Below are 288,358 nucleotides of genomic sequence, written 5' to 3'. Positions count from 1 at the left end.
AAGTGCAGACTTTAAGCGTACTAGTTCTGAGGATCACTGTTCTAGTATTTTCTCAAATCGGAGATTTTAGGCACGAGGTATGTCAGGAACATGTCATGTATAAAAATGAGCCCTAAATATTGCTTTGCTTCAATCTCTAGTAGCTGCTAAGTCATAATAAATGTTTCAATCATAAAATACAACTCGTCATTTAGTGACGTTCCAAAACATTTTTCTGATGGTTGCTGAGCTCCAATCTTTCATCTACAAGCAATGCAGAATTTTGATTTTTGTAATTTGCATGTGGCTAAGAAAAAAGAGGAAAAGAAGAAGAATATATCAGTGAGCTGATTTAAAAGCAGCAGGAGAAAGCTTATAGCTCAGCAGCAGACTTTTCATTCAACAGGCAAGAGAACTTGAAGAATAATGCAACAGGAGTAAAGTAAAAGAAGAGTTTAGATGCTAGAAAAGCACTTGACTTATAAACCTTAGTGGTATATATTTCTTAACAGCTAATAAGGATTACTAATATACAGTCCATGCCAACCCAAACCTTTATGCAACTCTAAGCAGAAATAGATTTAGGGCACCTGTCCAGCATGTTTATATGTTAGATGAGTTAAAAAGTAAATACATGCGATCACACAAGGCAGCATGTTTTCAAGTAGTGATGAACTTTGCTTTTCCTGCAACACAAGCGCCCTTGCCCCTCCCCAAACAAATCCACACGTTATCTATGAGCAGCAGCTTAAAAAGCTGTAATTGCAGTGAAAGGATATGCTTATAGCGTAGGCGTAGGTCATGCATCTCTCAGCTAAGTGAACTATTGTGAAACAGCCTTTCATTTTACAGTCTAGATATCATTCTTTGCTAAGCATTTATGCTGACTTAGTTAAAATTGTACTCATTTTTCACGATCCTGAAGCTTGGCCCCTCTTCAACTGGCAGAGAATATATGGGCTCGAGCAGAGCACGTCCGCCTCACAGTTAGGAGCGTGCAGGTTCGATTCCACCTCCGGCCCTCTCTGTATGGAGTTTGCATGTTCTCCCCGTGCCTGCATGGGTTTTCTCCGGGCACTCCGGTTTCCTCCCACATCCAAAAAACATGCTTGGTAGGCCGATTGAGCACTCCAAATTGCCCCTAGGTGTGAGTGCGGATGGTTGTTCGTCTCTGTGTGCCCTGCGATTGGCTGGCTACTGGTTCAGGGTTAGCCCACGACCCCAGTGGGGACAGGCGGTATAGAAAATGGACAGATTGAGAGAGAGAGAGAGAGAGAGAGAGAGAGAGAGAGAGAGAGAGAGACAGACAGACAGACAGACAGACAGAGACAGATAGATAGACAGACAGACAGACAGACAGACAGACAGACAGACAGACAGACAGACAGACAGACAGACAGACAGATAGATAGATAGATAGATAGATAGATAGATAGATAGATAGATAGATAGATAGATAGATAGATAGATAGATAGATAGATAGATAGATAGATAGATAGATAGATAGATAGATAGATAGATAGATAGATACGTAGATAGATAGATAGAGACGGACAGACGGACGGACAGCCCGATATATACACACACACTATAAAACTGGAACATTTTTAACAGACAGACAGACAGATATAGATATATACACAAACACACACACTCGATAAAACTGAAAAACGTTTCACATCTCAGTTTCTTTCTCAGTACTCGGTATGGTAACCTTATCAATGTTTGGCAACAGTGATTATTGAAAGCTCATTAAACTTTGACTACACTCCACTGACTGGCACAATCCACAGCACTATCATGTTGTTGTACGAGTGTGCCCGATGCGCATGGACTATTACATTTGAAGGTGTCCTTTCCGTGATATCAGCCTCTGTGTGACCATGAGAGCCTTTGCCTGTATTGATGACTGGACCCCTGCGGAGAGGAGGTGACGATGGTTTTATGGGCTACAATGCAGCAGCCTAATCCATTCCTCACTGTGCTGGTGGATCCTAATGGCTCAACACAAGACGGTTAGTGTGGAGTCAATGTTGTGCCCTAGTGCAGATATTGACTCCATCGACTCACTGTGGCCCGCAAGCCTGGCCTACTTCTCTTGGGTGCCTGTTGATACATGGCACACAGCTCAGAAAGCAAGATTACAAAACAAAACATGTACCTGGCTCTTGACCACAACATGATCAGTATTCACATGATGACTGATTTATCGAGTTTTTTGTACACATCTAGTCTTTATGTTTGGAGTTCATTACGAAGATTTGCTAATGCTAATGTTGTCTGAGCAGTTTTTGTGGCTTTTCTGTTATCTGAGCAGTTTTTGTGGCTTTTCTGCTGTTTCTGTTTGGAGTCGATAGCTTAAGTAGTGCAGGACTACAAATAGTACTTGGACAGCATGACAAATTTGTAGGTCATGTCTGTCTGTAGGCTTAGACATAACACAATATTGCCAGAAAATAATGTACTAAGCGTCACTTGTTGCAATGCAGTCATTATGCAGACATTGGAAGCCATATTTCAGGGGTGTCAAACTCATTTTTTTCACGGGCCGCATTGTAGTCATAGCTTCTTTCGAAGGGCCATTATGACTGTCAACCCAGATAAATGTATGAGCACCTCATATTATACACAGTAAAAGCTACAAAACAAACTGACAAATAACTCGTTTTCAAATCAGACGGGTAAAAACTGGTCAAATATAAATAAAAAAAAGATATTATTAAAAGTAAAGACAATTTGCAATTCGAGTAATGACACATGAATTTGATGCACAATTTGTCTTCACGGGCCACGTAAATTGATGTGGCGGGCCGTATCTGGCCCCCGGGCCTTGAGTTTGACACCTGTGCCATATTTGATTAATGTCTGGGTATTGTTATGATATAAACTGTTGTTCATATATGACATAATAGTCATTTATCAACATTTTGTGCACATACGCTCAAGGATAGCATACTTCAGATAAACTGGGGAAATTGAAGTTTGTAGCTGTCCAATGTGACTTCTGGTGTTTAGTGACGTGTGTGTGTGTGTGTGTGTGTGTGTGTGTGTGTGTGTGTGTGTGTGTGTGTGTGTGTGTGTGTGTGTGTGTGTGTGTGTGTGTGTGTGTGTGCGTGCGTGCGTGCGTGCGTGTGTGCGTGTGTGTGTGTCTACACATGGTTCTTTGGTGACTAAAAAATGATAAGACATGAATGTTTGTTGACAAGATGAGACTGGACAAAAATGTTACTTGATGGTCAGACTTTCAAAATACATGCCATTTTTCTTTTATTTATCCAACGGTCATGTATCAGATTCCAATGTTTTCAAAACTTACTCAAACCATCTCACATTGGGGCTAGAAATCAGATAAGATGCAAAAAGTCCAAATTGGACAACACCATGCCCTGTAGTGTAGAAGCAGCCAAAATGTGGTTATATGTTGAGTGACATAAACATACATGATGTGGAGTGCAGCTAGCTACACTCAAGGGTAGTAAGTTCTACGACACTCAAGGGGAGTTAGTTGACTTTAAACCACAGGTGTCAAACCCAAGGCCCAGGGACCAGATACAGCCCGCCACATCATTTTATGTGTCCCGCAAAGACAAATTGTGCATGAAATTTGTGTCATTACTAGAATTGCAAATTGTCTACACTTTTAATATCTTTTTTTGTAAATATTTGACTAGTTTTTACTCGTCTGATTTGAAAACGAGTTATTTGTCAATTTGTTTTGTAGCTTTTACTGTATGTAATATGAGGTGGTCATACATTTATTTGGGTTGACAGTCATAATGGCCCTCCGAAAGAAGCTATGACTACAATGCGGCCCGCGATAAAAACGAGTTTGACACCCCTGCTTTAAACTGTTTAGCCACATTATACTGTTTAGCCACATAGGCTAAGAATCTTCATGACCCAATGCCAACCCTGTGCACTGTATGTTTTTGGAGTGTATGTGTGCAGAAAGGACCAGTCAAGTAGAGGCACAGAACAAGATTTGGGAGATGTAAAACTCTCTGTGGTGCATCTGTCAGAACGAGTTAAGTGCTCTTATTTTTTATTACCTTCATACGCCGTGGCCAATGCCTTCAGCTCCTCTAGAATTATTGCACTGCGTCCAGACTGCATGTTCTCAAAGGTGCCAAATTCACAATACACAGTGCTGCAAAAGAGGAGATAGCCCGACAACTGTCATTTTTGTCCATTCTGGTTGAACCTCTGTGGGTATGAGGCGCAGCGTTTTTAAAGTGATATTACACTGATCCATGGTTTCAATACACCATCTTCCATTGGAGCCTGTGACAGGACAGAGCCTTTAGTCATCTGCTGTTTTCTGCTTGAGAGAGACCAAAGACTACATGGGAGAAAATTCTCTCAAAGAGGGAGGCTGTTTTCATATTTATCTCTAAAATATGATGACATCGATGAAGGCTCAGAATCTGTTCAGCTATGCCCCAATCAAATTCACCAAAATGCCCTTATAGCAGCTGCAGCACCAAACTGTCAGTCTGACGGGCAAGACTTTAAGGAACACCGAGCAGAATTTGTGAATGTTAATAAATATACAGTGTTATGGAGAGATGTACTTCAAAATATTTTTTGTAGACAAACTATGATATATATAGCCATGGCAGAAACTTGGGTGCCACGGAATATTTTCTGCTCCCGAGAAAGGCAAACCAGCACGGTCATAGAAAATGCATAGCAAGATGTAACTTTGAGCTGATAATTTTGTAATTTGAGTGTCTTATGTGTGTGTTTCATGTCTTAAATTACATTTGTGGTTGAGACATTTGATACTTGTGTGACAGTTAACCAAAAACAATGAAATGTATAAATGTCATCATTTATTACCCACCCGTCCTCATTCACCACTGCTTAAATGTGCTGCGGTTTATCCATCTATCCATTTTCTGTCCCGCTTTATCCCCACGGGGGTCGTGGGCGCACTGGAGCCTATCAGAGCTGTCATTGGGCAGTAGGCGGGGGACACCCTGAACTGGTTGCCAGCCAATCGCAGGGACACGGAGACGAACAACCATCCGCACTCACACCTAGGGGCAATTTGGAGTGCCCAATCGACCTACCATGCATGTTTTTTTGGGGATGTGGGAGGAAACTGGAGTGCCCGGAGAATACCCACGCGGACACGGGGAGAACATGCAAACTCCACACAGGGAGGGCCGGAGGTGGAATCGAACCCGCACCCTCCTAACTGTGAGGCGGACGTGCTAGCCAGTGCACCACCGAGCCGCCTGCTGCGATTTATTCATATATTTTTATTGACGAGTTTCATAACGGCAATAGCTTTACCAATAGTCAGGTCAAACCTGACCAACAAAATTACCATACGGGTCACAGTGGACCAGTCAAACGGTTTGAGTATGCACTCTGAATATTAATATCAGTCATTTGCATAGTTCAGTGCTTAGCTTGAATGATGAAAGCTTTTACCAAACCTGGCAGCATGTAGAGCAGGGGTGTCTAACTCATTTTTTTCACGGGCCGTATTGTAGTCATAGCTTCTTTCGGAGGGCCATTATGACTGTCAACCCAAATAAATGTATGAGCACCTCATATTATATACAGTAAAAGCTACAAAACAAACTGACAAATAACTCGTTTTCAAATCAGACGAGTAAAAACTGGTCAAATATGTAAAAAAAAAACAGATATTATTAAAAGTGAAGACAATTTGCAATTCTAGTAATGACACACGAATTTTTATGCACAATTTGTCTTCGCGGGCCACATAAAATGATGTGGCGGGCCGTATCTGGCCCCCGGGCCTTGACTTTGACACCTGTGATGTAGAGAGTGAAACGTAACCCTTACAAGAGCAACTATTGCTGAGGTTTTCCAGTGGCTCCTGACACACACCACATGACTACTACTTGCTGATTGCTTCGGCTTGGTGTCTGTTGATGTGGGCACGGGGAATAGAAGGGACAGCTGGATAATACGCGGCAGGAGTATGAAAGGCCAGACTCAACAACCCCCCCCCCCACACACACACACACACAAATATCTGAAACACCTGTCTGGAGACCTATGACAACACTAGGAGGAAAAGAAAGGTTAGATGAGGGGGACATTTAGTTAGTTTCAGCTCGACAGCTCTTGTTGGCTCTCCTTGACTTTATGCGTGTTGTGTGATACGGATTGCAAGTGTCTCTCCAGCATGTGCACATACACAGACCTTGTTATATAATGTAGGGAGGAGGTGTTTTGCATGCAAGATAAGGTTGAGAAAAAAAAAAGGAAAATAAAATGGAGTATATCGTGGGGGGAAAAAAACAGATAGGCGATATGCTGGTGGTTATCAAGGCCCTTTTTACAAAATGTCAACAGATAATTAGCTGGACAAGCTACCGTGCCATGTTGAGGTACTCAAAATGGACTATAAGACAGAGTTTTTGGTCTATGCGCAAACTAAGTACTTTTATAAAAGAAATTCACTCACATTTATAATTTCTATACAGACAACCACACTCTTAAGCCTCTATGGTCATACAGTGATACATTAATACTTGTATAAATATTTACACTTGCACAGATGTATTTGTAAGATATATGTCAGACTCGGTCATTACCTTCTACCCATTGCGATTTGAATCTTCTTTATGAGACCGAAACTTGAGGGAGTAGTAAATATCTCTTGCTTTGAAAAAAAACAGTAATGGACATTTAGACAAATGTATTTACAGTACATCATTAGGTGTAACAAAGGATCCTAAGAATGCAGTAATAGTAAAATACGTATTTACAGATGAAGGTTCCCATTATCACTGGAAAAAATTCTACCTTGATTGTTTTAAAACACGTTCTTTGAATATCTGGTGAGAATGCACAATGTGAAAATGTTAAAGGTAAAAATATATATTAGGGATGGGTGAGTACCCATACCACGTATTGGTATCAGTCTGATTCCAATGTATCGGGTACTCATTCATGAAAGCTGCCAATACCAGCAACTAATACTTAAGACAAACAAATTTGACATTAAGTCCTTCTTACCAGTATTTTGTGGCGCAGTGGCCCGGTTTGATACATCGGAGGATCATACTACGTGTCAGAAACTGTTCTGTGTGTCTTGTTTGCAGGTTTATAATTCACCATTACATTGATGCTTATTTAGATTTGTGGCCGTTTTACTGTATGGTAGCATTTAGTTAGTTGTTTAATCACTTGTTTTACATGCTAACCTAGTTTTACAGTAAATGACAGCTGTATAATTGCACCCCCCCCCCCCCACACACACACTCCCCCCCAAAAAATAAATCCTTAAAGAATGTTTTGCCTCTTATTTGCTGTGTTGGAAGTATCAACTCAAGCTTTTTACTTTGGTAAAAGTGTAAACGTAATGGTTTCAAAGGTACTAAAACTATAAAAATAAAATTTTGATTAACAATCCAGTTGACTCCAACAGTCTGCTGCAATCATTTAGAACAACCGATGGATGCACATACAAATTTTGACTTGATTTTTCAACCAAGTGATCAAGTTCTTGAAATATTGTATAAATGGTTGTTCTATGCAGGTGCGGGGGTGTTGTAAGCCATCAAAAAAGCGACGCAGATATGATTGAAACGCTGACACTGTGGCCAAGGCCAGCGCCTTAACCACAGTCCAATGGAGCAAGATATGAGTGTGATCTTTTTTGTGTGTCTCTATTTAGAGCTTGTGGTTTAAGAGCCACTCCAAGTAAGTTTCGCTGCATTAAGGACCAAGACCTCGAGTCCATGCCTCTTCTTCCCTCCCACTCCCTGATGGGAGACATTAAACACTCTCGTCTGGCTTCTCATCGCCTCGTCAGTGTTATTATGCTACACTTTAGTGCATATTACATTGTGGCGTAGCATCCTGAGCAGTTGATGCTGATTTACACTGGGTATATAAATCAATGGTAGGAGTATGAGGTCCATCCCCATCCTATGTATGAACTGTATTTCAATGCCTGGTCAGAAATGTCCCCTAAATCCCTTTTACTTAATTCTCACCTTTGCAGATTACATCTGCAGAATTCTAACACATGGAAAGATATGACTGATGTCTACTGGATTTGGACAGATCTTACATGTGGACGGATGGAAAAAGTCTAACTCAACTCCCCCTTGAACACACACACACATCTTTCTCATTTCTCATCACTACAATCAGGCGTTAATACAATCCCTTCTCAAGTTGAAACAAGCCACAGATGAAATTGTTATTTCCTTTCAACCTGGAGTCAACTATCTTTCCACATCTACTATTAATTCTTTACGGAAGCCATTTTGTCCTAAATTCTAATCTCGGCAAAATCAGCAGCTTATCTCTAGCCTGGCGATATCAGATGTGAAATAATGATTCTAAAATTCCTGGTGCTAACATCAACCAATCGACAAAGAGCTTTGACGAGCGATTGTCTGAAGCTGGACATGTTAGCGATATTAGCTGCAGGTTCCCCCCCGTATACTGAAGGCCGCATGAGGGCAAATGATGTGATGCCTTCCATACTGTCCTTCACTCTTCAATCCTCCTAAGACCCTGGACTCATCCTGTTCTCACAGGATAATTACCTCTTTGTGGCAGGGCCGGCAGGATCAACCACAAATGCCATCATTTAAAACCCGCTGCACCGTACTGCACCATCCTCATTTGTCATTCCTCACTTAAGTTAAAAATGTTTCAATTCTAATTATGACAGAGGATAACTTAATTTTGTCTTTATAATGGTCGATAATGTTCTAATGGTTCACCCGAGTTTATGTAAGCAGCATGACTTCAGTTCCAACTAATTGACCGTATGAATGATGATCTGTTCTTAAATTTACCCTGTGATTGATTGCTATCCTGTCCAGGGCGCAGTCTGCCCTTTGCCCTGAATTCAGTACTGGGATAGACTCTACCTCAACATAACCCTGAAGATGAGACGTGGTGCATAAAAATCGAAAGATGGATGTGTGTCAACATTTTAACCGCGGGAAAACAAGGCTAGTCTTGAATAAAAACTAAAGTAGCAGTTAGCCATGAAAGTAATTAGATAAACCAAAGAGACAGTCAACATATTACATAACAAGGATAGCCGAGAGGTTAAGGTGTTGTATATATAGGTGGATATAATTCCTTCTGGGTTTGTATATCACTGCTGGTAACAATCTGTGTGGCAGCCATGAGCTTTCTTATTCTTTCTCTTATAAAGGTCCAGCAAGGAAAGTTTGGCCTTCCGTGATAGTGTAGGAAACAAACAAAAAACGAAATCCAATCTACACAGATCCTGATAAGAAGATTAAAATGTCTCTTGTTTGTTTGAATACTCCTGAAGACGCCTATAGTCAAATGAACATTTTAAGGAAAATATGCCATGAAAGTGACACACACCGCAGTAAAACTCGTCACAAGCCTTTTTCTAAGAATCACAAACTACTCAGTTAGGGCTGGGCAATAATTCAATATCAATATACATTGCAATAGACACCTGGTCAATATAAACGGAAATTTCGCTCAATGTAATATCGATTTAAAAGCACCCGAGAGGAAATTTGGAGGCATAACAGGCTTTACGACCGGAAATTTTGAATGGTATAATTTCTTTTGATAGCTTTTCTGTCTTTAATTTTCATCTTTAAACAATAATTATTTTTTCCTGATTTGAGAAAGGCACAAAAACAGATGGACCAATATGAAATATCTACATTGCCCAGTATATTTTACATCTGGGTTTTCATGACCGCTTGATGGCGCCATAGAGCACGATGACACTTCGAACCATGTGGGGGGAGGGGCACTGGCATTATCATGGCTCTCCGATCTAAACTTTTGTTACCAGCAGCAAAGCGGTATAAATATGTTGGAGAATGAGTTCCTCTGCTGCTACGGAATGTCATAGAAAGGATGTTAACGATTACACATGATGGAGTGAGATTCGCTCCGAACGAGAGATATTACCCTAACCTCAGAGTTATCGTCAGATGATTGACAGCGATGCCATAGGCTTAATTTGTAGTCATTATAATGCCCCCAAAATTAAAAAGTTTTTAATTTATCATTTATGGTGTCTCCTAACTCACCTTGCGATTGTCACCAGCTCATAATTAAACCTGTGAAACAGGGAGAGCAACAGACCAGACTATTGGAACAATGAATGTTTAAAATCCTCATTAATATTCAAAGCACACTATCTACAGTCTCATAATTGGGTGATGTTTAGGATGAGAAATATCCATCAAACGCAATTTATCCAGTAATCCTCTGAGGTCAGGGCGTTTCCTCCATCAATCTTCATTTAGTGACATATAGTCACTGAAAAGAAACCATTATTTAACAACATTTTCACAATGTCATGTTAATTTCCACCTGGGTATTCGATACAGACTTTTTAGAATTATGAATCAAAAAGTCAATAATTGATGCCAGACAAAGGCGTTACATACGACAAAACCAAGGTTGAGTATAGCAATGGCTGTCATAGAAAAACTAATAACATACCAGTTAATGACAAATGGCTGGATGATGGTGATGTACAGAATTATTGGACAAATAATTGAGAGATTATTCATTTAAAAAATAACCTCTCCTCCCTTGAAGTATAAATACACTGAAGTAGATTGATTCTCATTGATTTTCTTTCCATTGTATTCCACTTACCCTTTACCACTCAACAGCACCTCCACCTTTAATTTGGCAATTAGAAATGTTGTCAACTGTCACTGGTAATTGCAGATGTTATATTACTTCCCAGAGTAAAAACATTCAGCCCTTCTGAACAGCAGTACCTAACGGAAAAAAAATGAACGCATTCAGCCTTGCAATGAAATGAGTGCCTATAAAAGGTGTTTCCATAGACGTAGCGAGGATATACTCTAGATCAGGGGTGCCCAATACGTCGATCGCGATCGACCGGTCGCTCGCCAAGCCACTATTGGTCGATCACGTGATATTAAAATGTTTTTATTATTTTTTTTTTATTTATTTATTTATTTTATTTTATGTTATTTTATATATACATATATATATATATATATATATATATATAAAATTATTTATTTTTTTAGCGGGTAGATCTTTGTGACTTGGTCATTTCAAAAGTAGCTCGCGAGCTGAAAAAGTTCGGGCACCCCTGCTCTAGATTCTCTGTGACCCCGAATGGATGATGTATGAACGGGTCCATTGGTTCAAATAATTTATACGAGGCACATTTTGCTCCCATTTTTCATCAAGTATGTAATGCCCTCCACAGGCAAACGAGTGGCTCGTATCTCTCGGACTCGGGTCACCGATTTGATTCTGTCTGTAGTGACTATGTCACCTTTAATGAAATGATCCATGCATTTGGCATGTGAGGCATTCTGGACTTGTTTAAAGGACTTGATAATTGAACAGGTGGGCCGTGGACCGGTCACAATTACAGAGCAATGAAAATGTGCAGCTGGTTCATGCAGATAACTGCCACAGATGATTTGAGGGAATTATTTGAATGGGAGGAAATTAGTCAAGTTTGAAGATCTGCTTATTTTCCTCGCAAAAGTCCGAATACATTTGAGCATTTTTGGTAAAGCGCTTTCTAAATGTTTGTTTCACCATCTTGTGCCACGTCCTAATTTTTCTCTCTGAGATGATTGCAGTCCAACAGGATTGAAGACTACTCTTGTGTCTACTCTTCACACATTTGATTTGCAGGAGCAAAGAAGCCACAAAATAGTGTGATTAGAAACAACCTTCAGATTGAAAGTATGAATTTTTCAATATTTACCGCATGAGCATAAAGGAAGTACAGAGGCTACACCATAAACTGCAATCCACTCACGAGCAAAACGATTGAAAGCGAGTGCTGGAATTAGCTCAAAAATTCCATGCGTTAATAATTCTGGGGGCAGAGAAGAGTTTTATCTTCGTCTAAGACAAAGATAACCTTTGCCAAAGTGACGGAAAAGGCTACATTTTCATGGGCAAAAGGTCTGCTCATAATCCAAAACATCAGCTCATCTGTGAAACGCAGCGGAGGTAATGTCACAGTTTGGTCTTCCCTGGCTTGCTCTGGGACAGGTTCATTAATCTTCATTGATGAACAAAATGATGGTTGCAATGAAAGGAAAACTCAAAATAAAGTACGAATTGAAAGAAAGATGCAAGCAAACAGACTGAAAAACCTTCATTGAGGCGGCAAGGTAATGGCCCACAGCAAAATGGTTAAACAACAAATGACTTCATCAGCAGAAATAAGTGGAATGTATAAGACTGTCCAATTCCATTTTGACACTTAAAGCCTTTAAAGCTTGCATTTCATCCAAGAGGAGACTGAAGAGAGTAAGCCCAAAACAAAAAACTGAAAGATTGTGTTGAAAGCCTGGGAAAGTGACACAAAAGAAGCATACATTTGTTTTGCAATTAATTTTGCCCGGGTGTACTGTATGTCTCTGTCGTACTAAATCCAGTAAATGTAAATGAGTAAATGTTAAAATAGCACAACGAAATGCTAAACAAGGATTCCCAATAACTATAATTTGGCAGGACTGACTAAATGATTGTTCATTTTCCTGATTCATCCATCAGTTACATTTATTTAAATACATCTGTCTCATCTGTTTTTCGACTGATGTTCCTCCAATACCGCTCACTATAATGAACTGTCTCACAAAAGATATCTGGTGTGCCAAATGGGATCATACCAATGGAATGACAAAAACAATAGCATCGCTTTACAGTTGTTAATTTTAACAGCGTAACAGCATCAAAAATAAACATTGTTAATAGACTTGTTAAATCAGCAACACAAGCGTCTCAGCCCATTTAGTCATTTAAGTATTTTATCTCCTACTTGTTTAATTTGAGAAGGGTGTCATAGTTATGCTCTTTGGGTTTAATAATAATAAACTCCTGCATAAAGTGATGTTTCAATTCAGTCTACAGTGGGGCAAAAAAGTATTTAGTCAGCCACCAATTGTGCAAGTTCTCCCACTTAAAAGATTAGAGATGCCTGGATTCTTTTTTTCCATTTCGTCTCTCATAGTTGAAGTGTACACATATATATACATATATATATATATATATATATATATGTATATATATATATAAACGGGAGTTTAGTTCAAGATGAAGAGATGGAATCAGGCAATCCTGGTGTCCCAATGGCATACATCCACTGTGCATCTTATTCAAATGTGGCATTATCTCTGGCAAATAAGCCAGTAGCTAAAATCCATATTCAGACTTGTTGATTAGTTACTGTAGTCGGTGGAAAAAACATGAACATGGATGATTTTCAACTAGAAGCAGGTTGCTTTGCCCTTGGTGTTGTTTTCTGCATTAGCAGGGTCCAAAGACAAATTCTTTCACTCTAACTTTTAATCACAGGGAAACTGCAGAAAGAACAAAAACAGCCCATCCGTATAATTCGTAATTTATTTATTAATGATTTAGCGTTTTTACGGTGTATGTTATTTTATTTTCAACTAGAAGCACTGGTTCAATAATTATAATTTAAAAACAATTACACATACACACTCTAACACCACCTCAGCCATTTTTTTGTCTTCAAAGCAATGCAAGGATTTTTTTCTTTTGATTTTTCCATATTGTCCGTGGACTTCTACACTACAAATTATATTTTGTTTCAGCTATTACTTATTAAGACAGGTGCAAAGAAAGTAAAGTATGGGGCAATAGCTGAGCTTTGTCATAAATTTTACCAAATCTTGAAAGAAAAAAAAAAAAACTTCAAGAACAACACGAATATCATTTGGCATTCTATTGCTCACGACTGAGTCCCAATGTACACAGTTCTTAGACAAACATGTTGCACTAGAAACCAAACATTTCTTGGTTTTCTGTTGACTGTTAAAGTAGAAAGAGAGTAGCTATAATCTCTTGAAGCCACATAATCTTGTTTCTCACACAAACAAGCGTTAGTATGATGTTATAAAGTAGTCTAACTGATTATAAACCTGCAGGGTATTATCATGATGTCATCTGCAACAAGATGGACAGAGTTGAGCGTAATGGACCTGCTTGGAGTCAGAGTTGAAGAGGTTAAAATGCCTACTGTCGCAAATGTCGGTAATGTAACTTTTTGTCTAAACTGAGAAAGAATTTTTTAAAAAAAGTTGAGAAATAATCTCCTGCAGACCGATTTTATCTCTGGCAGTGTCTCTCTTTTAGCTGGCTGCCACACTGGCCACACAAATAAAAGCAATAAGAACATAAAAAAGCAATAAGAACATAACAATGGTAGCATACTGTACTTTTAGAGCAATTGACTAACCACAGTTGAGACTGTGTTGTAAAATATGCAGCAGGAAAAGCAAATCCTGGCATAAATAGAAGGCCTCTGAAGTACCAGGTAAGGTTAGCAATATGTGGGAGTTGAATGTTTCATGTCGACACATTTTACATAATCGGTGATGAGGATTGGCAGAAAAATGGAACTTGAGAAATTGCATGACAGGATTATTTATAGATATACAGTACGTATAATGCGCTACGCATCTCCTCGTATCTTTTTCTGTCTCGGACACATCTGAGAAATAAAATGCTTTTTGGAGACCTCATTTACTCCAAAAGTAAGCATTTATAGCTGCTGTAATCAATTGTCTCGGCACCAAAGATGAGAAACCATTTTTGAAAATGTGATGAAAATGCATGGATGGAACAGAACGAGTCCAGTCAATTTTCTTATATTAGTCTGCTGACTTGTGCAGTAGGAAATCAACTTTATCACAGGTGCACAGGCACTGAAAGCATTAGTCTCGTACATTGAAATGTAAAAAAAACACTCTCATTATTATTCCATGCAGTTCTTACCAATGAAAACCAGAGTACAACATGAAACATTTGAAGGTAAAAAATTATCCATACATAAAAAAGGTATACTGAAATTTGGTCACATATGACTCATTGATTGTGAAATGATTAGAAAACTAAAATCTGCTAGCATTAGAGCAAATGCTGCAAGGACAGGAATGCTCCACTTTGCATCTTTTAACAAACTATCGCTCATTGTACAACTTTAGTCCAAGATGAATGCTTCAACAATTTTAGGAACAACGATGTGTCTTTTACTGCCTGACCTTTCAAAGTGTGCAACTTCTGCTTGCCAAGTTCAGGCCCCTTTGGAAATTCACAGTTGACATTTGCATGGGGTGAAGTGCCGCTGAAAAATTGAAGCCTTAAAATCCTCGATTAATGCCTAACACATAGCGCCCCTAGCCAATGTGGCGCCCTAGGCGAGAGTTTAAATGGTGTACCCCTTCAATGACAATTTGCATATGCTTACTAAAGAAGTCCTAACATTCTCTTTAATTCCTTAAATAACATCACACCATCGAAAATATAGAATGGAATATTTTTTGGAATTCCATGACTGTTTCATTACTATCAAACAAATCATGCTGTTGCGGACACTTTCTCACTTTCAATTGAAACTGATATGCAGTTGCGCAAGGCTCAGGTAATGACCACTCACTGCTAACCTGTTTTCAGAGTTTGGTCATGTGACCATCTCTTGCCCAAAATCTGGTGGAATAGGCTACAGTTCAACCATAACCTTAATGAGAAGAAGCATTATAGAAAAGGGATGGAAGGAAAATCCAAGTTAACAAGTGGCCGGAGTCTTTAAGAATTCATATTATGAGACTATTTATCACATCTTGAAATAAATGTAAAACAATACTGTAAAGGTGATAACAGCCAATTGTGTTAAAGGAAGAAAGCAGGCACAGGAACAGATACCGGGTTCAGTACTTAGTACACCTAAAGCCAAGTTATTGACATTGGCTCCTTCTAAATCAATCAACAGTGCACACAAATCATCATCTCATTTGCTAATGGGTTGTCTTTATGCTCACGGATAAATAGGCAAATGCTTTGGACCTAAATTGTCACAGACTATATTGCGAACACTATATGCGATGGATGAACGGCCACAAACCGGCTTTCCTCCATACAAACATCCAAGCAAGCACATGTTTATATCACTCCCATTTGCATTCAACTTGTGAGGTTGTATGACATCACTCACCAGACAACAATCGCCACCCAAACCTAATTTATTAGCTTCAACAAATTAATCGGCCTTATTTTGTCATCTTTATGAACTCATTCAAGCCATGTTAGAGAAAATGTGCATTTAAAAGTGCTGCCACTGAGATTCGTTAAAGAAAGAAGGCAATTACCTTGACTGCTTCAGCATGGGAAACGTTGTCAAAGACTTTATCGTTGACTTTCATGATCTGGTCCCCAATGCGGAGACCCTCTTTCTCCGCAAGGCTGCCCGGTTCCACTAGGGACACGTAAATACCCACTCCGTGCTCCGAACCACCCCGGATACTGAAACCCAGGCCCTCGTTACTCTTGTGCCGCTTCATTGTGACCTGCCGCAGCTCGCCCGGTGGCTCGTGGATAAAGTTCCTGCCCAGGAGCGGCACTAGGGGAGCTGTCCCATCACTGCTAGTGCTGAAGCTATCCGGCGATCCGCGTAACGCCACCTGGAACTCGGCTGGATTGTCCTGGGAAAAGTGAGCCGGGGGAATCGGGCTGGCGTTGGGGAAGTGGCCCGGCGGGGGCTCGGTGGTACCGTTGCTTGCAACTAAATCCGATTTCAGGTAGAGGCCCTCCGAGGTGTATTGCTCGAAAAGCAGCTGGTCAGAGCGGGGGATGACAAGCCGCAGCATGGGGAGAAGTTGTCGCTTGCTGGGCGCGTTGAGGATGACGTTCAGTGTCTGCACCAAGTCGTACACGTTGCGCTTGGAGTGGTAGACATTGAGGCAGTGGATGAACTGCTCTCTCTCGAAGTCGTTCAGCAGCAGGTTGAGCGCGTTGTGAAGCTTCTTCACGTTGGCGGAGAGCGTTCGCGCACTCGAGGCCACCGAGTTGGCCGAGGAGCTGAGCGACACGCGCTCCAGGTCGGTGGTGCTCATCCCGGCCGCGGTGCCACACCAGGTGCACGTTAGAGCGCAGGCGTTGCTGGATCCTGCCTCGGGATTACGCCGGCGCTTGGCATCGTGGGCGCAGGGAGGACGAGGCGCAGTCCGGCTCGAGCCACGTCTTCAAATTAAACTGCAATTCCCGAGGGGAAGGACGAACTTAACGAGCTCGCCAAGCGACAACCTTGCACAAAGTTCGCCCCCTCGGTGTCATTAGCCGCCGTCTTGTTTTCCAGAGGGTCAGGTGGCCAGCGAGTCGCCGCTTCTCTGGTGTCCGCCTCTTCGTCGACAACACCTGCTTCCAAGCGGAACGAACACCCAGAGCCACTAAACCGCCGACCAACTTGACTGGTGGCTTCTTTTATGGACGGGGGGGGGGACCTGCAAAAAGTTCCAGCTTCTGTGTATTACTCCGTTTGTTGTAATTAGTTCCAAACAATGTCAAAATGGCCAAAAATAACTATCCGTCATGACTTCCCCACCAAAAATGAAGCGTGTAGGCAACAATTACCGGTTGAAGTGAGCTGCAGTTTGCTGCCTCCGCTTCCCACGCGTTACTACAGCGACCGAGTGGAGAGTGTGCCGGTGACGGTGAATAGCTGCCTGCTCCCAAGTCTCCGACGCTCCTATGAGGAAATGACGTCGTTTTTGGCTCTATTGGATTATTTATAGCCCACAGCGCACGCGCACGAGTGACGGTCGCAAGATAAGCTATAAAGGACTCAATTAGGAGAACCATTTCTAATATTAGCTCCTGTCTGAGCCGCTTCATTAGCGTTACACAATGCATCTTGACATTATTTGCGCACTTGTGTTTACTATTGATTGGACCCGCTAGCGAGTGAATAACAATAATTTGATGTGTTTTTAAATTGAGAATTAAAAAAAAGGTTCAGATTGTGGGGAATCATTATCCCTTTTTAGTTTTAAAGCAGAGGTAGCAACAGGGATAGGATTCTGTAAATAGATACCGAAACTCCAAATTTTAATAATATTGAGGTTCTGTATTGGTCATGCATGTCATTCAAAATTCACACAAAATCATTAGGTCTATTCACAGTTTTTTTTCTGTGCCCACCAAACATAACTAATTTTGATTGGTCCTGAGCCAGCATAGTTATAGTTTGAACATTATTATAGAGTGACAGAGACAAGTTTGTCCTCTCAGACTCATGATCAAGTTGATGAAACAAAAAAGACATGCACGCACACACGCACACAGTGATGACGCAGCATCAGAAAACATGTATAATCAGGAGCACTCAAGTCATTAATTACAAGTGTGACAGCTTCTCTCTGAGGCTTATGATACCACTTGATAGATATCCCATTACTTTATACGAGGCAGGGGTATCATTCTATTGGTAGGAGACGCGTTTATGAAGACTACGTGTGCTGCACATTGCACTACCAACGTGTTTTTTCCAAAGTGTGTAGTTTTTACAAACCATAGCTGAGTAAAGCAGTTCGCTGAGCGATAAATATCGTCAGTGTTGTTTTTATGATTGATAACCCAGCCACTTGAACTCATCACCACATTGCAGCTTTAGGCTAAAGCTCGATAAATAAGCTCTTACAGACTCAGACGGTAACTCAACTTGTGAAAGGCACACAATGTAAAGAAACCAAAAACTGCAGAAAACATTCAGTGAAAGATGAACCATCAAAGGAATGCAGATCAGATTAAATTTATTGATGGCATCAAATTGATTTTCTGGAGTTTTAAATAAGTAGCTGATCCAAATTGTGGATAAATGTTTCTTTTCTTTCTATTCACTTGTTTGTGTATGTTCTTTTGTGTGGTTTTTAGTTTGTATAGACTTTTAGCTTGTATTTTTTTTATTTTACCAGATGCACTGATCGGTTGGCACTTTTAATTTCGTTGTACATGTGACAATGACAATAAAGATCTATTCTATTCTATTCTATTCTATTCTATTCTATTCTGTCAATTGAGACACCAACAAAGGTTTTAAAGAGATTACAATCCAGTGCCTAGGAAAAGTAAAGTGCTACTAATGCGACTACTAAAATATAATCCATATATATATATATATATATATATATGCGTGTATGTGTGTGTGGCTGAGGTCTATGGTGTCAAAAGACAGAGCACATAAGGTTAAAGCTGAGTTGAGTGGAATCACACATTATCGGACTCTACCTTCAAAGAGATGCAAGTGCCACAGCAGAATTATAAGCAAGGCAATGCAGCCCTCCCGGGCAGCCAAGATAAAGCCAAGTGCATTTTCACGAAAAATGGTGTACCTACAGTATTTCCAAAACAGGCTTATCAGTTAATGTAATCATGTTTTCAGTGTTTGTTTCTCATTTCCAATACATTCGTGCTGTCTCTTTTCCTGTTTATGGTGGCTAATAAATAAATACCCACTGATGGCAATTTTTGCCAATCCAGAGAAAAGTGAGATTTAGATTTTCCAAATTAAGTGAATCTTGTAATTTTCTTTGAAATTGCTTTCAAGTTATTACAGAAGAAGGCTGCTGACAGTTGCGTGTCGAGCAATCGATAATGTTTTAGGTATTGTTTTTCCAAATGTGGGCGGTTTGATGTCACTCATTGTCTTTGTGTAAACTGAATGTCGTCAACAATGCTGTTTTGTGTGAGGTTGTCTGTTGTTATATCATTTATCATCATGAGTGCCAACATAACTGCCACATATTGCTGCCCCCTTAATTGTAACAACAATATGACAACTGCATAAGATGGACATGCATTTGTTGCTCTGTGAGTGTGGAATGGTTTCATCCTGAAAATTACAATTGCTACTTTTGTGTTGAATTTATTTCCATCTCTCAGTCATTTGCATTGCAGTAGCAATCGCATGCTATTAGAGATTAGAAAAGTTTGGACTATATTTGAAATTATATTCCAAAAACAACTCATTTTGTACTGTCCTGGAGCTGTTCAATATTTCCAAGTCACTTTAGTTCAAGAAAATGGTTTTGCATAAGAGGATACCTCCTCCCAACTTAATTAAAACATTTCATGTGAAGCTGTAATCATTCTGAACGCTTAACAAGGCTTATAGCATTCATCTAATAGGCTTAACTGTGTATGACTGAATGCTTAACTGAGTCATCAGTATTCCACAAATGGAAGCTCAATGGTCCATAAACAGGTGAGCTGTTAGTCATGTTTACAAGTCAAATGTAAAATATTCTCGCACCCACAGCAGGTTGAATGTGTTAAATGTTATTCTTAAATAACAAGCCCGCAGATAATGGTAGCTTCATTTTGCACTACTAATTGTTTTACATCATGGGATTGAACCGGTGGTTTTGCTTTGTCATCCAATGATCACGCTAGTATTTATAGTACTGTATATTACATTGAAATAATTAGAATTATTGATACTCTATGGTGGGGTTAAAACAAAAACATCGACAAAAAACTCCACCTTCTTGTGTTTGTACTAAAGCACGGGTGTCAAAGTCAAGGCCCGGGGGCCAGATACGGCCCGCCACATCATTTTATGTGGGCCGCGAAGACAAATTGTGCATGAAATTTGTGCCATTACTAGAATTGCAAATTGTCTTCACTTTTAATCATATCTTTTTTTTTTAAATATTTGATCAGTTTTTACTCGTCTGATTTGAAAACGAGTTGTCAGTTTGTTTTGTAGCTTTTATTGTATATAATATGAAGTGCTCATACATTTATTTGGGTTGACAGTCATAATGGCCCTCCGAAAGAAGCTATGACTACAATGCGGCCTGCGAAAAAAATAACTTTGACACCCCTGTTCTAAAGAGTAAGCCAACCACACAAGTGTGTGTGTGTGTGTGTGTGTTCTTACTAGCACAGGCACAGAGAGTTATGGAAGGACTGTCATAACGTTTTAGTTTCCTATGCAAACATACACCCTCTCAGACCCAAACATACACGACTATCTTTGCAACCAGATGCAGACTCTCTAGGGACAGGTACCAATCATGAATCACTCCGCTGTTTAGTGTGTGTGTGTGTTAAAAGCACGTTTTTACATCACTGCGCCCCAAGCTCTGCAAAATGACCTGCACTACATTTCTCACCGTGGTCGTTAAGCTGAGAAAGGACCATTTTTATAGTATTACCACTCTCTGGTTAGAGCAGATTCTGAAAATTAAATTGAAATAATTAAAAAAAAAATATATATTTCTGGGATGCTTTTTTTTTTATTTATACACACACGCAATTATTTTTTTGGATACCTTCTGCTCTTATTTAAGCACTTCTCCCACTTCCAACAAGCAGTGAAAAAAATGCATCTAAATTTTTGCTCAAATGTAATAGGCCTATAAATCACTCATCTTTATCTTCAGAGGAGATGTTTGTTTATTCCCAGCATTTTAAAGTACTTCTATTTTCGATTTAGGAAGTAACATTTTATGCACCTTTTAACATTTTGACCACCAATTGCTTTTATTTACTTATCTGTATTGAGGGGGTATATTAAAGTGACCTTTTATTTTTTATTTTTAATGAAAAGTACTGCCTTGTAAGTGATTATGGCTGGTAGACTCATCTGTCACTACTAAATCCTTAATTCCATGTCTGTTCTTTTAATCCCTCACATGGAAGACAACAGTGTTGCAGTTGGCATTTTGCTGACTGATAACATCTCATGACACAGTCTGGTGCATGCCATCCTTTCTGCTGCTTCTTTGATAGATTCAGCTCTCATTGAACATGCTCTTGCTTTGCCATTTGAATTCCAGTGCTGAGGGCATAAATTAAGGTACAAAAGTGCTTGGTTTTTGAGGTAACACTTAACCTACTAAAAATGTTATTGAAAACTAGTAGGAAACCATTCAAAAGGATTGGACAAGGGTGTCACACTAGTATAGTGGCAGAAAAAAACGCTCTTTCCCATTTTACTGTTTTATTGTCCCGTTCATCAAATGGGCATATTCACAGCCCTTTTTTTTTTGCTCCAATTTGTTGGCCACAGCATACGGATAGCTGCAGGGTTCTTGAAGAAAATCCCTCTAGACTCCTCCTGGGAAACAATTAGTTTCTGAAAATTTATTTTTTGTTTCCATCTGTGGGAGAGGTGCAGCTTTAAGCCTTGGGCAAAATCTGCCAGCCTAACCACAGACCATCATAGCACTTCCAACAGAGTATCCCACGGGTCATCAATAGCATAAACCTGAGAACTATGCCAAGCTAATTATGCGCAGACCATGTGAATGTGTTGGCTTAGATTTGCCACCTACGATGGAAATACTGTAAATCCCACACGGCCGGAAATAACGATACAACAAAAATAACTTCAGTGCTATTTGGACCAGCATTCCAAATAACGCATGCAATGAAAGCAAAAGGCCCTATTCGACTGTTTGAATGAACAAACAGAACACTGACTTGTTCATCTTTTCTTTCTCAATATTTCTTCAAGAAAAAGAATGCATACAAATAAATATAATGCAAATGGCATTGTTAATCATCGTTTTACATCATTTATTAAAATGGGATATAATAGTAGCTCATCATTTTTTATGCTGTAAATGGTTTGCAATTCCAGTCTTGTCTGGACCAGATCCATCCATCCATCCATCCATCCATCCATCCATCCATCCATCCATCCATCCATCCATCCATCCATCCATCCATCCATCCATCCATCCATCCATCCATCCATCCATCCATCCATCCATCCATCCATCCATCCATCCATCCATCCATCCATCCATCCATCCATCCATCCATCCATCCATCCATCCATCCATCCATCCATCCATCCATCCATCCATCCATCCATCCATCCATCCATCCATCCATCCATCCATCCATCCATCCATCCATCCATCCATCCATCCATCCATCCATCCATCCATCCATCCATCTATCTATCTATCTATCTATCTATCTATCTATCTATCTATCTATCTATCTATCTATCTATCTATCTATCTATCTATCTATCTATCTATCTATCTATCTATCTATCCATCCATCCATCCATCCATCCATCCATCCATCCATCCATCCATCCATCCATCCATCCATCCATCCATCCATCCATCCATCCATCCATCCATCCATCCATCCATCCATCCATCCATCCATCCATCCATCCATCCATCCATCCAAACATCTAAACATCTATCCATCCATCAATTGCCCTGTTGACAAAATGAGTCTCTGGCACCACCTACTGTACACTGTCTTAACTCGGATTAGGCTCCAAATACTGTACATGCTTTGTTTTAGGTTTAAGTTAGCTGTTTAGATGGCTTTGTAAAAACAAATACAGTACTCACTATATCATACAAAACAAACGGTACTACTCGTCTTGTAGGCAGAGGAAAGCAGTGATGAGTGAATCTGAAGGTGGAACACAGGAAAAAAGGGGGAAAGTAACAAATCTGTGGTGTTTATTGTTTAAAAATTCTTTGGATTCTTCTTCAGGTATATATTATCATTTTCCATTGGAAGGTGAATTGCTTGGTGAGGATTCAATTAGGTGTAATGAGAAAATTACAGTCTTCTATGAATTAAAGTGATAAAGGATTAAACGGTTAATTTAGTTTCAATCCCTTTGTCATTAGGATGTGTTGATAGGAAGTCATTTGGGTTTTTTGAGGACATCGTTGATAGCTGGAAGAAATCAAAGTCTGGCAGTATTTTTTTTTTTTTAAGCCGTATGATTTTTTTCCCCCTAGATTTTGTTAAGATCGATCACTAACCGAGAAGCCTGTTTACTAACATTCTTAAATGTCAAAATACAAATAAAAACTGAGTTAAGTGTAAGGAAAACTCCAAATGGTTGTGCTTGATGCACACACTTCATTAACTGACACATTTGTTGAACAGTAACTCTCAAGGTGGATTGAAAACCTTAATAGCTTTGTGGTAAAAGATCACCATTTAATAGCTCTATATATCGTCTTTTAGGGATTATTAAATAAGAGCATGACAGTGTGAAATAAGTCATTGTGGAAGTGAAATGTATGTATATTTAATTAGGTTATTTACAATTTTTCCACAAAGTCAAAAACGTATCAATTATTAAGCAGACATTAGTTCCAGGTAAAATAGAAGGCATCTTGATGGAACAGAAAGAAGGTGCAAATATGGCAGTGGTTTTGGTGTTAAAAGTGGAATGCTCAAATTTAAAATTGCTGTTGGAGCAGGAAATGCAAGTTCAAAATGATTTATACAAAATATGTACATTTACATTTTGTCACCTGCACACTACAATCAATAGAAAACAGCCAAACTGTGACTGCTGCCTCTTTGTAAGCCTGCAGCAACAATACACGACGACAGAGATCAGGCACAGGATAGCGTGGGTGACTTTAGTGCACATTCAGTTATGTGGCTCAGTGTGTAGACCTCTGTTCAATCAGAACATGAGCAGATTGGATCTTCGCCATGAGAGGAGAACGTCATAAGAAATGTTTGAATCACAATTTTATACGTCGATGTCCTTGGCGCCGATGCTATTAAGGGGTGAAGTCCAACCACTTGGGAATTACTTTAAAGAGCAACAAAACAAATTTGGGAGTTTTCCTAAATTCTTCACCTTAACATGACTTTTGGGCAGTTTAAATCTCCCCCACTGTTATGGGAGCCCTTTTCTATCTTTGTATCCCTGTTCCTAGATGTGTTGCAGCAGGCATATAAAACACACAGGAAGCCTCCAACGTCAGAATTGCCCACCCCTGATCTAAATACTAACATCCCCTTTCATTATTATTATTTTTTTTTAATACATCAATTTGAAAATGATTTTTGCATCTACTTGGCTTTTTGTTGCTATTAGCAGTACTTGGTGAGTAAACACATTCTGGGGCTTCCCAGCTCTTTGGCATCCAGTATATCTTGGTGACATTCCAATACGACATGATTAACAAAGTGGACACACAAATCTTTCTTTTTTTTAAGCCTGCAGGGGTTGGTACAGAGCAGTTATTCATGTTCTTTTTTGCGCCATGGAAATACCTGTATGAATGAAATAGTTGGCTATCAACATTTTTCTGATTGAACTAGCTTTTGTACAATAAAGCCTGTTGGGTTTTTAGCAATGAATTGAAAATGAATACAAGATTAAGATTCTGACAATTAGTGACTTGACAAATACAGCAGAGGATTTTGTCCAAAAGACTAACAAGTATTTAAGATTCAAATTGCATACAAGAACTGACAGCAATCTGTTTAAATAGAAACTTCACAACCCTCTCATAGTCAAGAATCAAAAACACACTTGGTGTTCATACATACTACAAGAAGTATCAATGCCCCTCAGGGGATAAAGACCTTCCACATATGACAAACCCCAGGCCCACTTCCAAACCTTTTTATTTACAGCAGAGACCAGCTCAGCGCTTTTCCTTGAGAAATATTTCACAGAAATTCCTCCACATGGAAAACATACCAAAGCACTGGTAGCCTGCTCCCCCATGGGTCATTGACCAACACAGCAGTCTAGTAGCTTGACAGCGCACCTGGCTGAGGAACGCCAAGAGTCTTACAAGGACTGAAGCACATATCTCCTGTATGGTGCCATCACTTGGGTGGCGAGGGCCATATAGGAAGCGGGTGGGCCTCGGTGTTGAAGACATATTTGTCCAGACTGAGAAGATCCATGTCATCAGAAAAGAGCAGGTAGAAGTATTTCAATGTCTCACCCAGGAAGAAACTCTCCATTTTGTCTCTGGGCTCCAGGTTCTCAGGGTCACGGACATTGTTGATAGATGTGTAGCCTCCATCTGAAACCTATAAATAAGCAGGTTGGTGCTCAGGTGGCTCAAATGTATTATTGTGAGGAGATTAATGGGAAAACATGCTTTGGAATACAAAAAGACATGAATACAAAATGTCCAGTAATAGAGCTGCCCTGCGGTTACCTGGTGACCACAAGATTTACCCCGCCGATTCCACAAAATCTGCTGGGATAGGCTCCAGCACGCCCACAATACTATAAGATTCAAGCTGATTGCGTGATGCGGCAACCTGCACAGCCTGCCAAAACTTTTGTTTTGACCAATCACGGCAACGGAAATGCTAATCAAGCAGTTTAAGAAACATAAACCTCTTTTCCAGCTAAAAATGTACACTCGCTGTTCTTCTTCCAAAAGGAAACTGTGAGTAACTGTGAGAACAGAATGAATTGCCGCGTCCATGCATTCGTCCACTGGTTGTCGCAAAGTTGGATAGGTTGTTTTGTTTCCCCCGGCCATAGTGCTTGTTGTTTTCGGCGCGGCCACATACCCCGCCCCCAAACACATTGTTGCTTTGTGATTGGTCCGTACCACTGGTGGCGCGGCTCAGAGAAAATAAGCAGGTTCAGTACAAGATGGATATTGTGTTTTGGTGAACTCACAAATACGGTGGGAAATCAGCTTGCGAGCAAGGTTAACAATATACCAGAGTGGCTTAAAAAAACACTATATTCTGTCTTTATGAGGGTAATATTTAAGTCCATATATGTTTTGAAGACTATCAGCTAAAATACTCCATTGTGTGGGTTTTGGTTTCATTAATAGACGGCTACAGTGTATTTTGTGCACGTGTGTATACTATTTTCTGTCTTCTAATAAATTATTTTGCTGTTAAGAAGTTTTAATGTACGAGGGATCTCTAAATTATTTTGGTAAGCCTGTAGCTGTTTATACATTTTACCTTGGTATACTTGTTGAAACTCTGCAGAATTTCCCATCCCCATTCTCTGTACTTGGTTTCCTTTGTGAATCTGTACATGTAGAACAGACTCTCCACTGTTTCTGGTCTCAGCAGGTTATGTCGGTCTGCAGGCTATATTATTAAAAAAAAAAAACAGAACAGCAAAAAGAAAAAACTGTCGACACAGAAATCACAAAATAATATCAACTAGGAAGTCATGCAATGTAAATTATGCAAGAAAATCTATACATCATGTAGACCCTCCTTTTTTTTGCCCCCCAATAACAAAACTGGACGCAAAGAATATTGCAAATTGCGAAATGCATCGCAGGTCAAAACAAGGTATTCAAAGAAATAAGGCAGTAACTCTTAAGAGGACACCTTCTGAAAGGGCAAAATTAAAAAAAATGTTTGGGGATGTAAAACCTTACCTTGACATTAATGTCATTCTTATCAGTGGCATGTAGGTTGAAATGCACAATCTCTGGGCTAAGTCCAGTCTCCATCTGTTTGTACATGTGGTGACAAGTCTCCATCAACTGTGAAGCTAAATCCATGTGGTCCCCTGGAAGGTCATTGTGGGCTCCCAGTGCCAGGGTCCCGGGCAGGAAACATACCAGGTGGTCCTGAAAAAAGAGGAATTTGATTGGAAGGCAAGAAAAATATTTACAAGTTGATCATTTTGAGTTTGACTCCATTGTATCCAATTAAAATCAATAACAGGATAAGTGGCCCACCGAGTTGTCTAAAGTATTCATTGCTAAATACAATGACAACACAAAAGTTTTCAAAACATAAATAAGAAGTTTTATACCATCCGAACAAGCAAAGTTTCAATATTTGGCACGTCTTTGTTTGCATTCCTACCATTTTGGGACTGAAGCGGTTATGAGACAGCTCCCCAACAAAGGTCAATTTGCGTGGCCCCGTTTGTCTGACAAGGTGTTTTTTCACTCCATCAATTGCTTCAATGTAGTCCTCCAACAACCTGGGAGAAGGAAAATAAGACCATCAGATTGATACTAATAAAATGTGAGTCTGTTTTTATGTTCCATTGAAGATGTCCTCACTCACTCATCTTCAGTCTTGCCTCCCTGGAGCCACTGCTTGAGCAGGTATTCATAGTAGCTGTCAGCTCTGGCGCCCAATGTATAAATGCCTCTGTGAGAAAACTGGCCACTGTTGGTGTTGATGAACATTGGGATGAGACCATCATGTTTGCCCGGCAGGTTGTGGACCTGCCTCATTACCTCGTCTACGGCCTCCTGAAAACGATTTTCATGTCACAAATACACAAGTGTACTAAAAAAAAAAAAAAAAAGGTTAATCTGCTTAATGTCATCTACATTTCCACACACCTTGCTGTTCAGATAAAGCCTGTTTGCCCACAGTCATAATAGCAGCATGCCAAAGTACAACTTGATTTCCCTTCCCATTTTAAATCTTTTTTTATTTTATAACAGTGACTGACTTGTTTTCTTCCCCAATCTAATCGTCAAACGGACCGCAATGCAACCCACTAAAGTATTTAGTTTCACAAAAGGTTTTTGGAGGGGCACATTTCATATTTCTTTGTAAATGGAACAGGGATAATATGCACCTACAATGCAAATAACATGTTTATATGACACTGCGTCAAGAGTCATACATTAGGTAATTAGAAACATGACACACATATCACAACACACACTACACCAGATTTGGTGACTTTCTGCTTTTCTGACCTTGTACTGTGGGTCCTGAGTGAGACGGCTCAGCTCTCTGAATTCCAGCTGAATGCTTGTGACCTCAGCCATGGAACTATCAGTCGTCCATCGCGGCGGGTGAGCTGTTCCCTTCCCGATATTCACGTCAGAGAAAGGAATCTTAGAAGGTGTTTTGAAGGCAGGCATCAACCTGGACCCAAGGTCTTTCTGTAAGCAGCGCCGTCAAATTGAGTTTCTTGAAAACACAAGGTATGTCAGAAAAGCTGCAGGACTGGTATCGCTAAAGACATATTTCAAAACCAGACTACAAGATGTCCTTACAATTAATTTAACAATAACCCCCTGCAGCTTCCCAGCCTTCTTTGCTACATCCTCAAGCACTCCAGGAAGGATTCCTTTCAGGATTCTGTGCAACTGTGCTGTGGTTTGAAAGATATATTTTGTGACACCGGTCATGATAACTTTCTGATACAGCTTGTAATTCCCAAATAAATTGCTTACAGTAACATCAGCACAACAGCAAAACAAAGAGCGAGTTTGGCTTTTAACAAAAAAGGCACCCGCTAAAACAGAAAAGAATTGCTTGCGGGATGACTCACAGCTTTATTCAGGAACAGCTGGTCTCCTGTTAGATGGTAGGTACTCAGCAGACCACCAAGGATACGAATGGTTGTCTCGAAAAGATTCACATCCACATTTTGGTTGAAAGAAAGCTTCTGCTCTATCCATTGCTTTGCCTCTGCAAACTCTGAACAAAAAAAACAATGTCAAACTGAATGCCATCCAAACATGTATAAGGCTATGATGAAAATTAAACAGTAAAGTTAGTACAGAGCTATACGAGTGTGTGACGACATAACATTTGTGATGGCGATAAAGTGTGTGACGACATATAACATTTATTGCAGGCACCTCAAGACCGTGGAGATGACAGTGGACTTCATCGCCACTTCCACCCCTCACCATCCTCAGCAATGCTATTCCCACCACAGACACCTTCAAGTTCCTAGGCTCCACAATCTCCCGGGACCTGAACTGGACCGGCCATAGCAGAGGTTGTACTTTCTGAGACAGCTCAGGAAGTTCAACCTGCCACAGGAGCTGCTGAAAACCTTCTACACTGCCATCATCCAGTTTACCCTCTGCACCTCCATCACTGTCTGGTTTGGATCGGCCACCAAACAAAACAAGCACAGACTGCAACGGACAATTAGGTCTGCGGAAAAAATATAATCGGGACCAACCTCCTATCTATCTAAGACTGCTACCTGTCCAGGACCAGGAAATGTGCAAGTATCATCTTCGCAGACCCTTCTCACCCAGTACACAGTCTGTTCAAACTACTCCCCTCCGGACGGCGTTACAGAGTGCTGTATGCCAAAACCTGCAGACACCGCTTCTTCCCCCAGGGTGTTGCTCTGATGAATTCTCACCACTCATAGAGACTCAGAGTCATCACTGTGCAATAACATCTTGTTCTCCTTACTTAAATATTGTTAGTTACCTGAATGTTGTCAGTCACTTAAATGTTGTACAGAGGCTGAGAACAACCGGAGTCAAATTCCCTGTTTGGCATGCACAAACCTGGTCAATAAAGCTGATTCTGATTTAATTATGTCACATTTGATTTGCATGACGACCAAATTATAAACAATTGGAACAGTACAACCTAGCTTAACTTGCCTATTTAATGTCATCAAGATACTTGAATTATTCTTCATATCAAAACATTCATTTAAGAATTGTTTCACCTAAAAAAAATAGTTCACATGAAATATTTCTAGTTAACAAAGTACCTTCTTTCAGGCCCATAATCCACATGGTGTCCAGGGAATCAATGAGGGTCAAACCCAGACCAAACCACTCGCTAAACGACTTTGAGATGGGCTTGAGCTCATCGTGGCCCCAGGCGTAGTCTTTGTAGCCCTTCCATGCGTGTCTGAAGGCATCACGCACGGCCTCCAGCCTGTCCACACCTCCAGATTCACCTATAAACAAAAAGGCAGGAGGATAATAACTTAAGTCGCATCCAGTCGTTGAGTCAGTTGTGCTGTATATAGCATGCAGGTAGCTGTGTGTGTTTTTTGGGATAAAAAAAATATATATATACACACAATTGTCATTCTAGAGATGAAGGACATTTTGCCAAATTTCAAATAATCTATGCACAAAATACAGAAAGAGGGCCTTGTGAAAAAAAACTCATTGTCCAAAGACAAAGTGAGTGAGAGTGAGCGAGAGAGCGAGAGAGAGCGAGAGCGAGAGAGAGCGAGAGCGAGCGAGAGCGAGCGAGAGAGAGCGAGAAAAAAAGGCCATATTCTAAGTAAAATACCAAATCGATTTTGAACACCCCTTGCTAGGACCACGAGTAGTGTAAATCCTAGCTTCTATTTAAAATTATGTTTCGGAAGTTACCATAGTAAATAGGACTGGTTTACATGGAAATGGCAAACAAACGTTAAAGGCAGTAAATTTGGGAATAGATTCTTATGTCACAAAATTCCAGTTCCCTCATCATTAGTTTGGTCTTACATTATCTTGTAGTAAGAATGCCAACAAAGGAAATTTGGCACTGACCAGTGGCTGGGACAGTAGCGGCTGGGATCGCTGGTACCGGGACGCCCGCAGCAACCTTCTCAATAGCTGAGGGTGGAGGCTCAGTGACCTGATCAGCTTCAATCATTGCTCCTCTCCAGCTGAATAAAAGAAGAAAATGTGTACAGTTCTTTAAAAGTGGGACTGTAAACTTTAAGTACCAGTAAAAAGATGTTTCAATCGCTGCAATGCAGCTTGCAAACACTATGGAATATCAGTACTGCTTTCATAGGCAAAAAGCCTACCTGACCAACGTTTTTTGCTTCTCTCCATTTTCCTCTTCATCTTGTACTTGTTCTTGTCTTCCCATGACAAAAGTGTGTGAAACGTTTACATTTCTCTGAAGATTTGGTGGTCCTCTCTTTGGAATTCTTTTCTGTTGACATGCACAGCAAATGTTTCAATTTACTACACAAGCAGCACTTTAATTCGCTGCGGACATTGAAGGGGTGCGGGTCTTGCCTTTATGTGCTCAGACCATTTTAAAATATAGGGTGCGGGTTATGCCTTTCTGTGCTCAGACCATATTAAAATATACACATAAAAATGTCATTTGTATCTAATCCGTTACCTTACATACGTTCTGTGAGTGTGCATGTCCAGAAAAAGTGTTGCTATGGTTTCAAGGAACATATACATAGAAATGTTGCTCACATTTATGGGAAGTTTTTGAAAAATGTCGATGTTTGGTCCTTTAGGGTCAGTCACAGAATGTGGACTCACAACTGGTTTCTGATTCAAATCAGGAAAGGCACGCTTCAGCTCATCTTTATTCACTTCCAGCCAGTCTTCCTTTTTTGAAAAATCTAAAAACAGGCAAACAAACACATACATAAGGTTTAACTCAATTGGGATATTGTCAATCAACCTTTTCTAAACCGCTAGCAATACTACTACAAGAAATGGCAATATCGGCGGATTAATCGTCATTAGCTATCTCATTAAGGGCAAAATCCAGCTGATTGTTTCCACTACTGCAACCGGATTAGCGTGGTGTGCATTCAAACAAGGCCACTTACCTGTTCTTGGTTTTGATATGTGGGAATAAGAGAGGAGTGCCAATACGAGAGTGAGAGCAAGGAGAAAGAGGATAAGGCTTCGCTGCAGTCGAGACAGCTGCTTCCATTTCTGTTGGCACGTAAACCAAGGTCGGGGTTCACTTATGTAACAAAACACTAAATTTTAAGATGAGCTAACATTGATTTATAATATGTACATTGTCTGCAGTAACTGCATCAAACCTGTCATTTATTGATACTTCACACCTAACTGCATTATTCTTTTGCGACTTTCCTTATCGTTTGATGTTTGTTCTCATGGATTCCTCCTTCAGTCTAATCTTTAGTCAGTGGGATCCATGTTTTGCTACCACACAAATATGCTGACATTTGATGCGGCACACTGAACAAAAAGCCATTATCTTGTCTTTTGCATTTGGTGAGAGGGGAAATCCTTCTGACAGCCAAGTTGTCTGATTTGTAAAAATGGTCGAGCAATGCATACTAAAATTCCTAACTCTTTCTACAATACAGTATATACAAAGGACACATAAACAGATGAGACAAATAATAAAATTTCAGATAAATACAGATCACAAACAAATAACTGCATTTTTTTAAGCGTAATAAGGTGCCTAAGGGCAAAGTTCTATTTGTTCTGTGAAGAACAAACAACCCAAGGTCTCTGACAGGAACCTGATTCCATTAGTTTGATTTTTTTTTTTTTTAGCCATAACTCAGCGACGCAAAATACTTGACTGACAGTCTTGTTTTAATGTTACATTTATGGGATCACATCTGCTCACACACAGTGACATATAGCGACATTGTACAGAAGAATGGATGACTGAGTTTGTGTTAAAAATCAATATCAGCAAACAGAAAAGTGCGGTCGAGAGGCTATAGTGCAGCGTTAACTTAGCAGCGCAAATGAGAAAAATATCCAAAGTAACTAACATTTAGAAGTACAAATGGACGGAGTAACGTTTTGTTGGCACGACTATTATCTATACCTATCCAGCTACGATCATTACCTAGTATATTCGGACTATCTTTGCATGTGAAAATAATTAGTTCCAATCAAAAGTGTGATGCTTGAAGACCTAATTGAATCAATATTTTTAGTGTCCATGAAAACACGGCATCCAATCATAATAACGTTGATTGTGAAATAACCATAACATCAACCTACAATACATGAGCAGATGAGATATCTGTGTCCAAGTGAGTGTGTGTACCTACCCTCCAGTATGACTGTTTGCGGTGTTTCCCATTGTTGTAAATGTGGCAGTTTGGATCAGTGAGCGTAAGCGAGATGAAGTCCTTTCTCGTTGATGGATGCATCATGTCATCAGTGAAGGGAAGATAGTGGTCATTGACACTGTATTCAGAAGCCAAGAAGAAATGTTATTACCCTCAAAATTAAAAAAGAAATTCCATATGTTCTGCAAAATCTTATCTGCTGGCTTAAGAGGGGCGAGTACCATAACCAGCACTAATTGAGTTATCGGCTGCCTTCTTGTGGCTGTTTTATCAGAAACAAACAATTAAAGATGAGAAGAATAGAAAGCTGCCATTTATTTCATGCAATTTTAAGGAAAATTGCTACATGTGAGTATGTGTTGTTTTTTGTTTTTTTTAATTATCGATCAATTTGAAGTGTTACGTAAACGCACACAACAAAAACAATGCATACTTTCAAGTAAGGAAAGTAGACACTATTGGTTGCTATACCACAAAAGAAGTAAACTTTGCCTTGCATGATATATATATATATATATATATATATATATATATATATATATATATATGTGTGTGTGTGTGTGTGTGTGTGTGTGTGTGTGTGTGTGTGTGTGTGTTTGTGTGTCAACACTGAAAGTGCCAGAATCAACCACGCACTATTTGCTCATGCATTGTTATGCAGGATTCTACAACAATTTGTGTATTGCTTGATTTCCTTAACATATGTGCATTTTGCAGCATAAATGCACTTCGATAAATCTAAAATTCCACACAATGTGTTTCTCTTGTTTCCACGCGTCCACAAAGCCTGATAGGGTAGAATTTAAAGCCACTTACCTGAAATTCTTTTTGGCTTCTTCCGTCGATGTTGTTCTCTGGAAAGCTAACCAGCTACAAGATTAGCTAGCTGGCTAGCAGGGAGAGTCTCCTACGACAGGAGACATTAAAAAAAAAACTACCCGGTGAAGCTCAATCAATTAAATCCATAACTGTAACAGAAGACACTGACTTAAACGTGAATAGTAAGCACGTTGAACTAAATATTCTGGAGAAATCCGCTGTAAGGGAACCGTACGTTACACGTAGCGTGACGTCAAATCACGTGTCCATTTTCTTCTTCGCGTTCCCGCACTTAAACTGTGCGCCCCCTACAGTCCATATATGTGCACGACATTAAAAAGAGTATGTTTTTTGTTAAGGACGTTCTCAAATAATCATATTCATATATATATGCCCTGCGATTGGCTGGCAACCGGTTCAGGGCGTCCATCCCTCGCCTATTGCCTGATTACTGCTGGAATAGGCTCCAGCACGCCCGCGCACCCCGAGCGGACATGCTTTATAGAAAATGGATGGACACACACACGCGCGCGCACGCACGCGCGCGCACACACACGCACACACACGCGCACACACACACACGACTAAGTAATGGTCTTGGCAAAACAGAATGTTCACGCTGGCTTTATTTACTGAGCAAGTAGATAAAAACACATTATTTGGCACAGCACCACATATTTTGATATGATCATTGATTTTTTAGGTCTGGAATAAGGCCAATCAAAAAGTATTTACTAAACCACCAACAAAACCAAAAGGAAATAGGGAAGCTATTATGAGGTAATAAACATTTGTAAAGTTTTCCACTTATGGTTACTTAGATTTGTTCTGCGACAATGGCCACCTGAATGTCACTTCTCTCATAATAATTTGAAAACCGTCCCATTTAAGTTAAAATATGGTGTAACGTGGGAACAAAAGTGGATTCAGCGCCCAGGCGTATAAAATCCCCAAACCCAACCTGAGAAATATTTAAATGAAAACTTAAAACACATGAAACAATTCATTGTATGCCTGACAAAAGACAGCACCGAAATGTTCCACATAAGGTTTTGGATGGATTAAATGCATGTGGAACTCATAAATAAACTTTTATCAGCACCTTGAAAAGAGACAGAAAAGTTCACCAGTGACTATTTTCCAGCAAGGCACTATGTGGAAGTTGATAATTATTATTTACACAATGTCTGTAATCAGAGCCCTATTTACATCATGTAAGCATCTGTAAACAATGTACTTTTTTTGTCAGCCTGAGCACACAGCAGTCATTCAGCATCAAATGATATCCCCAAGACAAAAAAGGGGCATCTGTGTTTGCATCCATGACCTGAAAGTCTTCAGCTGACAAGTTATTCTAACTGAAACAAATGGGTCCAACACTGAAGCCAAATTGATGTGTAAAGTTTCTACCACCCAATAGTGCCACATCTCTCACAGGAAGTAGGTGGAGGTCCTCAAACTCAAACACCGACTCCCGGGGTCCTGACACCATCTTCTCTCCAGGCTGATGATATGGAAAGAAAATGATATAGAATTTACTCTCCTGTCATTTTAAAACAAAAATCATACTTATTTAATAGTACTAAAACAACAGAAACACAACAATTAAAGACCAGACCAAACTTTAACCATGTTTCACTGCTAGATTGAAACCAAAATGAAATCTGTAGGTTACTAAATTGGTACCATTACAGCTGGCTGCAAATTAGTATTATAGAAAACTGAAGAATTTTACATACCACACAATCTTGAATTGCTCCAAGGAAACTTTGCGTTCTTGTGTCAGTGAGGAATTTGATGTCACTTTCAGACGGGCCCAATTTATGTCCTGGCTGGCAGAAGTAGGTCATTTTCTGCGTGGCTGTGCTACTGTGCAATCTCAAAAAACGCATCTGAACCAAGTTGGCACCTGGGTAGATAAACTTATCAAAGGAGACATATTGTTAAATCTTACAATGACAAAACCAAAGAAAAAAAGCAGTAGCAAAACAAAGATTCTTAGGTATGACAGGCTAACCATGGTATTAAATAACTAATTCAATTTAATATCTTATACAATGCAGTCACAACATGCACATGTTGTCAATTTAAATATTTAGGTTTTGCATACCTGAAATCCTTGGTCCAGCCTACTGAGCCACTGAAAGGAGCCCTCTGCAGAAGATTCCTCCATCCAGGCTTTCATTGGCAACTGCAGCCAAAGACATAATTACCCATTTGTAAACTGTGCAGATTAGTTGTTATGTACAACTATTGCATCTTTTATGAGTCTCAAGTCTCAAATTACAGAAATGAGGACTCCCTTTGGGTAAATTGCTCTATATAGCGCCACTAACAAGAAGGGAATAATAAAATAGAAAAAGAAAGGGTGTTGATTAAAAATGCCATTTTGTGCAATGTTACAGTCTATTATTCCATTCAGTGGATTTATTATTGGGAGTTCATGGGTATGGCGACTAATGACTCAATGATTGACATAAAGATGCTCGATAAGGTTTATGTTCTTGAGTTTTGGACCTGAGAATCTTGAGGATGAAGGCATGTCTGTATAGCTGAGCTAGAGAAGCTGCAATAGGCTGGCAGAGCATCAGCAGAGCTGCCTTGGTTTGGGTCGATGTAATATGTTCCTAAAGAGAACACACAGTAAGACTTCAATATTCAGGTCTGCGCTTGGAAACATATTCAAACTGATAGTTCTTTAAAACCTGGAAACTTGTTACTGTTGGAATTTGTGTAGTACATCAACATCATTTAATACAGTATACAATAGAGTTTTAGAGAAGAAAAAGTTAGTAGCAGTTCAAAATGTGTTTACAATACATTTTGAGTACTGGCTAACTGACCATTAGCATATTCTGGATGGCAGAGCCAAAGTTCTAGACATGTGGTGGCGGGATGTTCTTTGGTGCCATCAGGAGGATCCATCAATAGTCGAAGCTCCTGCTCTAGAGACTCCAGAAGAGCTTGGATTAAAGAGTAATTGGGCTTGTCAGAGACATACGTTAGTTCCTAAACAGAAAGAGAAAAAGGTATGCATCTAATCATTTTCAAATAAACACAACTTTTGTTTGTATGTTGTACCAACCTTGAGTTCTCTCAAAGTTATGTTTATAGATGGTCCAGGAGCTCCAGGAAGGCCAGGAAGACCCTAGACATAAGGATGACAAAAACATATTAAATGCGACCATAGTCTGTCTGGAGTATGAATTTAGTGACATCACTCGAAGTGTATAGTCTCGCATTGTAAATACAGTAATCCCTTGTTTAGCGCCGATAATTGGTTCCAAGACCATCTGCGATAGGTGAAAATCCGTGATGTAGAGAAAATATACTGTTACAACATCCATTTTATACACCTTTTAGTATTTTTAAACACTGCATTGTACTTTTAAATGCTTTTTTGTAATTTTAACACTTTTGTAAAACAGATTTTCAGAAACATTCTTATTTATAAATAAATAAATAAATAGATAAATGTATAAATAAATAAATAAATACATAAATAAATGTATATATATTGTTACACTATCCACACAAGACCATTATGAACCTTTTTTGAAGTGTAAACGTGTCTGGCTCCTCTCTGCTCTTGCGTGCAGGCCGGCTGACGCTCCCCCGCTGCCCAGCGCGAGGGCATCCGCTTAAGACTTTTCTAATTTTAATTTCATACACTCTATTGTACTTTTAAATACGTTATTGTATTTTAAACACTTTTTAAAATATTTTCCGGTGTAAAGGTGTCACAGCTCTTCATGCTCTTGCCGTGCTGACCGGCTGACGCATCCCTGCAGGGCATCCACACAAGACTTTTATCATTTTATTTTTAAACATTCTATTATACTTATAAACACTTTATTGTATCTTTAAATACTTTTTAAATAGCTTTTAAAAGCTTGCTATGCCCTTCTGCTTCGACGAGGCACGATGCGAGCTCGCTGACCGGCTCGTTAGGTTGCCTCTATAGCTTTAAGCCAATCATTGGCAAGGATACAGATCAACATGATCCCATTGATCTCGTACCGGCCAATAATGTGCTGTAAAGTCATATCGGCAGACAAAGCCCCGCGCTCTAAGTGACACGCAAAAGGCTGCGATGCACCGAATCTATCCGCAATATTTGTTTTCATAAAAACCCACGATGCACCGAGGCCACTATAGGTGAACCTCAAAGTAGCGAGGGATTACTGTATTGGATACTTATCGGAATTGAGCCAGTCAGACTGTCTTAAGAAAATCAGGAAGATGATGAAAATCAGAATTGAGCTGCAGTAGCGTATATTTTGAACTTACAGGGAGACCTCTTCTGCCAGACAGACCAGGCAAACCCAGGTAGCCTTTCATACCCTGCAAAGAGAAGAAAAAACAATGATCAAAACATGCGTATAAGCACACAAACACCAAACAATGACTCAAAATAAAATATATTAATTTATTGAACTATAAGCCAATGTATCTCTCCTACCTTTAATCCAGCTGTGCCCTGTAAGACCCAGAAGAACATGGACACCATTTCAAACATTCATAAAATCATTGCATAATCTTTCTCCTCTTAAGCACTTAATATAGTACAACAATATGACAGATGGCTCAAAATGTAAATAGGAATTTAACGTCATAATGATTAGAAAATCACTGGAGAATACAAGTAGCACAAACAAAATACGGCCATGATGTTGCATGAAATATATCACAAGAGTAAATTAACAACATAACTTACAGGCAAGCCAGGCAAGCCTGATGTTCCTCTTGATCCTGGTGGACCAATAATTCCCTGTGGAAGACAGAGCAGGGAGAAACTTTTAATAAATCAATGTGAATCCTTTTTTTGCCAAAACATGTGAACACACAGGTCCTAACCAGACCAACAGGGACATTTATCCGTGGATAATGTAAAATAATTGTTTTTAAATAATCACAAACAACAAATGTAAGTTGCTGTTCCTTCAGCTTTACCTTTTCTCCCTGTTGACCAACTCCACCCGGCAACCCAACAGGTCCACGGATCCCCTGCACAAAAAATGACAGTTTTGGCCACTTGTAAGCCCCCCAAAATAAATAATCATCCATAGCTTACCTTAGTGCCATCAAATCCAGCTATTCCCGATAGCCCCATGTCACCTTTTTCACCCTTTCCTCCCTTAACACCTCGATCACCCTTCTCTCCACGTAAACCAGGGTTACCCTTGGACATACGAAAAAGCACATCACTTATGTGATTATTACATTTTTTCATAATTTGATGATAAAGGTTACAGTATACTTACTTCCTAATCATCCTGTAATTAACCGTATTAAAGCAAAATCTCTTCTCTTTGGTGCTCAGCACCACAACACAAATACAAACAAACAAACAAACAAACAAACAAACAAACAAACAAACAAACAAACAAACAAACAAACAAACAAACAAACACAAAAGCCACTCACAATGGTTCCAGGCCAGCCAAGTTGTCCTGCTAGTCCCATTTCCCCTTTATCACCCTGAAACATGAAACAAAATTTATTCTAAGAGCGTGGTTGAAGTTTTAATAAAATATGCACAGAATATGTGGTGCTCCTTTCCAGATAACCTACTTTTGGACCTCTGATGCCTCTGGTTCCACGGATTCCAGCTTTTCCTCGTTTTCCCTGCAGCCAGGTTTGTCATGTTTTGAAATAAAGAAAGTAAAGAGGTGAAAACTATTTTGATGAGCCTTGATGACAAAGGGGCAATCAACCTGCATATTGCATGAATAATAAACAAAACTTATCTTCTTGCTCTTAAATATAGTTGTACTGCAGAAATAGATCCCTGAAGTATTAAGTCTCATTACATGGAAACAAAGACAAAAATTAAGATAAGGTTTTACCCTCCGCCCAATGCGACCGATGTTTCCTGGTGAACCACTCTTGCCGTCCTCTCCCTGTAAGAGTAAAATAGCAATGACTAGGACTTAAGCACATTGCAAGGGAACATGGAAATTTGTTATAATTTTTTGATACACCAAAATCAGAGCAACCGCATATCAAGTTGCAGGACCGGAGAAAAACTTTGGGACAGTTTTGGTGAAGAATTTTAAAAGGTTTAATTAGTACAATATCGGGCCAGCAAATACAGAAACAGCATCAAATTTGGATTACAATAGAACCTATATATTTTTTAGATCACCAGTCTGTGGCTTCCTCTCAATAGCTAATGGTAACACACATTTTTGGGTCATGGAAAAGTCCTATCCCAGCTGCTTGAGTGAACCCGGACAGATCGCTGGTCATCATAATTCTTTGGCTACATGGACAAAATTTGAACAAAATACAAATATGCAGCATTGGTTACGATGATTTATTTATCTATTTATTTGTTTATTTACTTTGTCACTTATAATAAAATAAATATAAATACATATTAATAAATAAAAACAAAAATAATTAATCTTTTGCTGATGCAAATATTCAGAATGTATTTTGATGTGAAAGGACACTTTTATACTCCAAAACAAATACATAAGGGTAAATAATACAAAGACCATATTAGTATTACCTTTTCACCTTTCATGCCCTGTTTGCCCTCAGGTCCTTGTCTTCCTTGCCCTCCCTGCAAAGTAATATTTACTGCTTGCAAAAATGATAAAAACGTGACAACAATCTTAGTTAAAGACACTGAAAATCGTACAGTTTTCCCAACGCGACCGGGAGGGCCCTGTGGTCCCATCTCTCCAGGAGCTCCCTATTGGACAGAAAAAAAACAAAATCCAAACTGAAAGTGGTCATGGAAAAACAACGGATCCGTGTGCCCTCTGAATGTAAACCTTTGTAAAATATTTTGCAAATTTGCATTTACCTCTAAGCCAGGAAGAGCAGAAGGACCTTGTATTCCTGGTAAACCTTCTTCTCCCTGCAAAATCAATCAAAACCGACTTGGTCAAATGTATTCATTTTGGTGAAGAACATCATGTAATCGATTCAGAATTAATTAGGAATATTGCAGCTCCATATGACACGGACTGGGTATATGTAGCCATTGTTTTATTTGGAGAATAACCTGCTGCCCTGGCGGGCCTGGGGCTCCAGGTTCTCCTTTCGTTCCCGGTTGCCCCGGTTCCCCTTTAGGTCCTGGGTCACCTATAGGGCCATCCTTTCCTTGTTGACCCTGTTTATGTTACAGAAGAGAATCTTGAAAGACTGATGTAATAATATAAGATGGTATCTTGTATGTTGGTGTTATTTTTATTTATTTTTGGTAAATCTACACAGACAGTAGACTGATGTTGGGACATTTGGTAACAAATCTGTTTAGAATTTTTATTTTTTTTTTACTTACATATGGTCCCAGTTTTCCAATGTCTCCTCTGATGCCCCGCACTCCAGTTTTTCCCTTCAAATAAGATATAACACAAGCACAGCAAACACATTCACAAATATATCCTGTGCGCGTGGAAAGAAAATGTTTGATATGAATAAAACTATACCAAAGGGCCTCTTGAGCCTTCAGGTCCTGGTGTTCCAGTATTCCCACACTCTCCCTGGGAAGGTAAATAAAAGTCATTTAAAGTTCTGCAACTGAGTGGTGCATGGGATGCATTCCAGAATTGAGGGACAAATTAGGATCAAACCTTTTTTTTGTTAAGAAAAAAAAAAGGTTCTAAACACATTTTGTCATGTCATATACTAGAAAATGTTGTCCAATTCTGGAATGACCCACATCATAAAATATCACCTTTTGTCCTTGAAGTCCCTTTGGCCCGGGGGATCCAGGAGTTCCTGCACTTCCCTTAGAGTCAAACAAACACACCGGAGAAGTATTGAAAAATTCAAAATTTGAAAACTGAATGGGAAGACATATACTATATTGATTGAATACATTTTACTTTTGGCATGATTAATTCATAGCCATGGTGAGCAACAACCATGGACTCACCTGTAACCCTAATCGACCTGCAGGGCCCACTTCTCCAGCAAGACCTGGTTCACCCTAGTCATTACAAAACAGAGACCTCAAACCAAGCATTTGTTCCCAATGCAAAAAGACTCAAGCCGAGATGCAAGGACCGCACCCCACCTTTAAAAATGTTTTCTTAGATTGAACTAAAATTCTGTAAACAAGTTTAAATATTAATCGAAAAGGCTCTATTCATTGTCGATCACCACCATGCATCCCAATTTGAATCATGCCATCGTTCATGGTACTGTAAATGCATATCCAGTAAACCATAAAATGTGTGCTACAAAACTACTCTTCCAATAGCTCTATTTATCACTCTAGTCACTCTAAAATGAAACCAAACATACACCTTTTTGCCAATGTTGAAATTTAAGTACACAAAACATGAGTTGTATAAAACTACCTTTTGTGTTGCAGTGGCTGACAATTACTAATTTTACCCAAAAATACATGCTAAAAAAAATGATGGCTCACCCTTAATCCTACATTCCCCTTCTCCCCCTTTGGGCCTCTTTCACCATTTTCTCCAAGTTCTCCCCAAGTGCCCTCAGGACCAGAAAAGCCTTGAGGTCCCACCTCAGCCTGCCAACAACAATCAGTTTAAACAATTGGAAGCATATAATCGAGTGCCATTTAACTTTGTCACATATTTTAAGGCTATTAGAAGAGGTGACCTTCTCTCCTTTGAATCCGGGATCTCCTGCTTCACCAGGATGGCCGACATCCCCCTACCATGGAGGAGTGAACATAACTCTTCAATAGGCATTTGTATGAGTCTTCAGAACTTGAAAGTAGGATGATCTTCATTCAAACAGAAAATCAATGCACCAACCTCTTTTCCGATGGGTCCAGGTGGACCCTGTAGTCCCTTTGGGCCCTCAAGTCCTCTCTCTCCCGCTAGTCCTGGAGGACCAGGTTTTCCTCGAGGCCCAGGGTCCCCCTGTCAGAAATAAGCAACAAAAAGTGGAATTATGTTCAGTTTGCTTTTTTTCCAGCAGTATAGCAAGGCAACATATGGATTAAGCCATCAACACAGTAAAGCGCAGAATGAGTGTTTTTATCTTTCTGTCATCTTTCCATTAGATGCAGCAGCATTGACGATGACAAGGATAGATGTACAATAGTAATCAGAAATGCATTTAATTGCTTACATATGATGTTTTTGATCAAACAATGACAAAAGGCTTTGCAATGAATCTTCAACTGACTGACCGGGTCTCCTTTCCATCCAGGTGGTCCTTCATCTCCTGTATTACCTGGTAGACCCTGATAAGTGAAAAAAATAATAGTTCAAAGTATACAAACAAGTGCTGTATACACCAACACATGATTCTGAACCTGATGCAGTGTAGTTTTAAACTATTGTGCATTACAAACACAATAGAAAACATCACAATATTCTATTTATAGAAGTGAAACAAAAACAAAAAATAACTAAATAGTATAGTACAAAATGGTTCTCAGTCTTTGCATGTTTTCAGCACTTATTTTCATGTTTAATATATTTAGCAACAGATTACAACAATAATTGACAGGGTCAAAATTCAGAATGACTAAAAAACAACCTGAAATATGTAAAAGGAGGATAAATGTCCAATTGATTGATTTAAAATATTCATGACCTTATATTTGGGTATATGAAACCAACCTGTTGTCCATCAAGTCCAGTAGGGCCGTCATCACCGGCTAAGCCAGGTAAACCCTAAAGGTAACATAGACCAACTTTTAATAGTCCAACACTAGCATGCAAATACTATAAATCCTTAACTAGCAAGAATACAGATGTTTTTTTTTTTTTTTTAATGGAAACACCATAACTGTAGGTGACCTTGGCTCCCCTTTCTCCTGCCGCTCCGATTAATCCAGCTGCACCTTGGAGGCCCTATGATGATCCAATAAACATTTTTTTTAACAGATTCAAATCTTCTCACTATAGATTAAAATATTTTTATGAAACGAGGAGTAACATGTACAGGATACTGTACATTAAAATGGCTGTTGACCCACTCACAAGGATTCCTGCAGGCCCAGGTGGCCCCTGAGGTCCAGGAGACCCGTGACTTCCCCGTGGCCCTGGTTTTCCAATGGCTCCAGCATCACCTGGGAGACCTGGAGCACCCTGGAAATAAGAAAGCTATGTAAGCCTACATCTCACTGTGCAGCAAGGTTTGCAAGAGTTTGTGCATGCAGCAATTTTTTTAGAGTTGTTCAATGATGCAAATATCCCTGCTTCAGCCAATGTGGCCTTTCTCAAGGGATAGAAATATAAATGTAATTGGAAGAGCTGAAACTGAGGTGCTTTAAATTGTAGCAGAGGTGTTACTATGTGTATACCAGTGGCACAATGTGTCCAGGTAAATTCAGTAAACATTTGAGAACTGTGACTTACTGGTGTACCCTGAATCCCTTTGGGTCCTTCATCTCCAGGTCGACCCTAAGGGGGGGACCCTCAAGTTACAAGGATGTAAATACAGCTTGATATAGAAATAGATAACAAATTTACCTGAAGCAAGTTTTAAATGCAGTGAACCAATGTTGAACTATTTGAATGTCATTGCCCAACTACAATTTTTTACTGATACAAATTGTGCATCAAATTTGTGTCATTACTAGAATTGCAAATTGTCTTCACTTTTAATAATCTTTCCTTTTAAATATTTGACCAGTTTTTACTCGTCTGATTTGAAAACGAGTTATTTGTCAGTTTGTTTTGTAGCTTTGACTGTATATAATATGAGGTGCTCATACATTTATTTGGGTTGACAGTCATATTGGCCCTCCGAAAGTAGCTATGACTACAATGCGGCTCGAGGAAAAAAAAGAGTTTGACACCCCTGCTTTACCACATTACGATGTCAGTAAATGACATGCCAGCCATTCGTTTTCTGGCTAACCCTGGTCAGGTTTATGACCAGCCACTCGGCTTAATGCAATATACACAATCACACATACTCTCATTCGCACCAGCTTGCAGTTATTTTGAATATTTTCAATTGATCTAAGGTTCATATTGTATTTTGTATTGATATTGTAATCCACACATTAATTCTCACCAGAGGACCCTGGGGACCCCTTTCTCCAGGGGAACCTGGCAGACCCTAAAAACAAAAGTAGAACCGAGAATGTGGCAACAGGTTATTACTTCAATTTACAATTTTCTCTATCAAGGATGTGCATAAGACACGAAGCCTCTACACTCTAACTCCTTGATCTTGTAGTTTCCATTGCAAATAAACAAACAATTATGTAGATAATGCAATCTTCAATTATCTCAATGCCAATCCAGTATTATAGTCTTATTATCAGCAACGTCATACTTTTCAAATGCATTCCTGCATTTGTTAGAAATGCACGCTTCAATGTAGATGACAAGGACATCAAACAGCATACTATATGTTTTAGAAGAATATCTTTTGATGTGGTGTCTTAATAAAGGATTTATTCTCATAGTAGTGCCCGAAATGCCTCCTCTTTATATGCGTGTGCAGGTGCTCTTTAGCCTAATTCCACCTCTTCGCTTCATGTTTTCAGAAAACAAGGTAAATAGTACTCAAATAATCATATTAAGAACAACAACAAAACACAAATCTAGCATTTTTTTGTATACTTACTGGAAGCCCTTGCTTCCCAGCAGGCCCAGGAAAACCTCGCAATCCGGTCTTACCCTGGTGCATAAAACACAGGTGTGTTTTTTTTTTTTTTTTTGCATGCAATACTGCACATGAATAATTTACGTGTAACTTAAATTAATTCTGTATTAACAGTGATAAAATCACAGGTTCACATCACATTTGCTATTGTTAATAGCAAGTCAAAATGTCCAAATGATGAGTGTTTCTAAATTATATTGTTAAAGAAGGCCGGAGGGAATATTAAGTTACCCTCTCTCCAATGGCTCCTGGAAAACCGCGCATCCCCACGGTGCCCTGGATACCCTGATGAACAGCAGCAACATACAAAGGAATGACAATATTAACTAATGCCACAAAATCTATTCCAATTTAATATGTTAAAGAATCACTTACATACATACCAACTGGGCCCTGTGGTCCCTCCGTGCCAGGCTTCCCTGTGAAACCCTGAGACGACACACATTCTATCATATACTCTTTGCACCATAATTGTTGCATGACTGTGGGCTAACCTTCTCGCCTGGGGCTCCAGTCATGCCCTGAGGTCCTGGAGAACCTTGAAGGCCCTTAAAAGTAAGCATCAAAATATTGTAAAACAAACCACTTGCAGCTAATTAGTCTCTGGCTGTCCAAGTGTATTTAAAAAGTTAAATGTTGCTTGAAATAAATCTCTTCAGAAATCTGCTTTGAGACATCACGTACAGTATAATGAGGCATACCATCGAACCCATTGGTCCATCAGGACCTCTTTCTCCAGAAATTCCTTGAAGACCCTAAAAAGAAGAAGATAAATTGTGTTAGTACACTGAGAGGCACAGTTTTTTTAAAGGACTTGGAGAGCATAAGTTTTATTTTTTACTTTTATTTTTCTGTTTTGGTGTTAAATAATGCAAATTAATGGCGTCAGGCAACATCTTTGTAATGTACTTCCAAATTCATCACTTCAGGAAACCATAAAATTTACTTGTATTTTCAACCACTGAAATTGCATCACCAAAAAGAACTGAAATGATGTTATCAAGTAAACACAGTGGTCATAAAACAAGTTACTTCTCTTACCATGAGCCCTTTGTTACCCATCGGACCAGTAGCACCTAAGGGACCCTAATCAAGAAAAAAACAAGTATAAGTTTTTTCCAGGAGCAGAGGTTAATGAAAGTGCAAACACTTAATATGTTTCCGGACAGATTTTTCAGGGCCATTTTAGTCCAACAGTCAAGACACAGATTATTGCTTATTTTAGAAATTTGAGTGACAGTGACAACCCCCCATAATAATCCTCTGGCTCAGGCTAAAACATACCTCTTCATTTATTTTTAATTGTTATTTTTTTTGGAACTTTTCTCCATTCGTAAAGGTTAGTGATGACTACATGCTGCACGTCCGTCCATCTTAGGTACAAATTTAGGTTATGTTGCGGTCATATGAAACTTTTCATAATCAATGCTGTGACAATCAGTGATTATATTTTTGTATTATGGTAAAACAATCGTGTATCATCAAAACTCATCCCTGGATCATAAAAGTTATGATGAAACTTTAAAGAAATATCCTGACTTTACCTCATCTGCATTGACTAATGTGTAGTATCTCATTAAAAATTAGCAGAAGAGAATAACAAGTAAACCACGGAACCTGCCCCCAATCTGAAATTATCCAGTTCATTCCATTGCTGTGTGTAAATTAAAAATATGTCAACAGAGCAGAGTGGTGTAGATTATACAACACAATCACACACATAATTTACAAGCGATTAAAATATGACAGAGAATGGGAACCTGTGTACCAGGCTTTCCTTCTGGTCCCTCTGGTCCAGAGTGACCCGCCAAACCCTGAAATGTGTCAATCAAATACACAGACATACATAAACCTTCATGATAGAACTTTTTTTAAGTTCTTGTTTTACTTGAAAAAAAAATTGCGGTTTCTCATCATTAAAGTGTAAGAAAAGTAATTTTTTTTACAAGCACAACAATTGAATGAGAATAATGAAGAGCTTTTCCTATGACTTCTAACATTTAAAGTGAATGAACAAAAACAGATATCTGACAGACAAGATTACCGGTGGACCAGGCTGCCCGCTGGGTCCCCTTTGTCCTGACCGACCCTGGAGAAAAAAAAAAAAAGATGACATAGACACAAAAGATACGAAATTAATCATTCTTTATTTTTAATTATTAGTATTGTATGTATTGTATTTCATATAGTGTATCAGCAGTTACAACCAAACTAGTAGAAAGATCATTTTCATTTAAAAGTCATAATTTCTCATCATTCCATTCTCCATCAATTTAAAACAATCATAACTGCATACAAAGTGCTCCACATAAAGTAAAATACAGACAAAAACAAAGTTTAAAAAAAATTAACATTAAAACATCATAAATTTCCAAATTTTAGAAAATGTAGGTGTAAAATCATGCCTTCTTTATTCTTTCTTGTGCGGTACCAAATGACTGGTACCGGTCCGCGGTCCAGGAGTTGGAGACCACTGTTCTAAAATGATGGTGACGCTCATAATAAGTCAAAAAAGGAAAAAAAGTGTTTTGAGCTGAGTTTTAAAGGTGGAGAGAGAGGAGGCTTTTTTAATGTTTAAAGGGAGGGACCTACAATGAAAAATGTAGTCCTCTGTACTTCCAGTAGCTGACCTGCGGCACTGGGCAGGTGCATAAGGGTCAATTCTAAAAGCATTCCTTAGTGACAGCCTTATTTTATTTATTTTTTGTCCCCGTGAAGAAGGAGTTAGTGACATTTGCGAAAGCTACATGTTCTACAGAACTCAAGAGGTGGCGCACAAGGATAACCTTGTCAAACTTTGATCCAAAGGAAAAGGAATATTTACTTATGGTTATGGCAGTCGACTTTCATGGCGAGCTTGGATTATTTAAAAAAAAACTAGTTGAATATTTCAACCACAAATATAATCAGGATTGTTAAGCTCTGTTTAGCATGTTCGGGCAAAAGTATACACTTAAGTGCCATTAAGTGACATTGTTGCATTCTTATTCCAAATGTTTTCTCCTTTTATTTTTGTATTAAGAGGCTTTTTATGTAAAGGCAATTATAAATTCTTGAAAAACACAAGAGATTTACCCTGTTCCCTCTGGGCCCTGTTTTGCCTTTTTGTCCATCTGGTCCTCTGTTACCCTTGAAGAAAGTTAAAATATTTATGATTGTGACTGTTCTTGTTCAACACGAAAGTTATTTTTGAAAATACACAAACAACCAGCAATGTTCAAATATGGCAATGAACTCCGTAGATGTTTGAAATTGTGTCAACAAAAGCAAAAATAAGTAAAATATAGGAAGTTTACTTATTGGTGGACAGGTACGGGGTGGGATTTTAAATCTCTCACAAATCCCGTTAATCCATAATTACAGTAAAATACAGATCCCGCTGCTTAACAATCTATTACGGTTTGACTATTAAAGAAACATTCAAAAAAGAGTCAAAGATAGCTGTGGTAGGTAATGTGCAGGGACAAAAGTGCCACTGACCTTTAACCCACTACTCCCCTGTTTTCCCTGACTCCCCGCTTCACCATTCCCGCCCTGTATGAGGAAAGAGGAGTTAAACAAGGAAACACAAAGAATTATGTATCGTAGTGCTTTAAGACATCAGACTCAAATCAGCATGTTATAGTAGTACACCTTTCAATAGTTGTTTTCTTATAAAGCCAACTAAAAAGATAATTAAAACATCTAATAAGAAATTATAAGTTTAAATCATGTAGTACATTGAGTATTGATTAATAAAATTCATAAATTCTCAAATGATATTACTTTTTAACATGCATTCACAGCTCTCAATTCGACTTGCATTTTCCATAAATGGATTTCTAATTATTCATTGACTTTGTATTTATTTGGTGTCACCTTTATTTTTTTAAATGCAACCACCTTTCCACAAACACCTTTTTGTAGGCTCCAGCAGGCCTGATACCCCCGTGGGGACAAGAAATAGAAAATGAATGGATAATTTTAATAATAAACCTGTTAATTTAAATTGGCAAGAACCTGAAAATCCTTAACAGCATTTATGAGGTTTTGTGTTTATTCGATTAGGCAAGAATCTTCATATTCTTAAGCATACATTGGGGTAATTGATACCCCAAATATAAATAATATAGACACAAGATGTTGTTGAGGACTGAAATATTCTTACCTTCAGCTATTTTCATTATTTACTAAATCTATTGTAGAAAATGCACTGGTCCGAAACGTAGCAAATGTATTGTACATTTTACCTCAATGCCTTTGGGACCAGGTGGACCCTTGGCGCCAATGTATCCTGGAAACCCATCGGGGCCTGTCTCTCCCTGAGAACCTCTTATCCCTGTTGCTCCTAGAAAACCCTGAAAGAAACACCAGAAACCGTAATTAAGACAAGGCACACAATCAACACAATCGTTCGGTGAAGAATGTCAAAGTGGCACCCGTATCTTTCATTTTTATGCAGCCCCAAAGAAAAAAAGTTAGTTTTAGTTGATCAAGTCCTTCAGTGCTTTACTCGGTAAATTGTTTGTAACAGTGTGACCTTTGTGAGTGTTAACTCGAAGGTGCCTCTTTTGGAGGGCGCAATGCTTGTAGTAAATTGCCTTCAATTAAGGTGCTATTTGTGCAAATTGTTCATTTATATACTATATTGACTTCCCCGAAGCAAGTGTCTGCCCTCTTCAACTTATTTATGAGTGGTGTTATTCAAATAAAGTCTATTTCTTTACGTGCAACCCTCTTTTGTTGTTGAATATTTGAAGCTCTAATATTTAGGGAAGTTTCATTCGAATAATACTGAGAAAGATATCAAGCTCTTTTCGACCTTATCTCCTTTAGGACCTGGAATCCCCTTGTCCCCATCAGATCCCCGAATGCCCTGTAAATAAAAAGCAGCTTTCAGGATTATTAATCATTAGCATTCATAAGGAGCTGAAAGAAGTGAAAAAAATTACATTAAATAATGATTTTACTTATGAGCGCTTACCGTTACTCCAGGGAAACCCGGTGGACCGGCCTCTCCTGGTGCACCCTGAACAAAAGGTCAGCACGGTGATTTCTTGTGTCAATTAATCAGCAAATAAATGACTTGGGAAAAAAAAAGCTGAAAGAAAGAAAATATTTGAGACATAGTACTTATACAGTAGAAAGTTAAGTCTAGAGCGTCTGGAGGCAGTCAGCCACTAGGTGGCGTTGTTGTGCTGGTGACGTTTTCAAACAAAACTAACGTAGAGTGTAAGTTTCAGGCAAGGTTGAGTTAAAATGTCAAGGGGTACTGTTTAAAATGGAAATTAAAAATGTCAACCCCATGCAAAATATTGAGTTTAATATGTCCTCTGTATTTGTAAATGTAATATATACAGTAATATATAACAACAGTCCCTGGCCATGGACCATGTGGTGCTGGTACCTCTCCCCGCTCACAATTACTCCAACTCACCACTGGTCCTTCAAATCCGGGTTCACCCCGCATCCCCACTGTGCCCACAAGCCCCTAGAGTGAAAACAAATAGCAAACAATCACACAACAAAAAAGGAAAAATGTAAAGTCCATTCAAGTTGAACCAATTTAACTTTAAACCAATTATGTATTTGGAGGCAGAATTGGAAATGATGAACTTGCAAATTAAAATGGCTGTAATGTTTATATATACAAATCACTTCCTGATTATGATACAGATTGAGAATTTTAATTCTCATTTTTAGATTATATTTCATCTACAAAGTGAAATTACAATTTGCGCTCTACTGCATTTTTTTTTTAAAGCAAAACATATACGTATGCCAACAAAATATTTACAGGATCTCCTTTTGGCCCGGCTACACCACTTCGTCCTGGTGTTCCCTGTAAACAAATGTGAAAATAGCTCAACATTCATGACACAGGTCACACTACGGCATTATAGTTAAACACCAAAATAAAACAGTCAGAAAGGTTCTCTACAGATACCACACATATCCTTGTTTCTAAAGACACTGAGCGAACCCTCCCTTCATGCATACCATTAACACCAATATTAATTTAATTTTCAATCAGAACTTTAGTTTGGGGTGTTACATCAAAGGGTGCCTCGTAAGCACACACTGGTTCATTAATTCTACTTACTTGGGGCCCTCTGGGTCCTGTGGGCCCCATCTGTCCATCTAAACCCGGGGGTCCCTGGTCAGACAAAAATAAAAGGCATGAAATACAAGAAACACGTGAAAACGACTGCTGGTAAACACTGCGTGGGAGCTTGAACACTCAAGGGTAAATATAATCATGCAAATTTAATACCTGTGGACCTTTGCGGCCAACATCGCCTGCAGGGCCAACATCTCCCTAAAAGAGCAAAAAAATAAACAAGTCATTCAGAGTAATTAGTCAACAGAGAAGGGTCTCAATAGCAAAACAAGTTTTTTGTTGAGTCAATACGTTAACTCTAAAAAGCTCTTGCTATGATGACAAATATATCGTAAGATTTTGCAAAACAATATTACCGTATTTCCCGCACTATAAGGCGCACCGGATTATAAGGCGCACCTTCAATGAATGGCCCATTTTAAAAATGTGTCCATATATAAGGTGCACCGGATTATAAGGCGCAGCTTCAATGAATGGCCCATTTTAAAACTTTGTCCATATATAAGATATATACATTTGGCCCGCGGGCCAGACTTTGGACACGCCTGCTGATAGATAGATAGATAGATCTTGTTGTACATGTGACAATGACAAATAAAGATCTATCTATCTATCTATCTATCTATCTATCTATCTATCTATCTATCTATCTATCTATCTATCTATCTATCTATCTATCTATCTATCTATATATCTATATATCTATCTGTAGTGGCTCAATATTGGTCCATATAAAAGGCGCACCTGATTATAAGGCGCACTGTCGGCTTTTGAGAAAATTTGAGGTTTTTAGGTGTGCCTTATAGTGCGGAAAATACGGTAAACATTTTTCACATTTCAAAGGTGAATTGTCCTAAATAACATGAGTGGTTCCATTTTACCCTTGAGCCATTAACTCCTTGAGCACCGACTTGTCCTGTGAGGCCTTGTGCACCCTTCAATGACAAACACACAAAATGTAAAACACTATTAGTATAGAATGTAAATTATGATTTTTCTCTTTGAATGTCGTCAGTTTACCGTCAGACCCGGAAAACCTGGTGGGCCGTCCAATCCATGCTCCCCCTGGACATGAGTAGATATTATGTAGTGTACCACAATATAATAGCTAACAAAAAAGACTTCAAAAGCATCCATCAGAAAACAACATCAAGGTATTATTTTTGTTTTACATTTATTACATTGATTGATCGTATCTGGGGGGCCATTTGTGGAATTACAATCATTTAATGGTATTTATTGGTCACACCAACATTACGGCAACAAAAAATACAGAAGTAGCTTGAGAACACATGAAGGAGCACAAAAAGCATGATGAACAATAAATGCGCAACAATGAAATTTGAACACAGAGGAGATGGATTTGATATAAATAAAAGCTCAAAGGGCATATCACTCACGTCAAGTCCACGTGGGCCCTCTGGACCATATCCACCTCGGATCCCAGGAGGCCCCTGCAAAATTTATTCAGATTCAGAATCTTTACAAAGTGTGTCGTTTTCTACAAAGAAGCAGCATGAGTGTTCATTCATGACTAACCTTGTGATGTGTTTTTATCTTCTCAGACTACTATTCTACACTATATATATATTCAATATTATTCTGACACAAAAATTACAATGACCAAACAAACATTTGCAATAGGTGAAGGCCACTCACCCTGGGCCCTACAGGACCCGGTGGCCCTGGTAAACCAGCCAAACCCTAGAAAGTAATAAAAGCAGTAAGAAATCATCAGTTAGATGTGCCCTTTATAAATAAATAAAGCTGTATTTCATTTAATGAAGATACATAGAGCATTGCAAAAAGTTATTGTACAGATTTTGCATTTTCATATAAAAGTCCAGATAATAGTGTACTCAAAATTTTGCGTAGCCACCAAGAGGTGTACCTTCTCGCCAGGTTCCCCATTTTGCCCTCTTGGACCTTTTCTACCGATGAGGCCCTATTGGGAAGGAAGAGAAAAAAATAGCCAATAACGAAAACATTAGTTGTTTGTATGAATCAAAGTGTGCATATTTCTCACAAGGACAGAAAGGCATTTGCAGGTTAGCATTATTTACTTCAGTGGGCTACAGAAAACTGAGTAACTCAAATTTGTAGAGTTCAACCAGCAATGGTGTAAAAAAAAAAATGAGTCAAATGTTGGGGAAAACTGTCAGTAGATCTCATCATGAGAGTTAAGATCAGTGAGCAGCCAGAGGCTTCTCCAAAAGTGTGTTTTACTTGTTCTATAGCGTTTGTCTAAAGGTCCTAAATGAATCGATGAATTGACAACTAATCAATTGAATAATTATTATATAATTGAGAATGATTATCTTATCTATTAACTGTTTAGATAGCTTGTATAATTTAACTTCTTAATCGATGCATCAATTAATCAACAAAGTACTAAACAGTTCAATTGATTATTAAAATAGTTGTAAATCGTAGCCCAATATGACAAAAGTAAAAAAGAGTCTACATTAAAACTAAATGAAAAATGGATAGAATACATGCCACAAAATCAGGCACAGACAAAAATCTGCATAATGACAAAAAACATCTGTAATTACTCACCTCATCGCCTTTTTCCCCTTTGGAACCTCGCTCACCACGGTAGCCCCATGGACCCTGGAGTCAATTGACAATGGGACTTTAATTCCATTTTAGATAAACACACTTGACATGTTGCGTATATTACCTATGTATTTATTTCTGTGTCACTCTCTAGCTTTAAAACAGAACTTCACATAAAATACCAACCTGTGAGCCAGCAACACCTTTCGACCCCTGTTGACCATCTTCTCCATTTTCCCCATCTTTGCCTGGAGCCCCTGCTCTTCCAGGAGGACCCCTGGGGCCGCGTTCACCCTTTCAGAAAACATAGTAAATTATTATAAGTGTATTATATAATACTTGACAACTGTAACATTTAATTCATGGAGAGCATGTTCAAACAAAGATCTTGAATGGACTAAGGATGTAAGGAAACACGTTAATAATACAGCTATGAGTTAGCAACGTAAGACTCAACTGTAAATTATGTTAGCCTTGAAGATTTATTGGAGCCGTTCATCACACAGACCAGGCATCATCTGGCTCAACACATCTTGACATGAAGATTGTGAGTAGCAATAACTCAATTTGAAGACAGGTAGAGAACAAGGAATGATACATGGATTGAGAAAAAAAAACACTTACTCAAACCCAGTACATTATATTACACACTGTGGTGGATGATTGATGTCATGCTTTTATGCAGAGGGTAGCATGATGGAAGGATTGGAATTTGTTTCTGTAGCGATATTTCACTTGACAATACTGTATTCAGCATACAGAAATATTCACGCTCATACGCCGATACATTGTAGTTGGATGAGTTCCAGCAGATGGCACTGTTCACCATTTTTTGTAATTCACGTTTCGGTACAATAATGTATTGGATTCACCTTACTGTTTAGCTTGTTTTACATTTTGCATGCCGAAAATCCATCCGTCCATCTATCATTTAATTCCGGGCCGTCCCGGGCAATTGAACCCAGGGCCACGACAACTGACATTGCATCATTTCAATGACAGGTTTTGGCTCCTCTTGATGGAGCTCTGTTCAACAAAGTACACTGACTTGCCATTTCTTGAACCCCTTTATAAACCAACACTGCTGCCTAGAAGAGGAAAAAATACAACTGGTACATTAATCAAATTTGTAGCGTCATTTTCCCATCACTACTGGTGTCTAGTAACGGATTCTGAGAAATGATAGATATTTGTCCATATCAACGACACAACTGAAACCAGGTTCACAAAATAAGACTATCATTTAGACTTCCTTTCCCATGAACCATAGACATGGAAGTCTGCTACCTGGATAATGCTTCAGTTCCACTGTGTGTTTCTAATGATCCCAAACTTCAATGTTTGGTCCAGTGCACTGTCTGGCAATCAGGTTGCGATTTCTCAATATACAAAACACAAGCTTGTTTCCATTAGATCACACGAGACTTCCAGGAGACTTGTTTTAAATTACCTTTAATTGTGTTGCGCAATACTTAGCTTAAATGTTGTGTTCAACAACAGTTTTAATCATCTCAAATATCTTCAATAATTTATGCTTACCATTTCTCCTGGCACCCCCGGTCGCCCACGTTCCCCAGGTTCGCCAGGGGCCCCCTGAGAGGAAAGATCAGAAAGAACATTCAAGCATGAGCCTTGATCATGGATAGTGCAAATTCCTAACCTGCATGCCAGTCTTGCCCATCTCTCCAGGTGGTCCAGCAGGACCATCTTTAATCTGAAAGCTCACAATAAATTAACATTGTGAGTGAGGATAAAAAAAAAAAAATCTGTTTAATGTGTTATTAATCACTTCCTACTTACAGGCCAACCAGCATGGAGCATCTGGTAGAAACTGGTTTGCTACATTAATTAAACACAGACAAGATTCACAAAATAAGCAAATGTCATTTCTTATTCCTTCATCTATTACTGTAACTTTTCTGTCGTTCATTTCCTTACTTTGTCATTGAAAGGCGTCATGGGAGTTACTGCAGATAAGTTCAAAGTTTGTAGAATAAACCACAAACTACAAACAGATTCATTCTGTCATCTTTTCATCTAATAAAGGGCTCTCCATCATTCCAAAATATCTGGGGGTGCATTCCGCAACACTAGGCTGAAGTCATTGTTCAAAGAATAAGCAGACGAGCGCAGATGTTCTTGCACACACTGACTACACGCTCTGTCTTTATTTTCAGTTTACTTCAAGGGAATTAAGCACGATACACATTAAAATAATCTGGAGGATTTTGGGACTTACTATGATCAACCTTCACCCAAAGTTTGCTTTGTTTCGATTATCTATCATTTAAAAAAACAACAACAACGTCCTGACAATATTTAAAATGACAAAATCCTGCCATCATTACAAAACTTAGGTGAGATGGACTTCCGAATTAGAGAATGAACAAGTTGAATCGAGTGTTTATATAATGTGCCCTCCAAGTGTTTATGTGTACCCCTGCTTTAGCCAAAAGCATTTTTATCAGCCAGGCGTATACCTGGAAGGCAGCCCATTCCTCAGCAGTATTTCTCCACAGATACAGGATTGGTAAACCTGGTGGTCCTGGAGGTCCACGGTCACCCTTATTTCCTGGACTCCCTTCAGGGCCGATCTTACCCTTTGAGAATCACAATTCAGTTCATGGAAATAGTGAAAAAGGCACATTCAGAGCTGAGGAGAGAAACACTACTATGAGTAAAAATATACACTGAACATTGATTTAATGTTGTGGGTGATCAGAATGTTCGCTTTGGTGAGTGAAATGATTAAATGTGTCAACACAAAATAGCTAATTACGTCTAAAACAGGTTTTCCTCACCTTATCCCCTTTAAATCCAGGCCACCCAGGTTCTCCAACACAGCCCTAAAGTTGAAATAACAATGTGAATACTCAATAGACCGCAAAATGCATAAAATACAACTACTACAATACACATTTTCTTGGATGCGTATAATTGGTTGCATGTATAAAAAAAAAAATGAAATCTGACATGCACACCACCACCTTGTCTGGGAAACCATCCAGCATCATGAAGTGCTTTAATATATATTATTTCAATTTCAGTGAGCTCTAAACATTTTATTATTTTGAACAAGAATGACAAATTTAATACTGAATTATCTTTTTATACCCACACTGGAAACCTCTTACGTATCGACCCATAAAATATATTGTTTAGTGGTCTAATAATTTTGTTAATGGCTAAATATTACAGTCAGTGAATTATGTCTTCAGCTTTTTTCAATTTCAAGACATACATGTGCACACACATATTTTACTACTGTACTATACAGTACCTTACCCATGCAGACACGGATAAAACATGCAAACTTCACACAGGAAAACCGGAGCCCAGATTTGAACCCATGGCCTCAAAAACTGAGACGGATCGACTAAACATCTGCTCACCGTGCCTACATACTGTTCATAAATATCAAACTAAGCAGACTACAAACGGAATATTTTTATATCAAACTAAGCAGGTCAGAAACAGAATATTTTGAGGTATACGGTTGCAATAATGCTAGTGATGAATCTTGGTCATTTTAATTTAAGACTAGTACAGAATTAGCTAGTCGTAACGTCAAGGTCTGGTTCACCTATATTAAATGACACGATCACACCCTCTTCTAGGGACTAAAAAGAAATAAATACTGATCTGAGCTTAGATCAGAGACGTGTTTCAACATGTTTGTGTGGTGTAACATCCGCTATAATCAAGCTCAGATGGTGGCTAATAGAAAACATTTCTTGTTAGCTGCAAAGCCAAACATCCTTGGCTCGAAGGTTTATCATTCAATTTCGCCATTCAGTGATATGTATAAGCAAATTTATCAATATGACAGCCTCAGTCAACATGTATACAAAAATCTTTAAAACATATCTTCATCAAACTGTGGGCGGCGCGCCAGATTTGGCTCATAGTGTAATTATATTTGGCCCGCGAAGACAAATTGTGTATCGACTATGTGTCAATACTCAAATTGCAAATTTTCTTTACTTTTAAAAAATAGAGATGTTGCTAAGAATTGTTATTACTATTCATCTTTTTTAAAAATTGAAATTAGTTTCGGATTTCAAAATGAATTATTTAGCAGTTTGTTGTGTAGCCTGTACCTGTACTGTATATAATATGAGATATTCATACATTTATTTTTGTTGACAGTCATATTGGCCCTCAAAAGGAAACTATGACTACGGTGCGGCCCGTGACAAAAATAAGTTCCCTGCGCTTGAGTTAAGAAAATAAAGTCCGATCACACAACCATTTCCGGTTTTACCCTACGAAACTAATATTAACCAATCTACAATTATGGCTTTTCGAGGCTCATCCAAGGATCCAAGGCATTATTATTACAAGTTGAGTAACACTTACCTCTTGTCCAGGAGGGCCCATCCTGCCTGGTGCTCCAGGTTTAAGACGATACAGATTGCCATCTGAACCCAAGATCAGGTCTCCGTCTTTAGATACAACGGTTATGGTTCCAGATTTGCTCTTATTTGGAAGTTTAACTTGGAGTTTAGCTGGATGGTGAGTGTGTGTAATGTTCTGTGTGTAGTTGGTCAATTTATCAATGTCCTCGCTTTGTCCAGTAGAGTCAAAAGGTGGTCTGGGATCTAAGAGAAGCTTAGGAGGAGCAGTAAATGCCACAACGGGGTCTTTGCGAGGATTTCTATTGTCAAGATTAATGATGTCATTGCTTGGTTTTCCTGGGAATGGTGATGACGTTCTCCCACCAGGGTCAACCTTTTTATTTGAAGTGATATTGTCCTCAAAATGCTTTGAGGCCACTCCAGGCTTCCTGTTTTGTTTTCCCTTGAGTCTACTTTTGAAAGGCTTCCACTGAGGGTTGATTTGCCCGCCAATTTGCGAAGTCAGATCTAATAATTCAGTGTCTTCATCCACAACAAGGACCTTTCGTTGTCCTACAGCACCTTTACGATTTGTTCCTGAAGGCAGAGTCCCATCTCCTCGAGAAACGCCTCGTCGCCACATCGCATTTTGCTAAGAGATACAGAAGAGAAAGCAAACGTTGATTGTAAGATACATGCAGGAGAAACAGAATGAATGCATTAATCAAAATTCAATTACGAATATTACATTCCACAATTACAAAATTAGGCATAATCATAAAAAACGATTTATTAATATGCATTAATATCAATGCACAGCTTGTTTATACAAGGAAATCATATTTGAATATGCACATATGCACAATTTTAAAACAAGTATACTTTTGACAAGTTTGTTTAAAGATTTTTTTGTTTTTGTCATGATCTTGCAACTATCAGATAATAATTTAGAGTTATAAAAAATATCAAAACGAGAATTCAGTCACACTTTTAGTACATCAATGAGAAATTTAGCTTCACAGCTTCATCACATTTCTGTCTTTATAGGCCAATGAGAGTTTTGCTAATAGTCTTGTAATCCAAGATGTTTCTTTTCTTTGGACCTGGTTTATAAATTATCGCTATAGAGTTCATAATCTTAATACCACTACACAGATATTTGTTTTGTTATTGTTGGATCACTTTTTTTCCCCTCTAGGGAACACAAATTTATGTTGGCTCAAGGCTAATCTTTCCTTTCAATCTATTTTATTATGCTGAAATATTTTACTTATAAATGTTATCTGTACTTCTCAGTGGTATTTTTATTTCTGTATTCATTGCTTTGTAATAATATGGTATATTCCAACCCCTTTTAGCACCTCACAAATCTTCAAACTCTGCATGAAGTTTCTTTATCTATCAAGTTAAGTTGCAATTCACCACATTTAATGTTATTAATTTTCAACCAGAAACATTTACACAGTTAGTGCCTCTTCAATCACCAATTAAAAAAATCGCACTGTGATTCAAGTGCAGCTTTTGCACAATAATGCATAAGGTTATACAAGAATGTGGCATTGGGAGAAGGAATGTTCATGCAGGCAAATCTCAATAGCAAATTTTGACCTGAAAACAGTGAAGAGAACATACAAGACCTAACGCTATATACTATAACGATATCAGAATCTTTTTTAATGCCAGGATGTTTTACTCACACTTGTGCATTCTGGCCAAAAATTCTATTGCCCTTAATTCAGAAAGTGAACTATCCTGCAGAACTTTGCTGCATCACACAGAGGACAATAACAGTAAAAACAAGAGCCACTATTGTAGTGTGTTCTATTTTGTTGGAAGTAATTTCTGGACTATAAACTGCACCAGAATATAAGCCGCACCAACTAGAATTCGGGGAAAGTCCTGTTTTGTTCAAGATGCACCGGACTAGCCGCAGGTGTTTTATTGTTTAATTTCCATATGTAAGAGAATATGCACAAATTATACATTATAATCAAAATCATGAAAAGTCCATCGATAAGACGCACAACACTACACTCAACTTGCTGCAGGCCTGGTAAAACCAAATATTAGCAGTCTTACAAAATCCTTGTGCACAAGGATGTTATTTAGTGTCCCTTATAATAGACATAAAAAAGACAGATATGCTTACAGAGCTGACACAAACAAAATAATAATAATACGTTTTCATATTTCTCCCAATAGAGCAGGGGTGTCAAACTTGTTTTTTTTGCGGGCCGCATTGTAGTCATAGCTTCTTTCGCAAGACCATTATGACTGTCAACCCAAATAAATGTATGAGCACCTCATATTATAAACAGTAAAAGCTACAAAACAAACTGACAAATAACTTGTTTTCAAATCAGACGAGTATAAACTGGTCAAATATTTAAAAAAAAGATATTATTAAAAGTGAAGATGATTTGCAATTCTAGTAATGACACACGAATTGGATGCACAATTTTTCTTCGCGGGCCACATAAAATGATGTGGCGGGCCGTATCTGGCCCCCGGGCCTTGAGTTTGACACCTGTGCAACAGAGCATCGAGATGCTGGATATTTAGAATGATCTCTTCCATCTTTCCAAACGTTATGGGTCTGGTTCAAGATAAAGATAAACGTGGTGAATTCTGTTAGCTCATAATGGTTTGAGAAGGGAAGCACATATGGAAAGTACAAGAGCCACAGGAGACGAGAGTGTGGCAGGAGCTCACCCTGAGAGGTTGTAGGGCAGAACATATGCAACATACTATGGAGAACATACAGTAGTAGCTCATACAACCCTATCATATTACTCCTGACCCATTGCATGCTGCCAAAACATTTACAACAAATTCACTTTGAAGGCCAGGTGGGACACAAACGTACAGGGGATCATTTAAAGAAAGTGAAGAAAGAACAGCTGCAACGGTGAGTCAGATTCAATGTTCAGGTGGGAGTTGTGTCAGCAAAAACTAGGATGATTTATTGATGGCTTGGAAAGGTTTTTTTATTTTTTTATTTCCTTGACTACAGACGCTGTTTAGTTAAAGCACTATAGTAACTGTGATAACACACAACAAATACAGAACAAGAAATACAAAATCATTTAGAGATATAAATAGTGAATATTTTTGGAAATTGTTATTCTAGCGATTTATCAAAAAAATTAATTTTGCATAAAAGTCTATTTCAAAACCTCTTTTTGTTTATGAACTAATTACTGCTGTTTATTTGGTTTTGTTTAGTGATTAAAAAAAAAAAAAAAAATCAAACAATACCACACGAAAGGAATTAATGTTGTACTCACCAAACCTTTTGAAACTGGTTGTTACTGATGCAGTGGATTGTTTTCCAAAGTAAAAGCAGATGTTTGAAAATAAATTGTATGAAGGACTACATAAATTAATGAATAATTACCATTGAGAGGTTGACATTAGAGAATTTGGACAATTTTAAGTTAGAAGGCATTCCTCAACTACTAAAGTTATTGATTCATTTGATAATCAATTACTTGTCGATTAATCTATTATTTTTGACAACTCAATTTTGACAGTAAATGAATGAATGAATGAATGCACAAATGCATGAATGAATGCACAAATGCATGAATGAATGAATGAATTAATTAAATAAATGATGAAATGAATGAGTGAACAAATGAACTAAAATAAAGCTTTTTCAGATACTCATTGAACAAGATGGTTTTAAAATTGTGACAGATACAACAAAATAATGTTCCATTTTGCACCGCATGCAACAAATGCATTTAGGGAGTAATGCTTAGCTATGCAATTTATTTATTGCTCTCTCTGTTTGTTACTCATTTTTGTACTATTTCTGTGTGAGCTACTGGAGCCAGAATTTCCTGAGGGAGCAATCCCAAGGGCTGAATAAAGTTGAGTCGAAGTCTAGTAAAAGTACAATAAAAGGGAACTGTTTACTGAGAAAACAAATACTGCACAATCAGTTATTGACCCTTGATGCATGCTCACACAATAACTACCACAAGAATAACAAACTGAAAGAAAACAACTTCATGTGGCGTAAGTCGGTGGGGCAATGTGAGGCGATTGAAGGGCAGAGGCAGGCAAGAGGCCTAACAAGGTACCCCAAGAGAACACAAAGCCCCTTTCATGCTTTCTTATCCTGATCCACAAAGTCAGGCAGACTGGTCTGCTTGTCAAACTGACACTGGATCGCCCTTAGCTTATCTTCTCCCAGTCTGTAAGACTATCCTATAGGTTTTCAAGAAAGGAAGGCTTTAAATATACCTTATGAAGTCAGTCTAGTGCAAAGCATGGTCTAATTGTGCACATAGTGTGGCTTTATCTTTCTTTGGTATTTTCATAGACGCAATCAGATTTTTGCTCCAACGTCCCGACCAATTGAAGCTCCTCTCATTCCCTTACAGCAGGTGAGGCGCACAGTCTATGTAAATAGAGGAAGCAGAACAGATTTGCTTGCTGGATTCCATGCAGGAGATCAGCACATGTAAAGTATGTTTATAAGGAACTGCAAGATCTCCATTTGCGGATGATTTAAAGTTGGCCGCTATAAAATGAACACTCGAGACACCTTCCACTGCATTTGTCAAACACCCACCGGTTGTGCCGTGGTCAGGGGCGGCACTTTTGAAAATATTAAAGATGATAATAATTATGCTGAATTTGAAAAGCCTACAAAATTATTACAGATTAGCAACATATTACAAACTGCATATATGTATAAAAAGGTCTATGGAGAGCTCAACCTCCAGTTCAATTACACCAAGTCTCTTTTTTTTGCTCTTGCTGGGCTAACGATCAGACCTAAAGTGCAAAATGCTCTCAAATGCGGTGGTCTCCACCTCATTTACTACACTTGTTGCCAACAGCACACGCAATCTGTGAGTAAATGCACAATTGGTCATCTGCCTTTGGGAATCTCAGTAAAAGATCAAAGTCTTATAAGATCATGCACAACATGACCACCAGCCGTGCATTCAATCTGTTAGTGAACATGCAATTTAGGCCCCTCTATTTGAGATGTAGGATCTAAGTCAGCACCTTTTCTGACCAGGTTAAAAGATAGAATTCCATTGAGAATGACATAAATAGTGTTGTATAACAAAATATTTTTGTGCATAATCACAGCATGAGATCACGCACTGAATTTGGTTGGTGAAAGTACTTCAACATGTAGCGACACATAGCGACTCCACATAATGGCTAGCTCAAGTTCAACTGAATGACTATGAAAGCATAGAAACAAATATTAATCACAACTTCAACGGGAAAAAAAAGCATGTTTGGGCTTGCGTTGCAAAAGTTAGATTAAAGGTTGGACCATGAAATCATTTAGAGGTGCAATTATCACACCTAGGGGCAATTTGGAGTGCTCAATCAGCATACCAAGCATGTTTTTGGGATATGGGAGGAAACCTGAGTGCCCGGAGAAAACCCACGTGGGCACAGGGAGAACATGCAAACTCCACACAGGGAGGGCCGGAGGTGGAATCAAACCCACACCCTCCTATCTTTGAGACGGACGTGCTAACCAGTGCGGCACAGTGCCGCCCTCGAGTTCCCTTGTGTTAAATCATTTGCTTTGTATTTGGAGTTCAACTATGATCAACCTTTTTTGCCAATTGTCTGACATGTTACAAACCAAATCAGTAAACAAATCATTAATTCATGTTTGCGCATTTTTGCAGTCAATTTGAGATGATGTCATGGATTTGAAAAACTGAAAGAAATTAACTTATTTGTTTTAGCCAATTCAGCAATTGATCAACAAAATAATCAACCGATTAATCGATCTTACAATAATTGTTAGTTGCAGGCCTAGTGATTATTTCATATCTGACAAGACCACAGTGTTTTTGTTCAATTTACCATCAATCAAAGTCACCAGTTTAATTTTCACAAACTTCAAACCCAAGTCTAATATTGCAAATACCATATTTTCTGGACTATAAACCCGGCGGTTTATAGTCCAATGCGATTTATTCACGAATGTTTGATGATTTTTATTATATTGTATGATTAGTGCATATCCTCTTGTACATGGTAATTACCGTATTTTCCGGACTATAAGGCGCACCGGACTATAAGGCGCACCTTCAATGAATGGCCCATTTTAAAACTTTATCCTTATATAAGGCGCACCGGACTATAAGGCGCACCATTAATGCATCATGTCAGATTTTTAATCCAAATCAAATCATTCTCCATTTTATCTTTTTTATTTCAACTTCAGATGCAACAAATTACGTTATAATCACAAAATAATGATCCATAGTCTTTTTGATTCATGATTCATAGTCTTCAGCGGGCCACTTATGATTGATTTCATGACACAATGCTTCGGGCCAGTTTAAATTTAGCAATTTGGTCCATATATAAGGCGCACCGGACTATAAGGCGCACTGTCGGCTTTTGAGAAAATTTTAGGTTTTTAGGTGCGCCTTATAGTCCGGAAAATACGGTAAACATCCAAATATAGCCCATATATAAATATATATAAATATATACGTATATATATATATAAATATATAAAACATAGCTTATAGTCCAGTGCGGCTTATATATCAACAAAACAAGATTGGGAATGCATTTACCGTATTTTCCGTACCATAAAGCGCTTTGGTTTAAAAAGGCGCAGACTCAATAGCAGGGTCTATTTTGTATCTAATCCACACATGGGGTGCACCGCATTATCGGGCGCATGCATGCCATGACTTACGGTAAACAAAAACCGTCATGGGAGCAAGACAGTGATTTTGGTTGTACTTTATGCTACTATGCACTCTACTCTACTCACATTATTATTAATCGGTATTCATACGCAAATCCATCCAAGTCAACATCTTCTGTATCCGAATTAAACAGTTGGGCAAATTCGCCATTAAACATGCCAAGTTCCCTCTCGTCATTGTCTCGTGGTTGTCACGTTGCTCTTTGGCAATGATTCCGGCTTTCCAGAAAGCTTCGTAAGCACGTCTTTGTCGATGCCATTTTAGCGGGTCCTAATGCTTTGCACATTGGTCAATGGTGACGGAGGTACGCAATCTACGTATTACGTACAGTCCTCTGATTGGTTTTTACTACGTTAAACATAATGTCCTCTGGTTCATTGGGTCTATATATTACGTGGCGGTAGAAAAAAATGGCTTCAGTGCAACTTATTACAGCACCTGCATGTGATCATACATTGCAGGATCATCATTACACAGTGTCTCAACAGGGAAAGTCCTGGACTGCATTAATGGTTATTACTGTGCCCTCTGTCAGCCTGCTTAGGAGTCTGTCTGGATAGAACTGACAGATCGTCTCTTATGAGCGTTCTGGGCCATGACAACTTGATGGCGGCCCCATTGAATGGCAAAGTGCTGTAGGCAAGAACGCTATCAACGCACGCGCATGCACAGTGATACACAAACACACACTTGCAAGCACAATGAAAACTTGCTCCTACAAAGGCCTAATCAAATGGCAAGGTCCGTAAATCTAGCCAAGACACAGGTATGCAAACATTTTCAGACTGGCTGGGTCTTGCAAAGCAGCAGTTGGCTGATCTGGATAATGAGAGCAAAGGCCTGATAATTTAGGACAGTGTTTCCCAACATTTATTGGACCATTTTAAATTGGTAAAAACACACGACTAAACAAAAATATTCCCAAAACAGTATGGCTTCAGGAAAAAAATGAGGATTTCTCATCTTAATTCACTCACAATAATAGTTAATTTGTGTGAAAACTAACGTTTAAATTGAATACAAAACTATTACACTTGCAGTAATCCATGCCCTTGTCAAACTCAAGGCCCGGGGGCCAGATCCGGCCCGCCGCATCATTTTATGTAGCCCTTATAAGCAAATCATGTCCATCATGACCCTCGCTATAATCTTTTCAAAAATTGGTGTCATGTGCAATAAGGAACTGAGATTTTAAAATATTTCTTATAGTAACTTGGACAATTGAAGAAACTGCTATCATTGACAACTGATTTGAAAAGAAAGGATTTTTATTGTAATATATGACAATTTGATGAGATGATTCCACATTTATTTGATTTCATCGTCATAACAGCCCTTTTAGGGAAGCCGCATGTATAAATTGGCTCTCGACAAAACTAAGTTTGACACCCATGCTCTACAATATTCTTTATTCTGCGGTTCATTGTTCTTCCAAGCACTACACATTGCTGGTATAGATGAATAAACAAATGGAATTAATAAATCATAAATATCTTGTGGCATTCCAGATAATCGCTCAGAGCATCCCAGTAAGGAATCAGTGATTTCTAAAAATAAAAAATACTCGAAAATTTGATGAAGTGTTAGGAATACAGTCAGATGAATCAAAGCTAATTTGTTCATTGTTGAAAAGCATCCCGTCTCCAGAATACGTTGACCAGAAACTTAACTACATCCATGCGCAAACGTTTGCGTGTGACTTCTGTTGTGACTTTGCTAAGCCTGGCATTAACGCTGTCATGTTTTTTTTTTTCTTATTTTACTCTGCAGGACCACCCATGTTACAAATCCCACTGTTAGTTGGGATCAAAGGGTGAACCAAATCCTCAGTGGTGGTCCGGTAATATAAGATTCTGAAGCATGCATGCCTGAGAGGTGCAGGGAACCTCAAAAGACATTGAAATATTTGTATACATAAGTTTAGTTGGCTTCCACCTCAGGCCAATAGCCTTATACAGACAAAGCCAAACAGTAGCAACTGACTGCAGATCACTAAGCTTGAATACAGTTGATGTCATACCAGTAACTGTGTCTACATTTCAATGATATCGTTACATTCTCCACTAAAGGAACACAATACTCCCAAAAAGAAGGCCACAATTCGCTTTGTTGTTTAGGATTCCTTTTGACACTTAGGCCTGTAGTTCCGTAAACAGCGTGCTATCATAGAGAAATTATGATGATTTGAAATGATTTGTACAACCCTTTTTAAATTTAAAGAGGTTTACGTTAGAAGAAGGCATGTGTTATCATGCAGAATAAACGATATTATCCTTAGGCAATAACAGTTTATTAGGTTGTATCACTTACAAAATTACACGTAATGGAATACAAGCACTGTTCTGCTTTTACAAGGAGCATGACGCTCACCTTTAATTGACAATTCCTACTATACAATGTTAAAAAATCATTGTGTGCTTTGTTGTTTGATTGCATGGCATCACACTGGTTGGTGGTGGTACTGCAGGATTAAAAAGAAATACTACTGTGATATCCGGACTACAGTTAAAGTCAGCCATAAAAAAATATGCCCGCTTAGCTTTATTCGCCCAAGGTCTCCATGCTATAACATGCGATATTTGCAAAAGGAAAGTCTTAAAAAGATTGAATTATTAAAAAAAAAAAAAAAATGCAATGTCCTCCCGAGCTCATGTGTGATGGGAGACTTGTAACTTATTTTTATCAAACTGTTACTTAAATAAAAGTGTTGAAACAATCACAAATACTTGGCTCATTTTGCCAATGAATTCCTTCTTGATAGATTACGTGATGTTTACATTGAGCTTCACGTGTCACAAGGCTGAAAAAGAAGGGTTCAGATTAACGTCGGACAATAGAAATGGCAGATCGGAATAGATCACGTGACATCTAAACTGAATTTTCATTCCGTTTGGTCGGTCTGTTTCATTTGAATCTGAATACAAGGCTTCATGTAAACCATCACTGGCAGGGTGATATTTAGTAGGGTGTGACCTCAGTTTCATTAGTCCATTGTGATTTCATTGGTCAGCCTATCAGTTAAAGTATTGGCAGCAGAAAGCTCATTAGTAAAAAAAGTATATAAATTAACAGGGTCACTTGAGGCCATGGGGTTCGAAGCATGGGGAAAAAAGTAGTTACTTCTTTTCAGAAAATGAAGGTACTAATGTTTCTAATAATTTGACACTCTTGAGTAGCTATAGTTGCACAATGGAATAGTACGGCAGCTAATAGTCCAAACAGATTTTGAGCTTGATGAGACATTAGTAAAAAAACAATTTAATTAGAATGGAGGCTCAAATATTTTGAGCACAGCCTTGTTAAGCAATTAGTATGCTGTATAAAGAAGCAAAAAAAAAAAGAAGAATTTATTAGCCTAAAAGAAAAAACTTGCTCAATGTTCATGAAATTCGTTTGAAATTTAAAAAAAAAAGCAAATAAAGAACTGTTTTAACAATGTAATTACTCAGGTTCAATTTTACTTTATTAGTAAACACTAGAATTGCACATACTAAATACGGAGAACATTCAGAACAGTTTATCTCCTATTATCTCAGTCAAGAGCATCCACAAAAAGTTTTCACCATCAGAATGCAATCAATAAATGCAGTTCTACTTGTACCTTTTGTTTTTGTTGCCTTTGACTCTGCACATACTGCCCATCTAAATCCAACAGCAAGCATCCAAACAACAGGCACCATCCAAGAGGAAAGAACATGACTGTAGAGGAGACACTGCCGATCTGTTTGGACTTCAGCTGTGTTTCATTCATAGCCACATGCAGACCTCAGCAAAAGAGGTTGATCCAGTGCTCAGCTACACACCCACACAAGGTGCACACCCCTCTTCACTGGTATAACCTTTCATACATAATCTGCATTTAAAAAAAAAAAAAATCACAAGGGTAGATGTTTTATGTAACTGAACAGATTTTTATGCAATTCCAATATTTCGCACTGGATTTTTTTAAGAACAGAAACCCACTTGAAAGAAATATCAATACACTAAAAAAACGAACGTTATAATTAAATTATCTGAAGGGATTTTAAGAACCTCTGGGAAAACTGGAATTGAAACTCACATCTGGAACGATTTAAAATTCATTAAAAACCCAAAAGAGTGAATAACAGCTTGCATTTTGTTATAATTACTCTACATTGTAATCAAGCAACCACGCTACAAAGATTTATCGGTGTCATGAAAAAATAAGACTACCGTATTTTCCGGACTATAAGGCGCACCTAAAAACCTAAAAGTTTCTCAAAAGCCGACAGTGAGCCTTATAGTCCGGTGCGCCTTATATATGGACCAAATTGCTAAATTTAAACTGGCCCGAAGCATTGTGTCGTGAAATCAATCATAAGTGGCCCGCTGAAGACTATGAATCATGAATCAAAAAGACTATGGATCATTATTTTGTGATTATAAAGTAACTTGTTGCGTCTGAAGTTGAAATAAAAAAGATAAAATGGAGAATGATTTGATTTGGATTAAAAATCTGACATGATGCATTAATGGTGCGCCTTATAGTCCGGTGCGCCTTATATAAGGACAAAGTTTTAAAATGGGCCATTCATTGAAGGTGCGCCTTATAGTCCGGTGCGCCTTATAGTCCGGAAAATACGGTAAATACATGCCGAGACTTTTCAACAAAGAATAAAAAAGAAAGTAAGTCAATGATGAGATAATGTGGGGTTCTCCTTACTCGCTGGGTTTCGATTACAAGCAGCTTGCTCATAAGCAAAAGCATGAACAATCTCTGAGGACAGATAAGGAGAGAGGGATTTCATGATATCCAGATTCCAAGAAGAAACCACATTAGAGGTAAATATCGCTTTGCATTCTCAAATCACATCTTCATTGACTAAACTGGCTCCAAAAGAAGAGAACCTCTGACCATAAAGTGAACTAATAAATGGCAAGTATCACTTCAAGTGTAATAAAAGTGGTGTCCTAGTAGGAATAAAAGGTCAATGAGCCAGAGCTGTTGATTCAGGGTGAAAAGCTCATCCATGCATTTTTTTGGGCAGAGGCAAAGCAGACAAGCAAGACAAATGAGTGCTCTCCGTTGAGTTCTCGACACCTTCCCAGCGCAACATCTTCCTGAACCTCTCCACTAAATGACTTCCAGAGCTGTCTGGCACGAGCAATAAAAGTCCTCGTTTATGTTTTCAAGGCAGATGCAGCCTGCAGTGAGGTGATGTCTGTCCTCATGGATTGCAAGTTGTTGATGTAGCAGAATGGGGATGTTCACATACTTCATGCCAAAAAGCTCTTGAATTAGTACCAATGGAATCATTTTGATGGTACACTGACGAGTAATGAGGTAAAATTCTACAATTGCCATGGTGTCCAACTTCCATAACAGCGGTTAACATTTTATTATTGCGCCTTAACATTGTGGCCAACTTTTATAGTAGAGAAGAACAATAAATAAAATATACTCTTTAAAACCTCCTTTGGAAATATATATATGTTCTATATGCCCAATTGTAACTACAATACACAAGCATACCTGTTCAATGTGTCAATGTGACTAAGGACTTGTGCCACCTGATCAGTTACTGGATTCTTAAAATGGTGCAAAAACTAGTTCATGAGCAGATGTTTATAATCTAAAAAAGTGGTATGTTGGTCCCATCAGAAAGAGACACGCCTGTAATTTTTTACCAACTGTCCATAATCCATCTATAATGTGTCCCGATCCAATAGTTGAAGAATGATTCTGTCAAGTCCTCTCATTTTCTACAAAGTGCCTCTCCGCATGTTACTACGTGCTAGAATCATGCAATATTTTTTTTCAAAAGGTCATGCTGTAACAAATTTTCTTCAGGAATTCACTACTAAGCAAGTTTTTGATGAGTCACACATAGGGCATTACAGTAGCGGAGTTTTTAACATGTCTTGCCTCACAATTGAATTGACGGTGGGACTATCAATCAGTTATGCTCAGTGACACGAACAATTTTTTTTTTAAATTAATCTATTCCTACAGAAATGCTTCCTTGTTTTCCCATTATCCAAGCTGTAGCTTCTGTCAACAAACAACTTCTTGTCCTACTTGATCATTCGAGGGCTTTGTCTGTGTAATTATTTCACAATGGACGCAGTTAGTTTCGGGGGAGGTCAGGAGTTACTTCTGAATGGATGGCAATGGGCTCCACAAAGAAAAGCCTGACAGTGTACAGAACATTCTTAAGAGAACATAAACTTGGCATTTTGAGGCTCTTGATATAATCCATGCTTCCACTTTGTAATATTTAACAAATGTTTCTTTCAATGAATTATGGTGGTTTCTAACAATAGCTGTCTGACGATAGCTCCAGAATTGAAGAATTCCTTTCTTTTTTTTTTTTTTTAAGACACTGCAATTCATCTGTGCCTCTAGACCAGAACTGGAAACAATATGACCAAATCAGCCCTCGCTACGTCTTGTAATGGAAAGTAAGTATAACCATTTTATGTTATAAGCGGATCTTTCATTTCGAAAGTATTTTTTCCGAAAGTTGTTTTGTGTAATTTGGCAAAAAAAGAAAACAGACTACTATTTAGTTAGAGAAATAATCAATTCCATGTTAGTTTTAAACCACTACACGACAAGTGACACTGTCTCTTGCATTTTTGGAAAATTGTTGGAAATTGACGATATTGACAAAAGAGCTGCAAATAAAAACTTGGAACTTGTAATTCTTGTCAGGTTTTCGGAGTACATGTGCACATCTTCATTACAATTGAATTTTTAATATTCTATAAAGCAAATATTTGGGTTGAGAGTGAAACTACAGGCAAAGCTTTAACAGGATCATTATCTTGAGCGGTATACATGCCACATTATAACACACATATAACAGATAAACACACACACACACACGCACACACACATTCATATACGGCATAGTAAATCTGTCAGACTTTTACTCTAAACACCAGTAAAAGGTTTCTACCCAAATTGCCAAACACAGTAGCCTCTCAGAAAAGTCATTGATCGCTATCTTCCTCTTTCTCCTCCCACACACTCGATCGACAAAAGTTCTTTCTTCAGTGTCACAAAGGAACAGCCACAAAACTACTCTGTTACAAACTTTCTCATCCTCTCTCATTATCACGGTCAGTGTCTGAGGAAAATTTGCCGATGAGGATTTGCTGTGTTGCTCTTCGCATGCATACAGTTTTGGTAGTAATAAATGTTTTGCCTCTTGCCAGCCAAGCCTTAGAGAACAAATTTAAATGTACGATTGCACCAGATATGAGGGGGAAAAAAAATTGGCTTTATTACAAAATTACGATAAACCACCTGCCTCAGATTTTTTGGTCAAGAAACTCTTTGTTTTCTCAAACATGAGCAATAAATGACATGAATGAAAATAACGATTGATGCAAATCTATTTTTATAAAATACTTATGAGAGTGAGGAGTCAGGCTGAAAGTGCACAGTCAGCGCCAACATGACATGACATGTACGATAACCAGATTGCACTGTTGACTTGTAGGATCCCAAGAGATGACCACAGGCTAACCACTCTATCACACTCTCTCTCCTATATAACTATGACCTGGCACTGACCTCATCTTACACAACAAGCCCCCCTCAGGCAGCCTGACCAGTTAGGTGAAAACCAAGTAACAGGAATGAAAAGAAAATACCAATGAAAGCATCCATTTAATTGTTGGCGACTCAGTTCATACATAGAAACAGTCACGGACAATCCAAAAATACTCATTTGTAAAAAAAAAAAAAAAATCTCGAGGCAGTGCTGTCCATCAAAGCATGACTGTTAATTTGTTCACCATATTCTTGGAGGGGCAATTCAAGTAATCAATAGAAAGCAATTAGCAGAGGTGGGCATCATCCAAGAATGGCAACTTTATTCAGAAGTCGTTGAATTTAGGTCTGCTATCTACAGTACATATTGTGTTTGTGTCTTTGAGCATAACACGTCGGCGTCCAGATTAAGTCTTACGCAACTTTACTTTGACCTTTAAGTATGTTGGTGTTGTATGTTTATGTACAAACTATTCAGCTGGTAATAAATAAGTCAACGCTTTTACAAAAGCAAGAAACTATAAACCAGTCCAGATTACAAAAATTCAGGACCATCATTATTTGATCAAGTTCATAGCCCTGATTATAGGGGTATTCATTAATAGAGCCCCCTGACCTCGGGGAGTGTTTAACATCTGGAGGAGTGTGGATTAGCTGCTCAAGCCTCACGTCCCTACAGAGAGCACCTGTCTGGTGGCCTCACACAGTCATATGCATCAAAGCCAGGAAACCCTGGGAATGTGGCCGCGTGTCAGAAATGTGACGCACCAAAGATAAAAACAACAGACAATAATGGAGGGGAAATACTTCTTGTTAATATATAGTGGTTGTATTATTTTTTTTCCCCCAAGAGTGTGCAGACACTGAGGAGAGCCAGAAACTCAATGGTTGCACCGCCATAGGTCACATGCATGGATTTAATGAGAAGCAGGCTGCGTAGGTAAAAGAAATCCCAACAACCCTTTTCAATTGAAAGTTATTTGAAATGGACATTTGATCACTTTTGTGGTCATCAAAATGCTTTTAAAATGTTTTATTTGGCAATATTGAATGTTTGTTAATTGCTTTATATAATACTTTGTTTCAAATTTTCACTCTTCTGTAAGTATGTTTTGTTGCACATCTCAGACGTGAACGAAGAAATAGCAATAATACGGGGCTTTTCTTTTTTTCTTTTTTTTAATCCCGTCATGCTTGCGCCCTGATTATTGTCCTTTATAAATTTAGCATGCATACCGGTTATGTATGAATTGGGGAAAAACAATTTAAAAGGGTAAAGCAGCAAAACTAAAAACAATTGAGCAATTTGATTAAATATTTCTGAGAGGTGATATATTAGCGTATTTATAAACTATCTTTGTTGGACAGTTGTTTGAAGACAACGCCTGGTCGTAATCTGAACAAACAACAGCCAATTGGAAAAAAATGTTGACAGTTGATGGGCCTTATTAACTTTAATTGTAAACAGCAGTAACTTAGCAAAGAATAAACCCATAGCAGCAGTTTATCAACTGCTAATGGTAGAAGAAAAATGCATCTTGTTCCAAGCTAGTATTGACATGCTCATTTCTGAATAATTTAACATACACTGTGGTTAAAATGTAATCTATAAATCCACAGAACATTTGGCAGAATCCAAATACTTTGTGGCGTCTGAACTAAAACACAAGAACAGTACATAGCAGCTTCTGCTTTAAAAACATTCAACATATGGTGTTGATACCTTCAAAGCTGTACAAAGAAGAACCAAATGGTTAAATTAATTTTGACAGTCTAACCACCTTAAAAAAAAAAAGAGTCCAAAGCAGAATATGAGCAAACAGCTGTCTTTCAAACACTATGTCAACTTTAACTATCATATTTTCCGCACTAAAAGGCGCACCTAAAAACCTCCAATTTTCTCAAAAGCCGACAGTGCGCCTTATAATCAGGTGTGCCTTATACTATATAGACCAATATTGAGCCACTACAGCAGGCGTGTCCAAAGTCCAGCCCGCGGGCCAAATGTATTTATCTTATATATGGACAAAGTTTTAAAATGGGCTATTCATTGAAGGTGCGCCTTGTAATGTGGTGCGCCTTATATATGGACAAAATTTTAAAATGGGCCATTCATTGAAGGTGCGCCTTATAATCCGGTGCGCCTTATAGTGCGGAAAATACGGTAGACTGGAGGACCGGCATAGAACAGCACTCAAAAATGTAGAGAAATAACAGCATTTCTCAGAGTATAGCATATAAACAAAAAGGGAGGGAAGACGATGAGATTCACACAGACTGAAGAGGCAGAGCCAGCAGACACAGTCACAATAAAAATGGAAATACATGAACAGAAAATAATAAGAGCAAGTCAGCCAATGCAGATTTCAGTAAATTGAGCATATGGTGTCGCTTGTTCCCTCATTTTTTTACAATCCAAAACATCAACTACATCATCGAAAAAGCTTCTCAATACCATTTGAATGGATAAACTGTTCCTGATGACACTAGCATGACATGGAGTGCTATATATCACATTCACAACACTGTATACAGGAAACAAAATCCCATTATTTATATTTTTAATGTGCAGGACTTTGAAAATTGCTGGAGCTATTCATAGCAGTTTTGCTTTTTATTTAGTCTATAAAGTTGATCCTAATGTATTCATAAAACATCGGTAATGAGCCAGAGTAAACAAACGTTTAAAAAAGAACTACTTTATACTTCTATTTGGTCTGGAGAGTGATTTCTACAATGTATTGTATAGGTTTAAAATCCACAGCATTATGACCATATGCTTGGCGCTTTCTTTTTTGATGCTTATCCAGGTTTTTACCATTGTTTGTTTGCCTGGTCGGTTTACTACCTTCAGGCATCCATTTTTAGCAGGAAAATACATGAGCTATTGAATTTGGAGAGTGGTTGACTTGGCCAGTTGAAAATTGGAAACTAATTCTGTACCCTGATGAATGTCATTGTTGTTTTGGCAGAGTATAAATAAAGTTGAGCTGCGCTGTAAATAGTGCAAAACAACAAATTATATTGTGATTTATATATATATATATATATATATATACCGTATTTTCCGGACTATAAGGCGCACCTAAAAACCAAAAATTTTCTCAAAAGCCGACAGTGCGCCTTATAGTCCAGTGCGCCTTATATATGGATCAATTGATGAATTTGTTGATCCATACTGGTTGTACACAGTGCTCTGCCAAAATGTTTCAGTACGTTTTAGTACGACTAGTAAATTACAAGGTCGCATCGCTTCCCAACATTCCGGCAACTGTAGTCAGGGGGCGTCACCGAATAGCTGTTGTACCCGCGAGGCTATTTCATTTCAAAATAGGCTGCTCCGTTAATGTTTCGAGTAAATTTACGGATTGATATGGAAGGGAAACATAGGTAAGCAGTACCAATGTGTTAGATCGAACTTTAGTCAGTTCCGATCATTTTATAGGAGATCGTTTGAGAAACGCGATTGTTTACACTTTGCTGAGGCTCATGGGAGATTGCGAGCTGAGGCTCATGGGACTTTGCGGATGGCTAATGCTATAACGATAGCTGCTATACGTACCAGGCTATTTCATGTCAAAATAGGCTGCTCTGTTAATGTTTCGAGTAAATCTACGGATCAATATGGAAGGGAAACATAGGTAAGTAGTACCAATGCGTTAGATCGAACTTTAGTCAGTTCCGATCATTTTATAGGAGATCGTTTGAGAAACGCGATTGTTTACAGAGGGCTCGTTGGTTATTGGCTAGTGGATGCATACCGCAACTCTACTCAACCTCAGTTTGTTGCAGTATAGCTTCTATTTTATGCGCCTTATAATCCGGTGCGCCTTATATATGGACAAAGTTTTAAAATGGGCCGTTCATTGAAGGTGCGCCTTATAATCCGGTGCGCCTTTTAGTGCGGAAAATACGGTATATATATAATGGGTTCTTTTTTTTAAAAATTTGGGTGGATGTTTTTCACATTTCTACATGGGTGTTCTCTGGGTACTCTGGTTTCCTCCAAAAACATGCATATTAGGTTTATTGAGGACTAATATTTCCATATAATTTAAGAGGAATTGATCGCCTCGCCATGTGTTCAGATGCATGGAATGGTGATTCCTTGTAACCTGCTAGCGAGAATCAACGCTAGCTCACTTGTGACCCTGAACATGATAATCCGCAAAAATGAATGGATGGATAAACTGTATGTGCAAAGGAAAACAACAGCCCAAAACATGTACGTAATCTTTTTTTTTTTTTTAAACCATAAACCACTGGTCAAAGGTTTTTCCTTACTAAATTCTTTCGCAGTCATACAATGAGCTAGTCGGTCACAAGAGACAAAGTGGCTGGTTGGGCCTAATGACCAGCGGCTGCATATTGCATTAATGAGACAAGTATGCCCATTGGGTTTATTGAGATAAGTTGATGAAAAGGCAAAACCACTGAAACAAGGAAAATTGTACAGAATTGCCTGCTTATAAACAGCTGGAAACCATCACCATGACGGCAGTGTGGTCAGCTTGCCCACATAATCAGTTGAGTCATTTTCAACCCAGCCAACTCAACTTCTTTGTTTGTTTGTTTGTTAACTTTTTATTCCAATAGCGTCAAGTGTGAATTTGGCAGATTTTCTCGAGTCAAATGGCCAAGATATGGACTTACAGTGCCGCGAAGGATAAGATTCAATTCATCCTCTGAAAGCCCCATCAAGTTGTTGAGGTCATCTGAGGGCAATTGTAGAATCTGAAAGAAAACAGACTCGATTCAAAAACCGCACATAGTTGGATATTACACAGCAGAGATACGTATGCTGAAGAACAGCTCAAAGTTGTTTTTGATTCTTGTATGAAATAATAAATAATGTACCTTGACTTACTTTTCTATAGTTATGACCTGATGCTTGGTTGTTTTTTAGCTTTATGTCGCTTGAGTGAGGTTGAAAAGGAATAGCGGTGGAGTTGCTGATACATTTTCAGATCGAATGGTACAAACAGTCAAATAAAAATGAGCACACTAGCAAGCAGCTAGGGTAAGATAAAAACTCACATATAGATTAAGGCTTTTAAAATGTGTGATAGACCCTTCACAAAAAGATTGTGTGTGGTCTGCTTCTTTTATCTCAACACAGAACACCATACTGCATCACATTCTGTCCCACCATGTATCTCCTAATAAAGTCCTTGCAGTCCAAAATGTTGCATGATCACATGTGATCTTACAAGAATGAATGAGACCAGACCCTTTCGGTATGTTCCAATGTTTCCCAAGTGTTTCTGAAGAGGACCAGAGGCGGGAGCAGTGTAAGATAGCGATGCAGCAAAGGAAACACTTCCATCATCCATCCATCCGTCCGTCCGTCCATCCATCCATCCATCCATCCAATCCAACTAATGCTTATCCGAAGTCGGGTTGTGGTTGGCAGCAGCTTCAGTAGGAAAGCCCAAACTTTCCTCTCCCAAACTTCTTCATCCAACTCATTCTGGGGGATCCTAACGCGTTTCCAGGCCAGCCAACGTACGGAGTAACAAACTCACTGATCAGGGTGGTTCGGTCCACATACATAACAACTATAAGATTGTCGTTCCCACCGATAATATTAGGACAAGTCCATTCTCAACATGTCAGAATAAAAGATAATCTTGAAGGAAAATTATTATGAGAGTTGATGATAGGCATTTGATGTCCTTCGTCGGGAGTGGATGAAATCTGGCTAAAATCAGCCCCATTGTCTTGTGCATGTACCTTGGCAATTGGCCACATTCTTGAAACCACTTACTAGGCCACACCACCTTACAGGAACACACTGGATGAATGGCTGCTATAGTTTCCAGCTTATCCCAATGCACAGCAGTCATTTTTTTACAGTTTGTTTTATTATGTGTCATGATAAGATCCTCCTTTTATTTGTCCCAAACAATACAGGTGGTTTTATTTGTTTTGGTGTTGGAATATATTAATGGAGTTCCAATTATTGTTTTTTTTTTTTTTACAATTCTCCATGGGTGTACAATGTTTGTGATCCTTTTCTAACCTCCAAAGCAGTGTTGTGTTGGGAGCGTAGAGCTTTGAAGATGTCCCCACCACAACCTGGTGGGTGGTGGGTGCAGTGTTGCCGAGCAGCATCCGGGTTGTTCATCAGGAAGGTGAGCTGTCGTAGATGACCCTACAACAACACGCACACTCAATGTCATTCTGAGTGTGCCTTTTTTTATCTTTGTAAAAGCAAAATTTTTGATACAGCTCTCATTTTGGATTTCAATAGATTATACAAGTTTCTACAGTAATGTGGGCAGTGACTATACAGTTCTAACCCTGTGTGAGTATCATGGCTTTGCCAACCTCAGGCATGCTAGTGCATGCTAATAAGTCTACAATACAACTTTAATCCAAAAATAAATGCATCTGTCAAGGGGAAAGCCCGAATCATGATGAATGTCTCCCTGCTGCTTCACCTTTAAACATACCTGCAATGGAAAGTCATTCAAAATGCTTTATGTTTTCTGGCAAGGGAAATATAATGAGCCAGAAAAGTCCCATATCTCACAAAACAAAGTATGATCGAACAACATGTCTGTTCCATAGGAAAAATATGTCCACCATTTGTGGTGGTGTTACATGTTGGAAAAGAAGATGCAAACACAAATGCAACTGAACTAGCAATAAAACAATGTGTGTGGCAACATAATGAACATGATGCAGCAATTAACACAACCGCAATATAGAGTGGTTGTTTAGTTCACGGCCAACGATGCATCACATTAAATCTGATGTCAACACATCTTACAATGACCTCATCTATACATTTTATGTTTATAAACAGCACTGGGCAACAGTCTTCAGAAAGCAGTGTTTTAGCAACACTCTAATTATCATGAATAGAATCGTACAGTGCAGACCTCACCGAAAGCCGAAATGAAATTTTATTGTTTGTGATGTCGGCTAAAAGAGTAGAAAGTTCAATGTAACCACATTGCTCCCTGTTTTTTGTGTTGTTGTTTTTTTTCATGAAAATGTGACTTGTCTTTTATTCATCTGTCTTCATATGTCTATCATATTAAGGATATTGTGTTTTTAGAATAACACTGATACCTGGGAGGGACTTACCATTAAAGGGATTCTCATACATGGAGTATTTAACAAAAACAAACACATGGTTTCTTAGCGTTGCAGCTGCACATCTGTCTATCAAATGAATAGGGAATGAGTTTGGACAGGGCCACAAATATCTTCTTGGTTGTTCCTTCCTGCATGTGTGTGTCTGTGTGGACTTGTATTAAACAAAAGCCTAACCTATGAGAGGCCCCTCATACTAACCATCTGGATATACTGTACCTTTTATTTATGTATTTGTACAGAACTTTGATTGATTTATTGAACATTTAAACAAAAAGTTGTACCGTATTTTCCACACTATAAGGCGTACCTAAAAACCTCCAATTTTCTCAAGAGCCGACAGTGCGCCTTTATAATCAGGTGCACCTTATATATGGCGTCACTACAGCAGGCGTGTCCAAAGTCCGGCCCGCGGGCCAAATGTATATAGTATCTTATATACGGACAAAGTTTTAAAATGGGCAATTCATTGAAAATGCGCCTTATAATCCGGTGCGCCTTATATATGGACAAAGTCTTAAAATGGGCAATTCATTGAAAATACACCTTATAATCCGGTGCGCCTTATATATGGACAAAGTTTTAAAATGGGCCATTCATTGAAGGTGCGCCTTATAATCCGGTGCGCCTTATAGTGCGTAAAATACGGTAAAAAAAATCAAAATCGAATGAAAGGCATTGACTACTGCTGTCAGAATTAAACAGCAGTAATCTCAGGAATCATCACAAACATTCTTTATCAGGTAAACCAGAGCTTTTACATTCACTGATCCCTCCATGAGGTACAAATACACAATGTAGACAATCCAATGCAAGAGCAGTACAATAAACACTGCCTCACTCCATTCAACTAGATGTAGACAACTTACTTCAAATGGTGTCTCAAAGCCTTCAATGATGCCTCCAATGATGAAGAGTCCATCGGTTTTGATCCCCAGCCCTTGGTTGACCCAGTCCACACTCTCCAGCAGAGTGCAGTCCACAAATATTGCCACACGCTGGCCAGACACACTGATAGCTACATGATGCCATTGCCCATCAGTCAGATCACGGATGGGGAACCTGAACAAGAGAGTAGTGTAGATTGGTGATGATTCACAAGTGAGAAAGATTAAAAACTGAATCATAGAAAGAAAGTTATCTTATCTGAATTTTATTGAACTAATCACAACAATGAGAACAGATTATTTTTTGTGTGTGCAAACATTACTCTAAACACAGGGTTCCAAAAGATAATGACAGAAGTTTAAAAAAAGTAATATGTTGAAAAGAACGGTGGGAAAAATATTGTTAATATGGCATACGTATTTTTTTTTTTAATCAACAACCCAGCCCAACAAAATACATCTCCGTGGCGACCACCGACTCACTATCAAGTACCACATCTATCTATCATTTAAAAATGGACAGCTCATTAGTAAATACATCTATTTGAGAATGAATCCATAATTAGAGCATTGTGTGGCCAAAATAAGCTCCAAGCCTTTGGAGGATTCTGCTTGGAGGGGTTTTTATGACTCCAGAGACTTTGATATGCTAGCTAGTAGGGTTTAATATATTTTGGGTGGACAATTTTCCTTTAACTAAGCCCACCACAGAAACTAATAATCAAACCGGCTTTTCATTAATATCAGTGATCTAAATATACAGAAAAAAGAACATGTGCATAAAGTTTCCCGTAAAAACTGAAGCTCAAATATTTGTTTAATGTTAATCGTAAAATCAAATAATTATTTAGAGCGCAAATTACAGCACAGCATCACTCTGCTAATGTTTGTTTGTTGCAGCGTTACAATAATCTACATTCAATCTCCTGTTTTGATACATTATGCAGAGTTCCAGACTGCATGTGAAGAGAACTTAAATTGTGGTATGCCCCACAGGAACTGAGAAGGTTAAACATATTTGAAAATGTCTGAAGAAATTATTTAGTCCAAAAGAAACCAAGCACATCCATATAACATCTTCCCTCCTTTTTACACATTCTGAAAGGGCACAGGCTTTTATCATACATCCATCCATCCATTTTCTGAACCGCTTAGTCCCCACGGGGGTCGCGGGAGCGCTGGAGCCTATCCCAGCCGTCATCGGGCAGTAGGCGGGGGACACCCTGAACCGGTTGCCAGCCAATCGCAGGGCACACAGAGACAAACAACCATTTGCACCCGCACTCACACCTAGGGACAATTTGGAGTCTTCAATCGGCCTACCAAGCATGTTTTTGGGATGTGGGAGGAAACCGGAGTGCCCGGAGAAAACCCACGCGGGCCCGGGGAGAACATGTAAACTCCACACAGGGAGGGCCGGAGGTGGAATCGAACCCGCACCCTCCTAACTGTGAGGCGGACGTGCTACCCAGTGCGCCACCGAGCCGCCCCTTTTATCATACAATCTCACATAATGGTTTTGATAGGAATCAGACATCTGGATTTTTTGCTTAAGGGCCAGTGCGTAAGCATACAGTACCTAAATCCGCAACAAGAGTTACAATTTTATGTAAATTGGCCAAGACAAAAAAAAACAGTCCTTAAAGCTGTTTGACTGTACATTCACAACATCCATTACTAACACATTAGAAATTATCACAAGTAATTGTTTACCTATTTATTCTATTTATATATTAAATAAATAAATAAATAAAATATTATAGATTTATAAATAAACAATACATTTAATTTATCATTTTTGAATTATTTATATTATATAGTTTATTTTTTTATATATTTTTTTACATATGTAAAGCATTAAAGTCAAGTAAATGCAGTACAATAAATGTTGCTTGGCCATGTCCTTGTTTTAAGCCCAAGTATATACCGTATTGGCCCGAATATAAGGCGGTGTTTTTTGCATTGAAATAAGACTGAAAAAGTGGGGGTCGTCTTACATTCGGGGTCTAGACATTATACCCATTCACAATGCTAAATGGCGCCAGATATCTTCAAAGTGAATGTGATTGCACTTTAGTTTATATATTTAAATGTTCAGATATTAAGATGTGATAGACAGTTTTTGCATGATTTCAATAAGGCAAAATAACATGCTTTTTCTCTCGAATATATTGTTATAATCATTTGTTTCAGATGTACTGTAATTATTTTCTGTATAAAAATTAAATTTGGTGTTCAAAAGTCTTTTTTCAAACTTGAGTCTTGAAAAAGAGAGGGTCGTCTGATAATCAGGGTCGTCTTATATTCGGGCCAATACGGTACCCACTGCACAATACTATAGATGTTGGAATGAAAAAGCAAGACGAAACAAAATAAAAACAAATGAATATGAAACGGGAACGTAGACTCACTCATAGTGCCGTTGCTGGGCTCCAGTGAGGATAATGGTGAAAGCACTGATTCGCAGTTGGAGCATGATATGGTTGTCTGGATTCAACAGAGTGAACACGCTGCTTTCAACTCTCTGAGGCGTCTTCAACTGCATCAGTAGACTGAACTCGTCAGCAAACCTAAACACAAACATACGGCATCAGAGGCACAGACACTGTTTTTTCTGAGATGTTATTGAACAAAGAAAACACAACGTAGTGTGCAATGGATCACCTTGAAAATATTGAAAGTATGTCATCAGATATTTAAATAAATGAACATAGCACCAACAGTTCTAGTAGTTGTCAAATTAGTAATATTGCCATTTAAGACATACTATATAGTATAATGAAAATGTGAACTTTGTCAATTACACAGGGAAGAATACAAGATGCCTCAATACAAGTGACTAGTGACATACAAGATCTATAGTAACTGAAACCCAAACTTTTTTTTCCCAGTCTGAAATTGATTCACATGCCTCAAAAGCAACACTTTTATTGCAACTTGACAAGAGCTAATTTTCCTCAAGAGCAAATAATGTTAGAGGATCATCGGTTTATAACAATTACAACGGTTACAAACAGTGCCTAATGAACTAGTTTGTAAATCAGTATTACAATTCAGTACTTTTCTTTCCTCCTGTGACTGTTGTTATTCATGCTCTATAGGTGTTCTTTTTACACATACAGTATATCTTGTAAATAAAGACTTTACTACTTTTTAATAGCCTTAAAAATTCAGGTTACATCACAGAATGTTGTCATAAACTGAGGATCAAGAGACACAGCCAGCTAACCTTTACCAGGTAAGGTAAAGTTTACCTTATTATTGCCATACGCCTTCCTCCTTTGCTAGTGTTTATGCTTTTTTTTAACATAAACACCAGCGAAATAAGGAATTCAGATTTTTCTCCAATGTGAAGCAACCGAATGTAGATTTTACTCAAAATCAATAGAGCTGATCATTTAAGAAGACATGCAGCTAAAGATAAAACCATACCCTTCAGTGAAGAGCTGCGTCAGAGGGAGAGCCAAGACGGAGTACTGTCCCACCTGTAGGACTGGGCACCTGCCATCCTCCATGGTCATAGAGGTATTTGGACTGTTGAGTGACTGAATGGAAAACTCCAGCAGAATGTCCACCTCATCTGGAGCGAGACAATGCAATTAACTAAATGTGCAATTACATTTCTTCAATCGTCAACAAAATAACATTGCATTGTGTTTGGATATTCTGTCTATTTGTAATTTTCAAAACTATTTTTTAGATTTAGGGGGAACTAAGTGACTTTACCCAATATCAAATTAATTTATGAAGAGGAGTATCTTATTGATTAAGTCTCAGAATCCTCCATCTTTTGTATCATAAAATTAAATCGAAATATTAACGAGAAAGTGCGACCCAAAAAGATTAAAGATTAAATCTGCTGATCCAGGTGGCAAACAGGCAGAAACCATCTCCTTCACTTGTGGGTAATTACAACATACTGTGGAGCTTAGCACACCGTGAACAGACCACTTACTGATGCCATTACTAAAAAGCGGAAAATCACTCATGGACTCGTTGAGTTTAAAAGTTTAGAGAGGGCTGGCACATTTTGCCTTGTTTAAACTTGTTTTTTTCACTTGATGCCACAGAATGTAATGGATAGCAACTATGCCATATCCTGCTCAGATATTATGCTTTATGGGGGAAAAGGGCGGCATTATGCAAAGTGCTCTTGATTACATAGCGGAAGTGAGAGAAAGCTGGAAAATTTATACTGATCACCTTCTCATCTGAGAATAAATGGATTCATTTCAAACATAAATGTCAGCTGTCAGCATATATTTTGGAGGTGGTTTATTGTGTAAATTTCTGCATCACCAGCGGATCATTCAGGAGTAGAACATGAGCCTCTTGAACATGGAAACACTTCTGACTTCTAGGAGAGTGCACCATTGGTTTCGTAACTGAATCCAAATCTGTCAGCTATTTACGTTTTACATCCTGGCCATCCTAGCCTTGCCAGACAGATGCCTTCAACACAGAGCTCTCTCTGTGGTCACACTCTGCAGCCCAGAGGAATGCAACTGATGGAAAATTTTACTGCAGGTCACTAAGAATCCCAACATGTGGGCCTTCTCAGAGAGAGAGAGAGAGAGAGAGAGAGAGAGCGAGAGAGAGAAAGAGAGAGAGAGAGAGAGAGAGAGCGAGAGAGAGAAAGAGAGAGACCGAGGGAGCGAAAGAGAGACTAGACTCTAGTCACTAGAGAGAGCGAAAAATTATTTGAATTAGGTGCACTCTTGCCCTTAACCACAACTCGTGACATGAGGTCAAATAGTTTGCTAATGAGCTAATTTAAGCATGAAAATATGAGAATTGGGAGGGGGGGGGGACATCAACAAAGAATTGCAAATACAAGCTTTGAGTTGGACATCATTACTTTTTAAGATGATTGATAAGTACATTGGATAATAAATGGCAGGCAAAAACTTGGGCGTGGATGGGGATTTTTGATGGAAAAACATTAACATCTAAAACACCATCGTTTTTCTTTTCAAAGCTCAATCAGTTCAACCTTATTAGCCCGATTCATGAAAGAAAATTTCCTCATGGCCTCGAGGGAAACGCTTTAAATGCATGCTTTTCTTCAAGTGTTATAATAACAGGATCCAACTATTAAGATGAGAGGTAAAAACGAGGGGGGAGACAGGGGAAGTGTCACCCAGTCATGCTTATGTTTTCTTTCAAAGTAAAACAGCTGTATCAGATGTCTGAGATCTGTTAAGAGTGAAGACTTTCAGGACTGATTGTTTTGATTCTGATTATTGAACACATACACCCCTTTCTAATATCAGTAGGTACAAAAAAAATATGGAGAGAGAGAGAGAGAGAGAGAGAGAGAGAGAGAGAGAGAGAGAGAGAGAGAGAGAGAGAATTTATCGATCGATCGATCGATAGATATCAATTAAAATTTTTAAAGAACACACTTTTTATTAATTTAATTCATTTAAATCATTAAAAGAAATGTGTAAACGTAATGAAACACAAAATTTATGTCTGGATGAGTGACTGTCTCAGCGGATTGTTTTTGTTCAAATCATCAGTTTGTCACAATGTGTCCAGCAGTCATAATAAAGAGAAGCAGAATTATCTTCCACATCGTACAGCGGCAAGTTCGTTTTTACTGGAATATGCAGAATGATGGAGTGACAGATAGAGCAGCTTTATGACAGAGCTAGCACAACTACCCGACCCTGCTTGCGTAAATGGAGGAAACTCAAATGGGAAGGTCATTAAAGACTTCCACCTGCTCTGATGGAAAAATATCAGCATCCCGACCAGTATCACCAGATCAATAATGAAAGAAATGAATGAGTACAGGAAAATATGTATTCCTATGCTTTTCCACTGATGCTTTAAGCCACAGGTGTCAAACTCAAGGCCCGGGGGCCAGATACGGCCCGCCACATCATTTTATGTGGCCCGCAAAGACAAATTCTGCATCACATTCGTGTGTCATTACTCGAATTGCAAATTGTCTTCACTTTTAATAATAACGTTTTTTGTTGAATATTTGACGAGTCTGATTTAAAAACGAGTTATTTGTCAGTTTGTTTTGTAGCTTTTACTGTATATAATACGAGGTGCTCGTACATTTATTTGGGTTGACAGTCATAATGGCCCTCCGAAAGAAGCTATGACTACAATGCGGCCCGCGAAAAAAATGAGTTTGACACCCCTCATTTGTGTCACTTAGTAAGTGATGAGCACACCTCTAGCCAAACTGAAAGTTACCAAAGGAGTGCACTGTGAACAACACACAGATTCCCCATCTCGGCATGTAATTGATAAACCTTCTGTTTGTGTGTGTCCCTTTGAGAGAATTACATAAAATCTGTGACGACATGCCTATTAACAGGTCTAATAGTCCAATTGAGGGCAGGAGGAAGGACAGCAAATGCAGTGAATGCATATCACAGCTGTATTTATAACAAGGCCCAATGGCTCACTCGGTACCAGACGCGATAAACCTCCGTCTCAGAAGCCTTCAACATGCACTCATCTGCAACAGCACAAAAGGTAAGTGTCCACCGGGGAGAAATGATCATCATTTGTTTCCAGTAACGTACTTCAATCCGCAAACTAGAGAAGGGTGGTCCTGTCATGATTTTGATTGATATGCAGTTACTGAAACAATCTGACATGCATACATGTCTTGTCAGAGCGATGGTTCGATTCAATGGGGTTACAATTTGATTAGATATGTTCCGCCTGAGTTGAGATGGTATAATGGCATGTGCATATTCACAAGCAGCACAAAGAAAGACCGTCAAAACAACACCCAGTGTAGATTTAAAGTACAGCAAACATTTAATCAGAATGGTAATTTCATAATGTCGCCACCTTGTGTTGACACACTGTAGTTCATATGCAATTTGAGTGCCTGCATAGTAAGTGGTTATGTTCAACAGAGCACTGAACACGGTGATAATCGGGAATGTGTAACAAATCGTTCTGCACTTAAGTAAAGGCAGCAAATGAAAATAGGCATTAAATCGATATTGGACGAATGGTCTATATCCAGTGTCAAAGATAGAAGTTCTGCATTTTAAGTAGACACCCGATAAGATGAAGGAAGAAACTTCTTTTTGTACTGCAGATTTTTGCTTATCCTTTCCCGGCTGTTGTTTCTTTTAATTATGTCAAGGAGGCAAAACCTGAGGCTACAAGAGACAACAACTCAATTCAGCTCATTGAAAATTTTCTGGAACGCCAAACAGAGACAACATTGCTTCCTGTCATATATTCTTCTCTCTTGTTGCTATCAATGTAATCCATTCAAAGTACTGTTTAAGAACACTGGAGCCTGTCACAAAAAAAATTAAATAAACTTTACAAAGCAGCAGCCCCGCATGCAGGAGGCTGGAAAGTTGAAGAGTCTGCAGGGGATTTGTGCCACCTTGTGGCTACTTCCTATAGCTAGTTCCGGTACACAAAAAACAGGAATCGGAAGGGGTTAAACATTAACTACACTATGGAAGGAGGGGAAATCCCATCCTGACGATTAATGTCGCAGTAGTATTGCATTTGCAGGCCCATGTATTCAACACAAGATAATGACATGTGCACATGAGAGCTCACTTCGAAATTGCTTTTACATGTCACTCTTGTATTTTCAGACTGGTTGTAAGTCATGTTAACTACAAAATACTCAACAAACCGGCACACTGAACAACTGAAACCAACCAGTGATAATATGACCCTGCAATGCAGGTCTTGTATTATGTTTCTCCAGGCTATCTAAATGTCACGTGTTGACAATAACACAGGGGTGTCAAACTCATTTTATTCGTGGACGCATTGTAGTCATAGCTTTTTTCAGAGGGCCATTATGACTGTCAACCCAAATAATTGTATGAGCACCCCATATTATATACAGTAAAAGCTACAAAACAAACTGACAAATAACTCGTTTTCAAATCAGACGAGTAGAAACTGGTCAAATATTTAAAAAAACAGATATTATTAAAAGTGAAGACATTTTGTAATTCTAGTAATGACACACAAATTTGATGCACAATTTGTCTTCGCGGGCCACATAAAATGATGTGGCAGGCTGTATCTGGCCCCCGGGCCTTGAGTTTGACACCTGTGAAAAGAAACACGACGTTACAGACAGATGACAAAAAACACTAGATATTATATACATCAGCGTAACTACGGAAATTAGTTAATATAGCCACAGTGTTTGAACACTTAAACAGCGACATAGAGACAGACAGCAGTTCAGTCTAACTGCATAGCCTGTCAGCATAGGCAGACGTGTGATTACGCAATCCTCAGAGGAGGCAAGGCAGGAAGTTGGCTCCTCAGAGCGAATTGTCTTCGGTTTTAAAATAACTATAAAAATTCAGCAATTTTGGTTCAAAATGATACAAAACTACTAAAAGGAAAATGACTTTATAATAAACTTTTAATAATAAACTTTTCATGATGGCAGGGGAGGCACGGCCTCGCTTGCCTCCTCTGACCGCATGTTATTATGAGTTAATGGGCGGCAGATCATGGATCTGTGGTTCACCAAGAAACAGCATTTTTTCATTTCATTGGATGCAGATGCCCCGGCTTGCAGCTGGCATTATCCTAGCAATGACATCATAAACTGCTTGAGGAGAATTGTGTGTCGCTGGGTTTTTGATCTGCTTTGGCTTAATGCCTTTCATTTTGACGTCAACTGATATTATTAGGAGTCAAAAAGTTTCTTTATAGACTGACTAGACAAGTCAAAATGTGTTTTAATACACGAATCAAATATTTATCCTTGAGTACGTGTGTGTGTGCGTGTGTGTGTGTGTTGTGTGTGTGCGTGTGTGTGTGCGTTTATTGTTTAACAAATTTAATGCTAAATGTCTGCAATGTCTGTCAAGACACATTATAAGAATCATGTAACCTAATTATTTAAATATTAAAAACTATCATCACTTTTGATGTCGATGAATTTTTAAATGTGATTCATAAAAAAAATTAAAACATGTAATTTCTCTGTGTTAGCTCATCCAGTGATTTGCCAACAATGACAAAATTGTTGTCATTGGCTAGAGTTGCAATGCAGCCGGTTGATAAAGTTCATTATATATCCACCAATCTTGAATTATCCCATGAGTGTTTTTGATATCCAGTAAAAAAAAGAAAAAGAAAAGGTCACGGGGTACGGTATGAACTTTCAGATCGTGAGAAGCACATCTACGTATATTAACATTTAACTCTTGAGTATCACTCCTTGAAAATGTAACAAAATGAAAACAAAGTTGCACTATTAGTCAAGCCACATCTGTTCAGGATCTAGATGAGAACTTGGAAATGGTTGAGAAACTCCACGGATTCATTTCAGACAGAATGAAAGATTGGAGCTGAGGTATGTTCTTGCTGATAACGCACACAGTTGTACAGTGTTAGATGAAGTCAAATCAAAGCTGCTTTGACAGCGCAATGTTTAAGCTATATCACTTGCAATGGAATTTTGCTTCAAGGGTTCACACGTGAATAGTTATAATTACATTTAACAACCCACAGTGAAAAATGAATTTTTGTGTTAAAGTTAAAGTCCCAATGATCGTCACACACACATCTGGGTGTGGTGAAATTTGTCCTCTGCATTTGACCCATCCCCGTGTGATTTTGAGCCATCCCCTGGGGGAGAGGGGAGCAGTGAGCAGCAGCGGTGCCGCGCTGGGGAATCATTTGGTGATCCAACCCCCCAATTCCAACCCTTAATGATGAGTGCCAAGCAGGGAGGCAATGGGTCCCATTTTTATAGTCTTTGGTATGACCCGGCCGGGGTTTGAACCCACAACCTTCCAGTCTCAGGGCGGACACTCTACCACTAGGCCACTGAGCTGGTTAGGTTACTGATTTATTTTGTTCAAAGGGGTTCTCGTTTCATCATTATTTTTTCATGAAGTATCATTATGGTTGCATCTTTCATTCAACTGGCAGACAAAATCCCCAAATTCACGCTGCTGTGTCATCATGAGTTATAGTACAAGATGAGTGAGCCTGTCGGGGGGAAAAGCCATGCAGGCCCGAGGCATGACCTAATCTCTTCTATCTTTCACCCATAAACTTGAGATCCTTGCTTTCTCCGAAACCATTATCCTTCCCGTCACTGATAAATATTTTTTCTTTCCTTTTCCCAAATCGAACCCTGCACCGGTTAACTGTGAGGCGGATGAGCTAAATGTAATTTATAGGAAAAATTAGGCGACAATCAAATATATATACTGTCTGCTAGGCATCTTGAAGAACTCTATTTATTTATTCATTCTTTGGATTTTTGACAGAGAAACAGCAGCTCTCAACATTGGTGAGATATATCTGGAACATGATGAAACAGATCATAGAGGTCATATTAGTCGGCATTACAAAATCAGACTACAGTCACACTTAAGAAGTTGAAGTTCTATAGATGCATTTCCCTCTGCCATATAACAGAAAGATTACGCAAAAGATGAAATGAGCAGCAAACCAAGCAGCAAAACAAACAGTGTGTTGCTGAGGAATTCAGACGTAACTCACTCAGGCGCCTGGCACAGTGCCAATCTGAGATCAATTTCAGCAGGTCATGATAGGATTAGAGAAGTTCAACACAATGTAAACGCAACAGCGTGTGCACTTCTGTCACTCTATCAACAATTCTGAGAAAACAAACGCTGCTGAGAGAGTCAAGCCGCCGGGATGTTGTGTTTAACTTAGTCTAGATGGCACATTCAAATCCTTCCAAGAGATGGAACATGTATGAATCGGATTCACCTCCTGTTTCTATTTGCACAATTGAAAGTGATTGTGTGCTGTCCAAAAAAGACCAACTGAGACTTTGGGCTAGGCAATTAATAGAAATCTAATGATTGAATGATTATTATTTCCACACCGATAAAAGTGCAGGGCTGACAATTGAACCAACCCAAGAAGTTGGGTTGACCCAACTTTGGGCTGTTTTGTGCAAAACCAAATTCCTGAATTTAGAGGTGGATAATTCAATATGTGAAATGCATCCATGTGAAAATGGCAACAAGGTTACAGATATCGGGAATTTCAACTGGACGTGGCCTGGAAATTCTCTAGAAAGTGACCAATCATAAATAATTGGGAATTCCTTTTCAACCTACAGTATAATCAATTCAATATGCTCCAACGACAATATATTTATTGTTCAAACAGAAGAGCAAGTTGTCATTGCTGTTGTTTTATTTTGTAAATATTTGATACATATGAACGAATGAATGAACGAATGAATGAGTTGATTTAAAGGACAGCATTTAATACCATAAATCATTGTCCCATCATAAACAATAAGATGGTTATATCGGATTTAGTAGAAGTGCTATTCTCCATTTGTAAAATCCATAAAATTGAATTTTAGCATATATATATTTTAGTATATATACAGTGGGACAAATAGGTAATTAGACACCCACCAATTGCGCAAGTTCTCCCACTTACAAGATGAGAGATGCCTGTAATTAAAATCATAGGCACACTTCAACTATGAGAGACATAATGAAAAAAAATCCTGAAAATCAAATTGTCTGATTTTAAAAGAATTTATTTGCAAACTATGGAGAACACGTAAAAAGCACCATTAGCTAACACCTCAGCTTGTTAGTGGCGCATCAGCCGGCAAAGTTGACAAACAGAAATGTGTCAACAAAGGTATCAAGAATGTCGTTTTACTAATAAGACAGGGACTGTGTTCCATAACAAAGGATTCTGGTATATTTGCACTTGGAAATTTACTTTGCTGCTTGTAGCAGAGGTCCTTTGAATGTCGTGAAGAAATAAAGTGGCTTTCAATCAATAATTATTTAATTATTCAAACTTTTTATGCCATTTTGGGACTCGTTAATTGCAATGCATTTTAAATGAGTGAATAATTTGATTGCTAGTATGGAGGTTTATCTATGTATGGAGGCTTCTCTTACCTGTGTGCAGCATCCCGGAACCAGTCTCTCCTCCGTAATCAAGCAAGGTTGAGAAATCTTCTGAGGTGCTCCAGCACAAGCTACTAAACCCAAGAAGTGAGAGCGTCCACTGAGGCCACCAGCACAGCATCTCCATCGTGTATTCCGGTGCCAAAGTGCGTTGTGGATAAAGCATGCGACTGTCTTCGCTGGTCTTTGTTAACTGTCCGGTTCTCTCTTCCTCCACTTCAACCGGCAACTGTTTGACCCCTGGGCTAAATCAAATTATGAAGCCAGACAAGATCCGCCCACGTTCTCCTATGTGTCCAATTGGAACCCTGCATTTCTTCACGATTATACTAAGGCTCAATCCCAACGCAGCCCGCAAGAGGACTGAATAGGAGGCCTTCTTTTACCACACAATTTACCCTCTCCCCCCCAAAAACCCCATAATGACCCCGCCCACTGAAAATGACCACGCCCCCTCCCAAAGGTGTCCTCTTTTTCAGAAACCCAAATCTGGTCACTAGCATCCTAGCGTGCGTTTGTCCATCATAATTCCATGATTCAATACTTCTTCACATACCACATTGTTCAATGTCATTCCGTACAATTCACTCTCATTTTATTTCATGACTCCAAGGCATTACACATGCTTTCATATTTTGTCATTCAGCAATTGCTTCATCTATTTTCACAGCAAAATGAAAAGAATTGGCCTCACTTTTGAAGGGGAGGTTAAAACATTGTGCATCTCAGCTTCCTATTTCTCCCCGTAGTTGTCTCATTGCGCTTCAGATATGGTGTGTCATGCCCCTTTTTGATTGGTTAGATTTTTCCGGTGCAGAGAGCAGGGCTGAATCGCAAGAAAGAAAAAAAAAGATGTCTTGCTTGCTTTTGATTTTTCTTCTTAACCAGTCTTGACAAATATGGCGGCAAAATCCTTAACATGAACATTAAAAGTGAACAAAAGGAAACCCTAAACACTCTTAAAAACTAAGCAACTTGTCCTGAATATGAAATCAAACTACCGTATTTTCCGCCCTAAAAGGCGCACCTAAAAACCTAAAATTTTCTCAAAAGCAGACAGTGCGCCTTATAGAGGCTTTGCAGCTGACGTCATCAAGCTACCCACATTAGCTTGGCGGCCATCTTGGCGGTCAACTTTTCAGTGCCGGTCAACGACTCACACACACGCTTTCTTGTTGTTTCTTGTTGCTATTTGAGCTTAAAAATGCCGGATACCTGCTGTGCTGTTGGATGTAACAATAGACGAGGCGATAAACAAAATCTTAGCTTCTATAGATTTCCGGCGAACATGAAAAAACGTGATAAATGGATCGCGGCGATTCGTCGTGAACAATGGAAACCTACGATTTACACGAGGATATGCAATGAGCACTTCATATCAGGTATGTAAACAAACTATTCACCCCTGATTTGTTTATTTATGGTAGTCATTATGAATAATGTGATTGTTTAATTGTTTCAGGTGCAAAAAGCGAAGATCCACTATCCCCAGACTATGTGCCAAGTATATTTGAGCATACCCAGTCAAATCACAAACGAAAACTCGGATGTTCAATGGAGATTTTTGAGAGAAGACAAAATCTCAAGCAGCGCAAGAGAGACCGCGAGAGGGCATTGGCAGCAGCAGCAGCACTTGTCAATATTTCCCAGTCTGTTCCTTGTGAAAATGATCAATTACCCGCTGGTGAAGATGTGGTGCACGCTGAGATCACTGGGGAAGCAATGGATTCCCTCACTGCAGAGTGTAAAAATCTGCGTGCAGAACTGGATGAACTGAAGGACAATTTTAAACGCTGTACATGGAATGAAGAATCTTTCAAGGGTAATGATGACAAAGTAACGTTTTTGACTGGTCTGCCATCATACATGATTATGATGACAACGTTTAATTTGATTGCACCTCATCTTAGTCAAAATATGAAATTGAGTCCTTTTAGTCAATTTCTTGTGACATTACTCAGACTGAGGCTGAATCTGTGCCTTCAGTACTTGGCTTACACATATAATGTTTCCACTGCTAGTATTTCCAGGAGTTTCAGAAATGTAATCCATGTCATGCATAGTAAGTATACTGGTTCCAATGCTAGTGGTTTGGCCTGAGCGTGAGCAGCTTAGACTGAGTTTACCAATGTCCTTTCGTTCTAAATTCAGCAAGTGTGCATGCGTCATTGATTGTTTCGAGATATTCATCGAGCGGCCGAGTGATCTGAAAGCCAGGGCCCAAACTTATTCAAACTACAAGTCTCACAATACAATGAAATATCTGATTGGCATTACTCCACAAGGTACCATATCGTTTATCTCCAAGGGCTGGGGTGGTCGTGCCAGTGACAAGTTTGTTGTCGAACAAAGCGATTTTCTGACCCATCTACTGCCAGGTGATCTGATCTTGGCTGACAGGGGATTCGATGTCGGTGATTCTATTGGTTTGCACCAGGCCAACCTCAAGATACCCGCTTTTACTAAAGGTAAAAAACAGCTTAATCCACTAGATGTTGAGGGCACCAGAGGATTAGCTGCTGTCCGCATCCATGTAGAGAGAGTTATTGGACTCGCAAGACAAAAGTATACTATGATGGAAAATATCATACCCATCTCTTTGTTGTCATCTGATGACAGTGGTTTCACTACATTAGATAAAATTGTACAAGTGTCATGCGCACTTATAAATTTATCCGACCCAATTGTACCATTTGAGTAATGATGTTGCATCCATATTTTTTCTGTAATAAATACCAGGAAAGAAACAACTTTTTCTGTTTTACTTCCAACTTCTTACTCTTTATTGTCATCTGATGACAGTGGTTTCACCTTTTTCTGTTTTACTTCCAACTTCTTACAGTTAGGGCAAAACCATCGTTGTGGGACTCGTTTTATGCCAAGACATTTCATGTGGAATGCTTTGATGCTGCAGTTCTCGGATTTACAAACCAACATATCCTCAGTGGGAGGGTTACGGCAGTAGCAAACAGACTCTTCCGAAGCGGATGCAGTGTTAGCAACAGATTGGCCTACCGTGTACACTTTAGCTAATAGCTCTGGCATAATACAACGGAGATAGAAATTGTCCATCTTGGCCAGTTCGTTTGCCAGGAAGGAATCATCATGAATGATGCGCTGAATAAACAGTACATTCTCCTTCCACACGACAAAGTCACAGTACTTCCTGCCAGTACAATACAGTTGTGCTTGTACTTGGTAATAATACTGGTGGTCTTCACGTAGCACGTAATTGCCGTTCAATTTCTGCTCCAAACAGAACGCCTTGGCCTCACCAGCAACCTCTTCCACTCCTTTATCTTTGATGCAGAAGGGACACTTAATTTCGAGGCACCCTTTGCCACAGCAGTCACACGAGAGTAGCCCATCCGGTGATGCACCAAAATATGGACGGTCGGCAGACATGTGGAATCCGGTTTCGTCAATGTTTAGGCCAGTGTGCTGCTGGGTCATTATCATTCCGTACCGCTTCCTTGCGTCCGACTCGTGATCGCAACCCCGTCTAAAAATAAAACAATAAATACAAATTGAAATTACAAACAATAAATACAAATTAAAAATACAAACAAATAAAAATTATATTGCAATGCAAATTAAATTTCTCACCTAGTTGCGGCTGTTGAAAATCTACACAGTTCAGGATAGCAGATTCTCTTGATCAATGACTTGGATGGCTTTGAGACATTGGTCCTGGTCGTTGCCTTAAAATTTGAGGCCGTAATTCGCCCAGCTCTTTGTTGAAACCAAGTTGTTGATGTTGCTTGGCCCCTGGACTCTTCTTGAACCGCAGATATCTGAAAAACATTTGATTAAAAATTGTTTTCACTATGATTAGATTATTTGTAACAGTTTGGAGAACAATAAATTATTTATGAGATATATATTAATTACCAAGTGCGAAAAAAATACAAACCTGCTCTCTGGTAATGGAATGTAACTTTTCCAGCTCTGACCGGCATTTTAGTGCAAGTTCATCTGGGCTGAGTTTCATGTTGCCAGAATCGTACAGCTGTGAGAGAGGTACAGGAAGCTTTCGCTTCACTGCCCTTGGCACAAAGTTGTCAGCATAGTCAGGGACAATGCTCAAAATTGCTGGTCTTCCACCGCATTCAGACAAAGCCTTGTAAAAGGCAGCTTTCTGCTCTTCAGTTGGTGGAGGAACATTCAGCAGTTTTCTCGCAGCACTTTCCTCAGGAGTTGAAACTTCTGACTTTCGTTTCTGGGCTGGACGGGCAAAATCGATATTGCATCCTTCAGCATATTCTATGTGCGATGCTGATGGTTTCAGCCACTGACAAGGTAGTGATGTGCATGAAGTGGCCGTCTTCATACGTATTACTGTCTCCAGGGCGAACAGGGATGCTGCTGAATGTGAACATGTTTCACCCAATCCAGCCATGCAGGTACCGTGGCAGCACGCTATTGCTATTGCTACCCAAGGTCTGAGGGGAGGATCATTCATCCGTTGAGAGTGTTTTACCTGAAACAGATAATATGACATACCTTATATTAGTATCAGTCCGTAATTTGGATATAATATACAAGGCTAGACCTCTTACTGTCCATTTATGCATATTTTACCTGGCATTTGGTAAATTTTCTCATGAATCATTCATTTTTGAACAAGAGGCCTTTTGTAATAAAAAAAAGCTTAACAATGTGAGTTTTCATTAGAATCACTTCAGTAGTTCTTTCACAACCACACTGTTACTGCCACGTGCGTGCCTTTTCCTTACCATGGTCATGAGAAGAAATCGATTCTTGTTTGGAATCTGCCATATCAGCCCATCATGCACAAAACCTGCTGTAAAATACTTGTAGGCATCCAGACTCTTGTATGCCTTAAGGTCCTTTCCAGTGTACGGAGATGGTGAATCGACGAGGTAATTATAAATATCTGGATATGAGAGTTCAGGCAGGTCGGCTGTTGCAAAATGCTCAGGCGATTTTAGCATGCTTCTCGGTAAAACATACGGATCCGTTGTGCCAACAAGGTTCAACTTCTCTCTGTAACGTTTCTTGGAGTCTTCATCCAAATGCCCAACTTCGTTGGATAGCAAATCAGCCATAATTCGGATGAAATCGGTGAAAACGTAGCGCAGAAATCAGACAATCCATACAAACACGTAGGAACGAGCTGACGAGTTGACCGCCAAGATGGCGGCATAACACAAAATCACGTGATAAAACCACGTGACTGCAAAGCCTCTATAGTCCAGTGCGCCTTATATATGGATCAATTGACGAATTTGTTGATCCATACTGGTTGTACACAGTGCTCTGCCAAAATGTTTCAGTACGTTTTAGTACGACTAGTAAATTACAAGGTCGCATCGCTTCCCAACATTACGGTAACTGTAGTCAGGGGGCGTCACCGAATAGCTGTTGTACCCGCGAGGCTATTTCATTTCAAAATAGGCTGCTCCGTTAATGTTTCGAGTAAATTTACGGATTGATATGGAAGGGAAACATAGGTAAGCAGTACCAATGCGTTAGATCCAACTTTAGTCAGTTCCGATCATTTTATAGGAGATCGTTTGAGAAACGCGATTGTTTACACTTTGCTGAGGCTCATGGGAGATTGCGAGCTGAGGCTCGTGGGACTTTGCGGATGGCTAATGCTATAACGATAGCTGCTATACGTACCAGGCTATTTCATGTGAAAATAGGCTGCTCTGTTAATGTTTCGAGTAAATCTACGGATCGATATGGAAGGGAAACATAGGTAAGTAGTACCAATGCGTTAGATCGAACTTTAGTCATTTCCGATCATTTTATAGGAGATCGTTTGAGAAACGCGATTGTTTACAGAGGGCTCGTTGGTTATTGGCTAGTGGATGCATACCGCAACCCTAGTCAACCTCAGTTTGTTGCAGTATAGCTTCTATTTTATGCGCCTTATAATCCGGTGCGCCTTTTTATGGACAAAGTTTTAAAATGGGCCGTTCATTGAAGGTGCGCCTTATAATCCGGTGCGCCTTTTAGGGCGGAAAATACGGCAATTAGTTAAAAACCACAAATAAAAAACAAAATAAACACCGTGTATAATGACAAATACAAAACTATTATCATCCCGAGGGCGGTTAACTATTATTTCAAATTCATCACGACCAAAATACAAACTGTGGTAAAGAGTTCAGCATCCCAATCAAATATGCATATGGAATAGAATTATCATTGATACAAAAACTCATGAAGTCTGCTTAAATAGAAGGTGAAAACTTCACGGATCATTTCCCATCTCCCCAACACACTCGGAATTCTCAATAGAGACTCTTTGGCAAGTGACTGAGCAGGCAACAGCGTTCTCGCCAGTGTGGATTCTCGTCTGTCTTTTTAAGGTTCTCTTACAACCAAATTTTTGGCCACAAACTGAGCAGGAAAAAGGTTTCTCAACAGTGTGGGTTCTTGTATGAACTATTAGAATATCCTTACGACCGAATCTTTGGTCACAAACTGAGCAGCAAAAAGGTTTCTCACCAGTGTGAGTTCTTGAGTGGTATGTTAAAGATATCTTCGTTGAAAATCTTTGGCCACAAACTGAGCAGGAAAACTTTTCTCACCAGTGTGGATTCTTGTGTGCGTATTTAAATATCTCCTTTGAGAGCATTTTTTGCCACAAACTGAGCATGAAAAAGGTTTCTCACCAGTGTGGATTCTTGTATGGAGTGTTAGCTTTTCCTTCTGACGGAAACTTTTGCCACAATCTGAGCAGGAAAAAGGTTTCTCATCTGTGTGAGTACTTATGTGCCTTTTTAAAAGTCTCCTCTGAGAGAAAGTTTTGCCACAAACTGAGCATGAAAAAGGTTTCTCGCCAGTGTGGATTCTTGTGTGAATTTTTAAAACTGCCTTACAAGAGAATGTTTGGCCACAAACTGAGCATGAAAAAGGTTTCTCGCCGGTGTGGATTCTTGTGTGAATTTCTAAAACTGCCTTACGAGAGAATGTTTGGCCACAAACAGAGCATGAAAAAGCTCTCTCGCCAGTGTGGATTGTTGTGTGATATTTTAAAACTGAATTACGACTAAATGTTTTGCCACAAACTGAGCACGAAAACGGTTTCTCGCCAGTGTGGATTTTTGTGTGCTCATTTAAATGTCCCCTCCGAGAGAATTCTTGGCCACAAACTGAGCAGGAAAAGTTTTTCTTTTTTGTGTGCATTCTCATGTGTCGTTTCAAATCACTGTAATTAGCAAAATATTTCCCACACTGAGAACATTGGTTGTGTTTGTTTTGAGACTCATCAGCAGCAGCAGGAGCAAGTGATGACAAGTCATCACTATCTGATGGTGAAGCTGCTTGTGACCCCCCACAGTGGTCTCCATCACCTTCTCTGGTCATTTGTTGACTTGACCTGCAGATTGGAGGGTCCGCCCCTTTACTCACCTCATGTTGACCTTCATCTAAACTCTTCACAGGAACACCAGTCAATGGCACCTTGCAGATCTCCTCTTCTTCTTCCTCCTTTTTAATGTCATACGAGTCTTCTCCCTCCTCTTTAATACAAGGCCACTCTTCCTCCTCTTTCATGGAGCAAAGAAACGTCTGCTCCATTTGTTCATTCAAGTGATGGACCTCTTTGCCCACATCTTCTTCTTTAATGCGAGTGCGCTCTGGCTCCTGCTGCTTAGGACGAATAGCTTCACCGATGTCTGCAAACACACATTATATCAATGTATATTAACAATGAAAGTTACAGTTGAAGAGAAACTGGCCAAATCTATACAAGGACTTCTTCAATCTGCCTATCACACATGATTTCAATAGAATTCTACTAAAAATAAACAATGGAAGAGGATTCATAATAGAAAATAGACTTGTACTAACCTATTCTGCGCAACAAAACGTAAGGCTGGAGCCAAAGAGCTTCCAGGCGTCGACGACTAGGGTCCTTTTCCTCCACGTCCTTTGCTGTGGTCCTTGCAAACATTTTCACACTGCAATCACAACACTTGTTCAACGATGTTTTGCTAACAAAGGTTCACAACACTTGTTCAACAATGTTTTGCTAACAAAGGTGTCTTTTGGACAGCGGTGCGCAACCTATTTGTTGAAGTAATTGAATATAGCTTTTCCCATATTTACGCACTAGTATTGTTTGTTGTACTAGATAGTTTGCCAAGAAAATAAACTTAGCAAAGGACAGTTTAGTTGCATTGTTCCACAAAAAAAATCATCGTCAAATCTTTGAGTGTCAACTTGTTTTGTTTACAACGTGAACTTAAAGCGACCCAATACACAAAACGACATTTCATGCGGATCGGACCTGTTTTTGCAAATGTGATTACGCGTTATCATCTGTAAGAGTGCATGAAGGAATTGATATTTAAAATCGGGGGCATGCCTGGCGTCCTGCCTGTCTGCAAACACCATTGCTAATACTCATTGATTGATTGATTGATTGATTGAAACTTTATTGATCCCCAGGGGTGGGGTAATTCAGGCCCCAGCAGCATTCATACCACAGAGCGGGTATATAAAAGACACACAATTCGATAGGCTGCCACACAACGGCGGCACAAAGAAAGCCAACAAGTGCGAAAGATAAAAGCCATCAAAGCAAAGCAACAAGACAAAGGAAAAAAAGTAACAGCGGCCAACCAGCCGCCCTCAATACAGTAGAACACCCCAAAACACACGAAATAGCCTCCACGGGGTCCCCCAAACAGGTAAGGGCAGCCAAGATCAACGGCGCCCAATGGACCGTGGTCATGAATCGGTAAAACCATCCATCCATCCATCCATCCCGCTTGTCCCCACGGGGGTCGCAATCCTGAGTACTTTCCACGGTACAGCATTACTCTCGGTACAAGCAAGAACTAACGTGATGGTGGCTCATTTAAGATTCCAACATTCGTCGAGGACGCCTCTCAGAGAAGCCATTGTGTTTACTTGACAAAAGACATCTAAATCAAGCTAAATATCATACGGTTAGCACTGTGGTAGCTACCATAATAATCAAAGTGGCCCGCACTTCTTTACTGCAACCAAGCGGTGCCACAAATAACGGTGCTAACATGACAAATTTGGTCCACAGTCGTAACTTACCTCTCTGTTACTGTGCTTAAACCAAACTCGGTTCCGTAATGATGATGTTGTGGTGAAGTCTCTTTGATGATCAGCTGGTCTTCAACGGCAAACGGTGGAAAAGTGCCTGGCTCGGGAAAGGAAAACTTTAGTACGGTTGGTTGGGAAAATATTTTACTCAATGATTTCAGAGTGAATTGTCTCTCGCCCTACCAAAATGTCGAGTCCCTTTGCAAGCTTGAAATCTTATACCCCGCGCTTCCCTTCTCTCGGGTGAGCGCACACAAGGGCTGCTGATCACACACACTGATCCGTTTGCAACAATCACTCCGTCGTGAACGGGAAGTTGCGTCACTGACTCGTTCGTGAACGGGAAATTCGTAAAGTCCCGCCTTCATCTTTCGCTCGCTGCTGATTGGTCGGTCGCAAAGATTCACTAGTGAGTGACAGACAGCATTGCTGCTAACTCAGGCGACACACCTTATGCCGACATTGATGTTTTAATTTTGCATTTGTTGGCTTGTAACTGATGGTGTGATTATACCGAATCTGTTTGTGTTTGAATAAAAGGTTGAACGAAAAAAAAAAAAAACGTTATGCCGACATATGTTATTTTGGGGGACACCAACTCATAACAACGTAAAACACATATACATATTGTCATATAAAGCAGTTGACCAAATGTCTGATTTTTGTTTTAATGGGCAAAAATACAAACAAGGAATAAAACACCAAAGTTTTAACATAAATGTTTATTAAAATAATAATAATAAGAATAAAAGTACATTTCAAACCAGCAATGTAATGTGAAATTTGCAGTAGATATATTGGATAACAATATTTAGGCGCATTGAAGGAATAGGGTCAAAAGACACAAAACCCGCCTAGCCACAATAACAGATACGCTGATATAAGATAATAACAGAGGTTGCTACAACTTCACGATTCAATATGTATTTCTGTGCACTGCAAAATAAATGTCTTTTGATATGTTGCCTAAATAGCTTAATGACCCTTAAGGAACTGTGTAATGCATGCCTGATGTTTTCTCTCTAAATCATGGACACGGCCAGAGTCGTCTTGACCGTTCAGTACTTGATTATATCTTGTGTTTTGACTAAACGTCATATGTCGCCTAATGCGGGACGCCAGCTTTTCGATTACTACTGAACGCTCTGCACAGAGGGAAATGTTTTGCCTAACAGAAAAGATATGGTGGGAAGCATGATTAAACTAAGAATATAATGATGTGAGCAAAGACATGGAGTATCAAAAGAACTAACTTTGCATAGTCAGGGAACAGTAATAGATTAATGATGTGACAGCCAAAAGCTCACATAATTTCGTACAAAATGACAAAATTGAAAGAATGACGAATGGATGAGGTGCGACAGTGTAGGAATGGAGCAGAATGTTTACAGGAAGGTCACTTGGAGATAAAACCAGCTGGTGCCAGAAGGAGACAGCCAAGGACTCGGCCAAAGATGATCCCCAAGGCCGAAAGACAGGATGGAAGACGGCAGCCCCCACACACACACCGAATCGTCCATACCAGCACCCACTCCCATGGAATCAAACTCTACTGCGAACTCGCCCCACCCCAACGACTCATCACCCATCAAACTCGCCCCACACCGGCCTGTCCAACTGAATATAAGCTGACCAAAGAACCTTGAACGTTGCCTTTTCTGAATAGAGACTTTCTGCTCTTGAAGGGCCCAGCGCTGTATTGTACTTTCCTGAAAACAGAGCTTTCTTAACAAGAATTATGATTGAACTCAACCAACCTGTCTAAGTCTAATTTCTGCTTCAGTGTCTTTGCATTTTCCTAAATCTGAAGAAATTAAACGAGCACGCAGTGAGTGAATTGGATAACAGGTGATTGGCAATGGCTTTTGCCGTGAGGCGCAGATAGCGCTCCCTAAATTGTGGACCAAATCCAACAGCATATATGCATACATGTGTTAAGAACTACTGTATTATAAAATAAGATTACCCAAGGAGAAGCATAATCTTCCCGTTGTTGCATATCGGCGCATTTCTTCATGCAATCAAGTTAGTCGTTAGCTTGGAGAGAACGAGCAAAAAAGAAGTGGTGTTTCAGTGAGTAGTTTTTTCTTTACTTGGCAAATCGTTAATCTACATTCTGGCTTACATAGTTCACGTTCATTCGGTGAATTGTTCACGCCAGGAGACGCAACACGTTCACTGACTGATCCAGAGGCGTAGCCAAGCCGGGGCGAGCCGGGGCGGCGCCCCGGTTAGGACTCCCTGCGCCCCGGTTGAAAAAAATCGAGCTTTTTCGATTCTTCATTTTCATGCCGTTTTTTTCTTTCGGTCTTGCGCGAATGTGCTTGCGCTATTCTATGTGCGCGATGTTATCCATTCACCGTTTGCCTCCCGGATGTTGTTTTAGCGATCAGCGAACGGCGTGGGTGATGTTCGATTTTTTTTCCTGTGGGCGTGCGCCCCTACTGGAAAAATTCCTGGCTACGCCTCTGGACTGATCCGTTAATGCACGGGAAGGCAGTTCATTCGTTGTCTCGTTCGCGAACTTAAAAGTCAGGACTCGTTCCGTCACTGATCCGTTCTCGCGATGAACGGGAAAGGGAAATGCAAATCACTCCCTCACTAACTCGTTCACTCACAGATCCGTTCAGTTGATGAACGGGAAATGCAATTCACGATTCGTTCATGAACGGGAAGTTACGTCATTTTCTTCCTCGTTTTAATTTACGGCGAGGTGGCACCAGCTTCGATGCGCATTACTGACACCTACTGTGTTATTATTGCATGTGGGTTGAAGTCATATGAACTAAAAAAAAAAGAAGAACGAATCACCTTAGGAAGTGAATCGTTCACTCTTGTTCACTGAAACGATTCGTTCTTTTGAACAGTCTGCGTTCCCGACCCCACACAGTCTACACATTGTCCATTGTTGATGGAAACCAGCTGTGTCAAGCGCCAGTAAATCTGCATTCATGGACCAGGCCCCAAAAAAATCCCGCACGAACATGACCTGGTCACACTTAGGCTTACCAGTATATCGCATAACACCTGAATAAAATATACTACACAGTCATTTGCGAGAGGCCCCGGACGCCCTCTAGCGAAGGACCGTGGGATGTTTAATGTTGTTGCCCAGCAAAAAGAAAAAACATTTTGTGCACGTTTTCCAAAAAAACAACCCAACTCTTGAATTGATTTTAATTAGGGTGACCAGTCGTTCTCCTTTTCCTGGACGTATCCTGCTAAAATTAAAAACCGTCCGAGGGTAATTTCAAAAATTGTCCGGGATTTTGTTGGACTGCCTCAAACATAATACATGTACAGTACATTCTCAATGGAAGTCCCACTCCGTCCCATTTCACTCAATTCAAGTTTTTTTCTGTATCGTTCGCAAATAAGTCGCGCACGAAAATGCACGTTCAAATTCCCGTGCTTTCGCCAGGGTCGTGATCCTTATGAAGATGAGGCACTTACGTGTCTGTGGCAAATAAAGGTGCCAACACAGCCCGCAAGTGGAGGACTGAATAGGAGGCCTTTTTTCTTCTTCAAATGCTGCACCGATGGCTGTATTTCTTTTGTCTTTTTTTACTTCGTGTACCACTATAAAACTATTTAGTATAAATATGTTTTTGAACTTTTTGTTATTGTATATATATATGTTATTTTTTGGGGGGGGGCAATAAATGCAATTGCTATACAGACACCATGTCATTTGTGTCATAACATGACACAAATTACCCTCTCCCCCCAAAAAAACCCCATAATGACCCCGCCCACTGAAAATGACCACGCCCCCTTCCAAAGGTGTCCTCTGTTTCAGAAACCCAAATCTGGTCACTATCATCCGAGCGTGTGTTTGTCGTGCGTGTTGTTTGATCAGAATCAGAATGCCTTTTATTGTCATCGAGATAGGAGCACAAATGACCCCCTCCCAAAAAAAATAAAAAGATAAAATGACCCCGCCCACTACAAAATGATGCATGTTTGAGTTGAGACAAGATATGTCTCTTGGAAATAAGCTGTTTTTAAGTCTGTTTGTCCTTGTCCTGATGTTCCTGTACTAGCTAGAAAGCTTTCAGCCGCTTGTGCGTCATTGATACCAGATGAAGCCTTGAAGCTTTCCATCCATGTACTTCACAAAAACGTTACGCTTGTAAGGTTACATATGCACACTGGCGGCCAAAGCCTTCATTGTCAAGATTAGGTATAGCATTTGTGTATTTGATCTGTTTGATTATTTTGAGGTTAATGCCGTGGTATCAAATGAACTAATGATATGGTGTTTAGGATACTTACCTTACTTGTGTCGTAAAATGTTGGGAATTACTCAAATCTCATGGATCTCCATTTCTTAAGATGTATCACATGACGCGTGTCATCATTTGTCATCGTTTAATATCATTCTACATAATTCCATATAATTCAATACTTCTCCACATTATTCCATATTGTTCAATGTCATTCCGTACAATTCACTCTCATTTAATTTCATGATTCCAAGGCATTCCACAGGCTTTCATATTTTGTCATTCAGCATTTCGACACAAATTGCTTCATCTATTGTCACTGCAAAATGAAAAGAATTGGCCTCACTTTTGGAGGGGAGTTTAAATCATTGGGCAGCTCAGCTTTCTATTTCTCCCCCTCGTTGTCTCATTTCGCTTCAGATATGGTGTGTCATGACCCTTTTTGATTGGTTAGCTTTTTGCAGTGCAGAGAGCAGGGCTGAATCGCCACACAAGCGCAAGAAAGAAAAAGAAGTGTCTTGCTTGCTTCTGATTTTTCTTCTTAACCAGTCTTGACAAATATGGAGACAAAATCCTTAACATAAACATTAAAAGCTGAACAAAACAAAACCCTAAACAATCTTAAAAACTAAGCAACTTGTCCTGAATATGAAATCAAACTAATTACAGTTAAAAACCACAACTAAAAACTAAATAAACACCAAGTATAATGAAAAATACAAAATTATTATCATCCCGAGGGCGGTTAACTATTACCGTATTTTTCGGAGTACAAGTCGCACCTTTTTTCATAGTTTGGGTGGGGGTGCGACTTATACTCAGGAGCGACTTACAGTACATGTGAAATTTTTAACACAGTTTTTTTTTGTCACTCACAAATTCACACCGTCATTACTGTCATTGTGAAAGAGATTCACTTGACATGTTATTTTCAGACCAAACCGGATGAGGGCGCTTTAGGCCTGCTTTGATAAATTCACCATTGGCGAGAGTTTGAAGGATTTAATTATTTGTAGTGACACAGAAGGTTTGACACTTATTTATGTTATAGTTATTTGATATATATTTTATTCCGTGTAACGACTTGTACATATTAAAGATTAAAGATTAAAGATTAAAGTCCCAATGATCGTCACACACACACCTGGGTGTGGTGAAATTTGTCCTCTGCATTTAACCCATCCCCGTGTGATTTTAATCCATCCCCTGGGGGAGAGGGGAGCAGTGAGCAGCAGCGGTGCCGCGCTCGGGAATCAGTTGGTGATCTAACCCCCCAATTCCAACCCTTAATGCTGAGTGCCAAGCAGGGAGGCAATGGGTCCCATTTTTATAGTCTTTGGTATGACCCGGCCGGGGTTTGAACCCACAACCTTCCAGTCTCAGGGCGGACACTCTACCACTAGGCCACTGAGCTGGTATATATTTATCGTTACAGTTCAGTAGTTTCACATTGTCAAGGGAGGCTGTGAAGGCAGCAGGATGGGCACGATTGTTGTTGGCTCATTGAGCTCTTGTTTTCGTATATAAAGAGCCAGTTACCAAACCCACGTCTTGCCTGGTACTTTGGTAACGCTACAATATAGTTATACACGTAAATTGACGCAACTGACGACGAGTCTGACGTGAGCGGCGCATGGAGTCCTGGAGTCAACAGCTGTTTTTTTTTTTTTGAAGTGACACAGAGGACGAAGATTCCGATGGATTTAATGATTTGGAGTGACACGGATGGTTTGATAAACGTGTTATTTATGTTATAGTTATTTGAATGACTGTTAATGTTATGTCAGGCCCGTTCTCAGCTCCTCGTTTGTGTGTGTCACGTTAGCATACTGTATCGTTCAGCCTGTTGTTGCTGGTTCATGTCTGTTCTTGGTGTTGGAATTTGTCAAATAAATTTCCCCCAAAAATGCGAGTTATACTCCGGTGAGACTTATATACGTTTTTATTCCCTTTATTGTGCATTTTATGGCTGGTGCGACTTATTATACGGTGCGACTTATAGTCCGAAAAATACCATATTTCAAATTCATTACGCCCAAAATATGAACTGTGGTAAAGAAAAGGAGTTCAGCATCCCAATCAAAAGGTACATAGAATTATCATTGATGTAAAAACACAAAGTCTGCTCAAATAGAAGGTGAAAAGTTCACGGATCATTGCCCGTCTCCCCAACACACTCGGAATTCTCAATAGAGACTCTTTGGCAAGTGACTGAGCAGGCAACAGCGTTCTCGCCAGTGTGGATTCTCGTATGTCTTTTTAAGGTTGCCTTACATCCGAATTTCTGGCCACAAACTGAGCAGGAAAAAGGTTTCTCACCTGTGTGGATTCTTGAGTGCGTTTTGAACTGTTCCCTTCTTGAGAATTTTTGGCCACAAACTGAGCAGGAAAAAGGTTTCTCACCAGTGTGGATTCTTGTATGAACTGTTAAAGGTTGCTTACGACTGAATCTTTGGCCACAAACTGAGCAAGAATAAGGTTTCTCACCAGTATGGGTTATTGTATGAAGTGTTAGACTTCTCTTTGTTGAAAATCTTTGGCCACAAACTGAGCATGAAAAAGGTTTTTCACCAGTGTGGATTCTTGTGTGTGAACATAAATGTGCCCTCTGAGAGAATTTTTGGCCACAAACTGAGCATGAAAAAGGTTTCTCACCAGTGTGGATTCTTCTATGAAGTGTTAGATGTCCCTCACGACGGAATCTTTGGCCACAATCTGAGCAGAAAAAAGGTTTCTCACCAGTGTGAGTTCTTGTGTGCCTTTCTAAAAATCTCTTCTGAGAGAAAGTTTGGCCACAAACTGAGCAAGAAAAAGGTTTCTCGCCAGTGTGGCCTCTTATATGACGTGTTAGATGTCCACGATGAGAGAATGTTTGGCCACAATCTGAGCATGAAAAAGGTTTCTCGCCAGTGTGGATTCTTGCGTGACTTTTTAAAACTTCCTTACGAGCAAATCTTTGGCCACAAACAGAGCATGAAAAAGGTTTCTCACCAGTGTGGGTTCTTGTATGAAGTTTTAGAAAATCCTTACGAACGAATCTTTGGCCACAAACTGAGCATAAAAAAGGTTTCTCGCCAGTGTGCATTCTTGCGTGAAGTTTTAATTCTGCCCCACGAGAGAATGTTTGGCCACAAACAGAGCATGAAAAAGGTTTCTCGCCAGTGTGGATTTTTGCGTGCGTTTTTAAAACTGCCTTAGAACAGAAATCTTTGCCACAAACTGAGCACGAAAAAGGTTTCTCACCAGTGTGGATTATTGTGTGCGCATTTAAATGTCCTCTCTGAGAGAATTCTTGGCCACAAACTGAGCAGGAAAAGCTTTTCTTTTTTGTGTGCATTCTCATGTGTCGTTTCAAAACACTGTAATTAGCAAAATATTTCCCACACTGAGAACATTGGTTGTGTTTGTTTTGAGACTCATCAGCAGCAGCAGGAGCAAGTGACGACAAGTCATCACTATCTGATGTTGAAGCTGCTTGTGACCCCCCACAGTGGTCTCCATCACCTTCTCTGGTCATTTGTTGACTTGAGCTGCAGCTTGGAGGGTCCGCCCCTTTGCTCATCTCATGTTGACCTTCATCTAAACTCTTCACAGGAACACCAGTCAAAGGCATCTTGCAGGTATCATCCTCTTCCTCGTTTTTAATGTCACAGGAGTCTTCTACCTCCTCTTTAATACAAGGCCACTCTTCCTCCTCTTTTATGGAGCAAAGAAACGTCTGCTCAATTTGTTCGTTCAAGTGATGGACCTCTTTGCCCACATCTTCTTCTTTAATGCGAGTGCGCTCTGGCTCCTGCTGCTTAGGACGAATAGCTTCACCGATGTCTGCAAATGAAGACAAACACACATTATACCAATGTATATTAACAATGAAAGTTACAGTTGAAAATCTAGACAAGGACTTCTTCAATCTGCCTATCGCACATGATTTTGATCAAATTCTGCTAAATACTGGAAAAGGATTCATAATAGAAAATAGACATGTACTAACCTGCTCCTCCCAACACAACATGAGGCTGGAGCCAAAGAGCTTCCAGTCGTCGACGACTGCGGTCCTTTTCCTCCACGTACTTTGCTGTGGTCCTTGCAGACATTTTCTCGCTGCAACCACCGTCAGGTCTAAGTAGGAACAGACATTAATTCGCACACTGAAACAAAGAGAGAAGGCAACCAGTATGTTAACAAGATAAAAAAATTCATTGCTAAAATAGAACATGATAACACAATTAATGGTCCGATTAATAAATGGGAATTTCTCAAATTCAGGATTAGAGAAACAAGTATATAATTCGGTAAAATTTTGACACTTAAAAACAAAAGGAAGAGAAAAAACTACTGCAAGAGTTATATTTTGTTTGTAGCAAGATTAATTTAACTTCGGAAGATAAATGTAGAATTACGGCAGTACAAAGTAAGTTGGACCGTTTCTATCTGAATAAGTCACAGGAAGCGTGTGAGATCGAGGGCAAAATGGATTGAATCCGACAACAAAGAAACTCACTGGTCTTCTGGTGGATGGCAAGGAATGCAAGAATTCCAAGATGATAGAAAAATAAGTTTACACGTTCTACTCTGAATTATACACATCTAAATTTTCAAAATAGGATTGTAAAATACTTTTTCACAACATTCATCATCTAATTCCACAAATTACTTCTTCATACAAGTTCCTGCTACATGTTAATGGGATTGATTTTTGTGATGATAAATGTAACAAGTTTCGGTCCCACTAAAAACAAAGGAACTTTAATTTAAAATTATCAACAATATTTACCAAACCAAGAAACGTATGAAGACGAATTTTAAAATGGATGTAGGGAACTGTGTTTTTTTGTGAAGGTGAAATTGAACACACACACACGCACACACACTCACCCCTATGCTCAGCCAAATTTATTGTGTGATATTATCATGTCACGTGCCAACATGATAATGACATAAATTGACTCCTACAGTACTAAGACCACAGACCAAAGACCACATTTTTAACAATGAACATTGTGTGCATTGTCTCACACAGACAAACTCTCAGTTCAACAAAGTCCACAAACAAAAACATAATTTACAATGGTAAACACTATGTGTGGCGGGACCGACCTTTAACAAACTCCCCTTCATTGCATGGCTTTTTAGCCCGTGCAATGCTCCAAGCCAGTTGAAACAATGCAAGCGTTCTTCGTAATCTTTTTTTAAACTGTACCTGTTTTTTTGCCTGACTTTTCAAAGTGTCCAACTTGCGCCTGCGAAATTCAGTCCCTTTTGGAAAGTCTTTATCGATATTGATATATAGTGAGCTGAAGTGGCGCTTAAGATTTGAAGCTTTTAAATGCGGTCATGACGTCCGTCTGACGTATCAGGCAGAAGGAAAACTTCAGTGACACACGGCTGATTGGGGAAAGATTTTATTCAACCGATGTCAGAATTAAAGTGTCTCTCCCAAGCCAAAAGTGTCGAGTCCCCCTGTCTTCTCCCGCCTTGAATCTTATACCACGCGCCCCCACCTCACTTGGGGGCACGCACACTAGGACTGCTGGATGACCTCTGACCCGCCAGCCTGCCTTGTTGATTCTACACAGATGGCCAATTGCTGTATCCTGGTGCCAGGAAGTGTGCCTTCCTGGCCCAGGCCCCATAAAATCCCACGTGCGCGTGACCTGGTCACACTTAGGCTTAGAAGTGAAATATACATCGCATGAGACCTAAATAAAATTCACAACACGGGATTTCACCTCATGCGCATGTGCGTTTGACCAAAATACCATATTAAGCGAAGCGAACACGCACAAAAAAATAAACACAAATGTTGATATGAATGTAAAAGAGCTGCATGAAACCAGGCAAAAACCCGCATGTGGCTCGCGAGCCGCGGGTTGGCCACCCCTGATTTAGACCATCTTTTCTTTTTGGCCTGAGTTTGTACAAATGTTTTTGCTTGACTTTCAACAATGGGCTTGTTCAAAAGGGTTGCTCTTTGTTTCTCTTACTATCTCTGAAGTTAAATATGGCTTTTTTTCATAATTTTAAATTTGATTCTTTTATTAACAATATTATTTTGTTGGCCAAACAATACATACACAAATGTCGCTTCTTTAAAACAAGACCAAACATTTTGCATTGGAAGATCTAGAATCCTATAACAATTCGTTAAAGCTTATTAACACCAAGCATACTGTAAAACCGACCTCATTTATTGAAAGTTATTTGCTCTGGCTGTATATTTGTTTGTATATAAGATGGATTGCCCTGACAAAAACAAACAAAAAAAAAAGAAAAAACAAGCACGGTTCTATACTCTTTGCTTTACTTCCTGCTACGTAATGATGATGTCATTTGAGAGACATCATAGGCTATAGGGCCAATAGCAAAGGACCGTGGGACGTTGAATGTTGTTGTTTCCCAGCAAACAAACCAACATTGCGTGCAAAAAGAAAAAACATTTTGTGCACGTTTTGTCACAAATGGAATGGAGCAGGGCGACCAAAGGCAGCTTGGACCAGGGTTTATTGGAGAACTCAAAGACAGACTATAAGAAGCTCGACTAGGGACAAGACTAACTGAACAAAAAGACAAGATAAAGACAGGAACGACAGACGAGACGTGAAGACATTAACGATCCGACGGGGGGGGTGAGGGGCAGACAGGACTTCAATACACGACAGGTAACAAGAGGCAGGTGAGAATGATCACACGAATCATGGGCACACAGGAGGGGAGGTGCGAGCTCACAGACAGAAACCATGACAACAGACACACAGTGGAACGGCCGGGGACGAGACGCGACACGTTTTCCAATAAAACAATCCAACTCTTGAATAGATTTTAATTAGGGTGACCAGACGTTCTCCTTTTCCTGGACCTATCCTGCTAAAAGAAAAAAACGTCCGGGGGTAATTTAAAAAATCGTCCGAGATTTTGTTGGACTGCCTCAAGCATACTACAAAACATGTACAGTACATTCTCAATAAAACTCCCACTCCATCCCATTTCACTCAATTCAAGTTTTTTTCTGTATCGTTCGCAAATAAGTCGCGCATGAAAATGCACGTTCAAATTCCCGTGCTTTCGCCAGGGTCGTGATCGTTATGAAAATGAGTGCTTGACATGCAAGGCAGGCACTTACGTGTCTGTGGCAAATAAAGGTGCCAACGCAGCCCGCAAGTGGAGGACAGAAGAGGAGCCCTTTGTTTTTCTTCAAATGCTTCACCGGTGTGTGGTGGATTTTCTTCGGTGGTCAGCTGGTCTTCAAAAGCAAGCGGTGGAAAGGTGGTTGGCTCGGGGAAGGAAAACTTCAGTGACGCACGGCTGATTGGGAAAAGATGTCAGAATGAAGTGTCTCTCGCCTTAGTCTTCTCGCTGCTGAAACTTATACCCCACCCTCGCTCGAGCGCGCGCACACACGAAGGCTGCTAGATGACCTATGACCCAACCTATGACTGATGGCAAGCAGCTGCATCTATGCCTTCTGGCGCCAGTAAGTCTGCATTCCTGAAACTGGTTCCCAATATCCCACACAAACCTGACTGGGTTATAGCTTACTAAACTAATGTCCCCAACTATAAGTATAAAACTAAAAAAAATCACAAATTTCAGCTGGAGCGGCTTATAGTTCGGTGCGGCTTGTAGCCCGAAATTTACGGAGACTTGCAGAGTCTCCTCATATGAGGACGTCTTACTTTGTTGTTTGTTTCATATAATCATTTTCAGCAGAGTCATATTTTTTTGATCAACCCAAGACAGAAGTCAAACACTGCAATATGTTCTTCTATGACCATCCATCCATCCATCCATCCATCCATCCATCCATCCATCCATCCATCCATCCATCCATCCATCCATCTATTTTCTGTACTACCGTAATTTTCGGACTATAAGTCGCGGTTTTTTTCATAGTTTGGGTGGGGGGGCGACTTATACTCAGGAGCGACTTACATATGTTTTTTTTCACAAATTTTTACTTGATCATTAACACATCATTTACTTACAAGTATAGTTGACCACTTCACATGTTATTTTTAGTATAGTTGATCACTTCACATGCTTTGATATCTTTATCTTGAACATATTCAAAACATGAAAAATAGAGAGAAAAAATCAAATTAAGTAATTAACACTTTAAAGCGCCATATCCTCTGGACATGTCCTGACAAAGGACGAGAAATTTGATCGATGGATTTAATGATTTGGAGTGACACAAATGGTTTGATAATATTGTTGTTTATGTGATAGTTATTTAAAATATAGTTTATATATCGTTGTATGGGCCTGTGGAATAATTTGAACTGTGGCGCGGCACACGGCATTGTTGACAAAGGACGATCGATAAAAGACGAGAAATTTGATCGATGGATTTAATGATTTGGAGTGACACAAATGGTTTGATAATATTGTTGTTTATGTGATAGTTATTTAAAATATAGTTTATATATCGTTGTATGGGCCTGTGGAATAATTTGAACTGCGGCGCGGCACACGGCATTGTTGACAAAGGACGATCGATATAAGACGAGAAATTTGATCGATGGATTTAATGATTTGGAGTGACACAAATGGTTTGATAATATTGTTGTTTATGTGATAGTTATTTAAAATATAGTTTATATATCGTTGTATGGGCCTGTGGAATAATTTGAACTGCGGCGCGGCACGCGGCATTGTTGACAAAGGACGATCGATGGATTTAATGAATTGGAGTGACACAGATGGTTTTATAAACGTGTTATTTACGTAATAGTTTTTTTTAAATAACTGAATGTTACGTCAGGCCCGTTCTCAGCTCCTCGTTTGTGTTTGTCACGTTAGCATACCGTATCGTTTAGCCTGTTATTGCTCGTTCATGTCTGTTCTTGGTGTTGGATTTTGTCGAATAAATTGCCCCCCAAAATGCGACTTATACTCCGGAGCGACTTATATATGTTTATTTTCACATTTTTGGGCATTTTATGGCTGGTGCGACTTATACTCCGGAGCGACTTATAGTCCGAAAATTACGGTAGTTATCATATTTTATCGCTGGTACAGCACTGTAAAATTTTATATAAATAAATAAAATCAAAACAGACTTGGGCTAAAGATAAGATTTTCATTCTTTATATATACATATTTATGTCATGCATCGTGGCATTTGTACCTGTATGAATTTGTAGGCATCATTTCTGAAACCTTTCATTGAGTTCTGTATTGTACAGCATCAAGGGCATTCAAGTTTTCATCATCATTCTTCTTTATTCAATGTTTTAGACTCATACAAAACTTGGTACATTTTGACTGTGCAGGAGACAGTCAAGTAACAGATCAGGCAGCGAAGGATTGAGACACTTTAGAACCACTCTGCAAGTACATTTCCATTTTTTTGGGAGGGGGGACTGGTAGAAACAGTGACTTTCAAGTCCGTTAGGTTTACACATTGGTTGTGCAAAGCATCAGAAACACAACAGGCTAATTATTGAAGTCATGGATGTATTGAAGTCAAACTTTTTTTTTTCTTCATTTTTGCACATGCAAATTTCTTTTAAGAACATGCAGACAGGAAATGTCCAATGGGGAAGACATAGTAAATGACGAAAGAAGACATTTGGCACCCTATTCAAGTCTGAGGTTGAAAATATTGTCTCTCTTTGAAGCACAAATCCAACACATGCCTGAAGTCAAACTGAGTGACAGTCAAAGAATGAGACAAGTGTTACTGACGCAGCCAAAATTGCAACACAATTGGGTATGATAAACAATGTATGATTTCTGGTGGTAAGGTTTGGATATGACAAAATGTGATATCACACCCAAAAAAATAATTGTCTTGAGGAGGTGCGCAAATTAGCACCAATTTCTTAAGGAAAAAGGATTTTGGAAAGGAGTTAAGGAAATTGTCATTTGTGGCAATGACGGGACACAACATCTGAGCAATCAGAGGAAAGACTCGACCTGCACTTGTAGAGCAGGACTTGATATGTCATCCAAACTACACCATGAGTCAGGGAGCGAGCAATTGTTAAAAAAAAAAAAAAAAAAAGCGAGGAAGTTGTGCTTTTGTTGAAATCAAAAATCTGTATTGGCCGACGATCCCCAACTCTCCTCCAGCTGCCCCAATTAACATGAATTCAATATTTTGTCATGTATGTTGGCATTCACCGGATTAAAAAAATTAGTAGTAAAATGAGCTGTTTGTGGTTGTGTATAAAATGCAGTCAACACATTTGTTCCAGTAAAAACATCACTTAACCGGTAAATTTATATCCTTTCAGTTTATGTTGGTACTTTTGTACTAATAGTAGTAGTGGGCTAGTACAATTTATAATAATAGATAGTCGTGTAGTAGCAAGTGCAGTAGTTTCTAGATTATTATTATTAATATTATTACAATCCAAATAAAATCCATGCAAATCTTTGGATTGCCCTCCGCATTGGTGTCACTCTTCACATTTCATCAACTTTGCTGAGCAGAGCTCTTAAAAAATGAAGCTGATTAAGATTTATCTTTGCTCATTAATGCCGCAAGAGTGCTTTAAGTATCTTGGAGGTCATAAAAGTGTCAATCATGACATTGCACAACATTTATTGTATGATGTAATTGATGACTTTGCACTCAAAATATGCACAAGTGTTCCTCTGTATGTTAACATAGGATTTATTTTATTTATTTTGGTTTTGATGTTATCTTTAGTATTTATTTATTTATTTATTTATTTATTTATTTATTTGATATTTCTTTTTATTATGCTGGTGCTGGTATAGGCTCCAGCACGGCCCCAACCCTCGTGGGGATAAGCGGGTCAGAAGATGAATGAATGAATGATTACAGCTTGTTGACTGTTTCCTATTAATAAAGGTTGTGAAATGGCATGTGCTATGGTCACTTTGTATTTACGACACATTTGGGAGGGGGAGAAGTGGGATGGAATTAGAAGGTAAAATTGCTTTAAGGGTCTCAATTTGCTCAGACTGTATGTAAATGTGACAGTAAAGCACAGGGAACAGATATAACGGTCATCCAATTTTATGTACTCATAATGACAATTTAGGAGCTGAACAACAGTCATTGCAAGGGAAGGCAGCGATAGATTTAAAAAGGGTGTACAGGCATGCAGCATAAACAACCCATAGTGCCACATTCAACCTTTTTAAAGAAAAAAAAACATTTTGTCTGTGAATCATTTTTTAGGTCTTGGCAGACATGTAAGTACCCAACAAACACAAAACAAACAAAAAACAAAACATTGGCTACATGGCTCTCCAACCAACAAACCCTAAATTCCTTGACAAAACTGCATAAAGACGGCATCCTTCCTAATAGTACCAAAGAATTTGCAACATATGTTTAAAAACTCGAAAACAAATGTGGTTTTAGTGGCAAGGAAACGACAGATGTAGTGTGCATGTGGTAAAAATACATTAGGAATGTGCCAGGTGGGCCACAGATGCCTCCAGTCTTCCGCTTACCACCAACAGAATAGTGGCAATCCAAATCCACAAAACAAAACGGAATATAAACCTTTAATTGCACACTGAATCTGGAAGTAAGAGGCCTAATGCATCATCATCAATCCATCTATTTTATACAGCGCTTGGCTAGCCCTCATTGGGTGACTTTGGGTAAGAGGTGGGGTACTTAAAGGAACATGCATGTTTTTGACATGTAAGAGGAAGCCCGAGTACTCGCAGAAAACGCACGCAAGCGCCTAAAGAATATGCACTTCACGCAAGAAGGAGCGGGATTTATTCGTTGCGTTTAAATAGTAGTAAATTTGATTGAGGAGTGATATTTTATCATCAAATGTTGTTATTGTTGTCTAATCTTTGGTATACAGTGATCCCTCGCTACTTCGCGTTTTGTTTATCGCGGCTTCACTACATCGCAGATTTTTTTTCCCCAAATTAAAAAACAATTTAAAAGTCAAAGTAAAACTTCTAAATTGAGGAAACGAGTCTAACCTTTAGGACAATGTAGTATTGCTCCAAATATTCGTTTACATTCCTTTAAAAGTCCGTTTTCGCACGTTAGTACGATTGCGAATTAGCATCTTTCCGCTAACTCGTTAGCCTGCCCAGTACTTCTTGTTGGTGACCGTACTTCGCGGATTTCACTTATCGCGGGTGGTTTTTGGAACCAATTATCCGCGATAAACGAGGGATTACTGTACTTAGTTCGTCAATACTTCAGTAGTGGTCATTTTATTGGATTAGGGGTCACAAGCCGATTACATACTAAGTACTGCAAAAGGCTACCAATTTGATACACACTTCTGAAACAATATTCGCTCAAATGACATGTTTATGATTTCTCACAATGATTACCAACAACAATTTAATAATGTAGTGAAAGTATAAATATCAATAACCAACAAGATGCAAAAAGATGATCACTATTACAACATATCTAGTAAATCATTGTGACCACTGTGACTTTAAAGAGCAGTTTTTTTAGGTGTACCGATTGTATAGAAATTATTCCTCCATTCCTCTCTTTTGTCCATCCTGTGGGCATGATAGAAAAGTATTAAGAAAAGGATGAGAACTAAAACAATAAACCAAATATGAGGTTCACCTGTTAGAGCCAGAACAAAACAAAAACAAGTATGTGGCTTTTTTTTTTAATAGAATCAGCTCTACTGGAGGACATTTGTTTCTGACTTGAGTTACAGTTTAAAAAATGGCACTTTTTGTCCTTTTGGAGACTGTTTCTTACCAATGGACTGGCAGTGTGTTTGAAGAAGGCAAATGCTTAGCACACACCCTTAAATAAAGTACAGACACAAATCGACATGTTCAAGACCTCGGCATGCACTACATCGCTGACTTTGGATCTTCAGTGTGGGTTCACCAACTACAGGACTCAGTATATAAAAATGTTTTTGGGGATTTTTTTGTTTTGTTTTTGTTTTTATCTAGACCATTACAACAGATCCAAACAGCTTTAAGTTGTCCAGTATTCCTCACCTGTGCACATGCTTGACTGTGTGTTCAACACAGATCATCCACTCAAGAAGCCAGACTACTGCTCACATCTTGTAAAATGAGGCACTTAGTATTCGGCCACATGTTGTAAAATTGTTGTCCAAGTCCCTGCGTGCACCCCCAATTTGAATAAAGCTTGGCCATGAAAGTGGCTCCTTTGTTGTTGTTGTTTTTTTGCCTCAAAGTGACACTTGCTGATCTTTGCATTAATAATCAGAAAAGTTCCAAGACCGACATAAGATCATCTTGGTCGATAATGACTCTATTCCATCAGATGTTTGGTGCTAGCAAGTTCCATCTAAACCTCCGCCTTATTTGTCAAGACAAAATAAAGCATCCAGGGAGACCGAGAACGAGGCATTTGGATTGTAAAACATAGCTTTTCCAAATTTGGGCTTTTAAACTTCAACACCACTGGCCAAGGCAAAATATTGAAGGGTCTTCAGAATCATTTTGTAGGAAGGGTTAAAAAAAGGTTAGAAAAAGTCATCATTTTCTATCCTTCCACACTTCTCTGTGTTGGAAGGAGACGCTTCAATGGACCCCTTTAACAGCACTTTCAACTGGCTAGTTTTCACTTTACCTCAATCCAAGCCTGCTAGCCTCTGACCAGCTCACGCGACCTGACAAGAGCAACACAGACAAGCTGCTCCTTCATCAGTGGATAGGAAAACCCTCTCTAGTATCTAAGCATGTTAGCACCAGTCCTCATCCTCTCGCTCCCTGAGGCTTCCTGTTCCTCTGCTGTTTGATGCAGAATTTACCCCAAAGGTGAAGTGGTACCCGTTAGGTACCACATCTGCACGCTCTTGTGTGGCCGCCGCTGTGACGGGCACAGCGGCAGCATCATGGGAAGATGAGGTGGTTGCTGAGGCGCCAGCTCTGGCAGAGTGCGATAATACTTGGCTGCTCACAGCGTCCTGGAAGTCCTCCATGTCTTCCAAAAGCGCTTGTTGAGAAGCTCCCTGCAGCTGATGGGCTAAATTTGGATCAGAACCAATGCAGGTCACCGGTATCGGGGAGCGGTCAGTGTCCCCGTGCAGGCGCTCGTGTTCTGAAAGGCCACGGCTGACACGAGTGTGGTGTCCAGCCATAGTGGTGCTGGCAGCAGAAGAGAGGGGGGAGGAGTTTGCAGTCTTATAGGCCACGGCAGGACGAGGAGTGAGGGGTGTTTGGGGGAGCTGCCTGCGACCACGACCCGATGTGCTTGAACCAGATGGGGCGGCTTTACCCACAGTGCTACCATACTGAAGGAACAAAATAAACAAAATAAATCATCTGATGTAAATAACATAATTGGAAAAATGCAAATGTGTGATTTATACAGAATGAAATTGATACTCCTAGCATTTTGGCTCGGATGCAGCGACAAATTCACATGAAATTAATCTTTTATCGCCCGCCTACATTTTCAAAAAAGGCTGAAGGATTCAAAATGCCAAATATTGGTGCTGATAATCGGACAATATTCGGTCTATCCTGAGTTTAGAGTTTCTATACCTCAGTTTTACGCCTCCCACACATTCTAAATTCCAGAGACTCTTGAGCACAGATGTCAAACACAAGGCCCGGGGGCCAGATTCGACTTTCTCTAACGAAGGATTCCTGTTCCTCTGCTGTTTGACGTAGAGTTTATCCCGTTAGGTACCACATATGCACACCCTTGTTGGCTGGAGGTTTGTTTTTAACCGATGTGCAGCACTTTGAGCTGCACATTTTGCTAAATCAACGTTGGTTGATTGATATTACGTGGCCCCCATAGGCAAATAATGTGTGTCAAATCAATGTTTCTTGTTAAAATACAAAACATGTAAGCAGTCTTCCCTTTTAATAAAAATGAGATATTGCAATAATTATTTTACAATTTTACTGTCAAAATGACTGACATTTTTTTGTGTATCTGATTCTGTTGTGTATGTGAGGATACGAAGCCCCATCCATTTCTATTTAAGTCATTAATGGCCCCATGCGGGAAATCATAACTATGATGTGGCCCACAACAAAAATGAATTTGACATCCGTGTTCTAGAGTGTGTGGCAGCCGTAAAACTTTTGAAAAAGAATTCATGGTTGCTCTATATAGTACATTTTTTACAGTTCACGAGTGGGTCTGGAATGTAAGTCACAAGATACACAGGTATTTACGGGACTGTGACATTAGTACACCTTAAAAGATGTGTCATTTAAAACTAACAAAGAAAAACTTATTTGGAGATTTTATATTGTACTCTATTTCAGTATGGAATTTAAATTGCATAACATAAGACTGTAAGATGTTAATTTTTTTTAAAAAGTCTAATTTTCTCTGGTTACTTTACCACACAAACGTTCATAATCTTGCCTAAACGACACAAATAAGCATGTTTGTTTGGATTTTTGACACCATTTGTTAATATATAAATAAGTGAATGCATGTTTCAGGATAAAAACAACAGACTTCATTGTTTTACCAGCAATTAACTCACTTGTTTAAGGATGGTGGTGTCTTGTCCCTCTCCTGGAGATGTGGATCGGCTTGGACCGGCTGACTTAGCGTGGCTTGTCTCTCTGGAGCCATAACGCTCGCAGGAGTAGTAGCGTTGTTTCTCGCCTGCAGAGGAATGATGCCTTCTCTCGTGCGGGCGACTGCGGTCACGCTCCCTTGCTCGTTCTCTAGACATACCTTCGGCCGAGGGGTCTGTAAATGAAAAATAGACAAAATCACAAAAATGTAGCTTCATCTTCCTCTGTTCTTTGAAAGTAATCCATTTTTTTCTTGACCTAACGCAATAGTCTAGCTTTGGTTATTGTGGTAAAGTTTTTTTTAATTTTTGTACTTTTTAGGATGACCTAAAGCTCCAAAATTGTGTACTGTACATATTAAGGAGAAACGATTCATTCAAACCCCGATTCAATTTCAGGTCCCGATTTTGATTTTTTTTTTAAATTTTTGTTCATTTATCACTTATTTTATAATTAAAAGATGTTTTTATTTTAAATGTTTTGTGCTTGTCCATCCATCCATCCATCTTCTTCCGCTTATCCGGGGTCGGGTCGCGGGGGGTTTTGTGCTTGTTACAAACAGTAACATTTTGGAATTGATTTGTTACATCCTTAGCATGTACGTATATTCAAAATAAAGAACATTTTCCAAACCATAAATTCACAAACGTATTTGGGAAAAATACTTTGCTTAACTTTTGAGCATTGACAAAGACAATTTGTTCACACCCGTAGTTCATCAGTAGGTTTCTGTGTTTGAAACCAATTAGACTTCAGAAAGTAATCATGGGGAGAAAAAAATTATTTAGCTGGACAAATAGATCAAATAAATGCAAACACTTTCAAATCTAAAGACTGGACACTGGAATGTAAACGTATGCTTGAAATAAAGCCATCAACATTCAGTGGAATTCTGTTGGTTCAAAGCTGGACTTTAATGTTTTGTTTTTTTTCCTGGAAAGTGCCCTGAATGGTCAAAAGGTTGGTTTGCAGTTGGTTCAGCCATGTTTATAAACTTTCATCCCTCCCTAAGCCTTAAGATTAGGTAGCAAAATGCAGTCGGGCTGGATGTTGACTTGGATTTTTCATATTGTGATTTTGACTTTGCTGTGAATTATATTACACAGATAAGTAACAAAACATTCTGCTTCTCAAGGAATTGGCCTGGGAATAGACAACGACTCAAAAGAAAACAGATGTCCCAACAACCTTTGAGACTGGGCTGTACACATCTCATGTCCTGTTGCCCTATTCACGGACAAGTGTAAATGAAGTCTGAGGATCACCAAGCGGATGATGGCGGCGGTCATTTCGAGGCGGGTGTAATCGTCTCTGCCAACATACCGATGACTACCTGTGATGACAGAATGCCACCTTCTTCTTTTGCTCCAAACATCCCTTCGAGGTCACTCCCCTCACCGCGCTTTCATATAATGCATAAAAGAGCCTCTGTCTCATGTCTTTCCTTCCTGGTAAATGCACATCCCCATTTGCAAAGACAAAACCAGTAGTGTTATACATTGGGAGGTGGGCGGGAGGAAACAAAACCATTCAAAAGCCTCAGCTATGATAGGCATTTGGGACAAAATGCTGCATCACCTTTGATCAAATTGACAATCAACTGGATAGACAATCTAAAATGTTATCACATTATTAATCCTTAGTCAAACCTAATTTTGACGTCTTAAAATGACAACTTCTCTAACACTAATTCCGGTTTGTCCCATTTGTTCCACAATTAATTCACAATCAATGTGTTGCAGTTTTGTAAACTGAATTACCTTCTCATCTGTTTTTTCCTCCAATGTAAGCATTTGTTGTAGAATATAAGAATTTCATATAGCATAAATACAATACCACCTGTTTAAAAAACTTGGCGTATGCTGTTAAAGTTTATTGAGTTGTTGAGGATGTTGACATCCATGTTGGGGTCCCGCAGGACAGCCGTGCTGAGTATAGCCATATACTGTACATTCTACAGCGCTATAAACTTACTCAACAAATGCAGACCACACAATCGGTGTAGTAACAAGCACTGAAGCACGGCAAAACTGAGAAAAAAGATGGAACACCTTTTATAGTCTGTTGATCTAAAACAATGTGCATCTGTTCTGTATTAGCTCGAACTTCTTCAAATGAAACTGTTGACCTGATCAAGTTTGAGATTACAGGAATCAGAGTTTCTCTGACACGAAAACAAAAAAACAGAATTACTTTCTATATTTTTGACTTACCAACAGTACTTGGTGGCTGCACCGATGTAGCTCTATCTAGGGATTTCTGCTTTTTCTCTTTGTCCTTGTCCCTACGTCTGTGGCAGCGGTGGTGGTGATGATGATGATGGACTCGGTCCTGGCCTTGGACTGCTCCAGATCCTGCTGATGATTGATGTTGGCCTGGTCGTATCAGGTTATAATCCTTAAGAATCACTTCATGGTTGTGCTGTGGGGTCAGCGAGGAAGCTGAGCGTCTTATGGGACTGAGGTCAACAATTGGCTGGAAATGGAAACAAAGCAGCAGTAAGGAGACTGTAGAGTGATGGTGTGTCAAATCGTGACATTAACCAAACCACTTGACTGGATCATGCCAATAATCACATCACCAATGATGGAAGCAACTTTTTGTTTAAAGACTGTTACACAACATGTTTTATTCCTTAATCTGTTAACCCTCCAAGTACATTTACTAAAAAGGTTGGAGAAGAAAGACCTTAAATCCATATGATTACATTGGACCGTGGACTAGGGTATTAGTCAACAAAGAACAGAATGGGTAATGGTGATAACATTACAATTTCTGGCTCGCTGCTGGGAAGAGTACCAAGATTAATTATCACAATGACACTGTTTTGTAACAAGGACAAAACAACTAAAAAAGCAAAATATTCAAATTATGGTGTTTCGTTATTGTTCAATAGCAGAATGTTGTTGTTGTTGTTTTTTTTTGCTTATTGGCCACTGTCTCAAAATCTATCAAACTGGCTTGGTCAGTTCAGGAAACCCTCATAACAAAATAGATATAGATGCATGTTTGTAAGTCTTGGAAAAGCTCTCTCCACTGGCGCACTATCAAGTTATAAAGAGATGGATTTTTCACCCCTCATTATTTGGCATCTTAATTCAGATGAATATTTATGTTGATTAAACAATCACTGACTGATTGAAACATCTAAACTTCTAAGGAAGAACTAATTGTTCTTCAATACACAATAAGCAAAAAAATATTTCTAAGCTACCTAAAGGTGAGTCTGTTGTATACCAAGATATAATTCACCAATTAATTTGTTTTTCCATTGTTTTGTGCAAGCTGAGTTCCTTGATTTATACTCCATCCATCCATCCATCCATCCATCCATCCATCCATCCATCCATCCATCCATCCATCCATCCATCCATCCATCCATCCATTTTTTATACCGCTTGTCCCCACGGTCGGTGGTGTGCTGGGGCCTATCCCAGCAGTCATCGGCTAGTAGGCGGGGACACCCTGAATCAGTTGCCAGCCAATCGCAGTGCACACAGAGACGAACAACCATCCGCACTCACACCTAGAGGCAATTTGGAGTGCTCATTCGGCCTACCAAGCATGTTTTTGGGATGTGGGAGGAAACCGGAGTGCCCGGAGAAAACCCACGCGGGCACGGGGAGAACATGCAAACTCCACACAGGGAGAGCTGGAAGTGGAATCAAACCCGCACCCTCCTAACTGTGAGGCGGACGCGATAACCAGTGTCCACCAAGCCGCCTGATTTATATTTTATAGTCATCTTAATTTGGGGGAAGAGCATGACTTACGTTGACTCATGTTGAATATTACAAACACATATTACACACGCACATATTTGAGTCATTTTCTAATTCGATGTGTTCCTACTCCAGAGTACCACAATTAGAGACATTCTTGGACAACAACAATACAACACAGAGTGTACATGTCCTTGTAGCAGGTATGTTGTCGTAAAATGATGCTATGAAAATGCACAGAGACAGTGTGACAAAATTTAACAATAAACTTAAATGCTTTTTTTGTTTTATGTACCAAAAGAAGACAATATAAAGAAAGGCCAGACAACAACTTTGACTGTTGACTGAGCAGTAAATGAGAGAAAATGGATATTCTAAAGCAGCAAAGCAGAATCTGCACCTGCTTTGGATGAGTCAAACAAACACTAGAGAAAATGAAGCTTCAAATTTTCTTCATGAACCAGTTGACTCCTTTAGATAGCACTCTATGTTCAACATTGGGCTGGGAATTTCTTAAACCACTTTATTTAAACCAACAGTGCCATTTAGAGGAATCAAAACTACAACTAGTTCATGACGCAAATTTGAAACTTCGGTTTTCCATCACTAACAAACACACAGATTTACAGAAAACTACAGGGCTGCTATTTTCACACAAACACAATTTTAGAGAACAGAACTGAACGACTCCAACCCGTTGTTGACAGCTAGCGACGTGTGCTCAAAATGAAATTGCTTGTCGATTTTGTTGCATGTATCATTGTATGTAATCTAAATAATAACGCTGCATATTGCATATGGTTCACTTCCTCCATGAAGATGCAAACTCTGCACTGAGATGACAGAAGCTCACTGGCACAAAAACAGACATTAGAAAGGACAAAGGAGAGGAAAAAAGAGGTGGCACAACAGGTGGTACATACTGCCAGGTGGGTCCCAGGGGCGTGGCGAGGGTGGCTCCGCTATCAGACAGCACACACAAGAGGGAGGTGGGCAAAATATTAGCAATGGGCATCCAAATTAGGAGAAAGCGAAGACAGAAGAAGTTAAAGGTTGGCACTAACCCATCCATTTTTCACCAAAATTCTATAAAAACATCGCAATCACTTCAACTTTAACAAGTAGCACAGGCAGTTTGTTCTTATAGTTCTGGCATAGTTTCCCATCATAGAAACACATGTTGCATGTTCTTTCACTAGCCCTGGGACTATGACCTTCCATGTGTTGGGTGGAACGTGAAACACATGATGCACAAAATATTACATGTGCCCCAATGATCAATTTGATATGTGTGTCTATACCTTGGCTCTGGCTCGAAATCATTTTATTTACATGCATAATGCCAACCCCCTCTTCCAACAAGCCAAAAAGCAACATAAGAAAAGTGCATGTCAGGGGATGCGGGAGAGCGGGGAGGACAGCGAGCGGGAGATAAACTAGCAACAACTGGATATAAACCCTGGTTTAAATAAATAAATAAATAAATAAATAAATAAATATCCATAAAAAGCTACTGCAGTTCACAGAATGGTATTGCATTGAACAATTTAAATTGATAAGTTGACTGAAAATGAGACATAAGATGCTTGAGTAGTTTTTTGTGATCAAAACTTGGAATACAATATTCTAAATATTTTTATGTTCTTGGGCCTTCTATGTATCAGTCAAGTCTCCTTTAGTGCGTTATAGGAGAAAAAGAAGTCCTGGAACTGGCCCTGCATGCTGAACGGACTGTACGAGCTCCTCTGGAAAAACGTGGAGGTAATGTAATGGCTTAGGCTTGCTAAGCTTCTTCTGTACAAATTGTTGGGTTGGGATGTATTGTTTGATTTCCATCAGATTGCAGCCACTCACAATGTTGGTGACGTCAATGGGTTACAGGCTTAATGCAGTTACTGCTAGCAAAGGACGAATAATAAAAAATAATTATAAACACACTTCTAGTCATTAGCAAGATTGTCTCTTCCATAACCTTTGATAAAAGTACAGTCTTTTATAACAAATAATGCGATTATCAGATCCAGATGTAACTAGCGGCAAACAAAAACGTAATCATTGATCTCTTGTCTCATATTCGTCTTTTGATGTCAACCCCAATAGAAAGGAATTGGCCTTTCTGTTATCATTATTGGTGGGAAGTGTACTTGCAGAGATACCTTTTTACATCAAATATATTTCAAAATAAACATCTGAAAGCAATTACTTTATGAAACAGACACAGTTTCCTGAAAGGCGCGGAGCTTACGTAATACTCTGCATTGAGCCGAGGCAGAGAAGCTGCTCGGCCATGACCATCCAGGCTTGGGTATGCCTCGGTGTCTGAGAAGTTCTCAACTGGCTTCATTTCAACCACTTCCTGAAAATAAAATAACAAAAATAAAAGTATGCATAACAAAAGCCTTTCATTGTTTTAGTTGTTCTTGGGTGTGGTGCTTTTTTTGTAAGTGAGTGCATGTGTGTAAACCTGAGGCCTTGCAGAACACTGTACATCTTCCGACTGGCCTCTTGGTAGTTTCCTCCGGCCTTTGGGTTTCAGTGCTGTCAAAGAAACATCTCCAGACTGGGAATGTTTTATGGAACTCTTCTGGTCAAGCCTGTGAATAAAAACAACAAAATTGTGTATTATCTCTATTCATCTCAAGGGAATCTAGAATTTGTTAACTTTGGAAGCAATGTAGGCCAAATGGATTTGTGTGAGCAACCAGTGTTGCTAATTTAACAATGGAATCGCTTTTCAGAACCAAAAGTGTCAAATCCAGGTCCAGAAAGTAAAAAGCCGGCCAGAGTTTGTGAAGCACCTGTGGCTAAAGCCAAACTGTGGAAATGTTTCTACTTTCTGGACCTGGATTGGACACCTCTGTTCAGAACCATTTCAGACATGATTCTAAAGAGCCAGCCTTTTCAGGCCAAGCGAGGTCGTGTCGTCAATGTTATCTGATTGGCCAACAACAAGGGTCTCTGTCGCACATGCCCATTTCCTGGTTTTGTACTAAACAATACAAAACTGACAACGTTCTGGAATCCCATGCTACCCGTCGAGACGTCCTACAATGTGCACGCATACTCACAATTTGCCATAACGTAACATAACATAATGTAACATAACATAACATAACATAACATAACATAACATAACGTCATAACCTGCTTATTTAATATTGTGTAAATTGGGTATAATATGTTTGCCACCAAATTCATTAACTGCAAACACTCACATTGTGTCCTTGTTAACCAAGGTGGTGGTAGTGGTTCTGACAGGTGGAAGGGGTGATGTCTTTGCTTCTGATTCAGGGTGTAGAGGTAATAGCTGTTTGGGACTGGGTATCGGGGGCTCTACTTCTTTGAAATGACCAAGGGGAAGTATTGGACGAAACAACGCTCCCAGTTTACTCTGCAATACAAGAAAAAGTGATTATTGACAAAGGTATAGGACTGTACCTCATTATTTATGACTACAAATGGTGGGAATAAAGTATACATCCTTGGTTACTGTAAATAAGTAGCTTGTTTAAGTATCTGCCCTTTTATGAGTGTTGGTTTTAAATTTGAAATATATACTTTTATGCTCTACATTTCAAAACAAAACTTCGCGGGCGTGCTGGAGCCTGTCCCAGCAGTCTTTTGGGGGTAGTTGTGGCGCACCCTGAACCGGTCGCCAGCCAATTGCAAGGCGCATATAGACAGCCATTTAAACTCACAATTGCACCTACGGCAATTCGGAGTGGTCAGTCGGCCTACCATACGTGTTTTTGAACGTGATTAAACCAGGCACCAGGGGGGACACCCACGCAGGCATGAAGAGAACATGCAAACTCCACACAAGAATGATGGAGCCGCAATCGAACTGCACCTTCAAACTGTGAGGCGGAAAAGCTAACCAGTGCTCCACCAGGATGCCCACTGTTATTGTTACATTACAAATAGGGTCTTAAAATTATATCCTCTTGTCATTGATGACACGATGTAAACAACAAACAAACATTAAAATAGGTGTAAAGTGAACCACGATTGAGACCTTGATTGAGATCTTGGGGTCTTATGGGGTGGGGAAAATGGGGACAGCAGCAAACATTAACAACAATGGCAATAGATTCAGAGAGGCAAGATATTCCCTGTTGATGGCAAATGCTTGTGTCTTTAATTAGCCTAAAATCCACCATCATCTGGTGTTGATAAACTTATACTTTGATAAAAACATCAAAACAAGGTGTATTTTTTATGGTTATCTATCTAAGTTAATATTTTCAGTCAGATCTCAATATTAGCAAACTATTGGCGTTGCAGTTTCAAAAATGTGTGACATGTTGGACGAGTAGATTTTTGTCAAAGTCAAATGTCAAAGACTAACATTCTTTCATTCTCTGCCACACTTATCATTACAGTACATGTACACTTTTGACTTACCAATGTTCAACAATGCAGTAACCCAGGGGGTTTCAACTGTTTTTGTCCAAGGGTCCACCATTATAACCAAGAAGCAACCCGGGTGTTAGGGTTGATAGATTAGTTTCATCCTATGCTTATGTTGGAATGTAACCTGTAATAATTAACTGAACGTGTCCTGTTTAACAAAGTAGTAGAACAAAGATAGATCCTTTGAACTGATTGACCAGCTGCAGAGGAAGCAATCTAAGTTGTTCTGTTTCCCCCAACGTCGCAAAAGACCCCCTGCTATGCTTTGACCAGCGGCCAGGGGTTCACCCCCATCCTGACCACTCTCACCCACACCCTGGTTCTCTCAATGAAAATGCTCTTGCAAGAGGCCTGAGTCAGACCTCATTCGATCATCGCTGTATGCACAGCGACAAATGACTCTCCACTTGCAAGTGCTTAAAAGGGCATACTGTCTCCCGTGTGGTTCTTGCAAAATAAGTTAGAGTGAGCACCACTCTAACACCGGGGACCACTGCTTTGGCGGAATATTATTTTATTTTGCACCGAAGAAGGATAGACCTATACATGGTATTTATTTGCATGTGTATGTTTCACAAAATTAGCTGGAAAAAAAAATCAAGTCTAAATAATAAATCCATTTCATTTAAAAAAATGTTACAATTATTTTCCATTTCCAATTTGGCAGACCACCTGCAATACCGCCACGGACCACTAGAAGGCCGCGGACCACCGGTTGACAGGTGCAGAAGTAACCTGACTGCAATCTTTCAAACTAAATTAAAGCAAACCCTACAAAAAGTCTCCACAAATGTACCTGAACTCCTCCTGATGGATGCTGCTGCTGAAGTCTCTTGGCTCGATTCTGCTTATAGTAATCAAAGATCATGAGAGCTGCATACACTTTCCCCACAGTCAGCTCATTGTCTGGAAAACAGGGCACACAGAAGATGGCGCCAGAGTGCAAGTAAAAGAAAATACATGCTAGTGACCAAGATTGCTTTGTCAATTGTTTCCATAGTTTCTATAAGAGAAATTAGACTTACATTTGTGTGGCGTCACCAGCAGGTCAACAGTCTTCTGTGACAAGCTCGGCCAAACTCTGTTTAATTCTCTTTTCAGGTCAATATCACATAGATGCTGTGCTAAGACTCCTGTGAAAGCAAATGTATATTATACTTATTGTTTTTATTCTTCACAAAGATCATTGCACCATTCCAGCTGCAAAGAATTGAAAATGGCAAGCTTTCAGTCCCTCACCAGATGCCAGCTTGATCTCGAGGGCTGTGCGAATAAGAGCCATGAGTGTGGAGGTGAAATGAACTGTGTTGTCCTCTGCAATAGGCATGTTCATCCTCACCAAACGCTAACGGGAGTGGCAGAAAAAGATGAGGCAGTTTTATAAACCGGAAAATTCACACAATCACGTAGGAAATTGTAATAATAATTTGTACTTTGAGCTGTAACCCACGAAAAGGATATTGTTCAGTCGAACTGTTAAATAGCGTAAGTTAGCAGTTATCCATTAAATCGGAACATTTAGAAATGTTTTAAAATGTAATATTTTGGGGACCAAAAAAAGAATCTTAATAAACACATTTTAATGTCAAGAATACTAGAATATTTTACAGTAATATGTAACAGGCTGAGTAGTGAGTACCTATTAAGTATATTACTGTTTTATGGATTTTTTTTTTTCTTTTTTCAGAACAGAGCTTTCTAGCTGTAATTGAACAACAGACTCTCATAGGCCGTGAGTATGTACAAGATACTTGCATTCTCTTGGAAAAGCAAAACCGTCAGTAGTGGATATAAAAAGCCTACATACCCCCAAGTCAAAAAAAAGATTTTTGTGAAGATTAATCACTTTGACTTTGACTTTGATTTCAAAACCGTTTCCACCATTCTACACTCTGTACAATATAAAAAGCCTACATACCTCCAAGTCTACAAAAATATTTTCGTGAAGATTAATCATGTCCAGACTGTTTCCAGCATTCTACACTCTGTACAACTCGTTGAAAATTAAAATATTTTTAAACAACCGAGACAATGTGGTTGGACAAGTGTCTTGTAAGTGGGGATGTGGCTGGATGCAAATTCAAAACTCAAATTCTAACTGATGTTAAATGGGAGTCACTAATTAAAGTTCGGTTGTGTGCACATCATGCAACCCCATTCCAACAGGAGTGTGTAGAATTTTTATATCCACTATACAGTATCTGCAATGTTTAACAATTCTTTTTTTTTTTATTGAGCTGAAAAGGAACAGTTAGGAACGTGTCTTTTGTCCGACATAAAATCAAAACTATCAAAATTCCTGGAAGACTTTTAAATCAACTAATATTTTGTTTTTTTATGTTGCGTACTCAAATAATAAAAATCTTCCGAAAGCCACAGGACTGTGGAATAATAATGTGCAACTATTATTGGTTTTGATTTTCGGTAAGCCATTCCAGTCTGCGCTGGATTGTATTTATTGCTCATGCAGAATTCACATAATAAATGCATTCACAATAAGGCAAGGCAGCGTGGTACATGCACATTAGTATCCAGATTTTTGAAACTTTAGAAACAGTGCGGACAAGACAATGACAGAGATGAGGTGAAGAAAAAGGAGGTGGGCAATAATGGGGAGGTATGCGTAGTATTGTGTATGTATGGAAAATCATCGTCACATAGTGCTGGAAATATTTTAGCAGTATTTCTGAAGTGATTTTGTAAAAAGAAAACAAAACATAAAATCTAAAAAAGCTGGTCGAGAAGAGCGGATAAATAGGGAGTGAAGTTCCTGCATGGTGATTCTAAGGTGTCGTTTAAATGCATTGCAACTAAATTGAGAACCTCCTTTAAAGTCTTAAATAAGTTAGCAGCAGTAGCTGCTTTTATTGAACTGTGGAAATTGACATATTGTTTTGAGAGATGTCTTTTTGAGAAAGACTAAATATATATCCATTCATTTTCTATACGGTGTGTCCCCAAAGTGAGCTAGTGTCGATCCCAGTTGATTTTAAATAGTACAGAATACATCACTGATCACCAGTCAATTGCAGGTAATAGCCAAACAACCATTCACAGTTACATTCATATCTATGGACTGGATCCAAAGTGGGTTTCAGATTGGCGGTCTACTATTTTGCTGATTTTTTCATTGTGCAGGTAAAACTAGGCACCTTCAATTTCACTTCAGTTTCAGCTACAGTTTGCTACATTTCAGCGTCGTATTCACAAGGGTTATTGTGCAAAAAAGCAAAACAAATACCCAGGAAGTTTTGCCCCTGAATGCAATAAGCCACACATGGCAAAGTATAAATGCTCTTTTTGTGCCAAGAACGCCATGGCAGAAAAATGGCACTTAGAAGAGAAAATTGAAATTGTCCGAACGGGCGCTTGGGGGCCTGACCGAGGAGTTGCAAACGTAACTAAAAAGTGCTGTTAATCATCACGAAAATTTACGCGCACATTTCAACTCATGCCCACATAAATCTCTGAAAATATCAAAATGATTGTGCATTCTCCTCATAAAGTGACATTAAGATGTAGTGTAGTGTCATAAACTTTTCTATGGAGAGGAAAACGCTCAATGGTGATAAAATCCCAAATATTGGGGTGATCGTTTTGATATTTACCGCGATTGATGGCACAAGATGTGCTCATGTGTTTTGATTGCTTGGTAGATTGGTTGGTTTGATTGGTTGAAAAGCGCGACATTAAGGTTTTTATATACACTACCGTTCAAACGTTTGGGGTCACAAAATTGTTTGGGTGACCCCAAACTTTTGAACGGTAGTGTATATATTTATTTAGATAATTATTTATAGATTATATATATAATCTTCTGTGTAAAAAATCTTATAATATATATGTATACTTATATTCATAGATTATATATAATCTTATACAAATATAAGATATAATTTATAATATTTAATTCATAATATTTTATTATAATAATATTTACACTACCGTTCAAAAGTTTGGGGTCACCCAAACAATTTTGTGACCCCAAACATTTGAACGGTAGTGTATATGTATATATATATATATATATACAGGACTGTCTCAGAAAATTAGAATATTGTGATAAAGTTTTTTATTTTCTGTAATGCAATTAAAAAAACGAAAATATCATACATTCTGGATTCATTATAAATCAACTGAAATATTTAATGTAATTTTGTTTTTTAATCGCATTACAGAAAATAAATAAATAAATAAATAAATATATATAAATATATATATATATATATATATATACGTATATATATATATATATATACGTATATATATATATATTTTGGAACCAGAACCTCCCAACTGTGAGGTGGTATACAAGCCGCCACTCAACCGTTCTGAGATTAATATCTAAATCATAAAACAGTTTCCTATTTTTAGTTTGGCTTCTTGTCAAATTTTTTTGAGATTTTGTTTTTCCTTCCCTGCTCTATACAAACAATAAGCAACTTGAGATAATCTATACAGAGTTGATTTTGCTATGGGGCCTCATGGGAAAAGAAGATACATCAGCAGCCCAGAATATTCTGAATGTGACACACTGACAGAAATTGAATGGTGTTTGACAGTTGAAAGCAGGATACCAGCAATGACTGAACGAGGTAACGGAGAAATGAGCGGGGAGGGAGTCTACCTTATAGGCGATGCGGGGTGGGCATTTCTTTCCCAAACCTAGAGGAGGGGACATGTCTCGTAGCATCTCGTACATATCACGATAACTCATACGGCCACTTTCCGCAGAAAGTATAGGAGAAGGCCATGGAGGGAGGAATGGAGATTTCCCATGTGTGAGATGATACAGTCAAGAAGAAGGGATGGGGAAAGTTTCAACAACAAAACAAGAAAAATGACAAGGAGAGCAGGGAAGGGGAAAGAGAAAGGGACACAGAAATCCTTGTTAATAAGATTTCCAGGATATCATGATATGGAATCCTTGTTGGCGTTAAGGATTCAGGAATGGATCCCAAAGGCAAACGTTAAGGAGAAGTCTCTGGAAAACTACCTGGATGGAGGCATCCCTTGTGAAAAGTTGCGCATTTAGAAGTTAGAGTGCATTCAATGAATACTTTAATATTTAAAAAATGTGAGAGCTTGTTCTGAAAAGTGTATTCACATTAGTTACAATCGACGTGTTATTATTTTGGAAGACTTTCGCACAAAAAGATACTTTTTTTTTTGTTTACAAATGAGTGTCAATAGCAATAATTTTGCACTCTAAGGCATCGTTTATTTGAAAAGGCTCACATCCAGTTTAGGCAATAAACGTGGAGTGATTTAATTAATTATACACAATGTGTATTCTTGCTGACCTTCGTGTGTATTCACATTTTGAGCTTCAAAGTTTAAATTGTGGTCAAGGTATTTCCCTCAAAGTCATCACACTGTTTTTAAGTCTTTCAAAAGCAAATACAAAATATCTTAAATGGCAGAACAGCGGCGGGGTATTCATTGAACATGCCCTCTATCTCCTTATGCAAAAATACAATTGCAGTAACCAAAGTGAAAACAAAGCTCACAAAGCTCATACTAACTCTGCATTCATTTCTGTGTAAAAACAAAATGTATTTTGACATCTTGTTTGGTGCCTTTTATATGAGCCTGACTTGTGGCGTTGTTTCTTAGACTTGCCGTGGTTAGCTGCATGCGGGTTAGTAAGGGATCAATGCATATTTGTATGCATGTGTGCCCATGTCGTTCTCTGGCATGTCAGGAAATGAAAACAGACATTGACAATCCAAATCATCACAGTCCCTTTGAAAACAAAAGGACTGTGAGGGAGTGCAAACCTTATAGGCCACCCTGTTGGGGCACTTCTTCCCCAGGCCCAAGGGGGGTGAGATAAAACGCAACAATTTGTACATATCTTGATAGCATATCCTTCCACTGAAAAAGATAAGACAGCAACGATGTTAGGTCACAGGCCATCTCATTTATCCGCTTCTTCAGACTTTCAATTTTCAAGAAAAATATATACTAAAGATGTACTTAATAAACTGAACATTTGTTTGCAATATTTCATTTGAATCCTGTTCATGCAAATTGCGCAATCTTTCAGCATAGGCTAATTTTACACTATGCTACCAGCAGCCATCGCAGCCCGTCTGACCTGAAGCGTGTAATTAGTTCGATTTAAATATTTTGAGTAATCAAATTCAACTCTTGAGTATTCAAGCCCCAAAAATGACATCACCATCTAACAAAAAGCACCTCTTTCTTTTTCCAAGTATAAATGGACCGTCAAGATCTGTCAAGAATGTTTTGGGATGATATGTGGATGCTAAGCAGCTTTAGAGCATGTTTTTCTTTGCTCCCCTGCTGGGCCAGAGTTTGCTTGTGTGTTTACTCATGTGTCATAATATTAGGATTCTTTCAACACCTAATTCACAACAAAATCTCATCTTCCGAAAAAAAAAAGCCCATTATTCACATACACACTGCAGTCTGCACAGTGCCCTCACGCATATACTATAAGCTTGATTTACACCATTTTTATTTTAGTTGATTTTGTTTGTATTGTCTCACTGGAGCGGGACTGCCGTGACAGATTTTTAGACAGTTTGAAAATCTCCACAGGCATCTACAGCAATAATGGTTTGTCCCATATGCCCAACCCATTCCCCTGCATTTTCTCACAAACATGCCGTTTTGGCCTAAAACAGGGCTGCTATGGCCTCTGGGAACACACGGTGGATAGAAGAAAGTCTGTATAAATGCCAGTTTGTTTGTGATATCAAAATATCCAAGATAAACAAAAACTAAATTTATCTTTTTGAGCTGGGAAGTAAAAAAAAATTCAAATTATGTAGTTGCAAAAGCGTGCACGCCCTCTGAAACCGATCTGTGGCTGTGCTTGGAACGAAATAATCACATTGACACTCGAAAGGTTAAATGGGAGTCTGCACACACCTACAACCATTTAAAATGAATTCTTTACAAATTTTTCTGCTTTTTAGCAGAAACCTCAGAGGTACAGTATGTATGTTCTGATACTAACTACTATTTCAAATTGTTAATAAATCCTTGTACCTCATCTAACGTCTCTGCTCCAGTTGAATAAAAACAGCCGCGAAGCACAATTCTGCCATCACCATTACGCCTTTGATGTTCTTTTGGTGATGAGTGGTGTTGTGTTTGTCCTAAACATACCAACGGTGAGAAGAGGGTGTGCACACTTTTGCAACTACAAATTTCTGTTGTAAAAGGAACAAAAGATGATTGAGTTTGTACATGTTACAGGTCATATTAATAGTGGAAAATGACTCACATTTGGTTTCATTTTTACAAATCACTGATACCCGGCATTTTAGCAAAGATGTGTAGACTGTCATCTGTCATGTTTATATCAATGCTCAAAATCTTAACAAGTGTTTTACACCCATTCAGGGCATATCACACATTTAGAGATGTGTAAATATTTAATATTTAAAAAACCTTCTTAATTTTAGAATTTTAATTGTGCAATTTACTTATCCACATTATGCAAAAACATCAAAATAAGGTCTCACTGACAGCAAATAATTTGTAATCACTGAATTAAATGGGAATTGTAAAATAATCTCACGTCTGTCAGAAGGTGGCTGTTTTATAATTCACTTAACCGGGGTCCTGAATCGTAAACAAGGCTCCAATAAATCTTTATAGGAAATCTATTGAGCCATAGGTTGGATGATTCTTCTGTATACTAAAATAGTGAAACTGGGTTAGTGAGGATGAGAGAAAAACCTGTGCTGTCAAACTAGCTGGAAAATGTCTTCCCTTCAACACTACCGTAATTCTGTGACTAATATCTTGAGAGGCACTCGGTTTAGCAGAAAGGAGGGGACGTTGGTTGGATTTACATGCATGAGCTGTGCCGGCTGAGGGCTTGTCACCCTTCTCAGTTGGCACGGGGCTCAGACTGTCATTCACGCCGCTGCTGACTCTAAAATGGGATTTTTTTTGTCCACACTAAATGGCCTTAAATCATTGAGATGGAACACTGACACCCTCCTTCAGATGCTCTCTTGAAATTTAGCTTTACAATGGAGATCAATTGAAGAACCTACCATGCAGCTGGGTCATACTCTGCCCATACACGGATGAACTCATCAAGGTGATGAGGACCCAAGATGGAAGCATCCCTGGTCAGATACTCAAAGTTGTCCATGATGACAGCAACAAATAGGTTTAGCATCTAGTGAAGGAAAAAACATTAACGGGAATAAACAACGTCAGCAAACATAGGTAAGCAATCAAATAGAACAAGGGCCAAGATTACTAACCAAGAAGGAGCAGAGGAAAATGAAGGAGACAAAGTAGAAATAGGCAAAGTCACTTCCGCACTCTTTCCCTGTAGTTCCTGAGAGTTTGTCACATGACCGATTACTGAGACATGAAAGCATAATTTCATGCCACGCTTCACCAGTGGCACTCCTGCAAAATGCACAGAAAATACAAAACAAAGACACACAATGTGAACCCTGTGTAATATTATGATCATCATCATATCATATTAAGTGTAAAGGTGTGTGTTAACCTGAACAGAAGAGTTAACGCCTGGAAAAATGTCTGGAAGTTGTTGTGGTGATTTATTGCAGTCTCCTCGTTCAGCTCAATGTTACCAAACACCTGGAATGGGAGAGAGTTGTCTCAAAAGTTGCTTTCAAAGAAAGTTTTCCGATGTGTTTAAACATTTGAATTAGGTTGGACCTCTTCATTTTAGTAACTTTTAACACTAATGACACTTTTTGACGACAACATCATCTCAGATTAAAAGATGAGAGACTATTTTAGCGCAAAACAATAATGGCAAGTGTTAACTATTTGTTTGAAGCACAATAAAAGGGCTGTTATAATCTTTCCTTCTTTAGCATATAGCATACGTTGATGGTTAGAAAAACAAAACAAGTGTGAAGAGCTGAGTGACTCACACGCTGTCAATGCAGTAAAACAAATTTAATTTTAAATATGTATTTGACATGTAATACGTTCATTGTACTGACAATGACAACAACAGTGAGAAATCCCGGCAACCATTATGACAGTGAAGTCTATTTGTGGGAGGTGAAAACTCATAGTCACATGTACACAATTTGAAAGATAATTCATCTGACATGAAACAAAATCAATAAGCATTGATAATGGAGTTAATATTTATTTGTCTCATTGTCAAAATACATTGGAAATAAATGCATCGTATAGGTTTTTGTCAACCACCAGTATACAGCTTAATCTGTAAATTAAAATTTTTTCCACTATTAATATGACCTATTGCTCCTGAATTTTTGCTCATTAAGAGACTAATTTATATGATTATATATATTCTTATATAAGGGCGGCTCCACCGAGCACTGGTTAGCACGTCTGCCTCACAGTTAGGAGGGTGCGGGTTCGATTCCACCTCTGACCCTCCCTGTGTGGAGTTTGCATGTTCTCCCCGAGCCCACTCCGGTTTCCTCCCACATCCCGAAAAAACATGCTTGATAGGCCGATTGAGCGCTCCAAATTGCCCCTAGGTGTGAGTGCGTGTGCGGATGGTTGTTCGTCTCTCTGTGCCCTGCCATTGGCTGGCAACCGGTTCAGGGTGTCCCCCGCCTACTGCCCGATGACCGCTGGGATAGGCTCCAGCACGCCCGCGACCCCCGTGGGGACAGAGCGGTACAGCAAATGGATGGATGGATATTCTTATATAATAATTATTATAAAATTCATTCTACATTGTTAGCGTCTAGCTTGCATGCAAAAACTCACCTGCATTCCAATGATGGCATAGATGAAGAAGAGCATTGCAATGAGCAGGCAAACATAAGGCAGGGCCTGGAAACATAAACTCATGTAAGACTGTATTGTGCAGGCTAAATCACACATCTTCACATACAGTTCAGTGCAGGTTTCTGATTTCCTGTCTACATTCTACAGTTGGAGAGTCGGTCAAACATAAACCAAGTAAACATATGCTGCAGTTGTTAAATTGAGATTTTATTTATTAAGGAAATACATGCATGAATGAATGAATGCATGAATGCATGAATGAATGAATGAATTAATGAACGAACGAATGAACGAACAAATGAACGAATGAATAAGTAAATAAACAATAAATGAATAAATAATCAAACAAATAAACAAACAAATAAACAAACAAATAAACAAACAAATAAACAAACAAACAAGCAAATAAAAAAACATAAATAAATAAATAAATAAATAAATAAATAAATAAATTCAAATTTGGTTATCTCTGTGACATTTAAATTAGTCTGATATACATTAGCGTGGGGAAACTGTAAGAATTAGTAAGAATTTGAAAGGGTGATAAATACTACGTTCACGGTCCTGTATGTATCGGTCTTGTTTAACAATCTAAACATTTAACCTTATCTGATGGATTGATACTTTATATATCAATTTAAGAAGAGGGAAACATTTGGTGTAATTAAATAGCCACCTTTTCAACCCTGCCGTTACTATCCATTTTCACTTTGCATAAAAGCTCTCACCAGTGACATCAAACCTGCTATAAATTCCCTCAGCTGTAGCCTGGCGTTTTGCATTTAACTTGACATATCCTCAGGGATTTAAAATGGAAAACCAGCATCAAGTGAAAATCCAGCCTTGTCAGAGCTACTTTGTGACTTTTTAAAGTAAACATAGTTTGCAGTGTGCCTCAACAACCTTTTTAGTCTTCTGTTTTGTTGATGCTTGGGTTGTTCATCTCTAAATAAATCACAGTAGGTATATGGCAAATTTATGGACTTGCTTTCTTATCATTGGGAATAAATACTAGCTTCCATTATCTGCATTTTGAAAGTCAAGAAAATAACCCCATACAATCTGTTTTTCCACTGTGTATTTAAATATGCATGAGAACTGATTGTTTCTGACTGTTTCTGTCAGCTTTGTTTGCTCACCTTGAAGGACTGCACGAACGTCCACAACAAAATGCGAATGGTGTAGCCCTGCCGTAGCAGTTTGATGAGCCGGGCTGCTCTGAACAGCCTCAGGAAGCTCAGGTTAATCATCTTGTCCTGGAGGAGATGGATGGGAAGAGGAAAACGTTCAGAGCAAAACAACTTGAGGACAAAGCGTTTTCCTTTCATTTGTAAGGCGCGCATCCCTTCAAGCTACTGAGAATAAGATACAGTCAATAAACATGATTTTTTTTAAACCAACAGTACATATTAGAGGCATTATTTTTCTAAAGATATAGCTCACTGATTACTTGGATCAAATTGCCATCCATCTTCTCTCAAATCTCAGCAACGCATCACATTGAGGAAACACTTAATTTTTTTTCATGAAAGAGAAAACAAACCACTGGGAAGGAAAAGAAGAAAGAATCGGCAGCTGACAAGAAAAGCCACTTACCGTCTGTGTCAGTTGTGACACGTGGGGGGAGCAGAGTGAGGGCACAGGCGCCAGGAAAGACATAGCAGATGATGGAAAGGGTGACAAGAGAAACAGAGAAAGGAGTGTGAGAGAAAAGAGACAGAGCACAAACCAACAATCACATGATGAGAAAGGCACACAAAGAAAGAAACTACATCTGCCACATTGAAAGCCACAATAACCTGCCTCAGTCGTCCATTCGATCAATTGTTCCATTACTTGCATCAGTTGTAATGTTGCTGCTTTTTTTTTCCATTGAAAAATGATGACATGTTCATTGTTTGTGCCTTCTTGTTTTTACTTTTTGTATTGTTTACTTGAATGTTTTGTTTGTCCGTGGACCAATATAATATATATATATATATATGTCTTGTCACCGTGGGATAGTAGGAAACGCAATTTCGATCTCTTTGTGTGTCTTGACATGTGAAGAAATTGGCAATAAAGCAGACTTTGACTTTGACAAGCGATTTGAATACAGTAGTTGACTACTTAGCGATTTTAATATCAATGGGTCAAAATGAAGAATTAAAGGCCTGGATGATCCAAGTTATAGAAAACCATGCCTTGATGAAGGGCTAAATTTTGATGATGCCATTTAATGTTGATAACTACATGATGGCTTTCATTAGCCAAGTACAAAAATTGCATATTGCACATCTTTCCGCTGTGGGTAAATTCCTACTGCAGTTGCTAGACAGTGTACTCATGTTACCATTGAAGGATTGGTGATCCTGAGGGTGCAGCCCATGAGGTGCATGGCTTACCTTAATCTCTGTCACCAGGATGTCTGTGATGCTTCCCAGCACCGTTACAAAGTCAAACACATTCCAGGCTGCTTTCAAGTAATTCTAAAATACAAAGCAAACCACTTTTTTCAGTTCCCTTACATTAGGAAATAGTCATATGTATACTGTTTGTTGCAGTTGCAGCGTAATCGGACTGCTCCCAATTTAAATCCTTATTAATCTTTTCTTAAAACGCATAGCGTTTTGTTAAAGAGGTATTGAGATAAAAATAGTCACATTTTATATGCAGTGACTGGCATATGCTGTATAAAGGTAGAGTCTGGCGTCTTCGATACGGTTTCTAGAGGGAGAGGCTGAAAGCTGCAGGCAACAACAAAACAGGTGGAGGTAACTGGTGTGGAAATTAAGAAATTGGGTGCAAATTAATAAATGGACCTACGCTTGAGATGAAACACTGCATGCAGAACAGATGGCTCCATGTGGAAATGAAAATTAATGTCGCTTGGAATTCTTGCCTACTTATTGGTATGAATACTTTAGATTTTTGTCTTGAATTTGAGACCAAAACTCAGTATTTTGCGATAATGTTCCCCTTAGCAGCACTTTCTGACGGTTTCTTAATTTGCTTTGCTTTTTTAGGATTAACCACTAAAGAATGCAAATTGAAATGAGATGAGTTTAGCATTCTCTGGGATTGTTTTAGAAAGGAAGGAAGGAAGGAAGGAAGGAAGGAAGGAAGGAAAGAAAGAAAGAAAGAAAGAAAGAAAGAAAGAAAGAAAGAAAGAAAGAAAGAAAGAAAGCAGGAAAGAAAGAAAGAAAGAAAGAAAGAAAGAAAGAAAGCAAGAAAGAAAGAAAGAAAGAAAGAAAGAAAGAAAGAAAGAAAAAGAAAATATGAGTGAGTGAGTGAGTGAGTGAGTGAGTGAGTGAGTGAGTGAGTGAGTGAGTGAGTGAGTGAGTGAGTGAGTAAGTGAGTGAGTGAGTGAGTGAGTGAGTGAGTGAGTGAGTGAGTGAGTGAGTGAGTGAGTGAGTGAGTGAGTGAGTGAGTGCAAAGGGGCTCATTCTCACCAGTGGACCAAAGGCAATAATCTTAAGGATGCACTCAAGAGTGAAGAGGGCAGTGAAGACGATGTTCAAGTATTTCAGCATGGACTCATATAGGTCGGGTGCTCCATAAAACTGAGAAAGAAAGCCAAACGGCACATAAATGGAAAGATTTTGAGGAACAACTAATGTGTTTACAATCTGCAACATTACAGTGCCCAGTGGTGCAATGGGTGAATTTAATTTGAATTTAACTGCAGCAATCTGTCATATTAAGTTTGTGATGTATGTACTGCCTACTCTAAAATATATTTTCAAATGGTTCACTTATGGTCTCTTATCCCAGGGTTCCACAATATATGATGGGTCTGCGTACAAACATAACTGTAAGAATGGTACACTAGTCTACAACACTAGAAATATTCAACAAACCCATACTAGGTAATGGTATCAGTGCCCATACCACCCGTATTTCAAGGTATTGCTACATACGACGGCATCTGATACCAGAATTATCCAGACTCTAGAGGCCATTTTTGGATCAGAGACTATACATTAACTAGAAATTAGAAGAATAAAAAATTGGTATTGGGATAGAAATTTCTATTTTAGGGGGTGGAGGTATCAAAAGTACCAGTGATATCGGTACTTGGTATCGGTGTTGATGACTACTCATGAATTGAGTATTTGTCCTCATATCTTGAACATCCCTTGCTATTTTTCAGTAAAATGAAAAAGAAAAAAAAAAAGAAGTAAAAATAGCATATTTCATCATGATTGTGTTGGAAATTTGAGAATTTCTGATACAGCTCTTTCACTGGTCACTGTTTTTAGGTGCAAATGAGCTGTTGCCATTGTGCATTCTTTTTATGTGACAAGTTTGGCAAATATTTTTTTTCAACTCATGTGATGTAACTTTTTCTGAGGAATACCTTCCTTCTATAACTTACCTTCATCATCAGCACGACAGTGTTGAGGGCAATTAAAGTCATGATAGCATATTCAAATGGAGGTGACACCACAAATTTCCACATCTTATACTGGAAGGATTGCTTGTTCTCCGGCATGTATCTTGTCAACGGCTTGGCATTTATGGCAAAGTCAATGCAAGCCCTCTGGACATAACAAAATTGCGTGCAGTTATTTACAGCAGAAGAGGCTGTACACCAACCAAAATAAAATCAATCAGCCTTTATAAACCACGAAACTCAGATGGCTTGAATCAAATTATTTCCTATGTGTGGTTATATAAAAAGGAATGAGACTACAAATATTCTGTGATCACAAGCAAATAATGTAAAGAAAAGGAGCCTCAATCAAACAAAGTTCCTACCTCATTCTTTTCCAGGCTACACTCAGACATGGCTTTGTCTCCCTGCTCTTGAAAAGTGATGATAATCAAAGCCACAAATATGTTGACAAAGAAGAACGGGAACACTACAAAGTACACCACATAGAATATAGATGTCTCCATGCGAAAACCTGGGCTGGGACCCTGGTCCTCATAGGTGGCATCCACTGAATGCTTCAGCACTCTGAAAGTCAATAATATTTGTTCATAAACACCAATTATGTAGAAATACAGTGCATGCTGTAGAGCAGGGGTGTCAAACTCATTTTTTGTCGCGGGCCACATCGTAATAGTTTCCCTCGGAGGGCCGTTATGATTGTCAACGTCTTCTATATACGGTGTACGCTACAAAACAAATTGATGAATAACGAGTTTGGAAATCAGAGACTAGTAAGAACTGTTCAAAAATTTTAAAAAGACAAATGGTAATAAAAATTGCAAGCAATATCTATTTTTTTAAAGTGAAGACAATTTGTAATTTTAGTAATGATACAAAGTCGAAGAAAAATTTGTCTTCGCGGGACACATAACATGATGTGGCGGGCCGTATCTGGCCCCCGGTCCTTGAGTTTGACACATGCTGTAGAGCAAAGGCTGAGTTATAATCTAAAAGGAAATATCAGATGTGTCCAGGTAATTGTTAATTAAGATACTGCATGTCACGAATGGAGATAACCGCTTACTACTACTGACTTTCTGATTATGCAAATTGAGTGAGGCATAAGACAAATTACGAACAAAGCCTCACTGGGTTCTACTTTGGCTCTTGTTCATGAATGATAGTAATATGCAGCACGGATATGATGATTATCCCAACTTACAGGGGCCAGCCTTCTCCCGTGGAGACGGTGAATAGCGTTAAGAAAGCCCAGAGGACGTTATCGTAGTGGAACTCGTATTTCTTCCACTCTCTGGGCTGAGCTTCCACATCACGTCCGCGTTCCACTTTGTCATAGTCCAGAAACTGACCCCTGAGGGAAATGGGAGAAGAAAGAGGCTCAATTGAAATTAAGAAAGACCAAAAAATTAACTTTAAATAAATAGCAGATCAGGATGAGATTATAGACCAGGCGTCGGGAACCTTTGGCTCGCGAGCCAGATATGGCTCTTTTGGTGACATTAAAAAGAATACAAAAAATACAAAAAATCGTTGGTCTTAATTAAAATACATGCATTTAATTGTATCTAGCCTATCGTTTTTTTTTAAATGGTATGGCTCTCACGGGAAATTATTTGTAAAAAATGGGCATCGATGACTGTCCGCCAAAAGTTTTCCCGACCCGTTATAGACGGCCGATTAGAGTTACCCTTTTATTGTCTGGGGTTAAAACAGGGGTTTTCAACTGGGTTTGTCCAAGAGACCACCATTATAGCCAAGAAGCAACTCGGGACCACTTCTTTGGTGAAATATTATTTTATTTTGTATCAAAGGAGGATAGAACTATAGAGGCTATTTCTTTGCGTCTGTATGTCTATTTTGGAAATCTCAACTACATTTGACATAATTTGGATGGGTAAATGATTCACAAAACTAGCTGTAAAATAAATCAAGTTGAAATAATTAATCCATTTTATTTAAAAAAAGTTTGCAATTATTTTCCATTTCCAATTAGTAATACCGCCACGGACCACTAGAGGGCCGCAGACCACCGGTTGACAATCAGTGGTTAATAATACTGTAAATGGTGTACCTGCAGTCTTTCTCTAGACCCTTGGACTCATCAGTGCAGTAGAAAAATTTGCCTTTAAAAAGCTGCACAGCGATAACAGCAAAGATGAACATGAAGAGGATGTATACGATGAGGATGTTGAGAACATTCTTCAGAGAATTCACAACACAGTCGAACACAGCCTGGAAAAATAAACAACGCAAATGTCAGTAATGAGGAAGCTGCCGTACAAATAGTCCATCAATATTTGTCCTCAGAGTTCTGCTAAGATTGTGTTGGGTGTTTTGTGAGGGGGATTTATTGCTCTGTGTATATATTATGACAACTATTCTCATGCATGGTTGATCACGATCAAGTTTTTTACATAGTGTGCCAAGTACTATTCTCCTCTTTCCTAATAGTCTGTCTATCATTCTCTCATCGAAGAAATCACGTTAGCGTTCCAAATTCCATTTCGCTCAGCCACGCTTCTTTTGTTACTCTATTGAGCTTATATCTTCTGCATGAAAAAAATCCTTTTAGTATTCAAGCACCAGGGTGACACTATCATGTCCTTTTAATCAAGACACTCCGCGCAGAAGCCACAGAAAATATTTATTTGGCTCATAGCATAAATCTATCCTGAGTTGGATATGTATGATACTTGGGGGGGGGGGGGACACACACACATCAACACATCTACTGGATATAAGCACAGCGTTGCCACTTCCTGCCATTAGCCTTGTCCTCAATGAGCTTGATGAGTCATAATTGGATTACTATACCTTTAGTTTGGGCAGACGTTTAATGGTTTTGAGTGGCCGCAAGACTCGCAGGACCCTCAGGGATTTAATGGTGTTGATGTCCTTGCCTTTTGTCCCTCTGTGGAGATTGACATGACAGTAAATTTGTGAGATGTTGAATAACGCATTGTCATTAAACCCTTTAACCTTTCAAAATGCCTCCTTTGTCCGTTCAAGAGTGGCTGACTGCAGTACATGAGAGAAAAACTCCACACAAAGTGAAATACCTGTTTATGATCTGTTAGTAGTAAAATACAGTTACATGAGGTTTACTAAATGTTATTCTACAGCAACCACAGAAAAGTCTACAGGAACAGTGCAAAGTATATTTGATGATAAAAAAAATCACAATTTTGATACATTATGTCATGCTTCATGTAGTGTTTTGTTAGTATTTCAAAATATTGTGTTCATGGAACTCACTGGTTACTAACTAATAAATAGTTTTACGTGATTATACATTTGTACCACTTCCACAGTCAAGAATGAGTTATGTAATATTATTTACACTCCAATTGTAGTATGCACAACTTCAACCAGGTTTCTGTAGAATAACATAAATGTTGAGATACAAACAAAAAAATACTACAGTATATCAGCAAAGAATCAACCTCTTGTCGAGGTAAAAACTTCTTTGCAGGAACCACTATCATGAGTCTTTGGCTAACGCTGCACCTTTAATGTAGTTCTACTGAGGAGGAGTTGTGTATGCTCAGGTCCTTAGATTGTGTACATCACTCACTAAAAGACCGATGTTGGCGAAGGACAAGGTTTAATTAAAAATGTATTTATTGTGCCTGATGGAACTGCTCTCTTGTCTCAATTGTCAAATGAGACAAAGCTGGAATATTGACTGAAGTGTGATTACAGTTGTGATTTACAAGTGAAATTGTCACTTAAGTTTACTAAACATGTCTTTATTTTGTTGATATTTTTAAAGTTGCTTTCTCAGGTACAGAGCAGTTCACTCCTTGTCATGCTGTAATGCTAAAATCTTTAAAGCTGTCCTAATATTCCTCATACTTAATGTACTGATACATCCATTCATTTGGAATGGATGACAGTCAATCCATTCACACTCACAGCTACACAGATTATCTGACTCCAACTACAAGGTATTACGTAAAATCCTTAACAAACTGCCTTGGGCATACCAACGCTTAGATCACAGGTGTCAAACTCAAGGCCTGGGGGCCAGATACGGCCCGCCACATCATTTTATGTGGCCCGCAAAGACAAATTGTGCATCAAATTTGTGTGTCATTACTAGAATTGCAAATTGTCTTCACTTTTAATATCTTTTTTTTTAAATATTTGACCAGTTTTTACTCGTCTGATTTGAAAACGAGTTATTTGTCAGTTTGTTTTGTAGCTTTTACTGTATATAATATGAGGTGCTCATACATTTATTTGGGTTGACAGTCGTAATGGCCCTCCGAAAGAAGCTATGACTACAATGCGGCCCGCGAAAAAAATGAATTGGACACCTCTGGTTTAGATAGTTGTCATTTCAGATATTTTCATTTGAAACAGTGACCATACGGCACAATGTAAACTCCTTATGGATCTGCCAAACCACTTTTTGTACTGACGTTGTTCTATCACATAGAATAAACCCTTATCATGCATAGTAGCTGACATAAAAGCACTTCCTGTAATTAGCCATTAGCATAATATCATTCACTACAGCATGTCTAGCTGAGGTGCAAGATGTTGCAGAATCCATATTATGGATCTTGTTGGAAGTTGTTGAAAACGATGCATTAGCATGTGAGCTTTTGTATAAGAATGTGACAACGGACCCGGATCCGCCATACTCGTGACCCCATTTTTGTTTGATCATGTCTATTACTCGTGACCCTACTTATGTGTGATCCCCACATGCCAGATGTCTTTGACCTCTTTTCAGAAAGATGTGCTCTGAGCGTTAAAAATGGGATTTCTGCCTCAATTACCGTATTTTCTGGACTATAAGTCGCAGTTTTTTTTTTCATAGTTCATAGTGCAAATTATACTCAGGAGCGACTTTTGTGTGAAATGATCATAACATTATATCATTTCACATGTTATTTTCACACTAAACCGCAAGAGGACGCTCTAAGCCTGTGAAATAATTGGAACTCCAACTGACGATGAGTCTGACATAAGCGACATAGAAAAGGAAGCGCCGCATCTTCTACTTCCGGGGTTAACTGAGTTGTTTATAAGTGACACAGAGAATGAAAATTTTGTTGGCTTTAATGATTTAGAGTGACACGGATGGTTGGATAAACTTGTTATTTATGCTATAGTTATATTTGAATAACTCTTAATGTGTTACGTCAGGCAAGTTCTTAGTTCCTTGTTTATGTAACGTTAGCATACCGTACCGTTCCATACCGTGCCTATTGTATTTTTATTTTAAATCACCTTTCAAGATGAAATGTCTGTTTTTGGCGTTCATCAAATAAATTTCCCCCCAAAATGCGATTTATACTCTTATATATGTCTTTTTTTCCTTTATTATGCATTTTATGGCTGGTGCGATTTATATTCCAGATTGATTTATAGTCTGGAAAATACGGTATTAGGTATGTCATAGAATGGAATCCCCTCTATTGCCGCATTTGATGATTTGATGATTCTCATGCTGTACACTATAGTTTATTGCAGGAATGGAAGGATAACTCCTTTGAAAGTTTTGAAAGGCAGCTTGCTTTGACTAATGCTGCAACATATAATCCATTTTTGAGGTATTTAGACAAAGTTAAATCCAATTTGTACGCTCACCTAGAGGACCATACTGTGCCAATATTTGTGATCATTCCAATATAGTAATTCTTCAATTAATTAATGTAATTAATTCATTAACTACACAACTACGCATTAATTACGCAACATGTAAAATCATACACTTTCTTTTTATAATTTGGTTCACACTTAAGAAACTTGAGGCTTCAAAGTAGCCTAATTTCTTTTCGTAAAAACGGATCACAGGACATTCTATTGTTTTGAGTTTGAAACAAGGGGTCATTTTTTCCCACTATTGATTTAAAATGTCATCATTTCCTTAATTCTTGACACATTGACAACATTTAAACACCACTTCATTTTTTCTCCAAGCACTTTTTGGTGACATCGGGTCTTGATGATTTAAAAAAATGTCAAATACCTTTTTTAAAGAATTAATGCTGTTACTAAATGAAAAGTGAAACATTGACCTACCTACCCTGAACTGAACATAGAGTAGAGTAGAATAGAAAGCTTTCATTGTACATACAACAAATTAGGGTAATTAAACACACATAAAACACAAAGACTAATAAAATAGTATTGGTGAGCAAATACTACAGGTTGGATCAATGTGCTCACAACCTCGAACGTGACAAGAATTTTGCGATAGGACACCGACTGGAGCCAAGCAGCACGAACTGGAGTGAGAGATACAGCTTAAACTGCCGCCAACTCTTCTACTAGTTTTGCTGGTGAAATTATCCCAGCCAATAATAAATTTCCATCTCCTTTGTTGTTCTTGGTCATAGTGGGCGACACGCTGCAATATTGACACGAAGAGCTATCTACTTGTCTTTACAAAGTAAAAAAGTTTTATGCTATTCTGAATTGAAAATTGGAACGTACCAATAACACAACCAGTCAGATGGCGTTCCAGTAGCTTTTAACATATTGACAGCAGAATTGTTACGGCACCTAACAGTCCCACTGGGAAAAAAAAATGTATGTGTTGCCAGGTGTATACCTCAAAAGCCTCCTTGAGTTTCACAATAATCCTATCAACAACTCTACGATAACGCTCAAAGATGAGAGTGGTGACCTTGATCTACATGTTGTAACACGTGGTCCAAAGGTACCGTAGGCTCAAAGAAAGGGAGATGTATGGTTCCATCACTCTGGTCCCTCAGTTACAGTCTAAAATAATGACATGCACTGCTCATGCTCACATTACTCGACTACCCAGGCATGCACGCTGAAAAGATAATGCCAGCTCTTAATTGTTATTGAAGGACCTTAACACACGAAGATGGCAATACAGTCTCCTAATAGCTTTCAGCAGGTCAGCAGTGTTTGAGTAAAGAATCTAGGCTCCAGGTATTTCAAGTACACATCCTCTTAAGCCTGAGTTGACATACTCAGGTACGCTTTAATGCCTCATTATGTAAAATGGTCATGTCTTTATTATCATTATTGAAATTTAGGATATTTGACGACACGTTTTTTCCAGACTGACACCAGTGTGAGCATTCACAATTGTAAGTAGACAGCAGTATCATCACTGGGTACAGATATCGATCATAGTTTTGACACATACAATTTTAATTAACACAATGACAGTCAGATCATGATAAAAATAGACTTTTCTCTTCTTTCGGAAACAATGTTTTGGCAATGTGTCAAAATGCTGCAGTGCAGCGCCAACTACTGGCATGGAGGACTTACTCAATGTTGAACGTTTTTAATTATGAAGTGTATTTGTGGCTGGTATCAGCAGCATTCGGGAGTAACTGATACATGAAACTAAGCCGGTATCAGCCCGATACGATACCTCATGATATCTGTTGATACCTGCTGAGTGACGCTCAACATATTAACTGCATGTTGACCTTCTGAAAGCTAGGAGAAGGAGCTCCCAATATTGTCTTCTTGTCCTGATGTTCAAATATTGGGACAGGAGCTATTGTTATTCTACAAGGGAAGAGGGACACATGGTCATTTGCCAAACACCTTGGGATGGAGGCCAAAGAACAACAATGAGAAAAGAAGACCTGAAGAGAAGCATTTATTGCTTCACATGTAGGAAAGAAGGGAAAGGAGTGTGGACAGGCAAAAAGTAGATAAGGACTATTCCCACCTGGCCACGCTTTGTTGCGATCTGATGAAAAAAAAGCAATGATAAGCAGACAAACACACGCAATGAATTAACACCCAAACCCCTAAAGTGCCAAAAACCAAATGTAGAGCAAATGATTGTAACAAAATACAATACATATAAACTATGAAAAGAGATAACCATGTTGTGAAAGTATAGCAGTGGCTATTTAAATGATGACATCGTATAGCAGGTTTAAAAAGGACAACAGATGAGAAGTAAAGTGAATGAAAAGGAGTTTTCACATTCTTGTATGATTCAAATAAAATGGTGACAAAGGTGATGACCCCAGCAACTTAATTAAAGGACTCACTCACTCACACACACACACACACACACACACACACACACACACACACACACACACACACACACACACACACACACACACACACACACACACACACACACACGCACGCACACACGCACGCACGCACACACTCACACACACATCTATTTACACACCTACCTATATGTTCTCTACAACATAGCTGAAAACAGGTCGGAAGAATTAATTTCATCATACCCCTACCGCATGGTGCCTATTCTCTTTCTGTGCTTCTCATGAATATGCTTCATTTAGCCAAATAGGTTGACATAAACATGGCTAAAGGATTACAGACTTCTTCTAGTCTTGATGATGGTTATTGAGTAGTACAGCTCAGAAACATCATTATAGTAAGTCTTGCAACAAACTATAACCGCCATGAATATAAGTTGCGGTAAATGATGATGAACCCAGTGACCAAATGATTGAAAGAAGTGGGGAGGCTCGTTGACGGGTTTATGAAGAGGAAATGTTTGCGTCTGATAACCTGCATGAGTGAATTAGAGACTTACTAATGGTACTAGTATATGAGGGCAGGCCCGTGCATTAGTGGTCACAGAGATACTGACAAAACTTTCAAATTTCACTTACTATAGATTTGCATTTTTATGAAAATGCATGGTTTGATTATTTTGTATGCTAAATTCAGCACTCATCCTTTGCATCTACATTAATGCTTATGCTCTTATAATAGCTGCAGCTTTTAAAATGTTTGTCTCAGTCAGCAACAATAGGTCATAGCTGCCAACATAATCAGATAAAAAGAAACAGGTAAATTGATTTTTCTTATAACACAAACACACACGCGTGTGCCAGTATCTCTGGTTGTTACTGATATGAGTTAGACAGAAACATTCATTCAGCTGTGAGGTTGCAGAAGATAAATTGATTAAATCTGCAGATGATGGGCAGGAAAGAAAACAGAAGATCCAAATAGGACAGACAAGCACAGACTGAAAGACTGAAAGTTCAGGCATTACCCCATTAGGCTCCTGAAAGCAATCCAAGGCAGAAACCGAGGATGGAAGGAAAAAAATGTGGAAAAAAGGGGGACAAATACACAATAATCAACAACATGTAAAAGACAGAGAAGTATCAATTTATAATTTGAAAAAGAGGAGAAAGCCAAGTGACAGAAAACAGAAAGAGATCACACTGTGAGTGTAAAGAATTTTTGGACAGAGCCCATGTGAAAACAATGGCAGATGTGGAAAAACTGACAGAAAAGAGTTAAAGAGAATGGGAAATACATTTTGGACTTTTAAGACCCAAATTGCAGGTCCGTATGAGCTTCAGGGGTATCATTGACTCTGCAATTATTTCGAGAGATGTTAGAAATGCAGCCAAATCCAAACACAAATTCCAATTACGTTGGGACGTTGTGTAAAACATAAAAAAACATACACTTATTTTAGAATACAATTTCAGTGTATGTTCAAATTAATACACAACAAAGTCAAAATGTTTAATGTTCATGTACTTTATTGGATTGTTTTGAAACTATTGTCTCATTTTGAACTTAATTCCTGCAACAAAGTGGTCGGACGAGTTCACATTTAAAATAGTTTTTGGAAAACATGGATGTTGTGTCCTCCGAGCCAAAGAGGAAAAAAGCATCCAGATTTTTATGAATGCAAAGCTCAACAGTCAGCAGCTATACAGGTGTGTTAGTGCCCATATACACAATCCCAACTACATTGGAATTTAGGTTTATATTTGACTACAAAAAATAAATCAGAGTGATGCATATCTAATTTGGGTGGATCGGAATATACATACCTTGGTGCCTTACATTCCAATAGCTATTGCATTATAATCTATCACCACAGTAGCAAATTTAATGCTCGCAAACATTCAATACTTAGATTGAGAAAAGAAGCTTGTTCTATCTCTCACAAACAATTAATTCATTTTTTTTTCCGTTTTAAATGCTAGTTTGCACATACGTAACAAAACTGACTATATAGAGATAGATTTTAAAACACTGCACGTGTACTTTATTTGCATGTTGCAGGTAGATGCTAATTTTTATTTTAATATGTTATTTTAAATAAGAATATAATTTTCAAGATTCTTTCGACATAAAAATGACATTATTCTAATTTCCAGTTAATTTCACTTCTTTCATGTGACTTGTCAGGGCTGACAAGTTGACACCATGTTATCAAATAAATTGATGGCAGCACTGATGTCGGACAATTTTTGCCAACTGTTTATATGCTTATATACGAAAATCATTGTTAGAACATTAAAATTGACTACTTACGAGCAGGCGAATGCCACAAGAGCGCCACTGACCACAATGAAGTCGAGAATGTTCCATAAATCACGAAAATAGGACCCAGGGTGGAGGAGCAGTCCCAAGTCAATCATCTTGAGAAAAAAAACAATCATATTAGAAGAAGAAAAAAACAAACAAATGACAATTATTCAGTTATTTTGTTTGATTCTCAGCATAATAAAACTTCCTCTAATTCTTTTTGGCCATATCTATTACCTTAATCACCATCTCAAATGTAAACACTCCAGTGAATACATAATCCAGATACTTGAGCACCTGCAAAACAATCAAGCATTCGAAAAGATGTTGTAAAATGAAATTGTGAAATTTGTGAACGCATAGATGATTGCACTCTCCTCAGCCAGAACCCATTCGTCCCAAAACCCGCAAATAAGACAAAAAGCACACGTGAATGTTATATCAAAATCATGCTGACCCATTGCAGAATATTATTTGGGGTTGCCAGTCTGTCAAAGTGAAAAATACCAGATCACACATCTTTGCACATTTTTGTTTTAAATCATACAAGCTTGTGTGAACTTCCAAGCTATGTATTATTTTTGGATCTGTGATAAAAGAATAAAGAGGCAAATTCCTTTGCAAACATGGCGTCCTAAATCTAATTTAAAAAGTTGGTCAATATGCTTCTGTCAGATCCTGATATTCACAATCTAACTCACATTGTTACGCGGTGCATTGGATTGCACAGGATCCTCAGCTGCCAAGGCGATGCTGCTCATGGTAATGACCATCAGGATGCACATTTCAAAGTAGCGCAGGTTGACCACGTAGTGACACAGCCGCCGTACCCTGCACGGAATTGTCAGAGAGCATACAATGAAGAGACAGCTCATGTTCGAGTGGCATGCCTCCCAAACAAGCCATGAACAATAAGTGTTTCCCTCGCAGTCAAGATGACTCATTTGGTTTGTCATGAGCCGATATAAAACAACTTGAGATGCAGCATCAGCCGCACAGAGGAAAAAATTAAATTGTTTACAAACCTTAAGGAAATTACCGTATTTTCCGCACTGTAAGGCGCACCTTAAAACCTCCAATTTTCTCAAAAGTCGACAGCGCGCCTTATAATCAGGTGCGCCTTATATATGGACCAATATTGAGCCGCTACCACAGGCGTGTCCAAAGTCCGGCCCGCGGGCCAAATGTATATATCTTATATATGGACAAAGTTTTAAAATGGGCCATTCATTGAAGGTGTGCCTTATAATCCGGTGCGCCTTATAGTGCGGAAAATACGGTAGGTGTTCCAAAACAATTGTTGTGTTTTCACACCCTGTCAACAATCACAAAACAGTTCCTTAGGTACACTAACAAGACCTCTTCTTTCTTTTCAACTCTCAGTTGGTTAAATAGGAAACGCTGGAAAATGCAATAATCAGGAGGTAATAAACAAAAATCCAATGGCACTTATTACTGAATGACTTACGGGTTTGTTTGTCCAAAAATGAACATGGAACTATAGGGGAGGATTTGCCGGGGCCTATTGACAGCATCGTCTTCTTCCAGAGCTTTCTTCTCCTCGCTGACTCCAAAGTTGCCGCACTCAATATTGTTCACTAGTGTGAAAAAATATTGCATATTGTGGGCTCAAAGGGAACACAATTGAAAGAGAGACTATATGACTGTACAGTTTTAATTGTTGTTATGATTCGCAAAAGGTGAACTGATTTTCAGCCGAGGAAACAAAGCAGGCTTAGCCACTATGTTTACTTCCTCGTCCTGAAATTACTGTTAATTTCCATGACTAAAATACTAAGACTCCAGTTGAAAAGCGTGCATAATGTGATGTGATGAAGGCTCTGCTCACTGGGAATAATGGTTGTCTCTCCAGGCGGAGCAGTTATGGTGACAGGGATGTGAATTGTGTTGCTGTTAAGGCCGGCCTGGCTGGCTCTTGTGGAGTTCTTTTGGTTATCAGCGTCTTCTTGCTTGTCTCCAAGACTGAGAGGACTAGTGGCAAGAACCTCCTCCTCACCATCAGACAGCATCTCCCTGAGGAAAGAGATCAGGTGTTTCATAGCGCTTCAACATATTTTTTCATCAAATGAGATCCAATATCTTTAGGGGATTGACCACAACTTTTCTCCAAAGGCAAACAGCTTCACTAAAATGATAAAATACCCATGACTGAATTGTATTGATTTTGTATAGCTATGAATCACATGACATACAGTGGGGCAAAAAAGTATTTAGTCACCCACCAATCGTATACGTTCTCCCACTTGAAAGATGAGAGATGTCTATATTCATTATAGGAACACAAAATTAAAGGAAAAAATCCAATTGGTGGCTGACTAAGTACTTTTCTGTCCCACTGTAATATTTGGGGATTCATAAATTACATTTCACATGAATCATAAAGCCGTCATGGACACATTTTGCATCTGTACTGGGAGTCTTACGTACCTATGACTTTTCTTGCACTTTTTGCTTTCGTCTCCATCCAGAGTCGACTGCGCTCTGACCATTCGAGAGCAACGTCCTTTTTTCTCTCCGTTACCTTCCCCTCCCCTTCCCCGGCCTCTGCGCTCTCCATGGGCACCGTTCGCTAATGTCCCATTTCCCTCTTTCGCTGTACGGTGTGAGTGGTGGTGGCGATGCCCTCTCTCTTGCCCTCCTCCTCGTGCATCAGAGATCTCCTCTTCCGGGGAGCCCGTGTGATGATGCCGCCTGCGTCGCTGCCCCTCATCCCGACTGTGGCTACTCTCCCCTCTCCTCTCCTTAGTCTGAGCGCCATTGCTATTGTGATCTTTGCTCCGGCTGTGATGAATGTGATGCCTCGTCGCACGACCATCACATCCATCCCTGCCCTCGCCGTTCCTGTCCCGTTGGCGATGGTGCTTCCTGGTGTGCGAATGGAAGTTGTCTCCTGTGCTGTCTTGCTCTCCCTCTTCAGGTGGCCTGTTAGTAAGGTCGCTGTTCCTGGACTCTACCACAAGGGGTCTATCCAGGTGAGTCATCATGTCAGGATGGAGATGGAGAACAGAGGACAGTCGTAGGCGTTCCTCTGGGTCGAGTTCATTAAACAAAGCCTCGTTGCTAGTTCTTATGTTGTGTCTCCTCAGTTGGTTGGTTCTCTGCTCCCACACTGACATGGTTTTGGCTGTTCGTTGCTGTTCCTTACTAGACACACACACACACACAAAATCCCACATGGAGATGTCACAATTAACGCTATGTTATTTCAGATGTCTTTCCTTTACTATGTTTTTAAAAACATGGCGTTTGAACATATTTTGGCACCTACAGTTCACAGACGGACAGGCCAACTCTAGCATTGATGTTAAATTCATCATTTCTGATATCAACAGCTATTTGTTTGGCCCCTATAGACTCAAAGTTACCAAGATGTCACAAAATGATGAGTGGTGAAGAGCACAAATGTCCATCATGACAGCTTTCATTGATCATGCTTATGTAATATTAGTGATGGGAAGAAGAAGTTTCAAATTTGATTCATGAAACAGTTGTAGTTTTTGACTCCTCAAGATGGCACTGATGGTTTAAAGAAAGAGGTTTAAAAAATGTCAGTGTACTTTCAGCCCATTGTCGAACAGAGTGCCATCGAGAGTAGCCAAAAAATTACAACTGGTTCATGAAGTAAATCTGAAGCTTCATTTTCCCATCACTATGAAACGTAAATAAGGGTTCTGTTAAAACATTTAGGCTTTGCAGAAAATACATGAAACCAAAATGCAGTGAAATCAGATCATAATCCCCCAAACTACAATACAGAATATATGTCTGCATGCACCCAGGATGCCATAGTCATGAACAAATGTCTATTTATACCAAAGACTTCCATTTTCACAAGCAATTTAGACGATCCCTCAATCTTTAGCAAACAACGTGTACTCGATAACACTTGTGATAGCACCCTCTCTTAGACATTCTTCATGCCGAGATAGATCCACAACCTAGTATAATAATCAATCAAGCTCTATTTATCAAGCACTTTTCATACATGATATATAATGATATGCAGAAAATGTAATTTACTGGCTAAGGGTCAAATGTAATAAAGTGTAAGTATTTCACATTTTTACGAGTTGAAAGTGAAAACAATTCCCTTTACTTATGCTGCGAATTGGGTTGGTTAGAAACATTTGCGACTATTTCTCCCTGTCGTCTTTCATATAAGACGATGTTCACACACTTAAATGGAAATAAAGTTACCACCTGTAACAAGGACTGTTTTGAGTTATATCAATAAATATACATCCCTACTCACATTCCTGTCATTAAGGTAAGTGTAAGAGGTCTTTAACTTTTCCAGTTAAGTCTTTCCAATTGAAAGAAACTCATTCATTCTTGCTTTGACAAACAGTTAGACACAAGAATTAAAGTAGAATAAAGTACTATATCCACTATTAATGTGAAATATGCCAGGCCCCAGCAATCTTTAAACCATCCAGAAAAAAAAGGTACATGGTTGCTGCAAGTGTTGCCTTTGCTGTGATAAAGTACCCTAGAAATTACATTCAACAGATCCCGTTCTTAAGAAAAATGGCCTTTTGCTATTTCAGTGTTTCTTCAAGATGAGAGACTGATTACTGCGTTTATTGTTAACTTGATTGAATATGCTCATAACCATATGGAATGTCGCAAATGGGACTTCAGCAAAACACGATATGTTTTATCGTGTTTGCTGCCTTAGTAACGAGTCTACTGTGTTTACTACGAAATGTTCATGAGCAACAGAACGATACTAAAGTGTTCTGAGGGAATGCCAAACTCTTCTTATCTAGCGTTGTAATGTTTTGGATTATAAAACCATATCGTATCCTGTCAACCTCTGCAGACATGGCATGCCTGTATCCAACATGTATGGCAACCGTGAATGAAGACACAAATGGGTGAAATTTGTGCTTTTTATATCATGTGCTTTTTATGTTTTCTTATTTCCATCTAACCCCCGAAAAAATCAGTGCTTACTGTGTTTATATGATTTATTTACATGGTACTTTATTGGTTACTTAAGTTTGTTCCATCTGGTCACCTGTACCTCAAGATTCGTCGAGCAGGGGTAGAGTAGATACTATAACTCCTAAGAGACAGACAGAAGACAGACAGACAGACAGACAAGCAGACAGACAGGCAAAGGACACAAAGGAAAGGATTCCACACGCACACGTAAGCAACACAAAAAGGTTGTATTTCCCAGAGTTGGAAGTGACAAAGACACTGACGAGATTAAATTATTCTTTATGTGCGACATGCTTAAGATCCCATGAGGCGTATAAACCAAATTCATCTTTGCGTTATCTCAAGAGATGTCAAATAGTCTGCCTCCATAAACTTATTTTTGAGCTGTTATACATTCAGACACCCCACAACAATGATTATGTTTACGCAGTCTGGCAATAAGCAAGTTATTGGCTTCACTGCAGACAGTGTTAAAATAAAAAAAACATTTTCAAATATTAAACAAAAAGTTCAAAAAATGTCTGTTTTGTAGCTTACTTCTCTGTTGTAACTATGGTTCAAGCCAATACATTTGATACTTTTGGAAAGATTTAGGTTTTAATTTTCCTTTTAATAATTTGCCATTTGTAAGGAACATTTATGGTAGCTGTTTGCTTTGTATGATGTATTTGAATAATGGTCTACTTTGCTGACATTAACGACAAGACAGACAATTGTGATTTGAGGAACCCCAGTGAGGAAGAGTAGGAAACTAATTATATAGGGAGTAATTGAGTCTGAATGGGGAGGACAGAGGAGAGGAGACAAAGAGGAGAATATTGTAACATAGAGTGATAACTCACAGTGACTGAATGCTGTTGATGGACGACCTGCGAGAGATTGCATCTCGATTTTGCTTTACAAAACTGTACATGCAGAACAAAAAAACAAAAGAAAAATGAGACACAAATATGAAGGGAAAAGGTGGAGACTTAGTCTGTCCACATGTTCCCTTCTAAATTACTCCAAAGAACAAATCTGTGCAACTACTACTAGTAAGCAAACGTGTTAAGAAAAGCAGAAACTGAACCTGTAAAATAGTCAGGACTTTCATTCCAAAGACATTTTCAAGTTGAATTTGTAACTACAAGATTTTGTATGGTGTTCAAACAGTCGTGTTTTTAGCTAAAATTATGGCTAATTTTGTCAAGAAAATGCCATGACATGAAACCCCGAGTTTGCAAACAAAACCAGTACATTTCAAACAAAAACTGTTTTTTACGGGCAAGCTCACCAATGTCTAAACACACTATCCACTTTCAAACATTTGAAGAACACAGGATACTAATGCACAGGAAAGTAACAAGGATGACAATGGGTATGAGAGGGATAAGGCAGCTAGCCAGTATTTATCTTAAAAAATGAACCAAATTTAAGAAGTCTTTTGTTTTCATGTGATGCATTTTAAAACTGCCTCACATTGAGTGATGCGGCACAACACCACTGAACACTCGAGCAGTGTTATCACGAGTGGTCAAGTCTCAGCCGATAGTTTAGTGGTGATTCAAAATAGAAACCACGATGTGGTGACTTTTCAAGTTGTATCCAACTAAAACACAGGAGCTCTTACACAGGTGAAAGATCAATTTCTGGCTTTTAAGCAAGCGACACATACTAGCAGTGCTCTTCCAACCCATAAAAACAATACAGTACACATTCAGTGTAATGTGTTTTACGGCCGTCCTTAACCGTATTTGTAATTTAATATGTAGCTGTGGATTGAACAGCAAAGCGTGCTTGTTCCATTCAAATAAATAGGAGCTAGCCCTGCCTTTCAATATATATCCCAATTTTTAGCCTTTGTTTCATCTAGCCCGATTCAGAAACCCAGCCTGGAAACCTTTATGACACATTAAAGGATAATCTTAATTTATAATATATGATTTAACTAGTTAATTACCTATTATATGATATCAGGGCTGTGCAATTAATCAAAATTCAATTACAATTACGATTATTTCACTCCAATTACAAATTTGCATAATTGTAAGAAAAATTATACAGTGCTTTTGCATTGTTATAAAAAATGTGTGGTCCATTAAGGAACTTACATAATTATCGTGTTTCAAAGAAATGTGTCCTAATATTTTTTTTACATGTGAAAACAATTTCTTGTTTTGTACCAAAAAATAAACAATCGTTTGACCAATCATTATTTCAACCATTACCAAAATATTCGTGATTCATATTTATCCATAATTGAGCATGTCAAATAAACGTCATAAAAATTCCGTGGAGTTGATGCTCATCTTCTCAAGGTTAATCATTAATGGATGTTTGTCATGAGCACGGCTCGTTTTGCAACTAGCAAATAAATACTCTGTGATGTGTACTTGTTCTACAAATTACTTCTCATAATTTCTGTTTTGATGCTCCAATGACATTTTTTTAGCTCTGAAAATTTTGAAGATAAAAACAGTGCCAAGTAATACTGACTCTCTTGTCTGTAATTTAAGGTGAACTGGGGGTGGGGGGGACATTCAAAGCCACAGGGGCTCTCTCCTAGGTGGAGAATATGAGCGTAAAACAAACACACAGAATATTTGATGGGCTTGGAGGATGACAACAGATTAAATGAAAAAAATATATTTCATCATGGTTGTGGAAGAAAATGTTGCACAGAAACTTACGCAGCGATTGAGATGTTGGCTGCTGACATGGGACTGACTTCCTTCACCTCCAAAGCCTTCTGCAGAGCAAGCTTCTTATTGGCTGCCTCCTCCTGTTCTTCTTCATCCTGTAGCCAGGTTGCAGTATTATGCAACACAGTTAGTTGTATGTATTTCATTAAAATAGAAAGCCTGAGCGTACCTTTGTTAGCTCCTGTGCATTTGCAAGATTATCAACAGCGATAGCCAAGAAGACATTCAGTAGGGTGTCTGAGAAACAACATGACTCAGGACAAATTATGGAGTTACTCTGTCACAGGTTACACTCATCATAAGGCATTTTGGGAGGGCATATTTACCGACTAAACCGTCATAAAAAAGAAAGGTGAGCTGCTCAAAGAAACAGATTTAGAAGACTCACTCTGTGGGAATTTGATTAATTCTTTCAGAAGCACAGGATTGTATGAAATGAGGAGTTATTCTGGGAGACTAATAAAACACTTTGTGAATGGCCTGGAAATACTTAAATCCTGCATACATTGGTTATGAAATGTGTTCTCATTTTTATCTAAGTCATACAAACAGTCTTCATGAACTAACACCACTGGACCACTTTATGGTCTTATGTATGTATGTATGTATGTATGTATGTATGTATGTATGTATGTATGTATGTATGTATGTATGTATGTATGCATGTATGTATTTATTTATTTATTTATTTATTAATTTATTTATTTATTTATTTCAGTCATTCATTCATTCATTCATCTATTCATTTATTTATTTATTGGGACAGCAGTGGTTTATTACTATCATGTCGTCTCATGGCAACCATTTGTTTCTTTGTGAACCCAATACCTCCAATTTCATCAAATCGATTACTTCGGTTGACTAGCATCTGACACCACCTGGCTCTTGGACATTAGCCTCAGTGTTTACATTATTGTTTCACCCTGCACATTGCATAATGTGTTCAATAAAAACATTGCTCTTGTTGTATTAGCTTAACAACACTGTCTTTCTCTGTTGTTGGGACTTGGCAGCAGATCAGATCACATTTTATGACCAGTTTATGCAGGATTTGAAGTAATTCCAAAGGATTTTCATGCGTTTTGGTAAAGATGGGCCAATGGGAAAAAAAACATTTAATTTGTGATCCACATCCACTAAAGCTCTCAAACTTTAACTTGGCTTCTAATTCACAATACATTTTCCTCACATATTTTTCTCCTAAGCAATTATTCAAACAAAAAGCATTACCTCAATATGCTAATTTAGCTTTTACTAATAAGAGGATACAGTTTCCAAAAAGTGTAAGGACAATGAAGTAGACAGAAGAAAACATTCCACGGCGAACACCTCCTTGTGACTCTATGCCATGGTACATCACCGCATTCCAGTCTTCCCCAGTTAAAATCTGAGTGAGTCAAAAGAATTCCAATGACACTTGGGCTTTTAGAGTACAGCACAGAACTTAATTATCTCGCAGCATAAAGGGTTGTGAACACAGACTAATTAAGGGATTATAAGTGATCTTGTCAGGAGGCAAAAGGTACACAGAGCAGTAATTTCTTCTTATTAACATGACTGATAATAATCTTACAGCTTCCATAAAGTCAAGAGTTTCTCATTTTCAAGATGAACCCGTGTGTGTGTGTGTGTGTGTGTGTGTGTGTGTGTGTGTGTGTGTGTGTTACAGTCCTTATATTAGGGCTGCCCCACCTGAAACACAGTGAGGATGGCCGCTGGAAAGGTATCAAAGTTTGTTGTAGGTGTTTCATCCTCAAAGTTGAATCTAAATGAAAGGAGGAGGAGAAAAGTTAGCAACTCACTCAGCATGTCATAAGAAGGGCGTAGAATTCTGTCAAGGCCAATCATATTCAAGCTGACACGAGTCATCAAGTCTTAGGCAAGTTTGGTACGTTCCAAGTTGTGCCAACAAACATACAAATGAATGTGATGACATAATCTCTCCTCTGTGAGGCTTTGTACTGTGTCACTAAAATGATTCTTTTTTTTTTTTTATTGCTTGCAAAAGAAAATTAAAGCAGTTCAGTAATGACAAAATTACAAGCTGAGGCACTGTCGGGGAGGCGTTCAGACGTAATCTTTTTTGCTACTGTACAGTGATTCTATATGTGTGCGAGATGTGGAGCTGAAAATTAAAATGAGGAGAGGATGTGGTGCACTTTGTTACCACAAGACCACTTGTGCCATTAACACCAAATTGCAGCCTACTTCTTCCCCTCGACAAGATCACGTGATAAATGCATGTTGAGATGTGTGGTATGTTACATATACATAAAATCTAGATTCTCTTTTTTTACATAGAAAACACTACAATAACCCAGTAGAGGTAAACCATTATCAGCCAGCCATACAGCTTTTGCTCTCACTTGCACTGTATTAGAAGGGAGTGGGGAGCGGCATCTTCTGTAATTCAATAAGCTTTGCCTCCCTTGGTATGGCATTATATTGTATCTCTGCATGCTCGTTTCCTTTCACGATTGCCCCACCCCATCCCCCATGTCTGATCACGGCATCCTTCATCACACGCGCATCTTTGTTCCGTTTCTTTCTAAGCCTTCTTTTCCTTCCTAACACGCCTCACCCACTATTGGCTCTCCTATTTTCCTCTTGTGAATTAGTGGGTCCACTGCAGGCGGTGGGCTGCTGTGCTTGTGAGTTCTGACCTCTGTTTGCTGCGATAATGGGGATTGGGAGTGCTCATCCAAAAGGCACCCACAGAGACTTTGTTAAATCAATTCGAGAAGTGCGTGTCACGTGAATCCTAACTCCCAACTGGGTAATGCCACCCCTCCAGTTTAACCATTGTGCATATTTATACATTTTAAAATGGGCTGGGGGGGAAAAGGTGGCGATTACATAAAATAAAAAACAGGTCTTCTTCAAACAGACCTGATTTTATTTAATTTATACCCGTTTGTAACTAATTTAACACATTTATATTTGTGAATGTTTATGCTATTAGATGTTGTACTTTTGGTCGTTAGAAACGCATTGAGTTAAAATTGAAGAAAGCACTGCCTTAAAATTCATGAATTTGGAACTGAGAAATATATATATATATATATATATATATATATATATATAAAAGGGTAGGCTGAGTTTGCCTGATGTTCAAACATGGAAAAAAAAACACGAAAAACTATTTTGTAGTCATTACAGTAAAGGCTGCATATTTTGTCAAAGCTTATCACAAACAGACGTGATGTCCTTTGAGTCTCAGCAGGGAGATGGTCCACTGCCTCCAGCTGTTTATCTTTTAATTCTCAATTTTACAGAGACATGTTTGGTGTGTTGTGTGCCAGAACATCCGAACAAAAAAAATGCATTCAGGAAAAACATAATATCTGAACAAAAGAATTAATTCAGGATGCATAAAAAAATGTTCCTTGATTTTTTTAACATGCCATTACATAACATTTTGTTAGGATTAAAAGGATCCTTTTTCATGAGGAATTGTGTTAGTGGTTGCTTTACTCATTATCCACAAAACATTCTTCCTGAAAGACTGACTATTATTTAGCATAATTAGTTTTACTCATAAAACTTAAAACGAACATTGTTTGTTGCTCGTGTAAACATGTATGCCACCAAATGTGCACTGCTGGCTGAAAGCACTGTGTGGACGTCAGACTCATCTCACACTTGTCCATCACAAGAGACTGATGTGGCGCTAATGATGGCATTGACTGATAGAAGAGTGGGTGCCATAGCAACAGCCTGCTGCTTTCAAGGCAGCCAGACGTGGTGTTTGTGAGGATTGTCAGTCCAAGGAGAACCGAATACAAGTGAAAGGCTGCTTAACACATACTAAAGGTGTGAATACTATAAAAACCCAGCAAAAGCAGTATGTGGCAACATACAAACTAGTGGGTGACCACTTGACAACAGTGCTGGCAATACAAATACTACTTTTCTACTATACGTACATCTATCAGTCTATTATCCTGCTACAAATAAAATAAAATACGTAAAAGTCATCTTCCAGTCATTGGAATTTACTTTTTGCGACAACTGTCACAATTGGTTACATCAGGGCTATTGAATCACAAATTTAGTTGGGGCGAATTTTCAAATCAAGAAATGTACCGTAATTTTCGGACTATAAGTCGCACCGGAGTATAAGTCGCACCAGCCATAAAATGCCCAAAAAAGTGAAAAAAAACCATATATATGTATATAAATCGCTCCTGAGTATAAGTCGCCCCCCCACCCAAACTATGAAAAAAAACCGCGACTTATAGTCCGAAAATTACGGTAGTCCGCCCATACAAATGAGTGAATCAACGATTTTCCTTGACAACATTACGAAAGTTGAAACAGGCATGTGTTTTCCACATTACTTCTTGCCATTACTCCTGTTTTTAGCGTAGCCACATAAAAAAAAAAAAAAAAAACAATGTGGCCAATGTGGATAGGCTACACAAGAGTTGCATTCACGGTATCAAACACCGTATGAATGCAATTCATTTCAGGACGGCTGGACCACAAGCTGTTCCACTTGGTTCTGGGCCGCATGTGGCCCGCGGGTAGCTAACTGAATCGCACTGGGTTACACATTGTAAGATGAAGCCATAAAAAAAGAGCCATTTCTCTTTGCTACTTGTTGTTTTTCCTACTTACAGTGAATCACTTAAAAGGATATTATGCATTATGTTATGTTTCTAAAAGGTCAACCTAATGGAACAAAGTATTTCTCTGCCATTGCTGATTACCACCCATGAAAATCAAAAACAAATCAAATCAGGAGGTTCTAGAGGAGAGGCAAATTGATCTGGGAAAGGCTCAATATGCATACTTAAAAGGTCTATGAGGTGAATAAATGAAGAGTTTGATTGAAACAAATATCCCTACTTTGTTCTTTTTTGATAGCATGCCAAGTGCTTTATACACAAACTATAAAACCTTTTGCTTTGAGTCATTTGGACTAGTTTTCAGCTCAGTCAGAAAGCAAGTGTGGACATGGGCAAGCACTATAGAAAATGTATGGATGAATATACTGGTCAAATTTGTTTTGATTGAATCTAGTCAATGGAGAGAAGCTTTAACCATCAGAACGTCAAGACAATTCTTTGTGGAAGATGACTAAAGTAATGAAACAATAATCAATAAAATGCTTTCTCACAAGTCTGAGTCAGCACTGTGCGGCTTCTGAGCTGTCACCTTTGATTTTAAGTGCTTTAGAAAGAAACAGTTGACTTGTTTACAAGCAGTCATCTGTCAGCTCAGTTTTGTTTTAGTGTTATACTTCATTGAACTAATGATTTCGCCAAGAGCAGCAATATTCTTTCAGGATGTAATATATATTTAGGGATACATAAAACAAGCAGGAAAAAATACAACAACACATTGTTAAAGTCCTTTTACATAAAGAATTAGCCTTAAAGCATTCTTTCGAATTGACCAATTACATTTTGCTAGTGTAGCAAATACTTGGACCATTTATTCTAGAGTGGTTCAAAACTTGTAAAAGCAGACTAATATGTGAGTTGAGTATTCAGGACTAAATGTCAGCTGGATTATGAAGTGCTCCCATCATTAGATAGCATAGGACTCCTTGCTGGGAGTGGTATCAAAGAGCCACAGTCACTGCTGCTACTTTGCCAGCTTCCTGCTGCGCCAACATGTCTGTCACCAGCGCCATGCAGGGCCACTGGCTCAATACAAGAAGGGTCGGGTGGGGAAATGGTTTAGGGAGAATACGAGCACTTGTGTACAGTACGTGTGCCAGTGGTGTGTGTATATGTGTGTGTGTGTGTGGGGGGGGGGGGGGGGGGGTATGCAGGCATGAAACAAACAGTGAACTAATTAGAACTCAAGAAGAGCCAAGCACAGTCTGTGTGCATATTAAATCAAGCGCTGGACAGAGAAGAATGAGAAGAAAGATCAGTCAGACTGTATGAGTGGGACAGCTTCAAGATATTACTCACTGTCCTCCAAAGAGCTGCATGCCCAGCAGAGCGAAGACAACGATGAATAGAAAGAGGAGGAAAAGCAAACTGATAATTGACTTCATGGAATTAAGAAGAGAGACCACAAGGTTCCTCAGGGAGTTCCAATACCTAAGTTACAGAACAAGGACAACAATTACTGATCAAAGCTGGGAAACAGAACAAAAGATCTAATAGCTGAACAGAATATTTTCATAACTGACATGTATTGAGGAAAAGTGGAACTACACCGTTTGTATTGGTCAAAGTTGTGCTGTGCCCAACTAATCGCAACAAAATCTAATATGAATACATTTTGACAAGACATCGAATCTCTTTGTTTCCACCACAATCTTGGTTACATCATGCTGCAGTTTGTAATAAATTGTGTCATGATAGTTTGGTGATATTATTTTATCTTTGTGGAAAGAAACTCACTTAGTGACTTTGAAGATTCTTAGCAGTCTCAGTGCTCTCAACACACTGATTCCAAATGATGCTCCGGGCTTGATCATGTCCCAGATCACCTCAAAAATACTTCCCACAATCACCTAGATGTTAGAGGAGGGAGAATAGTTGGTCCACAGTTCAAAGTTCCTTAATTTTACCAAGTGGATTAGAAAAGAAGCACTCGCTCTCTTAAGACCTGATCATCGATCTGCACTGGTGTTAGAAAAACAGGATTCACTTACCCCAAAATCAAAGCAGTTAAAGGAGGAGTGGAAATAATTCCGTGGTCCAAGGCCATACATCTTCAAGGTCATCTCGGTGAGAAACAAACCCAAGAAAACAAACTCTGCTGTGTCTGTTATAAACATGGACAACATAACAGAGACTGATAAATGTACACAGCTTTCATTTGAGGCAAATTGTGTGACTTACACAGGGCTGTTGTAAGCCACGCGGGTTGATCGTAGTGGACTATGGCCACGCACAGAGTGTTCAGGCCAACCAGACACAGAACGATCCAGTAGAAGCTCTGTGCTTTTACCATTCGCCGGATAAAGAAACGAGTCCGCTTCTCCTTACGACGAAAATAAGACGAGCTGTCCATCTTCGTGCTGCTTTTCACACTGGCCCGACCAAAGGGAGAACCAGGGGGAGCTGAACATGACATAAAATGGTTTGTACAATACTTTAAATTTTGTATTCTACCTGAGTGACAGCTTCAAAAGCTACCAAAGCTACCAAAGGCGCATTGTTTTTCATTCTCGACAGTTTCCTCTGACTCTGTCGGCAAGTCATTTGGATTTTCGGCAGTTATGGGTAAATAAAGCTTCATATTTGCCTCGTGAAACTGTAAGTATTTTTGGGCTGCTCTTGATGGTGTACTCTGTTCAACTGAATAGAGTAACCCCTTTATTTATATACAACACTGCCATCTAGAGTCAACAAATACAACAACTGGTTCATGAATCAAATTTGAAGCTTCGTTTTCCCTATCACTTTTATTTTGCTGCACAAATCCCACAAGCACAAAAATTTGTGAGTCAAATCAAGATGACAACAAAAAATGTGGTTTCAAAATTTCCAAAAGCGCAAAAAGGGATACCATAGCAGACATGAAGTATACTCTATGTGTCTGTGTATATTGTATATAGAGAGTGTAAATATAATTTCACAGTTTCAACATGCACGATGACTGCATTAGCTTTGCTCGCTCTTATCCATATACACTCTGTAGCAAGCATTTAAATAGTGGCAGCACAAAAATATCTTCAATTACGTATCATGTTTTTACCTAGTTGCAGACAATAAACGACACGTTCTCTTTGCTTGTTTCTGTGAAGCCAATTCATTTCCGAATTCATATTCTCACATTCTGAAGGTAACAGTATTTTAAGCAAACAGTTAATTATACATTCCTTCTCTAATACCAGATCCAGATGGTGTTGAAGTGCTTCGGTGATGCTCACAGCTCAGGCAAGTTGGATATGTAACCGTGTTTTATAGTGTTGACGTAACATGCCACTTTAACCCCAGACCTGAGTCAGTCGGGATGGCTATATTTATTGTCAAAGACAGGCTTTTAAGGTGGCTTTTATTCCAAAGGTCAACTTTTGAGGAGACACTATGTGAAGGTCGGAGGTGATCTGCTGGTGCAGAAAAACAACGTCAGGCTTACCAACAGAGGAGATGTCAGCAAATGGATCTTCCCCTTCTTCAGCACCGATCAGGTCATTTTTACCCTTCTTAATTTTGCTTCGTTTCAGGACTGTAAAGATTGATGCAGAACAACAGTAGGATAAAAAGAATTAGAATATATGTACATGGTACAGCTGTGTGTATGTGTGTTTGAAAGAAAACTAATTGCAAGTGTGAGTGAATGGGCAATTTTTATGAGAAGGCATCAATCTTGTTTTGATGTTCTGCCTTCCCGCTAGCTTTGAAATGGAAAAAAAAACGAACTAATATGGATTTTAATTGGCACGTGGCCGCTGACACATTGTCACAGTGTTTGGTTTTTCTTTCAGTCAAATTTCTGTCTAATAAATCACCTGATGTTGGACATGAAAATGTCGAGAGAGAGAGCGAGAGAGAGAGAGAGAGAGAGAGAGAGAGAGAGAGAGAGAGAGAGAGAGAGAGAGAGAGAGAGAGAGAGAGAGAGAGAGAGAGAGAGAGAGAGATAACATAATACATAATTATAATAACATAACAGTAATATCAATACTGGACCTCAGTATTTAATTTTTTAAAATTATTTTCACACCAAAAAAAGGGAAAAAAAAGAAATCTTATTCAGTCAATCAACCTGATATACTTTCATGGTCCAGAAACACAGGCTGTTGTCTGAATGCCAAACTAAAATAGGCCACAATCATTTTTTGTTCCAGGTAATTTGGTGTGAAAGCACTTTTAGTATTTTGTACCTGGCAGATTTTGTTTCCTCTTGTACCACGCACCATCCAGAGGTGACTTCTCCTCTGCAATCTCCTCCTCTTCCTCTAGCAACACCTCCTCTGCAGAAGAAACAAAAGTAACATTTTCATGATTTGGGGGGATTTAAACATTAGCACAGGTTTAGGGATGGGGCCAACCGGCTTTGCAGATCCATTCTAGGTATCCCGTAAGCTCTCTCTCAATTTGTTGCTGCCTTCGAAGCTTGAGGAATTCCTGTCTTTTCTCCACCCGCTCTCTCTCTTTGGCAAACTCTCTGTGGAATCGACACGATGCTTTAATTGTCACAAAGGGTAAACACATTTTACACTAGACATTCTTCTGTTGCGTTTACAATGCATGTCAGATTAAATGATTTGGAAAAAAAGGCAATTAACAGCAGAGTAAATACTGTATGGCAGCTTTGATGAAAATTGAAACAGAACCTCGTTTATGGATATTGTGTTCGTATAGATTGTATGTATTTTTCTGCTGCAGCAAAGTGACTGCCTTCACTTTAAGGTTAAAAGCAATTGAATGTGTTTATTTTCCGCACTTAAGTGGATGTCATACAAAAGAATTTGACAAGGTGATTTCAAGATAGATAAAAAAAAAACATGTTTTATTTCCACATAATGTTGCTAGCTTTTGCTGACCTAGAAGACACTAACTATGTTCAGGAGGACCATGGGTCACACCACAGATCGTATAATTCATTGCTAAAAAGAAAAAGACCCAACAACAACCATACATGTATAGGTATGTGATCTTTCAACTTCTTTCTTCTTTACCAGAAATGAGGAATAAAAAACTAAATTCAGCTTACATTTAACATTAATTCTACAACAATGCAAGTAAAAATTAAATGTAAAGAAAAACAGAAAGGTTGTAGGCAGGAATCTGTGCCATTGCCATTTATCACACAAACGGTCATGACTGCAATTTGATGCTGGACAGTTTGACTTTTTGTAGCAATTCATTTATACAAGTCACCTTGCAGTGTGACATGCATCAAGATTGCGGTTACCAACCCAAAACAACCACAAACAATTTAAGGATCGCAAGTGCACCTTGATTAGAAGTGCAGATCCTGTGTTTTTTTGTTTTTTTTTACTTTCTCAGTGGTGTTTCTTGGATCAATAAATCAGACATTTGCTTCCGTTCAAATTTTGCAACTATGCAAATTACTTGACAGAAGTCAGATTCATCAACAGGAGATGATTAGATGAAATCATAGATTGCGGCACGTTGACCTTCACGCCCTAGCTTTTGCATAGGATGAATATTTTCCCAAGGGCGAGAAGTTTGACCACGATTTTAAATGAAGTTTCCATTTTTGTCATGGGTGGGGCCATGTGATGTTTTTTTTTTTTTCTTCACATTAATTAATTAAAAAAATCAATATAAGTATTCAATGTGTTTAATCCTTATTATGTTCCAATAGCTCTGATTAGAATTCTAATTCTGAGCCAAAATATACATTTAGACTTTTAGTGAAAGGATAAAAATGACTTACCCTGATAGCACACCAAGCACCAAGTTGAGCATGAAGAAAGAGCCAATGATGATGAGAGGGATGAAGTAGAGCCAATTCCATGTGTTTCCTGCCACATCGTTGGTCTGGGTATACAAAACAGATGATTTTTAGAAAATTGTGAATTTGCATGTGACCATCATTTTAAAAGGTCTCTATAAACATATGGATTAAGATAAGCTAATTTCATATTTATCACATATCAAAAATGTGTAAAGTACAAGATGTCGTCAGGAAACGAAACCAATTTCGGTTTGCATTTTTCTGCACCGTTTATGGTTGTCTATGGGTAAGTTTCACCCTTTAAATCTTACCATGATGGACACATGAAAAATAGATAGAAAGGAGAGAAAAGGGATAGACATATAAGCATCAAGACATCACTTTAAACTGTGCATGATATTTTAACGTCGGCCTCTGGCATCAACATCTGTGATTCTGTCTGCATCTAATTGGTGTGCATCAAATGTGTGCGTACGTATGCATCTGTGCAGGCTTGCACATTTTCTGCAAACCCTTTTAATGGCTGCATCATTTTCATAATTTGCAATTGGATATAATGACCGAAAAAAATCCCTTATAATCCAGATGCAAATGTGCACCCTTCACTTCTTGCATGCAACACTTAACTAACAATGTTTCCTGCTCTTCAGACAAAATCAAAACATAGGGGAGAGAATCAATGTCCCATTTTATTGAGCAGGATACAAAAGAAAGGAGTAGGAGAAAAACAAAGGGCAAAAGTAGCATCAGCGTCATTTAAAGGGATTTGCGCTAATGAGCCGAGTCTCCTTTTAAGTGCGAGGGCTGTGAAGTCGTCGTACACACTGTGCTACCAACCGAGGGGAACATACAGAGCATTTGGCAAAGGGGCCCGCTGGCGATACTCACGTAGTTCATTGCAAAACTGCTCATGCTGTATTTTACCTTAGGCAAGGTTCTTCAAATGACCCCATATGTTGGACAGAAGTAAACATCGCTTTGAGATATTTTGTTATATTTTGATATTTTGGAGAATTCACTTTGGACAAAATAGCTTAATTAGCAAGACTTGAAAGACAAATAGTATTTATTTTTTTGGTATAATTGCATCTTGAAAGACAAATAGTATTTATTTTTTTGGTATAATTGCATCTAAGGTATTACATCTGAATAAGTGAAAGATTGCATCATTATTCGCAACAGTAATAAGGTCTATTTTGGATATGACTGTAGGCCTGTGGCTCATTCTCATTAGGGCGTCATAATGTGTGATTTTGTGTTTGTTTTGAGGTTTGGCTTTACTCTGGAAAAGATGATTTGCGTTTTGGTCTTAGTTTGGGTTTGTTCTCTAGCCTTTTTTATTTGCCCTCCATTTGCTCATTTGCGCTGTCTCCACAAGCTCTTATCAGATCTACTGCTCTTCTTTCAGCTTCTTTACCGACTGACTAGAAAACATCACTTACATTAAATTGGACTACAACGCTTTGAAAGTCACCTGACTACATACTTCCACCTGTAAGTCGTGTTTATTTACCGCTGATAGTTCAGGATATACCTTGCTGCTGTTCTTCCAAACTCTATTTTTTGCTCTGGTTTGGCATAATCCACAATTTCCCAAAAAAATGTAATTCTGGGAAGGTCAATCTCCTTGAGATTTTTAAAATCCAATCTAATATTTATGCATAAATTTTGTTTTTTTAACAGGGCAGGGGTAATTTGAGGCCCTTCTAATTCTTATGGCAGCGGCTGGATTGTAAGAAAAAGTAATAAAATTACAAGACATGAAATGAAGATTGGCACACTATGTGCACTGCAAAAGCACTAACATATCCTTCTGTAGCAAAAAAAAAAATAGTGCCAATTTTAAAAGCATTCGCAGAGATAATTTGTGTGGCTTTGGTGGATCATTTCGCTGAATGGGTGCACAAATGAGGACATAATGGCAAGATGGTGCTTGACGCAGGCATCTTTAGGTTTCTCAGGAGGTTGGAGTCCCTCAAGAGAAACCTACGTCAATAAGGTTAACGCTAATTGTTTTTACTTTGGTGCTGTCGGTTAAATCGTTGATGGACGCAATCAGCCTCAAGTCTGACACAGCAAATGTAGACGATATAAAACCGTGTAAGAGGGGATGCTATAACCAACTGACTGCTCCAATAGTCACTAGATAACATGAGATTGCTGCAGTCGTGTTTTAAGTGACTTGGGAATTAGGCAGTAAAGAGAGATTAGAATGGAGAGGGTTTAATTTAAGCTTCTTCTCAAGAAACATTATCAGGGTGAATTATAGCAGAGTGTTAATCTGCATTTAGGAGGCACAACTAAACTGTCACGCTGCCGTTTTCATACCGTAGCTGGAAACTACGAATATTTTTTTTGTTGACAAATAAAAAACAGCATAGATACTATCGGACAACAACATATTTAGTCACGCAAGAAATATCAGTACCAGTTTTAGAAATTGATGTACTAACGTTATAGCGTTGAATTCAATCTTGTGTGTTGTCAGTTGTTACATAATTGCTGGTAATTTATTACAGTAAATGTTTTTCATTGTAATGTGTCCATTCTTATCACAAAAAAAGGTTTGTGTAAGCACTCACATCAGTCTTAGGTGTATTATCCAATATTGTTGAACGGAACAAATATTCAGGGTTCTGCTGATCATAGTGTTTCATTTAAGGCCTTCGCGATGTAAAAACAAGCTGCTTTTACATGATAAGGGCAGGTCGTTTCTTTGTTGGTGCATTACTCACTGATAAATGTTTGTCTACAAAGCACTTGTGACAATACATGACTGCTCACATTAATTACCTTTTTTTTTTAATTAAAAAAGACTTAGTATGATCTGGGGGCCACATATAGAGATATTTTAAATATGGACAAAATACATACATACATGCAAAATATGTGCTCTTAAGGTTTTCTTACTGGTAACACATATTAGGCGGCACGGTGCCGCACTGGTTAGCACGCCACCTCACAGTTTGGAGAGCGCAGGTTCGATTCCACCTCTAGAATCACCTGCATATCTTTCCAATTCAGCCAAAAAAATGGTTATTGTAATATAAGGTAATATAAGACCTAGGGCCTTATTTTTGTGCCCTTGTGCACAAGGGTCATGAGTTTAATTTGAGACTATTTTCCATTAAAAAAACTGATGCTTTATCCATAAATCTGATCAACAGGAAGCTTCTTCATTCAGTCATTTTGGTGAATAAAGCAAATGTCTTTTGTTGGACACTATGCATGTATTGTTGGGTTTTCAATGTGTTTTTAATTTTGTACTTTTAGTTACCTAAATGAAACCATATAAATGAAACAACAATGCATATTTGAAGAGAGCAAAAAGCAAATACATAGACTATTATTTTATGATTCATGATTTATGAATTATTCCTTCACTGCCAGACTTTATGATTCATACATTGGGAAACTGGGAGATGCACTATTGCAGAGATGAAAACGGAGAAAATGTCTGACGGATTAGGAGAAGTACGAGGTAATCTGTGATGAATCCTCTCCAGAAAGGATGAAACATTTCTCAGAGGTAGTAAAAAGGAAAGCGTAAGAATAAAAAGGGAAACATCAACGGAATGGAAATGCTGTCCTAGAGCAAACCAGTGAGCGTTTGCAAGCGCTTAAGATAATGAGCTTGGAAAAGTTACAGGAGATGTTTGCAGTGAAATGAATGGAACAGGAAGGAAATGGAAAGATGGCTCATGGGAAAGAAAAAAAACAAGGCAGAAGGAAAAAGGTCTGAATATGTTCAATAATAATAATAATAATAATAAAAAAGACACATTAAGTCTCATACACTACAGCAAACAAAGACAGTTTTTGATTTTTATTATGAGAAAATATTTTGTACAAAAATGTATTGCAAAGTAACTATCCATCCATCCATCCATCCATTTTCTGAACCGCTTAGTCCCCACGGGGGTCGCGGGCGTGCTGGAGCCTATCCCATCCGTCATCGGGCAGTAGGCGGGGGACACCCTGAACCGGTTGCCAGCCAATCGCAGGGCACACAGAGACAAACAACCATTTGCACTCGCACTCACACCTAGGGACAATTTGGAGTCTTCAATTGGCCTACCAAGCATGTTTTTGGGATGTGGGGGGAAACCGGAGTGCCCGGAGAAAACCCACACGGGCTCGGGGAGAACATGCAAACTCCGCACAGGGAGGGCCGGAGGTGGAATCGAACCCGCACCCTCCTAACTGTAAGGCGGACGTGCTACCCAGTACGTCACCGAGCCGCCGCAAAGTAACTAGTCAAAGTGGAAGCAGTGACACTGAAATGGACAGATTTTTGTTTTTTATGTAGATCACTAAGGGTGTGAGTTGATGTAAAGTGTGCTTATACGGCCACAAGGCTAGAAAATAGTCCAGTCACCATAAAATTGTGATGTCATATAGTTTTCGACAGTTTTTTTGCGACAACGTCGAATATATGAACTTACACTGTAGAGGACGTCGACCCAGCCCTCCATTGTGATGCACTGGAACACCGTAAGCACGGCAAACAGGATGTTGTCAAAGTTGGTAATGCCAAAATTGGGTCCGGTCCAGTATTCTCTGCACTGGGTCCCATTGGGACACAACCTTGCTGGAGGCTCGAGACCACAAGGCCATTCTGCTGCTTTTTCACCTGAATGAAAAAGAGATTTTTTTTTTAACATGGCTTCTTTTGCTATCTTACGCTGCTTCACAGATACAGCAGACAGGAAATAGGGTTGCACATAAAGCAGTCTGTGTACAGTACAAACAGTGCAGCCCCAGGTCCTTTTCCAAAGCAGCTTCCACCAGCCTCCTAATGCTGCTGCAGAGTGTCCCACGATGTGAACGCCATCCGTTATCATCAGTTAAGCCCTATAAAGGCATCCATCGCTGGTAAGTGCTCAGTCCACTTCAAATGATTTCTCTCAGTGAACACCAATGACCCCGTTGACCCTATCATTCAGAGTGGTACTGTAGCCCCATTCTGTCCATCACGACAGAGCATGCGGCCACAGGTTTGAAGGCCAACACCAAATTCAAAGGTTTGTCTGTGGCACAGACCACTTTCCGGCAGACAGCGGCATCGACTGCATCTTCGGCTCCGCGCATTTAAGCCTTGCTTGTCTGCAGACACGAACATTGATCTGCTTACTAATGATGTGGTTTCAAAAAAATAGTTTAGCTCCATTGAAAAAGATCATATCTGTCTATATGGCAAATGTGGACAACTTAAATTATTTTGTGGGGACCATGCACTTCTTAACCTGATGGCTGCCTTTTTAAATATGAATACAATACAACTGTGTTTTTGTTTTGAAGCTCATTGACAGTGTTTAACGTCTTACAAGAATAGGAACAATCAGTCCCAGGTCCATATTTATATGACTTTTACATATTTTCATGTGGAAACGTAAAACAGGCTCTAAACATGAAAAATGGCTCGCATTGAATGAGTATAATAAAACAATGTCCCAGTTACAGGCGTAAAAGATCCAGTCTTCTGCTCAAAGCATTTGAACAATAAAAGCATAACTCCATACTGTGATTTTTTTCATAGTGCAAAGGTGCCTGAGAATTACTATTCAAGTATGGCACAAAACTCCTGAACAGCAAACCAACGTTAAGCACAAGGGCTAATTGTCTGCCTTTTTTCACAAAAGTCAACTCAATCAAAATTGTTATATGTTTAAAAAAAAATCAACTCACTCAAATTTTTTACATTATTCATCATGTTTGTCCTGTGTGTTATTTCCAATCACCACATTTTTAGGCCTACTTGCGTTGTAGTGTAGGGCAGGACAAGAAAACCTTATTTTTAAAAAAATCATTATAATCCCTGCTCTGAGTTTTATTTTTGTACCCAGTACATTTATATATCTATATATCCATATATTGATCTCTCTCTCTCTCTCTCTCTCTCTCTCTCTCTCTCTCTCTCTCTCTCTCTCTCTCTCTCTCTCTCTCTCAATTCTTTAAAATGCATCGCGAGTGAGGCCGTGCTAACATTCCTTGCCATGTTGAAAGAATCAATTGTACATAATCACCAGTCCTGCAGTAAGACGAGAAGCCTAAAGTATGTTTTTAAGGAAATGCAAGCAAACATCCAGGGACAAAGATGGGTAGTTTTTTAAGAGGCAGCTTATGCACAGTAACACAACATAGCTCTGGCAACTAAAAGGATGAAGTAAAATACTACTGATATGCTCCTTCCATGCAGAAAATTGTGACTTTCTGTAGCATGTTCGTGGTGAGTTTTGCATTAGATTTCTTGATGTGGTTTGTCTGCACATATTGTCAACATATTTTTAATTTATTATATATTCATTCCTTCAGCAAGAATTATTGAACATTCTTTTGGCTGCCATTTTCTAGGGAAACAAAAAATGTGATCAAATTTGTGATTTTCGCAACTTTCAGATCTCATCATAAATAGTAATGTGTCTGTTTACTGTTTACTCCACTTCCAGCTGAACTGATATTCTGAAAAAACATTCAGTAAGGTTTTTTTTACCTACATGGACCACATGGAAGATGCTGAGAGGCTTTAAAGGTTGCGCATGTCACATAGCCCAGGAGAAGAATGAATGTGCTGAGTCTCGCAGATGCTTCCTCGGTCAACATTCCTTTACTTGATTAGGTTCTAACAATGATGTGCAGAGCCATTTCCCACAGCCAACATGCTTCTAGTGCCACTCCTGTAAAATGGGCGCTTTGCTTCCCACTGACAGATGCTGTGTCAGCCAGACTCTGAGCCTGAGGACGAGGCAGGAACATCTAAGATCCTATTTGCTTACAAGGTGAATTGCCTCTGTTCGATTGATATATTTTATTGGAATTTAGGATTGCCATTTAATTTTTGGGTGACAAAACAACTGACTCAAAGAAATGTCTTCATCTTCTGTATGTTATGCAGACTGGCTGCTTGAGTTCCACTGTCATACTGTTCGTTACACCTCCAGAGTCATTCACATGTACACACATATGCTATGAATAATTTATGTGCATAAATACGTCATAATAAGAAGGGGGGAAAAAAAACGTAAAAATCAAATGTCCTACAAAAACATCATTACTGTTTTTTTATCACCTGTGTCGATGTTGAAGCAGGTAGTGTGGAATTTGCCCATGTAAAACTCCACCCCGATGATGGCAAACATGACAATAGCAAAGAAAAGCAGCAGGCCGATCTGAAGCAATGGCACCATGGCTTTCATTATCGACTTCAACACCACTTGGAGGCCTGGAGAAAACAAAACATATCCTTGCTTTAAATGCAATATCGGCACACACAAGCACGGAATTAAAATAGATTAGGAAGGAAGGAAGGAAGGAAGGAAGGAAGGAAGGAAGGAAGGAAGGAAGGAAGGAAGGAAGGAAGGAAGGAAGGAAGGATAATGGGAGATACAGAGGTTAATTGCACATTCGGTCATCTAATGGAAGCTTATTTAATTGTCTGTCTGTCTCTACGTCACTAAAATAATCTTTTATGGCAAATATTGTGCCATGGCACCCTGATTAGGAATTATTGGTCTAAAATGTATTCATTTAATGCTGTTTTCATTTCAAACCTTTTTTGTTAAGTTCCACAATAAAGTAAAATGGAAAAACTAAACTGAACTAAAAGAGTAACGAGTAAAGGCTGAAGGAAAAAGTTGCATGCAAGCTGGGGAACAACATCCAAACTCCACACGGGGAGTTGCACTTGCCCATTAATTAATTACTAGACTTCAGACTGGTTTTGTTCCTTTGATAGGACCAGCAATACACAGCTAACTCTTTCCACAAGGTAGAAAGCATAGAAAATTGAAAATATATATATATTTTTTTAAATATAACAATAAATAACAATATAAAAAAATCAAAATAGATATATACTATATAAATATTAAGTATATATTTTTCCATGAATGCTCATATGAACACTATAAAAAACATTTGAAGTGACTTACTGGGGATCCCGGACACTAGTTTGAGGGGTCGCAGCACTCTCACAGCCCGCAGTGTTCGAAGGTCAAAGTCAGAGCCCACTTTTGCCAGGATCCTGTGAATAGAGACACCCAAACATGGTTTGAAGTTGGAGCTTGAGTTGAAGGTTAAACAACTCTGTGATATGCAGTTGAAGTGAAATTGGAGGTTTCAGCAGAACAATGACAGCAGTTCTAAAAAGAACAGACTCCATAAATATTAAATAGATACTCAAAGAACCTGTCATTTTCATTAAACCAACCATTATGTGTGCCTTATGTTAGTGTGTGTGTGTGTGGGGGGGTGGGGGGGGGGGGGGATACACTGAGCCCAGTGGTGTCATGTGTTAGGGTCAAATTAAAATTCAATACAGAAATACCATAATTTCTGGATTATAATACGCACTTAATTAAGGCAAACTCCTGTTTTGTTCAAATATAAGCCGCACCAGTAAAAAACAGGATTAGACAGGGAACTCTTTACATGACAGTCTGATGAAGACAGTGCTAAGTACTTTCGACAGAAGCGCTTTTGTCTTCTCATGCTTCTCTAAATGAAATGTCTTCATTTCTATTATCTGTATTCCCAAAACAAATCCTCTTACATTATCATAAAAAAAAAAATCCAAAAATAAACTGCACCAGACTATAAATTGCAGGGTTCAAAGCTTGTGCAAAATGTAGTGTCTTATTGTGTGAAAATTACGGTAAATGTCACTTAAAATACATAAAGTACTTCTGACCAGGACAGAGATGCAGGTATTAAAAGTGGGCATTGAAGGCAAGTCAATTACCCCCCCCAACTATTGCAATTCAAAAATCAATAACATACTTTGTCCTGTTAAGTGCATGCTTGTGTATGTTTGCATGCATGGGTGCACACAGGGCTGACTTGATGGCTGTGTCGACAGACAGTCTGGGCAAAGATTCATCAGAAGAAGGAGCTGTATGACTTTTAATATTCCTTTATCATCACTGCAATATGTCCATGCGGGCCAGACAGCAGCACCGGAAATATGGAGTGTGATTGTATCGTCTATCAAGTACACAACGGCGCGTCACTTCCCTCTGTTGCTTAAGTACAACAGTGAAAACATTGTAAACAACCTTTTTTAAAATAAGTAGGTATGCAAAAGTAAAATTAAGGCTGCACTATTATTATTTCAATGAAAGTGTTGATATTCATCAAATACATCAGTGATTACCAAACTGAGGTATAAATTGACAGAGGGGTTGAGAGAGAGAAAAAAAAAACTTCACAAATTACAATGTGTTTAGAGTCTAAACTATAACGGATACATAATTTAAAAAACAACAACAAGGAAAGCAGGCGGGCTGAATTACTTAAAAAGTGTGAAAAATATTAAACAGAGCAATACAAGTCTATTTTTTAATAAATAGAAATAAAAATTGTAATATGATCGTCATTAAAATGCTGCTCTCTCTTCAATTATATATTTTTTCCCAACACCTGTTACATATTATCTGTTCAATGGACTTTACTACCAACGCCCATACATTTTTGAAAGCTTTCACTAATTGTGGTGGAACAAGTAATAAATACAAAAGTTTTTTTTTTCTGCTTACACAGCTTTGTGGAGACGAACCGTAACACAATGCAGAAAATCGCCATTTCATGCCAATTAGACATACAGGAAATGAGAAAGCTAATCATCAGTTCACAGTCACATCCTGTTTGTGTGTGTGCGTGTGTGTGTGTGTGTGTGTGTGTGTGTGTGTGTGTGTGTGTGTGTGTGTGTGTGTGTGTGTGTGTGTGTGTGTGTGTGTGTGTGCGCGTGCATGCTTGTTTGTTTGTGCACGTGTGTGTGTGTTGCAGCCCTATCTTAATGTGATACGAGCAGACAGCCGTGATATAGGCAGGAGAGGCCACAATGCACATGAGGATGGCGGAAGTCATTGTAGTTGCCAGAGTTACTTGCCATCAAACATGGCTGCTGTTGTACAGCCATGATTCCAGTTTGATACGCCCTGCCTGGCACATCTTCACCCAGCCTTGCCGTCAAATCATGAGCGCAGGAACTCGGTGCGGGGGCACTTATTATTATGTGCCATGTAGGATAATCAGAATTTTAATTTTGAGTTTTTCCTTGCCCTTTTGGGAGTTTAAGATCAGGGGATGTTTGAGAATATTTGCCATTTTTCACATGTCCTGAGTGTTGTTAGTCACCTAAATGTTGAACAAAGGGTGTGATTTACCGAAGTCAAATTCCTTGTTTGGCACGCCCAAACATGGCGAATAAAAAACTCTTGAATCTTGAACAGCTCGTTCACAAACATGTTTTAAGAAACAGGTAGGTGTGCTTGTATGTCCTATTTAATCATGATTAGAAAACTGATAAACTACTAAAATCAAACATCCAGCCATCCATCCATCCATCCATCCTCTGTACCACTTGTCCCCACGGGGGTCACGGGCGTGCTGGAGCCTAACCCAGCAGTCATTGGGCAGTAGGTAGGGGACACCCTGAACCGTTTGCCAGCCAATCGCAGGGCACACAGAGACGAACAACCGTCCACATCCTAGGGGCAATTTGGAGTGCTCAATCGGCCTACCAAGCATTTTTTTGGGATGTGGGAGGAAACCGGAGTGGCCGGAGAAAACCCACGCGGCCACGGGGAGAACATGCAAACTGCACGCAGGGAGGGCCGGGGGTGGAATCAAACCCGCACCTACCTAACTGTGAGGCGAACGTGCTAACCAGTGCCCCACCGTGCCGCCTAACAAAATCATGTTAATATAATATCAGTTAGGGATATTACAGAAGCCAAGTAAAAGCAGTCAAATGACCACTGTAGAAAAAGCCATTACGTTATATAGTTGCTTGGGGAAAAGTAATTTATTAAATTCATTTTTATAAATTAATTTGGTCTGTGAGGTCTACAAAAAGTCACACTCAAAACCGCATTGAGCTCGCTCTGTATGTTAATAAAGGTTGAAGAATTGTCCTGCCAGTCATTGCAGGGAGAACAAATTGGAAGAATAGATTTTTATTAGAAGGCACTGTTCTAAACTGAGATAAAAAATGATTAATATAATAATTATATTTATGCATCCATCCATGGATGAGCTGCAATTTATCCCAGCTGAATTTGGGAGAGGCACGGGTACACAGGAGTCAGCCAGTCAGTCAAAGAACAAGTATAAACATAAAACATTCATTCTCACATTCACGACAAAGACCAAAGTAGCCAATTTAACCTGCCAAGCATGTTTTTGTTTTGTCAAAGGATATGAGAGAAGATTTATTTTTATGACTACGTGAACTAGAAACTACAGGACTACGGACAACGACATTGCAAACCACTGCTGTAGAGGAATAAAGTCAGAACACAAGTAATAAAGGAAGGTGAGATGTGAACTCACACACACCAACACAAACATACAAAGTGGGATTAATATAAAGTCAGACAGTAAATATATTGTTATTGAAGTTTTATTTGTTTATTTATCCAAGACAGAGGCGAGAAATTTTATGATATGTAACATAAGATGAAATGTCTCGAGATTTTACACTTTCTGTTATCATACTCAGCGCCATAAACTCATCGCTAATGTCACTTCCCACTCAGTAGAAATATTCTTGATGTTCTACTTTTTTTGGGGGGGGGGTTCATCATGTGGTATTAAATTGAAAGTTTTTAATAATGAGTAACGAGGCTTAAAAGTGGATTATATTACAAACAAGATTCAAAGTTGTGATAAGTACTGCCTTGTAGTTCATTTATATTCAAGATAATATTTCTTGTGGGACTCTTTATTTTCATCTTGAGATGATCATTTTCATCCAAGTGGACCCCATTATTTTTAATTGGGTTTAAAAGCGAATGAAAAGTACATTGCTCATGCAGTTAGAAACCTGATTAACCTACGTTACACACCACAAAAAAAAGCAAAAAAAAATAAAATAAAAATACTAATGCTAATACCTTTATGAATCTAAATGACGGAGCTGTGTCTCAATAACGCTGTTTATAAAAGAGCTCTCTGAGGAAGAGTGACTCATGCCAAGATAATACACTCTCTTTTAAATCACTCAAGTGAGATTATGTATGTTTGTATGTGTTAAATTGTGTATTACAGTCTCAAGTGGGTGGGCCTGGACATTTATTTCCAGAGAGTTTCAAAAATTTTGCCGTAACATTAACTTTGACACACAATGTCCACCCTCACTCAGCCAAGAGAGCTGAATGTGAACTAATCTAATTTATCTAATTTCTAATTTATAAAGTGTGCATATGAACCTAATGTTAATTGATTCCGAGTTTCTTTCAGGTGGTATTCCAAGGTCCATGGATAAACAGCTGTAGACATCAAAAGGCAATGGGAATTTGTGGTTCCTGGAAATCAGTCATGGGATGTGACTGAGAAAAAAGAATTAAGTGACGTGAGGCCAAATGAAATTTGCTCCGCTTCAGGCATGCAGTCTTTTCCGGGTGACGGCGGATCTGATCTATGCAAATTAATTTAGTCACTGTAGACAAATGTAATTTTTCAGCACACATGGCAAACAGCAAATTTCATCCAAGTCCTCCGAATAAAGATAAAAACAACTCTTTACTCATGATTGGGAATATAATACCTCACTTATTTTCTAGAAATAAATGTACCATAAGGATAAAGAAAGCAACAGAATATAACAACAATTTTCAGTTTTGATTGTAAGTTTTTAAACTTTATTATATACTATGTTCTTCAATACAAAAAGTAAATAAATGGTAAGTGGTGTGCACTAACAAAACACTTTATCTATACCATACAGTGTCCTAAGCGCTTATAAAGCCACACATTTACTAATTCATACAAAAATTCATATGCCATTGGGGAGAAAAATGCATCACAACCAGTGCCGGCTCTACGCAGGGGCAAGAGGGGGCAACGCCCCCGCAAACAGATGTCCTGCCCCCTCGAATCAAACTTATAGAAGTGAAACATCCGCTGATAGAAACACACGTTAATCACTCTTCTCTCATGTCGGTGCAGTGTGTGTCCTCCCTCACACAGCCTGCTGTCAGGACTCCCCGCCCCTCCGTAAACATCCAATCACTGTGAGTATGCAAATGAGGCAAGACGCAGCCAGAGAGTGTCAGGTTACAGTCAGCGCGGTAGGAGTTGGAAGAAGCAGTAAAAACTCCACTAAACTCGTCGTAGCGACCCGTGATATAACTAATGATTAACGACAACTCAAATAATAGTTAATATAACATTCATATTATATGTCCCACCCCCTGAGAGATTGCCACCTTATTGTGGTCAGGGGGTTTGCGTGCCTAAGAGCTATACCAGCAGAAGCTTTAATCTTCAGGTGGGACACCCAAGCTGGACAGGTCTTAGTGTAGAGGCCTGACAGAGTGCAATCCACTTCTCCAGGTTGAGATCTGGACACACAGCTAACAACTGCCGTGAAGAAAACACTAACAGTGTTAAAAATGTGTAAAAAAACATGCCCCCTTCACATTTCTGACTGCCCCCTTCACATTTCTGACCCCCCTCTTATGTGCATTCCTAGAACCGGCCCTGATCACAACACCACAAATGAATCTTTACAGACATCTAGCCCAATAATAATATACAGTATGGGGAAAAGTTAAAATAATTTTTAGGTGAAAAGGCAGATTATTTATTTATTTATTTATTTATTTATTTATTTATTTACATTTTTAATTATTTTGTTTTAGGTTTGGTCAGGATTGTTATCAGGCTTCTGAAGCACTTGCTCATCAGTCGATCATTTGAATCAGGTCTGTCAGCAAAGAGAAACATCAAAAAGAGGCAGGATAGTGGCCGTAAAAGAACCAGAGTTGGTCATCCCGAGTGTAAAATATCCACAATAATTAAATTTTATCATGCATGTTCTACTTGTTTTGCATAATTTTGCTGTACTTTTATGTTATCCACAATAATTAAATTTTATCATGCATGTTCTACTTACTTGTTTTGCATAATTTTGCTGTACTTTTAAGTTAGAGTAGTATTTATTAAAGGTATTGCTAAGATATTGCCGAAAAATGATGCAGCAGACCTTCTTGAGATTCTTCCTCTCATGTTGGATATATGGTTAAACATAATCAGTGACATTGCATTCCAGCTAGGATACACACACGTGCGCACACGCACGCACACACGCATTCAGGCAACAGCTAATCAATGCTGAAAATGAACCTCTGTGGTTAGCTCAGTTCTGAACATCACCCACCCACAAATCACAATGTCGATATAAGACTGGGAGCTATCAACAATAAACTAATCAGCCTTCTTCTCATTAGCAACCATCAAAGTTAGCTCTTGGTCAGCTGATACCCTTCGGAGTCCCACAGGCCAGAAAAGCCCAATAAAACGCCTTCTTCAGCTTGATGGTATCCTTAATTGCTGGTTTTCACCAACGGGTTCTGAGATTACCGCCATGACAGGCTCTGACCGCTTTTGTGGTCACAGCTCCCGTCGGACGCCTAGACAATGGGGGCACGGAGTATGATACATTCAGATTCAATGTCCTCCAGAATCCCGGAGGTAGGTGAAGTTCAGCCGTGAGTTGAAACTTCTAACGGGACTTTCCCAAAAAACAAACACAATATTTTTGGGTGGCGGCACGGTGGAGCACTGGTTAGCAAGTCTGCCTCACAGTTCAGAGGGTGTGGATTCGATTCTACCTACAGCCCTCCCTGTGTGGAGTTTACATGTTCTCCCCGTGCCTGCGTGGGTTTTCTCTGGGCACTCCGGTTTCCTCTCACTTCCCAAAAACCTGCATTGTAGGCTGATTGAGCACTCCAAATTGCCCGTAGGTGTGAGTGCGGTCATGTGCTATGCCACCTGTCATCAGCCGCTCAGTCACCATGGATAGCATTCACGGCCACGCCCTTATATCAAGCCAATCACCCACGACTGTTCTTGTCCTTCACCGGTCCACTATTTAAACGCCATACACCAGTCAGTCTTTGTCAGTTCATCCCAGTATGCTACCCATCCGTGCTCTTGCTCTGTGCCTTGTTGCTCTTGATGCCGACCTGTTTCCGTGTACTGACTGACCAAGCCCGAACGCCGCCAGCCCTGACCAAGCACCTGTCCAACGATCAAGCCCCAATGCCACCAGCACTGACCGAACGCCCGATTACTGACCACGACTCCGTCTTACCCAATGAGCACTACGCCGATCGCCTCATTTCCCAAATAAACAGTGTATCGCATTTGGTTGTCCTGTTCGTCTGTTCCCGTTACAAGTATGAGTGCGGAGGGTTGTTTGTTTCTGTATGCCCTGTAGTTGGGTGGCAACCGGTTCAGCGTGTCCCCCGTCTACTGCCCGATGACAGCTGAGATAGGCTCCAGCACGCCCGCGACCGATGTGGGGACAAGCAGTACAGACAATGGATGGATGGATGGATGGATGGATGGATGGATGGATGGACGGACGGACGGACGGACGGACGGACGGACGGACGGACGGACGGACGGACGGACGGACGGACGGACGGACGGATGGATGGATGGATGGATGGATGGATGGATGGAATATTTTTGGGTCAGCCAGGTTGGACTGTTATCATTGCCTCATGATCAGAGCCGATCTGTCGATAGCTTCACCCATTGCTTCAACAGATAATAATGCAAACAAATGTTCATTACTATATTATGATCATTTGTGGCTTGTGTGCTTTTGGAAGCTTTATAACAACTTTTTTGTAATTTATCCAAAATGTCCAAATACAGCCACTGCACACATCTGAACATTCTCAAGAACAATATCAAAATGAGGAGTTGGATTTGACAGTCAGATGGCCATATAATGTATATAAGGTATCCAAAATGTATCTCTGAGTATAGAGTTCTACACCACCGCAGACATATTATATAAGAATATCTGAATAAAAGTATTCCGGTGTCGTGTAATTGGATCATAATCATTCAAATTGTTAAGTGTACCCAATAAAGTGTGCAGTAGGTCTACACACTTATTTGTATTGGCTTGCCATTGTGTTGATATTCAAACACGCCACCTTGCTGAAAGTCTGTGCTCTATTGAGCGCCTTTCTGGTTTTATAAATTGACTCTGGGATGTACAGACAGTAGTATCTTGGCCATTATGAGGTTTTGGGTTCAAGATGTGATGGATTTTGATGCATTTGTGGTAAAATAAGCAGGTTATATTGCGGACAGTGCTGGGAAGTCAACACAAAGCTCAGATTTGCTAACTTTCCAGTTTCCAATATATTTTCTGTAACACGAAGATGCATTTTAAATTTTCTCATGATAACATGAGTTTAAAAGTTTGTTTTTGGAGAACATGGGAAGAGTAGAACATTAGTTATATTTAGACTTTGCATGATGGTGCATCCATTAGCAATAGAATAAAAAAATGTTGACAATGGTTAGTTTACATTTTCTGTCACTTCTTTCTGTTTTTCACACAATCATGGATGGATGCATGCAACAATGTCAGAACCGTCACATTTATACTACCTCATACCATCCAATCAAGAGAAGAGGCACTACTTGAGCACACAGGATCATAAACTTGAATTATCATCCACATGTGCACAACAAAACATGTCTGTGGCTCATCTTTTGTGATGTAAGCCTTCCTCCTTCCATCCCACTCTTCGCCTATGTTGTAATGTTATTATGTTGGTGAAGTGGAGCTGAAGAGAGAGCGGGAAGCCTCACCACAGAGTTACTAATGCACGGTGGAGCACATCACATGTACGCTCAACCCAGACAGTGACACTGACGCTTATCGCGCTTCACTCAGGTGTGCAAATCGCAACCCATTTTGTCTTCATGATGTTTTGGGACCCATTCTTTGTCACTCAATGATACGAGAAGCGGAATTGTCGGGTTTGAGGCTTAGTCCTTTTAAGAATGGACTGTGTTACCTAAAAGAAGATGGCTGAATGGATGGACAGATGGACGGACGGATGGACGGACAGACGGACGGATGGATGGACTGATGGGAAAGATACATCAGCCAAGCTGATTTATTATCCAAATTACAAGTGTCATTTTTTTGTTGATAACCAATAAAAATGAGGCAAAAGAGTTGTACAGATAAAGAGTGTGTTTTAATGGAGGAGGAAAGAGATCATTATTTCCGGTTTAGCTTCCAAAAGAAAAAAAGAAATGTTGTCAAACTAATGTAGAAGGTGAGGTCATCATTTTTAAAAATGTACTTTTAAGATTCCCTTGACTATCTGATTCATGTCTCCTCCCTCACCCATTTAAAAATGTGTCACAGTTCACAGCACACGACAAGGTCCCAGAAGTAAAAAATCTGTGATTTTTTTTACCCACCCCTTATAATATAGTATGTGTAAAAAGGTAAAGTGATGCACAATTACTTTCCTTTCCCCCAGTTACTTGATCGGATTTTATTCCTGGAATCTATCTATCCATTTTCTTTACCACTTGTCGTGTAACTTAAAAGGAAAGTTGATTTAGGGTGAGAGGTAAGGAATAATAAAGTGGAGCAGTTGTATCTCATACCAATTGCAATAAACAATTCTGAACATGAAACAGATTTCTATCTCACTGTCTCCTCCAGCCTAAATAGAAAAAGTCATTCCAAGTATTGAACAGACACTGGAGACTAGTGTGAGCAAAGAATAGGCCAAAGGGTAAGCATTGAGAAGCACCAGCATAGTGACTTAAATTATCTGATAGTGGGAGAACAACAGGCATTTTCAAGAGAACCAGTAACGGAACACAAGCTTGTGAGAGTGAATCAAATCAATTAATATTTACCATCTGGCACAGTGCCTGGGAGCCAGAGTCGAGAAGAGAATTTGTTTATGTCTGTTTGCCAGGCAGTGTGTGTAGACACTGACATTTGTGCTATGCAAACAAAATTATATTTTTTGTTGTAAAAAAAAAGAAAAAAAACACAAATAAGTAAAAGTCAATACAAAATCAAAAATTATTGTTAAATCCAACATTACATGGAAAAATAGTTACATAGAATATAAACAGTTAGTTTCTTGGGAGGACTATTGATTGTTCTAATGAACTTTATTGAATTAATAGAAAGCAAGCTCAGTACAGTGATATGTAGCATAAATTGCATTGCTGTCAATGGGTCTCAGTATTGTTGAAGCACTTAACCTATTTCATTGTTTCATCTCTATGTGACTGTTGTTGCTCAACACCTGATTTCTCAGCGGGGCCATTTAAACACCGGAAAGGCCGAAGCAAGCCTTTAAGGGAGCTTTTGGCGGGTAAAGCTATCACCAGCTTTGCTGTTATGCTGTGTGAAGACTCTTGAGTTATGCACCTCAAATCTGATGCAGTGTATTTCTAATAAGATCTGACCAACTGAACTACCATGAAAAAATAATACAGATTATTCTGGTGCGAAACACTGTATACTAATGTCTGCCTCACAGTTTAGAACAGGGATCTAATTTACAGGTACTGATTTATGTGAAGGGCTACTATTTTGATGCACAATTCTTAAATAAGAAATAAAAAAGGAATTTAAATGTCCTATCACTGGTGACCTATTTTTAGGACAGGGACACAGCTACTCCCCAGTGGTCCTTGGAAGCTACCTTGTGTCCATGGGCATCACGTTGACCACCGGTTTAGAGGTTCTGGGTTCAAATTTTGACTCAGGCCCTTCTTGTGACATAAGAATACTCGTTCCAGGGCACGTCATTCACACGTTAACGCCACACAGTAGTCGGAGCCGACATTTGAACCTACGACTCTTTTAGGCTATGAGGCAGACAACTGGATGATGACACTAGCCCTTTTTTCCACTTTGTGTAACATAACTCAAAATCTGCAATGAGGTTCATGAGGACTTTGGAAAGGCACAGCATCGACACACATTCAGCCTCTCGTCTAGACACATCTGTGCTTCAATAACAAGAAAGCAATATTGGATTGATGAACTCACTGTGTGTGTGTGTGTGTGTGTGTGTGTGTGTGTGTGTGTGTGTGTGTGTGTGTGTGTGTGTTTTGTAAGATGTTGTGGCTCTTGACCTCCGTTAGACGGTCTGTGCTCATGTGTTGGCATGTTAATGTTGTGGCATACAATAACGTGTGTTTGTGTCAATCAGTGTGTGCGCAGCTGCCTTAGGTTTAGCACTAGCTGAGCAAGTGGCTGTGTATTCATCCATCCATCCATCCATCTATTTTCTGAACCGCTTAGTGTTTCAAAATGGCTCCATAGCCTCCTGTTTGTGAGGGAGAGCAGGTGTGTGCTGGCAATCATACCGCCAGCAGAAAAACAAAAATGCCATATGTTTGGAAATGATGGACCAAAAAGAATCCGGCTTAATCGAATGAGGTCCAATACAAGAATTGTATTAAGGTTGCCTTCAGAAATGTTCCATTTTGACTGACAATGGACTACGTTTACATGGACAAAATGTCTTCCATAAGAGTTCAGAATAAAATTATGATCGGCTGCACTGTTTTGATGGATGCTAATAATATCGGTTCAATTAAGAAATGTGTATTCATGTATTACACTTATTGGAACAAATCACTTTGACATCCACAGATAAACCAAATATGCCAGAGATAGCAGTAGAAGAAGAAGAAGCCGTAGCGACTTATGTGTAAAAAAAAAAAAGAAAAAAAAAAAGAAATAAATCACTCAGTCCAGTTCTACTTTAACTGCTAGTGTTATTTTGCATATTTTTCCCATTTGCGTTGTTATATTAAGTTAACAATTTCTAGTGGAGCTGCAATGTATCCTGCAGACCACACTTTTATGATTGCTCGTGTTGATTTTTAAGACATGGGGCCAGTTGTATGTTCTTCTGCATGCGATGATGAACTGACGGAGAAGGAAGCTTCCAGGAATAACAGAAACACGTTTTGCGATGTCACAAACACAGCATGGTAAAGGCGGTTTGTCTGAATAAGTGATTGGCTTTTCAATGGAAATCTTGATTGGAATAGGCTTGATCCCTTCAGAAGAATTGGATTGTGGTGTGTACATAAAGCATTTTTATTACGATCAACGTTTTAATCCGAATAAATGTGTCCATGTAAACGTAGCCACTATTGGAGCAATATTTTATGTTCATTATTGTGGTTGTAGTTTGTAGTGGTGTAGCGCATTATACTTAGAACCTGTTTGTGTTGCAGCAGTCGGTGTATGAACTGGGAGCATTGTAAATGAGCTGACACTCCTTTATGCATAACAGGATAAATGATAACTGTATGTTGACATTATATAAGAGAACACACTACAGTATTAGATAGCTCTAGTGTAGCCGCAGGACCAGCTTACATATAAAATATGCTCACATACATGTACACATACATACATACATAATTCTCGAGGGGGTGGTGCCCTATCCATTCTCAATTATATGTATAGACATGTCTCTTAGTTGTCATGATCAACTGAGAAGGAGGACTCCATCCTCATCTTAAAGGGAATATATTAACCATGTATTCCATTAAATTGTTCAATCACAAATTAACTGTCACATTATCCAAGAATTGTCAAAACGGTGTACTCATTGTTGAACTCTTCAATTTACCCCTTCACATTATTCCAATGTAAGTGTGGAGGAAATTTCTGTAATCAGTATCCAGGGTTTATTCATTTTTTATTCCTCTACAACAATTCCTCAAGTTAATATTGACTGTAAAATTAATCATCAAAATTTCTAGACTTCACCATGTAAGGAGTGCCAATAAACCCGGAATTAGAGGCCGTTTAGTGATTGTTTAGTGATGTGTGAGCAAGTGTGCATGTGTGATCCGGCTCGCACCTATGCGAGAGTGGACATGCTTAAAAGTCACTGAAGCAAAAGAGGAGTGCCGAGGCAAAAGACTCACTGGATGCAGATCACTACTCGTCACCATAGAAACAGGAAGGCGACATGGCAAAGGCTCCAGTGAGCCGGTGGAAGTGCAGCGCAGCAGTGGGGGATGACGAGTCACAAAGATGTGAGTGGGAGAGAGGAGAAAAGCCGTGCTGGGAGGGGCGAGCAATTACTCACACGTGATTGTTTGTTTTGTTAATTCGTCGCAAGATCACATGTGGGAATAAACACAGTAGAATGAATAAAATAAATGATATTCCAACTCGTATACGCCAAAATGTCAAGTTATAATTTGAAGTATTCTGAATATATTTTAGGTTCAAAGAGGGCGTTTATATGTCGATTACAACGCACACACAGAAATCAAACATTAAAAATTGCCTCGTTCTCCTTAATCCACACTTTTACCGTTTTTTGGCGTAAGAATCATATGCAGGCAAATAAATCTAAGTGAGGTAGACCATTTTAGATTATCTTTTTTTAGCAGTCTGGCAGGAGAAGTGTAAGCAAATGTATAAATCATATCACGTCATGGCACAATAATGTGAGTTAATTCGACAGTTGGGAAACTGCAATAAATGATCAAATCGTGTGTTTTCATTTTGAAGGCCAGACCTCATCGGCTAGAGGATGTGACGCCAATGAGTGTTGCTGAGTGGGCCAGAAGGGTCGTTGTCTTGACTCAATACCCGGACATATCCACACATTATAATGCAACATTGTCTGAATTGTTTTGAGCCAATAAAAATTTTAATACATTTGTACTGTATTTTCTGGGTTTCAAGCGCCATGGTTTTGTGAGCCTTTAGCTATTGTGATGGTGTCTGACTGCAAAATGAAAAGAAAAAGAAGTATTAAATTCTAATATTTTCAGCAAGACCTAAAAGCCTGACAAAGAATGGAAAATAATACTTTTGATGTAGCAGCAATAATCCCCAATGAGCCATTCTAACAGCATGTAAAAACAACAGAATAATTTCTCCATCACTATGGGAAGAAACCATTGACTCCATCTTGCAGAAACGGCATATAGACAAACAAGCCGATTTCATAATGAAGCTGCGTTGTCTAACATGACATGCTGTTCTAAATCGAGCAGTGGTTGCATTGATGGCGCTGATCATTTGCAGCCATCCTCTTCCTATTCCTCCAAGTCAACTAATAGAATCATGTCCCCCCTCAAACTATCTCGGTCATGCTCTTTGCAATTCCGAATCTCATCCCGCTTGTGCTTTGATTGAGCAGTCTCGCCTGCGACTGCCTTACCACTGTCCCATCTGTCTCTTTATGGCCTTTTTTTTCTCTTGTAGCTTGGATACGCACCAAGAAAGCAATCACCGGGGTGACTAAAAGGCCTCTTTTATAGTATAGTTAATGTTTGTCTATTTACACAAATGTAAAGAAAAAAGAGATAATTGTAGCGTATCAAGCAAGTGACACATATGAAAAGATGGATAATGTGTTGGTTGAAGCAGTTCCTTTAAATTCATAGAAGAAAAACACAGCAACACATGAAAGGTTTTTTGTTGCTCTTGGTAGTCTTAAGCGTAGTTGGCCTCATGGCACTAGAAATGCTTTACTACTTCAATAATAATAAAGACATCTCTTTCAGTGAGCATTATGAGCACAACTTCATACATTTGTAAATGCAGTTTTACATACAGCTTTTAAGTTGCATATAAGATACATAATGTGGCTGGTTTGGTCCATTGTCCCAGTCATAGCTGATCAACAATGGTCAATAATTCCTAGTTGCTAGTCAGACACCAATTCAGTCACCATCATTCATCATCCCTCCATCCATGTGCAAGGTACCAGATAGAATAGCGTATCATAAAGCAAAACGCTCTTAAGTTAGAATTGAAACTTCTTCATCTGACAGTGATCTGTGTGTTGGTCACCCCAGTGTAGGGAGTTCCCTCAATACTTTATTGTCATTTGACTAAGATACATTTTCAGAGGCCTTAACCTTTGATTCAATAAATTACGACTAGCGTTCTTTTATAGGCCAGCAATAGATCAGCCGGTGTATTTGGCAAAGAATGTTTCAGGCTGAAGATCAGTAACAAATGTATAATGCGATTGCTGAGTATATCTCTTGTGAGGTCAAAAATGTTCATATTTGCTTTGCGTATCACTACCACTAAAAATTAGCAATCAGTCCAAGATCTACCTCACCTCGATGTGATCCCACACGAGATAAGTGTCTATATGCGACTTTTGTTGTCACTGTACGACTTATCCGGTTACCAGTCTATGAAGGACGATTATGACCATACTGAAAAGAAAACTGCAATACAGTAATCCCTCGTTTATCACGGATAATTGGTTCCAAAAAAAACCCTGCGATAAGTGAAATCTGGGAAGTACGGTCACCAACAAGAAGTACTGGGCAGGCTAACGAGTTAGTGGAAAGATGCTAATTCGCGATCGTACTAACACGCAATAACGGACTTCTAAAGGAATGTAAACTAACATTTGGAGCAATACTACATTGTCCTAAAGGTTAGACACGTTTCCTCAATTTAGAAGTTTTATTTTGACTTTTAAATGTTTTTTTTAATTGGAAAAAAAAATCTGCGATGTAGTGAAGCCGCGATAAACGAAACGCGAAGTAGCGTGGGATCACTGTAGTACAAGAGCAAATATTACAGTACAAAACACAAGGACATGCTGAAGGACAAATCTACACAGGCTTTAGCAAAGTATTTCCAATTTACACTTCACAACTCTCCCGAGAGTTTCGTGAGTCACAGATCACAAAACACACCTGCTTCTCTCGAGACTTTCTCTGTCAGCGCACAACAGTATAAAATCTCAACTTGTCACTTATTCTAACCAATCCCTTATTCTGACTTCTATCTTTGGTAAAGAAGTCATGCAGGTCAGGTATGACAGGAGAGGTGTTGGCACTGAGGAAATAGCAGCAATCATATCAGTGTGCACCACTCAATTGGGCTAGATATTTTTAGCATCGACTAGAGAATAAATGCATGCCATACTGGGGGGGAAATAATCGTGATTGGACTGTAATTCACTAAATACTTGTCATATTTCCACTGAAGAATTACTACACTGGAAAATAAAATAATATGATGAAATTACAATAACTTCTAAGGTTATTGTGTTAACAGAAAACGCTACCTCACTTATATGTGAGAGTTTAATACTTACACAAGTGATTGGGTCAGAGGAGTATTACAATTAATCAATATAAAATAAAGTAAAAAACTATATATAACACAAACACGCGTTAACACACAGTAGCTCAAGCAAGCAAAACTAAGAAATACGCAAGCTGCTGTATCTTTGTGTCGGAAAAGCTTAATGTGCATATGTCCATATGGTTCATTGTCAAAGTACCAACCAATCAAATCTGTCAATTAGTCTCATGTGCAACACCTATAAAATTCCAAAGCCATCCATGTTGCTTGGATAAAGAATGGAATAATGATCTTGTAAGATGTTACTGAACATAGAATTAGAAACTACAAAACTGTGGTCAAAATTAGAACCACCTGTAGTAATGTGTAAAAACTGTATAAAATACATTATCATTCATCTTAAAGTGGTTTTGCCACAATCCATTCGGTGAACCCGCATTTATCAAAAATAATACCTTCTCGACACAACTATAATAGGTCGCAATCCACAAAACAGAGAGACCATGTAAAAAAACTTCTATGTATATATTTTTAAATAGTTTGTTAAACACCCCTTTGAAAGTATTCCTTAGTGTCGCCTGTTCACACGCTGTCACTGTCAAGAAATCGTAGGACTGCCTGGTACAACAAAGACAAGCAAACTCACTCGCCAAGTCTTCCAAATAAGAGGCAAGGCAAGCTTGCTTCAAGCTTGTTGTTACTTGGTGGTTTAAGCTTGCAAAACCAATGACATAAATCAATCGGGGCAAAATGTACTGCAAAATGCAAAATACATTTCCCAGTCAAAGGCAAATAAATGCAGTCTATGAAGAATAGTGTATATGAAGTATATAAATGCAGTTAATGATGGTGAAGCCTCACACTTTCTGGTTGAGCCTGGTAGGTGGCAGTGGCTGGGAACATCCCCGGGTCACCGCAATCAGTGCTCGGATGAAAGGGAGAATGGCGCCGGGGATCCTGCCTCTTACAAACGTTGCACACCAAGAAAGCTAGAAAGGGATTGATTATGTGATACACTTTTCTCACAATTATACATAATCAAAGGACAGTGGACTCTACAGGAAACCTTAACGTCACCTCGATTATCCACTTGCATGTATTTTGTGAATTCAGACTTTTTTGCAGAGAGGTGATGTATTCACACGCACGGTCGTTGAAGCTTCTCAAACTGACCAATTACAAAGTGGTACGTATAACAGATTGGGCGAAGTGGCCATCTGTGCGTACCTGCACTCTCTCCATACTGTGTGTTCTATCTGGCCTCTTCCTGTGTTGCCTTGTTTTGCTCTTAACTATTGATCTTGACAGCGCAGTCTATTGATATGGTGACCACTTGGTGCTTCCTCTAAAGATTCCTTGTTATTTACACACCAGGAACCAAAGATCTGATTTTGCTTCCTAAGTTGTTTATAAAATGTTGGATGTGTTTCGTTTCATTAACACAACTACTGCTTATAATTTGCGTTGTGCTGTCACTTGACAAATGACACGGCTAGGAACCATCATTGTTGGTCAACTCATACTGTATATAAGCCCATGTCTGTCAGTCAATAAGTCATTGGGTGGTAACGCCTTCAATATTCTATTCACGTGTAGAACAGTAGGGGGTAAACTCTGTAGCTTCCTCCTGCTACTAGGAAAACCTGTTGTTTGAACATTTACACACTCTGCTAAACTAGGCTATAAATATTTCTTTGTAGAGTTCCAATTTGGTGCATTTAGTTTCTCCTGTGTCCACCTGCCAGCACAGGGTTACATACACAGTACATCGTGTCAGCCAACACTACACCCTCTCATCTCATTCTTTCCCTCTCTGTTGTGCTGTACACCTCTTTGTGTAGGACTCTGTTTTCCACAGTGAGTGCGCTTATGAGAGGGACTGGGGAGGGCGAACAAACAGAGCACCTCTCCACTGAGGCGAGACGAGGAGAAGACGTGGTGGAGAGGAGGAGGTGACGAGTGCTTTAGAAAGCAGCATCCTCCACGTGGATCTAATGAGGATGAAAGGAAATAACCAGACATGCCTTTTCTCTCTCTGAATATAAATACCCCCCCCACCCACACACACACCCACACACACACATGCACACATACGCCCTTCACTTGGTGTAAAGCCACAGGCTCGCTGCACCACAATTTGCTCCATTACGCAGATGGTTGGGAACAGGAGGGGATGTCACAGAAAGTCGGGAGAGTTAACTTTGAAGGAGATAAGGGGAGTCAATCCATATATTAAACTGGCAATATGGTCAAGATGGGGTGATTTTGAACGTATAGCTCTAGACCACAGGTGTCAAACTCAAGGCCCGGGGGCCAGATACAGCCCGCCACATCATTTTCTGTGGCCCGCGAAGACAAATTGTGCATCAACTTTGTGTCATTACTAGAATTGCAAATTGTCTCCACTTTTAATAATATCTTTTATTTTAAATATTTGACCAGTTTTTACTCGTCTGATTTGAAAACGAGTTATTTGTCAGTTTGTTTTGTAGCTTTTACTGTATATAATATGAGGTGCTCATACATTTATTTGGGTTGACAGTCATAATGGCCCTCCGAAAGAAGCTATGACAACAATGCGCCCCGCGAAAAAAATGAGTTTGACTCCCCTGCTCTAGACCTTGGAGGTTAGCATGTGGGGAACACATGTTGAGGGACGTTAGCAAGATGCTGTTTAAATAGCATTAGCAAAGGTGGGAGTCAGTAAATTTTTTATCATTCTCCAGCTGCCCACCATCGTCAGTTATTTCATAGCCAAACAAATTTCAAATCGTCAGCCAGTCACTCCTTCATCGCTATTTTAACCGCACTTTTGTCAATTCTGAATTAGAATTTGTCACCACAATTTCTTCTGAGGTGGCGACAGCCAATTGGTATCGAGAACGTACGACTTAGGACATTCCCAGCATTAGCGGCAAAGGCACTATCTACTCCAATGTACTGCTGTCTTTTTTATGGCTCGTTCATTATGGAACAGAGTGAAAACAAAAACAAAGACGTTTCCGTATTTGTTACAATCAATATTTACAATCACCTCTAACACAAAAAGTCAATAAATAAACAAACTCTAACAGAGTGAGCACCTTAAAAAACAGTAGTAGATCATACTACTCCCGTCTCTCACTCCAGTGATCTCTCATTTGCCTATGTGACCCCACCGGAAGTTCACAAAAGATTATAAATCATTTCACCAATATTTAAAAGACATAACCATCAAGGTTTACGTGCAAATAAATACACTTAGATAAAATAGTTAGTGACCATCAGTGTACAATCACAGAGTATTTCTATTCTTGGTCTGAGAAGCCTTTGTAGACTTTAATGGAATTACGGCGTGTTACACAACTGTTATCTTTCTGTGTTTCCTACAAATTAGCTCCGGACTGAGTCGTGTGTGAGATGGAAACCCGCCAGTCTGTTGGCTGTGGGGTGGTGCGTAAGCTCACTCTGCCCGCAGGAAATGACAAGCATTAGTTTCCTGACAACGCCTTAAGCCCAAGCAGCCAAAGCCAACACAGACACAAAATGTCTGATTGTTTGCCAATTCACCACTGAGATAATGAGAGGTCATCCATCTAATGCTTTCAGTCTGAATGCCACTCTTTTCAACCACAAGTTGAGTGTCATATTTCAAGCTGATGATGCGACCAGCCAACAACATGCCAGTCACAGTACAAATGCACAATATGCCATCATGTTAATGATGTCCACATGTATGATTGAGTGGGCAGATATATAAACATCCACTGTGTTACACTGAATCACAGCGTAGCATCATTCATTTAAAATTTGCAAGAAAATTAATGAGCTAAGACTCGACTGCTGTTTGGCATCAAGTCAACTTGTCAGGTCTAAACATGTCAGCAAGCTTAGAAGACATAAATTGACAAGGTGTACGCTATCTTATGTCATTTTTTTTTCTGATACATTACAATGTAAAATGTTTTGCTATTTATTTATTTATTTATTTATTTATTTACTTACTTACTTATTTACTTTTGGATCTTTCAGACTTTTCACTTTTTTACTTTTGCAGACGGTACAGAGTCAGACTCTTTTTGCCACTTCTGTGCAATATGATGTGATAGGCAATAATGGAGTCAGTCCAATCCACAGACTAAGAGTTATTGTGGATGTAGAATGGATGTGAACAAGATGAAACCAAACAATCAAACCTGTCCTCACCCAAAATGATCTGACTCTCCTGAGTCCTCTTGGCTCTGTGATCAAAATAAATCCCAGACCTAAATCCGATTTTTGTCATATCCACCATGTATCCTGGTTCATTTGATAAAAAAAATCACGTTGAACTGGATTTTTGCACAAAGCATCAAAACACACAGAAGAAGTATGTTAAATTCAAGTTGATTTGTGAGGGATTCAACTGACTGGAGGTGACAGCATGATTTTCAACAAAACAGCATTGAATAATGAAATGAAATGCTCAATTTATAGAATGGATGTCACTAAAGGAATATTTTTAGAATCGATTATTCCAGCAGTTATTCCATCAATTGATCGAATAATTGGATAAAATTTTGCATCAAAGTGTATCACAAAACAATTTTACCCATTTATTGGTGTTTATTTGATATTGTTTAGTAAGTAAATAACAGCTAAACAATAACACACACGAGGGATAATGCACCAAATGTTTTGAAACTGATTCCGTTACTGATGCGCTTACTTTTTCCGTAGTAAAAGTAGATATTTGCAAATTCTTTTTTTGATTAAATACAAAGATAAACTGTTTCCAAGAATGAATACAAAATTAATAAATAATTGCTGACAAGAGAATGACGAGAGGTTTTGGCAAAAAAAAAAAAAAAAATGTCTCGAAACAATTACTCAATTTGAAATAATGGTCAATTAATCTGATAATCAATTACTTGTTGATTAATCGATTATTTTTGACATCTTTAATTTATAAAACCATGTCGCTGTGAAAAAGGAAATGAAAAATGTTTGTTTTTTGACACTTGACAACAATTTACACACCTGACAAGAGTTTGTAATACATGGTCACCCAAAGGACATACAGTGTTAGTCAATTTTGTGGAAGCAATTTAATAATTTACTTTGGCTTTTTGACAATGTCATTTATTCTAATTTCAGAATACTATCCACAGTCCATGAATGAACATTTATCAATCTTGAAATGTGTAAGAGCTTTCTCATTCCCTTAAGTTTTATCCTCTTATACTCACGTTTTTAATCTAAAATTACAAAGTCTTGACAAGCATTAACTGATTCCGTGGAGAAGCTGTAATGAGTAGCATACAACGACATCATCACATTTTAAGCTGATGCAGTAAAACTGCCGATTTACATTTCCAGTAAATTCACAAAACTAGAATAAACTCAGTTTGTTTGAGCAGCAGCAAAGGGAATTTTTAGGCTCATTCTTTGCTAAATCTTTCACAATGTTTGGCTGTTTACAAACAGGCTCTACTTGTGTATTTTTTTCTCTCTTTGTCTTTCTGATTTTTGCTACCATTTACCCACTAAATGATTCAAGGATTCATTAAAAAGCTTCGTATTTTCATGAATTATTAAAATCATCATTAGTTTTGGCTCTACTCGAAAGCTAGGGATCATGATTTTCTCTCCAAAGCCACTGTGTTATGCACGCCATTGTTTGTGAGCCTCAAGGCACACTTCGTTTTAGCTGCCTTTTGGCATCACTCCCAAATACTAATCCTATAGATTTGGACTGATTTGGTGCTTAATAATTTGTAGTGTGACTGAGGTTCCAAGATGCTTGCTCAGGTAGGCCAAATGTTCTTCTAAATTGCCCAGACATTCGTTACTGGTCACATGTGGCTGTTTTGACTCTTTTACAAAAAGCATATGAAAAGTTTTGAAACTATTATAGTGTAATTCAGTCATTAATCTCTCTTTTTTATGAGTCGAGATGAATTCATTGGGTGGTCTCTACAGATAAAGATTTCCATCAGCGACATTTTATGTTTATGGTCACACGACTACTTCTGACTGGACATATAAAATTATGGTCAAGTTAAATTTTACACACACGCACAAGTAGAGATGGAAAGCGGTATAAATACAAATGTCCATACACAGCACCCATGAGTGAAGATCTTTTTGTAGTGCCTTGTAAATGTACTTCGCGCACACCAATCTCCTACATTTACAAGCCATATAGACCATGTGACTTTTTTTACGTTGAATTTGAATGGAATGGAATGAGAGGACCCGCTTTGAATGGCCGGGAGTCAATTGTGTTCCCTCCCACACCAGCGCAAACAGCCTCCCGTCTCTGGCTAGTCTGAGAAAAGACCAAGAGAAAGAAAACTCCACCCGTGCACATAGACTGCACTTTGTGTCAACCTTGGGCATGTAAGTATATTTATTTTCAGTGTCGTATTTAAGTCCAGCATTTTTGTGGTCAAAAGTAAAATGAACAAAAAAAACAAGTTCACCAATCTCAAAGTAAACATTTTAGTCCCCTTTTGTTGAGGTGCCAAGTTTCGCGGTATAGAACCTAAAACTCCAACTAGACCGAGTGCAGTTGATTAATTGCAGTGAATTATTAATTTTGTGTGACAATGGGAAGAAGATCAAATCCTCTTTGTCAAAACAACCTCTTTTTCTACTAGATTTTGTTGTTTTTTTATGATCGTCTTATTTGTAATGTTTTGTGTCTTGTGTGTCAGGCGCTTTGTTACAACTGTCGCTATTGTGAAAGTGCTATATAAATACAAATGAGTTGATTTGACATGAGATTTACTGAATATGTTTGTTTAAAAAAAAAAAAAAGAAACATCACAGGCTTGTTGTCCTGCATAGTTGTGCTTTGTTTATTGTGTCGCTTCCCATGGCTTTGTTGAATTCATAGGCAGGTTCTGCTAAAACATTGCACTATTTGCGTAGCTGATACAACAATCAGCTTACACACAAATACAAACCAGAATTCCTCATTCCAAACCATACAATTACATGCTGAACTTAACTGTACTGCTTTTCAAAAATGTGATGCTGGGTTCTTTTATTTTCTCAGTAGTTGGGAACTGCCAAGCCCGATGACAAAACCCTTGGGACAGACAAAGTCACATGACCTGCTCCTCAGATTTCTCATGTGACAACCAACAGGCAAAGCAGAACTGCAATCAGTCAGCTCCGAGGTGGATAACATGCCATCAGGAGCACAGGATGTTCACCAAAAAGGGAGGGGGCTGCCGAACAAGCTCTGAGACATTGATCCAAACAGTCTGTGCCAAGAACATGAGTCCCACGTAGACATCGAAAAGAAACACACAGCTGACGCCTGTCAGGTCAAAGACCATCAACCAGCCAGCTGATTAGATATTGAGAGATGCATCAATAACACAACCACCAGGGAAGCTCTGAGAGAGAACCCAAACACCTGGGACACATTCATGTAACAGTAGAGAAAAAAAACTATGCAAACGAAGGATGCCTTTTATTGTGTGCTTGTGGAATTGAATGCATCAAGGGGACATTCAAATGCATTCATGTGGATAATTCTGTGGAAAGTATGTAGAGTACATACAGTATACCACACTTAGTTATATTGATGACTAAAAATGCATTTTCCAAGATGCACAAAGAAGAATACTAACGTGTGGAAAATACAAGACGAGACGCCAGCAATATGAGAAAAATTTGAAATATTGCAATGATCATTTAAAATATTTTTTAAAAAAAAGTAAATGTGTATTCTTAGTAAAATAAAATCTTAACATTATAAAAAAAATATCAGAATACGTTTGCAATACCTTACAGATTTATTAAGATGAGGGATGCTGAAGAGAATACAAAGTGTAACAATAACAAATAACTGGTGCGATTTATATTCTGGAGCGACTTATAGTCCGGAAAATACGGTAGATCAATTAGTACTTAAAAATAAGATTTTTCGTAATTTGTACGTATGTTTAATTGATCTGACTCTGAAAAGTAAGAGTTACATAATACTTTATGTTCCCAGTCCTCCTGTCCGGTGAATATATCATAAAGACTAAGTAATGTGTATTAACGAAAATGTCTGATTTTGAGAAAATATCCTATTTCCTAGGATACATAAAATCCTTAATTTCACACGCATGCACAATGCACGCGCATGTAGTCAGACCCTCATGACCCAACAAGCAGTGTTTGGTCATGGTTCAAAAGGAGCATTTATTGATGTAGCCGGATGTTGTTATAAATGTGAGCCCACCTCTGCACTTTCAGTGACCATACTTTGAAGCTTGCTATTGTGTCCACCCCATTGCCTGCGATGCACATGAAAGGACGTGACAACTTTGAAGTCGCCAAGCACCGACTCTCGCCCCAACCACTTAAAGCTCAGCTCCTGAATCAAACATACCTATAAATAAACTAATACAAATAACTTCCCTGGCTTTGTTTCCGTGGCGATGACACCGAGGTTATTATTTTCACTTAGTTAGATTGCAGTTGCCAGAGAGTTTGCAGAGCCACCAAATGGCTACAGTCAATAGTGGCAATAACCACATGTCAAAGAGCAAGAGGCATCAGGAGGTTAACCAGGAATGGCATTCACCCATTCATGTCTTTAATCTTCCTCCTTTTCAATGCATTTTGCAGAAGTCTTCATTACATTATGACCTTAGTGCAACAACAACAGATGTTATTTGTGAGATTTGAATTCCTACTATTAGGGCCAGAGAAAAATAAAAATGTCTTTTCTAAATTCCAAAAAGTAAATTAATGAATAACTCAAATGAGAAAAGCATATTAACACAAGGGTCTCAGGCTTATGTATTTTTTTATGAGCTAACATAATCAGAATGAGCCCAGAAGAGACTGGCTATAAATAAAAATCATAAAATATATTTGTTTAACTGTTTAACACTTTAACTCCATGACCATACTCAAAAATCAGTACACTCTGTGCCATTAATCAGTTCTCATCAGAGTTCCTCGTTCCGTTGCTGGCCAAGTACCACAAGCTATCGATTAGGCCTTTGGCAAGATAGGCGGATTCATTCTTTGTTGGGGGCTTCTAATGTCTTATCCGAACAGATTAAAGGTCTGCCACTGCCTCTAGCTACACTATCATTTAGACCCTTTCATTAGGCTTGGATGGCTGTACAAACATAATTAGCCTAAGAACTTAGCGCAGGCATTGGAGGCAAGGGCAGACTGACTCTTCATAAAGCGGTGAAAAGAATTGTCTCACATCAAAAGTATAACAACTAGTGGACAAATGGTGACAAATATTGCTGCAGATCCATCATGCATGTTACGGCCACCCCCAGATTTGATGTGCTCATGCATACAGACTATAAGTCGCTCCGGAGTATAAATCGCACCAGCCATATAATGCATAATAAAGAGGCAAAAGATATCTATACAGTCAAACCTTGGTTTTCGAACGTCCTGGTTCTCGAACAAATTGGAATTCGAACGAAAAGTTCGAGATTGTTTTGCTTTGGTTGTCGAACAATATTCAGAGGTCGAACCTCGCGAGATGAGCCGAAAGCCGAAAGGACCCGAGAAAACCCGACCGCGCGGCCCGGATGCCGACTGACTCCGTTCGTTATTGTATTTTCGTAACTTTGAGGATTGTATTAACCCCTAATCATGCCTCCAAAGGAAGCAAGTGGGAGCAGTAAAGCCATCCTAAAACACAAAGACGCTCTTAAAGCAATGCGACAGTGAGCGCCCGGCACGCTGCGGTTGCGCGATCGGACCAAATTAAGCTCCCTGCGTACTGAGGTCCACTCAAATTTTGGAAAGTACATCAGGACTTTAAAAATATTTTCTAAATTTCAGCGACGGCTCTGTCACAATAATGCGACCAGCGCGGCGCAGTTGCGCGGTCGGCGGCACGCTGCAGTTGCACGATCGGACAAATATGCGCAAATGAAAAAATGCTTAAAAAAGGCGGGTTTTTTTAGTCTTGGAACAGATTAAATATTTTTCCATTATTTGTAATGGGAAAACCGCCTTCTGGAACGGATTGTGGTCGAAAACCGAGGTTTGACTGTATAGGTCGCACCGGAGTACAAGTCACATTTTGGGGGAAATTTATTTGATAAAATCCAACACCAAGAACAGACATTTCATCTTGAAAGGCAATTTAAAATAAAAATAGAATAGGCAACAACAGGCTGAAGGTATGGTATGCTAACGTTACAGAAACACATAAACAAGGAACTGAAAATGTGCACGACGTAACATATTAAGAGTTATTTAAATAACTATAGCATAAATAACATGCTAACAAGTTTATCGAACCATCCGCGTCACTCCAAATCATTAAATCCAACAAAATCTTCATCTTCGGTGTCACTTATAAACAACTCCGCTAACCCCGGAAGTAGAAGATGCAGCGCTTCCTCTTCTACGTGGCTTACGTCAGACTCGTCAGTTTCAGTTCCAATTATTCCACAGGTCTAGATCGCCCTCATGCGGTTTAGTGTGAAAATAACATGTGAAGTGATATAATATTTTGTTAATAATTTCACATATAAGTCGCTCCTGAATATAAGTCGCACCACCGGCCAAACTATGAAAAAAAACTGCGAAATTAAAGTCCGGAAAATACGGTATTTATTGTAGACATGAAAGAGGAAGGCCCCTTTCACGTTGCCATTGCACATGACTGGCACATCAGACACTTAACATTAGAGCTGTGCCCTATAATACAAAATAAGAAATAAAATTTAAAAAAGTTTTAAAAAAACGACGCATGCCAACGTTAGCACCAGTGTTTGTATATCAAAGCACAAAAATTGCTTCCAAGAAAAACGCTGCAGAAATTGTGTTTGATTGATGATTGGCAATTTTCATTCTTCTTCTTTCTCTTTCAGAAAGAGGAGGCCCTCCTCTTCTGTGTCAATGCAGTTACATTCATACCCCGCAATCAAACAACCACCACAACGACGAGATTTTGTCTTTGGTCCTAACCTAGCACATACCTTGGATATTACGGAGCGAAGTTTCTGCTACGGAGTGTCAAAAAATGAAAATGTCACAAGCAGGTCGGTGTCAGGTGTCAGTGTAGTTTTTTGTGCTGCTCTGTAAGGATACTGAATAATATGATTAAATTACTTTTACATCTTTGATCGTCTGAACATGGGGGGGCGGGGTGAAAGATCCCAAGATGACAAGTTGCAATCAAAACTCCTTGCCATGTGGTTGCCCTCACTTTGATGGACACCTTTGACTCACAACCCCAAATCCCAAAGGATCATGTCAAGCACAAAGGCAAGTTTTACACACACTCACAAACACACACACACACACACACACACACGCATGCATGCATGTGCGCACACACATACGTAGCCATGAACACACTTAGGTTATCATTATCTACTGTGGTTACCAAGCAACCAAATGGAGACACACGATATAATAGTTAACTTGTATCCAGCTACAGCAATGGCTTGCCGAGACTGAAAAGCCGTTTCTTTCTTCACGCAGCCACGTTTTAGGTGACACAATGTTGGGTTCATAGAGCAGTGGTCCCTAATTCTGGGTTTCGGACTGGTACCGGAATGTGGGCTATTTTGAACCGGCCCTCAGTGGGTCGCTCAGGTGAAAGATTTAAAACACTGACAATACTTCCACTTAATTTATCAACCAATCCTGAAAAAGATTTCATTTGCCCATATTATCTCCATTACATCTGTCTATGATGGACTCTTGACACATGTCAAGATGCTACAGTCATTGTGGCATCCAAGTGAGCCAAGTGATGAAGTGGAAAGCATGATAATGCGAAAGGAGTTTGAACAGGCTGCCGATGTATTGGTAGAAAGTGGTTGTGCAGCCAGCGGAGAGATCACCAATCGTGTCATCTTTTGAACATATAAACGATAGCGATTTTCAGTCCATAAAAAGCATCTACCTGTTTGAACCGGAACAGTTAATGCACTACTGGTCTAAAGGATTCATATTTGTCCTATCAAACAGTTTTCGGTTTCTTTTGCATTTTTTTATTTTTTAACCTGAGATCGGACAATTTTTGGGAGGTCAGGCCTTAAACCAATCTGATACTTGAAAAAAAAATAACAATATAAATACGTTGAGTGACTGAAATGGACACACCTTGTAATGTGTTTGTAAATGGATGCTCAACTTGTTTTTGTCAGTCAGTCAGTCAGTCTGTCTGTCTGTCTGTCTAGTCTGTCTGTGCATGCAGGTTTTAGAAAACTTTGAAAATAAATAGTAAAGGAATTTATTCCCACTTGTTTACAGGTGTATTTTTTTCATACTCATTACATATGTCTATAGTTAAGGCTCCAAGATTTTTTTCTTTCCCGGGGCCAAACGAGGGGTTGACTGGGGCTTTGAGAAAATAATTTAAAATACATAAATATATATTAGAATATCAAATAAAATTCTGGGGGTCTCAATTGAGGCCTTCCTTGCATTTCTACTATTCACTTATGAGAGTGTCCAATTACTGTTGGAGGTTTCTCTTTACTCTAAGTAGAGTTTCCCATCACCAATCTCATCGTAACCTAAGTGAACCCTAATTGAATACATTTGGACAGTACCTACGCACCTATACATCTGCAATCCGCTGGGTTTTTTTGTGGGGGTTTTTTGGCTACTCAGTAGAAGGGTGTCACCTAGATATAGCTCCTTATTTTATGTTAGCAGAACATGAGAAACGATCATGTCAATTTGGTGTTGCCATGACAAGGACAAACGGCAACTGTTTTATTATGATCCAGTGTACTATTAAAATGATGGACTTATCCAAGAAACTGTGAATTTAGTGTTCCGGTAAATTCACAACATGTATTAAATACATTTCAATTTTAAGGAAGGAAACTTAAAGACAGGAAATACAAACTGATCACAAGTAAATAGTTTCCCAATGAAATGTGCAGTGCCTTACAATACAAGCACTGCAGTGGCATTAGCACTGACAAGTTAATCAAGTTTAAGTGATGGTATACGTGTGTATTATATGCACACACTATGCATTACATACTATACATTCACTGTATAGTAAGTTGTATCTAGGGTAGCCATGGTACGTTGGACACTATTCTGTTTTGTTAAAAGTTGCTGTGTCATCAAAACTATGACCGAGACATCGGTGAATTGAGTGTCACTTGAGGTAAAATGACAACTTTTTTTTTTCATTTAAGTTCATGACATGGAAATTTAGAACAAACCAAAGCACTAATCTGATTTACCACTTGACACTGACAAGAGACAATTCTTTCCAAATGTTATCATCATTACTCCTTCAGCCCATCTGATTACCATCAGTGGATAAAAGTAACGTCTTGCTCTGGAGACAAAACCTAAATTGACATACCATCGGTAATTGGTAAGAACTATTGACCTAATGATTGCTTTATTTGAGAGGCAACGTCTTCACTGTTTCTCTGATAATAGGAAATATCTGTAAGTATCTGTAGACCCAGAGTGTAGTAGGCAGCTACTCTAACTGCCGGTTAATGGACAGTCAAATTTATAAAAAAAATATATTTACTATATATCATTTCATTCCAATTTTTACACAGAAGCATCCGTTTTTTATTCAGGCTTTTCCGTCCGTACTAGCCATGCAGATGTTCAAGTTGAATAGTCAAAAGCAATAGGTAAGCATTGTATGTGTGTTACTTGTTGAATATATAAGATACTTGGAAGTGGCGGGGGAGTGGGGGAAGGTGATGCCAGTAAATTATTCCACAAGGTACACACAAACAAAAGAAGTCACTCTCTCACTTATGATACCCATAGACAGCCGACACCCAGCGGGCGAAGGACTCACCCAGTGAGAACGACCACAAAGTCCATTACATTCCATCCGTTACGGAGGTAGGAGCCTTTATGGAATGCAAAGCCCAGGGCGATGATCTTAATGGCTGCCTCGAAACAGAATATTCCAATAAAGTAGGGCTCTGTGTCGTCCTGTGGAGGGAGAAAATCAGAGTGAGAGAGAAGCAAAGAGCGAGCGACCATGAGCATGACAGAGGAAGGGCATTTAAAAAAAAAATCTAAGGGAGTGGTTAATGAAGCATAAAGTGAAAGAAATAAGGGTAAGTAATGTGGAGGAAAAAAAGATGGACCCTTTCACCTTTTGCACCGTTCCAAGCACAAGTGCAAGAAGTGGAGCCCTGTTCTATGAAAAAAGACTGAACACAAATATTATTCATGCCCATAGCAAGGGGTTATTAATCAATGGAAGTCCACACATGCTTATTAATGCAGAAGAAAGATCTTAAACATTTATTTTGCAGCTCTGTTGTACCAAAACAACTTGGACAGAATTATTTAGGCGACCTAAAATTAAAATTTCATGGAAAAAAAAAACCCTGACAGATTCTCAAGAGTTAGGTTGGCCTTATATAAAGCAGTGCTGCTGTGACTCAACTAAATTTAAATGAGCTTTCCTAAAGAAGTAACGTTAAGTCAACTTCAACAACTATAGAGTTAACAACTGTCAAAAACATGAATATTTGGTAGTCTTATAAAGGTTTGTATACATCTGAGTACAGTTATTTTTAGATTAGATGAATTTGGTTCAATTCACACATCCTTTCAATGAAAATTGTAGGGAAGCGGTAGAAGCAAGGCAGGTACTGAATAAAAGCATTCATATTTTAAAACAGCTGAAGAACCAAAGATTCAGGTTTACAAAACGTTCTAGAACTCTTGTCCACATTAGAATCTCAGAGGAGATGGATCCAAATTCCAGTTAACTCTGGGGCAAGAGGTGGGTGCACCGTAGACTGGTCGTCTCATCCAGCCGTTCTCAAATGGGGTTATGAGTACCCCTTGGGGGTATATGAAGAATCTTCAGGGGCTATATAAGATTTTAACAGGATTCCTGCAGGTAAATGCATTTTAATCATTTTAATGCCGTGAAAGAACATTTTTCTTTTCAGATCAAAGGCAACTGCAGGCATTGCACAGGGCTTGAACAGTATATATATATGCCTACTTCCACCCCTCACTCGCTTTGAGCATACTTCAACCTGACAGACACTATACCCAACCCCCTGAATCCTCCAACATAAATAATCACATAAAGACAGCGTGACAGGCCAGAGCTCTATAAAGAAATGTGACCTTTTCTATAGCGTTGTTTGCCCACGCTGAAGCACGGCTGATAAGAGACATGTTAGACAAGAGTTACTGTATTATGAAGAAAGGCGCTTCAATATTGCAACATCATTTGTTCAGAACTGTTTCTACATTTACTCTTGACTGCAGAGACCGGTTACAGGGCAATCACAACCTCCAAATGTTAAGGTCTTAATACCAAGGTTATGTTTTCAATGCAGATTGTTTGTTAGCAAGAGGACATAAAAGTACATTAAGTACCAAGCCAAGAAAATCTTATCAACAGTTGTTAAGGATCCAGAAAAAAAAACACAGATCAAGGATCTCCTCTCGTGCACAATAGACAGACAATTTCCAAATTTTAAAGCTATTTTAATTGTAATCATTAATGACATAGCGATTAGTTACAAAGTTCTATAATAAGGCAGCCGCAACTGACAGTAAGTAATTTTAAAACAGTAGTCTTGTGTCATTAGCCGAAATAGAAGAGAAATAGCTTTTGGATTACTGCGTGCCTTCTAATTAGTTAATCCTGTTCCGTGATTAAAACCTGATTGCCTTGTGCTAATCATGTCACATGCCTGCGTCACCTATCACCCAGTCGCTCACAGCCACGCCCCGTCAATCGAGTAAATCCCAGAAAGTCCTTCTCAGTCTGTCCCGTGATGCGACTTGTTTGCTCACTGTCTATATCTTGTCTGACCACCATTGCCGACCTTTTCCGTTTATTGACCCGTCCCGTCCTGCCTACCACCCATCCTGACCATTTGCCCATTTATGACCATGTACGATCCCCCCCCCCCCGTCCTGACCACCGGGCTGTCCATGATTATCTGTTGCGTGCTCGCTCTGCTGCTCTCTCCAACAGATTGGTTCCAGCATTTCGCCAGCCAGGCTCGCTGGGGAGAACGATCGGCCACGCAGCCGCCGCCCTCACCCACCAGCCACGTCGCACCGACCCAGCCAGACCTCCAGCACTCCACAGACTTCCCCTTTCCCCACGAACAATAAAGTCTGCATCTTGCCACAATTGGCGGTTCTGCCCTGTATCTCACAGCACAGACTGAGAGCACAAAGATGCAGCCAGCGCAGAAGGTGCAGTCGCCAGTCTGATGGCAGACATCCGGACCCTGGCTGAAATCGATCAACTCCTACTACAACAGCTCCAACACCAGCAACAGCAACTCAACAACAACAGCAGGAAATGGCAAAAATCTTCCAGGGCCTCCGAGTGCTAACCTCCGCCAGTAGGACCGCCCCAGCTAAACTTCCTCCCTCCGTGTCGGAAAGCCGTGGAGTGGCTGAACCCCACCGGCTCGTTGATGTTCTCGGACCAAAGATCGGTAGCCCCGAATGATTTGACGGAGACCCCAGGCAAGTTCGTGCCTTCATATCCAATTGTCGGCTCCATTTTGACCACCAGCCCCAAACCTTTGCTACGGAACAGGCCAGGGTGGGCTCTGCATTGACGCACCTGACAGGTGAGGCTTTGGGGCACAAATACAACCGACGCGCTCCTTCCTGTGCGTATTTCACAATTTCACCAACGAGCTCCTCCACCTGTTTGACCTGGGTTCCGCTGCAGAGGATACATCCCAGAAATTGCTGGCGTTCCGCCAAGGTAACCGGTCCGTGGCCGGCTCGGCGATCGAGTTCCAGATGATGGCCGGACGAAGCGGTTGGAATCCCGCCTCCTTAGTGGGCACGTTTCTCAACGGGCTGGCTGAATACATTAAAGACCAGATGATCTTCTATGGTCACCCCCGGACCCTTGAAGACGCTATGGATATTGCAGCACGCGTGGATCGGCAAATTCGGAGCAGCCTAAGCTGTGTTCTGAGTCCCCTCCTGTACACATATGCATATACTACTGCCTGTACATACTACTTTTCTACATATTTTATATTTTGTATGTTTTTTACATTTTATCTTGTGTGTGCTCATACTCTTATTTTAATTTGCTTTTTGCACCAAAGGGAGCAGCGCTCAAATTTCCGCCTTCCGCCTCCCTGCTTTCTGCCTCGTCCGCCGGCTCGCTCACCTCCCGAGTGCAATTACAACATCGGCAACCGCAAACTTCTGACGGTAAAATTGGCATTAGAAGAGTGGCGACACTGGCCAGAAGGAGCGGCCACCCCATTTATTGTGTGGACCGACCAGTGCAACTTGGAGTATCTCCAATCCGCCAAGAGGGTGAACTCCTGCCAGGCCCGGTGGTTCTTGTTCTTCGAGCGATTTAACTTCTCCCTCCCTACCTATAGTTCTCGCAATGCCAGGGCGGATTCCCTCTCACGAGCATTTTACGGGGAGGAGCAATCAAGAAGTGAGATTCCCACCGTTTCCGTCGTGGTGGCGTGTCTTGAGACATTGAGGAGCGAGTACGGTCAGCCACTCAGGATCAGCCCAGCCCCTGTTCCTGACCCGACGATCGCCTGTTTGTCCCAGACAATCTTCACACGCCTGTGCTACAGTGGGCGCACGACTTCCATCTTGCGTGCCACCCTGGAATCGCCCGCACCCAGTTCTTGGTGGAGCAATGTTTCTGGTGGGCAACGCTGAGGGAGGACATCCAGGAGTACATTAGAGTCTGTACCGTCTGCAACCAGTGCAGGACACCCAACCAGTCTCCGGCCGGCCTGCTTCGACCACTTCCTGTCCCCCACCGACCGTGGTCCCACCTCTGCATAGACTTTGTCACGCCCCTTCCCCCGTCTAAGGGCAACACGGTGGTCTTAACAGTAGTCGACCAATTTAGTAAGATGGCCCGATTCATCCCACTTCCCAAGCTACCTACCGTCAAACAAACCGCTCAGATCCTGCCGAGGGAGGTGTTCCGTTACCATGGACTACCCCGGGACATTGTGTCAGACCATGGCCCGCAATTCGCCTCAGTGTTCTGGGGGCGAGGTCTGTTGCCTCTTGGGAGCCTCGGCCAGCCTCAACTCCGGTTTCCACCCGCAATCCAACGGCCAGGCCGAGCAGCTGAACCAAGAGCTGGGCAAGTCCCTCTGCTATATGATCTCCGCCAATCGGCATGGGTGGGCTCAGCAACTCCCATGGGTGGAGTATGCCTATAACTCGCTTCCAAGCTCTGCCACAGGTCTGTCGCCTTTCCACCGTGTGTTTGGATTTCAGCCGCCACTCTTTGCCAGCCAGGAGAGAATTGTCTCTTGCCTGTCAGCTCTGGTGTGCGTCCGCCGTTGTCATCGGGCTTGGGCCAGGACCCGGGCCTGCCTCCTCCATCTCCAGTAATGCACGCCAAGCCGACAAACACTGGACACCAGCCCCAACGTACCGGGTCGGGCAAAGAATGTGGCTGTCTGCGCGGGACTTTCCACTCAGGGTGGAGTCCCGTAAGTTGGCGCCTTGCTTTGTGGGATCGTTCTCTGTCCGCAAGGTACTCAGCCCCTCCGCTGTCCATCTTCCCAGCTCCATGAGGGTCCGTCCCAAAAGACAGGTTGATTTTTAATAACCCACGTGCATTATCTTTAGTTTCTTTCATACTCTGGTTGATTGGGTAATGCAAATGACAGAGTTCAACTCGTGGTTTTAATCCAATGTGATGCAATGTGAGCTCATCCTCATTCTCATTAAGGCCGATTACAAAATGCAATTGCAGTAAATGAGGAAAATGGTTTCGTCACAGTAAAGGTAGCAGCTGCAAATCTAAAAGAAGCCAGAGTGGGAAGACATCACTTACCAGGCGCTCCGACATGGGTGTTTTGTCGCTGGCAGGTAGATGTTGCTCCAGGGCCAAGACGATGCAGTTGGCGATGATTGTAGCCAAGATCATGTATTCAAATGGAGTGCGAGGGTTAAGGGGCACTTGAAAGTCAAGCAGCATTCATTTCATTATTACATTAATCATTAAAACAACATCTAATGGAATTTAAAGGACACTATCTGGAAAAAAGTCAATTAATTCATCAGTCTAAAGTGACTACACCCATTATTTCATACCCGATGCTAAATCTTAAGTTAGATCGATATTTAATATCCCGCAGGAAATTCTAGGCATACCAACATCCATTCATCTGTTTTCAACTGTATGCCGCCAGTTCCCATTAGGGTTTTGCGGGTGAGCTGGAGGTTATCCCAGCCAACAGCCTCAAAACAATTCATCGATTATCAAGATATTTATCGCTAAATTTAATGATCGATTAGTCGTCGATTAATCGATTCATCGTTGCACCTCCACTCTGAACTATGAGGCTCACTACGAGTACACTGGGCTGGCCACGATACTCTACCAACTTTAGAGGGGGCATTTTGCAGAAGGCGCTTTCTCTGTCCTGGATGATCGATTAGTTGTCAATTAATTGATTCATTATTGCACCACCACTCTAAACTATGAGGCTCACTAATAGTACACTGGGCTGGCCACAATACTCTACCAAATTTTGAGGGGGCATTTTGCCTAAGGCACTTTCTCTGTCCTGGATGATCGATGAGTTGTCGATTAATCAATTCATCATTGCATCACCGCTCTGAACTATGAGGCTCACTACTAGTACACTGAGCTGGCCACAATACTCTATCCACTTCTGAGGGGGCATTTTGCAGAAGGCCATTTCTCTGTCCTGGATGATCGATTAGTTGTCGATTAATCATTGCTCCTCCACTCTGAACTATGAGGCTCACTACTAGTACACTGGGCTGACCACAATACTCTACAAACTTTTGATGGTCCATTTTGCAGAAGGCCCTTTCTGCCAAACATACGCTACTACATAAAGACCATAAAGACATGCCTTAATGCGTTTGGTGGGGAAGAATGGACCTACAATTCTCGAAAATATCTGTTTTTGATACATTACCAAAAGTTGACTACCGTATTTTCCGGACAATAAACCGCTACTTTTTGTACAAGCTGTGGCTTATAGTCCAGTGCATCTTACCTATGGATTTTTCATTATTTTTATGACATTGTATAATTTATGCATATTCTCTTTTACATGGAAATTAAACATAAAAACACCTGCGTCTTATCATCCAGTGCATCTTATATATTAACAAAACAGGATTTTCCCGTAATGTTAGCTGGTGCGGCTTATAATCGTGTGCTGCTCCCACTCCAGAAAGTACAGTACTTCATATTTTCTTCAATGTTCCCCACTCATACTAATCCCAAAATGTGCACAACTTTACAATGCGGTAATGTAAGAAAAAGCATGGGTTTCCCAATGAATCTTCGAGAAAAGCCAGCCTGCATGTTCCATAATGACTAATGCTGTTACATTTTGATTTGAGTCCATTAAAGCAGAAAGCTTCAGTAATGCTCTGGTTGAAGGCTTTCTGGAAGGAAAGAAAGGAAGCATCCTATACATGTGCTCATGATCTTTCCAGATGGTTGACCATTTCTAACTATTTTCAATGGCTGGCTCATTCTGCAATCCATTTTCACTAGGTCATTGCCCACGGGTCAGGTCCTATTGAGAGGTTATGAAATGTAAAGAAATAAGTTTATGACCCTTTACTACGCCAAGGTGTAGTGTAAAAAAAAAAAAAAAAAAATGAAAGCGGACTAATACCAAATTCTGTCGGGAAGCATTTACCGTATATGAAATGGGTTTGATTTGCAATGATTCCGAGATCTTTTTCTATCTTGACTATAGCGTTGTTTTAAATTAACTGTTATGATAGCTAAGGTTGATCGCAATAAAGGCAGCTCATGTGGCGAACGACGTGACTATTTTAATATGTTACTCAAATTGAAGGGGACATAGAAAGGTATTTGATATGGATACATGGGAAAAGAGCTTGCTAGTCATAAGTGTTATGCAATAGGTACCCGTAGTCTCTTCAAACAGGCTAAGATATTGTTCAGTGATTTTTGTAAGCAAACAATGCAGAATCCATAACTATATTGTACTGTTTACTGTATTTATTTAGCACTACACACTTAAAAATAAAATCATGCTTCCAGTACTTTCAATGGGAAACATTGCTTCAGTTGGCAATGACGGTTTATGACCTAGAGTTCCAATACTGCATTGTTGATTATCTTTAAACTTTTTTTAAAATAAGGAAGTGAAATTACAAGAATAGCGATTGTGAAAAGGAAGCTAATGGACCTCTTGTTGAGGAATTACAAAATTACATACTAAATGGCCATATTTTGTTGCAGCCTTGCCAGCGTGGCGTAGAAGGCAGCGTGGGCGACTTCAGCACCATGGAGAGGACTTGAAACTCAGCCTCTGCCCCATCAACTCATCGCGTGTCTTTTCCTCCTGTTTCAACGCACATGGCTACGTCATAGGATGGCTGACTCGCTAACGGCGCACGTAATGTTCCATCATTTGTACTACACAACGAAACATACATTTTTAACATTTATAATATAACTAAAGGGTAGAGCTACCAATGTGAGTAAGTCGCGTGTGTGGTCGTATGCATGGCACCATTTACAAGATAAACCCTGGAGCGACAGGTGCAGCCAGCGTGGCGTGGATAGGAAATAAGGTATAGATAGACTCGGGTGGGGTGAGCGGCACATGGGAGTGGACTTTTACTGTCTCGTGTAGAGAGCGTTCGCAACCTCGCTTGAAAGAAAAGGCCTGTAGGCTGTTGTGGATTTCAATTCGATTCTGTGGTCATGTTGCATAGACTGCCGCTGCAACATGTCCTTACTACGTTTGCAAAGGATATGGCCACTCTGTTATACGTTTGGCATATTTCCTGATCACGTTGTCCTCCCGGAAGATGAAGAGGGAGCGGTTGACAGTCAAGCAATTTTGCTTAACGGGGTTCGGGTTGTAAATGGCCATTGTCCGGGCTCTCTGAGCCATCGACTGCTTGTACATCCTTTGGCCGCCCGGAGCGCCTCCACCGCGGGCTCCCCCTCTTCCCGCGCCCGGCGCTCCTCTCCCTCCTCCTCCTCCTCCTCCGGCGCCGCCGCCGCCTGTGCTCCCTCCATAGCGGGTGGGGAGATCTTCAGTGAAACGAGCCATTCTGGGAAAGCACAGATCCAACAGCTAAAATCCGAAGTCGTTTGATTGGAAATGGAAGAGAGACGCATCACAACAAAACGCACTTCATCCACCAGCACAGTTGCTGTATTTCTAGCTTTGAAAAAGCACTGGAACGTGATTTAAAGCTCAATTCTTTCCGCTGTTTCATCCTCCCCAAAATGTCAAAATGTAAAAGTTCAAAACAAAAAAAGATGAGAAAATAACTCCAGGCGTAGAGGAGATGAGATCTGTTCATTGAAGCTGTTGCATCCACGGAGGAAAGAAATCACGTCTCCACATCAAGTCAGCATCGTGGCTGCGGCCAAACACCAGTTGAAATGTCGTTTTTTCTAGATAGGGTTGGGTCAAGCCAACAACACGACCATCCCTTTTGCACCTTCTTCCTGGCTGCGAGCATCAATGACACGACCAAATCTGACGCGAGCGTTGTCGTGTGGTTTGTGTTGGATCACTCCCTGCGTAGGGGAGTATGGGGCGGCTCAGGGCTCCACGAGTCCCCCCGGTGGAATAAGCAAGTGTTCACGTGATCATAGTGGACCTATCGGAGAACGGAGCGCTCAGTGCTCCTTCCCTTCACCGTCTGCTGCTTGACTGGAGAACACACGGCTACTGAAGTTCTAGTGGTATAAAAATATTGTCAGTGAATCCATTCTTTATATCACGTATCTTGTTAACTCGTTGCCACGTTCTGTGTCGACGATTGATTCCCAGCCTCCATTAGTGACAGCATTAGTTGTCGATGTAAATAACTCCATTTGCCTCGTTTAGTCTGAATATTATCGTTTACAATGAATTATGTGTCATCTAGTATCTTTTCCAGTGATATACAGTAATAGGCAGAACAATTAAACACTTCTCCATTAAATGGCAGAGGGTGCAACTAACCTTTGGACCCATCTATTGCTGTCCGTCCGTCTATCCATCCATCCATCCATCCATCCATTTTCTAAACGTTCTATGGGCAAGTGGGTCAATGTGTGGCCCATCTTCCGCCATTGTTTTGCACCAAAAAAAAAGAAAAATAATTCGTGGGGTTTTTTTTGCAAAGAATCAACAAACAATCAGAGACTGATACCAACAAGGTATCATGCATTTGCCGTAAACTTCTGAACACACCCAGAAGCAAACCCTGCAGCTACAAGATAATCTGTTAACAAGGGGAGACACTGATGGTGTAGGGCACAGGTGTCAAAGTCAAGGCCCGGGGGCCAGATACGGCCCGCCAAATCATTTTAGGTGGCCGCGAAAACAAATTGTGCATCGAATTCATGTCAATTCCAAAATTTCTAATTGTTTTCAGTTTAAAAAAAATAGAGCTATTGTTAGCAATTTTTTTATTACCATTCTTTTTTTTTTAAATCATTTTTATTTTCAAATATTTAATTTTTAAATATTTGAACAGTTTTTATTAGTCTCTGTTTTGAAAACTAGTTATTCATCAGTTTGTTGTGGAGCCTATATTATATATACAATATGAGACATTCATACATTTGTTTGGGTTGACAATTTTAATGGCCCTTTGAGAAAAACTATGACTATGATGCGGCCCGCGACAAAAGTAAGTTTGACACTCCTGGTGTAGGGGTACACTTGCTTGTCTTGTGTGCCGACACCGCGAGTTCAATATGACGGTGTGAATGTTTGTGTGTAAAAAATCTGTTAACAAGCTTGGGCTAAGAGAGCATTTCTGCCACTATGTTGAAATGTCCATCTCTGGAATGAATGAATGAATTAATTAATTAATAAATAAATAAATTAATTAATTAATTAATGAATAAATAAATAAACAAACAAACAAAGGCGCGTTGGTTAGCACGTCTGCCTCACAATTTTGAGGGTTCAATTCCATCTCTGGCCCTCCCTGTGTGGACTTTACATGTTCTCCCTGTGCCTCCGTGGCTTTACTCCGGGCACTCCCATTTCCTCCGACAAACATGCCTAGGTAGGCTGATTGAGCGCTCCAAATTGTACCTAGTGAACCTAATCCTATGGCCAAAGTAGACACAATACCCTTATGTAGTCTGACATGATTAAACTGCAGCGTAACAAACAGTCATCATACACCACAAGGCATTTTATGGAACATTATTTACCAGTGGAAATTGTTTTATGCACATTGGTTAGTGGCGATTATGCTGATGAATTAAAAATAAAATTGTAAAGATTCGTTTCTAAGTGAATATAATTTAGTAGCAATTGTGGGAGATTTAGCTCGTATGACTTACACAAAATCAATGCACACATACATACATGTTACTACTTTTGTACATAGAGCATTTGCAACTAGATTTGTGTTACCGGTTTTGTATGAACTGCATACCATGTTTCGTTTTTGGGAGAAACCATTCACAATTTCACAAGCTATAGTGTCATCTAGTGGTTCATTTAACACATTACAACAATGGTATGAGGTACGTTAACATATTGGAGAGTTTGTATTGACTATAGGCTAAAAAAATCTGAACTGTCATAGAAGCCCATGCATTGTTTAAAATGGATGGATAAACAGATAACCTAAATGGTAACATTTAAATATTTGAGCTCATATAAATTTTGGTACAGTTAATAATTCATGGGAGTTCTGACTACAACCACAGCATTTTTCCCGATTTGTCTGTCATTTTGTCTTTTGTCAACTTTGTGTTTTGGTATTGTTATCCAGAGGCGTAGCCAGGAATTTTTCCAGCAGGGGCGCACGCCCACAGGAAAAAAAATCGAACATCACCCACGCCGTTCGCTGATCGCTAAAACAACATCCGGGTCTGGGAGGCAAACGGTGAATGGATAACATCGCGCACATAGAATAGCGCAAGCACATTCGCGCAAGACCGAAAGGAAAAAAACGGCATGAAAATGAAGAATCGAAAAAGCTCGATTTTTTTCAACCGGGGCGCAGGGAGTCCTAACCGGGGCGCCGCCCCGGCTCGGCTACGCCTCTGGTTATATCCATTGATAAAACACAATTGACCATGTTGGGACATTATTATAGCCTTTATATTGTTTATGGATGATTTAATGATTTTTAATCATAAAAGTATTTGGTTCAAATGTGTTTTACCTGCCCATGCAACATGTGCTTGTCTTCATCTCGTGCTTGTGGACAATGGGAAACAAACTGGTACCCACTTCGTCCAAGTGTACAACAGTATCATACTTTGTTGTGTTGTTCTCACAGTGTTTCCACAAAGGCTCCTGTGGTTCTACAGCTGCAGCATGTGCAACCTCAGGAGGCTCCTTCGCTTGTTGTCGGGGTGGACCCCTCTTGTCAGGCGCCAGGGCCCAAGTATCCTCGTACTCGGCCCCCAGGGTCAGCATCCGCCATGAGTTGAACGTGACTGAACGCAGTGCTGATGAACAGAACAGACATTAGGCTGTACAGAATAAACATTAGTGGGAGGAAAAAACGTACTTTGTACTTTGTTTTGTGTGTATAAATATACGTGTGTGGGTGTATGTATGTATGTGTGTGTCCATCCGCACTCGCACTCTCACACCTAGGGGCAATTTGGAGTCCTCAATCAGCCTACCAAGCATGTTTTTGGGATGTGGGAGGAAACCGGAATGTGCGGAGAAAACCCACGCGGGCATGGGGAGAGCATGCAAACTCCATACAGGGAGGGCCGGGAGGTGGAATCCAACCCGCACCCTCCTAACTATGAGGCGGACGTGCTAACCAGTGCCCACCGTGTGTGTGTGTGTTGTTAGGGTGGCGCTCACTAACTTATTTTGCAAGAACCACACGGGAGACAAGTCCTTTTTGACACCAACATAATCATACGATGAAGATAATCTGTAAACCCTAACATGGGTGTGTGTATATATATATATATATATATATATATATATATATATATATATATACACACACACACACACAGAGTATATAGATAGATAGATAGATAGATAGATAGATAGATAGATAGATAGATAGATAGATAGATAGATAGATAGATAGATAGATAGATAGATAGATAGATAGATAGATAGATAGATAGATAGATAGATAGATAGATAGATAGATAGATAGATAGATAGATAGATAGATAGATAGATAGATAGATAGATAGATAGATAGATAGATAGATAGATAGATAGATAGATAGATAGATAGACAGACAGACAGATACGTATACACAGACACAGTCGTATGAAAAAGTTTGGTTCCCCCTGATCATTTTCAAGATTTTTCTTTATAAATCATTGGTTGCTCGGATCAGCAATTTCAGTTAAATATATCATATTGCAGACAAACAGTGATATTTGAGAAGTGAAATGACGTTGACAGGATTTACAGAAAGTGTGCAATCATTACTCAAACAAAAGTAAGCAGGTGCATAACTTTGGGCGCCGTTGATTTGAATACCTTTAGCACTAATTATTGGAACACAAAATTTGTTTGGTAAGCTCATTGACCAGATCAGGGGTCGGGAACCTTTTTGGCGGACAGAGCCATACATGCCCATTTTTTACAAATAATTTCCCGTGAGAGCCATACCATTTTAAAAAAAAAACGAGAGGCTAGATACAATTAAATGCATGTATTTTAATTAAGACCAAAACATTTTTGAGTGTACTCATGTATTCTTTTTAATAACGTCACCAAGAGAGCCGTATTGGCTCGCGAGCCATAGGTTCCGGACACCTGATCTAGATACACAGGTAAAGTCAATCATGAGAAAGAGTATTTAAGGTGGCCAGTTGCAAGTTGTTCTCCTCTTTGCATCTTCTCTAAACAACACACACACACACGCACACACATATTGGCCTTTTAGTGTACAGAGAGATGTTAGTAATAGTATTTCATGTTCTAATTTAGCTACAAATGGTTGTTCGTCACTGTGTGTCCTGCGATTGGCTGGCAACCGGTTCAGGGTGTCCCCCGCCTACTGCCCGATGACTGCTGGGATAGACTCCAGCACGCCTGTGACCCCCGTGGGGACAAGCGGTATAGAAAATGGATGGATGGATAGACAAGCAAACTATAGAAACGGTGCACAGTCTCATAAAGCTCTACATCACTGACACAGCAAACTCAAAGAACCATTATAATTTCTCCATTTACTGTAAACTTTTTGGCAGTATAGTTTAAAATAGTTTTTTGTTCCCTTTGTTGAAAAACATACATCAACCCGCCATAACATTATAACCACTTGTACAGTAGGTTATTGTATGTTTATTCAATACAAGAGCTGTAATAAATATTCTGCATTCATCAAGACAGCAATTTTCTGTTTTGATTGACAGCGCAAGAGAGGATTGGCATCATAATTAGAGCTAGCTCATATTGGTTACCTCAACTGTTAAGCATGGGTCAAAAATATTAGACAGCTCTCAGTATGATGCAGGGCATCTCTCCAGGTACCCTGCAAATTTACACCCAGAGTATTTATTTTTTCTTAAATTTTATTTGATACAGCTCATATGTAGGAAACATTACTGAAACACACACTGAAATTGTTCCATACCTGATATTCGCTAAATTAAGAATACATCTTAGATCATCAAGATGGATCTAAATGTCCCAAATTCCCTGAATACCGTGCCTTATGTTACAGTGATCACTTTGGAAGAACAATTGTCATTTGCATTCTTGAAGAATCTTACTTTTAATCAGGGTTTTCACAAATATCCAAATGCAAAAAAAAAAAAAAAAAGCTGATGGTAATTGTGGTGCGTCACTGTTTTAATTCAAAAGAAACAAATAAGAACTTACCGTAAACCACAGTAGATCGAGTCTCTGCCCATTTGGAGGACTGAGGAACTGGTCTCTTCATGACTGTTCCAAACATACAGAAACCAGCATGAGTGGATAAAATTGAATGAGTCGGCACATTTACCCAAGTTCTGCAGACGGCTCCGGTTCCTGGGTAGGGCCTCAGTTAGACATACACACCGGTGTCTTCTGGCTTGGAATGCGGAAAGGCAGCTTCCTGTCAAGCCATGTTTGGAGGCAGCATCCTCACTGGGAAGAATTTAGTTATCAAAAGATTTTAAGTGTTCCTTTTAGTAGTCAGGAAGGGAGCAATCATCGGCCCATTTGTGAAAACCGAAAAGCATACAAGAGGATGTTTTTGCATTTGGCACAGCATTTTTCAATCTAATTAATCCAAACTATTTGTTTGCTCGCTGATTAGCTTCCTGCCGTCTATAATTTGCACCAAGGTTTAAGATATAATACTTTCAATCAACTGTGCTACATAGCAGAAATGTAATGCTTTATCTCTGTACCCTCCTGGAGTAATGCTAACCAAGCGCGCACCTTCCCATAGTTCTTTCTTTTAGCAGCCCATCACATCAAAGTAATTTTCCAATTTAGAGACAAATGCCATCCCATTTTTCACTCTGGCTCAACGTCCAGCAGGCTCAAATCAAAAGCTAGTTCAGTAATTTGTTTGTGCCTTAACTTAAGGAGAGGAGCAACAAAAAAAAATCTGTTAGAAAGAAATTAAGATATTATGCAAAACCAAAACCTTGTCACCGACAGTGTTGCCTCCATAGGGGAAATGTAGGGAGCCAGCTCAGAATAAACACATTAGTAGTAAATTTATTGAAAAAGATACAACCAATTCAAATGCTGTTTGACGATCCACAAATGTGTAACAGAAAATAATGGAAGTGCATTTTTTTTTTCTCTTGAATTTAAAATTTTGCAGAACCGTCACTGCTCCACTCGATGCTTAAAGATATGTTGGAAAAATCATGGAAGAAAATTATGAACAGAACCACTACAAGTACAATTAAAAAATTGGAAATAAAACAGAACATTAAAAAAAAAACAAGTTATCTTATTTTACAAACCATGATGACCTAGGTAATGAACATGTACATTAAAAAGAAGAGCACCATTTTCGTTACTCCTTATCTGGTCAAATTCATTCTCCCTCAATAATAGGATATTTTACCTTACAACTGAGTTCTCCTTCAACAAGCAAACATCATTAAAGTTCATTGAATTTACCTTATCAAGGAATCGCACCCTGTCTTTACTCTCAAATTAGCCCACCTTTGCACAATTCATCTTTCTCCAAAATGTTAGGCAGTTTTCAAATGTTAAAGGAAAAAAAATTGTTTTCACCTAAATTAACATATGCGCTGACTTTGGAGGAATGGTTCTCAGTAACAACAAAAATCCAAGTTCTTCTTCCCAGTGAAGTTAAATATGAAATGTAAAGATGTTTTGAATGTCTTCATTTCAGCAGTACGTTCTTCAGGGGTCCGATTGTGCATCTTGTTCACCATCACAAAAGTTTGTCCAAGGGTCAAAGGGTTGTGTTTCTATACAGTACAAGTTCATCTGTAAAGCGTTTATATGGACGTTGGTCCATGAGACGTGTCGCATGTGGAAATAAGCTGGGTGCGAGGCAACTTTTAAGAGGGGCTGGAGGGGCCGTTGGAGGAGCTGGTGTCAGGCAAGGCGCTGGGCTGCTGCTGATTCTCTGGTGTGCTATCTGCCTGCAACAAAGCCATGGCTGCAGCCGAGTACTTGCACTTAGAGGAGCCACATGCACAGCTGAACACCTTGCTTTTCACTTCCCAAAAGTGGTCGCCGTAATTAAATCTGAGAAGTGAGTAAAAGGAAAGCAATGCATAGTCAAAAGTGTACATTGCCCTCTTATTAAGAATGCATGTAATCATATTCACTATGACAGCTACATACAACTTTAGCCGCTACAACAGAGATGGGCAACTAAAGCCCACAAGTAGCTCCAAGATGTGGATGTGTGTGCAATAATAATAATACCGTATTTTTTGGACTATAGCGTTTTTTTTCATACTTTGGGTGGGGGGGCGACTTATACTCAGGAGCGACTTATATGTGAATTTTTTCACAAATTTTTACTTGATCATTACCACTTTACTGACTTACTAGTATAGTTGATCACTTCACATGTTATGTTCACTTTAAACCGCATGAGGGCGCACTATGGCTGTGGAATAATTGGAGCCTCACTGACAATGAGTTCCATTCACTGACTTCCGAAGTCGGGAGATTCAATGATTTGGAGTGACACAGATTATTCGATAAACTTGTTATTTATGTTATAGTTATTTGATATATAGTTTATTTAGAGTAGCAACGTGTATGTTGTTAGATTTCAGTAGTTTCCGATTTTCTAGGGAGGCCGTGAAGGCAGCGGGGGGATTTGGGTTAGGGTTAGGGTGGGCGGGGGATTGCGATCCAGGGCGCTTGCGTGTGTTGGCTCACATGTTGAGCTCTTGATTTGTGAAATAAAGAGCCGGTTATCAAACCCATGTCTTGCCTGGTACTTTGGTAACGCTACAATATAGTTATTACTATGTAGATCTGACAACGAGGCTGACATCAGCGCGCACGTAGGTCCGGAATCGACAGCTGTTATTTATTTTTTTTTATTTTATTTTATTTTATTTTTTTATTTTTTTTACACAGGGGATGAATATTCCGGTAGATTTAATGATTTGGGGTGACACGGGTGGCTCGTTAAAATTGTTGTTTTTATATCACATTTATTTGAAATACGTATCTAGTCTGACGTCAGCAACGCACATTGTTCCGGTGTCAACAGCTATTTTTTATTTATTTTTTTAAGTAACACGGAAGACGAAGATTCTGATGAATTTATTGATTTGGAGTGACACGGATGGTTCAATAAAATTGTTGTTTATACTTCATTTATTTGATATATCTAGTCTGACGTCCGCGGCCCACGTAGTCTTTCCGGCGTCAACAGCTGTGTTTTTTTTTTGTTGTTGTTATTTTCAAGTGACACGGAAGACAAAGATTCTGATGGATTTATTGATTTGGAGTGACACAGATGGTTTGATAAAGGTGTTATTTATGTTATAGTTATTTGAATAACTGTTATTGTTACATCAAGCCCGTTCTCAGCTTCTCGTTTGTGTTTATGTCATGTTAGCATACCGTATCGTTTAGCCTGTTGTTGCTCGTTCATGTCTGTTCTTGGTGTTGGATTTTGTCGAATAAATTTCCCCCAAAATGCGATTTATACTCCGGAGCGACTTATATGATTTTTTTTTCACTTTATTGTGCATTTTATGGCTGATGCGACGTATATTCCGGAGCGACTTTCAGTCCGAAAAATACGGTAATAATGGGGGGAAAAAAGTAGATTTCTTACCCAAGCTCTTCTCCTGCCTTGATGTTTTCACTGGCAAAGAAGGCAATATGTGGGAAACGCAAGTCCTGGTGTGTGGTGAACACTCTGCAGGCAAACAAGTTGGGCTCGCACATGTGGTTGAGGAACCGACTGATGTTGCCATAGAAGCGTGCATCGATGCAGTAAAGATCTTGTGGCTGAGAGGCAAGGATTTAAGAATAATATGAATTCTCAATCAACTTCATACAGTAAATAACATGACGGTCCATCGCTGAAAGGAAATATACTATGAGTTACATGGTAGTAGTATGTACGTATACTAGCAACAACAATTATGTCTGTCAAGCCATCTACCACTGAATGGATCACTATTCCAAAAAGTCCTCGAGGATGGATCAACTATAATGGCCAGATCCCCTACCTTATGGCTGCTTGATTAGGAAAAAAATATTCATCACGATTATGTTGGTAATAATTACAATAATGATCATTGAAATAATCTTTTATTTTTTTAGGACAAAACAAGAAAATGTTTAAACATGTAAAAAATATAAAAATAAAGTTTTTGAAACACTATAATTACGCAAGATCATTTTGGACCACACAAAATTCATACAAGTTATTTTCGAATATTAAAAAAAAAAGTATAATGTAAATATTCAAGCATGTTTTCCTTGTATAAAAAATATTGCATTGATCTTAATGGATATTAATAATTGTGGAATGAAATAGTAATTGTAATTTAATTTTGATTAATTATGCAGCACTACCCTTTCTTACTTTTGTCAATGGAAACTCACAGTGGACAATTGCAACTGTACCTTGTCATCCAAACTGAAGAGGTAAGCATCGTTTTGCCTCATCTCAGCTTCTGCTTCAGAGATTATCTCACCTACATACCTGTGACAAGCAAGAGTCAACTTCAATCACTTGCCAATATTGTTTTTAAAACACATGACTGACCACTCAAAGGTTTATCAAATTTGAGATTTAACTCAATTTGGTGAAATGTTAATAATTAGACTAACAATTAAAACCACATGCATCAAGCAGTCCTGACAAATTCCAATGAGAAAATCCATTAAGTTATTAAAAATATTTTTGAGTTACGGGGGCCTTCAAAGAAACCACCGCGCCCAAGGAGGAAAAACAGATTACGGAAGGTGTGACCAATGAAGTGGTCCTCGTTGACTGTACACTTAGGCGGTCAACAGCACACTTACCTGTTAGCCTGGGCTTCAGGAGCTTTTTTCTAACTAGTATTTTGTATTATGCCCCTATGTAAAAGGAATAGAACATTGTGCCCTCATTTGGTAACAACTGTATCAACAAGAAATAGTCATGCTACCAACGTAGCAGCTGTGGCTAACATTGGCTGATTACAGTGCTATTGTTACCTTAATATTACCACTGCTGTTTTGTTGAAGCTAGACAGCATTCATTCTTCAGAACTATACACTTACAACATACTGTCCTGCTCACTATTATTGGCACCCAAGTTGAAGTACATAATGGGGAATATACTGTGAAGAAAATTAATCAAGTGAAACATTTTATTTTCTATAAAGAACTTGTACTATTTTCATGAAAGAGCAAATAAAAATAATCTAAAACAATAATCAATGGGTGGAAAAAATTGAAAACTCCAAGTCTGCTGTGTCATTGGTATTGTCAACTGGTAAAGCCAACGACAAAATCTTGCCATCCCATTTTCAACAGTGCATAATGTGATTAAAAGGTTTGTCAAGTAGATAAGTGTCAAGAACCTACCTGGACGTGGAAAAAATCTTTGGCGTAAATGGTAAAGAAAAAAAGGACCACATCAAACATCGACTAAACTTTGCCAAGGTATGCTTGGACAAACCTTCGTTTGGGCTAAATGTTTTCTGCTTTGTCGGTTTTCCATTTATTTCAGAAGAGATCGTAGAGATCATGCAAAATATGAATGGGTGCCAATACCGATGAGCAGGACAGTAAAAGCCATTATGAAAGGCCAAGTTTGAGAATCAAACTGGGGCATTTAAGTGAGTGGTGGGTGGGGATTAATAAAATGAGGTCATATTCAAATCTTGCTAGTGGTTTCAAAATTGAAAACTTCCACTTTAAGTGACAGGACTAAATAAGTGAAAGACTTACTCGCATACAAAGGTCCCTTGTGGTATGTCTTGTAGTGCTCGTACACCCCAGCCCTTCTTAGTGGTCCTAAAGAGCTCAAGTCTGGTCCTGGGTTACATGACATATTATTAGTTCTCTCTTGGTATATTCAGACATTTGCTTCCTAATCCAACGAGCAACCATATTTTTCAGACTATGGGTCCTATTTTGGTAGACAGAGCCCATCGGCCTGGCACGAATTCATTTTCTTAATAATAATAATTCATTAAATTTGTATAGCGCTTTTCAAAAACCCAAAGACGCTTACAGCACAAGTCCAATCTAGCACGTTTGGGGCTTTGATGAGCACATCTGAGTGTGCCGGCGCATGAAGACGCCTTGCCCCCAACGCACCTGCTGATTTGGTGACAGAAAGTAGAGTAGTCTGCACTATTGCAAAAAAAGCAGACACATCATCATTTTCGTGCAGGGGCATTAATCTAGTTTGGTGTGTTGGTGAATTTGGTAGACGCACTATGCCTCACTGGCCGTTTCTGCCTCGCCCACCTGCTAATTTGATGAAAGAAAGTACCGTATTTTCAGGACTATAAGTTGCAGTTTTTTTCATAGCTGGGTGGGACTTATACTGTGGATTTATTTATTTATTGGATTTGAATTTATTATTATTATTATATCATTTCATGTTATTTTCAATCTAAACCGCAAGAGGGCGCTCAAGGCATGTGTGTCATGATTCAGAAAGCCTGGAATAATTGGAACTGCAACTGACGATGAGTCTGACTTAAGCAATGTAGAAGAGGAAGCGCCGCATCTTCTACCTCCGGAGTTAGCGGAGTTGTTTAAAAATGACACAGAAGATGAAGATTTCATTGGATTTAGTGATTTGGAGTGACTAGGATTGTTTGGTAAACTTTTTAGCGTTATTTATGCTATAATTATCTGAATAACTCAGAATATGTTATGTTAACATACCAGGCACGTTCTCAGTTCATTGTTTGTGTTATGTAACGTTTGCATACTGTACAATAATTCCGACTGTTATTGCCTCTATTCTATTTTATTTTAAATTGCCTTTCAAGATGACATGTCTGTTCTTGGTGTTGGATTTTATAAAATAAATTTCCCCCAAAAATGCGACTTATACGTATATGTCATTTCCTCCTTAATTATGCATTTTATGGGTGATGAGAGTTATACTCTATACTTGTACTTTGGAGCGACTTATAGTCCGGACAATACGGGAGATGAAATCGTAGACCAAAATACAAAAACAGGTCTACTTGCAGGTGCAGCCCGTCGACCGCGATTTTGGGGTATGATCGGGACGCAGACAGAGAAATTGCTCCACGGGTGTGAGAACTGGACAATGTTATAGTTATTTTATGCATAAATGTTAGTTATTTTATGCATAAAAAATACCGGTAAGGGAGAATCAAGAATCATAAATTGAATGGATTATAATCCTCATCAGTGTCAGGTACAGCGGACTTAGATTTGCTTTTCCGCCTTGAATTTAATGCAAATGAGGGACACAATGGGGATTGGCTGGGAAAAGTCTACTTCCATCGGCCAACCGCATACAGTCGCCGAGGCTAACGTGCCCGCTTCCCTACACCCCCCCATAAATAAACATTTTCTCAACGGATTTACACGATTCACGAAAATGGTGCGCCCAATACTCCCAGTGCAACGTTTAACAAAATACCAAATGAAAGCTCCACCTATGTGTAGACTGTGCTCTGAATAAAAAAAGGCCCTGTAAGTCTCACTTTTTTATGTACCGTATTTTCCGCACTATTAGGCGCACCGGATTATAAGGCGCACCTTCAATGAACGGCCCATTTTAAAACTTTGTCCATATATAAGGCGCACCGGATTATAAGGCGCATAAAATAGAAGCTATACTGCAACAAACTGAGGTTGACTAGGGTTGCGGTATGCATCCACTAGCCAATAACCAACGAGCCCTCTGTAAACAATCGCGTTTCTCAAACGATCTCCTATAAAATGATCGGAACTGACTAATGTTCGATCTAACGCATTGGTACTACTTACCTATGTTTCCCTTCCATATCGAGCCGTAGATTTACTTGAAACATTAACGGAGCAGCCTATTTTGACATGAAATAGCCTGGTGCGTATAGCAGCTATCGTTATAGCATTAGCCATCCGCAAATTCCCATGAGCCTCAGCTCGCAATCTCCCATGAGCCTCAGCAAAGTGTAAACAATCGCGTTTCTCAAACGATCTCCTATAAAATGATCGGAACAGACTAAAGTTCGATCTAACGCATTGGTACTACTTACCTATGTTTCCCTTCCATATCGAGCCGTAGATTTACTCGAAACATTAACGGAGCAGCCTATTTTGACATGAAATAGCCTGGTGCGTATAGCAGCTATCGTTATAGCATTAGCCATCCGCAAAATCCCATGAGCCTCAGCTCGCAATCTCCCATGAGCCTCAGCGAAGTGTAAACAACCGCGTTTCTCAAACGTTCTCCTATAAAATGATCGGAACTGACTAAAGTTCGATCTAACGCATTGGTACTGCTTACCTATGTTTCCCTTCCATATCAATCCGTAAATTTACTCGAAACATTAACGGAGCAGCCTATTTTGAAATGAAATAGCCTCGCGGGTACAACAGCTATTCGGTGACGCCCCCTGACTACAGTTGCCGTAATGTTGGGAAGCGATGCGACCTTGTAATTTACTAGTCGTACTAAAACGCACTGAAACATTTTGGCAGAGCCCTGTGTACAACCAGTATGGATCAACAAATTCATCAATTGATCCATATATAAGGCGCTCTGCATTATAAGGCGCACTGTTTTTTTTTAGTAAAATGTAAGTTTTTAGGTGCGCCTAATAGTGCGGAAAATACGGTACCTAAATATACAGGGATGAGAATGGCAAATGTGAAAAAACATATCCCTAGATCTATCTAACTAAATAACTCTTCTACAAGTGAAGAAAACCCAATCGCAAATTCACATTGTGGCGGTGTAAAAACACTTAGTTCGCTGTGTAAGTTATGTTAACAAGTAGAAATGATGTGACGAAAGTAGCGCCAAAATGCTGCCGAAAATAACGCGGATGTTGTCGCATCACTGCTGCCAGTTAGTTAGGTTTACAGAGGCATGCCGATTTCCGTAAGATGCTGTCGAGGCGGGCGGGCGAATGCTCGCGAGTCGCCGAGGCTAACATTGCCCGCTTCCCTACACCACCCCCCCTATATATTAACAACATTTTTTCAACGGACTTACACGATTCACGAAAATGATACTTTCGACGGAAAAAAACATGGAAATCCGTGGAAAATCCTCATCCCTGTATATAGTTTGGCTGGTCCTGCAACTTATACTCAAATGCGACTATATACTACAGCTTGGACTGTCACCTCAAAATCTCATTCACTAATCTTCTTCAAGAAAAAGAAGAGGCAGCAGTAAGCCACTTTTTAATAAGCGTGCTTGTTCATTGTGATCTTATGCAATATCATCAGTTGCGGCCCAAGTACCGTTTCAACTGAAGTACAAATAAACCAAGAACGCACGGAGAGAAACAATAGTAGTCATGTCAACTAACGTGGCGTATCTGTAGTTTATCATGTGGCTTCCTTATTTCACAACAAGGTTTTGCAGCACTGAAAGGCACAATAACTATCCAGGATTCTACCTTGAGTCAAAATGAAACAGAATTCTAGTTAAGGTAAGCCATTTTAAACTTCTAAAAAAAGTTATACAGTTTTGAATCCAACCGGAACTTGTTCTATGCTGTCGATATTGGTTGTGTTCGGAATTTCAACCTTGACACCCTAAAAGAACTCTGTTGGCTGTGCCTATTTTGGGTACGAGTCCAAGACCTACTGCTCTTGGTCTCATCTTTGTGTGTGTGCGCGCGCGCATGTGTATGTGTGTATATATATATATATATATATATATATATATGTCTGTTTATCTATCTATGTATACACACACACACACGCATACAATACAGTATCGAGCAGAGCAACTTTTATTTTTCTTCTATCTATTTCCTTTTGATGATGCATTTTTCAACTGGTGTGTCTTTAATTTTGAGACATTTATAGTCCCAAAAGTACAGACATTCTAAACCAAAACAGATCGCTTTTATAGTTTAGGTCAGGCGTCGGGAACCTATGGCTCACGAGCCAGATATGGCTCTTTTGGTGACGTTATTAAAAAGAATACATTACTGCACTCAAAAAAATCGTTGGTCTTAATTAAAATACATGCATTTAATTGTATCTAGCCTATCGCTTTTTTTTTTTTTTTTTTTTTTTTTTTTTTTAATAAATGGTATGGCTCTCACGGGAAAATTATTTGTAAAAAATGGGCATGTATGGCTCTGTCCGCCAAAAAGGTTCCCGACCCCTGGTTTAGGTGATCAAATACTAAAGAAAAATATTCTTTACCTAAGTCCATTTTGCACCACCCTATTCTTGCAGGTCCTCCAACAGGAACAAGCATGGTTACACTCAAAGATGAGAGGGGGCTTCTCGCGGCAGAATTCAGGTAGAAGACAACCGTCCTAAAAGTTCAACAGGAGTTGATGATAGTTGTCAATTAATCGATAAATCGTGTCACCTCTAATCCCTCCTGTTATGGGCTTCATTCCCACTGCAGAGCATGATGCCCAATTCATACTTTTTTTGCGAAATCCTATCTTTGTTACATTGTGTTTCACAGAATGCATCGGTCCAGTGACATACATACGTTTGCAAAATTCTACATCATGTACAGACACAAAACACAAGGTCATGTGGCTAAGTGTTTATGAAAGAAAACATGGCCCCATGTTTCGCTCTCAGTTCTGCCGCATTTGTGACATTTTCATAACTTTTGTGCTTCAACCGACTGATTTGGAGGAAAAAAATAGAGCTGTGCTGTTCAAATTGCGTGGAAAGAAAATCAGCTACGTGTTGGGCAGGTCTGAATTGACCTGCAGTGTGAACAAAGCCTTTTTCTTGCCCTTGTACTCTCTCTGTAGCATCCCACTTCTTCCTTGATGATCACATGCATTCATGGTTGAATAAAATTGTACAAAAAAATCTAACACTGGTGTACTGTATGTGCAGCCTCTAAGACCTATTGTGAATAGCCATGCAGTTTAGTAGCACATTCACACACATTGTTGTTGCGATCATGTGCATGCTGGATTTGGGTGCTGCTAATAAAAGTGCTGCAGCCGCATCTGAAATGGACTAGTTGTATCGGGGAACGTGTATATTTGATTACAGATACAATGCAGTAAAATACAATCCTTGTTTTTTTGCTGATATCCAATATCAGGACACCCCCGGTTGTCCATATCTAAAATTAAACCTAGGTCTGCACACAAACATAAATTGTATGGAGCGCTCCTAGACACAAAAAAAAAAAAAACTCTCTAACATCTGCCTTACCGTATCATACCAGCAGCGCAGACTGAGCTGTCCACACATACAGACACTTGAAGAACAGTCATCCTTGCAAACGCAGTACTGTGTTGTCATAAACACACAGAACAATAACATTGGTGACTTGATTATAGGATAGGGACAGCAGCTATTTTCTTAGGAATTTCTCAGGGATACACTTACCTGCAAGTGTGTTATGTTTCTATCAATGTTCAGCGGGGAGGTGACACAATTTTCCAGGATGTACTTGTAGTCAGCTGGGTAAGATTCATTGTCAACAGCATTGACACAGGGGAGAGGAACTCTCTCCTGCCCGAGAGCAATGTCACTGTACATAAATCACACACATTCGATATTGATGAGCGTCCCTGGCAGTTTTTGCAGTTTGGTACACAAAGCAAGAACCCACTTGCCAGCTTTTTGTTTACCTCATCATAGTCACTCACAATAACCCTGGTTTGCATTTTATCCCCTCTACGTGCCCTCTTTTAACATTACCTTTTAATATGAAACGTTGCTTAAGGCCATGAATTAAAAGATAAAGCACATAATCCAATAAACCTGTGAAGGCTTTTATCCGCTGCTTGAATGAACGTGACGTCGAGGGTGTCCTTCTCATTCCTGTTGGCCTGCAGTGCTGCAAACGTTTTTGAGTTGTGGCTGCAGCAGTCTGAAGGGGCTTCTCCTTCACGATTCTTTTGCAAAGCATCTGCTCCTCGAGACAGGAAAAGCCTGGAGGGCAGAGGACTGTTAACTAAATAAATTACTTTTCGCAAGTTGCAATGTACTTTTTACAAAACATTACAATTCAAAACATAAAAAGTAAAATTCAGTCAATAGCTGTGAATGCTGGGAATTCCTGCTCCAAGTTGTGTGGTGACATGACAGCATAGCAGCAACAATGCCTTACTCCGATTGTCACCTTCTTGATTATCTTGGCCGGATTTCAGAACCTTTTACAATCAGTTAAACACTAGTTGAGGAAAAAAAACACCTCAGAGTAAAGGCAAAGTATGCTGTGAAATAACAATTCAGTGAGAAAGATGCAATGGGGGGATTTGCAGAAACATGAAAGTATGACACCTGACATCAGATTGTAATAGCCTTCACACAACTTCAGCGACTTACACAACACAGTCCAGACGATTCTCCCGAGCAGCTATGTGTAGAGGAGAGTCCCCATGGATATTTACAGCCTGGAGATCACAGTGTGCGTCCAGGAGCAGCGTGGCAATCTCAACGCTACCAGAGAACGCTGCCCAGTGAAGGCAGATATTTTCTTCCTGAAAATTTGACCCCATCCTAGAATTAGATGCTTGACTTCTTCTCAAAACAAAAGATCCAAAGTTAAGTATGTTTTATGCCGACGTCAGACGACACAAATGTAGCCCGATAATCAGCCGACAAACGTGTCACAGACAAATGTCATGTGCCCTCCGGTGGACCACAATGTGAGGAAAGATTTGTGGAGCTGTGGCTGAAATGTCCCCAGCTAATAGCAGATTAGCAAAAGTGGTGTCAATACACAAATTTGTAACCTCAAGTTATTTCAGGAGAATAGACAGTCCATAGTGCCAGTGTAATGTTTGCATACAGTCTGTTGGTGGAAGTTAGAAACTACAGTCGGTTGCTGACAGACTATTTCTGCGTTATGTGCGTGTGGGAACAAGCTGGAAGAGATGCTATTCACGGTATCATTGTCTGTCCAATCACTAATGTTATTGTAAGCAGGAAACATCACACTGCACTCTCTCCACAATCCAGGAACAGGTCCATAGTCTCACACCCTCTCTTTTTTTCCGGCCTTTTCTGCATATGCGCGTAACGCCTCATGACAGCTGCTTGTACCGCCTCCCCGAGAGACCTGCGCCGATGAACTGACTTAGAAGCAGGCGACTGTTGGGCAAGGTCTGGTCGGTGACTGACTTGTAATGTGACAGGACGCCGCTCCAAGACACAGAACAATATTTATCTTGTAGTCTGACAGCATGGCCGTCACGAATGGCAAAAAAATGGTGTAATCTGGAAAGACCATTAGGGCAACCTTGTCTCTGATGCTGATGTCAGCTCCTTTGGACAGAAGCAACTTGACCTGGTTCACATGCTTGTACTCTGTGGCCCAAATCATAGCTGTCCAACCGCCATCATCCTGTAGGAAAAAAATAAAACATGCTGATTACTCATAGTTAAGCTTAAAATAACACTGTGCTTGTCACATGATTGTCCACCTACAAAACATAATCATGTAAAACTGATTTTCCTCTTAACCTTTTGGTACATACATGAACGAAGAGCCACTTTCACAAATTCAAAGCCAACCTTTTACAGTCTCTTTTGTGTGTTAAAGGCACTAACACAAAATTGGGGCCTGAAGTAGACTCCACATTTTTTCAGCTTCCAAGGTGTATAGGGAGTGGAGCAGTGAAAAGCTATCCAAAGTGGGCTGGAATGAAAAGTTTAACACCAAAGACTCACTTCTTATTTTTATACGTCACACGAGGCAGCTTTTAGCATGCATCATTATTCGGTTTTGGGAAGCTACAATGCAAATGCACAAGCTGTCAAATGCTGATATGCCAATTTGGTGTGACAGGGGATAGTTTTGCAACATATACTTTTTTTAACGAGATTGCCTATCACTTGCAGCAAGTCAGACATTCTGAATATTGAATGAGCCAATTTAGCCTTGAGACAGCCATTTATGAAATTTGCTTCTAAAGAAATAAAAAGCAGAATTACAAACGTTCCTCATCAAAATTGCCCCAAAAAAATACATGTTAAGGTTGGACAGAATTTTCTTATATGTTGGCACAAAAGCATTGGTACGTGTTTGTTTTACTATTATTTGATAAAAGTCACTAAACTCAGTAGAATCATAGTCAAGTAAATTCTGTGTCATATCTCCTCAGGAAATATTGCCAGGGTAAGTCACAAAGAACCTCATAATTACATACAAAGTGTTACTGACCTGGCAGTTTATGTTAACGTATCCAGTACACAGAAGGTACTCAACAATGTTGTAATGTCCAGATTTGGCCGCTAGGTGAAGACACGTGAAGCCTTCAACATCCTGAGTAGATTAGATAATTTAGTAGTGACCAGTTAGGTATACATTTCTCAAAACAACAAATATGAATGTGACAGGCTGATCAGAAAGGCTTGTGTGATTTTTTTTTTCTTTTGCTGTGTGCCAGCCGACAAGTGATGGTGACAGACAGACCTTGTGCATAGGACTGGCTCCAGCTCGCAGCAGGTACATAACTGTCTCTATATGGTTGTTTTCGCAGGCATCCATCAGTGGTGTTCGATGATCTTCGTCGCAAGTTTCCAAGTTTGCACCAGCCTTTAAGCGAAGAAACATTGATTACTTTTTTTAGTTCCTATGATTGTTGTGTTAGCAAACTGGAAAACGGCATGACATCAACAACCCGTCTTGTGAACTTTACCAGCATCCAGACAGACTAAGGGGGATTACTTGTTACAGAAATAAGAAATGAAAGCAACTCTGTGAGACACGAGTCATCTGACCTTGCATACACAAATCCATTGAGTCGACAAACAAGTTATTTTTAATTTGGGCTGATGATTGGGATTTGAAAAGCTTCTGAATTGAATTAGATGTAATCCCAATAGTTTAGGTTGATACTTAAAGTGCAGGTATGATATGCAAAAAGAAATAGAAAAGCTCAAACGGATGGAAACATAACCTTATCTAATCTGGATGTAATAACGGTGAGTTAGTGAAGTCTGTAGGGTACAAACTGTGTAAATTAACCACTTCACCATGAGAAGACTAAGGAGATAAGTTCTCACTTGCACAAGCATGTGGCAGATTTCCTTCTGTCCTGCCTCAGCTGCAGCATGGAGAGGGGTGCGTTTGTTCTGCGACTCCATCTTAAAGTTGGGGTCAATACCGTCTACTGCATATTCCGTGAAAATGGAAATCATGTTTAAATTTTTCCATGAATACAGAAGAAAGCTGCCCGCAGATGATAGAATGACAAGAGAAACATTTTAACTTACCAAGCATAAGCACAACTTTCTTAAGCTCTCCCTGTTTGGCTGAGAGATAAAGTTGCTTCGGGTGAAAACGCAGCTTCTTTGGTCTGATTAAAACAAATAATATAAATATGAAAAATGGCAGAAGTCACATTTGATGTCAAATAAATTCATACTACATACTTTTCTGTGTCTAGAGCAAGCAGGATGCTTTCAAGAGTTTCTCGAGGAAGAACTGGAGATGGGGCTCTTGCGTCCTGAAGTTCTGCGCTACTGAAGGATCCCGGAACCGCAAGGGAGTCTAGCCCGGGTACCAAACCAGCGCAAAGCGAGCTGTCTGCTCTTCCATTTCCTTCACCCGCCACGGCGGTACATAAAGAACTGAACAGAAAAAAAAACGGTGTCTTAATTTCACACCAAAATCCATCCACGCATGCATTCTTGGTGCTGATCATCTTCACAGACCAAAGACGAACAACAGTGAATGACTTTAGATTTGTGAGTTTGACTATTTGTTTCCCAGTTCACTTGAGCAGTGGTGCGATTGTATTTTTCAAGTTTGGCTTATAAAAAAAAATAATAATAAAATGTAATAAAAAAAGAGCAAATGACGGCCCGTAATAAAAAAAAAAAAGCACTTTTAGGACACTTTGCCTAAGTCACTGCATAGGTCAGTTAAAAGGTAACAAGGAATTTACCTGCCAGTGGTTGTGTCCGCTCGGCCCTCGTGGGCTCCCAGCGGAGCTGGTCCATGAGCAGATGTGGCGGGTACAGTGGAGGTTGTGTCAGCCTTGGCGATGGTAACCTCCTTGGCCTTACTTGCCTCCTCGCCACAGTGAGGACAGAAACTTTGACCTTTCAGCACCGAGGCACAGGCACGGTGAAAGCGATGTGAGATGTTCATGTCTGGTTGGCATTCCATGAAGGTCCCCTGCACAGGCCAAGATAAAAAGGCTCAAGCAAATTAATTTTTAAATACTAATTGCATTATTTCAAAAGAATTTTTATTAATCTGTATTAAAAAGCTTTACAGTTGACAAATATTCTTGACATCCGCTGATCATAACAGGAGGTTATGATATCAAAGCCTCAATAAAATAAGTCAGTTCATGGCTTTCTTCTTGCCACTCTTCCAGAAAGGCCAGATTTGTGCAGTGCACAACTGATTGTTGTCCTATGGACAGACTCTCCCACCTCAGCTGTAGTTATCTGCAGTTCATCCAGAGTGATCATGGGCCTTTTGGCTGCATTTCTGATCAGTCTTCTCCTTGTTTGAGATGAAAGTTTGGAGGGATGGCCGGGTCTTGGTAGATTTGCAGTGGTCTGATACTCCTTCCATTTCAATAGAATTGCTTGCACAGTGCTCCTTGAGATGTTTAAAGCTTGGGAAATCTTTTTGTATCCAAATCCGGCTTTAAACTTCTCCACAACAGTATCTCGGACCTGCCTGGTGTGTTCCTTTGTCTTCATGGTTCTCTTCTGCGCTTTAAACAGAACCCTGAGACTATCAAAGAGCAGGTGCATTTATACGGAGACTTGATTACACACAGGTGCATTCTATTTATCATCATCAGTCATTTAGGACAACATTGGATCATTCAAAGATCCTCACTGAACTTCTGGAGTGAGTTTGCTGCACTGAAAGTAAAGGGGCCGAATAATATTGCAGGCCCCACTTTTCAGTTTTGTATTTGTTAAAAAAGTTTAAATTATCCAATAAATTTCGTTCCACTTCACGATTGTGTCCCACTTGTTGTTGATTCTTGACAAAAAATTAAAATTTTATATCTTTATGTTTGAAGCCTGAAATGTTGAAAGGTTCAAGGGGGCCGAATACTTTCGCAAGGCACTGTATGGAAGATAATATTTATTTGACAGCATTTTGCTGGGTAAGATGTTCACCTGCAACGGTCTAATTTTATGGCCTTTTTGTTATTTTCCCATTGTGTCACTGAAATAATGTGATGATAACACAATACGTATTTTCCTAAATTTGGATTGTGATGAAGGCCCACATTTTTTACTTAGGCCTTGAGCTGAGGAACCAACTGCAGACGTTCTTGACAGTATGTCCCAGTTGATACTGTAATGGCATATACTTACAGCCCTGCAAAAGAAGCCACAGCCAGGGCAGCACTGATGCTTGACCATGCCGTTGCGATGGTCCTCACATAGAACTTGCAGCTGAACAGAGTTGGAGGGACGCATCATTTCTTGTTTCAATACAGCCCCCTGGCAGCGGCTCAATTGTGCATCAACACTCTCCGTAGCCATGCACTTTCCATCTGCCAGGATGAGAATCTCTCGACTCTTGGGTGTCTCCATGCGGCAGCTGCACAGTGGTAGCTCCTGGGCCTCTTCCATTGTTGAACTTGATGTCTCTGCAAAGTGCAAAAGTAATTTCCAAAACAGCACTTGGCGGTTGTTTGCTGCACAAACTCAACAGCAGTTTTCCTTCACTCTCAAAACTTACCAGATAGAGAGCTTCCAGAAGAAAAAAAAAAGTTTTATACAGCTCTGTCATTGTATTGAACAAATGCTGACAATAACCATAGTATGTACTTTTTTTTTTTTTTTAATATTATTATTTTAGTAAATACATTTGACAAAATGCTGTCATGATGGGGTGTGCTGTGTAGTACCTTGGAGGAAAATACAGTATTCCATTTTGAAATGAGAATATGATAAAATGTAGGAAAAATTAAGTGCTATGAATATTTTCCGAACGTGCTGTACAAAATAATATAAGACGGTTTAAGGGGAAATCACTCAAAAGAATCACAGAGATAAAAGCCTAGTAAATATAAACTTGTATGCATAAAATTGATTTGAGATTGGGAAATAGAGTAAATAACTATATTTGGTAAATACAGTGTCAACATCAAATTGTCTTCCTAACAGCTGATAAACATGCACACCTTGTATGACGATTGTGATTATACAGGGTCCAGCAAAATGATCTGTCACATTTGTAGGTTTAATAAAATGCAAATAAATTATAGAAACAAAATAGTTTATTTATTATTTTGTTTTGTTTCAGTTGCTAACATGAATTGGACCGGTGAGCATCGCGCTTTCATAGTGGAAACGTTTATCAAGAACGAATCTGTAACTGCAACACAACGAGCGTTCCATTTGCGCTTCAGACTTGATAGACATGACCTGCTCGAAACACGATCTTGTTATAGGTAACTAACTTCAGAGCCGGTGGATCACCACTGAAACGAAAATCAACCAGCCGACCTTGCACCGCCGGAACTCCAGAAAATGTGGGAACGGTAAGACCAAAATAACATAATTCGAAAACGAAACGAAAATGAAATGAAACGAAACGAAACAAAACAAAATGGCATTATATGTGTCAAATCATTTTGCCGGACCCTGTATATGAAATAAAATATTGTATATGATACAAAAATAGAAAATATACAGGTTTTATTGGCTCCATCTGTCTTCCGAGCTCACCTTTGTCATCAGGAGCATCCAGCTCATGGAGTGAAATTTTGTCTTGTGTTGTCTGGGAGTCTTTGTTTGTGTCTTCAGTATGCATCATAACTACAGCTGGAGAGTCAGCAAAGGACTCTGCATTTGGGTAGAGCAATAAAATTTGGTTGAAGAGCACGACTCAGTATTACTCGGGTATTAATAATAATTAGAGCTCGAAGGTGGTGAAAACTGAAGTGTCTAAATTGTGAGGGCAAAATTATGAGGACTTCATCATTTATTTGAGTCCTTGGCCAAAAATGTGTGCATAGTACACATGTTTATTAGAGTCTATTTAGGGTTTATCTTCATGTTATATTTCAGGGGTCACAGGCTGAAATCCAGGCATCAGCATTCCATGTGTGAGTTAGCAGGTTCTCCCCATGACCCCACTTTTTTATAATTTCAAAAGTTAAAAATACCTAATGAATTAGTCATCGTCATAAACTATTACCGTTATTTGTAAAATTGTGGAATATTAAAAGATACTGTACATCAGATTTTTTCCCGTCTATTTTGCCCTTTACCTTATCATTGTTGATAATTGCGCAAGAAAGTACCGTAATTTTCGGACTATAAGTCGCACCGGAGTATAAGTCGCACCAGCCATAAAATGCCCAAAAAAGTGAAAAAAAACATATATATGTATATAAGTCGCTCCTGAGTATAAGTCGCCCCCCCACCCAAACTATGAAAAAAACCACGACTTATAGTCCGAAAATTACGGTAAACACGCGCACACGTACACACACGGGCACACGCACGCAAGCACGCACGCACACACACACACAAACACACACACACACTAAAGAAGCCATAGAAATTGCAAAAGTACTTTGTACTGGGGGGGGGACACTGCTAGGCAACAAAGATCAACTGATGCTGGCAGCCGACAAGCGGATACACTCAAGAGACTAAAATGGCTGACAAAGTACAGGTGCGGTTTCCTGGGAGTTCTTACCTTTGACTTTGACCATCCTCATGTACTTCCTAGATGGCCTGAGACAGGCATGGTCTCTTTTTGTTTTTCTCTTTAACTTTTTTAGATTAGACTCTGTGCTCTGAGGCGAATGAAAGTATAGAGAGATGATTTTGGTGTCAGAGAAAGAGAAAATTGTTTGAAACCAGAATCATTTTGAATCATTTTGTTGCCTTACCAAATCTGACTCCATGCCTTCCTCCTCTTCATCTTCTCCAGATTCTTCCGAATCTTGCTCACACTCAACCTAATGAACGACAAGTTTAACCACAAACATTTACACGCTACCGCTACGTTAATTACTATACGTCAAATTAATTGCAGCCCTTTTGCAAGTTTGTAAGATTCAGTATTTCCTCAGCAAGCAAGGCAAACCTCAGCGATAGACTCAAATGTTGAACTTACTTGTAAGACATCAATGCCCAGTTCCTCTCCTTTCGGCTGCTGTTCTTCCTCTGAATCCACCAGATCTGACTCCTCATCTTCCTCAGACGCATGATCCATCTTCTCTCCATTTACGTTGATATTTGTCTAGGAGTTAAGACAGAACAAAATATAAAATATAACCTGAAATTAGGGATCCGGGATGACTATAACTACCGTAATTTTCGGACTATAAGTCGCGGTTTTTTTTCATAGTTTGGGTGGGGGGGGCGACTTATACTCAGGAGCGATTTATATACATATATATGGTTTTTTTTCACTTTTTTGGGCATTTTATGGCTGGTGCGACTTATACTCCGGTGCGACTTATAGTCCGAAAATTACGGTACTTGTAACACTAACAAAACCATAGTCAAAATACTTTTATAAATGTACAACGTTGCCAAAGGTGGTACCGCACAGTATATTGAAATGTGTTTACTGTATGTGTAAAAGGAAACATATGTAGTGGAATGTTGTTTATTTTCCATATTTAGGCCCGTTGTACACCAAGAAATGCGGCCAGACACGCCTGAACAGGATAAACACAAATATAATGATCTGAAACTCATACGCACAGACCAGGCAATCAAAGTCTGCCCGTGGAAGTCCCACATTGAGGTCTTGCTGGGCAGAGGGAGCAATCATATATATTTTGGTCAATATCTGGTGCCCCATGTATGTGTCTAGTCTTGTATTTGCCAAAATAATTCCCCTCTGTACCGTTTGATGCACCTGTAGGTCTGACACAGAGTGGCAGAGAGCCCGTGTCATTGGTGACAGATTGACAGACAATATTTATCAATACTACATCCAACCATCCAGGCAGTGGGATGCTGGGATAAGCTCCAGCACGCCCGCGACCCCCGTTGAGACGAGCGATATAGAAAATGGATTGATGGATGGATAGTTAAGTATTAGGGGTGCACAGCTTTCCAATAAAAGATGATTCAGTAACTAAACTCAATAAATGGGATAGTTTAAGATTCAAGAACGGTACATTTTCAAGTGGAACATTTGACTCAGTTTAGTGAAATTATTTGACATGGTACAGCTGTTGATTCAAGTCAAAGAAACAACAAATCATAAGCGACCACAAGCTCATTTATATCTGATCCGTGTAATGAGCACATACCTCAGGCATCTTGGCATTGGGGTGTACTATCTTAAACATTTCCAACATTGTTGTCTGGCGAAGAATTTTAGGTTTCTTCCTGGGAATCAGGCTGTAAGTTCCCATCCTTCTTTTTTTCTTACGGGAAGACAGGCCTCCTGTGAAGACGCCTACATCGCAAGACAAATACACCCAAAGAGGACTGATTATTTTAAAATCCAAGAGGCCCCCGGCAAAAAGTATTTGGTGGTGTAACAGTGGGTTATTCGCATCTGGAACCTGTGTGACCATGTTGAAGCTTGGATGGTATTGACGTGTGCGGAGGGTAAGAAAATAAAGCAGTTGCTGGTGATGTCGATGAAGGGATTTGTGCTGAAGCTGGCAGATCCGAAGGAATCTGAGGTAGATGGTTCTCTGTTGAGCACTCCTGTGAAGGTTTCAGTGTGTCGGATGAAACCAAGGTCTCCATTTTGGCATTGTTTGCTTCTCTTAATTCCTTTTTTAGAAGCTGCCAGTCACACAAAAGAAAAACACTGTGAGTCTCCTGAATAGTGGTGGGAAGGTAAGGTGTGATTCAAACTTTGGAAGCTGTTCCAACAACATTGTCTGAGCTTTGGCGTGAATGCATCCCATGAATGTTTTCCAGCACCAGCAGGGGAGAGGAGAGGAGAGGAGAGGAGAGGAGAGGAGAAGAGAGGAGAGGAGAGGAGAGGAGAGGAGAGGAGAGGAGAGGAGAGGAGAGGAGAGGAGAGGAGAGGAGAGGAGAGGAGAGGAGAGGAGAGGAGAGGAGAGGAGAGGAGAGGAGAGGAGAGGAGAGGAGAGGAGAGGAGAGGAGAGGAATTGATTAAGTTTCCTGAAAAAATACATTTTGGCGATGTAAAGATTCCGCTCAATGTCAGCATCATGTAAAATTGCTATTTAGCATTCACTAGGTTCGCATCCAAGTGCACTGAAAATTCTAGGGAGAAAACCATTCATTGTAAAAAATAAAAAACATTGGACTCATTTACCTTTTGTTCGAGAGTGACAGCAGGCCTGGACATGGTTTTGCGAGCTCTGTGTATCATGATGGTGTTTGAGGCTGTAGTAGTTGGGGCTATGCCATTTTTAGAGTCTATTGTCTCCTGCATTGATGCAGTTCCTGTAATAGGGTCAGTCCTTAGTGCACCTAAAGTCTGAGGAGACCCAAAGGCTGGCAAAGAGGGGGGTTTGGTCAAGTGTACCACTGTGGGGGGACTTGTATGTGGTCGGATAGTCCTGTTGGGGGATCCCGCTAAACCAGACATGGCTTCAAAGCTGTCCTCATGTTGCGGTTTAACAAGAATAAATCCATTGCTCCCAGTAACAGAACCATGTGGTGCCTCCATGTCCGAAATACCATTTTCATTTACTAATGGTAACTCCTTGTTGTGTTCCGTTGTAGAACTGTTTGCCGGGCTGCTGTGGCTTGCGTTGTCACATTCAGTTCCAATAAGCATTGGTTCTGCACCAGGCAAAGAGGCCAGCCTGTCTGTTTCCCCTTTGTGTTCATCTATGGGTGACAACCAAACGTGTACATTAGACTGGGAAAAAGAAACAGTATAGTTTTACCATAGTTCATCCATCGATAGATTGAGATATTGAGAAAGAGAGAGAGAGAGACAGACAGACAGACAGACAGACAGACTGACAGATACTCTTACAACTGTATAATTTTCCTCCATCTTTTATGCCATTATGCAAAAATACTTAATGACATTCTAAGTTGGCAATTAATGTTTGAGTTGTCTGAGTATTTGCCACCGTGCAAAAAATGCTTGAGAGGTTTGAGGCTTGAGAGGCTCCATGCCACTGCTGCTCTGTTTTAAGTTATATAGTTGAATATTGTTTATTATCAGCCTTGCTTGTTTTCATAGATGTGTGACTTGAAGGCTCCATGCCATTGCTGCTGCTCTTTTTTAATGTATTAAGTTTTCTATACTGTTTAAGCCGTTTTAAATAAATTAGTGACTTTAAAAGTAAGTGGATTCTGTTGTTTTGTTGTTGTTTTTTACCGTGGTACCAAATTAGTATCGAGAATCGTGGTAAATCACAGGTATTGGTACCGACTACTGAAATTCTGGTATCGTGACACCACTCGCATCCACACCATTTTTTTCCCCGTCAACTGTTGGACTGTGCTTATTGATATTCCCATTCAACCACATCATTTCTTTCTTAAGGAGTTTGATTGATCGCAACTGAACTGCTGTGTTTGTCTTGTTAGATGTTTCATTTCTCACCTGAAAAGGCTATATCAGTTCATTCAGCAAGGCTTGGTTGGGACAGACAGCTTGGGGTGATCAGGATAATTAAGCTCCACACCAACTCACCCTGGTCTATCCTAACCAAGATTTGTTGCATGAATTGATGTATCCTTGGATGAGAGGTGAAACTTCTTCCAAGAGCAGCCTTGTTGCAATCGATTAAATGCCTTGAAAGAGAAAAAAGGACTGTTGAACTAAATTCTAAACTAAATTAAATTTGCTGGTTTTAACTTTTTTCTTTGTTTTAACAAGTAATTCATATTCCCAATTTCCAGAACAAATGCAAACACCACTAAAAAAAAAAGAAAAAAAAAGAAGAGGGGCATATCAACAGTTGTGAACTTTAATTTCTTTCTGGGTGATTCATTTGGTGGACAGGTAAGTATCACAGAAGATAGGGTGTAGTGTGTTAGTCTTTTTACTGAACTGCTCTCCTGCATCACATATGTAAAAATGATACCTGTCCCTCCATTGTTTGCCAGGTCCAGTCCTTCCTTATTTGATGGTTCTTCACTTTTGTAATTGCTTCCTTTGGCAAGACCAGTAGGCTAATGGAAGAAGAACAGATTCATCAGAATAACCTAACGTTAGACAGACCTTGAAAATAGTATAGCTCATACATGTAGGTATAAGGATTTGCATTTGTGGGAAAGACAGGACTGTATTTGAGGTCTATTAATGTCATATAGTTAAGTACAACAGGAGGCTTCGTCTTCATTTTGATGAACACAAGGCTGGTGAAGAATATCACGTCAAGCATCCGAAACGTTTCTCGTCACAACAGAGGGCTTCAGAGCAAACCGACGGAAAACTGGTGATACTTTACTACTACTTTATAATTATTTGATCACTGCAGCATTAAATATGGTATATTGTCTACTGTGTCACTTCTCCTAGAAGAGATTACCAAACATAGGCTGAAAAAGCACCAAAGGAAAAAAAAAAAAAAGGTCATGGAGTCCACAGTGTTATCAAATTTAACATTATTTTCCTTTCCACTTCATGACAATCCCTTCTCAAATGGAATGTATTAGTAAAATGAATATTTCACCAGGAATGTAATAGTAAAATTAATACTTCACCGGGAAAACAAACTTCCCCTTGCGGGGATGTTTGTACACAAAATCAGCAGATAACTAAACATTGTGCTGACCGTGGCAGAAAAAAAAACAATATTGCTCTTAAATGTTTTCTTTCTGTTTTTAACCTACTGAAGTCCAAATGATCTGTAGCAGATAAACCTGCATTTCATGGCTTATCCAGAAGATACATGTGAACCAAGGGCTCAGATAGGACAATCAATCTAAAAACTAAATGGGGCTTTTGCATACATTTACAGAACTGAACACAATTGGTTCTCTGAGCCAGGGCGAGCAAGCGCCATGTCAGGCCTGAGAGCCACCCATACCAAACATGTCTCCCTAAGAACATCTCGTCCGAGCAAGGCTCTTCTCACAGATCAATGGTCTGAAAGAAATTTCTCTAAATTTGTGTGTAAAGGGAAATAATCCATTTTTATGGACTGGTTTATGAATGGCTTGGTGCTCTTTCCGCCCCCTAGTGGTGGCCAGTTAAACAACTGCTATATCAGGAGGGAGGGGGAAGGGAGGCAGAGAAGCCTGTCTGAAGATCTCCGCCATTTTGCAACTGAATTGTTTACTGCCACAATGCAGCCATCGCCGCAGTTTTACACTAGATGGGGAAACGTAGGGCTCTGGAAGCCAATGCACGTCAATAGGAGGCTATCAAATGTGGTTGCAGGTGGCAGTCAAAGACCTCAAATCATTTTGGGCAATGACATGAAAATGGAAAAGCGGAATACCTTGGAGTTTCTGAAACACTGAGGTGGACCTATTGGCCACAAAACAGCAACATAAAACCTGTTCATTAGATGGCTAGTTATCTGTTCTTAGGTTTACTCACTTGCTCAGACAATTCAGACTCCCTACTAAAAACACGAGGTCAAAACTACCAAAAGAGTTTGACAGCCAGTGACAACAAGCAGCAACGTGTCACTGTCACACGTGACATGAAACAATGAGAAATTAATTGTGTTCACCTAAAGAAAAGAAAACCTGCATTCCTGCCCATCCACTGCTGTTTTAATACAATGATTGCTTTAAGAGATAGATAAACTCTTCAACAGAACAACACAGCAAAATAGTAAAAATGTAACCATCTTAATAGTATGTTACTTTTCTCAGGAACTAATATTTGCTTTAAAATTTGATTGAATGTGTTTTTGTATCATCGTGAATTTCAGGTTCCTAATTTATCACTAATCGCTGAGCAGATTGGGCTCTTTTCGTAGAGATGCAAATTATCTTCAGGATTTATTTAGGGACAAAGAAAAAAAAACGGTTGAAAATGAAAAATCCCATCAAACGTTGACAAATTGACAAAGAATCTCTGCTTCGGAATGTTCAATTAGATTACTTTATGTAAGATACCGAGCAATCCTTGAGACACGGGAAAACAAAACTAAAAAACAGGGTACTGAAATGGCCGAGACATTTTCACGAGTGCAGACCTCTACATAGACTGAGGTCGTCTCAAATACTTTATGAAAGGAATAAAAAGCAGCTGTGAAATTCTTATAAAGAACACTTTGCAGAGACCATCTCAATACAAAGACAGCAGCAGTGAATCAAACATGGCTCGAAAGAAATCAGAAAGCAACGCATCTTATAATTCTGTAGTACAGCTACTTTACCTCATAAAATGATATGCATTCAATGTAACTGCCTGTATTATATGTACTAAGGGAAAAGTTTAATGAAGTGCAAAGGTCGCCAAAACAAATTAAATCTACACTAGAGACTTTATGGACACCCTTGAATTCATGCTAAGCATAAAGCCTATTCCATTGAGCAGCAAAGTGCAACAAAAAAAAAACAACCTCACATCGTTGGCGAACATCTGGCAAACGTCTTCCGAGTGAACAATTTGCGCCCTTGAAAATACTCGCAATTGTTCGCCGCTCCGTGGGATAGAGGTAAGTCCAAGTAGCTAAACACAACAAGCCATAGAGTAGATATGAAGTGAATATGAGCGAGCGCGCGTCGAGTGCATACCTCTGCCAAGGCTCAAACAACTGCGCATTTGCACAACGTTACAAACAATTGCATTTTTAGGTGGTGCAACTTGACTTTAAAGCCACCTAAACAAGAAATGGGCATTCTTATCGATTCAGTCTTCAGTCAATAATGTGCTATTGATTGTGGATTCATTGTGTCCGATAGCAATTGAGGTCAAGGAAATCAAGAAAGAAAATGTACAACCCAAGCGTAAACAGCCATGTATAAAATGTCTGCTGTCTTGTTCACATAAAGCTTTTTGAGACATGATGGGAACTTCTCAGCAGAGACTAGCTTTATACTTGCTGTTATTTCACTCCAAATACAACATACAAAAGTACATATTGTTTTTGACACTTAACATATTTGTTCATTTGATATGTTTTTGTCTTCTAAATTAGCATTTTAGGAGGACACATCTGATTTAGTTGTGTTCATATGTATGTTTGATATACTGCTATTTTTTCAGACCCGTACAAGCATAGTTTTCTCTGTTTGAGCACTCACTGATACAGAGTACCGGTAATTATTGTACTTTTGAGATAAAATTTCATCCATCCATCCTACTTCCATGCTGCTTTTTCCGACAGGGGTTGCGGGCATGCTGGAGCCTATTCCAGCAGTCATTGGGCAGTAGTCAGGGGACACCCTGAACCGGTTGCCAGCCAATCGCAGGTCACACAGAGACAAACAACCATCCGCACTCACACTCAGACCGACGGGCAATTTGGACTGCTCAATCAGCATGTTTTTGGGAGGAAACCGGAGTACCCGGAAAAAAAACCATGCAGGCACGGGGAGAACATGCAAACTCCACACAGGGAGGGCCGGTAGAATCGAACCCGCAACCTCTGAACTGTGAACCTCGGAGGCCAACAATTATCATCAGTGTGGTACAGAAGACAAAGCTATGATTATTCACAGATGAAGCCTTCCTTCACCATCCACCTTTCCAGTCAGTCGATGCCATCACAACGCAAAATGGGCGACCCCTGCCAAACACCACAGCGCCTCAAAGGAAAAACAAAAATCCACCAACGTTCAGGTGGATGAATGGTTATTATTGCGTCTTCACACGTTTCTTCAAATGTCACAGGAGAATTTCTGTATTTTGTTATTGTGGAGTTACGTTAGCCCTGAGTGCTTAGCAAAGACAGAAAGCATGACAATAACACGCCAAAGAAGGTCTGCTTTACAGAGGAGGCACACCGTACTTCGAGAATAACAAATAAAAGACATGCCTGTTTAAAACGTAGAAAACACCAATGCTCACAAGCCAGTGCCATGTGTTTACAGTGGAAGCTGACCAGCCTTGAGTGTTTAGGTAGCTAGCATACATAGTATTATATACGATACCTACACTAACAGAGCCAAACACAGCAGCATATTCTCCCAAATATTACAACGTAATTACACTTTAATTTTATGAGAAGATGCTGACCCCAAGTCTTTATAAACGTCGCTATGTTCGTATTTCTGTAGTCTGCTAACTAGCAAAAAGCTAAACAGCAGTGGTATGCAATTGGCCACCACAGACCGGCAAGATTCTACACAGCCAAAACATGAACGGCATTGGCTAAAAGGGCGAAAATGAATCCCGTGTTGGTTTATTTGGAGGGCTTAACGTAGACAGGGGCAAAAAATTGCTTTCGACATGGAGCATGTATGGACAACTCAAGGAGCGGAGCTTAGCATAAACCGCGCCTGCACACACCATTCAGGTTCCGGGGCGCAGCATCTTCCTACACGTTCAGCAGCCCTCCGGTGAGCACAAAAGCAGGAGAGCATAGGCTGGCAGCGGGAAATGGACAACAAATTGACGGCAGTTATGCCTCTTTACCACGAAGCCCCCGCGTACAACGGAGTGATGTATTCTTCTGAGAAAAAAGAGGAAAGTGATACAAGCTTGCAGTAGATAAGGTTCAGTCACTCACCTCGGTCTTTACCGAAGCCATGGTGCCTGAACTAAGCTCCGCCCATGTACGGCTGCGTCACGTAGATAAATTTCCCCCGCCCACCCTCCGAGATGCGATATCACACCTGACTATTTTTATTATTTTCTATCTATCTATCTATCTATCTATCTATCTATCTATCTATCTATCTATCTATCTATCTATCTATCTATCTATCTATCTATCTATCTATCTGCCTGTCTGTCTCTCTCTATAATGCTAACGTTTTACAGTTACATTCAGTAAAGTACCAAAACAGCAAGAAGTTTTCTTAATCGCTACCTGTAAAGCTAATTCATAAACACTAGTGGAGGCAGAAAGTGTTATTGACATGAAATGTTCACCCAATGTCAATAACAACCTAAGTAATGCCTACATACTAAACAAAACAAAATCCTTCCATCCATTTTCTATATCGCTTGTCCCCACGGGGGTTGCAGGTGTGCTGGAGCCTATCCCAGCCATCATCGGACAGGAGGCAGGGGACACCCTGAACCGGTTGCCAGCCGACTGCAAGGCACACAGAGATGAACAATCATCCGCACTCACACCTAGGGGTGACACAAGCATATTTTTTGGGAGGTGGGAGGAAACCAGAGTGCCCGGAGAAAACCTACGCAGGCACAGGGAGAACATGCAAACTCCACACAGGGAGGGTCGGAGGTGGAATCGAACCAGCACCCTCCTAACTGTGAGGCGGACGTGCTAACCAGTGCGTCACCGAGCCGCCCAGCAAAACAACAATAAACAATAAATAAACAAACAATAAAGCAGCAAAAACTAAAGCAGTCATAAAGATCAAACAGCCCGTTTACATCTTATCAAACACCTTTAAATTGGTCACAGAAATTCATCAAATCACTAGCGCTATCGTTTACGTGCTAGTCAGTTAGCTTTGTAGGGTCATTATATCATCCATTTAAAATACTACTTGAAAATGTATTTATGACAATAAAATTGGGGTCCATGGTCTGCGTGAAACAGAAAGTCGCATGGAATAAAATTTAAATTGAGCGTCAGGTGTAAGTTTAGAAACTAGTTGCCCGGATTGCTCAGATCTGAATTGGGTCCAATCTTCCACACAGTTTTCAAAAGTTGAAGGTTTACCAGGCCACAAACGCACACGCACACGCACACACACACACACACACACACACACACACACACACACACACACACACACACACACACACACACGCAAACGCAAAACATTGCTCTCCAAACAGCACAATTTATGGTTTTGTCAAAAATATTTTAGGCTACTGTATTGCAATTTTTGTTGGAGTCAGCCAGACAATGCATGCCTGACGACAGCTCGTTCAGAATGCCCGAGGTTAACAGGTCAGTGTTTGCTAACTCCCCATCACCAAGAGAAAACTCAGAAGGGACTGCACTTTCTCAGTTTCTGCCCCAAAAACTTTAGTTGAAAAGAACTGCCTCTCCATCGTCATCGTCATGAGGCAAACAGTTTTGGGGGGCAATGGGTAATGATTTTAGGATCAATTGGCAGTTACTGGGAATCGGTTAAAGGGCTGTTTAGGTAAAATATTTATGGCCTCGAGGCGTCACCATTGTCGAGTAATACCAGGTGGCACGGCACGTGACAGAAAGAACTGAACAGTTTAGTTGGCAAAGTTTGAATCAGTCAAAAAATGTAGAAAAAAAACCCCAAAATCGTAATCAGTTGCTTTTATTTTGAAATTTTGAAGAAAAACAACAGTGAAAACCAACAGCAGCAGTGATCAAGTAATATACTGCAATCAGTAATCAAAAATGCAATAACTGGATATAAATTTACATGATCTACAGTGAACTGTAGATGCAGTCACATAACAAAGAAACAACAACAGTGAAAACCGACATTTTTCTGACAGCAGTGATCAAGTAATATACTGCAATCAGTAATCAAAAATGCAATAACTGGATATACATTTACATGATATACAGTGAATTGTAGCTACAGTAACATACCGTAGAAAATGATGGATTATGGAAAATACGGGATTATCCTTCCAGGTAAAAACTCTCATTACTACAGTGTTTAATTGCAGACAACATTGGCAGTAACAAAGCTCTTTTTAGATTCATTATTTGTAATCATACAATCTATAGAAGCGTTCTTTGACCGGAATAAAACAAAAAGCTGTCGAGTCTGGGCTCCCATTTTAAAGGGTTATTAGGACTAGACAACACGACATGATTAAAAAACAATACAAAGAACAATACTGACTTCGGACTTTCATTCAAGATTAAAAACTATTCTTGTCTCTCACATTCTTACGATTGTCCTCATTGAAAGCACTGGAATCAATGTGTTTTGCTCTTTGAGTGAGTGACCTTGTTTACGAAAAGGCAGTCAAAGTTGTCAAGCGCGCAAAAAAGAATAGAAGGACAAACAGGCCCCAAGTAGAGTCGAGTGTTGGTGAACATAGAATGCTTGTTCACATTTCATCTGGACACATCTAGTTGGCTAATAACGGCTAAGCTAAATGCTATACACTTGTGCAGAGGTGTTGTTATTACAATTTTGATACTATTTATAATCATTGAGCAGAGTAGGGAGGGCATTAAATTTCTTCCTCGATGACTTGCTTGAGCGGCGCCGTTGTCAATTTTCTCCACGGGCATTGAGTGGTCTTGGGCCATTGGGAACTGACACGGCGAGGCTGTCACCAAGGTGGACTCTACTGCGCCACCTGTGGCTTCAATGAGGTCATTGGAAAGTGCACTGTGAGCATCTTGCACATGAAGCTGTTGACTTGGGCGCAAGACATTAGCTTCCATTTTCCAGTCTGAAAGAAAACAATCAGTTTCAGTGGACCGCATAGGTATTCTTCCAAATGCTCTTTTGGGCACCCACCTGCCGTAACAGAGCCACGCAGTGCTTGCCGAGGCCAACTCGCTGGTTGGGGTCTCCTGCGACCCAGTGGGTGAAGGTCACCTTGTGGCGGTCCGACCACACGAACATGCCGGGAAGCGCCAGGTCGTTCAGTCCGGTCCACATGTCGCTGGTTTCTGCAGAGGATGGATGGGAACAGAGCTCTCATCCAGTTCTCAGGTATTGCACCCATCGATTCGTTTGACGGAGATTGTTAATTAACGTTTGGGATGCGCACCAAAGTTGGAGGCATTTTTCACCCACGCCTGCTCGACCTCGGTGCGGATGGACACCAGTTCGGCACCAAAACCACGGCAGACTTGTTGAGCATCAGCCCAGTTCCTTTCGTCGTCAAAAGGTTTGTAGCAAAATCCCGCAAACTCCTCCCAGTCAGGTGCCGAGCATCTGGGCTCTGTAGGCGAGACCCCGTGTGAGTTTTAGTGGTCATGACAGTTGCCGTGACATAAAGAAATGGTTTTTGAACTCACCCCCATCTGCAAACGTATAAGAATCACCCAGTGGGTCGTCCAAACTGCAGATAGGAAAGCGGTAATTAGCTGGTGGCTCTTCATGGGACTTTTCTGTGAAAGTTGGTCACTCACTGTCTGGAGATGATCCCATTCCCAGCGGAGCCCGCGGAGACTTGCTGTTTGGGAGCTCGCATCACAATGCAATCTCCTCCAATGTTATTCTGAATGACTCCAGCGTGAATGGCGGCGGCGCAAATGTGCGAGCTCTGCATTTACACAAAGTTACAGTCACATACAAGAACTCGACCAGTGGCTCAGGCACTCATGTACCTCAGAGTAGACCAATGTTCCAAAGACAAAGTGTTTGTCTTTGGCACACCCAGGTGGACAGTAGAACCTGCAGAAGACACGTATGTTGTGAAATTGATGACAGGTGGTCATCGTCATGAAACATTGTGTCAAGTGTGACTCACGTCATCGAATCGGTCAAGTGGAGGCTGTTGAACTGTCTGGCGCAGGTCATCGCATCTGTCACACATAAGGCGGGATCATTTTTCATTGTTTTGGGCTTGTTGTTTTTGGCAAGCAAAGCAGTAGATTGTGTTGCTCACCGTCATGTGGGCATCCCAAGATGTCTAAGCGGAGGCCAAATTCTGGACGATTCTCCAGCGGCAGAATGCGGACGTACTGAGCGAACGCGGGCGTCTCAAGCAGATGAGTCCCACCACCGATGAACTAGAAATAGAATGTTTCCTTGTTTGTGGTGACAAGATTGGAGGATGAGGTTGCGGTCGACCCGATTAGCCCTGTGCTCACCTTCCTGTTTGGGTGTTTGGTCCACTTCCTCCTATCAACGCTCACCTTCATCTCAAGTTGGATGTCCCAGGAGCGAGTATTGTTGCTATCACACCCCTGGGTCACGATCGCCATCACCTTTCTCTTGTAACCGAGGTTCACCTGGATCCAGCTGCCGACGGCTGGAGGGGACAAGACATTAGAACGCTCAGGAGACCACAGTGCCAAGCTGTCAATTATCTGCGTACGAGCTTTTGACGGCTTCCAGCAGGACTCCCCGTTGAGGCGGGCTTTTTCTGGGGTGGCGTCTTCCATCGAGGAGGAGGCTTTGAAGACAGAGTCTGCGAGGCTCCCGTCCGCGATGCCCAGACTGTCAAGACATACTGAGGACAGCCAAAAGTCATTTTCATTTGGAACGGATGCTTAAAGGCCAAATTAAAAGAAATCTGCCCATCTATCCTCTTGTGTGACTCCTTGTATTGGTTTTTAGATTGCAGAGCAGAAGACCACAAAACGTGAAGCCCACCTTTGTGCTCACAGCTATAGACCATCTCCAGATATTTGGAGGTGGCAGGGCAGGAATCGTCCTCCAAAAGCGCAATGTGGCATTTTTGGTGGCCGTTGCACATTTTCCTGTAGCGAGGGAGGATGCCTTCCACTCCGCAGTACTCTGCAAGTTACAACAGACCGGTGAGCCTGAGTGGGCCTGATGAGCATTGATGCACCTGAATGAGTTCACCAAGACAAAGTCGAACCAAACTAGCTCGTTTCTGCCCGATGAACGTTTCTGCATACAGACTAATTTTGGCATCTGAACGATTTTTAAGCATTGGTTCATTTTCATTACGTTTTGTCGCATGCCAAAGTTCCTTTCAGGAGGAGACCAAGCAAAACACGCTGAATGAGCCTTCAGAGGTAGGCGGATAAATGCCTTAATTGGCGGCATCAAAATGGTGGCTTCTCAGGTCTTACCGTCGTCATATGAGTCGCTGTCCACCAAGCAAACGTCGTCACTCCGCCGACCGTAAAAGGCGGACTGGATGCTGATGCGGCCTTGCTTCTGATCCTCACCCTCACAAAAGAGGTCAGCAGAACCGTTGTCGCAGATAAGGATCTCCTTAAAGCCTGCAAAAGCATCGTCGTGTCATTTTTCTCTCGCATCGTTTGAAGCCACCGTGCAAGGAGACATACCCTCATGAGGCTTTGAAGGTTTTGGGGAGTTTCCTGCAAGACAAAAGCCAAAGACACGAGTCAGCACGTTGTGAGAATCCACTGAGCGTCGCCACGTCTTACCTCTTTTCTTGCAGATGTAGCCCCTTTTCTTCCTGCAATCGTCAAACTTCCAGCGGCCGTTGCTTGTGAGTAAGGAAAGACAGGGTGCACCAGAGAGGTCACCGGGGTCATCTGGAAGGAGACGACAGATGCTCGGCTCCGTTCCTCCGCAACATCCGAGACAAACATCTGTTGGGTTTTTGACCCACCTCCGTCCATGAGCACGTAAGCGAACGGGGATCCGTCAGTCCACTCGCTGCCGTCTTTCGTGATGTTGTTGTTGACGCCCAACCACAGAGAGGGAGAGCTCGGCAGAAAAGTGTACAGACCTTTGGAGATATGTGGTAAAATGTGCAACAAGCGTTTGAAACATTCCTGTTGGTGCTTTGCTCGCTGCCGGCTTCGTCCGGGAGGGGAGCAAAGATACACCAACTGCTCATAGGTAGTATCGATGAACATGCACGTGATTTGAATGACTAATTGTTAAAGGTTGTCCGAGGAAACAAATGCAGGTGACGTCTGGAGCTCCACCCATGTTGGGGGAATTCAACAGCCCTGACGGTAACCTGACAGACGGACAGCCTACCTTGTATGAAGGCCTGTTCATGTGAGTTGGTGATGCTGAGCAGATCGCCTCCGTGGCGGAGGCAGTCGTCTCGCGCCTTCTGCCACGTCTTGGTGGGCCTGCGTTGAATCAAATAGCAGAAGTCGGAGGAGGATTGGTCCGGCCACCAGCCGCACTTTGCACTCCAGCCTGCAAGCGAGACTCGAGTCACTTGAGGGCAAACCAGTGACAAGGGACCACGTGTCGACTGCCGAGTGGGACGCCAACCTGCCGGCGGAGGAAGAACCAACTCTTGGACCTTGGCTGCAAGGAAAAGAGAGGACTCATTAGCACTCTTAGATAGAGGGAGCACATGGAAGTGCAAAGTGAGTGGTTTTCATTTTCGGACCTTTTTTACAGATGAATGACCGACTATTGGTGCAGGGCCAGTCCTCAACTTGTCCAGTTGGCGATAGCGCACAGCAATCACCACGTCCTGTTGGCCGGTTTAGCACCCATGCAATGTTGCCCTGCGGACGACACGCCAAACATGACTTTGGCGCGTTTGGTCTTGCTTCCCGCTACATTTGGGTCGTTTTTTCCTCCCACTAATCAATATTTTCTCGATCCTTTTCTCACATTATATCCATTCATCCAGTTTTGAACGACTTTTATATCAATTTACAACTGTCTTCCAGTTAAATCGCAACTTGCGTTTCAGACTCATTTTATTCTCAGAAATATCTAACTTTGACTCGTGAAATTCTGCACTTTGATCATCAATGATTTTTTTTTCATTTTTCACTCTGGGAACAGGGTACTAATAGGAATTCCCATGTTGCGGCGAGGTGCCAGTTTTGTGTGGATGGCGAGAGAGATCGCTGGGCCCACGCAGTACGGTGTGTGGAGCAAAGCGTGCTAATCTGGTAATTATCGTTTTAGTGTTTCAGTATTGTGGTATGATTATTTGTGGTAAATGTGTTTTCATTTGACAGGGTCGATTGGTGGTCGAGGCGTGGTGTGTGAGTGACTGGGTGTGGGTGTACAACCTGTCAGGTATGTGGAATTTAGGAGTTGGATTAGAACATAGTTTTAATTGTTTAGTGACACACTTTTTACAGTTGTTCACATACACCGCTGCCTGCTGTCCTTTTTCGTTTGTTCTGTTATTCTTTTTTGGTTACTTAATACATTTTGTAAACTTATTTCATCTCGAGGTTCAGTTATTCTTTTTTGGTTACTTAATACATTTTGTAAACTTATTTCATCTTGGGTCATTGATTCACCTCACCTGCATTACACTTGTAAATTACAATACTACACACATAGTTCCACAACTTTGTCCTTGGTAACGGTCCAGATGATTTACACATCCAATGTTTATCTCTTCTCGTAACATTTGTCCTCACTTGGAACTTTTGCCATTCGATATGACACCTTCATTCTGAGCAAATGACAACTTTTGTAGACTGCTCTAAACGTTTCACTTACCGTGGGTGTTGCGTCGCTCCACTCAAAGTTGTCCTTGTTCTTCTTGAGTCCCACCCAAGATTGCACTCCTCCTGCATATGGTGCGTGAGCTTGGGGATATCAAAGAAGCAAGGAAATTTAGCACAAGAAGAGCATCGTGTCAGACATTGTGAAGCGCTCGGGGACGATAGCTGGCATCGGCAGTTTGACTTGACGCTCACCAGCCAAGAATTGGCCCTCATCCCATGAGAGGACGCTGGCCAGGTGACCACCGTTCCATTCTTCGCAGAACCTCTCGGCTGCCTCCCAAGTTCGCTTCATCCCCTCAAAGTGATAGCAAGAGTCCCTGTACAGGAAGTCGCCAGTGTCGCAGTAGGAAGCTGAAGCCACCAAGACACATGGATTACAAATCCACAACAAGGCAGTGCAGGTGTGAAAAAAAGCGTCGCTGCCACTCACTCTCCACTCGATTGTAGCCCGTTCCATAGTCTTTGTAGGAACACAGTCGTCCGTCTGGGCAGGCTGCAGGAGGACAACATGATTGCATTTTCTTCTCCTTTGAGCGTCAACATCGCAACGGACGTGCGGACTTACCGTCGAGCGGCCGCTCGCACATGTACGCCAATGAGGATCCGCACGAGCCATGTCTCCACTTTCCAGGCTGACTGTCTACGTGCACACCTTGGTTGACGTACGCGCAGGATTCATGGTCGGAGCTGTTGAGAAAAGTCGGGAAAAACACATCCGACAAACGTGCCAATTTGGAGGCTTTTCCTCCTTTCTCATCAATACGTGTGCTCTCTCAAAATTCGCAGATGGGATCCATAATCTCGCTGTGTGTTCCGCCTGACAACAAAAGGACGCAAAGAGGTGACCTTCTTACCTTCTATCTTGACGCGAGTCCCAGTTGGCGTAGGTCGGCGTCACACCGGTGTCGGACAAAGACAGTCTTTTTTCCCCTGCTTCAAAAAACTGACACCAGGCCACGTCGCAGTTCTGCCGAAACCAATCCCAGGTGACAGTTAAGTACCAGTGGAGAGTCAACGTATTCTACCGCTTTCGTCTCACCAGATTGGAACGTCCGATCCAGAACGGCTTGTCGCCCATTTGCTCCTTCACGAAGCTTTGTTCGCCCTCTGAGGTGATGGAGACCAGGTCGCCGCCCTCCCAGACGCAGTCGTAACGAGCCCCCAGCCAACCGTTGGTGGTCTCCATCTTCTTGTAGCAGTTGGAGCCAAAGCGGCGCCACCCTTTGGTCCTTTCACATGTCTGAACGACTGAGGACACATTTGGGGATTACGCACTCAGTTCCAGACAAATGCGTCATCCGCATCAACGCTCACATAAGACAAAAAATGTGTCTGTCGACACACATTGGGGAGAATCGGCCGAGCATCTCGTCTTACCTCTTCTCTTGCAGACGTAGCCGCGCTTCTTCTCGCAATCGACAACTTCCACGCCGCCCTTGCCACTGAGTAAGGAGTTGCAGCGTCGGCCGGGGGGGTCACCAGGGTTACCTTGAAAGAGACCACAGATGCTCAGCGCTCCTTCCTTCCTCCATACATCGGCCAGGTTTTAGACCCACTTGCGCCCAAAAGGACGGAACTCGGTGAGGATTCGTCAGACTGCTTGCTGCCGACTTCAACAATGGTGTCGCTGGCGTCCAACCACAAAGAGGAACCGCTTGCCAGAAGCCCTTTGGGTCAAAGGTAAATACAGAACAGAAGGTTGAAGCATCTTACAGATGCGAGTGCAAAACACTTAACTGAAACGAAGTGATGGTGACGTCTGGGTTGACGTGAGTCGGTGGTCTCTCGATTTAACTTTCTTCCGCATGGATTATTTCATCAAGCACTTCAGCTGCATCAAAAAGCGCAACAGACTGTGGATGGCCTACCTCGTATGAAGGTGTGTTCGTTCGAGTCGGTGATGGCGAGCAGGTTGCCTCTGAGGCGGGCGCACTCGTCCCGCGCCTCCTTCCAGGTCTTGGTGGGCATGGCGTTGATCAGGTAGCACAAGTCGTTGGCGGGGTTCTCCCGCCACCAGCCGCACTTTGCACTCTTGCCTGCAAGCGAGACTCGAGTCACTTCAGGGCAAACAAGATTCTGCATGTGGGCTGCAGGCTGGGACGCCCACCTGACGCTGATGCCAACGCCGGAAGTAGCGGAAGAGAAGCTCTGGCCTTGCCTGCAAGCATGCGAGAGGGATCAAATATGAGAGAGCAACGAGAAGACAAAGGGCAAAGGAGAGGTCGTGACTTTCTGACCTTTTTGACAGATGGATGGACGAAGGCCAGTACAACCCTCAAGCTGAATTTCTCCATTCTCATTCAACTTTGCGCAGTCATCTGCATTTTGAGTAAGGTTCTTTGTGACGTTGTCCTGCAGAGGATACAGCGTGTTTGGTGTTGCAATTGCTCTGATGGCTTCCTGCGAAATTTCCTTCAAAGTCACCTCACTGATTCAAATCTGTTTTTCTGCTCACCATTCTCATAATTTCCAGAGCCAATAGAAATTGTTGCAATATTCCAACCTGAGTTTCAGATTGAAACTTTCCAAACCCTAAATTGTTTACTTTTAGTCTGAAAAAAGTTCCCCTGTAAAATGAATGGTGCACTTTTATTGTTTTTTTTTCCTTGTATATCACAATTCTTAGCCATCAAACTAAAGGACATTTTTCAACAAATTCAAATCTATTTGACAGGAAGACCATTCTTGTCAGATGTTTCCTCCCTATTGAATCAACTCTGTTCTACTAAAATGACACTTTTTAATGTTTTGCTTTCCAACATGACAGCTTCATAAGTGACAATATTTTAGACCTCCGTTGCAAACGTGTCACTTACTGTAGATGATCCGTCGAGCCACTCAAACTTGGCTGTGCTTTCCTTGAGTCCCAGCCAAGGTTGAACTCCTTCTCGCACGTGAGCTTGAGGAAAGCAGAACAAGCACTTGTGACGATGTTATGAAACATGGCGGGATGATTGGTCAGTTTGTCTTGACGCTCACCAGCCAAAAATCGTCTGTCAACCGGTGAGCGGACGCTGGCCAAGAGACCTCTCTTTTCCTTGCAGAAATCTTCAGCCGCTTGCCAAGTTTTAGGCGTCCCCTCAAAGTGATAACAAGAGTCCTTGTACAGGAACTCGTCAGAGTCACAGTAGGAAGCTGAAACCCAAAATAAACTCATTAGAAAACCACAGCGAGACGGAGTAGGTGTAAAACGAAAAAAGAAACTAATTAGAAAACGACAACGAGAGGCTGCGGGTGTCAGAAGAAGCGTCGCTGCCACTCACTCTCCACTCGACTGTAACTGTAACCTAAGTCTTTGTAGGAACACGGCCATCCATCTGGGCAGTCTGCGGAAAGATGACATGGTTGCGCTTTTCTCCTTTCAAACATCACGTCAAACGTGCAGACTTACCGTCGGGCGACCGCTCGCACATGTACACCAATGAGGATCTGCACGAGCCATGGCTCCACTTGCTAGGCTGACTGTCTCCGTGCACACCTTCGTTGATGTATGCGCAAGATTCATCGTTGAAGCTGTTGGCAAAAGTCGGAAAAAGCGAGACACATCCGACAAACGTGCCAATTTGGAGGTTTTGCCTTTTTTTTCTGACGAAAACTCCCCAAAACTCTATATATAGATATATCTATATATATGTACATATATATGTATTTTTTTAACCTCGTCACGTGCGCATATTTTAGAAAGCAATTTGAAAATATCAACATGCATCAACCTGACACAGGATGCAAAGAGGGGATCTTCTTACCTCTGGTCTTGACGCGGGTCCCAATTGGCGTAGGTCGGCGTCACACTGGTGTAGGACCAAGTCACACTCTTTTCGCCTGCTTTAAAAAACTGACACCAGGTCTCGTTGCAGTTCTGCAGAGTCCAAACTCATTGTCAATGGCGTACCAATAGTGAGCCAACAGCCACTTGCTTGCGGTTCCATCTCAAAGACCAGTAGCGAGCCAACAGCAGCCTGCACTTACCAGATTGGAGAGTCCGATCCAGAACGGTTTGTTGCCCATTTGCTCCATCACAAACATTTCCTCGTCTTCAGAGGTGATGGAGACAAGGTCCGCGCCCTCCCAGAGGCAGTTGTGACGAGCCCCCAGCCAACCGTTGGGGGTCTCCATCTTCTTGTAACAGTTTGAGCCGTGAGGACTCCATCCGTTGACTGTGTCACATGTTGGCTCATGATGGGTTAAAGCTGATGAAACATCAAAGTTCCCATGGTCATTTTTCAACCTTTGGTGAAAACCAGAAATTCAGCAAACAAGCAAGAAGGCACGCCACCTAATTCAGCCAAATTGCGTCACCTGCATGACTGACAATCCACAATTGACAAGACTTACAAAGGACTTGGGCATTTAGGGCTATTAGCCTGAAATAATAGAGTCACAAAAAAATCAACAAGGCACATTTTTTCACGAGACATTCATTAACCAGCTTCAAGATGCTGAATGATTTCAAGGAATGATGCACATGTCAAAAAACGGAGGAAATTCAGTCCACTTCTGTCATTCTGCCCCTCGGACAGAGAAAAATGTTTTTTTTTTTTTTTTTACTCATGTGCAGCCCACAGGATGGCGCTACAGGTCAAGAGTCCACGTTCAACTTTTCTTATTTCCATTTATCACCAAAATATACGTTTGCAATCTATGCAAAGGAAGACGTCTTTTTTAACACAGCTACAGAACAATTAGAGCTCACTGTTTTTTTTTTCCAGGTAGTTACACAAGAAAGATCTCATGCTCAGTTGTACATTTGTAACGCATCACTATTCCATCAGCGCAATAGGCTAGCTAGTCAACATTTAAGAGGAAAAAAAAAAACATTGAAAAAAACTGGCTGAAATTATGCTCCCATTTGTTTTTGCTTTTGGCAAAATCTCAGTGGGGAAAATGCACTATATGCTGCGTATGCACCAAAAGGACCTCCAAAGCGACAGGAGAAAAGTTATTTCGAATTGCTATTTCATGTATTTATTTACAGCTGTCTCTTCACGTGTGATCATTAACAGAGGCGCTGCACTGATAGGGGCGCCTCTGCTCTGTGCCCCTCATCTCCGCCCACACACACGCAGAGGCGCTCCAGAGCAAAGGAGCCTTCTCGAGCATGCGAGTGTTTTCTAAAGAATTCAGGTGATGGTTTGCACATTTTATCTTGTACAAGTAAATTTTGTCAAATAAAACAATTCCATTGAGTAAATTATTAGGATTGTACACTTGACCATCAACCCCCACATCCCTGGTTGTCTGTCATATGGCCACCCCAGCTGATGCAGGGCCCCCCTCGGCCACCCCAATGAAAAAGTGCATTCAACTCAGGACATTGGCGAACATATTCTTCTTAAACAAAATCTGAAATAATGGGCCATTAAAATCACCTCAAATGAGCAGGGCTACTTCCCAAAGCACTGGCTGTTCTAGACGGGGGTGTCTCCAGAGGCAGGTTGGAGGTTATAACCCCCCCCCCACACACACACACACACACACACATTTCTGCATTCCCTGCATGTCACATTTTTCTGCATCGCGCATAAATATATTTATATAATACATATCTTAGTGCAATTTTCAACTCGTGCTGCTACAGATGATTATTTAGCTAATAGAATACCCATGGTATAGTCACTATACTGCGAGCTGATCTTGCATACCCCTCATTAGCTTACAGCCTGAATTCTTTACGCTAAGAAAGTAAAGTAAAAATAAAGACAAGCATCGTCATGTCATTTTTGTTTTGCATCGTTTGAAGTCACCGTTCAGAGACTTACCAGGAAGAGGCTGCTGAGGCTTTGCCGGGATTCCTGGAAGACAAAAGCCAAGGACTCGAGTCAGCACGTTGTGAGAATCCACTGAGCGTCGCCACGTCTTACCTCTTTTCTTGCAGATGTAGCCCCTTTTCTTCCTGCAATCGTCAAACTTCCAGCGGCCGTTGCTTGTGAGTAAGGAAAGACAGGATGCACCAGAGAGGTCACCGGGGTCATCTGGAAGGAGATGACAGATGCTCGGCTCCGTTTCACCGCAACATCGCAGGCAAACATCGGTTGGGTTTTGGACACACCTCTGTCCATGAGCATGTAACCGAACAGGGATCCGTCAGTCCACTCGCTCCCGTCTTTCATGATCTTGTTGTTGGCCCCCAACCACAGAGAGGGAGCGCTCGACAGAGAAGTGTACAGACCTTTGGAGGTAAATGGTAAAATATGCAACAAGAGTTTGAGACATTCCTGTTGGCGCTCTGCTCGCTGATGGCTCGCTGACTGGTGGCCACGCAGTATCGTATATTCAAGTATATTCGCGGTTGTCCGAGGAAACCAAATGCATGCATGTGAGGTCTGGCGCTCTGCCCATGTTGGGGGAATTCAACAGCCCTGACGGCAACCTGACGGACGGACAGCCTACCTTGTGTGAATGCCTGTTCATTTGAGTCGGCGATGCTGAGCAGGTCGCCTCCTCGGCGGAGGCAGTCGTCTCGCGCCTTCTGCCACGTCTTGGTGGGCTTGTGCTGGATCAGGTAGCAGAAGTCGGAGGAGGAGGATCGGTCCAGCCACCAGCCGCACTTTGCACTCCAGCCTGCAAGCGAGACTCGAGTCACTTGAGGTCAAATCGGCGACAACAGACCTCATGTCGACTGCCGGGAGGGACGCCCACCTGCCGGCGGAGGAAGAAGAAACTCTTGGACCTTGGCTGCAAGAAAGGAAAAGAAAGGAGTCATTAGCACTCTTAGATTTGCCTTAAAATGTAAAGTGCATTCTATTATTATTATTATGAGAGGGCAAAGTGATTGGTCGTCATTTTCGGACCTTTTTTACAGATGAATGGCCGACTTTCGGTGCAGGACCAATCCTCAAGTTGACCAGTCGGCGACAAGGCAGAGCAGCCACCACGCCCTTTCGGCCCGTTTGGCACCCACACAATGTTGCCCTGCCGACGACACGCCAGAAGTGACTTTGGTACGTTTGGGCTTGCTTCCCACCGCATTTCCTCCTAAATGATGAGTCCTTTTTTCCTCCCACTGATCAATATTTTCTCAACCCTTTCCTACAGTATGACTTGAATTCATTTTACAGTTTTCTTCCAGTTAAATCACAACTTGAATTTCATACTCGAACTTTTCCAGTCATTTTATTCTCAGAAATGTCTAACCTTAACCTCTGAAATTCTGCACTTTGATTTTTCACTTCACTCACTTTCATTCTCATCATTTCATAACTTTGTCCTTGTTAATGCTTCAGCTGATTCACACCTTCAATGTTTATCTCTTTTGTAACACGGTGACCATTCTTACATTGTTCTGTAAAATTTGGCTTCCGATATGACACCTTCATTCTGAGCAAATGACAGCTTTTGTAGACTGCTCTAAACGTTTCACTTACCGTAGGTGTTGCGTCGCTCCACTCAAAGTTGTCCTTGTTCTTCTTGAGTCCCACCCAAGATTGCACTCCTCCTGCATATGGCACGTGAGCTTGAGGATATCAAAGAAGCGAGGAGATTTAGCACAAGAAGAGCATGGTGTCAGACATTGCGAAGCGCTAGGGGACGATAGCTGGGATCGGCAGTTTGTCTTGAAGCTCACCAGCCAAGAATTGGCCATCAACCAGTGACTGGACGCTGGCCAGGTGACCACCGTTCCATTCTTCGCAGAACCTCTCGGCTGCCTCCCAAGTTCGCTTCATCCCCTCAAAGTGATAGCAAGAGTCCCTGTACAGGAAGTCGCCAGTGTCGCAGTAGGAAGCTGAAGCCACCAAGACACATGGATTACAAATCCACAAGACAGTGCAGGTGTGAAAAAAAGCGTCGCTGCCACTCACTCTCCACTCGATTGTAGCCGATTCCATAGTCTTTGTAGGAACACAGCCGTCCGTCCGGGCAGGCTGCAGGGGGACAACCTGATTGCATTCTTTTTCTCCTTTGAGCGTCAACATCAACGGACGTGCAGACTTACCGTCGAGCGGCCGCTCGCACATGTACATTAAGGAGGATCTGCACGAGCCATGTCTCAATTTTCCAGGCTGACTGTCTACGTGCACACCTTGGTTGACGTACGTGCAAGATTCATCGTCGGAGCTGTCGGGAAAAGGCGTGAAAAACGAGACAAACATCCAACAAACGGGCAAAGTTCTTTTCTCCATTTTCTGATCAAAAGTAAACAAAGGTGCTTCATGGCGTGCTCACACATTTTAAAAAAGGGGTTCCAAAATCTCCCCGTGCATCTTGCCCGGCACAGGACGCAAAAAGGTGACCTTCCTACCTTCCGTCTTGACTCGAGGTCCAGTTAGCGTAGGTCGGCGTCAGAGCAGTGTCGGACCAAGTCAGCCTCTTTTCTCCCGCTTTAAAAAACTGACACCAGACCTCGGCGCAGTCCTGCCAAAAACAATACTGGTTGTCACTCAAGTACCAGGAGAACGCCCACTTGCGCTTCCGTCTCACCAGGTTGGAGAGTCCGATCCAGAACGGCTTGTCGCCCATTTGCTCCATCACAAACTTTTGCTCGTCCTCCGAGGTGATGGAGACCAGGTCGCCGCCCTCCCAGACGCAGTCGTAACGGGCCCCCAGCCAACCGTTGGTGGTCTCCATCTTCCTGTAGCAGCTGGAGCCGAAGCTGTGCCACCCTTTGGTCATTTCACATGTCTGAATGCCTGAGGGAACATTTTGGGATTACTCTGACGTAATAACGCACTGTTTTTTGTCTTCTTTGCTAAAATTATTCATTCAGTTTCAGTCAATTGCGTCACCTGCATCACCACTCACATCAGACCAAAAACCTTACAATTGCCACTTTGGTCCTCTCGGCTGATAACGCAAGTTGGGAAGAACGTACCGAGCATCTCGTCTTACCTCTTCTCCTGCAGACGTAGCCGCTCTTCTTCTCACAATCGACAACTTCCATGCTGCCCTTGCCATGGAGTAAGGAGTTGCAGCGTCGGCCGGGGGGGTCACCAGGGTTACCTTGAAGGAGACCACAGATGCTCAGCGCTCCTTCGTTCCTTCATACATCGGCCAGGTTTTAGACCCACTTGCGCCCAAAAGGACGGAACTCGGTGAGGATTCGTCAGACTGCTTGCTGCCGACTTCAACATTGGTGTCGCTGGCGTCCAACCACAAAGAGGAACCGCTTGCCGGAAGCCCTTTGGGTCAAAGGTAAATACAGAACAGAAGGTTGCAGCATCTTACAGATGCGAGTCCAAAACGCTTAACTAAAACGAAGTGATGGTGACGTCTGGGTTGGGTCCTTGTTGGCGGGGGTCACAAGCTTATTTTTGGTCTATCCTTTGGAATGACAGAAACTCGGCAAAATGTTGACGTGAGTCGGTGGTCTCTCGATGGATTCTTTCATTAAGTACTTCGGCTGCGCCAAAAAGCGAAGCAGACTGAGGACGACCTACCGTGTATGAAGTTGTGTTCCTGTAAGTCGGTGATGGCGAGCAGGTTGCCTCTGCGGCGGGCGCACTCGTCTCGCGCCTCCTTCCAGGTCTTGGTGGCCATGTCGTTGATCAGGTAGCAGAAGTCGTTGGCGGGGTTCTCCCGCCACAAGCCGCACTTTGGACTCTTGTCTGCAAACGAGACTCGAGTCACTTGAGGGCAAACAAGATTCTGCATGCGGGCTGCAGGTTGGGACGCCCACCTGATGCTGATGCCGGAAGAGGCGGAAGAGAAGCTCTGGCCTTGCCTGCAAGGATGCGAGAGGGGTCAAATATGAGAGAGCAATGAGAAGACAAAGGGCAAATGAGAGGTTGTGACTTTCTGACCTTTTTGACAGATGGATGGACGAGTGGGACTAGTACAACTGTCGATCTCAACTTCTCCAGCACCAGTCAATTTTGTGCAGTCACCTGAATATTTAAGAAGATGCCACGGGACATCATCCTGCGGACGACAGTGGACATGACTCGAGCGTGTTTGGTGTTGCAGTTGCTCGGATGGCTTCCCACCACATTCCTTCAAAGTCACTTCATTGATTCAAATCGCTCAAATTAATCTTCACAAGCTCTATCTCACAATAAGAATTGTTGCGATGTTCCAACCTCTTCCAACTTTCAGTTTGTAATCTATATAATCTAGACAGGGAGACCATTCTTGTTCGATGTTTCCAGATTCAATCAACTTTGTTCTGCTGAAATGACACTTTTCAACTTTATCCTTCTAACGTAACAGCTTCATTAGGGCAAAGTGACAACTTTTTAGATCTCCCTTGCACACATTGTCACTTACTGTAGATGATCCGTCGCGCCACTCAAATTTGCCATTGTTCTTCTTGAGTCCCAGCCAAGAATACCATGCTATTCGCTGGTGAGCTTGAGGAAAGCAGAACAAACACTTGTGAGGAAAAATTGCGGGACGATTGCTAGCATGGTCAATTTGTCTTGGTGCTCACCAGCCAAAAACTGTCCGTCAACCTTTGAGTGGACGCTGGCCAAGAGACCTCCCTCTTCCTTGCAGAAATCTTCAGCCGCTTGCCAAGTTCCATTCCTCCCCTCAAAATGGTAACAAGAGTCCTTGTACAGGAACTCACCAGAGTCGCAGTAGGAAGCTGAAAGCCAAAAGAAACTAATTAGAAAACCACGACGACGCAGTTTGGGTGTAGAAAGAAGCGTCGCTGCCACTCAACTCTCAACTCGACTGTAAGTGTGACCGAAGTCTTTGTAGGAACACGGCCATCCCTCCGGGCAGTCTGCAGAAAGATGGCGCGGTTGCGCTTTTCTCCTTTCAGCATCAACATCGCAACAGACGTGTGGACTTACCGCTGGGCGACCGCTTGCACATGTACGCCAATGAGGATCCGCACGACCCACGTCTCCACTTGCCGGGCTGACTGTATACGTGCACACCTTGGTTGACGTACGCGCAGGATTCATCATTGGAGCTGTTGGGAAAAGTCGAGAGACGCACATCTGACAAACGTGCCAATTTGGAGTTTATTTTCCTCTTTCCCGATAAAAAGAAAACAAAAGCTCTTTTAAACCTCATCACATATTTACCCATTTTTGGAAAGGGGTTCCAAAATCTCCCCGTGCATCTCGCTTGACACAGAACGCAAAGAGGTGTTCTCTTACCTTCCGTCTTGACTCGAGGTCCAGTTAGCGTAGATCGGCGTCAGAGCAGTGTCGGACCAAGTCAGCCCCTTTTCTGCCGCTTCAAAAAACTGACACCAGTCCTTGTCGCAAACCTGCCAAAAACAATACTGGTTGTCACTGGAGTACCAGTAGGAAGCCCACTTGCGCTTCCGCCTCACCAGATTGGAGAGTCCGATCCAGAACGCCTTGTCGCCCATTTGCTTCTTCACAAACTTCTCCTCATCCTCTGAAGTGATGGAGACAAGGTCGCCGCCCTCCCAGAAGCAGTCGTGGCGAGCCCCCAGCCAACCGTTGGTTGTGCTCATTTTCTTGTAACAGTTTGAGCCGTGAGGACTCCATCCGTTGACTGTGTCACATGTTGCCTCATGATCGGTCGATCCTGATGAAACAGCAAAGTTGCCTTGGTCATTTTTCAACCTTTGGTGAAAACCAGAAATTCAGCAAACAGGCATGAAGTGCATTGCCACCTTTATCAGATCACCAAATGATTCCCGAGCGCGGCACCGCTGCTGCTCACTGCTCCCCTCTCCCCCAGGGGATGGATCAAAATCACACAGGGATGGGTAAAATGCCGAGGACAAGTTTCACCGCACCCAGATGTGTGTGTGACGACGATCATTGGGACTTTTGGGACTTTAACCTTATATCAGTTTTTGACAGATTAAGTCACCTGTATAGCTGACAATCCCCAACTGACAAGACTTAGGTGGGCATTTAGGGCTATTAGTCTGAAAGAATACTGTCCCAATAGATAAACAAGGCAATTTTTTTCACGAGATATTTATCAACCAGTTTCAAGATGCTGAATAATTTCAAGCACTCTTGCACATGTCAAAGAACAAAGGAAATTCAGTGCGCAGTCAACATGGGCGGCATGTCATGTGGGGGGCGGACCGCCCCCCCCCCCCCCCCCAAAGAAAAAGCAAAGCGATTTTATCACTGTTTATCACTGTGTGGGGACTTTAGCGCCACCTTCATCTGCAGGCCGTGTGGGAGAGCTTGAGGCAAGTGAGGAGTTTTCAGGTTAATTAAGTCAGTAAGCAATTGGCTAAGGCTGCGTCATGGCCTGTAGCCAATCAGAGCCAGTGTTTTATACATGCTGACTGACGCACTTCCATCAGTAGTCACAACAGGACCGCTGAAGAATTTTCAAGAGGCGATATCAAAATGTATTTTAATATTGATTGAGGTTTAAGGCAAAAACGTGCATGTATTGTGTTATGTGATTTTTTTTAACCGTAACGCTTTTCCCGGTAACGAGTTACTTTTATTCAGTAATACAATTAATCAATCGACCTCGTTGGCGGGGTTCTCCCGCCACCAGCCGCAATTTGCACTCTTGCCTGCAAGCGAGACTCGAGTCACTTGAGAGCAAGCAAAATTCTCCATGTGGGCTGCAGGTTGGGACACCCACCTGATCCTGATGATGGACCCGAAAGAAGCGGAACAGTAGCTCTGGCCTTGCCTGCAAGGACGCGAGAGGGGTCAAATATGAGAGAGCTATGAGAAGACAAAGGGCAAATGAGAGGTTGTGACTTTCTGACCTTTTTGACAGATGGATGGACGAAGGTCATCGGTACAACTGTCGATCTCAACATTTCCATCACTATCCAATTTTGTGCAGTCACCTAAAAATTTCTGATGATACCACGGGACATCATCCTGCGGACGACAGTGGACATGACTCGAGCGTGTTTGGTGTTGCGGTTGCTCGGATGGCTTCCCACCACATTCCTTCAAAGTCACTTCATTGATTCAAATCGCTCAAATTTATTTTCACAAACTCTTTCTCACAATAAGATGGTTGCGATGTTCCAACCCCCTTCCAACTTTCTGATTGAAACTTTTCAATAAAAAAATGTCTCCCCGTAAAATGAATGGTGCACTTTGATTCTACAAAGCACGTCATTGTTTTTTCCTTGTAAATTACAATGGTCATCCTCAGAAATCTAAGACATCTTTTCACTCGTAACATGACTCAATACAAGTCAAAGTCAAATCTATTTGACAGGGAGACCATTCTTGTCAGATTTTTCCTTCTATTTCAATCAACTCTATTCTACTAAAATGACACTTTTTAACTCTTGCCTTCTAACATGACAGCTTCATAAGTGACAATTTTTTAGACCTCCGTTGCAAACGTGTCACTTACTGTAGATGATCCGTCGCGCCACTCAAATTTGCCACTGTTGTTCTTGAGTCCCAGCCAAGAATACCATCCCATTCGCCGGTGAGCTTGACGAAAACAGAACAAACACTTGTGGTGAAAAATAGCGGGACGATTGCTGGCATGGTCAATTTGTCTTGGTGCTCACCAGCCAAAAACTGTCCGTCAACCTTTGAGTGAACGCTGGCCAAGAGACCTCCCTCTTCCTCGCAGAAATCTTCAGCCGCTTGCCAATTAACTTTCCTCCCCTCAAAATGGTAACAAGAGTCCTTGTACAGGAACTCGCCAGAGTCGCAGTCGGAAGCTGAAAGCCAAAAGAAACTAATCAGAAAACCACGAGAGGGCGCTGGTGTCAAAAGGAGCGTCGCTGCCACTCACTCTCCACTCGACTGTAAGTGTAACCCAAGTCTTTGTAGGAACACGGCCATACGTCCGGGCAGTCTGCAGAAATACGGCGTGGTTGCACTTTTCTCCTTTCAGCGTCAACATCGCAACGGACGTGTGGACTTACCGTCGGGCGACCGCTCGCACATGTACGCCAATGAGGATCTGCACGAGCCATGTCTCCACTTTCCACGCCCACTGTTCGAGTACACACCTTGGTTGACGTACGCGCAGGATTCATCGTCGGAGCTGTTGAGAAAAGTCGGGAAAAATGAGACACACATCCGACAAACGTGCCAATTTGGTGTTTTTTTCCCTCGTTCACGTCCTCAGATAACGTGCATCCCACCTGACACAGGATGCAAAGAGGTGATCTTCTTACCTTCCATCTTGAGCCGTGTCCCAGTTGGTGTAGGTCGGCGTCACACCAGTGTCGGACCAGTTCAGTCTCTTTTCTCCCGCTCCGAAAATCTGACAACTGTCCTTGTCGCAGACCTGCCGAAACCAATCCCGTTGTCAATGGCGTACCAAAAGCTCGCCGACAGTATGCTTCATCGAAAGGATTTGATGTTAAATATCCCTTGTAGATTGGGGTCAAACGTTTTGTACTTGAAAAAACTCGTATGTACTTGAAAAAAATCAAACTTAAATCTGAAAATAAACGAGCTGATCTTAAAACTAGAAAAATAAAACAATGTAGTAAAACAAAACACTTGTTTGAAAGTGTTTTTGAGTTCGCCTTGGTAATATTTTGGAAAATAGTATTTATTTTCAGGTTTCACCGCAATTTATTTTCATGATTTGAGATCTTTTTTCCAGTTGCATGTATTCAGATTCGCAATTATTTTCAGGATCAACTCCTGTTGTTTTTTCAGAATGGGATCTTTTTTATTCAGGTTCAAATCTTTTTGAGTTGTAATCCCAAATCTGGCGTGGGGCGGGGCGTGGAATCACAAATGACAGCTTAAGTGGAAGGCTTAATTGGAACCACTGCGCAGAGACAGCGCTCTCAGGGAACGTAGGAACTAAAACAAATGGAATTTGACACCTCAATACGGCATAGTCATGACATTGGCAGCCTTAGAATTGATGCCCGTGACAAATCTATATTGAAATACCCAGTTCTGAGTGACAGTACTGAGCGCCAACAGAGATTTAAGAGCAATTGTTCAAATTCAAAACGTTTGACCCAAGGCTACCTCCATACAACAGCCGCTTGCGCTTCCGTCTCACCAAATTGGAGAGTCCGATCCAGAACGGCTTGTCGCCCATTTGCGACTTCACAAACTTTTCCTCCTCCTCGGAAGTGATGGAGACCAGGTCGCCGGCCTCCCAGAGGCAGTCGTGACGAGCTCCCAGCCAACCGTTGGTTGCGTCTATCTTCTTGTAGCATTTGGAGCCGTGAGAATTCCATCCGTGGTTTGTGTCACATGGCTTATGACGGGTTACACCTGATGAACCATCAAAGTTGCCATGGTCATTTTTCAACTCTTGGTGTGTTAAGTATTATTGTTTATGTCCGCCCTTGGACTCACTGTGTGTATTAAGGTACCAATTCTGTTTACCCTTTTGTTGTTATATACGGTAATGACGTCACTACATTGATGCTACCGGGGAAGAAAGTCCTGTCACAACGGACATGCGGATTGTTGTATGGGATTGACTGACGGAGAAGTTGTTGCGTTTAGCGCCAGTATGTTTGTTAAATAAATACGCTGTGTTTTCATCTGAAAAGGGAACCACGCATCGTCCTACTTTTCTCCACCACGCAGACAGCGGAAAAGTCACTGCTGCACACCATTTATTTGGTTAAGAAGAAGGAACCCCCCTTTTTCACTTTACAGGTTATGGGCCCAGGGAAGGTTTGGACATGAGCTAACGTTAGCATCGGTAAGAAGACCGGACAAAGTTACCGCGAAGTATACACGTGAAACCTGTGTCAAGCTAACAAGAAAGCTATCCGTGTACCAACCACCTGGAAATAAGTGGACGTGTTTAGATTCCCGGAAGAAGTGAAACGTGAGTGGCGATATTTGCATGTTGTAAATGCTAAAGAAGCAAACAACCTAGCTTAGCAAGTGAAAAGTATTTTAGCAAGCTAGAGTGAACGTGGCGCGTCAACAACAACAATAAGAAAAATGGCAAGCACAACAGCAGGAATCATTGCAGCACAGCTGTTATTCGACGGTTCAGAAGATAAATATGAACTATGGGAAACGAGATTCCTGGGACACCTGCACATTCGTAAGTTAAAAAGGACAATTTTGAATGAGCCCGCAACAGACACCAGTGAAGAGGAATTAGCCCAAGATGTAGCTAATAATGCTGACTGTTATGCAGAGCTGATAAGGCTGTTAGACGACAAAAGCTTATCACTTATCAGACATGATGCAGCTGATGATGGCAGGAAAGCCTTGAAAATGCTCAGAGAACATTATTCAGGAAAAAGCAAGCCAAGAATCATAAACTTGTATACCTCGTTGACCAGACTGAACATGACAGGTAACGAGAGTGTAACAGACTATATGATAAGGGCAGAAAACCTGATTACTGCTCTGAGGGATGCAGGTGAAACTATGAGTGATGGATTGACCATAGCAATGGTGTTAAATGGCCTACCTGATTCCTTCAAGCCACTAGCCGTACATGTAACACAAAATGAAGATACAGTTACATTCACCGATTTCAAGAGAAGGCTACGGATTTATGAAGAAACTGAGAGGATGAAACTAATAGAGTCTGCAGATAATGTGATGAAAACTTGTGTGAAGCCAAGCCGAGGCTCCACTAAAAAACACATCAGCAACAGAAACGGTGAAGATTCTGCTGACCTGACATGCTACAGATGTGGAACAAAAGGGCACAAGTCAAGAGGATGTACCAGAAAAGTTTGGTGCAGTTACTGCAACAGCAACACGCATCAAGAGTCCATATGCAGGAAAAAGAGGACTCAAGATGGAGCGAGACAAATCGCAGAGGGAGAGACTGGTAACCAAGATCAACTTTTCAAAGCCGAGCACATGAAAAAGAAGAGACTGTCAGATAACGTGAAGATGAAAGGCATCATGGTGGACGGGGGAGCTACATCTCACATTGTGAATGACATCCAGACGTTCACCAGCTTCGATGAGTCATTCAAGCCTGAGTCTCATTCAGTGGAACTAGCCGACGGGACCAAGTGCAGTGGAATAGCACAACGCAGAGGAACAGCGGTGATCTACCTACGTGACGATGCCGGGCGCCAGCAGACAGCGCAGCTGAGAGAGGCGTTGTACATGCCCTCATATCCTCACAACATCTTTTCGGTGGCAAGAGCAACAAATGGAGGAGCGACTATCACCTTCAAGAAAGGAGACAGTCACATAGTTACCAAAGACGGCAGCAGGTTTGACATCCATGAGAGTGATAACTTGTTTTATTTGCCAACCATTGAAAAGAATGTTATTGATAAATGTAAACAATGTGTGAGTCATGATGTGCAAACTTGGCACGAGATTTTTGGACATTGTAACTACGATGATGTACAAAGATTACAAGGTGTAGTGAAAGGTATGGAGATAAAAGGCAGTGCAGTAAAACCCGCATTCTGTGAGGTATGCACACAGGGAAAATTCACCCAGACAAGGAACAGAGAGCCAGATAGTAAAGCTAAAAAGCCTTTAGAACTAGTGCACACTGACCTAGCGGGTCCCATGCGGACACCAAGCATAGAAGGGCACAGATATGCACAGTCTTTCACCGATGACTACTCAGGGACCATATTGGTGTATTTTCTTATGTCTAAAGCAGATACAGTACAGGCTACAGAGCGGTTCTTAGCAGACATAGCACCTTATGGGGAAGTAAAATGTATCCGTTCAGATAACGGGACTGAGTTCACAAGTCGAGACTTCCAGACATTGTTGAGGATAAATAGGATTAAACACGAGACGTCTGCACCATATTCTCCCCACCAAAACGGTACAGCAGAAAGAGGGTGGAGAACACTGTATGATATGGGCAGGTGTTTTCTCATAGAGAGTAAGCTACCAGATACGCTGTGGAACTACGCTATCCAAACAGCAGCTTACGTGAGAAACAGATGTTACAATAGACGTACAAAGAAAACGCCATACGAACTGTTAAACGGCAGGGAACCAAATGTATCCAAACTACAAAAATTTGGATCTGTATGTTTTGCTTACAAACAAGAGAAAGGCAAACTAGAGTCAAGGTGCGAGCAGGGTGTGTTCGTAGGTTATGACAAAAACAGCCCAGCTTACCTGGTGTATTATCCAGATACAGAGAAGGTTCAGAAGCATAGATTGGTGAAATTCACCCAAGCAGCCAAAGAGAAGGAAACACAAACACCTGAGTCACATACAGGATGTAATGACATAGAGGTACATCCCAGGGTCAACAAGGATGAAAATGTTGATGATGAATGTGTGTATGTGCCAGATGATTGTACCCAAAGTGATGTTTCCAGAGCTCTACCTGACATGACTGAACGTACACCACGGGATAGAGCTACTGAGACTGAGATTAGAAGGAACCCACCGAGAAACAGGAGACTTCCAAGCCACCTACAGGAGTTTGAGACCGAGGACACGGTTGACAAACTGATAACATGCGTGGACTTTTGTTACAAAGCCGTATGCGACATTCCTCAAACCTACCAGGACACCATAGTGTCATCCAAGTCAAAGCAGTGGAAAAATGCAATGGACGAGGAGATGAGATCACTGGAGGAAAACAAGACCTTCACCCTCACCCAGTTGCCACCGGGTAAACAGGCAGTGGGTGGTAGGTGGGTCTATGCACTCAAGAGTGACATTGATGGATCAGACAAGTACAAGGCAAGATTTGTGGCAAAAGGCTACAGTCAGAGACAAGGGACTGACTATGAGGAAACATTCTCACCTACAGCCGACATGACAAGTGTGCGGGTAATAATGCAAAAAGCAGCGCAAGAGGATCTTATTCTACACCAGATGGACGTTAAGACAGCTTATTTGCATGCACCAATTGACTGTGAGATATATCTGGAGCAGCCACAAGGTTATGAAAAAGAGTCTGAAAATGGTGAAAAAATGGTATGTAAATTGCACAAGTCTCTTTATGGTTTGAAACAATCAGGCAGGAACTGGAATGTGATGTTGCATACATATCTGAGTGAAAATGGTTTTGAACAGAACGCAGCAGACCACTGTGTGTACACGAGAGAAAAAGATAATGAGAAGGTTATTTTGCTAGTATGGGTGGATGATCTCATAATAGCAGCTAGTAGCGAGAATGTACTAAACAGTGTAAAAGGGATGCTTGCAGACAGGTTTAAAATGAAAGACCTTGGTAAGTTAAACCATTTTTTAGGGATAGACTTTGACCAGACAGAGGGCCAGGTAAAAATGTCACAGAAGAGATATGTAAACAAGATACTGGACAGATTTGAAATGCATAATTGCAGGCCCAGAGAGACTCCTTGTGAGCCAAAGCTTGAGTATTCAGAGGATGCTCAGAAAATGAAAGACCCAAGGAAATATAGGGAAGCTGTGGGAAGTTTAATTTACTTGTCCACATGCACTCGACCAGATCTAAGTTATGTGGTCAGTAAACTATCCCAGCACTTTGCTGATCCAACAGAGGAACACTGGAGCACAGTTAAACATGTGTTCAGATATCTCAAAAACACCACAGAACAGGAGTTACGTTTTAAAAGAAGTGAGACACTAGGTCTAAGAGTGTACTGTGATGCTGATTGGGCATCAGATGTAACAGACAGGCATAGTACAACAGGATTTTGTGTCAACATGAGTGAGAGGAGCGCTCTCATCTCTTGGAAAGCAAGAAAACAATCAACTGTGGCTTTGTCTACATGCGAAGCAGAGTATATGTCCTTAGCATCAGCTATACAGGAATGTATCTACTTAGAACAGCTGCTGAGAGGCATAGACAAATACGAGTATGCACAAACTAAAGTGTACGAAGACAATCAAGGTACTATTGCACTAGCCAGAAACCCAGTAAGCAGGCAAAGATGCAAACATAAAGTACCACTTCATCAGAGAACATGTAAAGAGTGGGAAGATAATCTTAGAGTACTGTCCTACTGAGCAAATGGTTGCTGACGTGTTAATTAACTAAACCAGCTACTAAACTTAAACTAAGAAGGTTTGCTCAGGACATGTTTGGTACTTAAATGTGCATAATGTATTTGTGTTATTGTTTTATTTGGCCCAAAGAGGCAAACTGTGTTATTGTTTTGTTTTTCTAGATAACACGGTGAGTTAAGTGCGAGTGGGTGTGTTAAGTATTATTGTTTATGTCCGCCCTTGGACTCACTGTGTGTATTAAGGTACCAATTCTGTTTACCCTTTTGTTGTTATATACGGTAATGACGTCACTACATTGATGCTACCGGGGAAGAAAGTCCTGTCACAACGGACATGCGGATTGTTGTATGGGATTGACTGACGGAGAAGTTGTTGCGTTTAGCGCCAGTATGTTTGTTAAATAAATACGCTGTGTTTTCATCTGAAAAGGGAACCACGCATCGTCCTACTTTTCTCCACCACGCAGACAGCGGAAAAGTCACTGCTGCACACCATTTATTTGGTTAAGAAGAAGGAACCCCCCTTTTTCACTTTACATGGTGAAAACCAGAAATTCAGCAAACAAGCAAGAATGCACGCCACCTAACTGTGTCACCTGCATGACTGACAATCGAGAATTGACAAGACTTACAAAGGACTTGGGAATTTAGGGCTATTAGCCTGAAATAATAGAGTCACAAAAAATCAACAAGGCACATTTTTTCAGAGGATAACCAGTTTCAATATGCTGAATAATTTCAAGAACTGAACGGAGGAGATTCAGTCCACTTCTGTCGTTCTGCCACTCGGAGAAAGAAGTTTTCTTTTTTTTTTTACACTCAGGTTCTGTCCACACGATGGCGCTACAGGTCAATAAATTCCACATCCAACTTTTTCTTTTCTTTTCATCGATTGCCAAAAGATACATTTGCAATAAGGAAGACGTGTTGACAAGTCACGCCTCTTGTTCTAACATAGCTACAGAACAATGTCCGTGACTATCTTCTGCTCTTCACCCCCTTGACACACGTTTCAAAGTATTTTCCCTTTTTTTTTTTTTTTATTGGAATGAGACAAACTCAATGTGCGGTTGCGAATATTAAAGCCAATAGTGGTCTCGCTATGTGACGCGTGTGCATGTGCACATCGCTATACGTGTGCGTATACGCAAAAAAAAAAAAAAAAAACTCTGCAGCCGAGATGATGTTTTTGTGGATTTTGTTTGGAGGGATGGACAAAAAAAGTGCGAGGTTAAAATCAAAGTGGATCATATGATATTCTTTTCTGTAATTGTTTCAGTTGGATCAATATTGCACGTCCTATTTGATATAAAACATTGTTTGGTGTTAAAGAGAGATTTGATCACTTATACTTATCCTCACAAGGATGTACGACTTTAATGTAGAACGGACATCTTCATTACTATTAAGTACAAAATTTACTATTTGCTTATTTTCACTACAGTGCATGTGAGGAAAAAAATAGGGCGTCTGCCTTTCAAGAAAAGTGATACTCTGTATGCACTGGATACAATGTCCCATTGTGTCTCGCAAATCGAAATCAATGTTAGCTTGTTAAAAAGGTATACCATAAAAAGACAGTTTGCACTCACATGACTCAAGGAAAAACGTTGACCCACAAGGTTTACGTGCACAAGAACAACATTTATGTGACGTCAAGAACATCCAATCTTAAAACAACTCCATTTGGGTCAAAAATTGGACCAAATTTGGGTTACAAATCAGACCGAACTGTTTGGCGCAGAACAATCCATTTTTATTCAAAACTCCAAAAAATGCCAAAACATCCCATAGTAAATTCACCCAGCTTCCTGAGTCAGTCCAATTTTTAACCCAGCAGCGGATCCGCACTGCAATCCGAACCAAATGCCTCCTTCCAAAGTTACAATAAGAGTACAACGATCGCAAAGTTGGACATTTTCTTTTATGTACTCACCGGCTGCGCAGCTGTACATCATCCATACGACGCAAGACAGGGGGACCAGCGCCAGGCGCGCGGCCAGCGGGGCCATCATGGTGACGGAAGGCCACCAGAGAGGCTATTGAACGCAGAAATCACGATGTGGTGCTCCACTCAAAACAGGTGACGGCCGCCGAACGGAAGCTTGCTCCGGTGCTGCTGCTGCTGCTGCTGCTGCTCCTGCTGCTCGGCCCCCACCCACGTGACTCACGCGCCTGAGGAAGAGCGCGTTCCAGTGGAGACGCTCTTTACGTGTGCACGTCTTTGGCTGCGGTAACGCGATATTATTTTGGCCACCTTCGCTCAGACTTTTGACACCACTTTGATTTGATTCGGGATGGGAAACAGTTGAAGCAAGCAAAAAAGAGGGACAACCTTTGTGCATGGTCACTTAAACCTACGTTTCAAAGTGAAGCCAAGTAATGCGTAAAAGTCATTTTTACTCGACATCCGTCAAAGCGGATTCAGCTCATGACAACGTTGGCTGGCAGAAAGAGCAAAAACATTGGGTCACTAAATCAGCTGACATTTTCTGATCAATTGTGTCCGAGCAGCAATGAGCAGGTTGACATGTCACATTTTGGGCTAGGGAGCCAAATGCAGGCAAGCAGGTCTATTCCACAGAAGGAATGTCTTCTTAAAAGGCACTGGCGGTCCTGGACAGTTTTACCAAGGGGATTGTCTCTGGAACACACACGCGCGCGCACACGCACACACACACGACGATGTCGGCTTCACAGCAGCGCAGCACCATTGAATGACCTTGAATGAAACAGTTTGTGACAACCTGAGCATCACTTTACTGGAAAAAAGGGAGGAGGCAGACAAAAGAAAACGAAACCTAACTCACAGCTACATATTAAGGAATCTTGTTTTGTGCCTCGTGGCAAAGTATTTGGGTATTTGCTTGTTGCCACTGCATAATGCCGTCATGCAAGTGCCACGTAAAAGGGAGCCGAATGGTCATTTACACCATGTGCACAATTATTAGGCGAGTGAGCATTTTGACCGTATTATCATTTTCATGCGTACTTTCCAACTTCAGGTTGTTTTAACTTGAATGCTTATTGGTTTTAAGAATATCAGGTGAAGTGTATTTGTGTAAATGTGCGGCCTAAGGAGGTCAACGCCCTATATCAAGGTGTGCATAATTACTATAAGGCAGCGTCTTTTCCTCAGGCAACATGGGCCGAAAAGAGATTTAACTGACTCTGGAAAGTCAAAGATTGTGAAAAGTCTTTCAGAAGGATGCAGCACTCTTGAAACTGCCGAGATATTGCGGCGTGATCACCGAACTATCAAACATTTTGTTGCATATGATCAAGAGGGTTGCAAGAAACATGTTGAGAAGAAAAGACGTAAATTAACTGCAAAAGATTCGAGAAGAATTCAACGTGAAGCCACCAGGAACCTGTTATCCTCTAGTGTTGTCATAGTTCAGAACCACAACCTACCTGGAGTGTCCAGAAGTATATACAAGGTGTTCTGTGCTCAAAGACATGGCCAAGGTAAGAAAAGATGAAACCCGACCACCACTAAGCAAGAGTCACAAATTGAAATGTCAAAACTGGGCCAAGAAATATCTTAAGACAGAACTTAAGATGAACTCATGAGATGAGAGTGACTCTTGACGGACCAGATGCATGAGCCAGCGGCTGGATCAGTGTCGGGCACAGAGCTCCGTTTTGACTCAGACGCCAGCAAGGTGGAGTCCTGGTATGGGCTAGTTGGACCTTTTCGGGTTGAAGATGGACACAAACTCAACTCCCAAACCTACTGTCAGTTTTTAGAAGACACTTTCTTCAAGCAATGGTACAGGAAAAAGTCAGCATCTTTCAAGAAGACCATGATTTTTGATTGATTGGTTGGTTGATTGATTGATTGATTGATTGATTGATTGATTGATTGATTGATTGATTGATTGATTGAACTTTATTATCAAAACTTGAAACTTGAACTTTATTCATCCCACAGCGGGAAAATTCACTTGTCACAGCAGCGCATATAAGTGCAAGAATAATCCGAGTGCAAGAATAAAACAAGTGCCAACATTTCAAAAAATGCAGGACAATGCTCCAGCGCATGCATCAAAGTATTCCACTGCATGGCTAGGCAATGAAGGCAATGATGACATGGCCCCCTTCCTCACCTGACCTAAACCCTATTGAGAACTTGTGGGCCCTTTTCTAACGGGAGATTGACAGTGGAGGAAGACAGTACACCTCTCTGAACAGTGTCTGGGAGGCTGTGGTTGCTGCAGCACGGAAAGTCGATTGTTAGCAGCTCAAGAAACTGAAAGACTCCATGAATGGAAGGCTTGTGGCTGTTATTCAAAAGAAAGGTGGCTATATGGGTCACTGATTTTCTTTTTTTTATTGAAATGTCAGAAATGTTTATTTATAATTTTTGACTCGTTTGATTATTATTCTCACTTAAACAGATGAAAATAAACAAGTGATGTGGGAACATTTTCGTTTTTCATAAGACTTCTGTACACTAATAGTTGCCCAATAATTGTGCACACACAGATTTTCTCCTTAGAAGCCAAAACCTCAGTTTTACTTCATGAAATAATCCGATTGACTGCGGTCACTGTAGTTGTTCAATCATAAAATTAATCCTGAAGAATACAACTTCCTAATCATTGTGCACACGGTGTAGGTGCTCTCGTGAATAAGTGAGTGTATGTCATCACTGACAGAGACAATTGTGGAATCACAGAGAGTGATATTCTAATTGATGACAATTCAGGATAGCTAGGAGACCGTGGCGGCCCTGCGGCGGCGCGGCACCTTTGAATGGCCTTGAGTGAAACCAAGAGGATCACTGTGCTGGATACATTTGTTACCAGCAGCATCTTGTCGGAAATATGTCTGTAACAAATTCAGGCTCCAAGATAAGAGAGGTGCCAGAGGAAAGAAACCGAAACCTAACACACACAAACGAAGCCTAACTCTCGCTCGCACGCACGCGCACACACACACACATACACACGCGCGCACACACACACATTAAGGAATCCTCTCTTCTCAAATGGAGTGTGTGTGTGTGTGTGTGTGTGCGTGTGTATGTGTGTGTGTGTGTGTGTGTGTGTGTGTGTGCGTGCGTGTGCCTGTGTGCATGCGTGCCTCTCTGCCTCCTCCCTTATCTTGAAGACCGAATTTGATACAGAGACATATTTCCAACAAAATGCTGCTTGTTACAAATGTTGCCAACACAGTTATTCACAGGTTATCTTGTTTCCATTCAGTCATCCAATGGTGCAACGCTGCCGCACGGTCTCCTTGCCGTCCCGAATCTTCATCAATTGGAATTTTACTCTCTGTGATTCCACCTGCCACAATTGTCTTTGTCAGTGATGCCATACACTCAGTCATTCACGAGAACCTAAATGACCATTGGCTCACTTTTATGTGGTACATGCATGATTGCATCAGTTGGCAACAAGCAAATACCCAAATACTTTGGCACCAGGCACAGAACTCATGAAGAGCAACAAGTATCAATTTGGGAATAAATGTTTCCTTAATAGATTTCAAAGCGTGTTTGTTTTTGTGCATGCATGTGTGTGTGTGTGTGTGTGGCTCAGTCAAAGGTGAAGGTAAAGGTAAAGACCCAGTGATTGTCACACACACATCTGGGTGTGGTGAAATTTGTCTCTGCATTTAACCCATCCCCGAAGGGAGCAGTGAGCAGCAGCGGAGCCGCGCCCGGGAATCATTTGGTGATCCAACCCCCCAATTCCAACCCTTAATGCTGAGTGCCAAGCAGGGAGGCAATGGGTCCCATTTTTATAGTCTTTGGTATGACCCGGCCGGGGTTTGAACCAACAACCTTCCAGTCTCAGGACAGACACTCTACCACTAGGCCACTGAGCTACATGAGTTAGTGTGCCATTCCACAACTATTAATTTTCACAAAGTCCGCTGTTTCTGATTTTATATTAGCAATTTGCATATCCTCCAGAATGTAAAGAGAAGTGACCAGCTCAACTGCTGCTTGAGTGCAAAATAAACCTTATTTGCCTTGAAAATGAACTCCATCATAAAAACACACACACACACACACACACACACACACACACACACACACACACACACACACACACACACACACACACACACACACACACACACACACACACACACACACACACACACACACACACACACACACACACATTTCCACTCCATTTCAGCCCTGCCACAAAAGGACCAATGACATACAGGTGTCGCAGTAACACATTAACCCAGATGTGGCCGTTGATGAGAATGACACTGGAGAACAAGATGTCATGTTTGAGTGACTGGACACTGTGAGAGGAAGATGGTACCTGCCACTATTGTTCCTCAACTGTTAGGCGTGGTTACCTGCAATGCAACACATGCAGCCATCATTGCTTACCACAAAAAGGGCCTAACAAGGATGTTTTTAGCAGCGAGTAACATTGCACTTTAGCCTATTACATTTTCAAGAACTTCAGGGAAAGAGCTCTAATTGTTGCCAAACAGGCCCCCTTTTCAGCATGATGGAGCTCCTCATTAAGCGAAAAATCACAACAAAACGCCTCGAGAACAACATTGAGATTTTGGGCCCTTGGTCAGGAAAACTCCCCAGATTTTAATCCAATTGAGATCAATTTGGGATCAATCCTCAAAAGGTGGGTGGGGTGGACAATCAAAAACCCACAAATTTTGACAAACTCCAAGCATCGATTATGCAAAAACCATCAGTCAGAATCTGATCCACAAGTTGATTGACAGCATGCCAGGGAGAACTGAAGATGTCTTGAAAAAGAAATGTCAACACTGCAAAAATTGACTGATTACATGAATTCCCAATAAAAGCTTTTGAAATGTGTCTCTTGTATTTACCTCATCATAGTCACTCACAATAAACGCTAGTTTGCGTGTCATCAACTCTATGTGTCCTATTTCAACTCTACTTTTTAATATGAAATGTTGCGTATTGGTGCAAAAGTGTTTTTTTGTTTCTGCAACAGTCTGAAGGGCCTTCTCTTTGGAAGTAAAGACACAAGTCATAAAAGGTTGGGAACTATGCAGATTCAGTAACTAATTTTGACATCTAGTGGCGATAGTTAGGATTTTTTTCTAGAATTTTGGGCACGGCATTTTGGATAAAAATGAACATTTATTTTATAAGGTGTAATTGTTTTTTTAAGGTGGGTAGTAAATCACAATATCATCAATCACAATATTAGTTTCTGCTTTGATTTGAAATTAAATTCCTTTTTTTAACAGATCTATACTATTATTCTCAAAGGAGGACACAAGGGCGGCCCTACCACTAGGCACACTAGGCCATTGCCTAGGGCGCCAGTTGGGGAGGGCGGCGCCGCAACCACCCAAAAAAACCCAAAATGTAACATGTATACACTGCTCAAAAAAATTAAAGGAACACTTTGAAAACACATCAGATTTCAATGGTGAACATTTTTTTGGGGTGGGATATCTATACTGATATGGACAGTTTAATGTCCCAGGAACAAAAGGATGCCACATCTTTGGATGGAAATAAAAGTTTTCGGCCTACAGAAGGCTCAGTATATACATACCTCAAAAATGATATGGCAGGCTTGTCCATTTTGCCTAAATTCAATTTCTGCAATTCAAAATTCTTTTCAATATCTTGTGTGGCCCCACGAGCTTGTATGCATGCTTGACAACGTCGCGGCATGCTCCTAATGAGACGACGGCTGGTGTCTTGTGAGATGTCCTCCCAGATCTGTCTAAGGGCATCAATGAGCTCCTGTAAAGTCTGAGGAGCAACCTGGCGGCGTATGATGGACCGAAACATTATGTCCCAGAGGTGTTCTATCGGGTTTAGATCAGGTGATCGTGAGGGCCATTCAATTGTGTCAATTCCTTCATCCTCCAGATACTGTCTCCATACTCTTGCCACAATAGGTCGGGCATTGTTGTGGATCAGGAGGAACCCAGGACCTACTGCACCAGCGTAGGGTCTGACCATGGGTGCAAGGATTTCATCCCGATACCTAATGGCAGTCAGACTGCAGTTCTCTAGCCTGTAGAGGTCTGTTCGTCCCTCCATGAAAATGCCTCCCCAGACCATCACTGACCCACCACCAAACCGGTCATGCTGAATGTTGCAGGCAGCATAGCGCTCTCCTTGGCTTCTCCAGACCCTTTCACGTCTATCACAGGTGCTCAGGGTAAACCTGCTCTCATCTGTGAAAAGCACAGGGCGCCAGTGGCGGACTTGCCAATTCTGGTGTTCTATGGCAAATGCCAATCGAGCTCCACAGTGCTGAGCAACGAGCACAGGGCACACTACAGGACGTCGTGCCCTGAGGCCACCCTTGTGAAGTCTGTTTCTGACTGTTTGGGCAGAGACATTCACACCAGTAGCCTGCTGGAGGTCATTCTGTAGGGCTCAGGCAGTGCTCAACCTGTTCCTCCTTGCACAAAGCAGCAGATATCGGTCCTGCTGATGGAATGAGGACCGTCTATGGCCCTGTCCAGCTCTCCTAGAGTAACTGCCTATCTCCTGAAATCTCCTCCATGCTCTGTCTAAGTCTAATTAAATTCATGCCATACCCTGATAAAAAACTGTTCCTTTCATTTTTTTGAGCAGTGAATATATATTTTTTTTTGGTGGTTGCAACCACCAGGAGATGAACCCGCTCAAGACCGTGGAGATGATGGTGGACTTCAGCAGAGACCCTTCATCACTTCCACCCCTCACTATCCTGTAATGCTATTCCCTCCACAGACACTTTTTAGTTGCTGGGATCCACAATCTCTCGGGACCTGAAATGGACCGGCCCCATAGATTCTGTCCGGAAGAAGGCCCAGTAGAGGCTGTACTTTCTGAGACAGCTCAGAAAGTTCAAGCTGCCACACATGTTTCCAGTATTTCATCATACTTTAACATCTGACTAAACACAAATTGTGAAGCAGCAAACGTTTGGGAAAATGTCAACTGTCTGTCTCTGTCTCTCTTTCTCTCGCCTCCACATTGGAGTTTTTGGACACTCACTAAATAATCATGACGGCAAAGTAATTGATGAAATGATATTCACTATCAGTGGAGACAATTTTAACAAGAGAACTTTATTGTTATATCCGAGTAAAGCTAAATGAATACCTTGTACTTGAAGGCCTTCTTGGATAAGCTGCCATCTTGTGGCACTTATTGGTAACTACTTTTTGAGGCGGTCAATTTTCCTTGTAAATTGTTTCCAGATTGTTATTGACGTCCTCCAAACATAATTACACTGAAGTAAATGACCATTTGCTACTGCTATTCGCACTTCCGACATTTTACAAATGTTATTCAGTGAGGTTAAAAATAGGATCAAGTGTGTTGGATGGGACCGCTCATCTAATGAAGAAACGTGCAAAAGCACCTCTGAATACGTATTTGAATAACATTTGGCCGATCCAATCAAGGTTTAAATTCATGCTACTCATTACAAGCCTCACCATGACTTTTGAAGAATGTACTATTACGCTAGCTTTACTAGACTTGGAAAATATG

General features: G+C 40.2%; 9 protein-coding genes and 1 long non-coding RNA gene across 15 annotated transcripts in view; all 10 read right to left on the bottom strand.

The window, feature by feature from the left end:
• The window catches only part of whrna (whirlin a), a 74,404-nt gene extending 56,924 nt beyond the window's left edge, over positions 1-17,480 (bottom strand). Inside the window, exon 1 of the mRNA XM_037266360.1 lies at positions 16,117-17,480. Within this exon, the coding sequence (XP_037122255.1) occupies positions 16,117-16,860 (744 nt within the window). The 5' untranslated portion in view covers positions 16,861-17,480. The remainder of the gene's footprint in view (positions 1-16,116) is intronic.
• A 6,332-nt stretch (positions 17,481-23,812) lies between these two features.
• Positions 23,813-34,164, bottom strand: man1b1a (mannosidase, alpha, class 1B, member 1a). 2 transcript variants are annotated; one of them, XM_037266376.1, is made up of 15 exons: positions 34,045-34,164; positions 33,873-33,963; positions 33,036-33,174; positions 31,815-31,923; positions 31,450-31,601; positions 31,041-31,171; positions 30,778-30,896; positions 29,997-30,188; positions 28,800-28,948; positions 28,219-28,407; positions 27,569-27,759; positions 27,362-27,482; positions 26,926-27,120; positions 26,495-26,626; positions 23,813-25,588 (listed from the first exon to the last, which is right to left on the bottom strand). In XM_037266376.1, exons 3-15 carry the CDS (start codon positions 33,138-33,140, stop codon positions 25,379-25,381), a joined length of 1,995 nt encoding a protein of 664 aa, XP_037122271.1. In that variant the 5' UTR covers positions 33,141-33,174; positions 33,873-33,963; positions 34,045-34,164; the 3' UTR covers positions 23,813-25,378. The 2 variants fall into 2 exon arrangements, with proteins under 2 accessions (XP_037122271.1, XP_037122270.1); XM_037266375.1 differs by having other exon boundaries at positions 33,873-34,162.
• Positions 34,165-34,483: 319 nt separating this feature from the next.
• On the bottom strand, positions 34,484-68,921 carry si:ch211-196i2.1 (collagen alpha-1(I) chain). Its single transcript, XM_037266330.1, has 62 exons — positions 68,757-68,921; positions 58,462-59,091; positions 56,904-56,948; positions 56,583-56,702; positions 55,903-55,941; positions 55,763-55,816; positions 55,642-55,695; positions 54,289-54,396; positions 54,103-54,156; positions 53,435-53,488; positions 53,203-53,247; positions 52,944-52,997; positions 52,564-52,608; positions 52,425-52,478; positions 51,697-51,741; positions 51,526-51,579; positions 51,220-51,264; positions 50,860-50,913; positions 50,407-50,451; positions 50,245-50,298; positions 49,673-49,780; positions 48,924-48,977; positions 48,519-48,572; positions 47,488-47,532; positions 47,204-47,257; positions 46,485-46,529; positions 46,145-46,198; positions 45,938-45,991; positions 45,819-45,872; positions 45,675-45,728; positions 45,405-45,458; positions 44,847-44,891; positions 44,183-44,227; positions 43,805-43,912; positions 43,622-43,675; positions 43,442-43,495; positions 43,006-43,059; positions 42,626-42,733; positions 42,468-42,521; positions 42,268-42,375; positions 41,770-41,823; positions 41,569-41,622; positions 41,321-41,374; positions 41,173-41,226; positions 40,894-41,001; positions 40,693-40,746; positions 40,525-40,578; positions 40,393-40,446; positions 39,725-39,778; positions 39,450-39,503; positions 39,303-39,356; positions 38,950-39,057; positions 38,829-38,882; positions 38,593-38,646; positions 38,338-38,355; positions 38,166-38,219; positions 36,961-37,023; positions 36,719-36,884; positions 36,393-36,502; positions 35,986-36,066; positions 35,615-35,797; positions 34,484-35,379 (listed from the first exon to the last, which is right to left on the bottom strand). The coding sequence occupies exons 1-62, from the start codon at positions 68,904-68,906 to the stop codon at positions 35,230-35,232; spliced, it is 4,752 nt and encodes a 1,583-aa protein (XP_037122225.1). The 5' UTR covers positions 68,907-68,921; the 3' UTR covers positions 34,484-35,229.
• Positions 68,922-76,927: 8,006 nt separating this feature from the next.
• On the bottom strand, positions 76,928-92,873 carry LOC119131743 (collagen alpha-1(XI) chain-like). The gene is made up of 6 exons (XM_037266440.1): positions 92,566-92,873; positions 84,101-84,248; positions 83,080-83,238; positions 80,651-80,843; positions 78,700-78,831; positions 76,928-77,411 (listed from the first exon to the last, which is right to left on the bottom strand). The coding sequence occupies exons 1-6, from the start codon at positions 92,738-92,740 to the stop codon at positions 77,262-77,264; spliced, it is 957 nt and encodes a 318-aa protein (XP_037122335.1). The 5' UTR covers positions 92,741-92,873; the 3' UTR covers positions 76,928-77,261.
• Positions 92,874-98,614: 5,741 nt separating this feature from the next.
• On the bottom strand, positions 98,615-110,010 carry LOC119131661 (zinc finger protein 135-like). Its single transcript, XM_037266294.1, is given in 8 exon segments — positions 98,615-99,129; positions 99,132-100,226; positions 100,402-100,511; positions 101,623-101,810; positions 101,961-102,012; positions 108,008-109,580; positions 109,622-109,682; positions 109,849-110,010. Coding segments are annotated over 8 exon segments (3,432 nt in total). The 5' UTR covers positions 109,870-110,010; the 3' UTR covers positions 98,615-98,797.
• Positions 110,011-118,433: 8,423 nt separating this feature from the next.
• Positions 118,434-224,190, bottom strand: cacna1bb (calcium channel, voltage-dependent, N type, alpha 1B subunit, b). 3 transcript variants are annotated; one of them, XM_037266323.1, is made up of 52 exons: positions 223,476-224,190; positions 220,821-221,109; positions 217,440-217,742; positions 214,492-214,597; positions 209,497-209,636; positions 179,770-179,861; positions 178,908-179,060; positions 176,284-176,471; positions 171,818-171,921; positions 170,463-170,578; positions 170,295-170,384; positions 169,550-169,639; positions 168,307-168,528; positions 168,117-168,229; positions 167,863-167,975; positions 167,425-167,556; positions 163,190-163,262; positions 162,767-162,884; positions 161,667-161,734; positions 161,486-161,592; positions 159,659-159,721; positions 156,297-157,013; positions 155,698-155,882; positions 155,317-155,446; positions 154,550-154,679; positions 154,086-154,145; positions 153,855-153,961; positions 152,569-152,580; positions 146,379-146,475; positions 145,636-145,796; positions 144,766-144,915; positions 143,927-144,128; positions 143,544-143,708; positions 142,618-142,728; positions 141,571-141,654; positions 140,783-140,785; positions 140,326-140,442; positions 139,166-139,231; positions 137,952-138,043; positions 137,698-137,848; positions 137,482-137,609; positions 134,070-134,166; positions 130,682-130,787; positions 130,468-130,575; positions 130,239-130,348; positions 128,245-128,420; positions 127,494-127,623; positions 127,275-127,385; positions 125,953-125,991; positions 123,521-123,782; positions 121,271-121,482; positions 118,434-120,052 (listed from the first exon to the last, which is right to left on the bottom strand). In XM_037266323.1, the coding sequence occupies exons 1-52, from the start codon at positions 223,549-223,551 to the stop codon at positions 119,501-119,503; spliced, it is 7,527 nt and encodes a 2,508-aa protein (XP_037122218.1). In that variant the 5' UTR covers positions 223,552-224,190; the 3' UTR covers positions 118,434-119,500. The 3 variants fall into 3 exon arrangements, with proteins under 3 accessions (XP_037122218.1, XP_037122220.1, XP_037122219.1); XM_037266325.1 differs by lacking the exons at positions 134,070-134,166; positions 140,783-140,785; positions 152,569-152,580 and adding an exon at positions 135,223-135,319; XM_037266324.1 differs by lacking the exons at positions 140,783-140,785; positions 152,569-152,580.
• Positions 224,191-224,288: 98 nt separating this feature from the next.
• Positions 224,289-251,744, bottom strand: ehmt1b (euchromatic histone-lysine N-methyltransferase 1b). Of its 3 annotated transcripts, none has more exons than XM_037266338.1 (26): positions 251,694-251,744; positions 247,143-247,230; positions 245,408-245,928; positions 244,677-244,905; positions 244,419-244,567; positions 243,266-243,391; positions 243,039-243,107; positions 242,843-242,942; positions 241,864-241,980; positions 240,502-240,779; positions 239,097-239,329; positions 238,582-238,779; positions 238,423-238,505; positions 238,213-238,319; positions 237,620-237,742; positions 237,368-237,469; positions 236,444-236,548; positions 235,528-235,682; positions 234,961-235,131; positions 234,583-234,727; positions 234,406-234,483; positions 233,416-233,531; positions 228,997-229,083; positions 227,682-227,760; positions 226,882-227,057; positions 224,289-225,320 (listed from the first exon to the last, which is right to left on the bottom strand). In XM_037266338.1, the coding sequence occupies exons 1-26, from the start codon at positions 251,712-251,714 to the stop codon at positions 225,131-225,133; spliced, it is 3,846 nt and encodes a 1,281-aa protein (XP_037122233.1). In that variant the 5' UTR covers positions 251,715-251,744; the 3' UTR covers positions 224,289-225,130. The 3 variants fall into 3 exon arrangements, with proteins under 3 accessions (XP_037122233.1, XP_037122234.1, XP_037122235.1); XM_037266339.1 differs by lacking the exon at positions 251,694-251,744 and adding an exon at positions 251,474-251,642; XM_037266340.1 differs by lacking the exon at positions 251,694-251,744 and adding an exon at positions 246,749-246,849.
• A 1,889-nt stretch (positions 251,745-253,633) lies between these two features.
• LOC119131660 (macrophage mannose receptor 1-like) lies at positions 253,634-265,786 on the bottom strand. Its single transcript, XM_037266293.1, has 36 exons — positions 265,712-265,786; positions 265,563-265,665; positions 265,222-265,341; positions 265,034-265,144; positions 264,932-264,964; positions 263,142-263,362; positions 262,919-263,031; positions 262,564-262,685; positions 261,989-262,307; positions 261,041-261,330; positions 260,729-260,839; positions 260,550-260,660; positions 260,212-260,420; positions 260,027-260,139; positions 259,738-259,859; positions 259,603-259,665; positions 259,365-259,523; positions 259,165-259,253; positions 258,083-258,203; positions 257,962-257,997; positions 257,716-257,883; positions 257,339-257,458; positions 257,151-257,261; positions 257,049-257,081; positions 256,830-256,982; positions 256,384-256,527; positions 256,106-256,240; positions 255,879-256,039; positions 255,674-255,797; positions 255,536-255,590; positions 255,393-255,459; positions 255,195-255,328; positions 255,081-255,124; positions 254,831-255,004; positions 254,575-254,729; positions 253,634-254,506 (listed from the first exon to the last, which is right to left on the bottom strand). Exons 1-36 carry the CDS (start codon positions 265,784-265,786, stop codon positions 254,399-254,401), a joined length of 4,527 nt encoding a protein of 1,508 aa, XP_037122188.1. The 3' UTR covers positions 253,634-254,398.
• A 27-nt stretch (positions 265,787-265,813) lies between these two features.
• LOC119131769 lies at positions 265,814-266,625 on the bottom strand. Its single transcript, XR_005099702.1, has 3 exons — positions 266,537-266,625; positions 265,964-266,084; positions 265,814-265,847 (listed from the first exon to the last, which is right to left on the bottom strand). It is a non-coding gene; the product is annotated as an uncharacterized LOC119131769 (long non-coding RNA).
• A 67-nt stretch (positions 266,626-266,692) lies between these two features.
• Positions 266,693-281,226, bottom strand: LOC119131659 (macrophage mannose receptor 1-like). The gene is made up of 17 exons (XM_037266292.1): positions 280,814-281,226; positions 274,020-274,237; positions 273,169-273,281; positions 272,914-273,035; positions 272,781-272,843; positions 272,551-272,706; positions 269,373-269,455; positions 268,910-269,027; positions 268,786-268,830; positions 268,547-268,714; positions 268,178-268,288; positions 267,999-268,109; positions 267,591-267,799; positions 267,412-267,524; positions 267,106-267,227; positions 266,972-267,034; positions 266,693-266,895 (listed from the first exon to the last, which is right to left on the bottom strand). Exons 1-17 carry the CDS (start codon positions 280,890-280,892, stop codon positions 266,693-266,695), a joined length of 2,097 nt encoding a protein of 698 aa, XP_037122187.1. The 5' UTR covers positions 280,893-281,226.
• Between the last annotated feature and the right edge of the window lie 7,132 nt (positions 281,227-288,358).

Source organism: Syngnathus acus, chromosome 12 (genome assembly GCF_901709675.1).
Source record: "Syngnathus acus chromosome 12, fSynAcu1.2, whole genome shotgun sequence".
In the NCBI taxonomy this organism is placed as follows: Eukaryota; Metazoa; Chordata; class Actinopteri; order Syngnathiformes; family Syngnathidae; genus Syngnathus; species Syngnathus acus.
The sequence above is the reverse complement of the archived record's forward strand: the minus strand, read 5'-3'. Positions and strand labels throughout refer to the sequence as shown.

Bases quoted from the DNA above. Each gene is read 5' to 3' on its own strand.
- LOC119131743 (XM_037266440.1), bottom strand. From the start codon at position 92,740: ATGCTTTATCCACAACGCACTTTGGCACCGGAATACACGATGGAGATG. The intron at 83,239-84,100 runs GTATGGTTTTAT...GTTTGTGTTTAG, and splicing joins ACGCAGCTCTTCACTGAAGG to GTTTGCTGACGAGTTCAGTC. The intron at 77,412-78,699 runs GTTAGAAAAGGA...GTTTTCTTTCAG, and splicing joins AACACAACACTGCTTTGGAG to ATTCTACAATTGCCCTCAGA.
- cacna1bb (XM_037266323.1), bottom strand. From the start codon at position 223,551: ATGTTTGGAACAGTCATGAAGAGACCAGTTCCTCAGTCCTCCAAATGG. The intron at 179,862-209,496 runs GTGAGTCCTTCG...CTCTATTCACAG, and splicing joins TTTGTGGTCGTTCTCACTGG to GATCCTGGCAAAAGTGGGCT. The intron at 134,167-137,481 runs GTAGGTTCTTCA...TTCTGCGGAAAG, and splicing joins GAGTATGACCCAGCTGCATG to TGGCCGTATGAGTTATCGTG.
- man1b1a (XM_037266376.1), bottom strand. From the start codon at position 33,140: ATGATGCATCCATCAACGAGAAAGGACTTCATCTCGCTTACGCTCACT. The intron at 31,172-31,449 runs GTGAGCAACATT...GCATGTCAACAG, and splicing joins TTCAAAAACTTCCCATAAAT to AAAAGAATTCCAAAGAGAGG. The intron at 26,627-26,925 runs GTAAGGTTTTAC...TTAATAATATAG, and splicing joins AGAATGACATTAATGTCAAG to CCTGCAGACCGACATAACCT.
- LOC119131659 (XM_037266292.1), bottom strand. From the start codon at position 280,892: ATGATGGCCCCGCTGGCCGCGCGCCTGGCGCTGGTCCCCCTGTCTTGC. The intron at 272,707-272,780 runs GTGAGTGGCAGC...TTTGGCTTTCAG, and splicing joins CACTTACAGTCGAGTGGAGA to CTTCCGACTGCGACTCTGGC. The intron at 267,800-267,998 runs GTAAGACGAGAT...ATGTTCCCTCAG, and splicing joins CTACGTCTGCAGGAGAAGAG to GCATTCAGACATGTGAAATG.
- si:ch211-196i2.1 (XM_037266330.1), bottom strand. From the start codon at position 68,906: ATGAATGAAACACAGCTGAAGTCCAAACAGATCGGCAGTGTCTCCTCT. The intron at 45,729-45,818 runs GTAAGTGATTCT...GCTGTTCATCAG, and splicing joins AGGGCCCAGTTGGTATGTAT to GGTATCCAGGGCACCGTGGG. The intron at 42,522-42,625 runs GTTGGTGCATTG...CCTCCATGGTAG, and splicing joins CTGGACCCATCGGAAAAGAG to GGGGATGTCGGCCATCCTGG.
- ehmt1b (XM_037266338.1), bottom strand. From the start codon at position 251,714: ATGGCTTCGGTAAAGACCGAG. The intron at 237,743-238,212 runs GTGAGAACTTAT...CTTCGCTTAAAG, and splicing joins TCTGCCACATGCTTGTGCAA to GCTGGTGCAAACTTGGAAAC. The intron at 225,321-226,881 runs GTAAGAAATCTA...CTCACTTCTCAG, and splicing joins AAGGCAGGAGAAGAGCTTGG to ATTTAATTACGGCGACCACT.
- LOC119131660 (XM_037266293.1), bottom strand. From the start codon at position 265,786: ATGAGGTCTGTTGTCGCCGATTTGACCTCAAGTGACTCGAGTCTCGCT. The intron at 256,983-257,048 runs GTATGTCTCCTT...ATGCTTTTGCAG, and splicing joins ACCTTCAAAGCCTCATGAGG to GCTTTAAGGAGATCCTTATC. The intron at 255,005-255,080 runs GTGAGTTCAAAA...TCTCGCCTACAG, and splicing joins TTATACGTTTGCAGATGGGG to AGCCCAGATGCTCGGCACCT.